We start from the raw sequence: 232,500 nt of genomic DNA on the forward strand, positions 1-232,500 counted from the left end.
GCAAAGGATGTAAATTGGTTATGCATGATCTGAAAACGAGCGTTGCAGTCACAACAGCAGTATTCATGCTGTGTGATAATCCAGCAAGGTAGCACAACATCTTACACACAGAAGATACTAATAAGTTGTCCTTGAATACAAGAAAGAATAAATTTATGATTTCGTAAAACCCAAGTACCCCAGTGGCATGGGTGTGTCTTCAGGGGGCCGTGCCCTCAAATGGAGTCAGCTGTGTCCACCATGGACTAAAGCAGGTTTTCTTTTAATTTTCTTGTCTTTTTTTTTTCTTTTTATCAGAGTAGCCACCTTCCGTTAAATTTATCCATTTATGATTTGTCAATCCTACTGTCCGGCCAGCCAACAAAGGACAGCAACCTGTTAGCCAATTACAGATGAGCAGGGGTGTCACCAATTCAAACTATGGCCATTGGTTGCCACAGCTGTAAATGATACTTCATTACCATATTAAACATGAATGAACAAACTTATTTTCACAAAAAAAACAAGAAGAACAAATGATGTTGTAAACAAAAGCAAGCAGGAAGCACCACCATTTAGCTCCACTTCTACTGGAAACAAAAGCACCAAAGTTAGCAGTCACACTGGAGTTACAGCCATGCTAGGAATGTTAGCAATGGCAGCAACGGAGCATGAGGATCAGCACCAAGCAGCTTTTCTCACTTCTGGCCAAATGAACTTATACTACTTGTAGGTAGAAGAATCATCCTGCTTTGTTGTGCTCCCTAGCTGCTCTAGCTACTTCCTCTTGCATGACTGTTTACGCCAGTGCTTAGTTTAACATCAGCGCTAATGTTTGTAAGTGAAGTGAAACTGTATGGTGCTGCTGACTGTGCATCCCAGCTGGTGTTGCCATTTTTCACTTTAGAATGAGCACTACCCTACACTGTTATTTGAAACATATGTTTCAGGATTAAATGTCCTTTTTAGTAGGATAAAATAATTTGTAAATATTGTAGGGGTGGCCATAGAGCCACTGTTCAGCCTGAGACAGATAAAATGGAGCCTCAAACGGTGCAGTTGTTCCGTATAAGGAACAACTTACTGGTTGGAGATTTGGAGAAATACATTACCATTGGATTTAATGGAGAAAGCGTGTCCAAACTTTTAAAAGGTACATACAACAGAAACCCAACTATTTTAATTTTGCAGAAGACAGCTATAAGAATTGTGACAAGATTGCAAGATAGAGAACAAAAAAATAATTGTTTTCTATAAGTTTTAAAAGCTCTCTACTTCAGAAGGGGTCATGAACAAAGCTCATAGTAGTTTACAGCCAGAGGTAATAATACTTATGTTTGAAAAAGGATATTGTTCATATCTTGACTTCTGTTTTCACTTGGTATTTGAGCTGCTGCAGGGTTACATTTGAAACCACGTGGTTGGAATTTGTAAGTAAATACTGAGAGCTTTCATGAATCCATTAAAAATTAATGTATTATGTAAAGGAAAAGGAAAATAGTAATAACTACGTTATTGGTGCAAAATAGGTCCAATTGAGTAAAAACTTAAAAATATTTTGCAGAGACGCCAGTTCCATCAAATCACTTTAAATGACCTGGCACCTCAATTATAAAGCTGCCTCGTGCACAAAATCTGACCTGACCTCTTCAGGTATGCCAAATTTAGTGTTGATCCTAATTTACAAAGTGAAATAGGCTTGGGAGGAGCGTGCCCACTGTTTTATGAATAGGGAAGTGTTTTTTTCCTGTGTTCCCTACATATACCACCTTTAGTCATCGTTGCTATGCACAGTTTTATAAATGAGGCCCCTGGTGTGCAACATGAAGCAATTTCATGCACAGGAAATGGATCAAAGGTTGACCACTGCACATTAACATCCAGGTTATTTTAAGACCAAAGAGAATTATTCTCATGAAAAAATTCATAGATCCTAGTCTTTGGATGGACATGTTTACTTGTTTCTTCCATGTCTGACTGGGAGGCATTCTGTCCCAACTATTGTTCTACATGTGTATGTGTATTATTTTTCATGGCTTTGGGTGCTTTATCATTATTATTATTATTATTATTATTATTATTATTATTATTATTATTATTATTATTATTATTATTATTATTAATAATAATAATAATAATAATAACATTAATAATAATAATAATAATCATATTAATAATATTAATAATAATAATAATCTTCATTGGACTAAGCGTTTAGGATAATGAATGAATGAATAATAATAATGATGTTATTATTTTTTATTGTTTTTATTGTTTACATTTACCCATTATGCACATTGTACCTGCAATGTCTTTTGCATTGTGTTTTACCTCTTGTATTTGGTTCACTTGAGGCAGATCTAGGTTTATATTGGTGGGCAGACCAGAGTTTCCTTTTTTTTGTTTGCTTATTCCCACCTACCCAGTTGTCTCAGTGATTCTGAGCAAACAGATTAGGATTCAGATCAGAAGGGCTGATGTGAATGCGCCCTTAGAGGTCAGAAGATAATGCCAGACTGTTTGGAGATGATAGAAAGGCAACAGGAACCTAAATGAGCACTGGTTCCAACCAAATATGCAGAATATCATCTCTGAACACACAACACGTCCAGGCTTGAAGCAGATGGTCTCCAGCAGCAGAAGACCACACTGTGTGCCCCTCCTGTCAGCTCAGAACAGGAAACTGAGGCTACAATTCACAGAGCCTCACCAAAATAATAATAGTTATTATGATTTATACTTTCTTAATACCGAATAGAAAATGGTTCTGAGTTTGATCCATCTCTAGAACTACTAGAGAGCAGTGGACTGCCATGATTTGGCACCCCAGTTGGGAAGAGTTATGGGTTAGGTGCCTTGTTAAAGGTCCCCAAGTGGTTCAACGTTTGTTTGCATGCTGGTGACCCAAACCTGCATTCGCAAAGAATCTTATATCCTAAATAGCACTAAAATCCTTTCTAAGAGCTCCATCTTAAAAAACAAAGGTGATGAGAGGAACTTTTTCTAATGAACTGAGAGAATTCTAAATCTATGAGAAAGAACAAAGTTGACCCTGCAGCTGCGGATAATGTCATGTTTCCTGACACGGTGATTTGCTCTGTTGGGTCTTCGGTTGTTTTACGTCTCTGTCCATAAATTCATGACTGAGATAGAGCAGGACGTGTGTCACTGGATCCAAATAAAGATATAAAATAGAATGTAGGCCGCAAGTGTCATTTTTTTTTCCCCCAAAAAATTTACTTTTGATTTAATTTAAACTAACATCCAGTAGGCTACATTTCATCAACAGCTCAGACACAATTTTTCAGGCTTCAAAAAATTTTTCAGGCACAGATTCGAAAGAAGAAAACACATCAACCAAATGCAACACATGAATGAACTTTCTTTTCCATATATGTTGGTGCAATTGTCACATTTTCAACATAAAACAGTAACAGAGACCAGGTTCATTTTTAAAAAAGCAAACATTTTGTGAACCCACTTGTAATTCAGCTGCAGTCTCAACTGTAGATATATAGGTGTGAAGAGCCATGTCCTGCAGGGATAACCACTGTCCTCACCAAAATGACAGCCAGCTGGAATATGATGTCTCTCACACAGCAGCCGTAAGCCAATGTCATGTCATATGCAGGGATCACGTTTCGCGCCTGGACCCTTTGCCACAATGTCTAAAATATGATAATTAGTGTCAAACAGTATCTGTGTTGTTAAAGCTAAGGAATTTTTGTTAAGGTTGACAAATGGATGATCTCCTGCTGATGTGTGTGTACTCTGTGACTAAGATATGCTGAGTTCATCTGCACCACATTTAATGTAGATACAACTTTGATTTCTGGTGTTTGTGAGTTTGTCTGTGATGTTAGTATATCCCAGACCAGCTCTAGCATGATCATGACACCCTTTTGATGGAGGGATTACTTTTCAGAAGATAAGTATCATTAAAGTTTTACAAAATGTTGATTTGATTTCATGAATTACTGGCAGCAGGCATCACCGGATTTCCTCCAGAAAGTCCTAATACTACTCCTCACAATTTCAGGTTTAGGAGCTAGTTTCAGTACTAAAATACTTTGTGAAATACTCTCAGGTGGAAAATTTAGGTTCCTAAATTCAGAATCGAGATGCCCACTTTTTCCTGTTACTTACTCTTAAATCAGCAGGTTAGAAGCTACTTACAGCCATAAGATTCTTTATGAATACAGCTCCAGGTTCTAGGACCAATCTGTAACCATGAGCTTACCACTCCCCATAACTGGACAATATATGATTTGACATGTCTCCATTAAAGATATGTCTCCATTTCAGCTGCAACATTCAGAGGCAAGGTGAGAATTTGACAGGAACAACATGAAAACTTGGATCCATTTGACCATGTACCAATAGTTCAGGTTGCTGGTGATGTAATAATGTTGGGAATATTTTCTTGGCAGATCCTGGGCTCTTTTTTTATCTGTAGAAAAGTCATTTAAATACAAAAGTCTGCTTGTGTTTTGTTGCTGACCATGTCCATTCTGAAATGACCACAGTGCATCATCCTCTGATGATTACTTCCAGCAGGATGATGCACCATGTCACAAAGCTCAAATCATCTTCCACTGCTTGCTTTAAGATAATAAGTTAACTATATGACCCCCCACTGTCACTAGACCTCAATCTAATTGTGTGTACTGCCTTAATTTAGTGTCACTGTTAGATGCCAGCTAATGTATAAATCCTCCAGTAACTGCACAAGGCTTGTCTGTCTTTTTTTTTGTTTGGTTGTTTTTTGTTTTTTTTTACATTGAATGTCTTCACATGTCGCAAAAAAGTACAGAAAGAAACTTATGCTAGAATTGTGTATTTGTGACATTAAATGAACTTAAACATGACATACACCTAACATGACTTCATATGAATTTACTTGTAATAGCAACCATCTGCAAGACACAAAAATATAAACATTATACACACAGATGCATGGTAATCAAGGGCAAAGTAATAAAAGAAAGTCACACCATGAATTCTCTGCTGTCACAGTGCTTCTCTGTGTACAAGAGTATTGTAAGAGTTCTGACTTACCCTGACAGATTTTCTGGAACTATTTTTAACTTGTCCATCACTGCAAGATATTCTTCACATTTTGATTTTAGATTATTCAAAGTGTTTCGTTTTTTTTTTCATTCAGTTGACTCTGATCAAGTACAGCAAAAACATTGTTGCATACCTTTCAGATGTTGTAGAACAGGATATTCTTATTATGGACATACAGTCACAAATATGTAGCAACTGTGTGATGTTTCATGTCTGTGTGTGAAGATGCCGTTCTGAAACCAGTCCAAACTTGTGTAAAAATATTTTATTCCCTTATATAGTATTTTATTCTGTCTTTGTTGCATGTCAATTCAATAAAAATATTTAAAAAATGAATGCTCTATATATTTTTTAACTTGCTTCAATGGTTATATCACACAATATTAAACTAATTCCCGAAATGCCCTGACGTTTATCTTAAGAAGTCTAACGACTTTATTGTCTATTTTGAAGATGCATTATGGGTAATTTTGTGGACATTTGGACACAGCTTATGTCTTTATGAACACAGTGTAGGATTTTCTGATGGAGACTTCCAGCTGGATGATGCACCACGTTACAAAGCTCACATCATCTCCACCATGATGATGTGAGCTTTGTACTCCACAGTCACCAGATCTACATCCAACAGAGCAGCTTTGGGATGTGGTGGAACGGGAGATTCTCATCATGATGTTTCATGTCAACATGGAGGAAAATGTCTGTGGAACATTTCCAACAGCTTGTTGAATTTGACAACAATAATTACAGCCTTTCTGAAGGAAAGAGGGGTTCCAACTGTTTAAAAAGATTAATGGAATCTCTGTATTATTACCTACAGGTTTCTGAAGAGCTGAATTGAAACTCGGTGGGTGGTTCCCACCTTTGCCGTCTTGGGAGCACCCTGCGTGTAGTCACTCAGGGAGAATGGAAAATACAAAAATGTGCAGAAAGGTGAAGCTGAAAGGGGGGCTGTGGGCATGAGGGTGGATGACTGACATCCATCAAACTCCAATCTGCCTGTAGCGAAGAGCCAACCGACCTAACCCAGAGCCTAATGTGAGCTAAACAAGTTAAAGCTAAGGCGTGCTGCCTTCATGCCTTCTAATATCAGATACCTGTCAGTCAAAAAGACACGCCCTTTATAATGTAGATTGTAATGGATAAACAACATCAAAATTCAATTCAACTTTCTTTGTATAGCACCACTTCACAACAATGTTGTCACAGGGCACTTTACATACACATCATTTCAAGCCAATTCATACATATCCTATAATAGAAACCAACTGATTGCATCGAATCATGATTTCGATCCAATCCCCCATCCTGAGCTGCACGCGGCGACAGTGGGAAGGAAAAAACTCCCTTTTAACAGGAAGAAAACCTCCGGCAGAACCCGACTCAGGGAAGCCAGCCATCTGCCTCGACTGGTTGGGGGGGAGATGACAGGAAAGACAGATCAACATGTACAGCTTCTTTCTTATTCAGGAAGAAAAAAGAAGGAATAAGTTAAAGATGGCAATATTGTCATATATTTATACATTAATATATTTGAGAAATGGAGCGAGGTACTTCTCAGTGCATCAGGTAACATCCCCATTGCTACATAAGTAATGGATGGCTAGACTACCCATAACTATAAGAGCAAGAGCATAACCTGGACAGTTGGGTTCCGTACATGCAGACTCTGACTCCAGAACGTATGAGTTACTAGAAAATTCTTCCACCGTTGTCATGAAGGTAATGTTGACCTCTTAAACCTAAAATGTTTCTTTTATTAACCATGCTGTAAACACATTTCCTTCTGCTGGGAACTTGGCCTTTTTAACACGGGAGTCCCTTTATGTGGTTGTGTTGTGCATGTTTGGATGTGTATAATCATTGTTGCTATTACCTTCTATTGTGTGAGGCACATTAATTATGTGTTAGCATGAATGGTGCTGAACAAATGAAGGTGAAATCAGAAGTAATTACTGAACATTCACCTCTCCATATGACCCTTTCAGTTGGTGAAGTACCGGCCTCAACTCAGCAAGGCAGAGAATATGATCAAGAATGGCGCTGTTGTAATTGGAAACTCAAAGAACATCATGTTGTGATAGAAACAAATCTCTGCTGACAATCCAGCTTCAAGAGACTGTAGATAACACACACAATGAGTATGATCGCCTATTCTTTTCAACATCCCTGCTATCTAAACTCACTTTCAAGTACACCTGCAACCATAACAAATCATAGTTGTTCATATACAGTTCTGTCTCCTCTGCTTGAACCTCCTCCCTTTCAAGTTATCCTTTCCAGTCCTTTTTCTTTTTTAAAAAAAATACAAAGAAACTTACAAAATGCAAGTTAAAAATTGTTGTCATTTTACTCCCATCTCTGTTGTGTTTTGAACATGTAGTAAAACAAAGATAAGTACAAAACATAAATGACTGTCAACACAACAGGCTCACTGAGCCTGAAATAGAAGACATGTACCTAGATAACATCAACTCAAATGACACAATCTTCTCATTGGGGAAAAGTCATTCTAGAACACAAAAGACAGCAGTATGTGAAGACAATGAGCTCTGTCAGCTGCCATATCAGAAGCAAATGTATACTTCTCTTAGAATCCCAGCAGCATATAAAGACTTAGAAAGCAGAGGAGTCAGTGGAAACACCATCAACTGGTTGACCAATTAGTCATTTCAATTTTTCTAGACTTGTGTCTGGGTTTAAGACCCAATATGTTACACATTGCACATTAAGCCTTATCTCAGACAGCAGTGAGCAATTTTAGAATCCTACAACAGATATGCAACCTTTTTCAGCCATAGTGAGCACAGAAATTATTATCTTCAGACCCCTTGAACGAGAACAAAATGTTCCTTCAAGTGTGTACGTCGGTGACTCTGTAGTACTCGCTGCAAAGGCAGAACCAGCAGTTAAAAAATGATCCGTTGCATCAGCTGTTATTCTCAACAGCAGTGGTGCAAAGAAAGCTTCTTGACAATGATAGCTTATTATATCGGTGCTAAGTTCAAAGTAAGTACAGTGCCGGCTGTATGAAAATCACATAAAGAAAATCTGGCAGAGAAACTGGACGAGAAACTTTACTGTCTGGGAAGATATTCAAGTTGCTCAAAAAGCAAAAGAAACGCCAAATTAAATCTGACATTCATGTACAGAGACCACGTTTGACACTTTTTTTTTTATTAACCATAAAAAACAGGAAATAACTCTATATTACATTACAAATTTGAGGAAGCCAGTTCTTACATATGAGTTATGTGGAATGGTGGGTAGCAAGCAGTGCTTTAAGTGGGCCGGTACACAACAGTACGCAGTAACGGAACTTTTTAATTTTACCCCTTTGAGTACACTGACTATTTTTTTACAGCGTAGTGCGTACCGTTGCTACTTTTTACAGCGTATGTTGCATACCGGGACTTTTACCGGCTTTCTTCAGCAATCAGTATACCCTCCTACAACCTCACCGCATATTACAATTTATATTTGTTGATTTTTATTAAAAAGATAAAATAAAAGTCACCTCAAAAGAAATATATTGTTAAGACCGGTTTAGACGCACAAGGCTTGCTGTAACCCACAACGTTACACTGCACTTCATATTGTTCACTTGTTTCTGTGTTTACATTGAAGTGGAAATGCTTTGAATGAGAGGATAGGTGGAGAAAAAGAAAACTATCACAGCTGTAATGTTACAAACTGGAGCAGAGTTGAGTGATGACAGTAGCACTACTTAAAAGTCATTTACTACATCAATGAAGGTCAGATGCTGCAAACTAAGTATGGCTGGTCAGTATTTTGAGTTTTTGAAGATTATTTCTCGATTAAAGATAAGCTAAATAAGCTAAATAAGTCTAAATGTAGAACTTTTTTATGTTTTTAACCCTTTCATGCATAGTGGCCCTGTAGTGGGCACCTATTTACAAGCTTTTTTCTTGCATATTCATGTATGAGGAGGGTATTTTTGTAAATAAACCACTTCAGTGTTTTTTGTTTTTTTTAAAAATGTGAAAAATGTTGCATTGTTTTATTATTAATTCATGCATGAAAGGGTTAATGAACTTTAAGTTTATGTATTTACTTTTCAGTGTTATTTTTAATGTCCATGTAATGAGGCATGAAGTTCATAAAAGTGTCTCCATGGCACTGTGAATTTGGCAAATGTGGATTTGATTTAGAACTTGCTGTGTTTATTTGTTGTCATTTCTGTGCTGTAAAACTATTAATCTACAAAATTAATAGATCTACATCTAAGTATCAGCAATGTTTTTTGTCCCATATTTGTACGACAAACTGACAGCAAGTCATTCAGGGAGTACCACCACTTATTTTGTTCCACTCAAAGCACTGGTTGCAAGTGTGTATGTCAGAATTTAACTAAGGAGGCAGTGGCTCAAGATGGTCAGACTTCATTACCATATTTTCTTTCTGACTCAGCATACCTGAGATCTGTACTGAGATTACCTGAGGGTTTACCATGGGTGTTCCATACTACGACACTAACCGACTCCTTACTGGGGTAAATCGCCATGGTAACTTATGCTGAATGGCTAACTTCATCTGGAGTAGATTAGATACATGCTCCTTTATTAAATATAAGGAAGGAACTGAGGAAGCACCCCTATGAGGACGACAACCATGGCCAGAAATGTTCCCTTGCCCAAATATGGGTCACCGGGGCGCCCCTGTGGAGCCAGGCCTGGGGGTGGGGCACGAGGGGTGGCCAGGCCTTTGCCTGGTTGGACTCAGCCGGAAAGGGTTACATGGGCCCCACCTCCCATGGGCTCACCATGGACTTCCTTGTTCTGCTGGGAGACTTCAATGGTCATATGGGCAATGACAGTGAGGCCTGGAGGGGAGTGATTGGGAGGCATAGGACCTGTGGCCACATGCCTTGGACACTCAGTTGAAGAGGGGGGCAGAGCTGTCAACTGATCACCACCTGGTGGTGAGTTAGGTCAAATGGTGGGGTAGGAATCCGGTCAGATCTGGCAGGCCCAAACGTGTTGTGAGAGTCCCCCATAAGAGCAAGCTTCAGCTCCCACCTTCAGGAGAGCTTCAACCATGTCTGAGTGAGGCGGGTGACATTGAATTCGAGGGGGCTGTGTTTCGTTCCTCTATTGTTGAGGTGGCCAGCTGGAGCTGTTGCCGTAAGGCTGTTAGTGCCTGTTGTGGCGATAATTTCCAAACTCGTTGGTGGACACCAGCAGTGAGGGATGCTGTCCAGCTGAAGTAGGAGTTCTATCAGGCCTTCTTGGCCTGTGGTACCAATGGGCTAAGCGGGATGCGCTTCGGTTGTAGCCAAGGTAAAAATTCGGGTGTGGGAGTAGTTTGGTCAAGCCATGAAGAAAGACTTCCAGACGGCTTCAAGGCAATTCTGTTTCACCATCCAGTGACTCAGGAGTGGGAAGCAGTGCTCCATCAATACTGTGTGCAGTGGAGATGGGGAGCTGCTGACCTCAACTCAGGACGTTGTGGGTCAGTGAAAGGAATACTTCGAAGACCTTCTCAATCCTATCAACATGTCTTCTGGTGAGGAAGCAGAACTGAGGTACTCAGGGGAGGACTCTACTATCTCTGAGGCTGAAGTCGCTGAGGTTGTTAAAAAGCTCCTTGGCAGCAAGGCCCAAGGGGTGGATGAGATCCGCCTGGAGTTCCTTAAGGCTCTGAATGCTGTGGGGCTGTCCTGGCTGACACACCTCTGCAGCATTGCATGGACGTCAGGGACAGTGTCTCTGGACTGGCAGACTGGGAAGGTGGTCCCTCTTTTTAAAAGGGGGACTGGAGGGTGTGTTCCAATTACAGGGGAATCACACTTCTCAGCCTCCCCAGTAAGGTCTATTTAAGGGTCTTGGAGAGCAAGGTTCGTCGGATAGTCGAATCTTGGATTGAGGAGGAGCAGTGTGGTTTTCTTCCTGGTTGTGGAACAGTGAACCAGCTTTATACCCTCTTTGGGGTCCTGGAGGGGGCATGGGAGTATGCCCAACCAGTCTACATGTGCTTTGTGGACCCGGAGAAGGTATTCGACCATGCACCCCAGGGACTCTGTGAGGGGGTACTCTGTGAGTGGGGTACCAGACCCCCTTGTACGAGTTGTCCGATCCCTGTACGACAGGCATCAGAACTTGGTTCGCATTGCCAGCAGTAAGTCAGATTCATTTCCAGTGAGGCGTGGACTCTGCCAAGGCTGCCCCTTTATCACCGATTCTGTTCATAACTTACATTGACAGAATTTCTAGGTGCAGCCGAAGTGCTCAGGGGATCTGGTTTAGTGGCATCAGGATTGGGTCTCTGCTTTTTGTGGATAACATGGTCCTGTTGGCTTCATCTGGTCATGATCTTCAGCTCTTGCTTGAGTGATTTGCAGCCAAGTGTGACGTGGCTGGGATGAGAATCAGCACCTCAAAATCTGAGACCATGGTCCTCAGCCGGAATAGGGAGGTTTGCCCTCTCCGGGTTGGGAGTGATGTCCTGCCTCAAGTGGAGGAGTTTAAATATCTCAGGGTCATGTTCACAAATGGGGGAAGCATGGAACGGGAGATCGACAGGTGGATCAGTGCAGCGTTTGCAGTAATGTTGACTCTGCGCCGGTCTGTCGTGGTGAAGAAAGAGTTGAGCCTGAAGGCAAAGCCTTTGGTTGCTGCCCCCGCAACCCGACCCCAGATAAGCCGTAGAAGATGGACAGACGGAACAGAGGAAGCTCTGCCCGAAACGTCTGGGCTGTAATGTAGTAATCACAGTATTGTCCATTTACTGTATATTTTTTGATAGATTTATCTTAAATAATCTGCTGAATTTACGTGTTGTCAGAGTTTAATATGTTCTGCCAGCATTTCTTCATGGCTGTTGCTATGGAAACCATGTTGCTTTAATAGTGGATGATGTGTTTAAAATCTTCATGTTTCCCAACAATATTTGTTTGCTCCTTCACGGTAAAGTATCTGCTGTATGGGGTTTCTCCATAGTTACCTTTGGTCAGATGCTCAGAACGCCACTCATCTGGGGAGGATGATCAATGTTGGGGTGGTTACAGAGTCAAAAACAGCCAATGTAGAAGATATGCCTGGGGATGGTGATGGTCTATTTCTTTCAGTTTAATTGACTGTTTGCTTTTGAGTATATTTCACTTTTTTTTTTTTTTTTAATTGTTGTCGGATGTTTTATCACCCATGTTGTGCAACACTTTGGTCAACTGATTGTTTGTAAATGTTCTATTGAAATATATTTTACTTGAATTATGAGACTATTGTGAATTTGAATATTTAATATCATGCTTTGAACAGTTTTTCAGTCACCTGCATGCCTTGATTGTGAGTCTGACAAAGTATATTATTTCATTTAACATGTTTTGACCATGAAAGTTTTATTTTGTCAGTTTTTCTTTGCTTTAGTCTTTTTCTGGACAGCACTGGAGGTGCTTAGCACTATTTATCCCAGATTTGGCATAGAATTTAGTTCACTGATCCATTAAATGGAAAGTTTCTAAGATCTTCTTTGTCGAGAAATGTATCTTTTACTCACACTGTTCTTTTTCTCAGGGCTGCACTGTGGCTTCACAGCAAGAAGATTGCTAGTTCAATCCTTGACCGGGGCAAGGCTTTGACAGTGGCCTCTCTGTGTGGAGTTTGCATGTTCTTCCCATGTATGTGTGGGTTTTCTCCGGGTACTCTGGCTTCCTCCCACCGTCCAAAGACATACATGTTAGGTTAATTGGTTTCTCTAGATTGCCCAAATGAGTGAGTGTGAGCGTATGTGGTTGTTTGTCTCTGTGTGGCCCTGTGATGGACTGGCGAGCTGTCCAGGGTGTACCCTGCCTATGGCCCAAAGACTGCTGGGATAGGCTCCAGCTTCCCCGCAACCCTTCATTGGACTAAGCGGTTTGGATAATGAATGAATGAATGTTCTTTTTCTTCAGTTTATTCTTTGTTTTTGTAGATGAAATATCCCTTGTTCAAGTTTATTTACCTTTTACAATCTTTCTTCAGTGCAGATAGGATCTAAACCTAAAATTAAGCTATTCTGAATCTGTGTTTCTGCTGCAGTGATACTTCATGTGCATAAATAATAATATAGCCGGCGAGAGGCAGGTCCGCCATGGACAGGTCGCCAGTCAATCGCAGGACTCTTTCTTCTTTGTTCCTTCAGGATTTGAACCAAAACAAACTCAGCAGGACGTTGTGAAGTTTGTTTTAGATGAATATTGCAGTAGAGACCTTGTTTCTAAACAGCTGCACACATATCTGTCAGTGCTGCAAATTTTCACCAGTTATTAGTTTCCAGTTTAATGTAGCTGCCAAGACAGTAACCGCAGCTGTGCCGTTGTGTTGGCTTTACTGGACTGCAGTCTAGCTGGTTTCACTTCCATTTTTCTGAAGAAGAATTGTTTGTTTTTCCAAATACATGAGGGAAAGGCGGATGGAAGGGGTGGGTTGGGTAAAAGAAGAGAGGAAAATGAAACCGGGAGATGGATGTGTGAAGTCCGTAGGCGGAGAGCTCATGATGAGCAAGGGGCAAACATCAAACTTGGGCCGGAACAAAATCATTTGTGCCTTTGTTTTTCTGTTTTTGTTTCCTATCCCTGTTTGAGCTCTTTCCTTTGATCACTGCCTCAAAGCTCGTAATAGTGCAAATCACTGCATATGTCAGATTACTGAGGAAGGGCTGCAGGGGCGTACCCGGCTCCGATCTCCCACCGAGCCAGCCTTAATGTGCTTAGCCTCCTCCAAGAGATGATTTAATACCAAATCTCTGGCTGCTGATTTGCATCTTTATTTTTTGGGAGCAAGTAACAGCATGATGTTTGGTTAGAAGATATGTGCGGCTTATAACCTGAAAGAGCATCTGCAGGTCATTGTGTAAATGAATGAAGAAATTCAATTCTGTCACTGCCTGACATTTATCAGAATGAAGTATGCTATGTGGATTAATCTTGACAGGTGGGCATAAGAACGAGAGACAGGAATTTTTTCATGACAAATATAAATTAGTGAAGCATATTGGGTGGGTTGTACATATTCAAACCATTTTTATGCACCTCTTTCCTCTTTGGCAAATTGTATGAATTAATGCTGACGCTTAGGATTCAATAACATCCCAAATATGAATCATTTTATTGCTTCAGCTCCTCGTGTTGGCACTATTGCTCCTTAACCGCTGTGAGCTGCAATGCTTTGATTGCACAAAACTCTGATAGAGATATGCATCTTTTCTCAAATTTAATTTGACAGCCACACATTTAATTCATTTCCAAAGAGGTATCTCATTCAAGTTATTCAAGATGAATTACAACACGTTACTGTGTCTGTCAAAGAGAAAGGCTTAGGGGAACGTTCCTCTTCAAACGTTCATCTGGTTCAAAGACTGGTTTGACATTTCGGAAATTCTTCTTTAGCTCCTTTTTGATAAATGAGAAGAATAACATTCTTATTGCAGTGCACTTACTGAATATGGCGTTAAAGCAGATTGGAATATAAAGTCAAATCTGACTGCCTGCATCTGTAAAGATAACTAAACAGTATGTGGGGGCAGATTTGTGGTATCCACTAGTTGGCAAAAAGACACTGACGAGTCATGTCTTGTCATTGGAAGTCCTTCTGTGCTGGCTGAAGGTACATGGATGAATGGATTTAGTGATGAAAGCTTAGAAGATGTAAAACACAATGGCAAAGAGGAAACATCAGTTTCCTCAAATAAGACCGCAATGATAAATGGATTTTTACTAATTCTCAGGAAGCGTTCCGAAGAAGAATCATGTTCTTGCAGTATGAATGAAAAAACTTTTTTTGTTGTCCTTTTTGGTAATTAAGATCTTCTCAGCATATACCCACTTCTTGAGGGACCACAACAACACTAAGTTTTTTGCAAAGTGGGCCTGGTTATCAGGCTGATAGACTTGTACATATCTTAATTATCTTTGTTCAGGCTAAAGGTAACAGAGCTGCAGGCGAACTGTACCAATGTAGTTGCTAGTTGACATAGATGCATTCGTGGGGCAGTACAGGGGGTTTAGAAGTTAGGTATATTCAATGTTAAATGAAAAATAAGTGGCTATATCCCCCGTAGACCTGCATATACCCAGGACTACACCACTGGGAGTTCTCTAACTAGAGGTAAGGACAATAAATATTGGATAAAAAAACAAGTTGTAATCAACAGCGTTTTGGTTTTATCAGTGCAGAATAATCCCTCATTATCTGTGGTCCTGTGATGTACCCTGCCTCTTACCCAGTGACTGGGATAGACTCCAGTTTCCCTATGACTATTAATTGGACTAATCGGTTAAAAATTAAAAGATTAATTATCTGTATGTCCACAATGGATCAATATTTCTTCTTATATAACTATCATGTTTCAGTATACACTAAATTTTAGCCTTTCTGTCTGTATAGATATTCAACTGCATCACGTTTCCTAAAACAGCTGCATCACAACCGCTGTACTCACAACGCCACGATAACTGTTGTGTAATTATATGAACACTCGTAAAAGAAAGCTCCAAGCTCTATTAAATGACTATCTTCAGCAAAGGGAATGATGGTACATCCTTCATGAAATAAAAAGAGGGTGACTGCAACCCATATTTCTTCTTGGACAAAGCAAAGCAACACTTAATTATTTGTTCAAACATGCCAAGCATCATTCTTATGGATAAATGTAAGGACAAAGGGGTGAGTATAATCAGCCTTAGTCAGCAATATATAATAATGTTCTGCTCATTTTTCCCCTTTTGAAATTATCTGCCCTTATAATAAAGAATTATTTTGTATTAAAATATAATACGATCTATGCAATATTTATGGAACAGCGTGCTTACATTGGAAGTCACTAAAGTAATTTTGTAGTATTTTAACAATTTGCAGCTAAGAGAGCTCAGTTTAGGTTTTCAAACTCTCCTTGACTTTTTTAAGTCTTCAAGACCAGTTGAAATAATTAATTCTGTTTATATGATAACTTTAGCTAAGTAGCCCATGGTGGTGAAAGCTTCTCGTTGCTAACCTGCTGTGTCCAGTGTTTATAGGAGACTTAAGCACTGGACACTGAAACCTTTTAGTTCAATAAAAACCAGCACACCTTCTTTTGAAAGCAGCTTTGAAACATCCCATGCTAGCCTCAGAAAACTACAATGAAAGTTATGTACTCTGCCATGGCTCACTTTAGGAGGCTAGCACTGAGGTCCAGAACCAGAGCCGAGGAAGATATATTTAGGAAAACCAGACAAGATGAGAGGTACATATTCTTTTCATATTAATTAAGATTAAACACAAATAAAGGATTAATTGCAAGAAGGGTACTTATTAGATCATCTTGTCTCTACTATGCTAAGCAATGGCTAATCCAAAGCCAGCAAATGAATGCTAGAAAAGCAACTCAGCTTACCTTTACCATTTTCAGCTTGGTACCCACCAAAGCTTGCAACCTACTGATTCAACTACTGCTTTACTAGTTTGCCAAAGAGTTAACTTTTTTCTTACTTTTTATGTTTACTAGATTGTCTAGCATCTTGACTTGGATGTAATGTAGTGTCTGGCTGCTGCTATTAGCTAGAAACTGACTGCTACAAGGCCATTTTTATCTCAGTGGGGCTTCCAAAATACCCTTCCAAAATAGTACATTTTGAAATTCCTCCGCCTAGTGTTGCTTGTCTTAGGTATTTTGGGAGCATGAAGTTAAACATGTCTTCACAAGCACAAGAGAAAAATGACATTTTTCTGGTGTAATTGCAAGCAAATCACAGATGTGAGCAGGGTAGAATGTTCTCATCAGCACAAGAATATCATGCCACCGACTGGGTTCCCTGAGTCAGAGCAAAACTGTGTTTTTGTTGAAAACTTTAAAATACATGCCATTTAAGGTCCAAGCTGCAGGGAAAAAAATCAAACTTTCCCCAAAACATCACCATGTAGTACTCATTCAAACTTTAATATTCCTGCAAATGATAACTAGTGGTCATTTGACTTTTGGACAGCTTCACCACATATTATGCCAACCTGCGTGTGCCATCAGCCTCCTCTGAGTCGTTTGCGAAAACTACATTTAATTCGACTTCATAATTACTCTCGCTTCCTATCCCCAGTGGCTAGCCAAATTAAAGAGGGGGCCAAATGAACTCTGCCTAACCAATTAGCCGAGTGGGCTGCTCAAGCAAATGACGTGACAGTCTATGGCTGCTGCACTGCTGCTGGAGGCCCCAAGGTCTTCAGGATCCCTCCCTCACAGATGATAAGATTTGAGAAGGATTTCAGTGTCTGAGCCAACTGTAACATTAATTACTTTAAAGGGTCTGGGAGCATGATGTGGCCTCTACGCCCCCTGGGGCAACAATTGAATTTTCTTCAATTGACCTGTAGCAGAACATTCAGAGCAATACGACTATAAAAAGAGCACTTCATGAAGAGTTTTGAATGACTGTGAGGAGTAAAGATTGTAAAGCATTTACTTCTTATTGTATAATGATGTAATTCAGGTTTATAACTATTACAATTCAGACCTCAGTGAAGCACCAATTAAAGCTTATTTCCTTTTTAATGTGAACATTTTTCCTTTTGGAGCCCTGAGTGTAGGGAAGAGAGGTCACTGAAAGGATCTTGGTGGGAAGTTCACAGTAAATTAATCTCAAATGAGAAAAACTGGTGTTTTTACTTAGACATATAAAATTTTTGGATCACATTTTCTTTTATCTGTGAAGTTCAGCAAAATAAAAAGGTTTAAAAAATCCATTAAAAAAAATGCTAGTAAATAGTGATTTACATATTCTTCTTAACTGTAGAATTCTTTTATATGTTTTCATAGATAATATAATTTTATTGTATCTTCTTTTGTGAAGTGGACATCTTGCTAGTATGTAAGATGTCGGAATTACAAAACAGGTATGCTGCTTGGCCTTATATGTATCACCCTGAATACAATGATCTGCAAACTTTACATCAAACAGAAAATACTACAATTGCAACAACTCAAACAATTAAAATGTTTAAACTGTTGTTTTTGTTACAATACAGTATCATGCAGCACTGCAGTAATAACAGAATGATGGATTTACCAAGAAAAACATTTTTTGTCATTCCTCAGACAAAAGAAAACTATGAAAAGATACATTAAGTAAAATTAGAAAAAAAGAAAAAAGAAAGGCAAAAAATAAATTACCGCTTTTTCGGTCAGTCCTTTTTCATAGTGAAAAACCAAAGACTGTCCTTGACTTGATGAACCAGAATTTAGACATTTTTGTAAATTTTTTATATCAAAACAAATCATTGGGGTAACAGCAGAAGGTTCATCCAGCATGTTTATGCATGCAATGTGCAATGTAGTGCTTAGGGAGCGCAAACTGTGGTACAAGAAAGAAATGATACTACAAAACTTGAAATGATCACAAAAAATCAATACATTCATTTGTGTTCACAGACATGATTTTTGCACTTTTTCTGGTTTAAATACTATTGTGAGTCCATTGGGGAAAAAAGCAACATAAATGTCAAACGTGGAATGTTGCTTCCCAGTTAAGCTCACATCTGGTGGTCTGGAGGACTTCGCTACACATGACTGCCAACGTAGAAACTCTAATCATAAATTATTTCTAATGCAGAATCTGTACTTGCAAAGAATACGTTTGTGTTCAGTCACAGTTTTCTTGTGCTTTTACTTGTTGTTATATCACATTTGACAAACTACTCTGTAAAGTTGTTTTTAAATAATTATATAATATATTGTCTCATTGAATATAATATAATATGCCTGCACTTTCCTGCCAATGTGGACGGAGAAGAGGTTAGCTTTATGGACTGCCTTGTTAAAGTGTATGAAATGTTTTTCACACAAAAAATGTAGTCAACGGTGGAGCAGATAGAACTGAAGAAATGTCATCCAATTATTTAGCGAACTTGTTCTAAATAATTGGATGGTGATATGTTTAACAAACTCAGCTGCTTTCAACCCCTAAGAAACAAGCATTGATTGTTACTGTTTTTTGGAGGTGTGGCTTTTGGGGGAAGTCTGAAGAAACGGCTTTTAACTTTTGGATTGTGCATTTTTGAGATGTTGCTTGCTGGAACTGTTTGTCCAGGATCTCCTAACTCTATTTCAACTAAAGCCACACATATAGTGGTCCACCTTCATAAAATCCAGGTAAATGTTCTGTCCTGAGCAAATCAAGACATGGTCATTGTTGTTTCAGGGACACTGTCTAACTTTTGACCCAAACATGAAGCTAAGGTGAGAAATAATGGATTTCTGGGGTCTGTACACAGAGCTTCATGGATGTCAGCGCTCCGAGGGGGCTGCCCTCTTCTAACTTTACAACAGCGGATCTGTTTCTCATTGGATGATGGTGACCTGGAGCTCTTTTCTTGATCACTCCCCCTCTAATATCAAGTGGGCTCTACTTTGTTCTACTTTTCCCTCCTCTTTGATCAGAAGTTTGAAGGTAAAAAAAAGAGTGTTTGAGGAGGCCAGAAGGAGAGAGTGGGAAAGGGATCGCTTCAGAAGAAAGACAAGAGTCCACCTTTGTAAAGAATTCACTGGTTGGAGTTTGATGAAAGAACAGCGTGGATGCAAAGCCAACTCTCTGTTTGTCTCAGTGGTTTTAGATTGCTAAGTCAGCTCTGTGCCTGTTGTGCAAATGTACCAAAATGTGATGAACTTTCTACATCTTCCAGCCAGCATGTTTTTAGAACAGCTCTGATGAAGTGCCTGATGAGCTGCAGAATGGCTGCACTCTTTATTGTAGCCCCTGAACGCAACATAAAAACGCCTGTAGTGTCAGGTGAGTTCAAGAAGTAAAAAGCCTTTAAAAAGATGCAACTGTCTCTATGAACAAAACAGAATTTTGAGACAGTTTCGTTTAGTGAAAAGACTCCATTGCATCGTCTCAGCGGAGCGTTATGAATGAAGGAATGGGATGGGATCCTGCTTTCTAGACATTGCGGCTGAGCAGAGATAGGATAAATGCTTCTGATGAGGCACTTTTGGTATCAAGATGAAGTGACAGTGGGTTGCATCAAAAGTCGTCCCTGAGGCATAGTGACAGAACAAAAGACCGTTTTAGAGAGTCAGGGTTTAGAGTGAGTGGGTCCAAAAGTATAAGGCAGGAAAGCCATTGGACAAGACAGAGTTGTGATGACAGAAACTTAAGAATGAGGAGAGTTTGACACCGTGGGAAAAAATAAGCTACAAAGCACAGCAGGATGAAAAGCCTAAAAGCCAGTGATAAGAGCAGATGTATAGGATCAGATCTTCCTTCTTAAAGTTACCTGTTAAGCTTCATGTGTCAGTCAAAAGCTGTGAAGGCTGGAAAAGTTTTAATATCACCGTCTCGAGACAGAAGGAGCAACAGAATAGATTCTGGCTCAGTTCAGATCATGCAAAAGTATTCTGTGGGAAATATTGAAGAACCATGTTTTTAGTTATGAGGTTTAATGAACTGGATTATAACCACATAAGTCAAACAAAATAATAAAATAAAAGATTAGTGAATTATCAGAAAGCTTTGGGAGCTACCTCATTATTATGTCAGTATTGATTGTGGCTTCTGTGTCAGGTAAAACATGTCTGAATCAATAAAACCCTAAGAATCTTAACATTTTCCCAACGGTATGCAGGTTTTACTACTTATTCACAGTACTTTTGTTTGAAGCAAACTTTTTTTTAAAAAGCAAGGGATGGTTTACAGCAAGCTGCTGCACTGTTGATCTTCAAAAGTCAGATGTGAAGTCAAAAGATACTCACACAGAAGCTTATTTATCAAAGTAAACCTGAGAAATCGTCATTCTCAATATCTGAAACATTTTATATATGCGTGTCAGACTTAGCGTTGGTGGACAGAAACACATGACCAATGTATTTCAGAAGGTTTTAATTAATCTAAGACAGGTAAGGAGGAATGAATCAATATGAAAGCCTTGTATGGGAAAGACAAGACCACACAAGAAAGGTGACTAAACGAAGGGATTAAATTCAAGGAAACACAGGTGTAAAAAATGAGGATAACGACTGAAAAACAGGTGTAACACATGAGGTTAACGACTGAAACACAGGTGTAACACATGAGGTTAACGACTGAAACACAGGTGTAACACATGAGGTTAACGACTGAAACACAGGTGTAACACATGAGGTTAATGAGGTCAACACAGGTGTAACACATGAGGAAAGAGAAGGAAACACAGGTGTAACACATGAGGTTAACGAGGTAAACACAGGTGTAACACATGAGGTTAACGAGGTAAACACAGGTGTAACACATGAGGTTAACGAGGTAAACACAGGTGTAACACATGAGGTTAACGACTGAAACACAGGTGTAACACATGAGGTTAACGACTGAAACACAGGTGTAACACATGAGGTTAACGAGGTAAACACAGGTGTAACACATGAGGTTAACGACTGAAACACAGGTGTAACACATGAGGTTAACGACTGAAACACAGGTGTAACACATGAGGTTAACGAGGTAAACACAGGTGTAACACATGAGGTTAACGACTGAAACACAGGTGTAACACATGAGGAAAGAGAAGGAAACACAGGTGTAACACATGAGGATAACGACTGAAACACAGGTGTAACACATGAGGTTAACGAGGTAAACACAGGTGTAACACATGAGGAAAGAGAAGTAAACACAGGTGTAACACATGAGGTTAATGATGTAAACACAGGTGGAACACATGAGGAAAGAGAAGGAAACACAGGTGTAACACATGAGGATAACGACTGAAACACAGGTGTAACACATGAGGTTAACGACTGAAACACAGGTGTAACACATGAGGTTAACGAGGTAAACACAGGTGTAACACATGAGGTTAACGACTGAAACACAGGTGTAACACATGAGGTTAACGAGGTAAACACAGGTGTAACACATGAGGTTAATGAGGTAAACACAGGTGTAACACATGAGGTTAACGACTGAAACACAGGTGTAACACATGAGGTTAACGACTGAAACACAGGTGTAACACATGAGGTTAACGACTGAAACACAGGTGTAACACATGAGGAAAGAGAAGGAAACACAGGTGTAACACATGAGGATAACGACTGAAACACAGGTGTAACACATGAGGTTAACGAGGTAAACACAGGTGTAACACATGAGGAAAGAGAAGGAAACACAGGTGTAACACATGGGGTTAATGATGTAAACACAGGTGTAACACGAGGAAAGAGAAGGAAACACAGGTGTAACACATGAGGATAACGACTGAAACACAGGTGTAACACATGAGGTTAACGAGGTAAACACAGGTGTAACACATGAGGTTAACGAGGTAAACACAGGTGTAACACATGAGGTTAACGACTGAAACACAGGTGTAACACATGAGGTTAACGAGGTAAACACAGGTGTAACACATGAGGAAAGAGAAGGAAACACAGGTGTAACACATGAGGTTAACGAGGTAAACACAGGTGTAACACATGAGGTTAACGAGGTAAACACAGGTGTAACACATGAGGTTAACGACTGAAACACAGGTGTAACACATGAGGAAAGAGAAGGAAACACAGGTGTAAACCATGAGGATAACGACTGAAACACAGGTGTAACACATGAGGTTAACGAGGTAAACACAGGTGTAACACATGAGGAAAGAGAAGGAAACACAGGTGTAACACATGAGGTTAATGATGTAAACACAGGTGTAACACATGAGGAAAGAGAAGGAAACACAGGTGTAACACATGAGGATAACGACTGAAACACAGGTGTAACACATGAGGTTAACGAGGTAAACACAGGTGTACCACATGAGGTTAACGACTGAAACACAGATGTAACACATGAGGTTAACGAGGTAAACACAGGTGTAACACATGAGGTTAACGAGGTAAACACAGGTGTAACACATGAGGTTAACGACTGAAACACAGGTGTAACACATGAGGTTAACGAGGTAAACACAGGTGTAACACATGAGGTTAATGATGTAAACACAGGTGTAACACATGAGGAAAGAGAAGGAAACACAGGTGTAACACATGAGGATAACGACTGAAACACAGGTGTAACACATGAGGTTAACGACTGAAACACAGGTGTAACACATGAGGTTAACGACTGAAACACAGGTGTAACACATGAGGAAAGAGAAGGAAACACAGGTGTAACACATGAGGTTAACGACTGAAACACAGGTGTAACACATGAGGAAAGAGAAGGAAACACAGGTGTAACACATGAGGTTAACGAGGTAAACACAGGTGTAACACATGAGGTTAACGACTGAAACACAGATGTAACACATGAGGTTAACGACTGAAACACAGGTGTAACACATGAGGAAAGAGAAGGAAACACAGGTGTAACACATGAGGATAACGACTGAAACACAGGTGTAACACGAGGTTAACGAGGTAAACACAGGTGTAACACATGAGGAAAGAGAAGGAAACACAGGTGTAACACATGAGGTTAATGATGTAAACACAGGTGTAACACATGAGGAAAGAGAAGGAAACACAGGTGTAACACATGAGGATAACGACTGAAACACAGGTGTAACACATGAGGAAAGAGAAGGAAACACAGGTGTAACACGTGAGATTAATGATGTAAACACAGGTGTAACACATGAGGAAAGACAAGGAAACACAGGTGTAACACATGAGGATAACGACTGAAACACAGGTGTAACACATGAGGTTAACGAGGTAAACACAGGTGTACCACATGAGGTTAACGACTGAAACACAGGTGTAACACATGAGGTTAACGAGGTAAACACAGGTGTAACACATGAAGTTAACGAGGTAAACACAGGTGTAACACATGAGGTTAACGACTGAAACACAGATGTAACACATGAGGTTAACAACTGAAACACAGGTGTAACACATGAGGTTAATGACTGAAACACAGGTGTAACACATGAGGTTAACGACTGAAACACAGATGTAACACATGAGGTTAACGACTGAAACACAGGTGTAACACATGAGGTTAACAACTGAAACACAGGTGTAACACATGAGGTTAACGAGGTAAACACAGGTGTAACACATGAGGTTAACGACTGAAACACAGGTGTAGCACATGAGGAAAGAGAAGGAAACACAGGTGTAACACATGAGGATAACGACTGAAACACAGGTGTAACACATGAGGTTAACGAGGTAAACACAGGTGTAACACATGAGGTTAACGAGGTAAACACAGGTGTAACACATGAGGTTAACGACTGAAACACAGGTGTAACACATGAGGAAAGAGAAGGAAACACAGGTGTAAACCATGAGGATAACGACTGAAACACAGGTGTAACACATGAGGTTAACGAGGTAAACACAGGTGTAACACATGAGGAAAGAGAAGGAAACACAGGTGTAACACATGAGGTTAATGATGTAAACACAGGTGTAACACATGAGGAAAGAGAAGGAAACACAGGTGTAACACATGAGGATAACGACTGAAACACAGGTGTAACACATGAGGTTAACGAGGTAAACACAGGTGTACCACATGAGGTTAACGACTGAAACACAGGTGTAACACATGAGGTTAACGAGGTAAACACAGGTGTAACACATGAGGTTAACGAGGTAAACACAGGTGTAACACATGAGGTTAACGACTGAAACACAGGTGTAACACATGAGGTTAACGAGGTAAACACAGGTGTAACACATGAGGTTAATGATGTAAACACAGGTGTAACACATGAGGAAAGAGAAGGAAACACAGGTGTAACACATGAGGATAACGACTGAAACACAGGTGTAACACATGAGGTTAACGACTGAAACACAGGTGTAACACATGAGGTTAACGACTGAAACACAGGTGTAACACATGAGGAAAGAGAAGGAAACACAGGTGTAACACATGAGGTTAACGACTGAAACACAGGTGTAACACATGAGGAAAGAGAAGGAAACACAGGTGTAACACATGAGGTTAACGAGGTAAACACAGGTGTAACACATGAGGTTAACGACTGAAACACAGATGTAACACATGAGGTTAACGACTGAAACACAGGTGTAACACATGAGGAAAGAGAAGGAAACACAGGTGTAACACATGAGGATAACGACTGAAACACAGGTGTAACACATGAGGTTAACGAGGTAAACACAGGTGTAACACATGAGGAAAGAGAAGGAAACACAGGTGTAACACATGAGGTTAATGATGTAAACACAGGTGTAACACATGAGGAAAGAGAAGGAAACACAGGTGTAACACATGAGGATAACGACTGAAACACAGGTGTAACACATGAGGAAAGAGAAGGAAACACAGGTGTAACACGTGAGGTTAATGATGTAAACACAGGTGTAACACATGAGGAAAGACAAGGAAACACAGGTGTAACACATGAGGATAACGACTGAAACACAGGTGTAACACATGAGGTTAACGAGGTAAACACAGGTGTACCACATGAGGTTAACGACTGAAACACAGGTGTAACACATGAGGTTAACGAGGTAAACACAGGTGTAACACATGAAGTTAACGAGGTAAACACAGGTGTAACACATGAGGTTAACGACTGAAACACAGATGTAACACATGAGGTTAACAACTGAAACACAGGTGTAACACATGAGGTTAACGACTGAAACACAGGTGTAACACATGAGGTTAACGACTGAAACACAGATGTAACACATGAGGTTAACGACTGAAACACAGGTGTAACACATGAGGTTAACAACTGAAACACAGGTGTAACACATGAGGTTAACGAGGTAAACACAGGTGTAACACATGAGGTTAACGACTGAAACACAGGTGTAGCACATGAGGAAAGAGAAGGAAACACAGGTGTAACACATGAGGATAACGACTGAAACACAGGTGTAACACATGAGGTTAACGAGGTAAACACAGGTGTAACACATGAGGTTAACGACTGAAACACAGATGTAACACATGAGGTTAACGACTGAAACACAGGTGTAACACATGAGGTTAACGACTGAAACACAGGTGTAACACATGAGGTTAACGAGGTAAACACAGGTGTAACACATGAGGTTAACGACTGAAACACAGGTGTAACACATGAGGAAAGAGAAGGAAACACAGGTGTAACACATGAGGATAACGACTGAAACACAGGTGTAACACATGAGGTTAACGAGGTAAACACAGGTGTAACACATGAGGAAAGAGAAGGAAACACAGGTGTAACACATGAGGTTAATGATGTAAACACAGGTGTAACACATGAGGAAAGAGAAGGAAACACAGGTGTAACACATGAGGATAACGACTGAAACACAGGTGTAACACATGAGGTTAACGAGGTAAACACAGGTGTACCACATGAGGTTAACAACTGAAACACAGGTGTAACACATGAGGTTAACGAGGTAAACACAGGTGTAACACATGAGGTTAACGACTGAAACACAGATGTAACACATGAGGTTAACGACTGAAACACAGGTGTAACACATGAGGTTAACGACTGAAACACAGGTGTAACACATGAGGTTAACGAGGTAAACACAGGTGTAACACATGAGGTTAACGACTGAAACACAGGTGTAACACATGAGGAAAGAGAAGGAAACACAGGTGTAACACATGAGGTTAACAACTGAAACACAGGTGTAACACATGAGGTTAACGAGGTAAACACAGGTGTAACACATGAGGTTAACGACTGAAACACAGGTGTAGCACATGAGGAAAGAGAAGGAAACACAGGTGTAACACATGAGGATAACGACTGAAACACAGGTGTAACACATGAGGTTAACGAGGTAAACACAGGTGTAACACATGAGGTTAACGACTGAAACACAGATGTAACACATGAGGTTAACGACTGAAACACAGGTGTAACACATGAGGTTAACGACTGAAACACAGGTGTAACACATGAGGTTAACGAGGTAAACACAGGTGTAACACATGAGGTTAACGACTGAAACACAGGTGTAACACATGAGGAAAGAGAAGGAAACACAGGTGTAACACATGAGGATAACGACTGAAACACAGGTGTAACACATGAGGTTAACGAGGTAAACACAGGTGTAACACATGAGGAAAGAGAAGGAAACACAGGTGTAACACATGAGGTTAATGATGTAAACACAGGTGTAACACATGAGGAAAGAGAAGGAAACACAGGTGTAACACATGAGGATAACGACTGAAACACAGGTGTAACACATGAGGTTAACGAGGTAAACACAGGTGTACCACATGAGGTTAACAACTGAAACACAGGTGTAACACATGAGGTTAACGAGGTAAACACAGGTGTAACACATGAGGTTAACGACTGAAACACAGATGTAACACATGAGGTTAACGACTGAAACACAGGTGTAACACATGAGGTTAACGACTGAAACACAGGTGTAACACATGAGGTTAACGAGGTAAACACAGGTGTAACACATGAGGTTAACGACTGAAACACAGGTGTAACACATGAGGAAAGAGAAGGAAACACAGGTGTAACACATGAGGATAACGACTGAAACACAGGTGTAACACATGAGGTTAACGAGGTAAACACAGGTGTAACACATGAGGAAAGAGAAGTAAACACAGGTGTAACACATGAGGTTAATGATGTAAACACAGGTGTAACACATGAGGAAAGAGAAGGAAACACAGGTGTAACACATGAGGATAACGACTGAAACACAGGTGTAACACATGAGGTTAACGACTGAAACACAGGTGTAACACATGAGGTTAACGAGGTAAACACAGGTGTAACACATGAGGTTAACGACTGAAACACAGGTGTAACACATGAGGTTAACGAGGTAAACACAGGTGTAACACATGAGGTTAACGAGGTAAACACAGGTGTAACACATGAGGTTAACGACTGAAACACAGGTGTAACACATGAGGTTAACGACTGAAACACAGGTGTAACACATGAGGTTAACGAGGTAAACACAGGTGTAACACATGAGGTTAACGACTGAAACACAGGTGTAACACATGAGGAAAGAGAAGGAAACACAGGTGTAACACATGAGGATAACGACTGAAACACAGGTGTAACACATGAGGTTAACGAGGTAAACACAGGTGTAACACATGAGGAAAGAGAAGGAAACACAGGTGTAACACATGGGGTTAATGATGTAAACACAGGTGTAACACGAGGAAAGAGAAGGAAACACAGGTGTAACACATGAGGATAACGACTGAAACACAGGTGTAACACATGAGGTTAACGACTGAAACACAGGTGTAACACATGAGGTTAACGAGGTAAACACAGGTGTAACACATGAGGATAACGACTGAAACACAGGTGTAACACATGAGGTTAACGAGGTAAACACAGGTGTAACACATGAGGTTAACGAGGTAAACACAGGTGTAACACATGAGGTTAACGACTGAAACACAGGTGTAACACATGAGGTTAACGAGGTAAACACAGGTGTAACACATGAGGAAAGAGAAGGAAACACAGGTGTAACACATGAGGTTAACGAGGTAAACACAGGTGTAACACATGAGGTTAACGAGGTAAACACAGGTGTAACACATGAGGTTAACGACTGAAACACAGGTGTAACACATGAGGAAAGAGAAGGAAACACAGGTGTAAACCATGAGGATAACGACTGAAACACAGGTGTAACACATGAGGTTAACGAGGTAAACACAGGTGTAACACATGAGGAAAGAGAAGGAAACACAGGTGTAACACATGAGGTTAATGATGTAAACACAGGTGTAACACATGAGGAAAGAGAAGTAAACACAGGTGTAACACATGAGGATAACGACTGAAACACAGGTGTAACACATGAGGTTAACGAGGTAAACACAGGTGTACCACATGAGGTTAACGACTGAAACACAGGTGTAACACATGAGGTTAACGAGGTAAACACAGGTGTAACACATGAGGTTAACGAGGTAAACACAGGTGTAACACATGAGGTTAACGACTGAAACACAGGTGTAACACATGAGGTTAACGAGGTAAACACAGGTGTAACACATGAGGTTAACAACTGAAACACAGGTGTAACACATGAGGTTAACGAGATAAACACACGTGTAACACATGAGGTTAACGACTGAAACACAGATGTAACACATGAGGTTAACGACTGAAACACAGGTGTAACACATGAGGTTAACGACTGAAACACAGGTGTAACACATGAGGTTAACGAGGTAAACACAGGTGTAACACATGAGGTTAACCACTGAAACACAGGTGTAACACATGAGGAAAGAGAAGGAAACACAGGTGTAAACCATGAGGATAACGACTGAAACACAGGTGTAACACATAAGGTTAACGAGGTAAACACAGGTGTAACACATGAGGAAAGAGAAGGAAACACAGGTGTAACACATGAGGTTAATGATGTAAACACAGGTGTAACACATGAGGAAAGAGAAGGAAACACAGGTGTAACACATGAGGATAACGACTGAAACACAGGTGTAACACATGAGGTTAACGACTGAAACACAGGTGTAACACATGAGGTTAACGACTGAAACACAGGTGTAACACATGAGGTTAACGACTGAAACACAGGTGTAACACATGAGGTTAACGAGGTAAACACAGGTGTAACACATGAGGTTAACGAGGTAAACACAGGTGTAACACATGAGGTTAACGAGGTAAACACAGGTGTAACACATGAGGTTAACGACTGAAACACAGGTGTAACACATGAGGTTAACGACTGAAACACAGGTGTAACACATGAGGTTAACGAGGTAAACACAGGTGTAACACATGAGGTTAACGACTGAAACACAGATGTAACACATGAGGTTAACGACTGAAACACAGGTGTAACACATGAGGTTAACGACTGAAACACAGGTGTAACACATGAGGTTAACGACTGAAACACAGGTGTAACACATGAGGAAAGAGAAGGAAACACAGGTGTAACACATGAGGATAACGACTGAAACACAGGTGTAACACATGAGGTTAACGAGGTAAACACAGGTGTAACACATGAGGAAAGAGAAGTAAACACAGGTGTAACACATGAGGTTAATGATGTAAACACAGGTGTAACACATGAGGAAAGAGAAGGAAACACAGGTGTAACACATGAGGATAACGACTGAAACACAGGTGTAACACATGAGGTTAACGACTGAAACACAGGTGTAACACATGAGGTTAACGAGGTAAACACAGGTGTAACACATGAGGTTAACGACTGAAACACAGGTGTAACACATGAGGTTAACGAGGTAAACACAGGTGTAACACATGAGGTTAACGAGGTAAACACAGGTGTAACACATGAGGTTAACGACTGAAACACAGGTGTAACACATGAGGTTAACGACTGAAACACAGGTGTAACACATGAGGTTAACGACTGAAACACAGGTGTAACACATGAGGAAAGAGAAGGAAACACAGGTGTAACACATGAGGATAACGACTGAAACACAGGTGTAACACATGAGGTTAACGAGGTAAACACAGGTGTAACACATGAGGAAAGAGAAGTAAACACAGGTGTAACACATGAGGTTAATGATGTAAACACAGGTGTAACACATGAGGAAAGAGAAGGAAACACAGGTGTAACACATGAGGATAACGACTGAAACACAGGTGTAACACATGAGGTTAACGACTGAAACACAGGTGTAACACATGAGGTTAACGAGGTAAACACAGGTGTAACACATGAGGTTAACGACTGAAACACAGGTGTAACACATGAGGTTAACGAGGTAAACACAGGTGTAACACATGAGGTTAACGAGGTAAACACAGGTGTAACACATGAGGTTAACGACTGAAACACAGGTGTAACACATGAGGTTAACGACTGAAACACAGGTGTAACACATGAGGTTAACGACTGAAACACAGGTGTAACACATGAGGAAAGGGAAGGAAACACAGGTGTAACACATGAGGATAACGACTGAAACACAGGTGTAACACATGAGGTTAACGAGGTAAACACAGGTGTAACACATGAGGAAAGAGAAGGAAACACAGGTGTAACACATGAGGTTAATGATGTAAACACAGGTGTAACACATGAGGAAAGAGAAGGAAACACAGGTGTAACACATGAGGATAACGACTGAAACACAGGTGTAACACATGAGGTTAACGAGGTAAACACAGGTGTAACACATGAGGAAAGAGAAGTAAACACAGGTGTAACACATGAGGTTAATGATGTAAACACAGGTGTAACACATGAGGAAAGAGAAGGAAACACAGGTGTAACACATGAGGATAACGACTGAAACACAGGTGTAACACATGAGGTTAACGAGGTAAACACAGGTGTAACACATGAGGAAAGAGAAGGAAACACAGGTGTAACACATGGGGTTAATGATGTAAACACAGGTGTAACACGAGGAAAGAGAAGGAAACACAGGTGTAACACATGAGGATAACGACTGAAACACAGGTGTAACACATGAGGTTAACGACTGAAACACAGGTGTAACACATGAGGTTAACGAGGTAAACACAGGTGTAACACATGAGGATAACGACTGAAACACAGGTGTAACACATGAGGTTAACGAGGTAAACACAGGTGTAACACATGAGGTTAACGAGGTAAACACAGGTGTAACACATGAGGTTAACGACTGAAACACAGGTGTAACACATGAGGTTAACGAGGTAAACACAGGTGTAACACATGAGGAAAGAGAAGGAAACACAGGTGTAACACATGAGGTTAACGAGGTAAACACAGGTGTAACACATGAGGTTAACGAGGTAAACACAGGTGTAACACATGAGGTTAACGACTGAAACACAGGTGTAACACATGAGGAAAGAGAAGGAAACACAGGTGTAAACCATGAGGATAACGACTGAAACACAGGTGTAACACATGAGGTTAACGAGGTAAACACAGGTGTAACACATGAGGAAAGAGAAGGAAACACAGGTGTAACACATGAGGTTAATGATGTAAACACAGGTGTAACACATGAGGAAAGAGAAGTAAACACAGGTGTAACACATGAGGATAACGACTGAAACACAGGTGTAACACATGAGGTTAACGAGGTAAACACAGGTGTACCACATGAGGTTAACGACTGAAACACAGGTGTAACACATGAGGTTAACGAGGTAAACACAGGTGTAACACATGAGGTTAACGAGGTAAACACAGGTGTAACACATGAGGTTAACGACTGAAACACAGGTGTAACACATGAGGTTAACGAGGTAAACACAGGTGTAACACATGAGGTTAACAACTGAAACACAGGTGTAACACATGAGGTTAACGAGATAAACACACGTGTAACACATGAGGTTAACGACTGAAACACAGATGTAACACATGAGGTTAACGACTGAAACACAGGTGTAACACATGAGGTTAACGACTGAAACACAGGTGTAACACATGAGGTTAACGAGGTAAACACAGGTGTAACACATGAGGTTAACCACTGAAACACAGGTGTAACACATGAGGAAAGAGAAGGAAACACAGGTGTAAACCATGAGGATAACGACTGAAACACAGGTGTAACACATAAGGTTAACGAGGTAAACACAGGTGTAACACATGAGGAAAGAGAAGGAAACACAGGTGTAACACATGAGGTTAATGATGTAAACACAGGTGTAACACATGAGGAAAGAGAAGGAAACACAGGTGTAACACATGAGGATAACGACTGAAACACAGGTGTAACACATGAGGTTAACGACTGAAACACAGGTGTAACACATGAGGTTAACGACTGAAACACAGGTGTAACACATGAGGTTAACGACTGAAACACAGGTGTAACACATGAGGTTAACGAGGTAAACACAGGTGTAACACATGAGGTTAACGAGGTAAACACAGGTGTAACACATGAGGTTAACGAGGTAAACACAGGTGTAACACATGAGGTTAACGACTGAAACACAGGTGTAACACATGAGGTTAACGACTGAAACACAGGTGTAACACATGAGGTTAACGAGGTAAACACAGGTGTAACACATGAGGTTAACGACTGAAACACAGATGTAACACATGAGGTTAACGACTGAAACACAGGTGTAACACATGAGGTTAACGACTGAAACACAGGTGTAACACATGAGGTTAACGACTGAAACACAGGTGTAACACATGAGGAAAGAGAAGGAAACACAGGTGTAACACATGAGGATAACGACTGAAACACAGGTGTAACACATGAGGTTAACGAGGTAAACACAGGTGTAACACATGAGGAAAGAGAAGTAAACACAGGTGTAACACATGAGGTTAATGATGTAAACACAGGTGTAACACATGAGGAAAGAGAAGGAAACACAGGTGTAACACATGAGGATAACGACTGAAACACAGGTGTAACACATGAGGTTAACGACTGAAACACAGGTGTAACACATGAGGTTAACGAGGTAAACACAGGTGTAACACATGAGGTTAACGACTGAAACACAGGTGTAACACATGAGGTTAACGAGGTAAACACAGGTGTAACACATGAGGTTAACGAGGTAAACACAGGTGTAACACATGAGGTTAACGACTGAAACACAGGTGTAACACATGAGGTTAACGACTGAAACACAGGTGTAACACATGAGGTTAACGACTGAAACACAGGTGTAACACATGAGGAAAGAGAAGGAAACACAGGTGTAACACATGAGGATAACGACTGAAACACAGGTGTAACACATGAGGTTAACGAGGTAAACACAGGTGTAACACATGAGGAAAGAGAAGTAAACACAGGTGTAACACATGAGGTTAATGATGTAAACACAGGTGTAACACATGAGGAAAGAGAAGGAAACACAGGTGTAACACATGAGGATAACGACTGAAACACAGGTGTAACACATGAGGTTAACGACTGAAACACAGGTGTAACACATGAGGTTAACGAGGTAAACACAGGTGTAACACATGAGGTTAACGACTGAAACACAGGTGTAACACATGAGGTTAACGAGGTAAACACAGGTGTAACACATGAGGTTAACGAGGTAAACACAGGTGTAACACATGAGGTTAACGACTGAAACACAGGTGTAACACATGAGGTTAACGACTGAAACACAGGTGTAACACATGAGGTTAACGACTGAAACACAGGTGTAACACATGAGGAAAGAGAAGGAAACACAGGTGTAACACATGAGGATAACGACTGAAACACAGGTGTAACACATGAGGTTAACGAGGTAAACACAGGTGTAACACATGAGGAAAGAGAAGGAAACACAGGTGTAACACATGAGGTTAATGATGTAAACACAGGTGTAACACATGAGGAAAGAGAAGGAAACACAGGTGTAACACATGAGGATAACGACTGAAACACAGGTGTAACACATGAGGTTAACGAGGTAAACACAGGTGTACCACATGAGGTTAACAACTGAAACACAGGTGTAACACATGAGGTTAACGAGGTAAACACAGGTGTAACACATGAGGTTAACGACTGAAACACAGATGTAACACATGAGGTTAACGACTGAAACACAGGTGTAACACATGAGGTTAACGACTGAAACACAGGTGTAACACATGAGGTTAACGAGGTAAACACAGGTGTAACACATGAGGTTAACGACTGAAACACAGGTGTAACACATGAGGAAAGAGAAGGAAACACAGGTGTAACACATGAGGTTAACAACTGAAACACAGGTGTAACACATGAGGTTAACGAGGTAAACACAGGTGTAACACATGAGGTTAACGACTGAAACACAGGTGTAGCACATGAGGAAAGAGAAGGAAACACAGGTGTAACACATGAGGATAACGACTGAAACACAGGTGTAACACATGAGGTTAACGAGGTAAACACAGGTGTAACACATGAGGTTAACGACTGAAACACAGATGTAACACATGAGGTTAACGACTGAAACACAGGTGTAACACATGAGGTTAACGACTGAAACACAGGTGTAACACATGAGGTTAACGAGGTAAACACAGGTGTAACACATGAGGTTAACGACTGAAACACAGGTGTAACACATGAGGAAAGAGAAGGAAACACAGGTGTAACACATGAGGATAACGACTGAAACACAGGTGTAACACATGAGGTTTACGAGGTAAACACAGGTGTAACACATGAGGAAAGAGAAGGAAACACAGGTGTAACACATGAGGTTAATGATGTAAACACAGGTGTAACACATGAGGAAAGAGAAGGAAACACAGGTGTAACACATGAGGATAACGACTGAAACACAGGTGTAACACATGAGGTTGACGAGGTAAACACAGGTGTACCACATGAGGTTAACAACTGAAACACAGGTGTAACACATGAGGTTAACGAGGTAAACACAGGTGTAACACATGAGGTTAACGACTGAAACACAGATGTAACACATGAGGTTAACGACTGAAACACAGGTGTAACACATGAGGTTAACGACTGAAACACAGGTGTAACACATGAGGTTAACGAGGTAAACACAGGTGTAACACATGAGGTTAACGACTGAAACACAGGTGTAACACATGAGGAAAGAGAAGGAAACACAGGTGTAACACATGAGGATAACGACTGAAACACAGGTGTAACACATGAGGTTAACGAGGTAAACACAGGTGTAACACATGAGGAAAGAGAAGTAAACACAGGTGTAACACATGAGGTTAATGATGTAAACACAGGTGGAACACATGAGGAAAGAGAAGGAAACACAGGTGTAACACATGAGGATAACGACTGAAACACAGGTGTAACACATGAGGTTAACGACTGAAACACAGGTGTAACACATGAGGTTAACGAGGTAAACACAGGTGTAACACATGAGGTTAACGACTGAAACACAGGTGTAACACATGAGGTTAACGAGGTAAACACAGGTGTAACACATGAGGTTAACGAGGTAAACACAGGTGTAACACATGAGGTTAACGACTGAAACACAGGTGTAACACATGAGGTTAACGACTGAAACACAGGTGTAACACATGAGGTTAACGAGGTAAACACAGGTGTAACACATGAGGTTAACGACTGAAACACAGGTGTAACACATGAGGAAAGAGAAGGAAACACAGGTGTAACACATGAGGATAACGACTGAAACACAGGTGTAACACATGAGGTTAACGAGGTAAACACAGGTGTAACACATGAGGAAAGAGAAGGAAACACAGGTGTAACACATGGGGTTAATGTTGTAAACACAGGTGTAACACGAGGAAAGAGAAGGAAACACAGGTGTAACACATGAGGATAACGACTGAAACACAGGTGTAACACATGAGGTTAACGACTGAAACACAGGTGTAACACATGAGGTTAACGAGGTAAACACAGGTGTAACACATGAGGATAACGACTGAAACACAGGTGTAACACATGAGGTTAACGAGGTAAACACAGGTGTAACACATGAGGTTAACGAGGTAAACACAGGTGTAACACATGAGGTTAACGACTGAAACACAGGTGTAACACATGAGGTTAACGAGGTAAACACAGGTGTAACACATGAGGAAAGAGAAGGAAACACAGGTGTAACACATGAGGTTAACGAGGTAAACACAGGTGTAACACATGAGGTTAACGAGGTAAACACAGGTGTAACACATGAGGTTAACGACTGAAACACAGGTGTAACACATGAGGAAAGAGAAGGAAACACAGGTGTAAACCATGAGGATAACGACTGAAACACAGGTGTAACACATGAGGTTAACGAGGTAAACACAGGTGTAACACATGAGGAAAGAGAAGGAAACACAGGTGTAACACATGAGGTTAATGATGTAAACACAGGTGTAACACATGAGGAAAGAGAAGTAAACACAGGTGTAACACATGAGGATAACGACTGAAACACAGGTGTAACACATGAGGTTAACGAGGTAAACACAGGTGTACCACATGAGGTTAACGACTGAAACACAGGTGTAACACATGAGGTTAACGAGGTAAACACAGGTGTAACACATGAGGTTAACGAGGTAAACACAGGTGTAACACATGAGGTTAACGACTGAAACACAGGTGTAACACATGAGGTTAACGAGGTAAACACAGGTGTAACACATGAGGTTAACAACTGAAACACAGGTGTAACACATGAGGTTAACGAGATAAACACACGTGTAACACATGAGGTTAACGACTGAAACACAGATGTAACACATGAGGTTAACGACTGAAACACAGGTGTAACACATGAGGTTAACGACTGAAACACAGGTGTAACACATGAGGTTAACGAGGTAAACACAGGTGTAACACATGAGGTTAACCACTGAAACACAGGTGTAACACATGAGGAAAGAGAAGGAAACACAGGTGTAAACCATGAGGATAACGACTGAAACACAGGTGTAACACATGAGGTTAACGAGGTAAACACAGGTGTAACACATGAGGAAAGAGAAGGAAACACAGGTGTAACACATGAGGTTAATGATGTAAACACAGGTGTAACACATGAGGAAAGAGAAGGAAACACAGGTGTAACACATGAGGATAACGACTGAAACACAGGTGTAACACATGAGGTTAACGACTGAAACACAGGTGTAACACATGAGGTTAACGAGGTAAACACAGGTGTAACACATGAGGTTAACGACTGAAACACAGGTGTAACACATGAGGTTAACGAGGTAAACACAGGTGTAACACATGAGGTTAACGAGGTAAACACAGGTGTAACACATGAGGTTAACGAGGTAAACACAGGTGTAACACATGAGGTTAACGACTGAAACACAGGTGTAACACATGAGGTTAACGACTGAAACACAGGTGTAACACATGAGGTTAACGAGGTAAACACAGGTGTAACACATGAGGTTAACGACTGAAACACAGATGTAACACATGAGGTTAACGACTGAAACACAGGTGTAACACATGAGGTTAACGACTGAAACACAGGTGTAACACATGAGGTTAACGACTGAAACACAGGTGTAACACATGAGGAAAGAGAAGGAAACACAGGTGTAACACATGAGGATAACGACTGAAACACAGGTGTAACACATGAGGTTAACGAGGTAAACACAGGTGTAACACATGAGGAAAGAGAAGTAAACACAGGTGTAACACATGAGGTTAATGATGTAAACACAGGTGTAACACATGAGGAAAGAGAAGGAAACACAGGTGTAACACATGAGGATAACGACTGAAACACAGGTGTAACACATGAGGTTAACGACTGAAACACAGGTGTAACACATGAGGTTAACGAGGTAAACACAGGTGTAACACATGAGGTTAACGACTGAAACACAGGTGTAACACATGAGGTTAACGAGGTAAACACAGGTGTAACACATGAGGTTAACGAGGTAAACACAGGTGTAACACATGAGGTTAACGACTGAAACACAGGTGTAACACATGAGGTTAACGACTGAAACACAGGTGTAACACATGAGGTTAACGACTGAAACACAGGTGTAACACATGAGGAAAGAGAAGGAAACACAGGTGTAACACATGAGGATAACGACTGAAACACAGGTGTAACACATGAGGTTAACGAGGTAAACACAGGTGTAACACATGAGGAAAGAGAAGGAAACACAGGTGTAACACATGGGGTTAATGATGTAAACACAGGTGTAACACGAGGAAAGAGAAGGAAACACAGGTGTAACACATGAGGATAACGACTGAAACACAGGTGTAACACATGAGGTTAACGACTGAAACACAGGTGTAACACATGAGGTTAACGAGGTAAACACAGGTGTAACACATGAGGATAACGACTGAAACACAGGTGTAACACATGAGGTTAACGAGGTAAACACAGGTGTAACACATGAGGTTAACGAGGTAAACACAGGTGTAACACATGAGGTTAACGACTGAAACACAGGTGTAACACATGAGGTTAACGAGGTAAACACAGGTGTAACACATGAGGAAAGAGAAGGAAACACAGGTGTAACACATGAGGTTAACGAGGTAAACACAGGTGTAACACATGAGGTTAACGAGGTAAACACAGGTGTAACACATGAGGTTAACGACTGAAACACAGGTGTAACACATGAGGAAAGAGAAGGAAACACAGGTGTAAACCATGAGGATAACGACTGAAACACAGGTGTAACACATGAGGTTAACGAGGTAAACACAGGTGTAACACATGAGGAAAGAGAAGGAAACACAGGTGTAACACATGAGGTTAATGATGTAAACACAGGTGTAACACATGAGGAAAGAGAAGGAAACACAGGTGTAACACATGAGGATAACGACTGAAACACAGGTGTAACACATGAGGTTAACGAGGTAAACACAGGTGTAACACATGAGGAAAGAGAAGGAAACACAGGTGTAACACATGAGGTTAATGATGTAAACACAGGTGTAACACATGAGGAAAGAGAAGGAAACACAGGTGTAACACATGAGGATAACGACTGAAACACAGGTGTAACACATGAGGTTAACGAGGTAAACACAGGTGTACCACATGAGGTTAACGACTGAAACACAGGTGTAACACATGAGGTTAACGAGGTAAACACAGGTGTAACACATGAGGTTAACGACTGAAACACAGGTGTAACACATGAGGTTAACGAGGTAAACACAGGTGTAACACATGAGGTTAACAACTGAAACACAGGTGTAACACATGAGGTTAACGAGGTAAACACAGGTGTAACACATGAGGTTAACGAGGTAAACACAGGTGTAACACATGAGGTTAACAACTGAAACACAGGTGTAACACATGAGGTTAACGAGATAAACACAGGTGTAACACATGAGGTTAACGACTGAAACACAGGTGTAACACATGAGGTTAACGACTGAAACACAGGTGTAACACATGAGGTTAACGACTGAAACACAGGTGTAACACATGAGGTTAACGAGGTAAACACAGGTGTAACACATGAGGTTAACGACTGAAACACAGGTGTAACACATGAGGAAAGAGAAGGAAACACAGGTGTAACACATGAGGATAACGACTGAAACACAGGTGTAACACATGAGGTTAACGAGGTAAACACAGGTGTAACACATGAGGAAAGAGAAGGAAACACAGGTGTAACACATGAGGTTAATGATTTAAACACAGGTGTAACACATGAGGAAAGAGAAGGAAACACAGGTGTAACACATGAGGATAACGACTGAAACACAGGTGTAACACATGAGGTTAACGACTGAAACACAGGTGTAACACATGAGGTTAACGAGGTAAACACAGGTGTAACACATGAGGTTAACGACTGAAACACAGGTGTAACACATGAGGTTAACGAGGTAAACACAGGTGTAACACATGAGGTTAACGAGGTAAACACAGGTGTAACACATGAGGTTAACGACTGAAACACAGGTGTAACACATGAGGTTAACGACTGAAACACAGGTGTAACACATGAGGTTAACGAGGTAAACACAGGTGTAACACATGAGGTTAACGACTGAAACACAGGTGTAACACATGAGGTTAACGTCTGAAACACAGGTGTAACACATGAGGTTAACGACTGAAACACAGGTGTAACACATGAGGTTAACGACTGAAACACAGGTGTAACACATGAGGTTAACGACTGAAACACAGGTGTAACACATGAGGTTAACGACTGAAACACAGGTGTAACACATGAGGAAAGAGAAGGAAACACAGGTGTAACACATGTGGATAACGACTGAAACACAGGTGTAACACATGAGGTTAACGACTGAAACACAGGTGTAACACATGAGGTTAACGACTGAAACACAGGTGTAACACATGAGGTTAACGACTGAAACACAGGTGTAACACATGAGGTTAACGACTGAAACACAGGTGTAACACATGTGGATAACGACTGAAACACAGGTGTAACACATGAGGTTAACGACTGAAACACAGGTGTAACACATGAGGTTAACGACTGAAACACAGGTGTAACACATGAGGTTAACGACTGAAACACAGGTGTAACACATGAGGTTAACGACTGAAACACAGGTGTAACACATGAGGTTAACGACTGAAACACAGGTGTAACACATGAGGAAAGAGAAGGAAACACAGGTGTAACACATGTGGATAACGACTGAAACACAGGTGTAACACATGAGGTTAACGACTGAAACACAGGTGTAACACATGAGGTTAACGACTGAAACACAGGTGTAACACATGAGGTTAACAACTGAAACACAGGTGTAACACATGAGGTTAACGATGTAAACACAGGTGTAACACATGTGGAAAGAGAAGGAAACACAGGTGTAACACATGTGGATAACGACTGAAACACAGGTGTAACACATGAGGAAAGAGAAGGAAACACAGGTGACCTCCATAATGAGAACAAGAGAATTCTGGGAAATGTTGTCTGGGCTGGTGATCAGCAGGCAGATGATGCTGAGCAAACCAGAGGAGGAGCAATTGCAACATTGTGAAAAAATGTGTTCTTTGTTGATATACCCTGTGCTTTACACCCTCTACCTTTTCCCCTTTTTTTCCTATTTCTTAAGCAATTATTTAGTTGCTATTAATCTTTGTTTAGCACTGCGATGGACTGGCGAGCTGTCCAGGGTGTACCCTGCCTTTCACCCGAATACTGCTGGGATAGGCTCCAGCTTCACCACAGCCCTTCATTGGATTAAGAGGTTAGGATAATGAATGGATTAATCATCTTTATTTTTTTTTTTTATTGAATAAATATTAAATTGTACCTTGTTTTCTTCCAGTCTTTTTCTGTTTGATAAAGTGTCAGGTCAGTGTATATTACCCATAAAGAATTTCTATTCCAGTCTTCCTCTCGCTTTGTGCCCACATTCCCAGAAAGTTCCTGAAAGTTCTTGTTTCTAATAAAGATGAGAATGTGTAGATCGTATTAAAGACACACAATTGATTTATTGTGTAGCACGTCTCCATGGGATTGTCCCCCTTTTGAGTTATGTACAGCTTAGAGGTCTTAGAGGTTATTGAGCAAGCATCTAACAGAGAGTAATGTTCACAATGACAGTGACCTTTGACCAAACCTCCATAAAGTGGTAGTGTCACTAAATAATTTGCTCAAGGCCAGGTTGAGGAATGGTTTCATTGTGTTTTAGAGGAATCTTTCCAAAAATCTGTGCCCTGACACTATCCTGTCTTGGGGTTGTGTAAACATCTCTACCTCATGACTTCATTTGCGTAGACACATGTCAATTCTGTCTCATCAATTCAGTCCCCAATATGGATGGACGTAAGAATCCTGACAAGCCAGTGGTAAACTGTGTCAAACAGCAGGTCTGAAGACACTTTCGCATAAGATACTTCGGCTGTTTTGGTCTGAATTTATGAAAGAATCGAGCATAATCAAAGAAAACTGTCTGCAGACTGTAAAAAATTAAACTTTTTATTTTAGATTGTTTATATGTAAAACAAAATGTGGAACACAGGAAATTAGCTTACAGAAGGGGAAATCAAATGCTTTCCTTTGTGTTTGTTATTTGCAATACTTTATATTTGCTGTGCATTGTTAAGCTTTGGACATTAAGAATAAGACTGTTCTACATAACTTGCAAAATGACTGATTTGCGTTAGTGTTGTTGAGCTGTTCTGTGTAAGCTCAAACAAATCAACACATACCTGTCCATCATTTGTCTTAAGCCCGAAGGGTGAGGTGTCTGTTTGCATCCCCATGTCTTCACATGTGCCAAAAGCAAATCCACCAGGTCATTCAGTTTGACAACAGCACATTCCTTCTGCCTCTGTGATGTAGCCTAGATAAAATCATCTCAATATAGTTCTTTCCTTTGCCATTGGCTATTGCACTAATTTCTCATAACTGTCTGCTGTCACTCAAACTACATGTGGCCTACAAACCTTGTTACAGCATCATGCAAAGAAAGTCATCTGCACTGCACTGTTTCTAATAAAAGAAAAGGAAACTATCATTTGTATTTTGTGGTTTAAAATAAAGACGCAGACCAGCATTTTTTATTATCCTTTCTGTACACACTCACATGTGTGTCGCAAACACAGATAAAGTTATTTTTCAAGTGACAAAACCTGTGTAACTAAAAATGTCCTCTGTGATCACTGCCACTGGTATTGATTTTTGTTCACCGCCGTCCTTACTGACCTTTCAGGATTTAGTTTCAAGGCTGTGTCGAGCACTGACAAGGTTATCGAAAAAAGATAAGCAAATCAAAAGTTCAAAAACTCAAAGGTCTTCACGTGAAGCGCCAATATGCTTTAAACCCTCAGTCCTTCCAGCTTGACTTTTTGTTAACTCAAAGAAATTCTCCTTAACTTAATTTGCCACTTGTAAAATAATTGATCTCCCCCGTCCTCAATTTGTATGACCTTATCTTTTCAGCCAAGACATGGGCAGTTTATACTGTCAGCAAATAGAAATTGTGTCAAATGACAGTTACAGGGACACAGCCAAGGGTGTCTTCAGGGTGAAAATGTTACTCTATAAAGACACTAACCATCACTGTTTCATTTCATGAAGGGTTTGAATGTTTTAATCTGATCTTTGTTTTAAAACATGGGCCGAGTTTTTGAAGCTTAAATTGACCAATTCAGACAGATAATCTGACTATTCAGTGCGAGTTAAACACCAACCACTCACTGAACGTAGCAAGAAAGAATCAGACAACACACTGTCTCGTTACGTTCCCTGACACAAGCCATGGGAAAAGGAGCATGCAGGTGTACTTATCTGTCGGATCAGGTCTTAATGGACCGACCAGACTTGATGTTTCGCTGATTCCCTTGCAAAGCCTTTCCGAGCTTTGTGTGCTTTGTGTGCAGGCTATTAAAGGATTAATCTTGTGAATGATTTTCCTTCCAATGTACTGTAACTACTTGTCAAGGATGCAAACTTGGAGTCTTGAATGCAGATTATTTTCTCCTCTGAGCCTTTTTTGCATTATAGCCATTGACTGACCACAATGCCGGACTGCTGTAGCCTACAAATGTATATTAGGACCCATTTGCAGGCTTTGATGTATTTGGTCTTTGGTCTGAGTATAATAACAATCCAATTACAGTTCAATGAATAATTCTTTGTGGCCACAGACCCTGTCAATAAGCCTCTCTATCTGGTATAATGTAGTGATAAATTGTCGGCACCAGAGCATTTTTCTATCTGAGAAGCAATAATTAGTATATTAGTATTTAACAGTGGATCAGATTTACTTATATTTAAATGTACTTGGCCTGTGAAAAATATGGTGTAACAGATGTAAACATGCCATGTCTCTTTAGATAATATGTCTCTCAAACAGGTTTTGCTTCCATCAGAGTGTGCATCATTGCTTTTTATTTAATGTGCTTTCCTATAATGCATTTTTCTTTTTTTTTGGCAGGGTTCCTGTATCATATTGACATTTCATTCCTGCTGTCTTTTATATTATTTGTGCAAATGAGTTAAAGATGAAAACTCTCAAGCAAACAAATAATCTAACAGATCATGAACTGGGTCTGTTGTTTAGGCTCCGGTGCCCTTCCTGACATTACCAGTGATATTTTCTTATCATACAAACAAACAGTGAGTAATAATGTGTGACATTTCCCTTTTCTTTCCCCTTTGTTGTTGTGTGATGCCACACAACATAATGCAACCTATAAACAATGCCTGAAAGTAAGTGAATTTTTTAATATAACATTCAAATAAAAAATATAAAGAGGTGAATTTTATGCGTATGCATAAATGATAGAACATCAACAAGAGAAAAAAAAGAAAGAAACAGTAACAGTAAGATTTTTCTTACTGTCAGATGTGATTGGGGACATAATGGAGCTTGTCCACAACACATCAGCCAAGCAGAACTGTCTTTTCAAGGGGTTCTGTAAAGTATTATGCGACTGATCAGAAGCAGAAAGTTGTCGCTTTTTGCTGATTCAACGTTGAAGGAAAAGTCAGCTGGATGGAGAATAAACAGTGGAACAAACTAATGGTCTTCCACTTTATTCATATCATGCATCTGCAATATTGTCCATTCTTCTCTAACAAATTGAGTTTATTTCTTCATTGTGTGTTGGTTGTCCTTCAGTACATTCTGGTATAGCACCCCCTCAGATGGCGATTGGAACACTTTTTTTTTTTAAAAAGCCCTTTTCCTTTGAGTACTGCAACGTGAACGCAGTATCAGTCCAGAGAAATACTGCATCCCACTTTACTGTACCGAGTCCCCAATTCAGTCTTTTCTGACCAACCAAATGGCAGGCAATTATAAGGCAAAACCTGCTTACAAAACAACAAAACAAAACCTTTCACATCTATACTATTTTATTTTGTACTAAAAGCATAACTTAACAAAGTTATTTATTTAAAATTAACTGAATTTGCTCTACTGTTATTATGGTGATTACTGGACATGCCAACTTTCTCTATAAGGAGAGTGTTGATTGGCCAGTTAACATGAACAGTTAACAATGAATTGAGCAGCTGGAGGACCAATATGTACACAATGTTTAAAGAATGTATTGATCTATTGAAACTGTTCTAATCTATAGCGAAAGAATCTTATTTCATATCTGTAAATCATTTTTTATCAGGCCATCTAACACTAGAATGGATTTTTGTATTATTTTCTAAAGTATTATTCCCCAGTATTTTAGTCACACGAAGCAGGCTTCAACATACTTTTCACATTTCAACAATCACACTAATTTTTTTTTCTTTTGTTGGCTGCAAGGTCATTTCTGTACAATGTAAAAGCAAACCTACCAGCCAGTTTGAGCTAAGCTAGCTACCTGGCTTGTAGGCTGTACTGGTAAACAATTCATGGATATATTTGGAGAACTGATAACACATTCATGGGCAAACCTGGACTGGGTTAAAACATTCATCTTGTTGCCCTAGTTTTCCATTTTTGTCGGAAACACATCGCCTATTGGAGGTGCACGATTTGTTTTGTTTCTGTTGCCTCAACACTTAAGTTTCTTTCGAGCCATCTTAACACAACACACAGCTGCAATCCAGATTTGCACGTTGTATGCAGAATTAATCACTGAGAAATACAGGGTCTTCAACACATTTTATTGCCATATCACACACACTCATTTTCTGTTTCATTGCAAAACCGCCTTCCGGGTAGATGACAGCAACTACACGTGACCTATCACATGCTGGAGGTTAAGACTTTGACATACCAATATTTCCTGACTGTCCTTCTGAGAATGCACAAGACCGAGAGTGAAGTCAACACACCTGTCATGCCAAGTATGTCAAAGCCTCAGCTTGAGGATTTCCAGACTCCACGCACCAATGATCAGGTCCGGTCATTCAAGACAGCCAACAAGTCATGTGAATCATATCATTTATATTGTATTATAAAGAGTACTTACACCCAATATTTACCGAAAGGATCTGAAGTGACAATCTCATCTGGCATGCAGCCACATGTAGAATCAATGTCCCAGGTATTGAACAAACATAACCCAGTGCTCATATCACAATGTGAGGAAGTGAAGTAATAATTTTGAAAAAAAAAAAAAAGTATACTAACAAATTATTCTATATCAGTGGTAGGGATGCACGATTATGACCATTATTAATCACAATCATTCATTGTGTCTGGAAAAACATATTTTTAATGCATCACATGTAAACAACCTACCTGGCAACTACACACACACACACACACACACACACACACACACACACACACACATATATATATATATATATATATATATATATATATATATATATATATATATATATATATATATATATATATATTTATATATATATATATATACACACATATATATATATATGTATACATATATATATATATATATATATATATATATATATGTGTGTGTGTGTGTGTGTGTGTGTGTAGTTGCCAGGTAGGTTGTTTACACTGCTCAAAAAAATAAATGGAACACAACAACACAATGTAACTCCAAGTCAACCACACTTCTGTGAAATGGAACTGTCAACTTAGGAAGCAACACTGATTGACAATCAATTCCACATGCTGTTGTGTAAATGGAATAGACAACAGGTGGAAATTATAGGCAATTGGCAAGACACACCCAATAAAGGAGTGGTTCTGCAGGTGATGACTACAGACCACTTCTCAGTTCTGAGGCTTTCTGGTTGATATTTTGGTCACTTTTGAATCCTGGCGGTGCTTTCACTCTAGTGGTAGCATGAGACGGAGTCTACAACCCACACATGTGGCTCAGGTAGTGCAGCTCATCCAGGATAGCACATCAATGCGAGCTGTGGCAAGAAGGTTTGCTGTGTCTGTCAGCGTAGTGTCCAGAGCATGGAGGTGCTACCAGGAGACAGGCCAGTACATCAGGAGACGTGGAGGAGGCCGTGGGAGGACAACAACCCAGCAGCAGGACCGCTACCTCCTTCTTTGTGCAAGGAGGAACAAGAGGAGCACTGCCAAAACCCTGCAAAAATGACCTCCAGCAGGCCACAAATGTGCATGTGTCTGCTCAAACAGTCAGAAACAGACTCCATGAGGGTGGTATGAGGGCCCAACGTCCACAGGTGGGGGTTGTGCTTACAGAAACACCGTGCAGGACGTTTGGCATTTGCCAGAGAACAACACGATTGGCAAATTCACCACTGGCGCTCTGTGCATGGCGTAGCATTTCGTTGGAGGGCCGGACAGTTCTCCATGTGCTCGCCAGGGGTAGCCTGACTGTCATTAGGTACCGAGATGAGATCCTCAGATCCCTTGTGGGACCATATGCTGGTGTGGTTGGCCCTGGGTTACTCCTAATGCAAGACAATGCTAGACCTCATGTGGCTGGAGTGTGTCAGCAGTTCCTGCAACACAAAGGTATTGATGTTATGGACTGGCCCGCCTGTTCCCCAGACCTGAATCCAGTTGAGCACATCTGGGACATCGTGTCTCGTTCCATCCACCAACGCCAAGTTGCAAAACAGACTGTCCAGGAGTTGGTGGATGCTTTAGTCCAGGTCTGGGAGGAGATCCCTCAGGAGAACATCCGCCGCCTCATCAGGAGCATGCCCAGGTGTTGTAGGGAGGTCATACAGGCATGTGGAGGCCACACCCACTAGTGAGCCTCATTTTGACTTGTTTAAAGGACATTACATCAAAGTTGGATCAGCTTGTAGTGTTTCTCCACTTTCATTTTAAGTATATCTCCAAATCCAGACCTCCATGGGTTTATATATTTGATTTTCATTGATCATTTTTGTGTGAGTTTGTTGTCAGCACATTCAACTATGGAAAGGACAAAATATTTTAAAAAAATATTTCATTCATTCAGATCTACAACGTGTTACTTTAGAGCTTTTTTTGTGCAGTATATATATATATATATATATATATATATATATATATATATATATATATATATATATATATATATATATATATATATATAAATATATGTATATATTCCGTGACATTTTTCATACAACGCGAGCACCGCCCCTTTGGAAGAGTAATTACACAAAGGGATCTTATATTTCTTATCCAGTGTTTTGATGCAGCTGTATTTTCCATTCTCGATATGACTTGCTCTCATCAGTCTAAAGCTCGTTACATCCTCCACGAGAAGCTTCGTCTGACGCCGGGAGGGATCAATGCGGGCGGCGATGTCTGCTTTTTGTGCAATGAAGCTGCTTATTTCAATATTTAACGTGCAACTTCTTCCGCAGCAGGGCAGGTTGTGAACGCGGCAGGGTTCGTATATTTTAATGCGACATGTAAAAATGTTTTTATTCTTTACCACTTTGATCAGCTGTTTAATCAAAACAATCCATTTTACCTGCAACAGGAAAAATGCAGAAGCATCTTACCGCTTCATGCTTTTCTGTGTTAGCCACGCCCACCTCAAATGTCCGACCAATGTAACGATACTTAACTGGCTGCTGGTAAAAGGTCTGTTCGCTTGGTATTTGGGCAGCTTAATGAAGCATTAACTATGCATTTCCCCCCTGGTGGTTGGCAGATTACTAGTTAAGAACTTGAGTGATCAGAGATGCATGCAGCAGAGCTCACGTTCTGAATGTAATTATCGTCGACGATCAGGTTTATTTAATTGTGGCCACCAAAATTGTGATCACTGTGCAGCCCTAATCAGTGGACAATTTTTAACAGTCCCTGATCTGCTGACAGGAAGTCATACACAAAATACATCACATGGAGACTCAATACATTCAATAGTTTAAGTTTGACTGTTACTTTCTGAGCAAGGGCAGTGATCATATCAGTATGAAATGTTGTTCTTATTGTTCTTAGGAAGGGTAATGCTGGTCATGATCGGCACACAGAACGTATCTTATGCCTTTTGTGTTTCAGAAGAGTACCAACATCCTTGTTTCAGTTGTACGGTACTTTCACACTGCTCCTTTCAATACCATGAGGGACACAATGAAAATAATCTCTGAAAGACATTCAGACTGGAAAGAGCAACAATAAGAGGAAGCTTTGGCAGAACAATACAGTTTTCAATACAGTTTTTTGAGTATAACTCCAAATCCAGACCTCCATGGGTTGATACATTTGATTTTCATTGATAACTTTTGTGTGATTTTGTTGTCAGCACATTGAACTATGCAAAGAACAAAGTATTTAATAAAAATATTTTATTCATTCAGATCTACAACGTGTTACCCTCAGGACGGCACCAGTGAGGTGCTTTTCAGCCCAGTTGAACCAGAGAAGGTAACAATGTGTCAAAAGGTTTGAAGAGTTAAGAGATCTTGCAATGAAAACATAAGTTTTTACTAAATAACCCTTATTAAGATGCTTTAATATGTCTTGTCCAATTCCAGGATTTCTGATTTTATCAACACCACCCCACAGAGTTGCCACAAAGATGGAATTTTGTATGACATTATTGATGGTAGCCTTTTTAAAACCCATCCACTGTTTTCTGGAACACTGTCTGCTTTGCAGATAATTTGTATCCTGGTGAAATATAGATATACAACCCCAGAGGGTTACATGCTTCAACAGATATATTACTAATGTTTTATTATACTTTAGCAAACATAGATCCCAAACTTAGGTCCAAACTTGCTGCAACTGGACTTGCTTTAGTAAAAACTGACTATGTTGCCATGGTGGTGTTGATTCTGTATAACAAAGAACTGATGACTTAAAGTTTCTGTAAAACGGTGTTAAAATCCAAACACACAAGTAGTGAAGTGGATTTTTTGAATTCTGAAGTTTCCGTTTGTGCTAACATTCTTACACAACACAAACTTTCTGGTTTCAAGGAAAGAGTTTTTGCTATTAAAGCGTAGGATTGTGAATGAAGACGTGCTGATTAATTTTAACAAACTAAGCTTTTCAAAGGGACGCTGAAAACATATTAAATAGTGCTATAAAATAGAAAAATACTCACGCAGACTTCTTGAAAGCAGCTCTTAAAACCATGCATGGTACAGGATGAACACAAGTAGAAGCTGATTGACTTCTCAGTGTTTGACCTCACAACTCCACAGGATATTATGCACATCATTCTTGAAGGTGTTGCACCCTTTGAAATTAGGTGTGTGTTAAACTACCTTGTTCTGTCTGGACAGATTGAGTTTCGTGTCTTTAATTACATCCTTTGCTGTCCTTTATCATGGATGGACATTAGAGGCAAACCCTGCCTTAACATTGTTAGCCCCTTATGTAATGGGGGTCTAAAACAAACTGGCCCCTTCTCCTCAGGTCCAGTTTGTTTTGGATTTTAAATTGTTCATGTAGTTTTTGCCTGTTTTATCTGCACAGTGTGTTAAGGCTGAAAATGGGATTTAAGAGTATTTAAAATGGTTTAACTTTTTTTTATTTTAGAATAATATCATACATAAGAGACATTATTTGCGACAAAAATTTCTTTATGTGGGTCTTTTGATCAGGCACATGTGCATGAGATTTTGTGATTTAACAGATGCATGGTGCATAGTGGTTAGCACTGTGGCCTTGCAGCAAGGTCGCTGGTTTGATCCTTGGCGGGGAGTTTGCGTGTTTACCTGTGTTCTCTCCCAGATACTCCAGCTTCCTCCCACCAACCAAAGAAATCCAGGTTACTTGGTTACTCTAAGCTGTCCATAGAAGTGAGTGTGAATGGTTGTTTCTCTCTGTGACGGACAGGTGACCTGTCCAGGGTGTGCCCAGAGATTGCTGGGATAGGTTCCAGTTGGATTAAGTGGTTTGGGAAATTATTTAATGCTGCTGTTTAAAATCAGAGGTCATCTTCACTGAGTTACACAAAATGTTCAATTTAATTTTGAACTCTTATAAAGCTTACAAATTCTAATGTTTGAGTCCCAAAGTTACCATCATATAACCTTAAATCATTCCTACAGAATGAAGCCTAGGAATACATCCCATCTTACAATTCACTACGATAAACTGAAGCTGCTTTTCCTTTAAACCTACACTTCCGTGATGTAAGGGGTCATGTGACCAGTTCATTTCCAGTAAAGATGGTGTGGAGCAAACAGCAATGAAATGCTGAGTTTTACAACAAATGAAAAAGGGAAATGAAGGAGAAGGGCTTTGAAAAGCCAGGAAATAGAAAACTTGAAATACTGCCACGTGGCTACTTTGCATAAGCAGCAATTCTTGTAAAACCTCTTCACCTGGATGAGATTTTACAAGAACTGCTTATTTACTAAACACCAATTTGCAAGAATTTCAGTGGAAATATCTGCAAATCAAAACTGTAGTATTTTAAAATTTTATAAATATCGCTTTTATTTTGCAAAAATCACTTAGCTTGAGACACTGCTGGAAATCAAGTAGGGTAACTTATCTGTTATGTACAAACAACGTGGATAAAGGCAACTAGACTTGAGGTTGGTCCTTGACTATGTCATCTGAAAGGTATCATCAGTTTTAACTTAAGAAGAAGAGAAGAAGCCTTTTAGATGAGAGGTGAAACAATGCCAAGAGCTGGGGGCAAAGAAATCCAGTTGCCTTTCAGCCATCGAGGATGACTGTGACCTAGATGGCTGAAAATCTACCTGCCATGTGTTTTAAAGCTCTAATATTTCAGCATATTTATAATCATCTTGTGTGTAGCGTTTACAAAACACCATGTGTGCAGATAGTGTTTTCTGACTGAAATCATCTTCTATCAGTTTCCAAAGCTGGAGAATTGTTTGGGAAATGATCACAGTCGGTGTTATTTCTACATGTAATCACAAGTAAAATGTCTCCAGTTTGTGTCCTAGCTGGATGTTATTTCAAATGAATCTGTGTAATCAAAGGAAAGGTGAAACGCAGACAGCAGAAGGGGCAGAAGGTGCTGCTTTTCCCTTTCGTATCTGTCCAACCTAGCGGAGAATGGCTGCCTGCAATCAGGAGAGACGAGCTGTTTAATGCCTTTTGTCCTTCTCCCCAGCACCTGCTCATTAAAATCAATGTTCGGAGAAAGACATGGGCTGCTTAGATTTGGGCGGGTACGGCTGCCACGCTTTGTGTGCAAGTTGCTGATCCACTCAGCCACTCACAATGCACACATGCAGAGCATAAAGCACATTAATCCACACACATACATTGTGTGTGTGTGTGTGTGTGTATGTGTGTGTGTTACAATGAGGGTGATTACATTACCGCCTGATGATTTCATTCTTTTATTATGGCAGAAATTCACACAAGCAAGAGAAGTTAGAAACTCCTGAAAGTAATAAGCTGCCTTGCCGTCAGACGTGCGCCGGTGAATGTCAGTAAATGATTGACTTACAGAGCCCAACACTAAAACTGGGCTTGAGGTTTAGGTTTAGACACAGCCTACAAACATTTCACATTTTGATGCTGAAAGTGGAAAGTGGTGGGGCGTATTGATGAGTAAGCCTCTGCAAATCAGCAACAACAGGCAGAGTTGTAAGAATTACTTTTAAAAGAAAGTCTGGAAACACTGAAGACATGATTCATGCCACGTGGGAAAGTAACTGTGGAATTAAAATGACTATGTTGCTGACATGCAGCACTGTTTTCCAGGTGAAGACCATGTATGAAATTATCACTTGGGTTGCTAATAAGAAAACACTTTCATGTCTTCCTGCTACCTTAGCTAAACAAGTATTTTTCATGTGTAAAGTTGTTATAAATTGCATTACTGTAGCTCATCCAATGGATTTGTTTCGGCTGTTTTATTACCGGACTAAATTAAATTATTTTGAACTGGACTGTGTCTGTAAAAGTGTATTGAGATGACTTTGACATGATAAATCAACGGGGAAAACCTAGTAGACTTGGACTGGTTGATGTCAGGTTCTGAACAAGTCTGCTAATTAAGTCTGATGTGTGTGCGGTGTGTTGCAGCAGGAAAGATCCCTACACTGTTTCTCGATCCCACTGCCATGCATGTTTTAGAGGTAACCCTTCTTTAACACATCTGAACTAAATGAGTTTCATTTGTGGGCATGCAAAGAACTGAATGAGAAGGTTTGATTGATGTGAATCAGGTGTAGGAGCACATCTAGGACATGCACAGCAGTGACACTTGAGGACCAGGATTGAGAAACACTATCCTAACACTTGCTGGGTTGTGACTCCTGAGGATTGGAGTTGCCCACTTGTGCATTTGGAGGAACATCTTTCCATCTTCTTTTGTCCAATTTTGAGGAATCGGTGTGAATTGTAGCCTTAGTTTCCTGTTCTTAGCTTATAGGAGTAGCTCCTGGTGCGGTCTTCTGCTGCTGCAGCCAATGTGCTTCAAGGCAGACATGCTGCATGTCCAGAGATGATACTCTGCATATCTTGGCCAAGTCCCTGATGCCTCTAAAAATCATGTCTGCCCATCGTCTTCTGACATCAACAAGACCTTTTGGTCCAGACAACTGCTGCTCATTGGTTGTTTTCCCTTTTCCAGACCATTCTCTGTAAATACTAGAATTGGTTGTGTGTGAAAATGATCACAGATCAGCAGTTTCAGCAATACTCAGACCAACAATGATGCCACCTTCAAGGTCCCTGAAATCCTCTTTTCTCCTTGTTCTGTTGCTCAGTTTGAATTTTAACATGGTTTCTTCACCTCGTCTACATGACTGCATGAACTGAGTTGCTGCCATGTGATTGGCTGATTATCTTCAATTAAATTTAAAAGCATTGTCTTATTTCACAAAATGAGAATTTAGTCGTTGTTTTTTTTTATTATTATTCCTTTTACCTCTCCATTTTACAATCTCCAATTATGTGAATAACTGTTGAGAATTTTACCCTTTCTTTTACAGAAGGGTATGAAGACATTTCAGGTCAAGTGTCTTTGTGCAGTCGAGTTTTTGTTTCCTATCATGATAGAAAACAAAAACAACAAATGAACATGCATAAACACACAAGTGTGCTTCCATGTTGTGGAGATGCATCTCAATAATCTCTGTACACACCGACAGTTATGTACCATACACTTCTGTGCACTCTAACCTTTCAACTTTTCCTGTGGCTAACATGCATCTGCAGATGATTCCCATAACGCTGGCAGCTCCTGGATTTACCAAATAAACGGGTGATTTATTAATACTTCAAAGTAATTATGAGGTAAAAATCAATCATCAGTTATCCGATACAGGGTTGAGTGTTATTCCAGAACGCTCTCTCAGGAAACGGTGTACATTTCAGTAAGTCACAAATGTAATTAGCCTTTAGCCTGGGGCTAGCCTGCTTTTAGGATAACCTCCTCCTCAGCAAGCCTACATGAGTGCATGTGCTGATACCAGCCCAGGTATCACACTAATGCACAGAAAAATAAGTCAAAAACAGAGGAGGAGATATTGTAAAAATGACTGTTTGGTTACTGTGCAAATTTAAAGTTAAAGCTTGAACTTCTGCCATTCTTAAACTTCTGAATAAACCAAACGGAAATGAGTTGTGCCAGCTCACTGTGTTTTAGGAAACCAAACCAACAAGATTTATTTGAAGTGTTGCTGGTTTTGTTCTGTTAGTTTCCACGTCTGCAGACCAAAATTAGTTCTTTTGAATGTTTTGGAGGTGATGGCAAGCACAGAAATCGTAGAGAGGATTATAAAATCTCATTTAAAATCACATGCAAACAGTTTTTTTCTGTTCTTGGCAAGAAAGAAATTGTAATCCTCTTTATGTTTCAAGCTGTGAGTGAACATTCATCCGAATAAATGAACTAACAGAAGTGAGTCTGGTCTTGTATTCATACGACATGTGCACATGCAATTAATTTGGCTCACTAAAAAATCAACAAAAGGATGAAGACAAATGAAAACATCAAGTCTTTTGGCTGTGTGTTTAGAAAAAGAGACATGATGCGGGGCAACGTTTTTTGTTGGCCAACAACCAAAGCAAATCTGCACTCCCCAGTAAGTTGTAACACCAAATGTTCAGTTGGTTTCTGCAAGGATAAGAACCAGGGCCAGGACACTGTTGGCCACGCCACAATTTTACTGCTAACGGATGGATCAAACACTCTGCATAACTCGGATATAAACAAGCAATTTCCCCATTTCTGATATGAGAAGTGCTTCAGAGAGAATTTGATTTTTGTTTTCATATTCTGGCATCTTAATGCTACTTTGCGGGAATGAAACAAAGTGTGCAAAGCTATTTCAGGAGGATTTGGTATCGCTTCAGCCAGGATGATTCAGAGCATGTGACCAATCTGTTGTTGGTCAGCCATGAATTTGTCAAAAACACACTCAGAATGACTTCAGCCAAGCACACTGCTGCCAGGCCAACAGCCAGCACTGTAGCAACCATCAGTGTAGCTTTCAGCTCAATCTATAGCTGGTCAGATGGAGTTGGGAGCATGCCTCTCTAAAACTTTGTGTATGTTTTACTTCTTGCAGCTTACATTTAACCCAGTCAAAGTCAGTTGCAAACCCCTGCTGGAATACACACTATGTAAGGCAACAATGGCAGACAGAACAATTACACAGTCAGGATTTAGCCTGATTGCCACCTGGAGGCAAAAGTCTCTGCGTGGAGGCCGTCTGAGTGAGCACAATGGCAAACTAGGAGCCGTCTTAAGCCTCACAATGACGATGACCCTGCAAGAACCCAACAGGACAGGGGCTAAAACACACCAAGAGCCAAAAAATGCAGCAGTTTATATCTGGTCCTCATGGATACTTGAGCTTGAACAGGTAGTGTGAGCAGCGGAGAGGTGAAAGCAGCAGGAACTGCAGGCAGAAAGAAACTAAGGCTGCTGACTTGGAGAGAAGTGGGTCAATAAGAGCTTAAAGTATTCTACACAAAGGCTGCACTGTAAACTGAAAAAATAAAAGGGACGATCTTGATGGTTTTTCTTTTGGAGCTACTACTCTTGAGCGAAAATACTTTTCTTTCAAATTCTGTCCTAAAAGCACCCACCAAGTACTGCAGTTTGGTGGCGTTTTGTTCTGTGCACTTTGTATTCAACCCAGAAAAGTCACAAAGCTACAATCTTTGTATTTGTGCTGATGGACATGAACTGAGAATCAAATGCTGCTCAAAACAGGGCCTCAGAAAAATGCATTTTCTCCAACTAAAATAACCCAAACTTTGGCGAAATATTCTTAGAAGGATGATAAAGCCTTTTAAAGTAAGTGAAAGGAAGCACACACAGTTTAACTAGATATGGCTGTTTGATTAATATTTTTTAAATATATTTAAAAGAAAAGATTTACACAAGCAAGACTAAATCAATTATTGGTTCTGATGTTGGTTTGGAAGGTAACATGTAGTGGAGTCATTGCCGCACCTGATGCCACTGGATTCACTCATAAATGAAAACACGTTTATGTCTGGAAGAATTTTGGCCACTGACGGCCGCCGTCCAGCCAAAAATTTGCATGAAATTTGAAGTTATTTCTTTACCTATAATTACCACTACATGTCAGTAATTCTTACACGCTGTACCTTTAATTCTCTGAGACTGAAGCAAATGAATGCAGCCAATCAGCTCTTCTATCTAATTTTCTAAACTCAGGATGGAACCGTCAGGGGGTGAAATCAGACTGTGGAGGTGCCCCATGCATGCCCACCTGCAGGTTACCTTTTCAGCTCCACCCTTAGAAAAAACACCTTAAATGATCTTTAACTCATTGCCCCTTTGCTCTTTTCTGGTTTGAATGCTAAACCTCTTTCTCAGTCATAATGTATGCTTTTGTGTGTGGCATCATCCCAGCAATGTCTGTGGTACAAGCCAGCGGGGCCAGACGCTGTCACAGTGGTCCAAATCCTTTGAGTCAGGCTGGAGAGTCTTCAAAGATTTGTCTTGGCTTTTTGACTCATCCTTAAAGCCTAGCTGAATATCTAAGCACTTAACTGCCTCGCCGCTTTGTTTACATCCCCTGCCATAAAATAAAACCTAGAAAATTGAGCCCACTCCTAATACAGCCTTCACATTTATAAATCACAAGGTGATGTTGGCAGGGATATGTATGTACAGAGGTAAAACAACTTCCAGAGTATGTATGGATACAGGATGCAAAAAAATTACCAGATTTTTAAAAACACAAACTTTACAATTTTATATATTCTTTAAACTAGAGGAAGTTTGAGTCACATAATAGGTGTAGTCGTTGACTCAAGTTTATTTGTTCTGACTCTGAAATTAGGCACTAATGCTGCTGAAGTACATTTTTATTTAGGTTTTGGCTCATTAATGAAAGTGATTAGTTGCAAAATTGTACATAGAGCTACAGATAAGTGGAATAACTATGAAAGGTTAAAATGAAAGGTTAAAATGAAAGGTTATGGAAATAAAACTTATTTTAGGCTTATTTGTGTGACGAATAAGTAAACAAAATCAGATAATTCACCTCATCCATTCATCCTATCTACTTCTCTCTGTTGACTTGAGTGTAAAGTGAGAAGGTTGTTTCCTTTTCTGAGCTTCCATGATATTTTATTGACACTTGCCAGCCACTTTATTAGGAACATTTGATCAGTTGTTTGTTTATACAAATGGCTAATCAGCCAAAGACATTGCAGCAGCTCACTCATTGGTCAAGATGACTTGGTGTAGGTCAACCTGACCATCACAATGAGGAAGAAAGGAGATTTAAGTGACCCTGAATTTGACATCACTGTTTTCTCTTGAACAGTCTGAAAAAGAGAAAATATCCAGTGAGCAGCAACTGTCTGGATGAAAACACCTGGTTGTTGCCAGAGGTCAGAGGAGAATGTGCATACTGGTAGGAGATGATAGAAAAGCAACAGGAACTCCAATAATCACTGGTTTCAACCAAGGTACACATAACATCATCTCTGAACACACAACACATCCAACCCTGGAGCTGATGGTCTACAGCAGCAGAAGACCACACCAGGTGCCACTCCAGGAAACTGAGGCTACAGTTCACACAGACTCACTAGAACTGGACAATAGAAGATGGAAAACATTGTGATCTAATGGGTCTCCGTTTTAGCTGCAATACTCAGATGGAAGGCTCAGAATTGCCTTGTTTCAATGTTCAGCTTTGTACTGGTGTAATGGAGTGGGGGATATTGCCTTAGAACCAATAACTCATCTGCAGGAGTAGTTATTTCTAAAATTGGTGCTCATTACAAGGAGGGCTGTATCTACAAATACCTAATGTGTTATTGGCCCTGTGATGGACTGACGACCTGTTCAGGATGTACCTGCCTCTTGCCCAGTGATTACTGGGATAGGGTCCAGCTTCCCTGCTAACTTTAATTGGACCAAGAAGTTAGGAAAGTGAATGAATGAACGAACTAATAAATAAATAAACAATGTGTCATTTTGCAGGTTGGGTTATGGGTTTGTATCAGATCAAATAGGAAATATAAACGGGTTGGGTTTGGTCAGTGTAATGTATTCGGGTGGGTTCGGTCAGTAACATGGACCTGTGTTGGTCTCTGGTCTCAGGGTTCATAGTTCCACTGCAGTGTTCAGAACACATGTTGTTAGTTTTGGTTTTCCTTTAACCTAACTTGATACTTTATTGCGGTTGGCAGACGCAATGTTCTGTTTAGTCCTGGATAGTCCATTTGCAACGGAACCAATACCCTTGGCCTTCAAGCGGACCAGAATCTGGGTTTTTGGTCTATTTCAGAGTGCGGTTGGTGTTCATACAGCGCCAAACCAATCGCACTATCCTTGAAAGTGAACCACAGCCCGTTTGATTGGAGTCCTTTATTGTAAACATCTGCTTGCACAACCAACCTATGGGTTTTTTTTCTCACGCCGGAGAGTCGTATGAATGTATAACCACTTGCCAAACAGTGTTTGACAGTGATTCATGACCATCTGACACAGTTCCAAACCTCCACTTCACCAGGCAAGCTTTCTGAGTCATAGCTTCAGCTCAGTTTTCTTTCCCATCCAATCAAATGTTAGTCAAACACAACTGAAACCGCATCGGAAAAGTTGGTGAGAACAATCACCCCCTTATTCTCAGGGCTTAGAAACTATTTTTGTCTCAGTCTATAAAGAAATAGACCCACTCAGAGTGTAGGTGAGTATGACAACTGAGTTACAGGTGTCACTGATTTAACCAAGGTCTAACGCTTCCTCTACCAATTTTTACTGCACAAAAATGAACACACTTCAAATGAAGGACTCACTATTGCTCCCAGAAAATCAGATAAAAGCTACTTTACAAACTCCATTAGACTGAAATTGTTGCGCTTCACTCCTATTCCTTCCACTGCACTTGATAGATTACACAAGGTTGCCTGGAAAGCGGTAGCTGTACAGTCTGCCCAAAAGCTTCAGATGACAAAAGCAGACTGCTCGAAGCAAAGAGAGAAGAGTTGCTTTGAAATCCAAATTAGCAAAGTACAAAGGCAGCCCTGGGCTGCTTCGCCACCACTCTTGTTAGCTTCTCTCTCTCTCTCTCTCTGTCCCCCAGGTCATGATTTTTGGCCTCTGCTACATTTATTTATTTTATTCACGTCACTCTCTTTTATCAATACTATCACTTTTTTATACCCTAATAAAGTACATTTAGCTGAAATTAGCTGTTGTTAAGAAAATGTAGTCCTGCAGGAATCAGGCCTTTATTTGACAACACTTATTTTTACTTTCTCTTCTGATTAACAACCTTGTTTTTAACATTGCAGCTCAGTAAGTACATCTGCTGATAAGGCGAGATGGGTGCAGCCACAAATTCCTGGAAAATTCCTGTGGAAGCTTTCATCAAAACGGTCTTTGGCAAAAGAATTTTGCCCAGTCCCGAGAAAAAAAAAAACTTATTTATAATCTGTCAAGAACAGCAAAAGCAGGGATAAGTGCCTTTTGTCTGTCAGCCTCTAAGTGAACTTCCAGTTATCAAGACACCAATGTTTTATCATTCCCAGCTCGTTACACACTGCTGTGTAGTCAAGGACCCTTTGCCTCAATTTTCAATGCACAGTGTGCCACTTTCCCATCATTTTCCCACGGACTGAGACCTACTCCATGGCTGGATATTGCTCGATATCTTTCTAATACAGCAAAGCACCAGGCGTGAAAACAGTAAACATAGCAGGAGAATGCCATTCTCAGCTTTATGTCTGTAGCACTTTTCAAGCAGAAGAGCAACATAACAACCTTTACAGAACAAAACATCACTTAAGATACAAGGTGCTTGGATGAAACAGATAAAAAATGAGAAGACATATAGACCTTAACACAGAGAAGGAAGGAGAGATAAATGTAAAAATCAATATAATAAGATACAAAGAAGTTGGTTAAAGCTCAGAAAACAAAAACACCAAAAAAGTCATTCAACAGTCATGACATAAGATCAGGAATTCTTATGCAACTTGCACTTTATGGGCACGCTTGGCATAAAAAAGATGACACAGGAGTTAGCGAGGAGTTTGCAGCTAACACATCTTCAATTCAAAGTCACTTTTTATTGGAACAGGTTGGAAATATGAATCTAAGGCTACGTTCACACAACAGGCTGAACTGACTTAAATCCGGTGTTTTTGCCCCTATACGACCTGTAACCGAGCTTTTGTCAACAGTCTGAACGACACAGATCTGATATTTTCGAATGCGACCCAGGACGCTGGGATATGTGATCCTAAATCCGATATGTATCTGATCTTTTGCCATGCGACTTCAGTCTGAACGGTCAGGTGGCATTAATCTGATTGACGCATTGACACACAACAAACGTCATTATTCTGTGTTTGTTGTTTATGAACTCTTTATCGGTAAATGTGCTCACATCACTTTCCCACCAATCCAGACTGCGACTTTGTACCCAAACGTTTCTCTCTACAGTTGTTGCTGCCACAGCTCCACAAAAGGCATCGACCAAAACTTTTACTTTCCTCTTCCGTAAACGTCTCCTTAAAACGAACCCATTCAGGATGTTGTGGCTACGGTTGGACAAAACTTTTAAAATAATAAATGCTCTGCTGCCATCCATATTTACTTCTGCAAACACAAAGACGTCACACGCACGCCGTGTCTTCTACGCATGCGGGACGCTTCTGGTGCGCATGAGGTTCATACAGGAGGTCACATACAAGTCACATTTGATCGGAAATGTGAACGGACTTTCAAAAAATTCATATTTTCACAAAAATGTCCGATATGAGCAGCAAGCCCTGCAGTCTGAACGTAGCCTAAATAACTCATTTATTGTCAAAAAATCTGTGGGATTTTGTGATTTATTTGTTGTTTTTTTCCTAATTCCTGAATGGAATATCTGTCTTTTACCAGTACAGTCGGTGCTTTCCAGTATGTGCTCTAGCATGTACTCGTCACTTTTCCTTTTTCAACACAGCTGGACATGGCGGTCGGTGTTCCTGCCATCAGCTACACATGTTGATCCTGATCAGATGACTTCTGCGACATCCTTTTTCCACCAACCTTTCTTGCACTTAATGTATTTTTTATTCATTCTCATGACTGAGACAGCTTCTTGGTGTGTGTTACTATAAATGACAAGCTGCTGGTTGCAGCTGCAGATGCGTGTCATAAACCCCTTTAACTGAGAAAAACCCATATAATGATCTTAAAGTGACAAGTAATAAAAGGTTTATTTGTTGACAGGCGGCTGCAGCTTTTCTTCTATGATATCATGAGGTCAAGTCTCTTTATAGCCATGGCAGGCCTTAACAACAACTCCTTTGTATCCTATAAAGGGCTTTTCCAAGCGCATGGCTTCCAATTTCCTTGATTCAAAGGGTGAGTGTTCTCAACCTGACGGTTCGGCCTCTTAAACTCCTACAGATGCTGGACACTATCTAGGTCTTCCATGGCCGAAAGCATCTCGATTACCGACCACATCCTTCCCCGCGTGACAGCAGTAGCTTCTATCCCAAAATAAATGAATAATATCGAGATCCTTCGGGTTGCTAGGAGGTAGAAACCTAGAGGCAGCGTCACAGTTGTTTCAAAGAAGAGCAATTATCCCGGGGCAGACTGAACGAATCGCTTCCTGGAGACTTTTTTAAACGCTCCTGGCCAATTATAAAGGCTGCGTGTCCTCAGTGATACTGCCTGTCTGTGGGGTTGCCATCACCAACTGGTGGGACTAAGCGTTGAGCACAGTGTGTGTCTCTTCCAGCTTCCCTGTTTGCTTTTTTTCTTGTCTTGTTCTTTCTCCCTGTATTCTTCTCTTTTGCCTACTCCACCAGTAAGACTTTGTAATGGTTACTGAGGGGCGCTCCCCTCCCTTCTACGCATCACACTCCACGTGATCACAACCAGCTGCTGGTGAGAGAGGGAGAGAGAAAGTCGCTGCGACTCTGAACGCATCACACATACAAAGTGAACGGGAGGACCGCCGCTCGTCTCACCCGTGGATTCTATTACACAACAGCCTGCAAAACCCTGCGCGTGGGGATACTCTGGCTTCATCCCGTCACTCTGACAGTTTTATTGCCTCCTTTTTTTTTCTTTTTTTCCTACAATCTTCCACCCCTTTCTTTTCTTCCCCATCCCGTCTCCTCATCCCCGAGCATCCTCTCCCGCTTGCCTCGCTAACTTTTTTCCACCCCACTCCATCCCACACAACCTCCTCCATCGCTCGCCGAAACAGCAACAACAACAACAACAACAACAAAACCCTTTGGCAGTCTTTCCTTCCCACCTTCCATCCACGAGTCCTCTTCTTTTTTTTTTTATCTTTTTCGCTGCTGCCTCCCCCCCACACCCCTCCGGGTCGGGAGGAACACCGTTTGGCCAGTGTGCACGGGGGGCACAGCTACATGGGGCGCACGGTCTCGCTCGGAAAATGGTCCTCTGTCGGGCTTTAGACGCCCCGCTGAACCTGTCGGGATTGGAGTTGTCGGTGCGCGTGTGCGTGTCTTCCCCAGCTCCTCGGCCGCGCGGTCGGGACCAGTGAGAGAGATATGATGGGTCTGTCCGTGGCAGCGCAGGCGCCGCTGGAGGAGCGCCGACGGCCGCGGCGGTGGAGCGGGACGGCCGGAGGCTGGCTCCGGATCATCCTCGTCTCGTTTCTGGCGACTTTACCTGTGGAGCAGCTGCGAGCTTTCCCCTCCTCCCTCAGCGACTGCCAGACGCCGACCGGCTGGAACTGCTCCGGTGAGACTCTTCTCATTCTGGGGCAGAGTGGCAACCCCGCTCCTCTATTTCTCAAATAGTTTTTTTTTTTTTTTTTTTTTTTTTTTGTACCAAGATGTAAACTCACTGTCCAAGTCTTCCTAGTATGAAAGTTTACAAGAGCCCCTGTGGCACATGTCATGTTGTGGCTTTAATGCACCCTGCTGTCCGTGTTGGGGGTCTTGGTTCTGGTTCCGTGGTGCGTTCAGGCTACACACACTGAGGACCGCAAAAGCCCCGCGATGAGGCTGCAGTTTTGTCTTTTTTTTCTCCAGGTTTGCTTGTTATACAGTTAAGCTTTGTTGAGTCTCAAGCGTGACAACACACCTCTGAGCGTAGTGTTACCTGGAAAGGAGGTGGCAGGAGGCGGGAGGAGGACAAGGTGGTCGATGGTTTCGATCCGCCACAAAAGTGGAAGCAGAAACATTCAGGATGGTTTTAATGAAAAATTAGGGAAGTGAGTGTTTTGATAAGGATGAACACCAAGGAAACGTTTACCTAAATAAAATAATAATAATATGGGATGTGATGTTTGTAGCTCAGAGTTAAACTTTCCTACTAAAAAAAACATAAAAAAAAACAAACAAACCCAAAACGGATCAGCTGAAATAATATGCTACTTTAAATAAAAGCGCACTTGTTCGTTTTGTCAAGGTCACTGAGCTGGAAACTTGTTAATCTTACTTATTTGTTTTATTCTTCAAAGCAAAAAACAGAGAAAAACGGAGCGAACCGCTTCGCCTCTTTCTACATCAGCCGCCATATATTTCCCTCCGCCAGTCGCCTGTCCAAGTCTGAACCCTTAAAATAGCTCCAAGCTGATCTCACACACACACACTCTCACACACACACTCACTCACTCACTCACGGTTAGAAGCAGTATTGATATTATAGCTCATAACAGCCAGACTTCAATATGGAGTCATGATGCCATTTGCAGCCTGAGGACGAGGCTTCAGGCTATCAGTGTGGTTGGCATTTTTAAAGAAAGAAAAGAGAGACATCCCAATTATCTGTGACAGACAGTCTGACAAAGCTTTTGCAGAGTTACAGGTACCAGTAAGAAAAAAGAAAAAAGGGAAAGAATTTATCTTAAACTGTCCATAAAGGAAATCACCAATGAGAAGGTTAATTTGGATATCAGAGCTTTTAGAAAGGATCTGATTATGCTAATAATCTCATTAAGTTAGGCTTAATTAAGCAATGATTGAAATCTGTGGGAGATTAACATAATTCTAGCATTTTTTGTACTGAATTTCTTTTATTTAAATAAATAATTTTACAGCCTTCCTGCATTAAATGTTGAGCGGACAGCGGTGACGAATGAGCTCACTTCTTTCCACATATCAGATCCATTTTTCTGCGATTTAGCCCAGTAATTGATCATATGTTTACTCTGATTCCTCCCTCTGATAATCTCCGTCCCACACTCTCGCATTGTGCTTGGAGGTTGTTGTTTTTTTTTGTTTTTTTTGTTCTGTTGTTGATGGTTCTGATGATTCACACGTAATAACCGATAATGGTACACATCCTGTCCACACACACTCATACACTCACACACATACACACTTCCTGACACACTCTCATATGCATTTCAGCAAAGGCTTTTATCCAACACGCCTTGAGGAGGCTTAAGTGCATATGCAGAGGACAGAGCATACACACACACACACACACACACACACACACACACACACACACACACACAGAGTACAGAATCAATTAAAATGAATAGAGCATGACAAGTGGCATGCAGTGCTACAGAAAACAGATAAGAAGCTTTTAATAATTATAACAATAAACACATCCTAATTGCAGTGTAAGTAATTATCCACTCACGTCCACATATCACGCACTTTAACGACAACACCGATGGGCGACACCTTTCTATCTGGGGAGAATTGCGCTGACAGGGAAGTGTGTTACGTTCAGTGTCACTCTGGTGCTAAGAGAAAGCTAATTATGAGCAGTGCTGGGAAAATGAGTTATCAGCCTGCAGTTGGCGCTGCCTTTGAGCCAGTTCTGAATGACATCTTCTACCAATTGAATCAAACTTTTAGATTTTCTTTCACTTTGTTTTACATTCATGGCTGACTTGGTGGAGACGGAGTCTTTCTGCTGAGGCAGAACAAAGAATCCCAAGAAATTATTCTGACATTACGAGTGGGTTTTCCCTCAGTTGTGAGAGTAGACATAGAATTGGTGATGAGACGCCTTGTGGCACTGTCATACACACAGAATGTGTAGGATTAGTAACAAGGCTGTGATATACACGGCCAGCAGATTGAAGATACCTGCCTGATACGATGCAGCTCTTTTCTGTTCCGCCAAAACAGCTCTGAGCTCTTGCAACAAGGACCAGGAACATTTTGGATTGTCCCGTTGTGTTTGGCATTGGCTGTTGGCAGGGAATGCTTCAGGTTGTGGAAGTTGTGGGGTAGGGGTCAGGATGCTCCAGCAGACTTGCACCTGGAGCGTTTGGATGCTGCGTCGACCACTGAACTCTCTCATGCGTCTTCAGCCATTCTAAGCATTTTTGTGGCACGTTGAGCTCCATACGGCAGAGGAGGAGGAAGAGGAGGAGGATTACTCAATAAGAATGTGCTTGACCTGTAAAAAATCTTTAGGTTGGTGGTAAATGTCAAACTAACATCTACACGGAAGGATTCAGGATTTAAGAGCAGAAAATTGTAACAATGTGAATAATTTCATTTCATTCTTAGTGCTCAGATTTTGGCTCATCAGTGTACGCAGTAAGACTTTACAATGAAGATGGTCATGTTTTGGCATGTAGTAGAGACTCAGAAATAATGGATGAAATGAAAAATAGCTTAATTCTGCTCATCTGCTTCAGGTTATGGTCAGAGCATGAAATAAAATGGTCTGATGAGTTAGAAAATGTTCTTTTATTTGATTTAAATCTCCTCTTCTTGCTTCTTCACACATTACATGGGTTAATGTTATCATTTTTAAAATGTATGGGTAATTGCACTAAAGATACCTAGTGAAGAACAAATGTTTTAGTTTAAAACTGTTTTTTTTTTCCATACATCCAAAAGGGCTGTCCACACAAAGCTGATTAAATGTGACAATGATGATAAAGAAGTTGCAAATACAGCTCCAGATCATGTGTATATGGTACAACTGTACCTTACAACTATTACTATTTACATTTACTGCTTTTGTTTTCTTTTTGCAGAAACAGGCAGCATCTCTGTCGGCTGTTTATTCTGCCTCTCGCTGAGCAGTCCATGACGGAGTCTGTGTTATTATCACTAATGCAGCGATGCAAGGTCTTTCGCATGCATTTTTGCTGCTTTTTGCTCTGTTTCTTTCTTTACCAGAAAGGAACGGCTCTGAAAAGAGGTCTAAAAGTTTCTAAACTTCGTTGTGGACACTAGTGGGTATTCCTCCCGTCTCTTCGTCCTCTGTGTGCATTAAGTGGGGAGGATCTGATGTGGTTTGTGAGAAGGTGACAAAGGGTTTGAAATAGTGAAGCCGGTCTGCAGTGTAACAAACAGGAACCTATGAGTGGGTTGTCAGATTTGAGCTGTTCTTAATCAAATCAAATCAAATCAAACTTTATTTGTATAGCACTTTTCGTGCTTAAAAACAATACAAAGTGCTTTACATTATAAAACAATTTACATCAAAATAGATAAAAAATAGATAAAACACTAACACACATACACATCCCCTTTCACCCACCCACAACCACCCTCACCCATGCCCTATTTGCCCTCTAACAGTTAAAAGAAGTTGAATGGCCAGGTGCATTTGCACCAGATGTGCACCAGATAAGGAAACGATATTCTCAGGAAGCCTCTACACAAAGGGCTACCCCCAACCAAGACCACCCAGGCCATCACCATGGGGGCCACCCGGGTCCGGGCAGACAGGACCCACGCCACAACCGTAAGGCTGCAGCGCTTGTGCCTTTGGGCACTTTCTGTTTGAAAATTACTTTCCTTTTTTGGCAGTAGCAAAGATGTCATCAAACTTAATTTGGTTCACATGACTAGAAAAGCTCTCTGAGAGTGCAGACCTCCACCAAGCAGCTCATTTCCACACAAACTGTAGTTTCCAGCCAATGTTCTAGTCTTGACATTTATTTTATATGGATTCACTATTAGCCTCCCAGATACACGGATAATAAATCCACATCTTGGCTATACTCTGGTGTCTGTTGCATGTTTGTATCTTCATTTGTTCTTTTGCATTGATGAAAATACCCTCTTTCTTCCTGTTCTGGGTGGTCTATGCAGATCTGTCTTTGATATTTTGTAAAGCCTGTTGGGAACTACTCCTACATTTTCTGGCCAGGCACCTTGACCATTTACTGTGAACTTATGCATATATAATGAAAGTGGCCCTATCACGCTATGATAAAGTATCCTTCAGAAAAATCTGGGATCAAGATGGTGATCTGGATCACTCCCCAAATTTAATGACATCTAAATAAGACAAAGACCCATTCTCAGAAAAAAAGCAACAAACTTCTAAATCTGTATAGTGAGACAAACATAAAGACAGACAGATATAAACCAGTAAAAAATAACCTCCATGGGAAAGGTAATATTTCTTCTTCTTCTTTGCAGTATAGATGACAGTCATTACATTATGATGTATCAAGGTTTCTAGGCCATATCTATTACCTCTGCCACCTCCTTGCCAGATGTAATAATAAATATTTTCTTTGTAAAACATAAAGCAACAGTAGGTTATAAAAATGTCACACTATTTAAACAGCTGATAACAGAACTTGGTCGCTCAGCAGAATGGACATTTGAATCATTATCATAATAAAACTGAAAGCTGTCCAACTATAATTGTCTTCTTGGAGAACTAATTTGAATTTTTTTCATTGAAATTCCCATCTATACGCCGACAACACCAAAGTATCCTTATCTATAGCTGCATTTGGTTTTGTGCAGATTTAGCTGCACAAAACTTAAATCTCAAAACAAAAAACTGGTAACGGAAACACCTACATTCTGCAAAACCTCTCAAATATTGCTAAAATGTTTTTATGCCCTCACGAGGGGGAATTTCAGACATGTGGATGTAGAAGTATATCGCAGAAGTGTAATGGAAACCCTTTTGTTGCAGCTACATGTCACCGGATATGACGTCGGGGGTCGGTTTGTTTCAGATGCAATGTGTTGGGATGGAAGATGAGGTGCAAATACTTTTTCAAAAAGTTGAAGAAATAATAAAACGACCATCTTACATAGCAAACAACAGTGAACTGTGTGAAATTCTATACCGATATAACTGGAGATACATCTTCATTTTCATCCAACTGACCGAACCATATATTTGTTTTTTTGTGCATTTTACTTGCAGTTTTTCAGACTTTTTTTAAGACTTTTTATCAATAATTACTTTTCTTGTCTATATTTGCCAGCATTAAAAAAAAATTACAGCCAGGAGAATGCGAGTCCCTTCCCTCGCAGATGACCAGTCACTCCAATTCAGTTTCTTTTTCCTTTTTTTAGTCACAGATAAGCACATTGCAGTGGCGGCACTGCATGAATGTCTGGTCACAGTTTAATTATCCCATTATACCTCACGTCTCCAGTGGGAAAATTTCTGAACAGGCCGCAATCCCTTCCTCTGTGCATATCCCTGCTATTGTTAACTGTGAATGTCCACAGGATGCGTAGATAGTTCAAGTGACAGGAATAAATGGAGAATGGACCAAGTCGTCCATAAATCCCATCAAGTCGAGTGATTTACCAGAAGTCCGTGGAGAATTGGCCATCTCCTTCCGAGATTTGACTCAAAGCAGTCAAAAACAGTTGTCTTGCATGCAGGTCAACACCCCTGACAGTAAACACAAACAGAAAGTAAATTATGAGACAAGCAGACCTGCTACAGTCCAATCCAAAGGGGATTGGAACTTGCTAAGTGGGGATTGACTGTATTAAGGGAGATTTAAAAGATGCTTAACTGAAAATAATTTACTTTAACATGTAGAAAACCTCTCTGAAGGATTGGTTTAAATTAAATAAGTCATTCTTGTAATAATTTAATTGCTTTTTTGGTTTTTCCCAGTGGCTTTCATTTGAGAACTTGTACAGGAGTTTATGTAAAAGTATATATACATATATACATATATGTATAGATAAACTCCTCCCTCACCCACCCCTCCCATATCCCCAGGGTAGGGTGGGTGGGTGTTCATCTCTCAAGCTCGGGTTCTCTACCAGAGTCCTGGGAGTTTGAGCGTCCTACGCAGTATCTTAGCTGTTCCTAGGACTGTGCTTTTCTTGATAGAGATGTCTGATGTTTCGCCAGGTATCTGTTGGAGCCACTTCTCCAGTGTTCTCAAGACACGGCCCCCAGTGCTCCAATCACTATGGGTACTACTGTTGCTCTCACCCTCCAGGCCTTCTCCAGTTCTTCCTTGGGGCCTTGGTACTTCTCCAGTTTCTCATGCTCCTTTTTTCTGATATTTCCATTATTGGGGTTGGATACATCGATCACTATGGCTTTCCTCTGCTGCTTATCCATGATCACCATGTCCGGTTGATTGGCCACCACCTTTTTATCTGCCAGGATCTGGAAGTCCCAGAGGATCTTAGCCTTCTCATTCTCCACCACCTTGGGGGGAGTTTCCCATTGGGACTTAGGGGTATCCAGTCCATATTCTGGACAGATGTTCCTGTACACTATGCCAGCTACTTGCTTATGGTGCTCCATGTATTCTTTGCCTGCCAGTATCTTGCACCCTGCTACGAGGTGCTGGATTGTTTCAGGGTCTCCTTTGCATAGTCTGCACCTGGTATCCTGCCTGGTATGGTAGATCTTGGCCTCAATCGCTCTGGTGCTCAGGGCCTGCTCCTGTGTTGCCATGATTCGTGTCTCTGTAGTCCTTCAGCCCAGCCCTGTCCAGCCATTGATAGGACTTGTTTGTATCGGCCACTTTGGTGATCTGCTGGTGGTACATCCCATGCAGGGGCTTTTCCTCCCATGATGTATTTTTTTGATGTCATGATGTTGTTTTCCTCTTCCATCTTGTGTTCCTCCAGACTCCATTGTCTGAAACATTCACTAAGTGCTTCATTCCTTGGTCCCCTCTTCTTGATGTATTCGTGGAGCTTGGATGTTTCATCTTGGATAGTGGCCTTGATGGTCACTAGTCCCCGGCCCCCCTCTTTGTGCTTTGTGTATAGTTGTTGGACACTGGACTTGGGGTGGAGCCCTCCATGCATGGTGAGCAGGTTTTGACATACGTGATTGGAGCTTCCTCCTTTCGCCAGCTTATTATCCCAGCTGGGTATCGGATCATTGGCGGGGCGTAGCTGTTAATTGTCCGGATCTTGTTCTTGCCATTGAGCTGACTTCTCACTACTTTCCTCACTTGTTGCGGGTATTTAGCTGTGTCAGCTTTCCTTGTGGCTTCTTCATGGTTGCCATTTGCTTGTGGTATGCCCAGGTACTTGTACCTTTCCTCCACATTTGTTATCTAGCCCACTGGGAGTGCAATGCCCTCCATATGGATTGCCTTCCCTCTCTTTGTTATCATGCGCCTACATTTCTCCAGTCCGAATGACATTCCGATGTCCCTGCTGTAGATCCTGGTGGTGTGGATCAGTGAGTCAATGTCCTGCTCACTCTTAGCATACAGCTTGATGTCATCCATGTACAGGACGTGGCTGATGGTGGCCCCATTCCTGACTTGGTATCCATAGCCAGTCTTGTTGATTAGTTGGCTGAGGTGGTTCAGGCCTTTACAAAACAACAACGGGGACAGGGCATCTCCTTGTTATATGCCATATATATATATATATATATATATATATATATATATATATATATATATATATATATATATATATATATATATATATATATAGCACGAAACCCTGTCAAGCCTCACTGATGACATATCTTTGGATGCGACGCCCACAACCCAACACGTGTTGACAAACATGGCAAAAGGAATTGCAGACACACTGGTTAGTGAAGAGCTTATTCCTTGACTAGGTGCCACAAGGTCCGATATATGGAACTGGTTCGGGTTCAGAAACTCAGACACAGATCAGAAATTTTTAATTTGCAAGGTTCGCAGAGAAATAGTGCAATTTAGTAGCCTTTACTGTTATTTTGGTGATAGACTTATTGTGAAAAATTATGCTAAATTGGTGTTTATTTATCACCATTTTTATTGTTACTGTGACAAACGCTAGGGATATATCTATATGTATATGTATCACCAGGCGCAGCATGAAAGGGGTCAGAAGAGGATGTCTCACCACTGTGGTTTTTCAGCCTTCATTATTAATTTAGCTTGCTTAATTATTGATCAGCACAATGCCTAAAGCATGGAGGTTGGACTCCTTGATCTTCTTCGCTTAGTGAAATTCCAGGTAGGCAGGAGCAGATGCATTTGGCTGACAAGATCTGTCTTTTAGACATGAAAGTGCTTCGCTTGCCATCTTAATCGTTAGCATATAAACATTACCTATTCAATATTTGATGTTTGGCAGCTTGTTTTCGTTAATTATTCAGCTGACTGTAATCTCCTCCTGGAGCGGCAGAACAGGAGCAGGAAGTCTAAGTTTTCCTGGCCTCTGACACGAGGCTGCGCTCAGTACCGTAACAACCGGCTCCTGTTAACATTTGGGAGGGAAGACAAAGCGTGAGATCTTTGAGGAAATCTTCATGTCGCTCATATTTTATGCGATAAACTATTCCTTCATTTATCTCTTCTGCCAGAAACTTTTAGTGGGATTATTTATGCTGAATTCCATGGACCTTGTCGTGTAAAAGGAGTTTTTCAGACATAACAGATTAAGCAATTTTATGACACTCCACATAGGGGCGAGCCATCTTAGGTACTTCATAGTTCATTTAGATTATTATTCAGGGATCAATGATTGGATTTTCGGACAATCAAGATTTCCAAGCCATCGATTTCCCCATTCAGGGCTTTTTTTTATACCACATCATACTGCATTCAGTATGAATTATTTCAAGTAACCAAACAGATTAATCTCCACTATCATTTTTTAGACATAACTGAACTTTTATTAGGACAGATGATGGTAGATTTTATTTGACTATGTCAGACTTCTGTGAGGGTTCTTCTTCACGTTGTATGTAAACCAGCTGGTTTGACTGAGTCCTTTATTTATCACTGAATCTAAGTTATTGAAGTTAATGTAAATTGTAAATTGTGCCTGACTTAATGACTTTCAGCTTGGAAGCATGAAATTGTTTTGCTCAAATTACATTTTTAACTCTTGTTAATATAAAAACCACCCAGTTTCAGGCTTTTGAGCGTACTCAACATTTCATATTTTTAACCGGAGCGAGATGAAAACAAAGATTTAAATAAAAGTTTGTCATCCATCTTTGTTAAAGTAAACAAAAGAACAAGTTAACATATGCAGAAGAACTATGATGTTGTAAGTGCTCATTATATGTCTTTACAAACACAAAGCAAAAAACTGCAGGTAAAATTCCTACACTGTGGGTTCCTCTGGGGTCACAAGTATGAATATGAAGCCTGTCTTTACTCCACAAATGCTGAACTATGGACTCACAAATATGTCTATGAATTAGATGGCGGGGGGTTCTGATGCTCCCTACTCTTCTGTAAGCAGATCCTATGATTGGTTGATGCCACAGCACGTCTGCAGCAGAGGCGGGACATGCTTCACCATGAGGTGGAAAAGTTACGTGTACGGAGAAACACTAGATCTGTGAACAAATCCAAGCAAAAGTGCCTCTATTTTATAAGTCTCTTTATTTTGATGACACACACACACACACCTGACTTTCAGAGGCAGATTTATTTCACAGGTTTACAAAATTTCAAGTGGATTCATTTTGAAATTTGATTTACAAGCCCAAAAGACACTCCAAAAACTTTCTGGTGAAATTTTATGCATGATGGCTAAGCTAATTCAGAATGATGTGATTGTAATTCCTTCATCTCCAACAGTTTATTGAAGCAAAAGCTAACAGCAGTGGTGGAAATACCGCAATTTAACGTATCAAAGTGTCAATAACCTGCGATGGACTGGCGAGCTGTCCAGGGTGTACCCTGCCTGTCGCCCAAAGCCAGCTGGGATAGGCTCCAGCTTCCCCGCCACCCTGAATTGGAATAAGCGGTTCAGAAAATGAATGAATGAATGAAAGTGTCAATAACTCGTTAGATTTGATTTCAGTTCAGTTTATCAAGATCCCCATTAGCACGGACACAACTTCTCGCCGGGGTCCAACAAAAAATATGTACAAAAACAAAACAGAAAAACTTAAAACATTCAAAAAGCAAAACCAAACAAACACCAGGTGAGCGTTATGCTGACAATTTTCTTCATACACACTAACAATGTATCACTTTATCTAACGCATTAACCTTTCCAGATTATATCCTGACTGTTCATACATCCATGTACATGTAGAAACATACACACATGCACACACACCTATTTAGACTAAATATACTGTATATATGTATATGTTATATATACCGTCTATCTATGACATAATGGTATCATAAATAATGTGGTATTATGTGCCATGCTATGATGTCATATACATACCCACACATATACTCATACACACACACACACACACACACACACACACACACACACACGCACGTATACACACTTATACCTACATACACATATGCAAACATAAAAAATGCAAACATCACAAATGTAATCTACAGCCTTTACAACAGGTATAGGTGTTAGGTGTCATCTTGATGAAGAGGACTCCTTAGATACAAGTAATCACTGAAACACAACATTTAGTGGTCCGTTAACGGTGCAGGTACGTCTTTGGCTGTTTTATGGTAAATCACGTCATTAATAAAGATCATGTTATGCAACAAACACTTTAACAGTTAAAAGTTGTGCATGTACATTCAGATGTTTTGAGAAAGTATAATTAAGTTAATCTGTAAACATTTTATCACAGTTGAGTTTCATTCTGACATGCAAAAATCCAGATATCCTTTCGTGTGTAAGCATACGCGAGTCAAATTTGATCTGTTAATAGTACTTTTAAATAGTCCCTAAGCATCACAGCCTGAAGTATCATTCACTGGTGCATTACCCACATTTACTCAACAAAAAGGGCAGATAAAACCTTGTTATAACAGAGAGCTTCCTCGTTCTCTCCACATGACAGCTACAGCCAAAACACGAGCTTTGCGATCGAACTTCCGTGTTCGACACATCAGCCCTAAAAGATTTTCTGAACCCACCAGGACCAGCTGCTCAACGGTGAATAAATTATTCTGAGCATTTTACTCGCATAACCTTAACACTTTCTCACATGCAAAGACCACCACATGAGAGCAGACCTGACAAGACCACCTCAAACTCAACACGCCACTCAGACCACGGTGTTTTGGTCCTCAGCAGCGCAACCGGCTGAACGGCTTCTGAGACAGGCAAAGTGTGGAGAATCTGTTTGAACTGCTGGAGCTGGAAGCTCCTGTACTAGTGGGAACGATTAAATACCAGTGGCTAATGCCTTTTTTTTTTTTTTTTTGCAAATGAAAGTCTACATATCTCTGTTTATCCTTTCCTGTAGAGTTTATGAGTTTTTACCCGGTTTTCCAGAATTGATGGCGATGTCCTCGGCACATCTGAACGGAGTTTGTCAAGTTGTAAACATCTGCCTTTTGAATGGTCTGAAGTGGAATTGCAGAGTATTAAAATGGCTTTATGGAAAAACGATGCATGTCAGAATGATGGCTTATTTAGATTTGTGAGGTTTTCTGTAAATCCTGAACTCGGTCAGCCATTATGTTCCCAAACACAGATCATCTCATTGCCCGTTTAAACTCATTTATAGTCATTTCATTTGGATATTCAGATCTTATGTCACTAAAAACACTTCACAGAAATGGTCTCCTTTCTCTTTTCAGAATCACAAAGGGGCTTTTAGTGCATTATTGTTAATTAGATGATAAGAATATTTCCTGCAGTGACGTATCTCCTCAAAGTTATTGTTTACAAGTGATATATGTATCCGTCTGGCTTCCAGGCTCCCAATGATGTCCAAGCTCTACATCTGTTTCTTGGTACAGAAGACAGTTTTGGCATTTTCTTTTTTCTTCATTTAAAAACTTTCTTTTCTCATGTTTTCCACCATCTGCTGCCTAGAGAAAGCTTCACAAATTCTTAAAATCAAGAAAAAAAAAAGTAAACCAAGGAACCAGTAGCTTGCAGTTGTATCACAAACATGCACACAAACACAAACCCATCTCCCATTTGACAGTCTACCAGTTACCTGAAAAAGAGCTGAGATTTTCCAGTGATTTCTGTTCAGGTAGCCGGCGATATGATTGTTATCATAACAATGCCTCGCTCCAGTGAGTGTCATCAACATGCCAGTTGCCTGGGTGCCAATTTTTTTTTTTGTGGCTCTCCAGACTGCCTCATATGGCCCTCTTCAGGCTAAGGGCTTTGTTCCATCCATGTACTCCAAATGCCGAGACCTCTCATGTCACTGTTCTTGGCTCGATGATTGTATATTTGCTCAGAGAACTGACACTTTATGGTCATTCTGGAGTCTGCCAGATAGCAGGTTCGTTTCAGCATGAGTTTCTCTTCCATGGGGGTATTATTGCCTGATGAGGCTGTTCCATGCCAAGAAGGGTTTTTACAAGGGGAAAGGGCTATCGATTATTACACTTAGGATACAGAGGGTAGTGCGACTAAGCGTTCATCATGTATGAGTGGAAGAGAGAAGGTAGGAGAGTGGATAGCATTGTTTAAGGATTTGCTGGTGGAAGATGTTTGAATGTAGCTATTTAATGATCCAACCTCAAGGCTCATGTCACTTTTAGTTAAAATGTAATCTGCCACGTGAAGCCCGCTAGTCTGCTAAGAGGATCCTAACAGCAAGAAGTATAAAATCTACCTCCTTTTTCTACCAATATTTTAACAACACTGATCTTTAGCTATCGTTGAGCTATCTCTTTCCACTGGTCACAATATTTTACTTTACTGTAGTTGTAAAACATGTGGATAAACATGGAGATGTATTCAGAGTTGCAAAAATGCCAATAAATATAATATAACTAGTTTTCAATATGCATCTTTATCCATCCGGACCGAGTTGTAAGAGAACTTTTAAAGCAGTATTACAGCATTTTTTTCTTCCATAATGTAGAGGGGAGCCAAAAAAGTGAGGAATGTTATAGTTCATGTTATTTCAAATGATGTTACATAGAAAATCCATAGGTTGAAATGTCTTCATGTGAGATGGACACAAAATGTGCAAACATTAGTTTTCATATTACAGATATAATTGCTGTAGTTACATTTAAAATATTTATTGGACTTGTATTTATTTATTAAAAAAAAAACCAAAAAACAATATATATATATATATATATATATATATATATATATATATATATATATATATATATATATATATATATATATATATATATATTTATTTATTTTTTTAAATAAATAAATACAAGTCCAATAAATATTTTAAATGTAACTACAGCAATTATATCTGTAATATGTTTCCTAACAAACAGACCCAGTACAACTGTGTGCTGTCCAGTCAGTCTGATGGTGTATTGGTTCAATGTTATTCTGGGCGGGTCATTGCAGAGATGGCAGTTTACGCAAACTGTCATCTCAGCGCATTTGGTAAAAACTAGTTGAATGGAGTTCAAGCTATTTTTTGTACTAACATGCTAATATTTACGCTGCTGTTGCACTAAGCTAGTTACTAATGTAGATGCTAACATTAGCTTTCATATGACTGTCACTGACATTTCCAGTTGTGTTTTAAGTTTTAAGGTGGCAGATGAAGTTAGGGTTTGGTGGATCCACTGTCCTACACTTTTAGCTCACAGATGTTTATTTGTGCCGCTATGAAGGTTTTATACCCTCCCCAACATGTGACATTGATGTAGCTGTTAAGGTTTTTATTAAGTGTGCATGTGTATAACTGTGTGATTATACATTTGTATTGCGGGATGTGAATCAGATGCAACAAACAGAAAATCAGACCAATCATCACAAAACTGTTAAATAAAAATAAAAGCTTGTTTAAGAGTCACAAATTGCAAGTCTGAGTCAAGTCAGTCTGAGGTCACAGGAAAGGTCTGGAAAGGTCGGGTCTGAAGTCACTGTAGATGTGACTTGGGTCGGACTGTAGTCTGAGTCCCAGACCTGAGTGTCCATCTCTCATATGAGGGAAACATCAGTGTACATGTGAGTGAGTGCTAACTGTGCCCTCAATCCCAAATCAGAGGTAATTGTCTGAGATCAGTTAAGCGTTTGGGGAAAATTGAGGAATTTTATGGTTCAAAAAGGTTAATTAAAATGGTGCTAAACAGATTTCTGACAACCTCTGGTATTTCATCTGAAAGAAAAGAAGTCAGTAACAACTATCAGCATGCACACTGCATATGATCCGAGTCACATAGGGTAATAAAAGTTAGCTTGCCATGCTTTCTCTTTAAAATGATCCTCCTTCAGGCTGCACAGCATGAACTGGGACAAATATAAAAACAAAACCCATACTGTTCATATTTGAACATGAAAGATGAGTGTCTTTGATGCTCATATGCAGCTTCAAATTCCAATTTTGCCTCTGGACTTCAAGTCCCTTTGACTTATCATATTATCCTATCTAATGCTTCATTAAGCATTTTGTAGACGATTAAAACTGCTAAGCCTGGAAGCAGCCAAGAGTCCACATCTGATGCATATTACACTCTGTGATGTTTCTGAACATGGTCTTTCCATATCTCAGTGCTGTTTGTCTGTTTTCTATATAGTGAACTGTAGTCTTGGATACACTCACTGGCCACTTTTAACAGTTACACCAATAGTAAACAAATGCTTGCCAGCACAAATATGTAATTAGTTAATCACATGGTAGCAACTAAATACATTTAATCATGGAGACGTGGTGAAGATGACTTGCTGAAGTTCAAACTGATCATTAGAATGAGGAAGAAAGGAGATTTGAGTGCCTTGAATGGGGTATAGTTGTTGGTATGAATATGTCAGAAACTGCTGATTTACTGGGATTTTCACACAGAACCATCTCTGGGGTTTACAGAGGAAGGTCTGAAGAAGAGAAAATATCCAGCAAGCAGCAGTTGCCTGGACCAGAATGTCTTGTTGATGTCAGAGGTCAGAGGAGAATGGACGGACGTGTTTGTTAGAGGCACCAGGGACTGGGCCAAGATATGCAGAATAGGATCTCTGAACACACAACATGTCCAACCTTAAAACAGAGGGTCTACAGCAGCAGAAGACCACACCGGATGCCACTCGTGTCAGCTAAGAACAGGAAACTGAGGCTACAATTCACACAGACTCACTAAAACTGGATAAAAGAAGATAGAAAACGTTGTTGGTCTGATGAGTTTCAACTTCAGCTCCATATTCATGAAGGCGTGGATTCATCCTGCCTTGTATCCCTCTCAGGCTGCTTGTGAGGAGTATTTTCCTGACACACTTTTGACCTCACATATAGATATACATATAGATAACAACAATGATCAGAATTACATCAGTAAAATAGTAAGAAAGCTCTTTGTTTACAGAATTAGTCTGTTTCATTTCTCTGCATAGCGCAGCCTCATGTCAGAGGTCAGGAAAACTTAAACTCTCCCCTCGAATATATAAATGTTATGTAATGCTGAATTTGGACTAGTATTGATTTGATATCTATTTAAATATATGAACAGTGGTAACATCAGTTCACTCTTTTCTCTCCTGTGTTGGTACCATCACACAGTTACTTTCAGTCACAACTGATCAGTGAAAACAGTATGCCTGTAATACAGAAGAGGCCTTCCTCCTCACCAGTTAAAAATATTATTTCCATATCTGTGGGTGTTGGATGGGACTCATCTGCAGTCATGTTCAGGCAGGTAACAAGTGTCAGGCTTCCTTCCATACAGTTTTTCCTGGTCACACATCGCATCGTGGCCCTGAGATGGACTGGCGTCCTGTCCAGGATGTACCCTGCCTACCCGCCCAATGATGGCACAGGAACAGGCTCCAACGTCCAGCAACCTTTAATTGGACAAAGCAGTTCAGACTGACTGACATTGCATAGTAAAAAGACCAGCACTTTTTCTGGCAGTGGTTTTGATGTTGGGGTGGATTATTTTTTACCTCCTTTTGTTTCAGTTGACAGTCTAGATTCTGTGTCCCTCTGAAGGTATGCTGTTCCCTCATTTAGTGTTTCATTGTTCCAGCTGCTGGATGTTCCAAACCATTAAAAAACCTGATTTGCTCCTGGAGATTGGGATTTTTGGGACTGCTTCTTTATGCCACCAGTTTGCATTGCTGGCTGATTTCTTGTCTTTGACCTTAGCTGTAAACCTGGATTTTCTATTTTTACTTGAGCTTGATCCTGATGTTTGCTTTCAAGTCTAATCTTGCGATAATGCCAATAAACTTTCCCATCATAATTTAAGAGTCTGGAGGTGGGCGGAGAAGATATTATATAAGATTCTCACACAAATGTAAGTTCATTTGGTGAACTTTGGTGAAAAAGTTGGTTACCTGCACATCCAGGTGTTATCGAGATCATTATCATGAGGAATAAAGTTGAACCAATATTACTGGTTCTTGTTTACTGTATTGAGTCTAAATTACCTATCAATGAATTGTGATTCATGTTATTATGTAAAACGTATTCTGTAAGTGTAATAGCAGTCATAATGATCACTGTGGATTTCAACAAGGTTCAAATGTTATTAAACTGTATGACTAAAGAGCAAACACAAACAAGATGGAGGACATTTAGGATGTAATTTGGGATTTAGGTGGGAATATGTCTTGCTGTGTAAATCCACTCAATGTTAGTTCTGCCATGGACAGAGGATCTGTCCTTGATGTACCTACTCCTTTCCCAAGGTCCGCTTTAGCCTCGCTCAACCCCAGACAGGGTTAGGTAGTTATATAAGATAGATGCTTTTTTTTTTCAGCATTAATCCAAATATTTATAAGCAGCAAACTGGGAAAATAACATCATCCTTGCTGTTTTTACTCTGAAATGAATGAGATGGTTCTTGCAGCGAAACATGCTCATCTTTTGCCTCAGCAATGAAATTTCCATCTCCATGTCATTCTGCATTTGGCTGAATGCAAACCAATTTACTTTACAAAAAGCCTTCATGTACACGGGCTGGCTTTTTGTGAGCAATCAGTTCAGGTAGACAAATAGCCCTGAGCTTAGTGTCCCATGCCCATGTGACTATAATTTGATTCTGGATGTCATTTGAGATCCATAACACAACCTGAATCTGATCATATCCCAGGTTTGCCTCTCCAAGACGACACTGTGAGTCAGCCTCGTTGTGCACGAGCAAATATTAAAAGGAAAGAGGAAATAAGTGGAGAAATGTAATGAATACACACCCTTTGATGTGAGGTATCAGATGTTATTACCTTTGCAGAGATGAAGGATCATACTGAGCAGCCATTTTCACCGTTTCCATATGTGTGTGTGTGTGTGTGTGTATATGTATATATGTATCTAAATAGGACCTGATACATACACATACCTACATCTTCATACTACGTTTTTAAAATGCGTTTTATCATTTTGACAGAAAAGGGCAAGTACTGTCATAGCATTGTCTTTATGAATTGCACAGTGTTTGATCAAAGAGGGCATTGTCCTCTGGGAACCATGACTAATAGCACACACTCATTATGACCAAACCAGGACGGGGCTTAGGTTAGAGCTGCTCCAGGGCTGAACAGAGGAACACTTAGTCACTCATGTCTTTGCTTGCTTTTGGTCCTCCAGGTTTTGATGACCGGGACACAGATCTGTTCCTGTGCGACACCAACACATGCAAGTTTGATGGGGAGTGTCTCAGAATTGGGAACATGGTGACATGCATCTGTGATTTTAAGGTAAGAGCTGTGATGATTCCTTTACCGCTATTTTTCCCTTTGAACCAGTGTTTTTGTTTTGTTTTCTTGGTTTTTTCTCAGCTTGAAAACCAACCATCCAATCATAGCTTAGCTTGACATAAAACCACAGACTGCTGAAAAAATGGAGGCTCACCAGTAGAGCAGAAGCCGGCGCAGAGCTACTAAAGCAAGAAATCCCTGCTAGAGTACATAATCTGTTCAAATCTGTATGAAATGATTTGTAAGACAATTTTTGTGCAACTTTGGCTAATTGTAAATATATGTTTGAATCTACACACACATATTAAACACATTTACAAGACAAATATTGGACAAATATTTACATTTGAATAAGATTCTTCACACAGATGATTGTTTAAACATTAGAAGATCATACAAACTGATGACACATGTACACACGTACAGCCTGTTGCACACTGATCAGCTTCTATGTGCATGTCAGTCCAGAAACGTTTCATTCTCTCAGTCAATCCATAAACACATGCTGCATTTAAATGTGGTTGGAACGGTGGGCCAAATCAAATTCATGTATTTCCTTCTGTGGTTCTGGTTCAACTCCTGGCCTGTGGCCCTTTGCTGCAGGTCAGCCTTTCTGCCTTTCTTCCTGTCAAACTATGTTTTAAAGAAAAGCACCCATTGCTTCAAAAACAGAAGAAAAAGTCACCATATTCCCAAGTGGCTGACACACTGCTCCCTTTAGGTTGAGGAATGTTCATAGGTTATGTGCTGTTGGTTTTTAAATGCGCAACATGCATAAGTTGTTCTCTGGAAACAGTTTTAAGTCCTATACTGCTAATGGCAACACAAGTTCCTGTCATAAAATACAGAATTTTCCCAGTGTGTCACTATGGTGTTATGAGTTCGATCAACTCTTTCTGACCAGGGTGCTGCAGGTCAATCTGAAAATAATGCCTTCATTTCATGAATACACTATTTTGTCCAGATAGATTTGAAGTATGTCGTGCTACTGTTGCTACAGGGTGGGGGTCTTCCATGGTGTTGAAGATGGTGTTGGTGTGAAATTGAAAATATGAAGGAACTTCTCTTAATTCTAATAAATAAAACCTTATTATAGAGCTCTTCCTTTTGTCAGCAATGTGTAGCATTGACTTATCGAGGCAGGAGGCTCTCATGGTCTCCTTTGGTCTTTGGGTTGCAATGTTGGACCTTTGTTAGTGATGCTAACCTGCAGATCTTTGTCTGCACTGGGATCTTAAAAGTTCAGAGCCCAAATAAATTCTTTGGGTTTCTTGTTGTATTTTGTTCCTGAGCACCTTTAAGAGTGTGAGGTTATCTAGTGTACTTTGGGATGCTTCCATCATGACAGGGTTATGCTTGGTGTGCAACAATGTTTAGGTGAGGAAGCTGATCACTGTATTCATCCCCAGATGATGGGGTAGTGTTGTTGCTCATCAGTGATTTGTTACCAATATAATACTCTTAGAACAAATATAATTACAAGGACTGATGTATGTTATCTGGATTAAAACTGGTATTAGTCACAAAGGGAGGTATTGCCTAGTTTGAAGCTCCCTGTGGATCTGTGTCATAATCCTAAATTACAGCACAATCTCTATGTTCATAAACAAGGCTGTTAAATACGCCACTAAAGATTTGTTAATGAAATAAATCCAGGACATTTTGCTCTTCTTGATAATGACTCATAGTTAACTTTACAACCAAACCTATAATAAAAAAGGAGCAAGCCAGTTAGCCGAGAATTGATTTTGATATAACGTTTGCAAGCTTTGCAGATGAAGAGCCCCAGATAAATGAAGCCACTGATATTTAAAGACGTAGTGCGTACTCCCATCCGTCGCTTTTATCAGCGCGTCATCAGCGCGAGCGGGCAGTAGGCAGGCTGACACTCGATTGGCCAGCTTTTATCTCAATTTCGTACTTCCCTGGGAGCAAACGTTAACAGAAGCCTGTAGATAAATGACATTACAGCTCCATTTCTCTTCAGGAGATCTCACACTGATACGACTGTCATGTGCACTGAGACGCTCTCTGTGCTCTCAGGAAAGAGCAGGTCACACCACAATTTCTGGCTGGATACCGTGAGTCTGAGGTTAACTCGGCTATGCATCCTCCATTTGCGTGTGGGGGGAGTGCTAATGTCACCGTCTTTATTTCATCGGGCAGCATAAACATGACCTTCCCAGCCTTGCAAGTGTTGCAATGCCCTGAAGTAATCAATCACTCCCAATCAGTGTCAGATAAATGGCTTAAAGATTTTTCTCCAGTTGACAGTTTATTCAGGACAGTCAGAGGAGACGTGAAAGTAGTCAAAATTTCCATTTACCATGGATTCCTTGGTTCTAACTGAGTCTATGGATGCATGCACACATCCTTCCTCAAACACACATACAAACCAAGATAAATAAATAAAAAATCCAGAGGAAGAGGCATGCAAGGGTCTTTGTGAAGAGGAAGTGAGTTTGATGCGGTTGAATCAATGGACACTATTCATTGCCAAGATGCATTAGAGTCCCCACACACCGACTCTTGAAAGAACCAAGACTTTCTTTCGCTACACAGACTCAAACTGCTGCAAAGCAACGTGCACCTAAAATGACTTGTTTGTACTACGATAGCCTGACTAATCACTCAACATTTCCTTATAATTCATTTCACAATAGCTGCTGGGAAAAGCTATTCTTATCGGTTTGGTTATGCTAATGTCAGGTCACATTGCTGATTCCCAAAGGTGTCGTCCACTCTAAAAATATGTACGCTCACGGCACCGTGAAACACTTCAGATAAAACTGTCCACCGACGGTAAACAGCACATTTAATTGCGCTCAGTATTGATGTTTTGTAATTTATAATAAGAAGGATTTCTTCTAACTGCACATAAAACTCACACCTGTGTTTTACTTGAACATGGATAGAAGACATGAATAATGCAGGTGAATGCAGTTTAAACAGAGGATCTTACTGAAATGGAGGAAAAATACATATTTTACAATACATATACAGATATTAAAAACAGTTGCTTTTTGGGGCAAATATTGTTATGCCATCAAAATGTAATTAATCAAGAATAATTAATTACAAATCACCTTATTGAATACATTTTTTAAATTGATTCCTAGTCCTATTGTTTAATGTTTGGTTGATATTTACAGTTTCAGTCAGTGTTTCTGAATAGCTGATGTCTGTATTGATGCATCAGTGTAGATATTGTTACACCCCTGTTTGCTATTGGGGAGGTGCCACTGATGCAGACTTGTATTTATGATACTTTTGTAGCTTCTCATCTTTGTAGCTATTGATTTTTCTGTGAGGGTCTTCACCAGAGTTGTAAATGGGAGAAGCACCTTTCTTTCCTTTCTCCCTGCTTCAGGATCCCTGAAATAATTATTTACACATAATTCCCTTACATAGTTCTGCTGCTATATGAATAGACTGCTATGTGAAGCAAAAAGCAGCTCAGATTTCATTGAATTTATTGAGTTTTTACAATTGTTCTGAATTTTCAGCAAAACCTTCATGACAAGTTTTATGGTCAGAGAACTTGATGCCTTTTTCTTCTGGCTATTTGGGAGAAACAGAAATGTCTAAAGATTTCAGATAATGCTCCTGTAAAAAGTCACAGTGTAGCGTGTGTGCATGTGTGTGTGTGTGTGTGTGTGTGTGTGTGCCAAAATGGGACATTCTAGTCCTGCTTGTTATTTTAACTTGCCGTTATTGTTGGAGACTGACACTGGCAGCATAAATGTTCATACTCGTACAGCCTGACAAACCCCATTACAGTTTAACTGGAGAAGGGAAAGCGGATGTTTGAGGCAATATTTGCCCATTAAAAGTTTGAAATGGATTGTGTGTAACCAAGTGACATCTCGCAGTCACTCACAATTCGCAACAAAGACTAAAGTGTCATGTTTTAATGCAACTAAATCATGTAAAAAGGCTTGTTTGGAAGCAGTTAGCGTTAATGTGGTCAGTTTTTCTTTTTTCAATTATTCTATATCTTAAAATCATGCTTAGAAGCCTGAAAACCATGTCTCATGTTGAATTTTACTCATTTGTTTATTGGTTGGTTGGTTCCTTCATTCCTTTGTTCATTCGGTCGTTTGTTAGTTCACCATGTAGTCCAAATCAGGGTTGCATGGCCCTGAACTGGACCACTTATGACACAAATGATCGCTCCAGTTGAAATTCATCACCACCCAGGTGAAACTGAACACACGGGACGCAACAAATGGCAGCGACAACAGCAGCATCGGCCCTCATGTCACTTGTTTCCAAGATTTGGTTATTTATGATATTGGAGGGAATTTTGACATTTTCAAAACAGTTCAGATAAATGACACATCAAAAATGAAGAGTCAGAAGATTTTTCTCGAATTGACAGAAATCTTGCGGTTGACTCTACTGTACAAAAGAAAAAGAAAACCCTGGATTTGTTCTGTTTTACAAACATGTAATGGCAAACCTGGAGGCTGATCTAGATGAATTTAGAGCTTACTTGATCAGTCGATGAAACCTGTTTGACTGTAGCGCCATGTGAAAGGGGAAGTTGCACTTCATACCCAATCTGAAACAATTCTCTGATATATCAATTAAACTTTGGAGCCCTGCTTTAGTAAATGTGCTCTATGGTTTGAGTGCAGCTGCTTCTCTCTCCGCCCCTCTGACAGCACTGCTCAGGCGACGCTCCGTTCCATGCAGCTCCTTTTTCCTCTGATTCTGGTTTATGTGGGGAAGCCTCTTCCATCCGGCTGGCCACACCTCTTACTACTTCCTCACGACTGAAGACGGGTGGGGAGAGCAGACCCCACACAGACATGGGCAATACTGAAGGGCGGCAGAAAGAAAAACTTCATAGTTCCTCACGTCATAAATTGAGATTTTAAAACGAGTTGTTTAGATGCTTAATTTCAAAGTCTGCTAAAAACTAATTAGTCCTGGAGTTTTTTTTTCATAGGAGGTTTTTTGTCTGTTCGTAACTTAAAACACCACATAAGACAATTCTTAGCAAGTGAATATTGCATGCTATATCCCCCATTAAAAAATTATCAGCTTTCTTGTGTTGTATCTCAAGCTCCTGCGTGCATGTCTACATACACGAGTGGGAAATGTCACTTTCACAAATGTTACCTGTTGCCTGACTGGAGGAAGACAAGCAGGTTTTGCCTCATTGTGCAAGTTCCATAAGAAAGGAGTGATGTTTACCTCCATGTGTCGAGCTTCTTCACCCCCTCTTTTAAGAAAATACATACCAACAAACCAAAACACTGTATTTCCATACAATTTTTAAAATGTTTTTTCTTTAATTTGTTCACCAGCATTGATATAAACTTCCTTAATCTCATAATAAAATAACAGCTACTGGTTTATAATGCAGAGTTGATTAAATCCATATTGTGATATTGTTGCTTTTGTTTTTTCATTAACTGAATAAACTCCTCAGAAGATGTTTCCTCTGAGATTAAAAACATTTTCAGGAAACTAAGCTAGGCTAGCCGACTTGGCTTAACATGTGATGGGTGGCATGACCTCAATGAATGACAACAGTTTTATTATTGTGACCTAAATTCACATGTTATTCTAAAGTTTCTTTTTAGTCAGAAGAAATACATACATTACTGACTAAAGCGGAGGAATAAGTAACTGGACTTCAACCCAGGAGACAAACATTCATGTCAAGATTTTTAGATTCTGTTTATTTTCCATTCGCTGTTAGCTAGCGTGTTGTAGCATGGCTCTTTGGCTACAGAAAAAAATAGAGAAAGTATAAGAGAAAAAAAAGGGCTTTAGTTTTGATTAACAGCTTAACAACTTAAACAAGCAGATGCAATGAGAAAACAGCATGGTGGGAACCCCTTGAATGAGTCACCATGCACTTTCTTAAACCTACACAGGTGCAGCTAATATGCTATATGCATTCGATGGTGGTGTGCAGCCAAATGTGTCACTTCTGTTTTCAGGCTGCTTGGTCGGTTTGACAAGTTGTGTCTCTGAGGAAAAAACAAGATTAGAATTTCATCTGAAAGAGAACAATAAGATGACTCTTCATATCAATGTGACTCAGAGAAGCTTAAACTGATGAGTAGGATGACTGCAAGATAACTGCTTCATCCTCACACTTTGAGACTTTTGACATTTCCTCATTGATCTGCACCACACAGCCCAGATAATTTTCTTTCATATCCTCACAGCCTTGTTTAAAACTGAGATTGACAACGCTGTCAGGACAGTTGTGACAGATGTGAACACAGACAGCAGTATTATTACACCAGTATCAGCTACATGCTGATAATGGCTAAGAGGAGATGAGCATACAACACTGATGATGTTTTTTTCAGCACTGGTGCAGGACATGATCCCTAAATCATCCAATAACATCAATGACAAGTTGAATGTAAAAGAAAAAAGGGGGGTTGACATTGAACATGCATGTTAACTAATCCATGGTGACAAAAATCCAGTTACAGATCCTGAACTGTGAAATGGGTGTTTGACACCACATGCACTCAAGGTTTTTACTGAATATTGTTTTCAGACTCAGACTGGCAATATTTTTAGAATTGCTTCCAGTGTTTACATTTTAGTCTCTTTCTGATTAGGTTAAGAATACACATCCACATGGACAGGTTTAGGTTTAGGAAACCCATCTACATGGACAGGTTTAGGTTTAGGAAACACATCCACATTGACAGGTTTAGGTTTAGGAAACAGATCCACATGGACAGGTTTAGGTTTAGTAAACACATTTACATGGACAGGTTTAGAAAACACATCCACATGGACAGGTTTAGGTTTAGGAAACACATCTACATGGACAGGTTTAGAAAACACATCCACATGGACAGATTTAGGTTTAGGAAACACATCTACATGGACAGGTTTAGGTTTAGGAAACACATCCACATTGACAGGTTTAGGTTTAGGAAACAGATCCACATGGACAGGTTTAGGTTTAGTAAACACATCTACATGGACAGGTTTAGAAAACACATCCACATGGACAGGTTTAGGTTTAGGAAACACATCCACATGAACAGGTTTAGGTTTAGGAAAAGTTTACCTGATAATTGATATTGCTAAATTATTCTTTTTCTTTGGTATGATGTGTGCTGCCTTTCTCATGGCGAGGTTCAGCCGATTAAGATTTCATGATCTTTAATCTAATGGAATAAATGTATAAAAACAAAAACAAAAAAGAAAAGAAGAAAAATAAAATAAAAATTTCAAAAGGATTATATATTTATTTCTATTCTTTTGTTATAACTTATTCAAACTTTATATACAATAATTACCTCAAAAACAAATTTGAAAGATAAATTAAAATAAAATTGTTTCCAATATCAAGGCTAAATTAAATCAGATATTTATACAACAATATGTAAATAGGACAATTGCATTTTTGATTCAAGTCTAAATATTTTGCATAAACAGTGTTTTTCCTCTTCATGCATCATTCTCCACACAATCAGCATCTTTTTATGCATTCCCCCTGCAAAGTATTTTACTGACACTTTAGGACAATGTTGGTTCTCGTTTGGCCTTCAGTTTGCTCCCTGCTGGTTGTTTGATGTGGTTACCATTCACTGTAATGCCTGACCTCAAATTGCTCTCCTACTTTTCACTGCCGGAAGCCGTCTAATGTTCGCCTTGTGATGGCCTGAACGCTGAAGCTCACAGCACATCAAAGAGGGATGTGAGCTAATGTGGGTTCATATGCTGTTGATGGGTGGGTGGAAGGGCAGCACGTCCTTCATATTGCACTAAACAAGAACGTGTGAAAACATTTTGATACACGCTTTGCAAAATCCCACATTTGCTCACACACGCAGTAACAAATTGCATTTGTTTTGCCTTCTCCCACTCTCCCTCCTCCAGCCTCTTCTCCTCATCCCGCCATTCACTCACATCTCAGTCTCTGCTCAAACATCTAAAGATAAGGAATGTGAAATTATGAAATACTTGCGATTACACAGAAATACTCACATTCATAGGGAGCCAGGTGGAATGGATGACTTCTGATGCAGACCCCATTCCATATATTTGCATTCATTTATCATCTTGTTATCAAGGGCTGTGTGAACCGACTGGAGTTTTTGAATAAAGCTGAATTTATTTTCACATGCAGGTCAGTATTAATAACTTCACTGAGTCTGGAGACGTAAAGAACTGAACAAAGATGTAATATAAAAGAGATGAAAGCGACATTAAGGTAAATATCAATCTGATTTTTTTCTGATAATTCATCAGACTTACGTGTCAGACTAGACATTGGTATTGTCCCATAGAGGTCTGTACTTGTGGCAAATGTTTATTTATAATATCACGTGTCTTGAGCAGCTGGGAAACCTAAATAAGCAAAAGTTTCCAATAAAAGATATTGTATTAAGGATTTGACTGCAGGGTTTTTGTTACGGCTAAAAAGAGCTGTGAGCACATTGGTTTCATGTTGTCCAGACAAGAAGGCAGCTTGACTTATCTGTAAACCACAGGCCAATCATCAACATCACACAGATGTTTAATAAACACATTATGTAAGAATTGCATAAACTCAATGAAACCTTGAAGGAGAATGTGCCTATTTTGATACATAAATGCAAACATAGTGATAAACTGATGTTACTTAGTATGTCATCATCATCTGAAAAAAGAAAATCCACATTTGAACATTTTAACCTATTAAAATTGCATACAATTTGTCTTACTAGAGGTTAGGGAAATTTTTTACATCATTATTATTGTAACTTTAATAGAAAAACATGTTCAGATGATTATGGTCCATCTTTTACAGGCTCTGTACAAAACAAAAATGTCATTTGAAGTTTGTTCAATATGATGTAAAGGGCAGGTAAACACTGGAGATTGGCATGTCACGACTTTGATTGAATTTCAATTAGTTATGTAGACCAAGTTACAAGTCCTGCCATGACCCTGCGTGTCCACCTGCCTCTCCATCTCCTCCTCTGCATGAGCTGCCAGACTCCTGATGTATGAAGATGAAAGAAATAATTGTCATCTTCAATGTGTTATAAGGTGGCACTTATAGTAGTGACTGCTAGTTGCAGACAGAGATTACAGAGAAGACTGATCTCTGAAGATGATAAGGACAACTCTGGGTCTTCTGGACATTGGAAGGGACACAATTCTGCCATGCGAAGAACTAGAGTCACACCTACAAATGATGACCAGATGTGGTCTCCTTTCTATAAAGGACAGATTTGTTCATTGTTTCATTGGCTGGAAATACTTTGATATGAAGCTGGAATATTATTTTATTCTTTGTTAAAGTCTATATAGATGTATATATAATATGTGCATTAAATCCATTCCATATAAATCAAATGCAAAGCCATTGAAACTTATAATCTCCCCTTTCACTTTCATTGTTTTACTGTTAAAACAACTGATTGACATTTATCATTGAACATGCATGTTATGTTAATCATGTGACGCGATCCATGGTGTCAAAAATCAGTTACAGATCCTGAACTGTAACATAACCTGAGAGGCTACACAGGAGTCACCTGCATGATGGATGATGTTGCCAAGCAGAAGTGTGATTTAGACTTCTGTCTAGCATTGACCTGCAGAAGATCATCAAACTAAGACCGAATCACATCCGCAGCAACACACTTGCAGCTGAAGGTAGATTTTCTAGATTTGAAATCAGAGCACATCTCCGCTGATCTGACTTATTCAGGGTGCAACATTCATATCAATGAATCACTTTTAGTTATTTGATCTGAAAGGAGGAGAAATAGTTTCATATTGATCACTGGCTCGAAATGGATCTAAATGATATTGTGGCAGAATATGTAATAGTAGCAAACACTGAATCTGAATCGATATGATGTCATATTGTAATCAAACTGTAGCACAGGTTGAGGCTCAGCATGTTTTCTTTTTCTTTTTCTTTTTCTTTTTATTAAGGTCTGGATTTCTGTTAATAAAAACAAAACCTAAGTTGATCTTTTCAGACGTTGCAACAAACCAGAATTGATGGACAGATTTGAAAAGAGTAAAATAGACTATCAATAGATAGTTGTATTAATTATGTTGCTGGTAGGAAAAATTAAGTAGTTGGGAAATCTTAGCTTTGTGTTGCTGTAAATAGCACAACCAGTTACCAGTTTTTTTTACAAAAAATTCCCATTTTTTTCTCTTTCTATTTGAATTTATTTAATTGGAATCATTTATGAATCTCTTCGTCTCAAGCCTGACAACTCACAGTGGAAGCTGTTCAAAACTGGCAGCGGTTCTCAGTCATGGGGAGTTTTTTCTCACATAGTGTTACATAAAAACTGAAACTAGAAAATTTGATTAGACCAACGACATTTCAGCTCAGCAGATTAATTGAGTTTTTCTTCCTTTGTTTTGCTAAACCTGAAGCTCCAATTCCTTCAAATGCTTTAATTTGCCAATGCAGACGTTATCCTGTCACACGTCTTTCTCAAAGTCGCAAGAAGTAACAAGTACACACAGGAAATGCTTCTTTTGTGAGAGCTTCAAATTATGCCCAGTTAGCGCTAAAACTCCTGAAATTATTTTCTACCATGTGCTCTGGTTGCAGATTGAATCTGTCCATCCCCCTCCCCATGTTGAGGTTTTGAGATATTCATCTGCTCCAACTGGGCGGTGTATGGGAGTTTGTCATCATGAGCCTTTTTTTTTTTACCCATTCTAAATGCTTTAAAATGCTTCATATTGAAAAGGGTTTTTTGAAGTTCTTTAGATTTTCCTGATAAGTTTCTATAAAGGTCATTACGTTTTTTTAATAGGAATATTTGGAGAAGTGGAATTTCATTGCCGCTGAATTATTATGATGGGAAGAATATCTCATCAAAAGTAGTGAAGGCAGATCGGCAGGGCCAAGGACCACTTCTAAGAAAATATTTATTCTTGTTGTAATTCCTCAGTGCTTTTGCATCCACCTCTTATTGGCTTTGCGGTGCAGCTCAGCCACCTTTAGTCTTCCTGAAAAAAATGTACCAATTAAAACCAGTTAGACAAGTCACCACAGGATGCAAGCCTCTTAGAAAACCTTTAATAAATATTAAAAGACTGAGTAATAATGAAAAAATCTCTCTTTTTTTATTCAGTTGCACATCAACAAAGCTTTTGAAGTAATTTGCTTATGTAGGATGTGTTCCTGTGCATTATTTACCAACAGGAATTCTTTTCAAATACGTCTTAAAGGTTCTGTAAGCATGGATAAGCTGCCGTGTGCTAAGCTTTACAGCGGCTCTACGATTCCTTTATGAAACTCCATTCATCCAAACAGTTGGCCAGGAACAATGTTTGCTATTTATACATATTTATCAGGCAGGAGAAAAGCCACCATACTTGGCTTGGAGCTGCCAGCTACAGTTTGACACCAGCGGAGGAAGATGCTGGTCTGGGAAGGGATTGTGTCAGGCATCTCTCCTGAAAAACGAAGCATCTGTGTCAGCTCCTCTGTGGCTCTGGCTAGCCTGTCAGACACTATTACAGAGGAGACTGTCTCTGGCGATTCAGCTGGGGAGACTCCACAGGGACTGGAGAGCTAGGTCCTAATCAAGAGAGGACTGCCAAGCGGTTAAAGAGCAGAAGCGCAAGCCAGCCGCATCCCAGTCTCCCTCTATCTCTCTCCATCTTTCTGTTGTCACAGCAACTTCCATCCCCTCCACAAAACTGTTGCTGTCTCTCTCTCTCTCTCTTTCCCTCGTCTCATGTCCGAGTAACTCACCCTCCCTCATTTCTGTCCTCTGCTGCTCCCTCTTTGTCTTTTCCTCCATTGTAAGTACTTGACCGGTGTACATAAACAAGGCAAGGCATCATGGGAAAAGAGTTTGTCACTTACACAGACAGTGGTTGACACTCCTCCGTCCAGGAGGTCTGTGGAATACAACAGTGTCAGGCACAGAACAAATTTGTCACTCCGAGGCTGCTCCTCAGGGCTTCATTGTTGATTTTTTCCCCTTCCTAGTCTCCTTATCTGACCTTGACTGCTTCCATTAGTCTTCGGTTGTCGTGTGGTACGACTTTTCTCTGCTAAAGTCTCTCTATAACAAAATGAAACCTCACTATGCCTGTAGATCTCTGAATTTATCTGCTGCTTTGCTTGGTCTTATTGATTATTTGACTTCGACTTTAGTGGAGCCCATGTTGCCACGGAGAGGTTGATAAGAATTTGAACTGAAGGGAAATTGACCTAAACTCTGACAGTGACCATTATCTCATCCACACCAATCACATCAGGCCTTGTCTAACTTTGTGAGCCATCATCAGGAGGTTTGTTTTTCCCTCCATATGAATGACTGGCAGCTTCCTGGAAAGACAGTAATAGTTGCCAGTGATCGGAGCTGGGAATGACGGCACACTGGCGTTACCAGTGTTTTAATTGGAAGGCAAACAGTAGGAGACACATACTAACAGACGTTATCAGCTTCTATTATTTTTAGCTGTCACAGTTTTAGGTTTTGATATTGATTCCTGATGAGGTTTTGCAATCAAAGTAGAGTGAACATTCCAGCTGACTGCGCCAACTGGGAAACTGGAAAATTCTTTCCCATTGGTTCAAATGGGGCCTTGCGATGGACTGGCGAGCTGTCCAGGGTGTACCCTGCCTTTCGCCCAAAGACTGCTGGGATAGGCTCCAGCTTCACCGCGAGCCTGAATTGGACTAAGCAGTTAGGATAATGAATGAATGAATGAATAGTTTAAATGGAACACACCAGAAGGTTTCAGCACCCCAAAAGTTAAAAAAAAGAAACACTTATTATTGTTTAAGATCATTTGGCAGCTTTGCTTGAGAAATTAGCCGATATTCATTTGACTCCTGTAGCCTGCAGAACAAGCCCAAATCATGGCGGATCCACCCTCATGCTCAACTGTCAGCAAAACCAAGAAGGCAGACAATATTAAGTCTTCCAAAACACATTTAGCTTGTTTCATTGGTTTTTGAAAACCTCTGCATATGATGTTCACAGGAAGGTAAAGAAAAGCTTCTACTGACTTGTGTAATCTTACAAATAAACTTGGCCATTGCTCTAGTCAAGAGGTGCCTTACAGCTCCTGAGGATGCCACCCATCCATCCATTTTCTTAACCTCTTCGTCCAATTCATGGTTGCGGGAAGCTGGAGTATATCCCAGCAACCACTGGGTAAGAAGCAGGGTACACCCTGGACAGGTCACCAGGGCTCATGAGGATGTTATTCTTCATTTTCATATTCATTCATTCATTCATTTTCCAAACCGCTTATTCCAATTCAGGGTCGCGGGGAAGCTGGAGCCTATCCCAGCCGGCTTTGGGCGACATTAAATGGTTTACAGAAATCTAATTTTAAGCAATAACAATGATCAGTCTGAAGCCTTTAATCACTTAAATTTATACAAAAGGCAGAATATTCTTCTTTACATAGGCAAAAAAAACAACATAAAAAACATGTTGCTGCACAACATAAACTCTTAATTATATATTTAAAATAACAGAATTTAAATAAGCCTTTAACCAATCTTTATCTGTATGATAGATTCAAATAATTAATGCTATCAGTCAGAAATGCTCCTGCTGTCCTTATAAATTATTCAACAAATGACCAAGCAAATCTAAAAAAAGGCAATTATTCTGCACAGCTTGAAAGCTTCACAGGAAGACATAAATATGCAGGGAGCTTTAAGCAAAGGCCACCCCGCTGTTTTTTCAGCACAAAGGTCTGGATCCTAGAGCGGTAGGTGCGTTTAACCCTTTTTCTATTCTGAATTGTCTTTATCCAACAAAGCATCTGTAATTTCAAATGTCGCTTTTTTTTTTCTATAAAGTGAATAAAACAGCATGAAAAGGCTGAAATGTAAACGGATTGGTTAAAACCTGTTGACCTGCATCGCGGGATGACCACTGATATGATTCTGCTTTTGTTAAAAACTGCACTTGTTGTGTTTTGAAAGGACCCTCTGCTTCAAGAATGCAGCGTTAGAAATCAATCATGTTTGACGAAGACACACAGACGAGTCTCGGACGTAAGCGTCTGTCTCTTGTCAGGAGCCACAGGTGCTCTCTGCCACCACCATAGGCACTTAGACGTCTCTGTCAGAGCTGATAAAGCTGCAGCTTTGATAAGTGTGAGAAGCGGAGAATGTCCGAGGGGGCTGCGGCGAGGGGGTTGGAGGGTGAGGGGCGTGTCAGCAACTGAGAACAAGGCCTGTTGAAAGCAAATGTGGTGCTGAGTCCGGGGTGAGCAGGCGGAGGGTTTCAGCAGAAGTGGAACGTGCTGGGCGGTGCCTTCTCCATCCTCTGAGGCTAGCCCTAGTTTCATGGAGATGTTTATTATTGATAGAGGTGGATGATAGCCTTGGGATGAATTGCATAATCTAGGGCCGCCTCTAATGGATACAGGAAATGGATCAGGCTATCAGTCAGGTCTCCATGGATGATGGATGTGTCTGCGTTTGTACATGTCTCTCATTCTGTGAGCATGCATGTGAGTGTATCTGTGCACGGTGAGCCTGGGCAGTAATGTGGTGCAGTGTCATCAACAAAATGTTCTATTTTGTGCTGTTTGGATGCGATGACTGAAAAACAGGCTGAAAATATGATAGGAATGTATTTTCTTCTGTATAACTGAAATAACTTAATTTTAATCAAGTTATTAACACAGATTTTATTTTGAATCAATCACATGTACTTGGGAGAACAAAAGGTAAAGTAAATAAGATGAGGATGTAAAATAATTATTGTGATATGGGCAGGGCATTAAGAGGAGGGTACATAATGCCATAGCTTCTATTCAAATATGATGATTAAATGTGAATTATTATAAACAACGTTGTACTTAAATTACTCAGTAGGTCTCTATCATTAATAAGTCTTTAAGCCCAATGGTAAAGTTGATTAATCCTGAAGGGAATGACTTGGAGGGTGGCGAGGTATTGGAAGCATATGACAGGAAAAAGACAGGAACAATCACAACCTTCGTGACAGAAGTTGTTACCTTACTGTCAGGTCCCAAATCATTTGTCACCTGCTGCCGCCATTAATTGTTTATGAGAGAGTAAGATGGAAGAAGGTCCTCTTGTTTTGGACCTCATTTCTCTGCCTCGAGTCGGGTCATTCATTATTGAAACTCTGGGATTCATATTTTCAGCAACAGGAAGCACAGAACCTGGACACCTTGCAGTTCCTGAGTTGATCACGAACTCCTCTGTAAACCAAAGTAGAGTTAAATATGAGGCTGTTTGTTTGAGAGTAAATTTGGCTGAAGTTGGTTCATGCAACAAGACAGGAATCCCAAACACAGCAGCAAATCATCGCAGCGGTCCAGTCCAAGCCTGACCTCAGCCTGATTGAAATGCTCTGACCTGAAGACATCTGCAAATGAATCAAAGTGTCCAAATCTCAATTAATTGAAGCGTCAGTGTGAAGAAAAAATGGTTCAAAATGTCCCCATAATGACATGAGACAAGTACTTTAAGTAATTGCTACTCAGGGTGGTCGTTAGGTTTGGAGTTAGCTTTTCATGCACTGCTTCTGCTGGCAGTCTGCTGTGGAAACAGTCCAGCTTCATCCGCGTCACAAGGAAAACCCTGAGTGAAAATACAAATGGCTTTTGCTAAGAACTGTGGAGTCATTTGCAACTTAAACAGGTTTTAAACTTTGTTGTAAACATTAGTGGAACTGGCTGCATTGTAGCTCACTGAGATTTTAGTCGTGCTGAGGTTGACTCATGAGTTCTGACAGATCGTGTTCACTGAATGGATTTTGGGCCAAAGCCAGGAAAAGTTATCCACAGTTTATTCCACATAAGACTGCTGAGTGAGTCAGTACTGAGAAATGCCCGTAAGCAAGACTGTGAGATATGCAGGCGTATATCCTGGTTGGGTGACGAGTTGATTATTATCATGCATTTTGAAATGTAAGCGGCTCATTAAACACACGGTAGATCAATGCATGTTGTTACTGATGAAACATACGATTAGTTCGAATTTAGGTTGACATAAAAAAAGCCAATATTGAAAAGAAAAAGGTGATTTGCCGCTATAACAAGTGGGAACACTAAGGAAAACCAGAGAAATGCTACGTGGTCTTCATATTGGATCAAGTGCCCTGACTGCAGACAGCTGTGTGGGTGGAGATCATCAAAGAAGGTATTGATAACACCTGATACATACAGACCAAGGAGGCCTCTGGGTACGTCTGTAAACTGAAATATAATGTCCTCTTTTAAAGGCTTTCAGAAAATGGATGAGTGATGTTGCAGAATGGAATACCTCAAACATTAAATATAATGAGTCCCTGAAACCAAACAGCGTTGTCTTTGTTAGCGACGTCTCTATCTGACATAAAACAATCAGAGAAACAAGTCAAATATCTGTGTATTAATGTCAAATGGCTCAATAAGTTGTGAAATAAATCAACACTGACTTTTTCTGAGTCTGTTAAATGTCAGATCGCTAATTATTTTGGTCAGGGCAGTCTGTGTGCTGTAATTAATTCTGCGAGCTGACAGAACGTATGAAGCTGTGACAGATCCTTCCTCAGCAAGGAAGTTGTTGATTTAATTAAAACCTCGTCACTCGACTGAAGGAAAGATGGAGAACCGAATATATATGTCACGATGTCTCTTTCTCTTTTTATTGTTTTTTAAAAGCAAAGGATTTCATTGGTTCTGTCCAGAAGGCTTGATGTATTTATGATTTATACCAACTTGTATGTGAATTTCTGCCATAGTGGCATTGCTGTCATGAGAGGCTAAATGTGGCCACAAAAGGCTTTGGGGTAAAATAATGTAAACCAGGAGCTGGTTGATGCTGCAGCCCTGCAGAAAGCAGCTCCACATGCTGAATGTGCAGCATTGCTGTAGGTAACTATTGATTCTGTGTGTTTGCCATGTTTCCATTTTCTTTTTAATGCTCTGCTGCTCTTTTCAGGACTTTTTTTTTTTAAACCTGTTTGATTCCTTTAATATTAAACCTCATGTCTATTAAAGTGCCTTTTCAAAGGTAGTGATTGATGGATCTATGCGATTGTCAATTATCAATCATTTATGCAGCATCCCCAGGTACGTGGAGTGAGATTAGAAAAGATTAGGTTAACTTTACTGTCCTGAAGGGAAAGACACCACTGTGACATAAAGCTTTATTGGTTGCAATTCTCTTTATATAAAAAAATTTTTTAAATCACAAAGGACATTGATCGCAACACAGAATTAGATGATGAAGCTCATTATATGTTTTGCAGAGGTAAACTAAATTACATGAATTCTAATATATATAAAAATACCTTTATAAACAGTTGATACTTATTTAGTTTTGTGGGTAAAGTAAAAACTAAAATGAAAACAAAATGCATCACAGAACACATAAATGTTTATAGTGTTGTTGAATATCAATGATTTTACCCAGAAAGGAGCTGATTGCTGGTCCAACACCAGAAACTCCATTCCACACCCACTTCTTCAGCTACGTCTAGCTAGTATGTGGTTGGACCCATTTTTCATGCAGAACTGCCTTCATAGATTCAACAAGGTGTTGGAAGCGTTCCTCAGAGATTTTGCTCCAGTTCTACTGAGATCTGGTGGCTGTGGAGGTCATTGGTGTACAGTAACTCATTGTCATGTTCAGAAAAGCAGTTGGAGATGATTTGAGCTTTGTGACATGGTGCATCATCCTGCTGGAAGTAGTCCAAAGTGTGCCAATAAACTATGCCCCACTATTTCATCATCACCAGCCTGAGCCGTTTATACAAGTCAAGATGGATTCAGGCTTTCATGTTGTGTCCAATCGGACACTTGGTCCATTTTCAAGGGGCTTCGCTATCCATCTTGTGACACAGAAAACACTGCAGTTCCATGGAAATTGTGGTGTCTTCTACCTGAACCTGGAAGTGAGAATATATCAGTTCTCAGTAGGACTTGGAGAGTCTGAGAACCCTAACCTCTCTGAGCCCAGCCTAGACCTCCAACACGGCTGTCCTGAGCATAAAAACGGGTAGTAAATGTAGCATATAAACACTTTTTCAGAACTTCTGTCCATTTGGGCTTCAAGTCACCTTCACACAGTATCGTCCAACATCTATCAGTGAACATGTTGCATGTTTTCTACATACAGATTGTAGTTACATCAAATGTTAGCAACTGGTATTTGCCAAATATACAAGTTATCAGTAGATTACAGAGTTAGACTTTGTCGTGAAGGTGAATTTGCTCTGATATAACCAACTAAACTGGATTAATAATCAAGGCAACTTGGTGAGAAAATTCTGCTGGTTTTTCTATTTGTGGCTAATAAACAGCCTGGGGTACGGCTAATTCATCGGTTATGTTTAGATACCTTCCTGACTGAGTAAAGCCTGTATTGACAATTAGTTATTAGTTTATATTCTAACATGTTGATATGCTATATAATCATTGCGTAACTTTGCGTGAGTAGTACATAAGATAAATATCTGAAAGACTTTCTGCAGAATATTTGTTGAATATTTTCAGTTTTAGTGCTGCTGACGTAGATCAGTGTGGTTGTCTTTTCAAAGTCCTTCTGACTTTGTTCCACCACTTTTTCTTTAATCCCATGATGTTTTCCAATGAGGTCAAGGAAAAGAGCTTAGGAAGGAAAAGACAACTAGTCTTTGATAAAGTCAGACATCCAAAGCAAAAAGAACACAAACAAATCCACTATTTAGCTTCTATATATACTGTAGGCCTCTGACTTCCTCTATGCCACAGTCTCCATTTCGGTTCAGCATTTTGTGAAAAGGAATTGGATTTCATTGTGTTTTGATGGACGCTTCCTTTCACTCACAGCATCCATGCTGACGTTTTAAAGATAATGTAGCGTCTCTGAGACATAATTTAGCATTTTATTCTCTCAAATCTTCACATCATTTGTATTAATGTGATGGCCGGTGGGGACAATGACTTCGTTGTGTTCAGTCATTTCAGTGTACTTGTGCAGTTTCAGTCAAAATTATTCAAGCCGTGCTGTAAATTAGGTTTACTGGCAATATCTAGGTGTTTGTGTCCCAAACACACCCAGTACTTAAAACTAAGAGGTTGTATCAGGTGTGCTGTAGAAACTACACCTGATTTGCTTTTGGGGACTTATATTCAGCAGCTTGAATAATTTTGTTGTGACATTTTCTGTTGAATTTGGAATCACTGATGATTTTAGTTGTATTAAATGCTTTTTGTTTGATTTGGTTCTTGCAAACAGCTGCTAGTTTGTACATTCTGCCAATAGTTTGCAGTGGGAGCTGAATGATTTTGATTGTTACTGTATACATGTATCTGTTTATGTGATTGCATTAATTATGAGTGCAAAAAAATATTTTACAGTAACTCCACTCTGTTTTACGTTGTGTTACATTGCAGTGCTTTGTTTTATTTACTTGCTGAAACTATTAAGATCAAAACACACATATGCAGCTCACCTTAAACACTATATGAGATATAGATATGTGAGAAAATGTCTGAGTGAGGCCAAAAGAAGAAAAGAAACTAATCCTGAGTATGTGAAATAAATTTCTGCAAAGAACCAGAAAGTGTCAAAACGATAAACGCGTGAGCATGAAGGGCTGTGAGGACTAATCCTTTTCTTCTTTGCTGCAAGCAATTGCTACATGTTCTGTTCTAAAAATATCACACACAGCACTTGTCTTTATTAATCATAAGCACCAAAGGAAATCAATACATTTGAAAATCTGCATGGCATATAGACTCACAGTTAGATAAATAATCAATGACTAAACAAAACGCATAGTTAAAATGCTGTATGTTGGTAATGCAAAAGGCATTTTCTGATGTGAAGATAGCTTAACTTTATTTAGGCTTAATCTTTATCTTGCCCACAAACTGCCTGGTTATGTCCGATCATCCAGAGATATTTCTATGTGTTTAAACTCATAAAGTTTTTTTTTTTTTTTTTTTTTTTTTTCCGTAATCAAAAATAAAAAAAAAAGAAAAAAAGTTTGATAAAAATGTTCCCAGTGTAATTGATCACTTGAGAGGCTGTTTATAAAATGGTTTTGCATGTAATGAACAAATGTGGTGTGGCATAAAAAGTCACAACAATTCTGACTTCTCAAAAGACCTCTCCACCATCCCCTCTATGTACTGCATCTGACCAAGTCCTTAAGTTGTGTATCTGTGAAGCAAATACTATGAGGATATATATATATATATATATATATATATATATATATATATATATATATATATATATATATATATATATATATAAACATGTTTATAGATGTATAAGTATCTTTTCATTTCATTCATTATATATCAGTTCTTATTTATATGAATATTGTACAGAAGTTTGAAAAAGGGGGAAAAAAAGCAAGTTAACTCTTCAAGTTTAAAGATTACAAAGAGCAGGTTTTTTATTTCCACAGCAGAGGACGGGTGTAAAACAAGATCATCATTGTCATAAAGTGGTGTATGGTGGATTTAAAGGTGGAGTATGTAAGATTTTCAATATTTTAAAAAAATTAACTAAAAAATAACTAGAATCATAATTAGATTTTTTTTTTTTTTAAAAATATGTACGTTCCAGTCTGTCCATATTTGATGTGATGTTAAATTACAAGTTTAATCAATGACAAAGACCCTTCTGGAATGTTTTTCTACCAGTAAAAAAAATGTTCTTTTTGTCATTTATCATTAATTAAACTTGTAATTTAATAACACATCAAATATGAACAGACTGGAACCTACATGTTCAAAAAACTTTCTAATTATGATTGTAGTTATTTTATTAGTTAATTTGTTTTGAAAATATTGAAAATCTTACATACTCCACCTTTAAATCAAGGCTCATCAGCAGGAAGAAGGTAGGCGAGGAGAAAATCATCAATTTTATTTTAAATTAATCAAAGGCTCTACCAACAAAAAACCTAAAACAAAGAGAGAAAAACTAGGATGAGAGATGGGAGAAGCCATGACGAGAATCTGGCCAAGAACAAGGAAATGCAAGGAGCCTTTGTTCTGGGAGGTGATTAGATGTGCTAATGTAGGTGAGAAAATGTACTGGGAACAAGCGGTAACAGGACAAGATAAAGGCAGGTAACGACATCCAAGGACAATGACAGGTAAAAAAGAAAACAACTAAAACCAGCATCAAAGAATACAAGCTAAACACAACCTGCAAGCAATGAGGCGTCGCAAAATGAAGAGAGAACTGAAAATTAGAAATGGAGCAAAGGAAAAGAAAACCAGCATTTTATACAGAAGACAATGTTCTATGCACAAATACATAGTTATTTATATATGATACGAGCATCAACAAGAAACACATCTTCATCATTGTCATCATTTGTGTATTTATTTAAGAAAATAGATGACAAAAGAACAAATCCCTTGTCTAAAAAAAAAAAATCTGATAACTTTTTTCAGATTTCTATTTTTTCTCTGTTTTTGTAAGAAAAACATCTAAAACTAAAACATTTGCTTCATTTTCTCTTTACATGTGGACTGAAACACAGTATGTGTTTTACTTTTCAGCCTATAGACAAATAGATCTGTAATGGAGGTTAAAAAGGATGTACGACTGAAATTCCACAACTGTCAGTGATGTGTGACACAAATACATGTGAATGTTTGCTGAAAGCCTTGTTGGTCCATCCAGAACTGGACTGATTTTCTGCATGTGGCGTCACTTCTTTGTGGGAAAATTTGTGATTTGGTTTAAAAGTTTCTGAACCTTGGAACTGTCTTCATCTTCAACCTTGGACTCGGTTCAGTTGTAGGGGGTTGTATCCATGTGGACCAAGATCACGTTCACACTGTACTTTGGTCAAACCACCAAACCTTTAGAATAATATATCTCCAAAATCTCCATATCGCTGCACTAGTATTTAGCAAAAGAGAGAACAAGATCCACATGAAGAAGAAAACTCTGTTGCGAGTTAAACATGGACATAAAACTATCTGTTTGGGTTTTTTATTTTGTCTTATGTATACAGCAGAAATACACTGCAAAAATGAAGAGAGTATGAACAACAGACAAGGCAGAGGACTTTTAACGTCATCGCTGTGTATTTACCCACAATGCAAAGCTACGCCAAATGTAGAAAGTGACTTTTTTTTAAAAGTCAGTTTCTTGTATTTGGTCTGCTTAATACGGACCAAGTCCCCCTCTTTAATCTGAGGATTCAAATCAAAAAGGCTGATGTGAATGTGCCTTAAATCAGATTTTTGGTATTTCATGTTGGGCTGAGAAATGGTTGCAGAGGAGACTGAAAGGCCCAGTTCCTCTTCGCGGCCTCACCACTTTGTATTGCAGGGATAACGAACTCCTATTCTTTTGGGATCAAAGAGTAGCTGTTCAAAAAGCCCTCAACATCCTTGTGAAAGGGTTGGATGACTACAATGTCTTCATCCCTGAAGAAAAAGCACACCTTATCCCTGTAAAATGGAAAGTATAGCCAAGTGAGAGGCCCTGAGAGTGATAACATTCATCTGGAACTCTTTTATGATACGCTTTCACACCTCAGGAAGAGCATATAAAAGACGCAGAGACCTGTTGTCTTCGTCTTTGGGTGTGTTTAAGTCATGTGCAGTTGCTCTCAGTTACCTGAGATAGCTTTAGATACATGCAAACATTTCAAAGGGAGTTTCTGAAAGCCTTGTAATCAATCGTTGCGCAGCACCTTAAGTCTCAGTGAGGATCAGTGGACTTCATCGTCATGAAACACTTTCTAGCTCCCCCTGAAAATGTCAAAGTTGTCATTGAAATTCATTCTATATGCCACACATGCTGATGAAGGGAGAGCAGTGTAGTGAAGCATTTCATACCCCTGTTTTATGTTAGGGTGGTGCCTGAGAGGCCTGTACAAAAAGAGGTTCCCTAGAGTGTCCTTCTGCTGAAAGAAATCCCCTTTCAGCAGTTCTGAACCACTGACTCGGTATTTAGGAGGATAGTGAACAGGCCCACACACACTGATTCTCTTGAGATGTGCAGCCGAGTAAAGTTGTGGAGTTCATCTTGTTTAGGTAGTTACAGTATCATGTCTACTGTCAGTTTCCTATTTTCTGCCTTTACTCTCCATGTTAAAACTACCAGGAGAAGATATAGGATCCACCGCACCAATCTATTGGCTCATGTTACGCGCCTCAATTGCCATGATCTTTTTGACAAGATTCCTGGAGCAAATGTTCATATGTGGGGAGAAAAACAGGGATCTGCACTGCTGTCATGTACCCAAACTGTACAGGTCCACGCTTCCTGTGTGAGGAAGAAGATTTCAGCTGAGCTCTAATTGTGTCAAGACTAAAACATGTTGAGAAAATATGATTAAAAGAAAACATCCCTGCGATGGACTGGCGAGCTGTCCAGGGTGTACCTTGCCTTTCGCCCAAAGACTGCTGGGGTAGGCTCCAGCTTCCCCACGACCCTGAATTGGATTAAGCGGTGAGGAAAATGAATGAATGAAAACATAATCAGTGCAGCATTTTTTAAACTGATCATATTGTGATACTGTTGTAATCTTAGAGCAGTAACGTTGCTGCTTGTTTTTCTGGTTGTTGAGCAGAGGTAAACATTTCTCTGGTAGACTTTTTTGTGGTGGTTTGAGATTAGGGTTGCTTAAATGAACCTAATGTGGAGTGCCGACCTGCCTGCCTACCTGCTGTATGTGTGGAGTGTGACCTTGCATGAAGTACCACAGGATAGAGGTGTTGCTAACCAGGTGTTTGTTTTTAGCTCCATTATTAGCGGACTCTGTTCACTTACAAAAGTACAGTAAGATGGAAGGCTTTTTGGCCTGGACAGTTTTTAAAGGTCTTTGTCTTAGTTTACAAGTTGTGGTTTCAACATGTGATCATGTTTAAGCATCAGTCATGGGTGCAATACACTCTTAGAGAAGGGAAACTGTATAGCAGTAAGCTAGCAGGTTATCCTGAGACATGGAAATAGGAACGCTGCCACTAAAAGTCCATTTGAGTTTCGGCATCCTCAGGCAGCATCTGCCAGATTTCCAGCATGTACTTCAGGCTCTTGCTGTGATAGCGAGGACGCTCTGAATTTGTCCGACTGAGACGCTTATGTCCTTCGCTTGATCTATGTTGATATTTGTGCTGCTGCTACTAAAATTTAATTCAGACTGGCAGCAGCAGATTTAACTGTTTTACCACAGTTACTGAGGAGGTTCAAAATGGCTTCTTAGACATTTTAGACACCTTTTAATTTACTTAGCAAGACAAACAGGCATTTATTCCTCAGATATCTGGTCAGCTTAACAAATTTGATCACATGCTGTGGATCTTTAACGATTTCCAGCATGTTTTTATACCTTGATGAAAAACAAACCTCTGTAAGATAACTACATTACTCACGCATTGTATAAAATTAAGTGAACAATTTCAAGACATTTCCACAAATAAATTTATATTAAAAAATAATACTATGTTAAAAATGCTAAACTTGAAGGATACAGAGAGTATAATGTGTAAAGTACCAGAAACATGTTTAGAAAATATGTTTCACGCTCCCAACTCTTCAAAGAGGATACGTTTTGCTTTGATGACAGCTGCGCACCATCTTGGCGCTCTCCCAGCCAGTTCAATCAGGTAATTATCTGGAATACTTTTCAATTTACAGGTGTGCAATGTCAGAGTTAATTAGTTTAACTTTTTGCCCTCTTAATGTGTCTGAGTGCAACAGTTGTTTTGTGCTGCAGGTCTTGCTGGTGTGGAGTAAATATCATGCGACCAATCAGCAACTGCTGTTATCTTTATTTTAAGATTGGCTAAAATATTAATTAAGAAAGAACAGCTCATCTCTGCGATGGACTGGCGAGCTGTTCAGGGTGTACCCTGCCTTTCGCCCACAAGACTGCTGGGATAGGCTCCAGTTTCACCGCGACCCTTCATCAAACTAAGCGGATAGCAAAATGAATGAATGAATGAATGAATGAATGAACAGCTCATTTTACTTGAACCTTGCAAGAAGTTGGAATATATCACAAAGCGTAGTGGCAAAACTGTGACAAAATGGTCTCTCATGGCAGAACAGTTTTCCCTTTTTAACTTACATTTATGTTAACATGAAAGGTTCACACATAGAATATCGTGTCTCATAGGTTTTTGTTATTTATTATGTTCCATAATATAGAAAACAGAGATGTTTTGATCCAATCTCAATAAAATCCAGGTATGAGATTGGATCCCAGTCAATGAGGTCACTGATTGGTCCCATTGGTGTTGGTATTTGTACTGAGTTCACTCATATCCAGTTATTTGTGTTCCTGTGAAAAATGCTGAGTAAGATCATGAATTAGCTTCAACACAGATTTGCAGAATTGGAGCTATTTCTCAACCATCGTGCCAGCATGTGTGGTATAAAAATGCATTTATATATTTGTCATGATAATGTACACCCTCAGGTACATCACTCAAAATAAAGCAGTTTAAACTTGCCAATATCAATATAATATGAATCAGTGGGTCTGCTCCTTTTTAGTCAGCTGGATAACAATGTGGAGATAAGGGTTGACGAGTGGGGACAGAGGAGTTAAGAGGAAAGTAGAATGAAGGGAAACAAAAGAAGCATTAAACTTTAAAAGCAAAGTTGATTATTAAAATTTTAAAAAGCTTATGATTAGGTCATAATTTTGCAAGTATTTGTTTCAGGCTGTAGTCTGCAAAGCACAACAGTGTACATCGGAGGAGCATTAACAAATAAAAACAATTAGGTATAAATGAGACGGATATAACTTTAAATACTACTTAGAGCAGCTGATCAGAGCGATGATATCTGCAGTAGTTGTTTGAGAAAGCATTTTAATATATAGTTTCTGTTAAACTTGAATAATGCCACATATCAACATTTATCAAGTTGGTACATTTTCTAAGTTTATCTTCAAACCCACTTTGACCCATCTGTTCCATCATGTGGGTAAAGAGGGCATTATCGCCGTACATACTGATAGATCTGAGCGGGTCATCTGGCCGGTTGCCTGTTTTAAATGGAATGACAACTCCACCCACCCAACTTGCCAGTTGGTCACCCAGGGTGTTAAATGGAGCGTACCCAGCAAGGCAACATTCCCACTGGGCTGCTGCGAGATAGACAACTCAGAAAAACAGTGTTCCTGCAGCTGGTGGCATTAGGGAAAAAAACTGTCATTATGGAACAACATATGATTGGTTTTGTTTGTTTACTTTTAGGTTTTATTTCAGATTTTTCTTTAAGATTTTGCAGTTTTACTTCTGGTTGGGTTACACTCTTTTTGTTTTTATAAATTTGTTTGAAAATAAATGTAAGCTTATGGTAAACTTTGTAGAAGTATAAGTCTGGAAAGAAATTTGCAAATTTTTATTCTAAAGAAGGAGGAGGTTCATCGGGTACAAGAATCATGCATTTTGCATTTTTTAAACTAAACAGCACGATTACAGGTGTCTTATTCTGGTACTTTAGTTATTTGTCAGTCATATATACACACAGATTTAAATTACACTAATGTGCTTGTGATGTGTAGTTTGCCACTATCTTCAAGTGAAAAATAAAAGTCCTATTCTGAGATTTGGCAACAGCCCATATACAATGTTTAATGAATTGGATCAGTATTGATGAAAACAAAAAAGTAAAATGTGATGTATACGTTCCTGGAAGACAATAATCACAAGCTAGGAAAAATTTTGAACTGAAAGGTGTGTCCAAACGTCTGAAAGCGTACAGCCCAGTGGTCACAGCTAGTCTTTCCTTTGACGACTATGTTAACAGAAAAATTGGACAAAACATGACACTTTATTGGGAATTTGATGAAAATGACTCATGTTGGCTTGATGCAGTTCTTGTAAAAAGTTCCTGCTCCATACTGGTCAAGAGCTATGGGAAAAGGTCAAAAGAAGAGTCAGTGTTTTTTGGTATTTACTGACATTTCTTTCTGCTGCCTATGCAACTCAGCAGAAACACTGTTACGACCCCAACTCCGCTAGGGCAACTGAGCCGAACAAAAGAGATCTGTGGCAAGGTGTTCATATGGACCAATATAGATTTATTGTTCAGTGGGGGAGATGAGGCAAGAACAGAACAGAAATGGCAATATGGTAAGAATGAGCTGGGGTGTAAGTATCAGCCTAAAACCACAAAAGGCCTCAAAACAGCCAAACCAAAAGGAAAACAGGCATATAAAGCATTTTATTTTCCATACAAAAGCAGCACTGGTTTGACCATAACAAAAAAAAAAAAAAACAAAAAAAAAAAAAACAATAGAGGTAACCCCTACTGGTTTCACACCCACAAATAACAAGATTTCAGAACTACAAAAAAAGAACTAAACAAGAGAAAACAATGCTGCTCTATCAATATCCACTGGAAATACAACAGGTCCAAGTCCAAACACCAATGCAAGCTTAGGGCAGATCACTACTGAGCCAGTGGTTGCCGTTGAGTGAAGGACTCCACGTGTCTTTTAAGTCCCGGCCATTAGTGGAATCAGCTGAGACTGGAGCTCCAATTACCCAATGAGCAGAGAGGAAATGAGCATGTGACGGGTAGGACCAATACCAGCCAGGAGGCAGCAACAGTTTTGAAGGAGCAAGTGATCCCAGGTGAAGGAATTAGAATTAGCAGGCAACCGTAACAAACGTGAAAAACTCTTAAATTTAGATGAAAAATAGATTTTTTTTTTTTGTCATTAACCGGGTCATAAGTAAATTTCCTGAACAAGTCAACTACTGTAGCTTTTTCCAATTTTGCCCTGAAAATCCTCCCATAATTATCCCTATTTACTTTCTAATAATCTTTCTGTAATCATCAATGCATGGACGAGTCTCGTACATCACAGCTTTTCTCACTGATCTTCATGTATCTATGCATTGAAAGATGATTCATGATTTATTATGTTTGTTTACCTGCTGAGCTGCTTTCCTGTCTTAGTTTTACCCAAGGCAACCCATGAGCTCTATATCACTCATGTTTTCCTCATTTTATATCAGCGTGCTTCATGTCCGAGCTGCGTGCCCGCTGTCTTTAGGAGACTAACACACATCATGCAGAGCCAAGGTTAGAGTAGGTTGATACAAGAGTCATAACTACTAATTTCTTGAGAACCAGACTGATCACAGACTGTAGTTGGTAATGAAGAAGCACAACAAAGGAAAGCACATCTGTTGGATTCATTATTCAATCCATTTGCTTTGTTAGCTGCAACCACATCCCTTTTTTTTTTTACCCTCTTGGCTTTCATGCATTACTTCTATCTATGAAGACATTTTGAACTGCAGTCCCTATTAAATAAATTCAGTATCAGTGGTGTCAGTGTTGGTGCAATACCCAGGGGAAATTTTATCTGCCGCTCACTTAGCTGCCTTCAAAGCAGTGATAGTCACAGTTAAACGTGGGGAAATAAGTAAGACACAAAGCGATAGTAGCCATATCTCTGGGTAAAGTACACATCTCCGTGTATACTGATGTAACCAACTGAAATAACTGGGAAAAGATGAGTCAGATAAATTACAGCAGTGTGTATGTTGTATAGGAACAAAACGTGAAATGTGGTTACATCAGCAGTAGGGAACAAAGACCGTGATTGCGCTTCAGAATCTGTTCCATTTCTCTTTCACCTTCTTTTTGGAGTTGATTTAAAGACATTTAAGCAGACATGCGACACACAGAGGTCGCTCTGGAACGTGAATGTGCAGCGGTAGTCTGCGTTTTGTGGTCTTTCATTCTGGGCTTCTTTTTACCTTTCCAATTATTCTTGGAACTCATTTACCTCAAGATTACCACAAAATCCTTAATATGTGAACACACAAAGCGAGATAATGGGTCGTGTGATGTGTTGCTTGAACGTCATTGAATACATTTCTAACAAAAAAGAAAACCAATTTTATTTATGTAGGGTTTCTCTGATCTTATTTACCCAGACAAAGCACTAAAGTGAGGCATTGCGAGGATATATGGAGTTCAATGCCTTGCCCAAAGGCTTTTTCACATATTACCAGGGTAAACCAGGAAGTGCTTCACTGGCCCTTTAATTGGTGGTCCACTTGTCTTCTTCCTGAGTCACAGCCGCCCAAATTTTCACTAACAAAGAAGAAAAATTTACAAAGATGCAAAAAATTCCCACAAAGAGCTACATTTAACTGTTTGTCAATCACAATAATAAAAACTTGAACTCCCAGTTGGTGGACCATCTTACCTAGATGTGACCCAAAAGCACGACACCTGGAATTACGCAGCGTTGAACAACCAGGTTAGGGTAGATTTCCCACATGGAGTCAAAGTACAAAAATAGGCAGTGTTTTTTTTTTTTAATATGTTGAATATTCATTGGAAACATGTTACCGAGGCTACAGGGTTAAATCTTACCCCTCCATCGCACTTAATACTGTTTCTGCAACCGTAGCATGGAATGCTTTCACTGCTTTTTATAAAACCAATCAACAGATCATTTCATTCAATGATTCCACCATTCAAGATGAGATCTGACACATTTTCTTCATATGATTCATGCTGCTTTCACGGTTCGTACGACAGATGAAAGAGCTGGTTTGAAGAAGTGTGATTCAAATTCACTTATATTGAAAATGAGAAGAAACCTTTAAACCAGCATGGAAATTGTATTAGCCAACAAAAATACCAAGCATAATTTTCTCAACAGTTGCTGGCTATGTTATAGTGGCTCAGGTGGGAAAGCGGGCTGTCCACTGGCCTGAAGGTCAGTGGTTTGAGTCCCCCACAATGCAGCCTGAAGCCAGTGTTCTCTGAGGGTCAGTCCTGAGCCAGGATAAATGCAGGGGTTGCATCAGTAATGGCATCTGGTGTAAAATGTGCCAAGGAAAACGTGTGAATGGCCTGCTCCCACCTACCGATCTGGTGGATGGGAGCCATCAAGGCCCGTTGAGGAAGACAAAGCCGAAAGGGTTGGAGGAGGAGTTTCATAGGAAAAGATGGCTGTCAGCTCAGCTTGCATTTATTGAAAAGGATCCATCTGCAGCCTGCAAGATTTTAAATTATGCCCACTTATAGAGGCCCCCGCACCTGGTGAGGAGTTGTAGTACCAAAGCAGCCAGTACACTGACTGTACTTCTTGGTGTGGGAACTCTGGAGAACTCCACATACTTGTTTCTCTTTTACTGAAAGACCAGAGGACATCAGTGCTTCTAAGCACTTTCACAAGGTGCAGCAGGAAAAGCAATGTCATAGAGAAAATTGTATAATTTCACCTCAATAACGTGTTCACCCTTTAAAGTTTGCACTAAAGAAAAATATTTTTTTGCATTTTTCCATTTACAATATAAATCAATGTTTATTTTAATAAATAAATAGTGAATTTGGCATTAAATATGTATACCAAATTATAATGATGCCTCAAGCAAGGTTATATCCACAGACATTTAATACAATTTGTTCTAGTCACTGGAAAACGACAAAGCAGGCGGTTAAAAGGTTTCCTCATAAGAGATGATATTGGTCAGTAAAGCTCCAAAATACAGCAGCAGGCATTTGTTGGGTAAATATATTCTTCGCTTCCTTCTAATGCAGCCTGTACAGGAAGCCAACAACCAGCTGTTGGGAACATGTGTTGGAAGGCTCTTCTTATACCCAGACTCAGGCGACATGAGTGCACACAGCAGGGGCCCCTTTCGTCCCTGCTGCGTCTTGACATTAGTTTGGTGCAAAAGCCCAAAGACTACGAGGCGAGCAACCTCTCTGCTTCTGCATGCCTTCTTGTGTTTCCAGCTCATATGCTGTTTGTTTTCAGCGCCTCATCCATCTGCAACGACATAAACATGCAAGCGACGCTCTGTCGCAGTGAGCGAGATTGTCTTCTACTGAATGAGCTCCTCTCCAGGAGAGGGAGTCGGTCTAAGTCATTGCAGCGCTGTTTCTACTGATTTAAAGAACTAGTGTGGAACCTTTAGGGTGTTTTATATGCAAGGTTGAATGTGATGAGCTGCATCTTTATGTAGCTTTGCAGAAAACCCCTAATACTGATCGGTATTATCTGTCTTTCAAGTGAACTTGAACACACCATGGTACATCTATGTTCAGTTGGTTGAAGAAAAATGGCAAATTGACCAAATTTGATGTTAAAAGACAAGATGTTGCTCACTTTTCTCTGCCGTCTCCACAGGCTCTGTCATCTTGCCATCATTTTTGTTGACATCTCATGTTGTTCTTTGTGTTTTCAGCTTAGCAATGCACTCATTTCACCTCGCACCCACTCCAAGGAACACCCACCTATTACAGCTTGCAGACAGGCCTCTCCATCCTAACAAGCCTCTGTCAGGTTTGGATTGGCAGGGTGTAGAGAGTGGATGGTTTCCCAGCAGCTGATGGTGCCTCGTATGTGTGGCTTAAGTTAACTTTTCTTGTCATAAATGTCACAGCTGTGTCTTGTTGGACTCGTGTTCTGCCAACAAAAGAGTTGCCATTTGCTAAAGCTAGACATTTAAGTGGGCACTCTGGCAGGTTTTCTGGGAGTGAAACACCGTCATGTGAAAGAATGACTGCTGGAGAAGAAAAAAGTCATCTGCTAAAGTTTAAAAAAGAATAATTTATCCAGCAACCAGAGTTCATAAGCATCAGAAAGTGGAGCTGTAACCCAGACGAACTACAGTAACGATGAAGGGAAAAAAATCCTCTCATTTTGAAGGTTTTACATTTCAGGATGAAATAAAAAGAACGCACACTTCAAGATGAGAATATATTTATATATTTTCCATCCCTTAACAATATTGCAAAGGTTTAGGATAGTTTATGTATATCGATTGCAGTGTGGTTATCACCACGGCATCGCAGTGAGAAGGTCGCTCTTCCCTTGGCTGCGAGGGGTTTGAACATCAACCTTTCTGTGGTCATAAAGGAATGGACGTGATCACTCAGGTAGGCTGTGGCGTATAAATCCCATTGATAATAACAAGGCTCAAAGTGTGTGTGTCTGACACTTTAACACCACCAAGAGTCTGAATCATTGGTACAAAGCTGGATCGACCCATGCTGTTTACGCCAAATTCTGGCCCTACCATCACAACAGTGTGTGTGTGTGTGTGTGTGTGTGTGTGAGTGTGTGTGAAGTGCAGCCTTTCCTGTTCTCAGCTGACAGGAGCGGCACCCGGTGTGGTCTTCTGCTGCTGCAGACCATCTGCTTCCAGGTTGGACGTGTTTTGTGTTCAGAGATGATGTTCTGCATATCTTGGTTGGAACCAGCGCTTATTTGACACTTTGTTTCCTGAATCCCCTTTCTTCCTCATCCTGATGCTCCATTTGAACTTCAGTATGTTGTCTTGACCATGTCTGCATGGCTAAATGAATTGAATCACTGCCCTGTGATTGGCTGATTTCTTTTAAGAGAAGATGTATCTAATAGAGCAGCAGGTAAATGGATTTTTTCCTTCCCTGTATTTGGTCATCATCAGATTTCATCCGGCATGCTTCACCTCAGAATGACACCCAGCTGCTTGCTTCAGGCCACATGTGAGTCTGTGTGACTTCTGTGGGCAGGATTCACAATATGCGACTAATTGTTGTTTGGTCTGATGATCATTTTCACATGTGGAAGCTGCGTGGGTTGGATGGAGGGATGTGTCATCTGTTTTCCTGCTCATTGATGCTGATATCCTGTCATGTTTGTTCCTGTTGCATTTTGCAGCCTCTCATTTTGGCACGCTCCATCCCTGCAGCACACAGTCACGCACCGATGCGTGCACCCACCTTCACTTTACATCTCTCCTTTTCTTTGTCACCAACTTGCTTGTGTTTTCTGCTGTGAACACCCCCCCCCCCCCCCCCCCCATCTCACTCCCTCACATTACTCTCCTCGTTTCCGCTCGCTGTCAGTCATATCATCCAATCAATTTTCCTTTTTTCACTGTTTATTGTAAATCCTTCTCCCTCTCCCCTAACTCCCCCCTGCATCCATCCCCCTTTCCTCACATCACATCCTTTACATCCCCATACCTGCATTTCCACTGCCTCCCCATCTTCTTTCGCCACCTGTCTCTGTTGCGTCCCTGTCGGCCAGCAGCTTCGTTGGATGCTTGGTGAAGTCAACGCTGGCTGCTGTTGTAGAAGCACAAAATGAATGATGATGGTTCTGCTCGCTTTGTTGGGTTGTTGTGTGTTATGACCTGGTAAGGAACAGATGCATTCACTCCCTCTTCAACCCACTCCCCCATACCCCCCGCCTCCACAAAGTGCTCCGATGGTGGATGCATCGGTAGCTCTGCCCGTGTGTGTGTGTGTGTGTGTGTGTGTGTGTGTGTGTGTGTGTGTGTGTGTGTGTGTGCGGGATCCTAGGCCGGTAGGGAGACAACAGGTTCTGGCTGCTTCCCAAAGCTTTGCATGTGAGACCTGCATGAGGAAAGTTGAGGGTAGGCAGAGCCACAGCAGCCCCTGCAGGAGGCTCGGGGAAACTCGATTGTGTTGTCAAAAAACAAAAAGAAAAGAAAAAAAAAAAAAAAAACTAAATGGTTGAAAAAAAAAAAAAACAGTCATTAATGCAATTATAAATACTTCAGATGAGATGTTACTCAGAAAAATCAAAACAGATGAACAAGTGCACTTAGATAAGAGCAGCACCAATCAGAAGTTTGTACTCATCCATTAGATTTAATGGATGAGTGTGTTGAGCTTTTTGAGTGGAGGTTTATTTTTGTATTTACTGTTCGTGTGTATTATTATCCATTTACCTCCATATTTCCTGCCATCAAGTCAACCTAGTGACAAATTACAAATCTTTCTATAAAACCCAAACTATTAATTCATCTCATTTCACAGTTTAACGCCTAACAAGGACATCAGACACAATGGTTAGTGTTGGATGCCAGTGTTCTTCCCCTTACGTTCTTTCAGCCATCACCAAGTGTTGTTAAATTACACAAGCCAATATGACTGATCAAATTTAAATTATCGATCAAACATTGATTCAGTAGTGAATTGTAGGTACAGCTGCAAAATATATTGTTTGAGGAATGTCATTGCAGTGTACGTGTGTGCAGTAGTCACATCGCTGGTCCTGAAATGTAGGAAGCGAATGAACTCAACATGTCCATCTGTCCATCTATGACCTGTAGACGCAGATGAAACGCACATCAATTTTTATTTCCAACAGCGCCAACGTTGGCAGTTTTCAACGAAATACGATGACACACAACATTTACTCCGGACATAGCACAACAAACACAAGTGATAAAAGATAATAAGAAAAACTTTCAAATACAGACAGACACTTTAAAGGGGTGCTATTGTGGTATTTTGAGTTTTCTGAGCTTTCTACAGTGCTACAGAGTGGAATCCTCATCAGACATGTGAACGGCACTGTTTTTTATCACCTAAACGCATGTTTTAGTTTGAGTTCCAGCACGCTCTCCGTTCGGTTTCCATAGCGACGAAAAACACGTTGTTTTAGAGTTTTTTCTACTTGGAAATCCTTGTGACGTCCCGGGGGATAAGGTTCGGTGATTGGTTACCTTCTACTGGTTAACAAGGGCATGTACAAATACATCAGGCGGGTGGAAAACGTGGGATAAAGTTATTTCCAACGATGGCTGATGAGTTTACCAAAGAGAGACATCCTGCTGCATTCGTTACTGTGGGTTGCTGTTTTCCACTTCGTTTTCAGGGTCTGATTCAGGTTCCAACATGTAGGGCTGTATGATGTGTGTTGACATTGTATTTTGTTTTTTTATTGAGTTCATATTAGCCTAATCCTTCTGTTTATGAGATGTTACAATGACAGCGAAAGCAGGTGCGGTGCGCGCTCCCGATGTAGTGCAGTGGCGGGAGGCGGGGCTTAATGCGGAAGAGTCTCAATCCACTCGTTTTGCCCACAGACTGATCTGACAGCCTATGGAGAGGGTCGGTCTGAAGTAAATAAAGCCATTTGTGACAATAACTCGACCAATCCCAGCCCTTCTGGTCTCAGAAATAAAAATAAATTAACCTGAAATGCACATAATAGTTCCACTTTAAGTAAAAAGTGAACAAAAAGACGTAAGATGCAGGTTGATTAATAAGATGGCAAAAGAGCAGTGTTAATTCATTAATTGAACATTTCTGTATTTTTTCATATCACACTACATATAGCAGAGTATTAATAAATTGCAATGTTTTTCCAGCATCGCAGATGTCTGCTTGTAGGACGTGAAGAAAGAAACATGTCGAACTGCAAAAACGTCTTGTGTTTAATCTAATGCGGAAAATGTCGATATCCAAACTGCTAGAGTCACACTGAACCAATGTGGTTCATTTATTTTAACTTTGTTCTTAAAATATTTTGTTTAATAGCTTTAAACAGGAGTAAAGTTTACTCAATATGCTTCTTTAATGCGATAAAAAGTTATTGTTGTGAGAGAGTTTCAGAGTTTACCATCCAGAAAGTGACTTTCTACTCCAGACTCTTTATTTGTCTGATTGATCTCAGGAAAACCTGGATATTGTTTATATTTTAGATGTTGGGATTTCACATGACTGTTCAATCATTCTGACTTGAACTAATTAAAAATTGTGTTGCTGCAGAATTTGTGGTATCAGCAAACATCTTATTGTCGTCCAGTGGATCATTATGAGACTGTATGGTGATCATTTACCCACCTTATGTTTACACAAGAGAAGGGTCCAGACGAAAGGGTGAAGGTTGAGTTTAATAAGAATAGAGCGCACACACACTTCTCTTCTCTCTGTATTCTTGGTTGAGACACAACACAATTGTCCAGGCTTGGCCGGAGTGGCGCTTCGGGGCATTGTCTTGGACTTCTGTAAAGCCCGAGCCAGCCGGCACACAAGGCAGTGCCATATGGCCTTGGCCGCGACCAACTTTCCTGTCTGCAGAAACTGATGTCGGATCAAATTTTCCCACCTTCTGTCGCATTCACCAAGTCTCATTAGCATCTCTTCCATCTCAGTCGTCCATCAGAATCTTCCCATAAACGCACCTTCCAACACACATCTCGGATTCTTTCGACACTTCCGTCTTTTTCATTTCCATTAAGCTGACAGTCATCTGAGTTTACTAAAGAACAAAAGCTGATGAGACTTTTTTCTTTATTTCTCCGAGACTGCCAACATCACATAATGCTAGTTATCAAGTAGTCTAGGACCTTGACAAGAACAGCTTTGCCTCTATTATGGTCATGTGATGCCTGGTGAAATGAAAGAAAGAAAGAAAGATGGAGTGAACACCCTACTTTCTGGCTTTCTTACCTTCTCCTGTCACGTCAAAAGAAAACCCAGAAGGCTTTAAAAAAAAGAAAAAGATCTTTAGAAAAGTGCAAACTTCCTTTTCAAGAGGAGTTGAAGATCAGTTGAAAGATTCATTTTGGTGTTTTTGTTGATGCTGTTTTATCATTGAGAATGTGTTTTTCTGCTCTCAGCCTGTCTTAAATATGGCCTGTCTCCACCACAACACAAAGGGACACTACAAGACACGAGACGCTCCTCTATAACCCACATAGGAGTTTTCCTGGGCGAGTCTGTAATTTGCTCACAGCTGCATCCTCCTTCTAACACCTCCTCGATTGCAGAGATGGAGGTTTTAGACGTAAGCCCTCCCCATCCCCTCTTCCCAATCCTCTCATCACAGCTCTCCTTTCCGCGGGGTTGAGAGCCAGATATACGGAGGAAGATCAAGAGAGGGGTTGGGTGAGTTTTCACGGGGAAAGAAGGCACTCTTAAAACACCCGCAGGGTTCTGCTGGGCAGCTTTCCCTTCTGTTGCATCACGTCTGGCATAAAGTGCGAGTCCCCAGGTTAAGGACAGCCCGAGCCAGATGGGAGAGAGTGTCAGAGTGAGGGAGGGGAGGAAGAGAGGAGTGATAGGGGGGATGGCATGAAAAAAAGCACGGACCCTGCAGTAAACTCTTCCAAACGCCTTTGTAGCGTTGCCATTTGTTCCTTTTCTCTCACTCTCCATTAAAAGGATTTTCTATCCTTCACTTTCTCTCTGTCTGCATCGCCATGTTTTCTTCTCTTTTTTTTTAAATTTTATGATGATCTGTTTTTTTTTCTTTCTTTCCCAGTATGCCTGTTTCCTCAGGCACTCCGGTTCTTTCTTTTACCATGCCAAGTTTGTCAAGCCAGGGCTCTGTTATTACCCGTCTGCATCCCACTTCTGTATTTCCTTTCATTTTCATTACTCCCTCAGTCTCCTACCCCCTCGGCCTCACTCATTTTCCCTCCGTTAGCCCAGTTTGCGCTCATCGTTTTGCCTCTCGTCTCTTCTACAGCCTTTTTCCTTCCTGCTTCCCAATCCCTTTGATCAAGAGCCAGTGTTGGGTTTCGTTTCCCCTCCCATACTCCTCCTCCTTTTACTGTCTTTGTATTCTGCCATCTTTATTTCTCTCAGCTTGTTAAAACCAGTGTTCACACTTGATCATTATTATGCTCCTGGGTTCCTGAATCGATGTCGTGTTTATTTTCCCCTTCTCCTTGTGGGCATAAACTCAGACAGTAGTCACACTAAGCTAGCTAAATTTAAAATGCTGCTTATGCATTCACACAAGTGTTTTTTTCAAGAACCTTTTCAGGCTGTTCACATTCAAAATACCCAAATAGAGCGATAGGAGAATTGGTGGAACTCCTTTAAGGCACTTAAGTCTTCCTCTTAAAGCCCGCCATTGTCAATCTTAATGCTAAGCTAAGCTTTGAATAGAGAGAAAAGCAGACTTTCCTGCTTGCTCAACAACTGACTGAAGAAAAAGTAAATGCATTTTACTTACCTGCCAGATCTCTCACAATCAAAGAGATCTTAAAGGCCACAAAATGATATAAATGCTTTATTTCCATTTTAACATTTAAATGAAACATTAGCGCTGCATGCATATTCATTCCTGTTTGTCACTGAACAAGTCGAAGGGTCATCTTTTCATTTTTATTTTGTAAAATGTAAAATCATTTAAATTTTCCTTAAAGCATGTGTGATCACTGTATTTGTCATGTGTCCATTTTAAATCTTTAAGAGAAAAAATACAAACATAGAGACATATAATATTGCCATATTGTCAGCATGCATATATTTCCCTGCAGGCTAGCATTTGGAGGTTGGGGAGTTGGTGGGGGATTAAGTTTGTGGATTTCTGAATCAAAAAGCATTCATTTATCACTTGGCTTGGCTTTTTTCTTGCTTCTTTTCTTTATACTTATACAAAACGAATCAACAAGGAAAAAATCATGTTAAGCATCAGTTTCAGCCTCAAAGTCCTAAATGGTCATTACAAAGTGTCATCTCATGAAAATGACATTATCCGTTGCCTATAAAGACATAAAGTGTTTCTGTTACCTTCTTCTTTATTCTGTGTGATGATCTACATGAATAAGCCAGTCAGAAATGATAATGGTTGTTGTGGTAATGGTGAAACCGTGAAACTTGCCGCATGTGTTACTTTAGTAAATTACTAAGGATCTGGATTAAGCTGCTGAAACTTCCCAGTTCTATTAGCTTATCTTATAGAAAGTTGGTAAGGCATCATGCTTTTGGTGATATTCTCAAGTGGAAAAGATTCCAGGTCAGTTCATTAGAGACTGAAAAGTGGGAACAGAAATGGGAACAAAGACCCGTGAGCAGTTTTACCTCTTTTCGTGTAGGAACTATCTAGCTAGGATTTCATCCTTCTTATAGAAAACGCTGCAGGAAAACACAAATTCCTCACGTTCAGTTCTTTAAAATGTGATCAGGTTATGTCCTGCATCCAACAGAGCAACGTCTGACAGCCATTCCTCCTTTCCAGGCAGTAATATTTTTACAAGTGAATAATCACATTTCTTATTCCTGGAGTGTAATAGCTGCAAATCAATATGGAATCAAATGAATACCTCTCCTCCACGACCCTCCGCCCCCCCCCCACCCCCACCACCACCAAAAAATATGGAAACTAAAATTCAGCCCTGGAGTGCCATCCGTCATCTGAAAAATCTTGACTTGTTCTGTAGCCGGAAAACCATGTGGGGATATGAATGAGAAATATTCTTCTGTGCCTTAACAGCTATTTTGCTGAGTGCCCTTGAGCAAGTCACTTAACCTCCCACTGCTCCAATGGAGCAACAAGAGGGGAGCAGCAGAGGATGCCAGCCATTTTTCAATGCGAGCATAACCATTAAAAATCTTTGTTGCTAAAATAGAGCAATCTAAATGAAAACACAGAACCAGACGTTTTCTCCAGGTTTAGCAGCGAAAAATGGTTTCCCTTCACTATAATTCCCTTTTATTCTTACAGCATAAATGAGCAGGAATTATTTGAACACATCTTTTTTTAGGTGGTTTCGTTATTTTTTAAAAAATGTTTCTACATTTTGTAGCAGGGCAGAAGATCTCCGAGCAACTAACCCTCCTAGCCTCACTGCTAGATCTCTGTTAACATTTGCATACCTACCATTAGCTGTGCATATCTCTGCAGAAACAAGGTCTATGTAACACTTCTGAAGTCAAAAAGAGAGCACGTGAGATTATTTTATGGTGTGTAAATGTGTGTTAGTGATGATGAATAAGATACTTGACCACCTTTAACCACTGTTAGTCCTGTGGGCTGAGAAGTTCCCGTCCTCCAAATGTACTGAGTCTCATTATAAAATATAAAATAATATCTCGGTTTACACTGAGTTTTTTCTTTATTTAGTTGTACTGACACAATAACATGACCATAATGCACAATAATGAATGAATAAGTAATGATACCAGCAACAGATCAAACAAAAAATAACTTAATCATCATTACGTTTCAGACACTGCAGTCACAATGTGAAAACCTGCAGATGCTATCACTAAACACTGCAACACTGCTCTTTCTTAGCAGTACTTTCTTCTGGTCAGAAAGCTGTGATTCTGTCCTTAAAATCCACATCATGAAGAATTTCCTGCTCAGTGTTCAGAAGGTTACTGACTATGTTACCTAGTTTGTGGCTGAAATATGTTTAAGAAAGACAATCTCTGCTGTTTATGCACTCTGTCATATCAGTGTATTTATGTTGACAAGCCTTTGGTTCCATTTGTGCCCAGTAAGTACTTTGGTCCGGTCTAAGTCATTCCCCAGAGGACCAGGTCACTGCTAAGAAAACGGTCTGGCTCGTCCCGCCTCTGCCTTCCTCTCCTGTGGCATCATGCAGGTCCTGCTGCTTTCTCGGTAGATTGGATGAGTGGTTCCTTCTTTGTCAGCGATGAGAGACTAAAAGAATCCCGGGTTCCTTTGGATTAATCAGCGGTCTGAATTTAACAAAAGGTGCTGATTGACTGGACAGCTTATAAGTTACACAACAATTAGACTTTTTGGTTGACTTTGTCTCAAAAATGATAGCCCCCTAAACTCCGTGCCCCTCTGGGCTTCAGCCCAGGCGGTCATCCGGAGACCCTCCAACCATCTTGAAGGAGCTGGTTGTTCTTTCCCTTCTGTGCTCCAACCAATCCCAGACCATGTCAGCTGGGGTTAGGTCAGCTGCTTATGGAGGTCATATCATCTGAAGCCTTGCTCTATCACATGGGTTGGACACAGGAAATATTCCTTTTCAGGATGAAAAGGAATATTTTCACGGGATGATGCAGCTGTAGCCCTGAATATCCTCCTGACTACCTCCTCCGTGGAGGACCTTTGTAAACCTAAATATTTTCATCTCCCTGAATGCTACTGAACTAGCACCTTTTGGTCTTTAAAGAGGACATTTAGTGCTTTTAAATGGTACCTCATTTGTGTGTGTGTGTGTGTGTGTGTGTGTGTGTGTGTGTGTGGGGGGGGGGGGGGGGGGGGGGGGGGGGGGGCTTTGTGAACTTTCTTTCTCTCTTCAAGAAAAATGGCCTCCATTTCAACAAGCATGTTTTATGGGAAGAGCAAAAGTGCATAATACTTTTCTTTGTGCTGTTTTTACTTGAAATTTTGTAGTTATATTTTCATTGAATATCTTATAAACACATTAAATCGTTTCTTAGAAAAATATAACTATATTTTACCACAATATTTAAAAGTTTAAGCAATGTCCTCCGTAGTGGACATTTGTAGTTCCACATTTTTTTTCTGGTAGTCAGGAGGATATCAGATCACAGTACAATGTCTGCAACCGAAGTAAAACAAAATAAATTTAGAGAGGTTTTTGTAGACTCTAAAATGGACGCTTTGCCACAGTTTGACACCGTCTGTCCTCAACATCCTGCTGTTAAAACATCTGGTTTTCTTGGATTTAACAGCAAGTTTTGATTCATGGATGAAAAAAAGGAAAATAAAAAATATTTTTTGACATTTCAGAATATACAATCCTTACTTTTTGCTTTAATAAGCGGTTGCTGCACTCTTGGTATTTTCTTAAACATAACATGAGGCGGTCATCCGGAGCCCCTCCATCCATCTTGAAGGAGCTGGTTGTTCTTTCCCTTCTGTGCTCCAACCCATCCCAGACCATCTCAGCTGGGGTCAGGTCAGCTGCTTATGGAGGTCAGATCATCTGAAGCTTTGCTCTGTCACTCTTCCTCTTGGTCAAGCAGCCCTTGTAGAGCCTGGAACTGTGTTTTGGCTCATTTTCACATTCAAAAACACACGATGGTCGCAGTGAGAGCAAAGCAGATGTCACAGTGGAGAGATGAGGAACAGCTGATGCTGAGATGTGTCTGCTGTTTGAACTCTTGAATGCATTGATGTTCGCTCTGATCTGAAGCACTGCTGAGACCACGTTGGAAGAAACTCAAAGTTATTGACAGTTTCTGAACTGACTGACCTTCTTTTTTTAAAACTGATGAGTTTTGAGATTATTACAGTCAGTTTCTAGCTGTCCACAGTTTTCCACTAATTCTGCTCTTTACTTGAAAAATAGTATTGTTGTTGCGTCTATTGTGAGATAACTAAGTTCAACACGTGTTTAACAAGATATATAATGGAGTACTTAGAATTATTATTATAAATGTCTTATTGTTTTCTTTTATTGGTGTTTTTGGTTTGATAAAAATCTTTATAAAGTAGAGAATTATCACAACAGAGATGCTCCCTCAGGCTGGAGGTTTTATCAGCATCACTGTTCACAAGACAAAGGCAGTGGTGTGTTAATATGATGGACTCAGACGTGGTCAATAAAACTTTTCAGAGCTTTTGTCAAATAAAAACTCAACTACTTCTTTTATTTCTTGCATTTGTACTGGTTTTTACCATTTGGAGGATTCAACCTGCTCAGTCAGTAATCCCTCCAAGCATTGGTTTTTATGACAGCTGTGAACTCAAATGTCTTTATTTTTTTAAGTTTCTGTGGTATTTATTAGGTTTTTCTGTGTCTGCGTATGTGCTGTTAAAGCATATGTGACTTAAAATTAATTAAAGATAATTATTTTTTTTTTTAAATGTGGGGTGACTAAATATTCATTCTTTAGGATGTTGTTGAAGCTGCAACTTTTTCTTCAAACAGAACAAAAAAAAAACAAAAAAAAAAACAAAACTTATTATTATCAAATTTATTCAGCATCTGCAGCAGGTCTGGACATCACTGACAATCTGTCTCGTATGCATTCTTCAGACATTCTCTTGCAATTTTTGTCTGTGAAGGTGTCATACACTGTCCTTCTGGCTGATTTTAGATGACAGAAGTTCTGTTCTACAGTCATTTGCCAGACGCTTTTATCCAAAGCGAGTTACATGTGATAAGTAATCAATTAACCTCAGCAACTAATCTAACATGTTTTGTGGGTGGTAGGAAGCCAAAGTATCTGGATAAAACCCATGCACACATGGGGAGAGCATGCAAAGTCCACACAGAAAGGCCACAGTTTGCCCCCAACCGAGGCTCAAACCAGCACCCAATGCTAACCACTACGCCACCATGCTGCGTAGATGTGACACATTTTACTTGTCCACGTCTGGATGTTCACAATCAGAAGTAAAGCTGATGGTGTATGCCATACGAGTAGCAATGATGAGAACTGCAATTTGTTAAAGTTGTATTTAAACTGTGGTTGTTTGACAATATAACAAGAAGAAGGATCAGTTGAATTTGCATGGATAGCTGCAATGGCAGCATTGCCAAGCCTTGCAGGGGCTGAACCTGCATCTGCATAGGTTTGGCAGGTAAATGAAATCATGAAATAGTCAATAAGTCACTGTCTTTAGCAGAACTAAATCAAACCCCACGACTTCAGAATGGGACCAACAATGTGGCTGCAATGGTTTTTTTCTCTGGTTTTGAATGATGACAGTCAAAACCACCCAAATGCTCTTCTTTAAAATAACCACAGTGTTGGTTCATCAGCTTTTTTAAATGACAGTAATTTCACCTCCTACCCTTTCTGTGCTCCTCTCTTATCCTGTTTTCTCTCTTTGTTGTTTCTACTCCCTGCAGTGCAACGATGACTACGCCACAGTGTGCGGCTCCAACAATAAGGACTACAAGAACGAGTGTTTACTGCGCAAGGATGCCTGCAAGCAGCAGACTGAAATCCTTATTATGTCAGAAGGCAAATGTCCTGCTGGTACGTACGTTTGCATCACAGCTCCTTCAAAGACACATTCACAAGCAACGCACCCTGCAGCACACCACCGACAGATGCACAAAGAAACCTGTGCAAACAGAATATTCTGAAGTAAAGCGGTAATTCTCCTGTTGCTTGAATGTACAGCAAAGTTGCGAAATATGAAAACCCAATCCAATTTTAGCTTTTTATAACTTTTCAGGCTTGCATATTGCCCTGTTTAATATGTGATTTTGCTCCCAAGAGATAAGATCCAGTGGATGTGTGGCAGAGTTTTACCTCAGAGAAATTACAAACACTACATCATAGAAATAAAATCTATAGATGGAAAGCAAACACAGTTTTCCCAACTTTAATGTAGCATGCCAGACTAAATGACTGTGGGGCTTTTTGACTAATGAGAGGAGGACTTTTCAAAAGAGCCATGCTGTGTCCTCAATAGAAAATGGAGAGACAACAAGGACCGCAACTACACTGCCAACATTTCTAGGCAGACAGTGTTGATGAGATCGTTTACATAAAATGCGGTGTATTCAAGAAAAAGTAAAGGGAATCTGAGCAGGGCAGAGTTTTAAATGGATGTTCAAATTTATGTAGGAAGACACTGGATGTAAATACCTACCAGATTGTCATAGTCTGTTACTGTAACGCTATTACCAGGAGGTATTCTCAACAAAGCAGAAAATAGAAAGACTGAATCACACATCTTCACCGTGGCTGTTTCCTGTTGTCTTTTGTATTAAAATATATATTTTCTTGAAAAAAATCTACTGGAAATTTAATGAATTGCCTAATGGAACATTTTAGGCTGAATAAAAGTCACCAGACCTCACATTTGCTATTCTGTTTTATGTTAGCATGCAAGCACTCATTAGCTTAAAGTGTAATCTTGAAGCTAAAAGCAATGAGTCAATAGAGATTTTCTAGTTCCAAGAAACAAATCTTGAGACCAGATTTTAAGAAGAATCATTATGTTTCATGAATGTTACTGTAAAATGGTTTCAATAATCATTCTGATTTTAGCACTAGCTTAAAACGAATCTGCCAATAGCTGCAACAGGGCTGGACTATTAGCTCTGTAAGTCGGTGGTGTTAGAAGCATCTTCATTCTCTCTTTGGATAAGTTAGTATGTATATTATTTGCTGTTCGAAAGAAACTTTTTTGTATTGTGCTTCTACGTACATCCATGTCAGAATGGCTCAGAGATAACCGGTTAAAGAGGCCATTCCCTTTTTGATGTCCGGAAAAGAATATTTAAATCTTTCAATAATGAACTGCAAAGCCACAATGTATTATATTCATCTTGTTTTCACATTGACTAAATCTGTACTAATTTTGCACTAGTCTTAAGTTCAAATGTAAACTCTTCAACTTGTAGTGAGTCAAAGACTTCCTCTTTGTCCATGTTACAGAATTCTTTACATCACCAGTAATACACAGCTTAGTAGGAAGTGGTTTTTTTTTATCATTTTTTTCTCATTATTTATGACACCAGACACCTCTCAGTTCTGTGCCATTGAAACACTGCGCTGTTTGTATTGCCATTGGTGGTGCCATTTCTGATGCTTACACTAAAACCATCAGTTCAAATGCAGAAATCATTTGAGGTACATTTGAGAGGAGTCTGGCTGCAGATCTCCACGCTTAGGGCCACGCCACTGTTAAGACACTTCCCCCATAGAGCAGGAAGAAATTATCTTTAACACCAACCCACTCATTCCCCACCCTACTCCACCCGGGAGACAATCAGATGAAGAAGAAGGTTACCCAACCACCAATAAAACACAAACAGAAAGAAGATGTCGATAAACATTTGACATTGAAAATGAAAACTAAATGACAATAAGCAGAAGCCCACTGTGGAAACTGAAACTAAACAAAGAAAACCTCACAAAAACAAAAATTAAAAATACAATTAAAATTAAAAAAACAAAAAATTAAAAAAACAATAACCATCATGTTGACATTTGTGAAAACATAAACGTAAGCCAAGTATCTTAGTTCTACGATCCATGTGCACAAACTCAGTGGGGTATCAACGCAGTCATTAGTATTTTCCATCTTAAAATTCGCAGATTGTGCCAAAAATCTTCAAAGGCATAAAAAGTATGTTGTCTTATGAGAAAGATGCCACCGAGATTGTACGTTTGGTTTGATCAGTGCACTTAAAATTATTTGCACCGTGACCCAGTCAGAGACACAGTGTTTAAAACACAATCTCTTTTATTTAGAAAAATGTTTAAATCAATGTGCATGTTATGTAAAGCATGATCCAGAGAGTGACACGGTTGTCATTACACACTGTCATTGCAGTTTATTTAGAAAAATCTTCCATGCAGTTCCGTAAAGCAACTTATTTTGAAACGTTTTATTTTCCTTCTGCTCTGCGTTGGAGGTGGCCTGACAGTGGAACCTGCACCAGATCTGTCTTCACAGTGGAGCTCTGTAGCCAGACTTTCTCGGTATATTTACTTCAGCTCCATGGAGACTGAAAGGGAAACCTGCAAAGCTTTATAGAGTGTGTGTAGTGGGCATCCTGGAGCTCCTTGACTGAGATGCTTACACATTTGGTTCTAAATATAATAGCTATTGATTTGGTTTCCTCTGGTCAATGAGCAATAACATTGTCCATCTGTATACAGACAAATATTTTCCAGTGTTTCAGGACTTGTTTTATGTAATCCTTTACAGGTAATGTTGCCTTACATTGACCATGTTTTTTTCTGTCTTTTGATAGCATCAACTGTTGTTTTCATCTTTCTATTGGCTCAAAAGAAAAAGGATTTTATATTAAAAATTGCACATTTAACTGATATTACTGTTAGCTGATGTCATTTGGTGTTTAAGTGGCTGAGTGGATGTTTTCAGTTGGAAAAGGTCAGGTACTCCATTAGCCATGTTGTAGAGGGGAACAGCGCTGCGAAAAGTATGCAGTGCTATTTTTGATCACTTTTCTTGCGTTAAGTCAGAATTTCCCAATTCTAGTCATCAGGACACCTTGCCCTTCATCTTTTAGATGTTATCCAGGTCTGAAACACTAATGAGTACCTAAGGAAAGGCCAGAGATGATTTATTCATTCAATACAAGCATGCTGTGGAGAAGTATCTAAAACTTTCAGGCCAGGACCATAAAATAGCATAATAATGAATATTTATACCATGGTCAGTGATAATGCCAACTGGCTGCATTATTTTTGTATATACAGACATGTAGTTTGGCAAGTTAAATCACAGTATTATCACTCCATGGGCGTCGCCATAGCAAGGCGTTTATCAACTGGTTCATATCAGCTGACTTTTGACAGATGAATGAGAAAAACTTGCAGCAGCTTGACAACGGTTGTTTAGAATAAAAACTACATCAACATCAACATAAATAGTTCCAATACTTTAGCATATTAAGCAAGTTTTGTCATAAAAACTAAACATTGGTTATAAAGTGTTTACTGTGTGGGACCATGGTATAAGTGGATTAAATAATTGGGACCAGTGCATTACACAGTTTTAATGAACTTTGCAAAAGAACACCTTGACGTGCCTCGAGTTTAAGACTCGCCTAAATTTGTTTAATCCTGAATTAAGTTTAGTTATGCAGCATTTGAAAATGCTTTTATATCATGATCTGTGGGTTTTGGTTTTTGTTGGATTTATTGTTGCCTAAGTTCCTGGTTTGCTGTTTAGTTTTTTTTTACTTCATCCCCTTCTGTAGTACTTGTCTACATATCTGGTTTCATTTGCTAGTTTGCCTCACCAGCTCTCATTTATTTTGTTCCTCTCTGTTTATATTTACCGGTTTATTTTGTTCATTACAAAATCACCATCATTTCTTCCATGTCATCTTTGCGTTTGCATGAGTCTGCTTCTTGGCCTCTGTTTACACCACATTTCCACAGAAAATGGAAAACTTTCTTTGCATATTTGAAAAGCAATGCATTTATACAACAGCGGAATGACAAGTATCATCGCTGTCATTATCATGACCATTTGAGTAAAACACAAATAGGACCAGAAACAATGTCGTGCATATCAGGTGCACATTCCTCTGTTAGCAGCACCACTTTGTAATAACACACCCAAGTAAGCACTGCTTCCTCACAAGGCCGGGAAGCCTAACACAACAACAGAAGAGTTGTGTGCTAATCGCTAGTTAATCTGTCCCGTGTAGCCTTTGTGTCTTTTCCAACGGCATGAATGTTTTTCCCAAAACAGGTTTTGCTTCAACAGACCAAATAAATTAAAAACATACAGCAGCACAGACATGTCACAGAGGTCCGCCATTGTTGTTGTGCTTTTGGAAGGTTAAGCAAGGTCTGAGTACACAAGCGCAAGACAACGTGAAAGGCGTCACCGTCAACCAAAGATTTGATTCCAGTTAACCCTGACGGGACACGTCTTGCTTTGTAGGAATATTTAACTCTGGAAAACGTTGGCGACTTGTCCAGGCTGTACACCGTCCCTCTCCCAGTGATTGCTGGGATAGACTCCAGCTTTCCCGTGACCATTAATTGGACACAACAATTAAGAAAATAAATGACTGAGAAAGTGCATATCTGCCACCTGTCTCGCGCTCCGCATGGGGGGTCCTCATCCTTGTTGCACAATGACATTATTAACCCACTTAAAGTGGGAAGTAGAAGCAATAAGATACAGACCAATGTGCTTTAATACCTCACGCCACATTTACTCATTCATCACCCAAACTGCTCAGTCCAATGAAGGGTCGCAGGGAAGCTGGAGCCTAACCCAGCAGTCTTTGGGCAAAAGGCAGGGTACACCCTGGACAGCTTGCCCGGCCATCGCAGGGCCAACAACCTATGGGCAATTTAGTGTAACTAGTTAACCTAATATGCATGTCCTTGGACTGTGGGAGGCAGTACCTGGAGAGAACATGCAAACTCCACCCAGAAAGGCCACTGCCCAACCCTCACCCGAGCCAAGAATTGAACCAGTGACCTTCTTGCTGTGAGGCCAAAGTGCTAACCCTAAATATTTGTAACATTCCTTTAAAGAATCAAGCTTTTCTCTGTCTTTGCTTTTAATTTTGTCGTGTCACGTGTAATTAGTTATGGCTGCCATAATGTGTTTAATCCTTAGATGACAAATTTAAAGGGATAAGCTTCTACTTGAGAAAAGCAGTGACGCCCCACAGAGGAATATTCCAATTACTAAGTCACATTCTGAATAATGTGCTTAGTTGTGACTGAGTGAATCCACTGGCAAGGTGATGCTGCCTGTTTTTCTTCTCTCTTTTTTTTTTTTTGTAAGCTTTGTGAATCACTGCTTAAGCCAAGACAGGGGATGCTGGCTGAAGTTAAGCAGTAGCTGACTCAGTTACCCTCGCTGACAAGCTGTCGGCAGTAGTCCATTAAAAGGCCCCTTGAATGGGCACAGCTCAGCAGAGGGAACATGTGGAGACTGTGGTTGAAAATGTTACTGGAGTAACAGTTGTGGTGTGTGTGTGTGTATGTGTGTGTGTGTGTGTGTGTGTGTGTGTGTGTGTGTGTGTGTGTGTGTGTGTGTATAGGCCAGGAAACAAAGCTGCATCCAGTCACATGAACTAGCAGCCTGGCTCTAAATTACTTGTTTGTTGCCTCCGTGTGAGGTGCTATTGAAGACATGTGATGAGTGTAAACCAGTGTGCATCATATGAATTTTTCTGTCTTTTAAAAAAGAAAAAAGGTCTTTTTTACAGACAAGCACCAACTTTTAATAGAGCTTAATTCAGAATTGGAACAAGGATGCCGTTGTGGTGCCACCTCCTGACAACCAGAACACTAGTTCCTCTACATCCAGATATACACTTTATTCAGCATTCAGAAGCATGTGCACTGTAAACAAACGAGCAGTGTTTGGATGTACCACTCTTAGAATGTAATTTGTAACAAAATTACAATTTCCTCAGTATAACACAATTATATAATGAGATTATTCTTACTTTCTGCATCAGGACAGCTCTACTCAGATTTGTGCCAGTTGTGATTTGAAGTCATTCAAGTGTGGCATGTAGTTATTTTTGGATCGAGCACACAACGCACACAAAAATGTGATTAAAAAGCTGAATAAGTATTCAAAATATGCAATGATCCCTCACACAATCAAATACAAAAGAACCTTCACAGAAAATACAAGATAAAAAACATTTAAAGAGAAATATTAAACACGCATGTGCTTCTTTAATAATTTACTTTTATGATCATTGATATGAGAAATGTTTGAGAAGAGATTACAGGAAGAGAGGTGCAGTTATCTTCATACGAGTTAATCACCTGCTCAGAAATAAGACACAGCTCATTCTCACCAGAAATTGCTTCATATGTTTATTAGTCCTCGTTTCCAAAATGCAACTGTTTTAAAATCTGCTCAGAAATGTTGTAAAAGGAACAGATGCATATGCTGGGAAGTAGCCTTCATAGGAAAATGGAAGACACACATTAGCTCCTTTTCTTCCTAACATGCTCTATGGTACCATTCACTGGATATGATGTTGACTTTTTTAAAGTAGTTTTTTTTATTTATTCTTGAAACAATGATAATGATGTGATCTGATTTTCATGGATTTTAGTTTGATCCTAATACATGACGTAAGAAGCACAAGTCCAGAAATCATGTGAAGGAATTATCTTTCTGAAGACCCATGGTGACCTGTCAGCCATTCTTTGAGACTTAACTAAGCTGGACGGTTATCTTGACTTGTTCACCAGCATTAGTTACCATGGTAACTCAGCTGGGATTAATTTAAACCACGTTTATGGAGCCAAACTCTCACTTTGACGAACTAGAAGTATCTAAATGAGGAAGACTTTCCCTTTATCCTGATTAATGGAAAACCCCTCAGGAATGCTGGAAGACAAAGAAATTGGGACAAAACATGAGGACAGATGAGAACAAACCACAGGGAAGGTGATGAGAATCAGGCGAAGAACAACAGAGACTGAAGGGTATACACTGAGGGGACTGATGACAAGAGGAGGATCAGGTGGTTCAACCAGCTAACAGAAACCTGGTGAACAGAAAGTAAAGAAAACTGGTGCAACAGATGAAAAGGCTGCATGTGAGTTAATCAGACCAGAGGAATATTCCAACACACGTGATGAAGGGAAAGTCCTGATTATTCCCCTGGCTTATAGGTTAATCAGAGCACCATTACATGATCACGGCTCAAAAGTGTCCCATCTGAGTTACCACGGTAACATGTGCTGGTAAACAGGCCAGGTCGGGACCAGGCTGACTGGCGTTATATGTGACGAGTCAGAACATAGGGTTGATTTAAGAATATTTATAGTAGAGTGGCTTGCTTACACCTAAATCAGAACAGTTACTTAACAGTCTAAAATGTAGTGTTAATGTAATCAGGCCAATTCTAATATTATATAACTAATAATGTAGTCAGATAGTCACTTTTTAAGTTTGATCCCTTATAAAATTTAGAGACGAGATCAATAATGAACAATATTTCAGTTATGTAAAAGACTTAATGGCAGATGAAAGAACACTGAATTACTTAACTTTTTGGTTAACATCTCCCAGAGATGATAACTTTGGACCAGACTGAAGAGTTAAACTGGGGCTTTGCTGGGTCACAATCCCCTTCCTAGCCACTGGGCTACCAGTCCCTGATGAATGCTGGAAAATGGAACAGTTTTCTGCCAGCCATCTTCCTCTTAATGGCTGCATTATGCCAGGTTTTGGTGGTAAAAAGTGAGTAAATTGTGCTCTCCTTTTGCCTCTAGTGTTGCTCATTTTCATCAGCTTTTCATTCATCCGTTGATTTGGGCTTGTTCGATATTCCAGGTGAGCGACTATGCTAGTCTGCCTTCAGTCAGTCTGGGTTACACAAAGCTGACATGAGTTGGTGGATGACCTCATTATTTAGGGGATGGCATTTGTTTCATTCTTCTGTTTTTGAACAACTTTTGTGGAATACCCCCAAAATATAAATTTGTCCTCACAACTAAGGTATACGCAGCTATAGGCAGAAAACAAGTCAAATTAAAACCAGAACTGAGGTTTCTGGACCATGTGGTGCATGCTAACTATTCAACTCAATTCAATTCAACTTTATTTATATAGCGTCAAATCACGGCAATGCCATCTCAAGACACTTTACAGACAGAGAAGAAAATATAATGAAAGCCAATTCATAATAGCCTATATAAGGAAACCAACAGATTGAGTTAACTACATCTCAACCCTTCATACTTTGGAGATTGGAGACAGTATTAAGTGTAAACCCAGGTATTGCTAAATGTAAATTGTTTTTTTTTTTATCATTATAACAGTAAAAGACAAAAGGTTTAGTGACAGGTTTTGGAAAGACACACTCGTGTGGCAAGTTAGCGCCTCTCGCTAAGACACTTAGCTGTGTGGGAGCTTTCTTTCATGCAGAAATGTGTGGTGGGCTATGACGTGTGCAGTGTCTCTTCCCTCTCAACACTTAGTCATTTAGATGATGAACTCAGCTAAGTTAACTTAAAAGAATGAAATGCAGTATGAACAAAAATTCTGTTCATGCCAAGTGCATGAGCACGTAAAGTATTTAAGCACCTCTGTGGCTTTACTTCTTATTCCTGCAACAAAACCATCTTTGTATTTCTTAGTTTTTATGTCTTCCACATCCAGCATCCGCAGAGAAACGCTGATATTAAGGCTCGCAGTGACCTCATGAATGGAGGCTGAACATTTGGTCTTTCTTTTTAATTCTGCTCTGCTTTCCAGTATATCCAAAGCCAAATGTCTGTCTCTTTAGCTGCTAAATGCTCCACTATGTTCACTCTTTTGTGCTGTCACCGTAGTGGGTTTATCAGAGCTTTAAAGCTGAAAGGAGCCATCTGCTCCAGCTGGAAATGACACTGATGAGACTGGTTATATGGAACAGAAAAAGAATAGTTGAGCCCCATCAAACACAAAACAATGAGCTGAAAGAGGCAAAAATCACACCAACAAGCTGAGGAGGACATTACTGTCGTAATTGTCAGTTCACTAAAAAAGACCAAACCGTAATGATGTCAAGTCATTTCTTAATGATTCGATCTGAGGATTGAAGGCCTCAAATGTTTGCAACTTTCTCAGTGATGCGCTTCTAGTCGACGGCTAATTCAGAATCCGTCTTTCATCCTGTCTTTTTTCATCACAGCAGCACAAAGCCTGGCTTCTGTTTTCTTGCTGAAGTCGGATTTTTTTGGGTGGTCATGATTTAAATGCACCTGCTATTAGACTCCATTGTCTTCTTCTGTGTATATGGGATGCTGCTGCATAAATGGAGGTAACATTTGGTCCTATTGTGCCCCACCTCCTTCTCCTTTTGATAATTGTCTCACTACAGTGTTGGAAGTCAAATGAAACTTGAAGCCTGAAGTCATTTTTAGAAACATAAGAAATGTATCTGATTTGAAACATGAAAAACATGATTAGTGGTGCTTAAAATAATCAGATATGTGTTATAAATGAGGAAAAAAATGTCAGATACAGACCATTTTTGTTTAAATATAGGCTTATTGTGTTCATTTTGGTGTCATTTCCACCAGTGTGACATTGTTTGTTGTTGCTTTCATGACTGTTTGGATCTTTATGCAATTATAGGTAGCTAAAGTTGTTTTTAATTCTGCACGATGCTACATATCCATAAAAAATGCTGGCACATTCTGCACAGAAGTTATTTAATTCGCGCTCATCTGAGTTTTCTTTAAAAACATTTCTCATTCAGTTAAGATCTCAACATCCACAGTCATTAGTCACTGAGCTGGAATGAGATGCAAGAGGCTCGTTTAGTTATTCATGTTTCCCAGGACATATCGACATGTTTCTGAGTCACTGATCTTATTTTACAAAAGCCTGTTCTTGTGTTTACTGAACATGACAGGCATCCAGCATCTTTCCTCAGCCAGTGCACATGCTCCCTCTTGCATATTGAAGGCCGAGAGACCAGACGTTAGAGTCTGATGTTGTTCTAAACAGTAAACAAGAGGCCTGCTGAGGTGCTACTTTCATGCTAAGTGATAACACTGACGCTCATGCAGACACGAAGGGACATATCACAAAGACTTTCAGACGTACTTTAAACCTATTTAGGCTCACTGTAACATAAGAAAAAGCAAACTTACACTTCTTATACCGGTTTTTATTAACATCATGTCGCTCTGATTAAAAAGTCGATGGAAGGAAGGTTTCACAGCGGCTCGCAGCCTGGGAAAGCTGATTAGCACAGGATGGCACCACTTTCCTATCATGCCAAGTGCTACCCCAGTGCTCCGAGGAACAGTTAAGCATTAGCCTAGCGAAGCGAAGCAAACCCAGCAGCAGTCTTTTTTTTTTTTTTCCTCTTTTCCCCCCCAAAGGGGAGAGTAAAGCTAAGGCAAGCGCTAGCATGGCATTTTCTAACTCACTTAAAGGAGAGAGGAGCATAACTTTCAGGAAGTCATTAAACAGAAAGGTGAGACAGGCTTTAACTGAGACATTGTTAAAATGTTGATGGTGTGTTTAATCACCGTTTTGTGAAGCTGCAGTGCTTCAGCGCTGACAGAGGACAGGAGCCATATGTTTAGCTGATGATTTGTGATGCTGGGTTGTCAGGAGGAGACTGGAATCAGTACAATGCTGTCACCTTCATCGCTTGGGAGTGGGAGAATTTATCAAATATACTCATCTGAAAAGAGTAAAAAAAGAAAAGAAAGAAAGCCCACATCATCTGTAATTGGTTAAAATCTTGCTCATAGCATAATTGCATTGAGTAATGATAATCTAATACACATATGATCAATAGAGATCTTTGAGCTGGCTGTTGTACTTTGAGGTCCGAACAGTCAGCTGCAAGAGAAAATTATGCAAGAAACAATATCACCAGGCTGCAATTTGAACAGTGTCTTTGTGTTCAGCAAGAAAAATTTTCTTTTCATATCTTCTACAGATCTAAAGCAAATATATTCTATTTAAAGGCCTTGAACATCCTCGGCTTGCAGAAAAGGACATAAAACTAATGGATTTTACAACAAAGATGGAAAGTATTTCTGTGTTTATGTGGTTTTTCAAGCGCAGAGGTCCAGATGGAAGCAGAAAAAAGTGAATGAAGCACAATGGCAAGTAGTGTTAAACATATAGTACTATCCAGAATATTTTATAGGTATCACTGAAAAGTATTAATATTTGTGTTTTGATGCATTATGAAATACACTGAGCTTAATCAGCTAATCGCATGATGCCAATACAATGTATTGTTACATGTGGACGGCTTGCTGAAGTTCAAACTAAGCATCAGAATGAAGAAGAAAAGGGGTTAAAGTGGCTTTGATCCTCACCTTGTTGTTCAAAGTGCTTTATCTACTGAGATTCAACAACCATCTGTAGGGTTTAAAGAAGCAAACACATCCAGGCAGCAGCAGTTGTCTGGACCAAAGTGACCTGCATGTTTTTTGAGGTCAGAGGAGGATGGGTCGACAGGTTGGAGATGGCAGAAAGACAACTGGAACACAAATAGCAGCTGCTTACAAATGAAGTTTGCAGAATCTTTGAATAAACAACCCATTGCACCTGGAAGCAGATGGTCTACAGCAGCAGAAGACCACATCAGGTGCCCTTACTGTCAGCTAGGAGCAGGAATCTGAGGCTACAATCGACATAGACCAGAGGTGTCCATGTCCAGTCCTCGGAGTGCATCCTGCAGGTCCCACACATCTGATTTAAATTAAATGGCTTTATGTCACACCTTTAAGTTCTGCCAAAGGATGTAGACTCATTAGCCTGATTCAGGTGCTCTGCAGAAATATCCAAAAACCAAACTGTCCAGCACAATATTAAACACTGGAAGGAAAGTGGGGAACCATCCTCTTCCAGGAAGAAATGTGGCCAGAAAAAACCTCCACAATGATGGTGATTGTGATCAGTTAAATATTTGGTGAAATCAAATGGAAGAAAAACAAGAGGATAACACTGGGCTGGTCACTTGTGAAGGTAGGAACCTTCCCATAAATACAATGTGAAGGGAGCTCAAGGGACTGGGACTGAACAGCTAATCATGAGGCTACAGAGAAAAAGTTTACTTGGGAACATAAAGATTGGACCCTAGAGCTGGAAGATGAGGCCAGATTGACCTTGTTCCAGAGTGATGGGACCTTCAGGGCAAGCAGAGGGTCAGATGACGTGATGCAGTCGTCATGCCTAGTTCCCACTGTACAAGCCTGAGAGCACCTTCTATGATCTGTGGTTGCTGCAGTTGGTCATGCCTGGTTCAGGTCTACATTTAACAATGTGTTTCCATAGAACGAAGTTAGCTGATACCTACTGAATAAGTAAATTATTCCAGCATCCCTGATGACATGGCCATATTCCAAAATGACAATGCCAGGATTTATGAAGCTCAGATTTTAAAAGAATGGTTCCAGGAAGGCCTGTGTTGGACTGGTGGCCTGTCCAGAGCGTACCCCACATCCTGTCTGATGATTGCCGGGATAGATTCTGGGAACCTGACTTGGAATAAGTGGTATAGAAAATGAATGACTGAACAAATGATTGAAATGTTCAGGGAACAGAAGGCATCATTGGCCAGCACAGAGTCCAAACCCACTGAGAACTTTTGGGATGTGGTGAAGATGGCTTTGCATGGTGATCAGACTCATCAATACAAGATCTTAGTGGAAAGTAAATGCAACAGTGGATGGAAACAAATCTTGTAATACTGCAGAAGATCATTGAAACAATGCAACAGTGAATGCTGCTGTAATCAAAGCTAACAGGAGAGCATTGCTTGTAACCTTTATTATGACAACTTGATTTTTGTCCAGGCAGCATAAAGAATATAACCTCATTTTCTGCCTCACTACCTCAAGTTCACTTCAGTCCGTTCAGAAAGTTTTTTGATTGTCAGAGCTCTTTCTGAATCCCTTCATCCACCAACCCCTGTGGTCACTAGATTTACAAACCCTGCAGAGCCACAAATGTTTCTCTGAAGTCAGGCTTTGATGTAAACTTCATTTTAAAGGTGCAAAACTATTTTAGGAAAGAAGATTCACACTGAAAAAAGTGAGCATGTTTTGTAATGCCTATTTCCCACCACAGCAGTTAAAGTCTGGGTTTTATTTCTTTCTTTTGTTATTTCCAAATCTTTATTTAACATGTTTGACTTGAAGAATTACAATATAACTAGTTCATACAATGGAGTTCACAGTAGTCAGTAACATAAACTTAACCCAATGTTGTGTTCGCTGTGGTACTACAAAACTGTAAGAACCAGCATGCAAAGCAACCTAACAGGACAATCATGACTTTCCTAAAATCAGTCACAAGCTATTATAACAGAAAAGGAGATTTTACTTCACGGTGACAACAAACCTTGATTACTGCATGTAAGCAACATTTAAACACACTGAGATTCGTGTTGAAGTGGAATAATTTAAACTTAATTTGGATGATCTTGGAGCCTATTTTTCCTCCCACTTTTAGATAAGTTGGCCTATTTAAACTCGAATCCAGTCTTGTTGAGGACTTACAGTTGTATAATTCAACTAACTCATCCATAATCCTTTTTTCCCCCATAATCCTTTGCGATCACTTTATCTTGACACGGAAGCAGTCTAACAGAATACCAGACCTTTAATGCCAAAGGTTTGAGGAAGACAAGCTCCACCACTCACTTCTACGGGCAGTTTAATGATTTAATATCCTGTAAAAATGAGATGTTCCACTCATCAGTGTCCAGAAATCACCTTGTAGTTTGCTTATAGTTTTGACTCACACACAAGTTGTAGCTTTTGCAGTTTATGTTCAATATAGTCAAGAAGGGTGGATCCCCTTTTTGTATCCCTCCCTCTCTATCCAATTATCTATCTATCAATGTACTTCTTTTCCTATCCTCTTCACTGTCTAGAGACAGTTGAGTGATATTTCTTGCTTCTGACCCTCCATTCAGCAGATGAGCAGGTACACATGTAAGTTAGTGTCCATCTTCTTTTTTATTTTGCTTTTTTTTTTTTTTTAATCCCAGGCCTACATTTCCTCATTCCTCTGCCCTTTATAAATGCTAAAGGTTTTTATTGATCTTCGATGAACCCCCTCTGACTTCAGCCTGATCCTCGAGAGCGAAGCTTTTCATGAAACACTGCACTTTTAGCATCCCACATGCTCCAAGGTCAATACAATTCTGCAGATTTGAAAGGGATGAGTGCAAGAAGGAGTTTTTTTCAGTGTTCAATGAGATTTCCTTTTTAAGATGCACTTCTTTTGAAAACGCTGTTGCTGTAATGATGCAGTGCCTCTGTTTTCTGTTGTCTTTCTAGTCTACCAAAGTACAAGACCCATAGTTTTATTATGATCTGGCAATGTCCATGTCAGTCACCTTAATTTTCTTTGGTACAGAAGTAGCTTTCACAGTTACTTTTGGGCTCATGCTCATTATCTTGCTGCAGTTTGAATCTTTCTCTGGAAAGATGCAAACAGAAGAGAGAGCATGTCTGTTTTATCAGCATGGAGTTGAGGAAGTACAGCTGTAGCTAAAGAAGCCCAGACACTGGTTTTGATCAACTGCATTCTCATTTCCAGTCTTGTTAGCTACCTGACATGCCAAAAATGTCCAACTATGATTAAGAGGAAAGCAAAGGTTCTATGAATAGATGCCAATATGTGTCTGAAAACTGACATAAAATGGTGTTAAAATGGCAATAAAATTGTGTTAGATGTTTCTAAAACAATGGCAGGTCAACACTAAAATAATCTCCTTGACATGCTTACATTGCCAACTTTCATAACTATCTAGTCATACCTTTATACTTCCTTAACATGTTATAATTCAAGATCTAGAAATCTTTACCTAGTTCTTAACATTGAATTTATCCCTTTCTACTGTCTACTGCAGTGCACATACATAAAGGCTCTCGTCTAGTCTAAGCGTACGTCAGGAGAGTATATTTGCAAATCATCAATGTCAGTGGACATTAGTGAGTCATCCAAAACAATGTCACTCATTGAATAATAAATAAATGCATCATAAAATTCAATATTTATGGTATTACCAAGTTTGCCTCAGTGAAAAACAGGAAAACAAAATTATAGAGAGATATGTTTTAATAATTGATTCATTGTATGAATGTAAAAGAATATGATCCAATAGATAGTTTCTTTTAAATAGATAAATGTGAATGAAATGAAACCAAATTAAATTCAATATAAAGAAAGCATTACTGTACATGTCTATGGAAATATAATACTGTACATGAACAAATTGCATCAAAGGGTTAAAGATTAAATCTTAAAACAATTAACTTTTAATCTCACTGAGGGCATTCTAGTGTCAGCTTAACCAACCCCTTACCCTGGTAACCTTTTAACTAAATAAACTTAAGACTCTACTAAACTACTACTACTACTTTGCATTTAAAGCTGTTCTCACAGGACAATTATGACTCCAAATAATCTGAGAAGTATTGTAGGGAAATAGTTTGGCTTTTTCACTGCAAATGGTGAAAAATTTTGTGAAAGTTAGGGCTGTTTGCTGTTTGTTAGTCTGTGTAAAGCTGTTGTCTTACTTACTTAACAAACACAACAAACCTGCAAACTAACCTGATATAACCGCTTGAATAAAGTCAACTGGACTTCTATTTATTGGTTTCACCTCTCACCTGAAAGGTAAAGAAATGGAAAGAGTCTACATCAGACTGACTTTTACTTGTTGGAGAGAGCTCAGAGAAGAAACAGGAGACAAATTAGTCATAGTTAGGGGTTGCTTCTGTGAGAAAATCTGTCATATTTCAGTAGTGAGGTCACATCCTACACACACCTTAATGTTGTTGCGTCAAATTAAAAACAGGGATTCAGCTGTAACTCGGTGTTCCACTCTGAATGTCCAGTATGTGTCTGTCAGCTGGCTTAGAACAGCCCTGAATAGTCTTAGCCGTGAAACTAGGATAGTGAAGGCCAAGACATGCAGATTGACAGATACTTTCGTCTGTCTGTTGCATATTTTACACACATAACTCCGTTTTCAGGAGCCTTGTGGATCTGTCGCTTGACACAACAAGTGGAATAATACAGTGTCAATTGAGCAGTATAGCTGACACAACCAGCAAATTCAAGAAGAAGGGGAACGGTGGGGAACAGATGAAGGTGACTACAAGGACAACAACTGTGGAGAGGGTGGGAGCTCTTGGACAAAGACTGTTAATGCGGTGTGTGTGTTGGAGAGTTGCTAACTATGTTTTAGTTGTGCATTGTAGCCACCAGCCAGTGTGCGATAACTCATCTTTTAACAATAAAAGATGCATGGAAGTATGACGAGCGATGACATATGATGGTGTAACGAATGTGTATAAAACTGCCTTTAAATTGCAAACATGTAGTTTTAATGCCCTGCCCAGGGCTCTGCAATGCTCATAAATAAAAGAGGCCATTTTTACCTTTTTTTTTTTACCACTTTTCCTACGGATTAAAGATAACTTACAGCTGTCACGATGTGGAGTTTGTGTTGTCTTTTAAGTTCCGGCAGACATGATGCAGGAAGTATTGTTCCTGCACCTTGTCTGCCTCCTGCCTCACTCTCCTGTAATTGGATCCCCATACTTCCAAGAACCGTGACAACAGCTGCAAAACCAAAGCTGATGGATAAGCCAGTATCAATGGCAATGAACGTAAATGAATCTGTCCCTGCAGAATTTCTCAGTTGACCTCTAGAACCAATAAAGAAGGGCTGAAGAGAGACTTAAAAGCTGAGCCGAATGTTGTTAAGTAACCAGAGTCTTGTCCACAGTGAGCCACATCACTGCCGAAACCCAAACAGAAAGCGAGTCATTAGAAAAGGTTGTGTTAAACAGCAAACCAGCATCTATTCAGGTGATATAGTTCAGCCTGAATTATGATCATCTTTTATCCATAAACAACTGGTGTTATAGCCTTAAAACCCAGCCAGGAAATGAAAAAACTGGTTTAGGAAAATTAGTGTATCAAACTTGCATCCCAGGGCTGAAAGTGGTGCACATAATCACCCCTCCTCTTACCTCCTTAAGATGACTTCTATAAGAATATATTCGTTCCATCATTTATTATTTATTTACAATATTTAAAGTTTTAAGAGAGTTAATGAGTCCTCACAACACCCAACAAGAACCACTATTACTCTCCACATCTCCCAGAAGAGAGAGTCCTAGAATAATCTCTTCAAAAGGAAAAATAGATTAGACCAAAATAAATAGATAAATGGACGTTTCCAGAGCAAATGCTGCAATGCACCATGACTACATTTGCATTCTTCACAGATTGAGAACAAAGACAGATAAAATCTATGTAACATTGTCTGAGGAGTGGAAAGTGTGAATCACTCAGAAGTGGATGAAACTGTCTGCTATTTTGTGGAAAAAAAGTCATTTTTTTAACAGTGCTGACTTCAGGTCCTCCATTGGTTGGAGGATAAATAGAAGGAAGCCTTCGAAAACCTTAGTATTGTTTGCTGTACTGTCTCTATCTGTACCAGCCTGACAGTGGATCATGTAAAAGAAGCCTTCACAACATCGATCATATTTCGATGTTAAATAGATTTCTTAAGAGTTGCTTTATCTGGACTCATTTGACCATCTGCTGCAGTGACCCCAGAGCATCGCCACAAAGCAGACATGTTTTGTCAAAAGTGTATTTTATTGATCCCAACCTTATGCCACAAATGTATCAGTGTCAGTGTGGACTCAGATTCTCTGTGTTCGAGGGCTGAAATAGCCTCACATTGCGCACCTTCTCCTATAAACCCATCTCCCATGGGTTCTTTTTTTATATGGAGCTGAGCTCTTATCCCCCCACCCCACCACCACTGTCCTCTGATGGCCTGCATGTGACTCTGGTCTCCGGCTCTGTGCATTTTAGCAGATCACTTTATTTGGCAGATCAAGTTGCTTCAAAATGCTCATGAGTATCTGTTTACAGCTTTATTTTTCACAGCTTTATTGTTGAACAGTTGGGTAAGCTCGGCGTGTTTCAGAGGGCTTTACATTGATTCAGTGGGAAAGCATGGAAAAGGATTCACTGATACACAAACAGATTTGCAACTGGAAACAGCGTGTCTTCCCACAGTGCAGCCACTGCAGAAAGGGGAGGATGCTCCAAGCATTCATCAATCCTGCATCTCACCACCATCCTACTCACTCTGTCTTTTGTTTCATTTCTCTTTTAATCCAACTCTCAGGATTACTTTCCACACTATCTTTAGAGAAATCTCGTCTCGCTCAACCACACCCACACAAACACAAATGGACTCAGTCTCTTCTGCACACACACACACACACACACACACACACACAGAGCTACAAGCATATATTCAGACAAGCCCAGACACACACTTACATATGCAGGCGCACGCTTATTCAGCTAATGTCTTTGGCTGCCTGCGCCTGTGGTTAATAACTGTGTTTGTTCTCCTCTGCAGATGCCGGCTCAGGATCAGGAGACGATGGTAAGATTTCTCACCTCATCCTCCTCCACCATCTCCTCTGCTGTAACTTCACATAAGCTGCTTTTTAATATCTGCTCTGCGCCCGCCGCCTTCCGTCGCCGAAACTCTATTTCTCAGTGTTAAGCAGAGGCAGTAAAATGTTTGCTACTTTGAAAATATGTTAAACAAACTAAAACACAATATCAGGTAATGATTTTTATAAATGTTTGACTTTAGAAAAGTAATGCTTCCTGTGCAAAAGTACTGAGCCACCAGATACCTGAAAGTTGCAGCGGTTTGACGACAGTGCAAACATGAATGTAAAGCTAACAGCAGTGGGGGGCCCAGAGCTATGATGAGGTGTGGGGGTTAAAACAAAACATGGACACATTTTTGTGAAAGTACTTATGAGAAAATGATGATGAATCAACAACAGGTAACAACCCAAAAGAAGAAAAAAAACAACTAATGTGACATGACATGTCTTGTCCTGTTCTCGACCAGCACAGTGATGCGTAACGAAGGGAGACCGCGGTGTGTCATGTGTCTCAAAACATTAGTATGCAACAGAATGATGTGAATAAAGTTGCGGTGCCCTTCTGGAGATGTGTCATCACCCAGAACCCTGGAAAAGCCTGTTAATTCAGACATTTACTACTAACGGTTGTGAGTACAGAAGCAGGATTGCATGGTGGTGTGGTGAAGTCGAACAGTATGGTCACCAGTTTGTGGGAAGTGTAGCCGAGGTGGGATGCTGACTTTATTGTTGTCCATGAAAAGTGGGGGTGGGATGTTGGGAATCACTGGAATGGAAGACAAAAACAGTTCGTACACCTCAGACATTTTAACACTCTGGGGACGCCGGCATCGTCGGCGATGCCAGGGACCATGTTGTGTTTAATCGAGCATAGCTGTCGAACCATAAAAGATAGAAACTTTTTTTTTTTTCCCTCTTAACCGGGAGACTCCGGGCTTTCAGACGGTAGTTCCGGCATCACTGTAGCCCATTTATAAATGATACAGTGTTGTGTCAAAATAGGTGTTCCAATCAGAGCCTTTGTCTTTGGCACATGACACATGTTTGTCCAATCAGAGCTGATGATGCCTCAGGAAACGCCTCCAAACAGTGTCAGTCACTCTGCATCGATGTCATTAGCAGTCGGATAGCTGCCTTCTGTATTTACAAGGCCGGTAAATTATGAAAACAACAGCTTTTACGCACGCGTACCATGCGTAATTGCTCAAACAAACATTTGCATTACTCAAGTAGTTTATTTAAACATAAACGACACGACGGCGTCGTAACAGATGTATAACTTGGTAACAGATACAGTGTGTGCAGCTGACAGTGATTTCAGAAAGCTGCGGCGCTTCAGTCCCCTTCAGTACCTTTAGTCATGCTGTGTAGTTATAATACTCTTTATTTCAAGCAAAGGAGCTTCATTTACATAGCAGTTTATGATATTTCAGTTCGAATTAAAAAAAAACAAAACAACGTATAGGACATTATAGGGCATTGAAAGGTGGTGTTTGTTAGCATTTAAACTAAAAAAAAGTCGGGTTTATTTCTCTAAAATACCCTTGGTCCCCAGAGGGTTAAAGGAAACATTTGGGACTCGTCAGAGTCTAAACCTGCTTTCTTGCCATTGTTTTTGCTCATTTTCAGGCTTCTTGATGGAGTTTGCTCAGCTTTTCCTTGGATGTTGGCTGCTTTTTGTTCTGTTCTCTGTCTGGATGATCCCACACTGCTGCAGTAGTGTTGCGGTCCAGGCTCTGGGGAGGATTCATCCCTTCATCAGACCTGTTGCCGCTGATTTTCAGTTTGGACTTTGTGTCATGCGGCATACCTCAGCCTTTTCTGTTTCCCTTCCTTAAGAATTGCTTCCATGGAAACCATTTTTAATGAGGCTTCAGTGAATAAAAGATGGTTTAACTGAGGGCACAGATGCACCTCTCAGGTTCTGCGTCCAGGTTTGGTGGATTCCTTTTTCTTAAGAGCATCAATTTTAGACACAGCTCATCTGCTGTAGACAGCTTTTTAGGCCTGGCACTTCCTATGACTGTTTCTCTTTCGTCCTCCACTTATGCAGTTTTTGTTTTTCATGGACTCACTGCTCACCACGCAGAGAAATGCCAAGTTTTCAGCTAATAGCCCTTTGGGAATCACCATGTTAATGTAAAAATACTACTTCCTATCTGTCAAGCTGTGTTATCTGGCATCTAGAATTTTTTCTTTTCCATTTTGCTCCCAGTCTTCCGGACTTGCAATCTTTTAAAGTGGTTTCAGGCTACGGCCCCCAACAAAAGCATTTTCCCTTGTTTCCAGTCCTCGTTTCTGATCATTTTCTGTCCAATGCACCATTTTGGTCAGTCAATAATGCATAAGAAAAGACAAGTAACACAACTTAAGAATAGGTGTTGTGTTGACAAATTACAGATGATTTAGCAAAACAAAAAAAAAACAACCACATTTTAATGGAAAATACATGAAGAAATGGAAGATATATTAAGATGTTTGCACTACTCATGTAAATAAAAAAGCATGCAAATAAATGTTGATTTTGCTCCATATGACAGATGTGTAAAGAGGCAACACATTTACCATAGCAACCCTTTGATCATAGTGCATAAGTCTCAGAGTGCTGTTTGCTGTCTGATTATGCTGCCACGTGGCCTTTTTTCTCCACATACAGAAAGAGAGGAAACAGCTTTTCAGCTTCTGAACTTGTCAAGCAATGAAAGTGCTTCCTCTTCCTGCTATAAATGCATGTACCAGCTGCAGAATATACAGAGAGGTGGATGACATGGCTTTAGTGCATCCCATAACCTGTTTATATGGTAAAACAGCAGGAAGTGAGTGTGTGTAAAAATGAAACAAAAAGAAAAGCATTGCATTACAAAACTGGACTTTCTACTCATGGCTGCATTGAATTAAGATGTTTGGAGGAAAATAATAGCCACAGAATATTATTTAAAGTTGTGCTATGACATTATGGACTTAAAATGTTTTGAAGTGTCAGTCAGTAGATTTCCTTGTGCAACGTTAAATGTGGAAAACCAGAAACCATGCAGACAAAAAAATAACAAAGCATGCTTCAGGTGATTGTCAGAAAATATTAGTTTTGTCAACCACTTGCATGAAAATAATATTAATGACAAAATTTAGGCAGTATCTTTGGTTTTGTTGCCAAATCTGAGGAATTTTTGACTCCCATCCAAACCCTTCTTTGGCCCTTCCCTTCACTTCCAAAGGTAATTTTCCTTTTTCCTTCAGAGGTTACTGATTTGAGCTAAGCAAATGGTCATCAAAGTCCATTCAGGAGATAGATGACCACTATTCTCTGCTTCCTGAAAGAAAAGAGACCTCTGCTAAACAGAGAGGTAGGGATGAGTCGCAGGACCAGCGGGGAGAACGATTTGGTGCCAACAGGAAATGAAATTATGTTTGACACTTTCCATTTTCCTCCAGTGGATGTCCACTACATTTTTCTCCTCCTCAGGGTTTTTTTTCCACTTAGGGAAGCTACTTTTTGAATTACAACCCCTTAGCAACATACCCACCTAACAGTGATCTTGTGGTGACACCATGCAGCCCAACTTTATTTGCCTCAAACCAGTCAAAGCCAAAGTGAATCACTTTTCTTTTGTCCAGAGTTGCTTTGCTAGTGAATGTCTCTCACTTTAGCGTTACCGACAAAGACTCCTGGAGCTCTCTTTCTTGGTCTCTCTCTTCCTCTGGAGAGTCGTAGAATAAAATGCGTGTGCACACGCTGTGAAATGTCTCTCAATGCGCTGTCCGGTGTGAGGACGAACTTTGTCCTCTTTAGCTTTCTCATTTAAAATCGTACAAGTGTTGCAGTTTCCCCTCTCACCCTGCTGAATGAAGGCTGTTTTCCCAGCATGTGTGTCTTGACGTGTGCGTATGTGGACAGCTTTGCAACTGATAAACAGCTGACTGAAGGCAAGCGTTGGGAAGGAGTGACGAGTGTGTGAAAGCTGATTGCGTGAAGACGGAGAAGGCTTATAACTGTGTTGTTCTTGTGCACTTTTCCGTGCCGCTAATCACATAAAAACTCAAGCTGATGATTAACACGTCTTCCAGCTAAGACTCAGATTTGCTGCCTAATTGACTAACGAGACCCGGTTCTGACATCAGCGCACATTCGTATATTTACGCCAGCCTTTCTCAATCCTTCTGTTCAGCTCCTTCATTAACAAGCAAGCATGGAGCTTTATCAAGCATGTATGACAGAGAAAGATTGAAAAAGAGATTACCCCCCCACCCTTCCCAAAAAAAAGGGGGAAAAAAAGCAGCAGAGGCGGATGAATGAACGGAAATGAAACTGGTGCTAGGTCAACCAGAGAAAAGGAAGGAATGAGAAGCAGGGGGTGGGTCTGGAGGGTGGACAAAGAAACAGCCCGAGGAAAGTCGCAAAATAGATAACAGAGGAGAGGAAGCAGAGGACTTCTTAAGCAGAGATGGAGGGAGAGAGGCAGGAGAGAGGGAGAGCAGACTGAATAATGCATTTTTCATATACATATCCACTGAACACAATGTTCAGAACATGACAGTAGGCATACAATAAACTCTCGTGGTGTGCTCAGACATAGATTATACAAGCCGACATGAGCATTACCATCACGCTTTGTTTGTAAAGCCATCTATGCTGTGTGTAACTGAGTGTTCTGGTGTGTAGAGAATCATACGTCCTGGGGCTGTTTTTCAGCATTCGGCTGTGAGATTCAGCTGAATGGCATAAAACTGTAGAGAATCAGAGCTTTTACAGCGTCTCTCTTCCGTTAACACTGTCTTTGCCTCACTGGTACAGCGCTATACCAGCAGAGATCAATAATCTGCCCCAAAATTGGGATGGAAAAAGTCATTCAGCGATGAATAATGATAAGATGACATTTTTTATTGATGCAGTGCTTTGTTGTTGTTGTTGTTACTTTAGAACGGTTGTTTGTGTTGGATTGACCTCAGATGAGGACTTAATATGTTGCTCACTACACTTTGCACTTCATCACTATTATTTCAGATGCTATCTACAGGGTCTAGCAAATGTCTGATGAGGTGTCAGACCAGGAAGAGGGTGACACATGTAAGGGACCTTTTAAACAAAGGATTTTCTTTAGACTTTAAAAAATAATTAACTTATATTACTATAAAAGAATGCCATAAAATGCAGAAAGTAAAGCAAAATCATACAAAACAGGCAATGATCATTTTTAATTGTCCATTTTGGATGGTCTAGTGTTGTATCTCTTTAAGCACTGTTACATAAACACACATCATTGACTTCCTGTGAGGCAGATCAAATAAGTTTTATCGACATTTCTTCAAAATGATTCGTCTTTTGAAACTTGCACAGTCATCACATCAGGTGGCGTTATGGCTTCTACAGTTTATTTTTGTTTGTTTGTGTCATTGTTAACTCAGTGCAACAAACTTACTGTTTAACTTTAATGCTAACTGTGTCTGTTATCTGCTTGAAAAAGCAGACTTCATCCCATTTCAGTGTTTATCCAGTTGTTAAATTACACAGTAAATAAGATTACGATGTAATTCAGGTCTGTCTGCAGCAGGTAAGTCTTTATCTCAAAATCAATTTCTCTAATATAAAGATGCAAAATAAGCACACAGTCAGCTCTGATCTGCCTGATCCAAATAATAATCTGATCATTTTCTCTGCATACAGTGAGAAAATGTGTTACTTTTATATCAGCTATTGCAGATTTCATCTTGTTTGAGACTTGTAATTATAGAATTTGGTAATGTTAATACATCATGCATGTTCATGTGAATATTAAATTGGCTGTACTCTCACCTCCTATTATACGAAGCAAACAGATATGTAAGACATATAGAAAGTCTTTAATCACTCGAGCCTTTTTCTAGGATCAATGAGAAATATAACAGATTAAAGCTAATCTTTATAGGACAGATCTATGACGAATGTACAAACGACCCCCTATATAGTTCCCTATGTAGTGGTCACCCCATTTTGTAGGGGTGTCCAAATGCCCAGAGTGAAAAAAAAAGTAGTGCACTCAAAATGACCCACATTCCATCTTGAAAAGTAGTGAGCATCGATGGTCACTTGACGGGTCAATATAGACCACAATGCATTGCAGGCAGGAGCTCAAAGTGGCGCAGGTGGTATGCTGGTTAAAAAAAAAAAAAAAAAAAAAAAAAAAAATATATATATATATATATATATATATATATATATCGATATCATTCACTTATTATCCTTATTTATTGAATAGATATACAACAAAAAAGAATCATGATATAAGAAAAACAAAATTCACATAAATTTGGATTAGATTTGGAACGTTATGTGGTGGTTGCCATGGTGACGGTTGCCACGGTGACAGTAATTGGTAAATAGGCTTGTGCTTATATACTGCTATTCCAGTCATGCTGAGCACTCAAAGTGCTTTACACTACATGTCAGTCACCCATTCACACACACTCATACCCCGGTAGGCACAGAGTTCAGCGGTTAAAAGTTAACCGCTCTTCGAGTGGGCAGTAGTCATGTGATTTCCGACGAGGAGAAAATAGCCAGCTCCATGTCCGAACTGCCAACAGAATGAGTTCACTAGTGGGCTATATAGTAGAGCGTTATGTGGTAAATCAGGGTTTAGGGAATAGTGTGGATTTTCGGACACAGCCTGTTTAAATTAAGCTAACAAGTTAGCATTTAGCAGCTTTTTAAACTATTTAGAAGCTGCCCTGGCACATTTATGTGACATTTTGTTGTTTCTTCTGTTCTTTTTCACTCATCTAGTGGTGAATAATGGATTGGACTTGGGTGTATGACTTCCACTGTACTGACAAAGCTGTGGCTCTTAGCTAACTGACTCAACTGCTTAACATTAAGCTATGTCATGTGTCTGCCTGAAAAGTGGATACAAGGCAAAATGGGAAAAGATGAATTCTTATTTGAGCAAACACATGAGCTGAGAGAATGCTCATGAACGAAGCAGCTGCTGCTCTGCTACAGCCGTCTTTAGACCAGCAATGTCGAAGCATTTAGTGAGGATACCTTCTGGGACAAAAACACTTTGAATTTTACTGCATTTAAATAACATTTTGTAGAGTCAGCCCCACCTGAAAAGTCTGGCCATCAGTTGACAACATAGTGTAATAAGTCATATGTAAGTAGTAAAATTTGTCCATTAGCTTATCATTACTAATTTAGGACCACTTTACCCCAGTTTTTCCATTATTTTATTAGCTGCAAGCTAGCCTACTCAGCAGCTGATGAGGTGAGCAAGGCATACTTAACCTATCCATCATTTCTCTTAAAATACAGAATCTAAGTTTATTAAATGTCACTAGACAGAAAAGTTCATTTTAGTGTAGTTTTTGTATAAATCACAGACTCTTCCCACCTTCTGTATTAAATACAAACAGTAAAGTGTGAGCACAGTGTGAAGGATCCCTTTATACGCTCTGTACTCCTTTCTATAATCTAACCATGTTGGCCGTACACCTTGACAAGTTGATGGATGATTGTGCCGCAGTCTGACTTGTCTCAATTTCTGTAGTTATTGTATTTCTCAACAGCAATCAGATGAGCTCTGCTGTTTTCATGCTTATAACAAGCTGAGTTCATGTGTTTCCATCCATTTTGCTTCCCTGTCTTATATCAGTAAATAAAATAAGCTGTTGCCAGCAACATGGGATCAGCCTCACAGATACAGCGTTTGTTCGCCATCATCTTCTTCTAAACAACCTCTGAAAACTTAACAGTAAGAGGAAGGTTTTTTTTTTTTTTGTTTTGTTTTTTTTTGTTTATTTAAAGAAGCCATCGTGTATATGGACTGGTCTAGGTCTTCCAAGCCCGCTATGCCAACATCAGAATCAGCACAAGACATTTTACAACGTCCCCTTATTTACTGACCACAAGCTATGTTAAAATGCACAAACAGCATGTTAAAATGAAGTATATCCTTTGTCACGGTGGTGTGGAGGTGTAAATCCAAAATCCAGAGGCCAGAGCCAGGGATGCAGAAAAAATATGTTTTTAATCCCAAAAAACTAAACTGAAGGCAAATTACCATGGAGACGCAACAACATGAAGCTAACAAAAGCACAAGAAGCTAACAAATTGAACCAGCAACTGAGAACTTAAACCAAGAGGTATAAATACACGAAGGAAATAACTAGGAACAGATTAAATTAATAAAATGATCAAAGCAGGTGAGCTAATTAACAGGAAACTAGAGATGAGGGAACTGAACATGGAAACCTACAAAATAAAACAGGAAACCAGAACTAAACAGTGTAAAGCCAAATACAGATGACAGAATCCTAAAGTTATTAGTTTTTATTTTGGCATTAATCCTCAGGGCAAGAGTTGGGTTGTGTGCGTGTGTTGGTAACGTGTGTGTGTGTGTGTGTGTGTGTGTGTGTGTGTGTGTGTGTGTGTGTGTGTGTGTGTGTGTGTGTGTGTGTATTTTTAAGTGTGAAACTTTTTTTTTAAGTTTTTTAATGTTAAGCCCTTTGATATGCTTTTGTATGAAAAGTTTGGTTTGATTTGATTTAAAAAAGAAACAAGATTTACAAACTATGACATCCTTACTGTTTCTTAAGGAATTAAAGCCTGGATCAACTGAAGGTTTGCATGTACAAATCTGATCATCAGTAAGCACATGGATAAAAAGCAGACATTTTGACATTTAGCTGCTGTAGTGTGTTCATGTATATGTTACTGGAATCAGCAGTGATCATGGAGAAGCAATGGGAAGGAATATAAGTCAGTTTCCAAAAAATCTAAACAGGAATAACATCCCAACAAGTTCACTCCAGTGTCAACCTGTGTAAAACTAAGAGCAACATCTCATGCCTTGCTTATACCACAATGTTTCCATGGAAAATGCTAAACTTTTTCCTTTGCACATTTGAAAAAAAAAATTGCATTTCCACGACAATGTCAACCCTCTCCATGTCAGGAAAACACAGGTAGGACCAGAAACAATGTCGTGCAAATGCAAGGCCTTTAGTGGGCTTTAAAACTTTGACGACACATGTTCTCAAAAACAAAACACAACAGTGGCATTCCATGGTAACTGTGTCTGCTGCATGTAATCTCTGTATCTTTGCTAACGGCATAAATGTTCTACCACTTTTTGCTTCACTGGACCACATATATTAAAAAAATGCAGCTGCACACACATGGCAGGGGGTCTGACATTGTTGTTCCTTACATGGGTTAAAGAGGGTCTGAGTGTGCAAGTGCAAGACAATGTGAAGGGCATAAATGAACGAACAAACAAACAAACGATTGAACAAACAAACAAATGAATGAATGAATTATGCCTTTATTCGTCTCACTGTGAAGAAATTCCAACACCACCACCACCCAAAGATTCAGATTCCAGATTACACGGACAGGATTCACCTTGTGTTGCAAGAAAAGATCACTGTACAGCAGGGCTACTCAATTAGATATTCAGGTGGGCCAGATTTTTAAAATAAAAAAATGATCAGGGCCAATAAATAAAGTAAGGGAAAATAAACCAGTAAAAATAAATAAATACATTTTGGAAAAATAAGTAGTTTATTAATATTTCTATTTTAATTTCAGTCCCACATGACAAGGGCAAATGCACAAAATAAAATGAAGAAAATTCCAGTCAGAAACTATTTTTCTCTTAACTTTTAACATAAAAAGGTCACATCAAACTAAACCTCTCGATGTGGTGCCTCCTCACATTATAATCTTTACACACCGCCACACACTCCTTGCATATTAAACTCATCAGTTTGGTGCTCGGATGTGACGGCAAAATAAACCAATACTTATCAGTCCGGGCGGGGTTAAATCTGCGGTTTGTATTGTCAATTTTGCATTTTGGGACAGAGAGCGACATGGTTGCTTCAAAACACAACAACACGTGCTGTGGTTAATATTGCTATTCAACCAAGTGTTGCATTCATGGTCTGTACAATTGTAGGATTGTAGGCTACTTAATCAGCATAGGAATGACTGAACGTTCTTGATTAATATCTTTATTCTTTTACATGAGCTGGGCCATATAGAAGGTGGTTCTGGGCCGCATGTGGCCCGCGGGCCTCCATTTGAAGAGTCCTGCTATAGAGGCTGTTTATACACCCACAGCTCTAAAACCGTGTAAACAAGAGGCCAGAAAGCAACAAATCTTTTCCGCTTTACTGTCTCAGTGTTTTAGTGTGAACGGGGCCTCAGACTTTACTGGCTTCATTTAACATGTTAAATTCTACGACAGTAGAATTAGAATAAGTCTGAACCTGTATGACTTTTGTTAGAAGGTGTCAGGGAGGGAGGGTCCTCTCTCTAAACAGAAGCACTGTTTAGGTTTGCAAAGTCACATTTGAACAAACCACAGGACTTCTAATAAAAATGGTCAAACAAAACCAAGGTGGACATGTTTGGAAAACCAGATGAGAAACATGATGGTGGAGAGATGATCATTTTTCCATCGTTGAGCTGACCACAAACTCCTGTCTATACCGATGTACTCTAGTCAGGCCGTGTGTCCGACAGCTGAAGCTTGGCTGGAACTGGGTCAGGCATTAAGACAATGATCCCAAACACAGCAGGATCTCTTCACCTGAATGGCTGAAAAAGTCAGGAATCAAGGTTTGGCAATGTTCCAGTCAAAGTCCAAACCTTAACATGACGGAAATACTGTGAAAACATGTTACTACAAACCTCAGAGAACTGAAGCACATTCTTTCATAGCCATGTCAGAAACTGAAGATGTCATAAAAAAGGCAATTTTAACTTGATACTGCTGAATTTTTGTGAAGATTTTCTCCATTAGAGCATACATATTTTCATTTGGCAAAGCTGTCCTTCAAAAACTGCACATCTCCACCAAAGCCTGGGGATTTTACACGGATTTCAGCTCCTAATAAACTTAGGAATTTTCTGAAGTTACAGCGTCATCCTGAAAAAAACCACCACTGACACATACTGCAGAACCAGTAGAAAGTGACTTTGTATTAACCGGTGATGAGAAGCAAAAAATAAAAAGATTTAAATACACTGTTGTCCTCTCAAAAAGTAAAAAATAAAAAAAACAAGCGATTTTTCCTTCAATATCCCCATGAAAGCTCATTATGAATGCTCACCTTCTGAAACCTCTGGGTAGTTAAAAGTAGAAGCTGGAGAGTTGTCCTTATTCTCAAACTGCCAGATAAATCTGACCAATCGATCATTCAGGAGGAAAAGAGACAATTAGGAAAAAATAGCTCTGGGGAGAGAGGGTGTTTGTGCAGTAGTGAAGAGGAGAGGGGAAGGCAAGGGCAGGGATGAGAGGAGGAGAAATACAAACACACCATATAAAGATAGAATCATAGCAGAGGTCAAAATAGATGGAGAGATACAGTAGAAGAAAAAGGAGGGGGGCCTGGAAAAAAGGTGAAAGAAGCTTCTTGTGTTTTATGAGCAGGGGAGAAGGTTAAAGCAAGTGGTTGTAAAAGGTGGGCTGGACTTGCAGAGGAAGGCAGCAGTGGAAAGCCATCCCGGCGAAAATCAAATATATTTTAATAGCCAGTGATAAATCCACACACATAAAACTTGGGTAAGCCAGGAAGTTGCCAGTTTCATTGCCTGTAGGCGATACGTGCGGATATGTGTAGCTGCGATGCACGCATGAGTGAGTTTGTGCTTGTGAGAGAGTGTTTTCTTGTGTGGTTGCCTCTCTTTTTTTTTTCCTTATCAGATAAGTGAGAACACAAGTGAACTGTGCAGGGAGAGGGCCCTTTGGACATGAGTCTAGTCACATGGCCCCGTCAGTCCAAATCAGACATTTGTCCAAATCAAATTGCACAGTGGAGAAATTGAATTGCTCTCACATGGTCCTGGAGAAACAAAGGACAACCACAGCTTTAAACCTGAGAGGTTTCTGCATTTCCCCCCACAATTCCTGCCACATTTTTTTTAAAAAAAAGTGTGTGCCACTGGCCTCCTTCTTAAGCAGGAATGAAAAGTACTTCTTTATCACCTCTTTGTAAATAGAGCTCACCACTGGGAAGAGTGTGTTGGATGTTTTTAGGTTTTTTTGGGTTTTTTTTTTTTTTTGTGTGGAGGATGAGTCCAAAGGATATTTTCTTACTTCCTCTAGCAGGAAAAGTGGGAGTTCTGCTGCACAGAGACAACTATTCCAGGGACAATATTTTATCTCCTGGAGGTTGTCATGGAAATGAAATCACTTTCTTCAGAAGAAATGAATGAAGAAAGACGAGAAAGTTGCACGTTGCCTTAGAAGGCTCTTCCCTAAATAAACACACGGTGTCCTGACAGAATCAAAGCTGGGCAGTGAGGAAAAGATGAAGTGACGATAAAAACACATTTATTTATACCTCCTGCTAACAGATACGACTTGTGGCGTGGTTGCCATGGTTCCAGACAGAACAGAAAGCAAAACAAGATAGCACGGAGGCAGGGGCATAAACAATCCCAGTGACAGAGGCTACCGTTGACCTTCCAGTCTTTGGTTACTGCAACTCTTTTTGCACAAATTCAGACTGTGTTGACCGCAGAGAGAAACAGATATTTTCCCCTTTCTGCTGCTTGTTCTCTTCGCTACATGACGTCTTATATATTATATTTATTAATTTCAGTGAAGAGCAAAGAAAACATCTTCTGGAATCAATCATTTGTCCTCAGGTTTTACTAGCTTTTTAAAAAGTCCTTCTATTTTCTGCATAGAGAACATCTTGGCCTCAATATCTGTCACCTACTACTTGGACATCCACTGGCTACGCCAAAAGCTCAGATATCCTGGCAGCTGCTCTCTCGGGCTTTGTAGCTGATTCATTCTTAGACATAGTTGGCGTGTTAAAATACTAAACTTCCTGAAAAGTCTGATTTCTTGCACACAATGAAAAATGTTTCAGTCGAACTGATTATTATCTTTCAATAAAAAGATGCACAAACACAGTTTTATCATGACAGAGTAATCAGAAATGACAGTAACATAACAGCATTATGAGCATCACCCAGCTCGCATTATGAGTTATCACAGCATTAGTCATCTGTGGGTGTTGTGTGGATCATTGCTACAACTAATACAGCTGACAGTGCGCAAACAATAATGGTTACATTATAGTTTCAACATTTTAATGGCATGTTGCTACCATGAAATGTTCATTTTCCCCCCCTTGTTGCAGTGAACCAGCAGCTGTTGTTGTAATTGTTCATTATGTAAATTATTTCCAGAGTACAAAACCTAGCAGATGCTGGACTTTTTTTTTGCTCCCATATAATCAGATCTCTATGCCAACACAGTATGAATCAGTCAACATAAATAAATGCATTGGTAGACAAGACAACACTGGACAGATGCATTCTTTAGAGATATAAACCTGCTGCTAGAAATAACTGAATTAAAACAATTGTTGGATCACCAAAGTACCTGGAATTTATCCCTTCAAGCAGATTATAGACTTTTTATTCACACCCAGAAAGCTCACTGTGACACTAAACTCAACATCGACCTTATTGGGTCACCTTTCTAGTACGAGGTTGGTCACTGTTGGTTTCTGGTTTGTCCTAATTCTTGGTTTCAGGAAATTAACAATGTGATGGAAACATCCCTCCGTGATTTTGCTCCATATTGACATGAAGCATCATACAGTTGCTGAGGATTTCTCAGCTGCACATCCATGATGAGAATCCACCACATCCCAAAGCCACTTTATTGAATTGAGACCTGGGGACTGTAGAGGCCATTGGAGTACCAGATGGACATGATGTGAGCTTTGTGACATGGTGCATCATCCTGCTGGAAGTTTCCATCAGAAGATGCTACACTGTGCTCATAAAGGGATGGACATGGTCAGCAGCAATCCTCAGGTTGGCCGTGGTGCTGCAGTGAGGCTCAGTCTGTTAGAAGGGTGTCGAAGTGTCCCAGTAAAATATCCTCCACATCATTAATACCTGATGTTTCTTGCCTTTCTATCATCTCCAACCATCCTCCTCTTTTGCCTCTGGGGATTTTGGTCCAGACAACTGCTGCTAACTAGATATTTCTCTTTGTTAGACCATTCTGTAAACACTAGATATGGTAACAGCTATGTCACACTCTAAGTCACTTCTTCTTACTTCTGATGCTCAGTTTGAACTTCAGCAGGTCACCTTGAACTTGTCTATGTGACTAAATAAACAGAATAGCTGCCATGTGATTGGCTGATTAGCTATATGTGCTAACAAGCATTCTAATAGACTTATAAAGCAGCTGGTGAGTGCATACTTTATTATAAAACATGCCATAATATAGACCTAATGTCATGCTGAGCAGAGCAAACTAGGACTCTATAAGCCAGTGAGTTTGAACTGCCTCAAATCTTACAGTCAGAGATTTAAACCGTCATACTGGGCTGTGGGAACTGTCGTGACCTGATTGGACTGCAGGTCTCACACTTTTCTAAATGAAGTGCTTTGTCAAGGTCAGAATTGCATCCCTAACATCCGTGAGCCATTTTTCACAGTGAATGGTAAAAATCGACTTCATTATGAGTCCTTAGCGGGAGGAATAGAACATCAAGGCAGCCTGCAGGCTAATTATCAGCATTTGTGTCACATTCTTCCTCTGACTTCTCAGGTACCTGACTTTCTTTGTGTGTCTGTGATTATTCCCTGGGCTGTTTTTACATGGATTTTTAAAGCTAACATCTTTGAGTACTATCAAGAATATTAGATTATCTGTCAATCTATTTTAACCAATTCAACAGGTACGTCACAATGATGTTGCATTTCTACATCCATGTTTCAGTGCACCAAGCCTCATTCCCAATCTTTATGCAACATTAACTTTTGTACTTGTTGACTAATGAAAAGATAAACAGTATACTTGGGCCTAATTGAAATACAATAGCCTGATTGGGGTAATTAATCTAATGATCAGATTCCCAACACTCGATTTGCAAGGACTTCATTAGTTTGAATTAAGTCTAAGGCTCCAATATGGCACATTATGAAGTCAATATCAATTGATCTTTCTTAGTTGGTATGCAGCAATGCACAACAATAGCTGGATGACGTGGCAAAAACACTTTATTATTTTATCGACTCTCAAAATGTTGTAGAGCAATAAACCCAATCAAGATGTATGCAGGGATTCAGCAAATTCCAGCAAACTTCCAAGCTGAATTTTAACCAACACTGAGATCTATGAATGCTCAACTGTTCAGATGATCTAGAATAGAATAGAATAGAATAGAATAGAATAGAATAGAATAGAATAGAATAGAATAGAATAGAATAGAATAGAATGCTGTTGGCTGAAATGGAAGGCTGACCTCTGGCTCTCACCGTGCTTGTACCATCCAGCAGCCTCCACAGTGGCGAGCTGCCGCCCCAGTCACACTGCTATTGCTATGGTAACCAAGTTAGAGGTTTAGGGAAGTGAGTAATCTAATCTTCCCACTTTGTGGCATAGTGATAAGGCTCGCCAGCACCAGCCCACCCATTTGTGTGTGTGTCCTATTCAGTTATTCTATGCTGCAAATCTTACACACACTCTCCCGCATACACTCACACAACCATACACACATACACACAGAAAACCTATCTAGCCAATATGTTCCACCTTAATAGGCAGGTGAAGCCGAAGGGCAGATAGGCTTCCAGCCTCGTTGAAAAGTCTGAACTGCACTGAAGTTGACATTTTGCAGCAATATCCTCAACATTAAAGGAGCACTGTTTATAGCAGAACTCTGGTAAACAGCCTTGACTATAAACAGAATAACCAGGCCTATTTCAACATTTATAAATGTCTGGCTGGCTGTGCACTAGTCCTCCCTAGTCCTCTGGAAAAAGTACTTGCTGGGTGTGTGTATTTGTTCTTGAAGAAACTCTGCATATTTTCATGCCAACAAGAGGCTGATTTAAAAATTGAATATGAGGTTCAGAATACTGGTCCTTATTATAATACCAATGTTGGATGGCAACTTTTACATCCCCCATGCTGTAAATGAGAAAATAAAGCATAATGAGTTTGCACTCTGCAACATTACTGCAAAAGACTGGAGTAAATGACCATTTGGTGTCAGAGGTAAAGCCAATATAAAAGTATATTGAAGTGCAGTGACCACTAATGACCACTAGGTACTGACTCTATGATCAGAACCACGGGAGCCCAAGTCCTGGGGCCTCATTTATCAAACTGTGCGTAGCAACGCTGACTACAGGTAGTGTACGTATGGAAAACAGGAAATGCGGCACAAAAAAACTTCCCGATTTACAAAGCAGTGCACATGCACGTCCCACGCCTGTTTCACTTCATAAATCAGGATCAACAGTAAATGTTGCGCACGTGAGGGAACGTCTTGTCACGCCCACATGTTGGCCATAAAAGGTCAGACTAACTAACACCCCTTATAAATATTAATCAATCTCATTTCCATGACGGTTCTGCAGGGAAAAAAGTCAAAAAGAGAAATTCTAATCGATGAGGTTGTAAAATGCAAAAATATATTATATCTGGTGGTGACGGGATGGACATCACCACCACCAGAAAGGCAGAGGAATGTCAGCAGGAGACAGATGCTGTCAGCTTGCCTCATCAGCGACCGGACTTATCCAGAAAGTTAAAATAAAGTGGTCAGACAATAAAATGTAGGGAGAGAGTGCATCTTCGTCCACAGGAGGAGGAAGGGGGGGCTGCTGCCCACTCCCATATTTTAGAAGCTGGTGGGGAAAATGACCGAGTCCAGAGATACGCAGGAACAAAATGCGCCAGATGATGCTGAAAGTGGTTCTTTGTTTCATATTATAAAATGAACGTACATAAATGAGACGTCTCCAGTTCATTTACTGGGAACATACTGGTGTTCCTGTGTGTCCCAGCTGGGTTGCAGCGCTGCAGATGTGGTCGGAGAGGGGGAGGCCAGTGATTCCACCTTGTGCCCTAGCTGCGGTGTCCTCGCAGAGGAACCAATAATAGCCATCAAGGAGGAGGAGCAGGAGATGGAAAGAAAGAAACACCACCCTGACAGAAATTAGACTAAAGATAAACTTGTGAATAAATCAGAATTCTCCACCTCTGATGTGTTGCATCACTTCTAGACGTAAAGCAGCAGCGTTTGGTTCCAACGTGAGAGGATGATTGACAACACAATCATTCAGATTGGATGATTGTTCAGGTGAACGCAGGTGAAGCGCTGACGCCATTTAGTACCATGTTATGTAGCGTCTCCACTATCTGCACACATCTGCTGCTGTACAACTGGTTTCCTCCGGGGCATGGAGGCATCTCCACCTGCCTCCACCTGCCTCCATCTGCCTGATGGCCGCTACACCACGGCATGTCTGGCTGTGGAGAACATAGTTCTGTTCTGCGCTTTGGGTTTAGAAAAGGAGTGATCAGCCCCAACCTGTCAATCATTTCTCTTTGGAAGGTGTCAGGCTCGACTCCAGAGTCTCCAAGCTCATCCATAGGGACAGATAAGCCACTGTGCGCCTTTACGCATTTGGGTGCATTTTATATCCAATCACCACTTCATGTCTTCTGCAGGTCGGGGAAACACCCTGATCAGCCTAATGATGGGCGACCCCGTCATTTTAATGCAATTATTCATTTAGACTTTCATTATTATGGCAGCTTCTGTATGACTTAATAACTGTGTGAAATGGTTTTTATAACATGTAGAACTGCTTCGTTTCAGAACAGATTTTAGTGGTTGATGTTTTACATGGTGGAGTAACAATATCAAATGTGCTGGGTTTTTTCTTTTTTTTTTTGCAAATGCTGCTAATGTACGGCATTCTGCGTAAAGGTTTATATCAGATTTTGAACAAATGTATCAAATTTCACACCATTTCTTTGGTTTTATTTTCTGCCTTTGGTGTCGCCGTTTACTTTTTTTCTCCAGATTTTGTGCGTACGCCAAGGTCAGAGTTGGCGTGGAGGTAGGAACGTTTTACCACCAAGTCATGTTCCTATAAATCTCAAAAGTTGACTATAATTGGCGTTCGCCGGGTTTTGTGCGTGCGACAGCTTCGTAAATGAGGCCCCTGGAGATCAGATTTTAGATGCAATCCTTGTCCAACACACCTCAAAATCCTCCGAGACATCAGCCCTCAAGGACCAGGATTGAGTATGCCTGGTTTAGGGTCTCTTACATACACAGCCATTTTGCCAGCACCCCTCGTCCATGCAACTTATAAACAAAAGGTCATTCAACAAATGCCACCAATTCTCAGTCAGTACTGCAGACAGACTACCTTGCAGAAAAGTATGTTACTGTCCTTAACATTTGTGTACAATCTAATAAATTTATGTTTAAGGGAAGTGAGTTCTTCTTGATGGGGTGTGGTGCTTACCACTGCAGCCTCTCATCAAGAAGGTTGCTACTTCAACCCCTATCGAGAAACTGGACCAATGGCATTGTGTGCAGGGTTTGCATGTTCTCCCTGTGTATGTGTAAGTTCTCTCCAGGTATTCCAGCTTCTTCCCACCATCCAAAGACATGCTTGTTAGGTTAATTGGCCACTTTACATTCTCCCTAGGCTTGACTGGTTGTTTGTGTCTCTGTGATGGGCTGGAGGTTTCTTTAGGGTGTACCCTGCCACTTGTCGGATAATTGCTGATATAGGCTCCAGTTTCCCTGTAACCGTGAATCTAACTAAGCGGTATAAAAAATTAAATGAATTAGGGGATTATTATGAATTAAGTAAATTCCAAGATGCTGCTTGCTGAAATATATGTTATATGTTAACAAATATCTCATTAAATCTCAACATTGTTGTCTAAATATGGTTCCATTGAGCACTCATGTACAGACCTCGTGATTTCCCTAGATCAGAAGTATAGAAACTTGGCCCTCATTTTGTAAACTTTAGATGAAGTTGGTGCAAGGAAACATCTAAAACTTGTAAGCCTCAAAGATCGGGCTTCCCCACCACTGCCTTAAGATGATTTAACCAAACTATAATGCACTTCCATTGTAGAAACAAAACGCCCTGCTTTTCCTTTGTGAAGCTCAGCTCCCCCACAAAGCCAGATTTTGATAATGTCTTGACTATGTGGTGAAGGGGGTAAACTCTTTTTGACAGAACCTTTGCCTTCACTCAACAATGCAGTTGGTTTCTTTCAGATCGGTTTTTAGCAGATCTGGTCAATAGAGTTTTGAGGTATATTTCAAGGGTATTATTTAATAACACCACTAGCTGATTACCTTCTTATCAGAAACAAACATGACTGGTGCGTCAGAAATGTTTTATAATGGACATTTTTGATGAACAGCTTGTGCATACATTTACAGTTTCCCTGTTAGCCGGTGTGTGCTCAGAACAGGGCACTGCACTGAAAAGAGAAATCAATGGGAATCATTGGTTTCCTTAGCAAGGCAACCTTTTGTGAACTGCCCTCATATTAAACTAAATAGAATAAAGTAGACTCCTGTGGATCACAATCAATTGACTTAATTGTATTACAGTGAACTGGACTGAACTGGTTGCACAATGATGTGCTAGTTATTTAGTATTGTCACGTTTGAGCAAGAAGTTCCACAATTTGAATCTTGACTGTGGCCTCTCTGTGGGGAGTTTGCATGTTTTTCTCATGTATGTGTGGGACTGCACTCATAGTCCAACACTGGGTTATCTGGTGACTGTAAACTGACTCTTGGAGTGAGTTTGTACAGATTTAACAGCAATTGTGATGGCCTACAACATTCCTGCAATCAGGAATTTTATATAGAAGATGGACAGATGGATGATGATTGGATTGTATCTGTGAAGGTGCCCTGAGATGACTTTTGTTTTGTGAATTGTGTCCAGGTAAAGAAAAGTTGAATGTTTGTTTACGCATTCATCTTTTTTTTTTTTTTTTTATTTACCTGGAACTATTTTCCATGTTTCCACTGTGGATGGATCTGTTATCATTTTTTTGTTTTAAAAATGTGCCTGGCCAAATTTGTGCCAAAATAATACTTGGTAAAAATGGAACTCATAACAAAGGTAAGAAATGTTTCATTTACAATTTTTCATTTTCATCTAAGGTCATATTTTTCATGCATAAGGCATGTGCATGTTCCGTTCTGGGCATCACTTTTAGGTTTTTGAAGTGATTTGAGTGCAGAGATCATCTCTTTGTTAAAATAGATCTGTCTCCTGGTCTCACAGAGCATATGTTGAGGCAGAGCACATAAGAAAGGCTCGGCCGATAAGCCTTTCTTTTGGCATGGGGATAACCATGTAATCTAGACCGAGAGGGATACGATCTGCAAATGAGATGGAAGCAAAGTCGTTAGATCCCTCCATCTACACAGGTTCGCAGATTCACCTCCTCTCGTTTCATTTCCACCTCTCACCTGTTTGCTTTTCCCTCATCTCTCCATGGAAACGTATCCAATCATACCATTCTGAAATGATTATTGAAATTTCTTTTGCCTGACTGTGTGTGTGTGAGTGTGTGTGTGTGTGTGTGTGTGTGTGTGTGTGTGTGTGTGTGTGTGTGTGTGTGTGCTGCTGCTGCTGCTGCTGCTGGGCTTCTGAATGAGATGACTTGATGCTGGTTTTAGATTATTTGGGATGAGAGGAGAACGTAAGCAGCGAGCAGCCGCCACTGTGTCTAAGCTTTCAGGGTGGGTGGGTGAAAAGCAGGATAGAAGCTGATGCAAGCCGCAGGGTCACCTTTGGGCCAGCACTTGCTCTCGCCAGTATTTGGAATTTTATTGTCATATATTTTTTGCCATCCAGAAAATAATGGAACAAGCCAGAGAGAGAGAGTTGAGGGGATGGGAGAAAGATTGCTGCAAATCAAGGCAGATATTGGGAGAGATGGAGGAATGGACTTTTTTCTGTAATAGCAGGATTTGACTGGATTAAGAGCGGGAACAGGGGAATCAGGTGGGCATTTTAGGAGAGAATGTCAGCAGTGTTGTGTGTGAGTTGGGAGGGAGAGTGTTCTCACACACATATATAATGGCCACTCTTGTGGTTTGCCACTTCCAGTTTAAGTACAAGCTAAAAGTTAGCTATTGGGAACCACTGGGACAGTGGGAACTTGAGAAAAAACAAAGATTAGAAAAATGCCTCATGACATTAAAACGTAGATTTACATTAAAACGTAAAATTTACTTTTAACCTCTTCCACATAATTGGGTTGTTGCATTCTTTCAAAGTCTTAATAGTTACTCCAACATAGAAAGTTTGAATGGCAGTAACACATTAGAATGACAAAGTTGGCCTCTATCAGTGCTTCAGACTGACGACAGGATAGATGGATATATAGATAGATCCAAAGCTTAGTCCTTGAGATCTACTATCATGGTGCTTTTAGATGCATCTCTTCTCCAACACTGCTGAATAAAATTGCTGAATTCCCTCATCTGCATGTGTTTCAGCTCTGCAGGATGGAAATGAGCCATTCATTTCAAAGAAAGAACTTGGCATCACTGATATAGATGTATGTACAAATGTTGCTCTCGCCCAGCAGGGGGTTCTCTTAGATAACCTCCCAGTAAAACAGGCTAATGAATTGTTTGCTAGGCAGCTAAATTGAGAAAACCACTGATTTATGTCACCTAAGATGCATATCAGAACATAAAAAGCAGTTTGACATGGTGTTTAGAAGTATTATTCAAATTTAATCTGAAATGTTTACAGTTGTATGGATAAATCTGTTTCATAAACAACAAACAAAATCCATTAACGTGGCAGCTAGCTTGTGACCCAAGGTATGCAGTAGTTACCACATGAGGACACCTACAATTCTGCATTGGCAACCAGCCTACAGCAGGTCTTCAAAATTAGGTTCATGAACATGTCATCATGGACAGATCGGCAAGTTTCAGATAAAGTCACTGGCTTCTTTACTGGGTGCACCTGTTTAGTTGCTTGTTAACACAACTAGCTAAGAACTAGCTAATTATAACAGCAACTCAGCAAACATGGTGAAGATGACTTGCTGAAGTTCAAACTGAGCATCAGAATGAAGTAGAAAGGGTATCAAACATGGCATTGTTGCTATTCTGAGTATTTCAGAAAACTGATACTGGTATTTTAACAAATAACTTTCAGAGAATGGTCTATAAAAGTATCCAAAAAATATCCAATGAGCAGTAGTTGTCTGGACCAGAATGTCTTGTTGACATCTGAGGTCAGAGCAGAATGGACAGACTGGAGATGGTAAAAAGACATCAGGAAGTCAAATAAATACTGGTTTTACCCAAAATGCAAAATGGTGTCTCTAAAGACAATATAAGGCATTTTGGCTACAGCAACAGAATACTACCATGGGTTTATGGGATGTGATAACTGTCAGTTCAGATATATGTGTATGAGTACACATGTATGCACATCCATTTAAAGTTGTGCATAAATATACCTTTTCTAAACTTATTCAGGCATTGATTAAACACCACAACCTCTTGTTGCTGACCTTGTACATCTCTTTATGACCACAGTGTACTATATTCTGATGGTTATCATGATTTTTTCTAGGAACTGGTTTCTAGAAATTGCGATGGCTATTGTGAGATAATTAAAAAAGATTTTTAACTTGATTATTTTTCAATAAGGGACAGCCCTTCTTAATTCCCACTCAGTAATATTAGCTTATGACATGCTATACCAATCTGCTGAACACAGGTTTGCAGCGTAATCATCAGGACTCAGAGAACAGATATGATGTCCCAGATAAATGAGGCCTGATAATCCTTCATACATCAGCAATGGAGACATCCAGTCGCCCTTCTGGCCCCACCATGGGGATTTGGGAACATGTTTTCTTATGTAAGCCTGACATTAAAAAAAAAAGAAAAAAAAACTTTGCAAATGTGCAAGTCATATTCTGTGTCATTGTTTATGGATTTAAAATAGCAATAATTTCTAACGCTGTTGCTATTATTATACCATTAACGTCAAAGATTTCCAATCACCATGGTGATGCATCTGTGAGACTTACATCTATCTCCTTTAGTGGAGCAACTGAGTTCCTTTTAGAGTTTCTCTTTTCCCCAGATCATTGCCCCCAAATGGCAGTTTGGTCAAGTCCTAGATTTCAGTAATCACACCAGCTGTCATTTTCTTTGTCAACAACAAGCTAGCATAGCTCATCAGAGGAAGTGCCTCAGTGATGCCTGCAGAGCTCAGACTTAGAATAGACTTAGAAGGGAAAGGGAAAAAAGAAATGAGGAAAAAAAACTGCACCAGATATTATTGCTGTGAAAATATTTAATTAAAATGTAAACAAAAACACGCAATAGCTAAAAAAAAAATATCTAAATTTTCATTTAAACACCTTTGAGATTTTGTTTACTGGTATTTTCTGATCTTAGTGTTTACCCAGGTCATTTAAAGGTCATGATGGTAGGAAGCAGATCATTTTCAGTAACTGTTAAGCTGCAGTTTACAGCAAGGGGTTATTAATGTGTCATCAGCTTTGAAACAAACAGATCTAGTTTTATTGATTTGTTTCATTAGCTAGTTTGAAAATGATCAAATCTTACAGCCAAGACAAATTTCTTGAACATTGTATGTGAAACAAAAAGTTAATTTTCATAATATATCAAGTTGTCAAACAAAAATATGGAAATTTAGCTTGAAAAAGAAATATTTAAAAAAAAAAAAAAAGAAAAAGAATGAAGCATCACATAATAGGTGTACAAAATAAACAAATTCAAAATATGGAAATGGATTCATCGCCTTAGTGTAGCCTACGGTACGTAATGCTGCAGCTGGAATATTTTCCTCTCAGTCAGTCTTCATAAACCCAAGCAGCCTGCGCAGAATCTTTTCATTGACGCTGTAAATGAGCTTACAGCTCTCTCTCTCTGGAGGCCTTCGACAGTGCCACGCTCCATATGTAAACGTCTGAAGGCTGTTTATTTGTGGGTTTCAGCGCTCGTCTCAAGAGGAACGGGTGAATCCCTCATGGCATTAAAGAGAGGGGAACTCAGCGTGCTTAAGGCTTTCTGTTTTGAGAACAGAACTTATACGTTGCGCTTTGGGAGAGCGCAGTGTGGCGGGCAGTTTGTTTACATCACAGAAGCAGATCAATTTGCAGGTTGTAATGACAGATTGGCAGAGAGATAGTTGACTTGTTTATTTACTCAGTGAAATTGCATCTACAGAAGTAGTACAGAGGTGAGGTGCTTGATGAAGAGGAACCTGTGAATATCACAATTTGTTTTGAGAAGAGGATTAGCTGTGAAAAGTAGTCCCGCACTGACAATGAGAAGTGTGGAACATATACAGTATATTTATATTTATATACATATACAGTGCATATACACATACATATATACACACACACACATATACATATATATATATGTATGTATTGTATTACATAATCTGCATGTCTGATGTGCACAAATTCCACTCCACATCATCCATTCAACTCTCTGAGTTTTATATATATATATATATATATATATATATGTATATATATATATATATATATATATATATATATATATATATATATATATATATATATATATATATGTATATATATATATATATATATATATATATATATATATATATATATATGTATATATATATATATATATATATATATATATATATATATATATATATATATATATAGATATGATGGGGTCGCCCATATATATATATATATCCACACATTTTTCACATCTCATTTTTCTCTGAGAGTACGGAGACCATTCAATTCAGTTCAATTCAGCTTCATTTGTATATCGCCACTTCACAACAATGTTGTCACAAGACACTTTACATAAACATCATTTCAAGCCAATTCATACATAGCCTATAACAGAAACCAGCTGATTGCATCGAATTATGACTTCGATCCAATCCCCAATCCTGAGCGGCACGCGGCGACAGTGGGAAGGAAAAAACTCCCCTTTAACAGGAAGAAAACCTCCAGCAGAACCCAGCTCATGGAGGGCAGCCATCTGCCTCGACTAGTTGGGGTGGAGACGACAGGAAAGACAGATCAACATGTACAACACATCCGTCCATCGGCTAGACGTGCTTATCCCAGTACAGGTTTGGAGACTGGTAGCCTTTCCTAGCTACCATCTGATGAGAGTCAGGGTACTTCTGGTACAGGTTGCTGGTCCATCACAAAGAGGCAAACAACCATGCTCACTCACTCCTAGTGAGAGTTAATAAATGATCAGTTTAACCGTTTTACCTGGAGAGAAGGCAAAACATACAAGATTGACACAGAAAGCTGAGGAACCAGAAACCTTCTTGCTGTGAGGCCACCGTGATAAACACTTCACCGCTTCACCTTTACGCAAGCCATTTGGTGTCGTGCTGCACTGGCGGCTCGCTCTCAGCAGAAACGTTCAGATCAGTTCCAATGCAATGGTCAGTAACATTGTGACTGAAAGGAGTTAAAAGGATTGTAAAACTGTCCTGACTTCTTCTTATGTCTATTATTGATGCGTGTGATGAGGTTAAATACCTGGGACATTATGTAACAATGTAAAACAGAAGATGAAGATGGCCTGACTGAAAACAGGGACATTAACGGTGTTGCTTAATGTGTGCTCAAGCTAATGAACAGAAAACACAGGTTAAGTACATACTCTGCTCCAAACACATTTTACCTCAACTTTTTATTGTCTTGTTCTTTCTTTTTCTTTGTCTTACTGTTTGCTTTGGTCGTGTGTGTGTGTGTGTGTGTGTGTGTGTGTGTGTCTTTAACTTGCCTGGAAACAACAGATTTAAAATCTGTACATTTTTATGTTTCAGATACTACTGCTGTAAAAATAACTATGAGCAAGCTAAGCTATTGATGCTTTGGCAAGTTTAGCTGTGGAACCATTAGCGTTAGCTTTTAGTGCACAAATGACTGTAGCAGCATTTACTGGTATCTCAAGTTATTATGTGACGCTGCAGGATGTTCACGGAATGGAGGAATTTTGCTAAGAATAATCTCTTAGCTGAAATTCCCAGTGCAGGCGGAACTGTTTATGTACGTTGTGGGTGAAATTAGCAGTAATTCAGAGTCAGGGAGCCTGTGATTCACAGACGGCAAGGCTACCGCTATCTCTGATTCTTTTTTTACAAAGTGCCCCTCAAAAAATGGCATGTTGTTAACTTCTTCTTCTTCAAAAAAAAAATTTAAAAAATAAAAAAAAATATGTGTGTATATATATATATATATATATATATATATATATATATATATATATATATATATGTCACCTATTTTTGAATAAACATAAAAAATTAAAATACTGTCAAAAACTATTATCTTTTATTTAATTTCTTTAACAGTGAGAAATTGTGGATCAGTTCCATTTTATATACAAAGTAATATTCTGTTCATTTGAGGAGGCACGTTGCTTAGTCTTACTGTTCCTTTTAGCTTCTTCTTTACTTCACAATTCATAAAAAATTGCTCACAAGAGTTAAACTGTGATATGTGGAAATAAATAAAAATTACACAACTTTCTCATTTATACATGCCTTCTGGTTGATACATTACAACCTACTTTTTTTTTTCTTTTTTCTTTTTTTATTTCGAACTAAAAAAAAAAGGACCTTTAAAAGAACAAACATTGGTTACAACAAACAACAAACAAAACAAAACAAGCTTCTTAAGTTCGAAAAAGGGTTTTGGAAGAAGTTGGGAACTTATCTAGTCCAAAACCTCCTTATCAATGACACCGTAAAATTTTTACAGCATGAAAAATACAGTAACACACATTAAATTCCATTACAATGAAACTTTAACAGTATACAGTCGTAATACACACAATAAATCATAGAATTCAACATACATTGCTTTCAAAAAAGTAACCTTATTTGCCTCATAACTTTTAATTATCTCGTCTTTTATCGTGTTTAAATTTTCCTATTGACTGACTTTCACCCGGTTAGACACTGAAGAATCAAAGTTCTTCTTTACTGCAGCATGTTTCATATGTTAAAGTATTGCCCATAACGTTTTGATTATGAGTTAAAAACAAATAAATTTGTAAACATAGACAGTACGGTAATACGGATGTTAAAAAGTCAGCATAAAACTTAGTGAACTTATATGAAAAAGTCTTGTTTTTATGAGGCGCGAGAAAAATAAGAACAAAGCAAAACAGAACTCTAATGAATTTTAGGTCAGTTTAGATCTGAGAACTGGCTGGATTACTCCTCACTCCACATCTGTGGTGTGGGGGTACAATGAAATTCATGCTCTCTTTAAACAAAAATAATATTGTCTTTAAATGACTTGAGTCCTTACAGTGCTGAGAAACTGTAATCTGACTTTTTTATGTTTATTTTCAACTTGAGCTCTACGTCAAATCCCATTTAACAAGTAATGGAGAAAAGCTAACTCAAATCTGCAAATGTTTCATTTTAAGCAAATTTCAGCAGGTATCACGTGGCATGTAGACCAACAATGTCTTCTTTGTTTTGATTTTTCTAAATTTTTTTTAATACTGCTGTTTTGTAGCTCTTTTCTGGTTTGTGAGGTCAAAAGCAGTTTTGCATAAATACTTCACAGCTGAAGCTGCCTACTGTTGGTGTCATATCAACTTTTCCTTCCTAGTTTCATGTCCCTGCAGAGTTTCACAAATTAGGAACAGAAACCAGTGAGGCAATGATGAATAGATGTTAATGATGTTTCTACTGTAGGTGTTGATTATAAGAACATGAAGACAATTAGTCCAATTTGTGAGGATTCACTGCTTTTCTTAGTATTTTTTTTGTTTTGTTCGTGTTGTGGTGACACTTATATCACCATGACAACTTAACGGTTTACTGCTGTGTTAAAGCTTCTTTTCCATTTTGGAATAAGGGACTTTTTCTCCATAGCCGTCTCCACTAAAATGGAAAACTCAGTTGAAGAAATTCAGTGAAATAAAAGTCAGTGAAATGGTAAACACCCTTTTCGTGATCCATCCATTCCCGTGACCCCCAACACATCACTGTATTATAAAATCAGAAGACTTTGGCATCAGTGGGGCCACTAGTGGTCTTCAAAAGGTCCTTTTTTCAGTAGTAAAGTTGTTTTTAGAGCTAAAGGAAATGTGAGTATTTTTCTCAGAAAGAACAACTCCAAATGAATGCTAATGCTGATGTTGGAGTGCTCTGAAAAGGCACAGTTCGCTAGCAGGTTAATGCATGTTAAATCAAACTCATGATCCCTTTTTGTATTCATTAAGGGAGACTTCAATAAATTATCAAAACTTTCCTTCATAGTCTTGCACAGCTTGTTCTCCATGTTTTTCAGCTCTTTTCTGCTCACCTGGTCTGGTTCCTAATTCACTATTCCCAGTATATCTCTCTCAATCCTCTGTGGTGGTCTTCTGCACACAAGATTAGTCATTAGCTCTTTCTCCTCCGCCTCTGAGGCCAAATCCTGCCACTCCTCTCCAGCCATCCGGCTGTCCAAGGCTCCCCTCCAGAAAACAACGATGTGAGATTGGCCCAACAAGCTGGGGGCGAGATTAGTAGTGGCATGTTGGGGCTGACTGGGCAACTAGCTGACACCAGTGGAGTCTTGAGTGGTTGCAGGCTGGAGGCTGACATTTCCTGAGATGTTCTGTCACCACTGCATAACAGAGCAGAGAGAACAGGTGATGGGGACAGAAGGGGCAGTTAATATTTGTCTTTGCCCAGGGACAGAAGGGCCAAACACAGGTGCTTGTTTAGGTGTGTACGTGTTGATCTGTGGGATTGAAAAAAAGAAGAGAAATCAAATATTTTAGCATTATGAGTGTAAATAAATATGCATCAGAATGCTAATCAAATCTAAATTACAGTGAAACTTTCATGTTTGGTGTAATCACCCTGTCGTAGGATTTATTTATTTATTTATTCAGTTAATCAACACTGTTTTCTCACAGAGCTGAAATTTAGGTATAATGCATAAATAAATCAACTGTAAATGTGTCTTGTAAAGGATGTCAATTTTAAAAAACCTGTAAAACAGTATAATAAAAAAGCAGAACATTAGTAAAATATGTTACTCAAGAATGCCGTATTTAAGGTTAAGGTTTTATTTAAAAGCCAACTTAAGTGGTATAGCATACTAATGGATGGATGGATGGATGGATGGATGGATGGATGGATGGATGGATGGATGGATAGATAGATAGATAGATAGATAGATAGATAGATAGATAGATAGATAGATAGATAGATAGATAGATAGATAGATGGATGGATAGACTATGTATCTATCATAAGTACAAACTATATTGTTGGGCTACGTATATGTACCTAATCATGATAGCAAAACAATGTATTTTACAACTATATTATACACTAACAACTAGAGGCCTTGACTCTAGTTATTTGCTTTGTAAATCTACCTCAAGGCAGTTTTGTCCATTTTATAATCGTCCCTTTGTGCTTTGTGTTCTAAGGGAAACATATGGTTTGTAAGCTCGATTTAGTTAAGGGCAAAGTGGCATTGTTATCTATTTATTGTTTCCTGCTGTTTCCTGCTTTTATACCTCTGTTCCTAGTGGGAACAGAGGTATAAAAGCTTGCTCCTTCAACCCTAAAAAAGATTATAAAAAGTTAGAAAAACAAATTAATTGGACACTTATAAGCTTTGTAAAGCTGATGACAGTTACAAAGTCAGGATGCTCTGAGCAAGAAACAGCTGGTGTTTGAAAGTGTAGGTCCTTTTACTCCGCGGTTCAGGGAAAAAATGTGGGTTGTCATCACATTGTCACAAAAGTTTTCAAAAGAGTGCTCATACGAATTGTCTCCACTGTTCTGATTCCATGTGCCGAAGCAAAATGCTGCAGCTTTAGCATACATACCAAAGAGATACGACAGATGTCTTCCCCTGTGGTCTGGTAGCCTTTGGGGAAACCACATTTGTTCCTCGCAGGAATATGCTCTGCTGATTTCTTTACAAGAGCCTGAAATGTTTCCAAAATGGCTGAGAGCATTTAAATGCAAAATGACAGAAAAGCTTTTAAAATGACTGTTGGATAATTAAAGTCCATGTGGAGATAAAAGGCTTGTAGTCAGCGATGTGCATGGCTCATCAGCCAATCAACGGCGCAGAAGTTGACAGCTTTTTTTTCAAAGTCAAGACACAGCATGGGTCTGAGAAGAGCGGTGGCATCGGAGCAGAGTTAGCCGTAAAAAGATTACCTGTGAAATTGTGAATGTTTTGCTACAAACAATCTTTTCATGTTACAGCAGAGTCCCGTATCTGTGTCATTATTTCAGGGTAAAGTAAGGGAGCTCACTTGCTAGCTAGCAAGGTTAGCCTGGTTGACAAGCTCTTGGGTCTTAAATGGTCACATGATCAGGACTTATTTCCACAAAATTTCAGTATTAAGATGTTCAGATTTAACCTAATTTTTTACCAACGTAACATTAATAGATGTGCTAAATAATTATTTTTAAAGAGTATTATACCTTTTAGATTAAGTTAGTTTAGCATTTAAAATTTAGCTCAGTTAGAAATTAGCTTTGCAGACAGTTCAGTTGTCTGCATTGTTTTGTTTGTAACTCTGACTGATTAAAGGACAGCAGCAAACCCATAACAGCATCTACAGAGAGAATTATTTGCTATGGTGACAAGTCCTATCAGTCTTATCAAACCAGAGATGCACAGACATCTTTACAGCGATACAGTTGCTTTCTGATAAAGATGTGTCACACCAACTCCACCAAACCATGTGGTTACTCTAACAACCATTTAATTCTTATTAAAAGAATAAAAAAAAACTGAGGAGGCATTATTTTTAAATGTTTGACCTGATCTAAACGCCCCTTTTAACACAACTTGGCGAAGGCAAAGTCTATTGTGCCTTCATTGCTCCACACTGCTCTGTTTGTGAGGTGGGGACTTGGCACATTTTGATGTGTTTCTGAGCAGACAGCGAAGGTAATTACAGAGCCAAATCAATGTTTGTGTGTGTGTGTCTGTGTGTTGAAGATAGAAGCGACACAACAGAGCACACCAATCTAGACACCACTTCTGTGACTCCTCTGATTCCTCAACACTGACATGCTATTTGAAAACACATACTGGGCCACAGCAAGACTCCTGCACTTGGTCAGTGGGAACATGCAAGGGTTGGTCACATGTGGGCGACATGTGGAAGCTGTAGCCAGACAAACTGAAAAAAATACACCAGTCACTGTATGTTACTAAAGTACTGTGTTGTGGAAGACTTTTAAGGTCTTAACCACACCCACCCATCCCAGGTGTTATGATGTCTGATTTCATCAGTCTCAAGACAAGATGTGCCCATATATTGTTTGATTATCGCAGTTCATACAGTATATTTGATAATATTATTGAACTCTGAATATTTGCTTTAGCAGAGACACAATTAGCCAAAATATCAAGCCATATTTGCTTACATTCATATGAAAGCATATCTACCAGACTGTAATGAAGTATGATGCAGGACCTGCTAACTTCAGCTTCACATTGTACCCAAGGTCCATGTGCTTTCTAGTATTTTTTGTTTGCAGTGTTTTTGTTTGTTTGTTTGTTGATTTTTGTTTTGCCTTTGCAGAAGGCTAATTCAACAAACAAGACCTTGTCACAATTTTCCACAACACCAAAAAGTAGAAGATAGGGAGTCAAGAAAAGAGTGGGTGTTTGTTACCTGGCAGCTCCTTCTTGTATTCTTCACATTGTGCTGGGGCTTGGAGAGTTAATATTACAAGATTAAAGAGGCCTATAGCTGTGAGTCAAGCAGAGAGGGAAATTAATTGAATTTCCAACGAGCATGCTGATGTGAGATATGGATAGGAAATTCAACATCCTTGTGCGGCATGCATATGAGAACAAATAATGGAGGGAAGGACAGATAGACAGAGAAAGAACGCTGAGCAAATAATAAAGATCACTCTTATTTTATTTCTCATTTACTCTGTATAGAATTCAATGAACTTGAAATGATGGGGAAACACGATGTCAAACACGATCCCATTTCCTCTGTTGGTCAAGTCAGGATTGCAAATTTCCTTTTAAGGGTCAGGATGTAGCGGTCAAACGACCACCAAAATGGCCCCCTGTACACCTGTTGAAGGGCTAGATAACCACCACCACTTTATCATTAAATAGAAAGGACACTTTTCTGTTTCAAAATAAAGGAGTAGGAACAGGGATGAAAGTAAAGCCGGTACAGTCCGGTTATCCGTTCCACTAAAAGATTCAGTGCCAGGAAGACAAGAGACCAGTCGAGACCACATTCTGGGTCGCAAAACAGATGCGCAGCAAACTACTTTGTTTAAAAATTCATTTTAACTTTTTCAAATTGTTTCTCAGCTTAGTGCTGTGTTTTAGTCCATGCTAGACGTAGCCTTGACCAGATCTCTCCCTCTTTTCTTCAAGGCTGTTGGCCTGCCCTCTCCCTTTGGAGAGCGTCTGGTGCTCTCTGTACTGAGCCTTAAAAACATGTACTATATATTTAATGTCTTTGGGTTCATTTGTTGCAAAATCCACAGAGTTTCATGTTATATATTCAGTTATTTTATAAATTTGACAACACCGAAGGATCAGAAAATAAAATGCTTATGAGCTAACCAGATTTCACTGCTGTGCATTTGTGTTTTATTCTAAACACAACATTTGCTATGGAGATTGGTGTGTTTGTTTTAATGAACTCTTCAGCAACTTGTCTACAGACTTCAGGAGAAGAGGGCTAGTTACACTTTGGATTTTTTCTTGACCTCATTTGCTACATTTACATGGGAGTTTTAATTCCTCTTTAATTCCGAATAAAAAGTTAATTCCGCTTTAAACACTGAAAACACTTAAACACTTAATGCCCAATGCTAATTTCTATTTGGAATAAAAAATAATTCCAATGTAAGTGTCTGGTTTATTCACATTTTATTTCTGAATTAGATAATTCCGCTCTAAGTTAATTCTGGTCGTTCTGAGCATGCTCGTTACCTTGTCCTGTCCCGATGACGCGCGTTGTTTTGCCTCCCGTGTTCGGTGGTCTGTCTTTCTTCTTATTCTTAGTTGCTGCAATAACTGAGGTAGTATGCTCGTGTTGAGCTGCTACTTCAAATTTATAATCAAAATAGCAGCAAAACTGGTACTTATTATGTAGTTTTTACAAGTTACGACTGAAAAAACGAGAAGCAGGGAGCCAACTTTGTTTATTTCCGGGATATGTCATACGTCATGTGCACCCTCTGTCCAATCAGAACCCTTCCCAACTCGCCGCTCTAAAGAGGAATTAAGTGAGGATGTGTTTCATGTAAACGTTTATTCAGAATTCAGAATTATTATTAGTAATAATAATTATTATTTTCATGTAAACTCGTAGGAGAATACGTTAACTCCGAATTATTAATTCCGAAAAAAAAAAAAAAGCCATCATGTAACCGTACCCATTATCTGTTCTTAGAGGCTTGTATTCTGGATGCTTATTAATGTTACAACTGAAAGAAATAGATTAATAGTTTTATTCCAGCCAACTCCCAAGGCCTACAGGTTGTGTACAGTAAAATATTGAAATATTTCTATTTGTTTATGGATTGACTATTTTAAATGTAGTAAGTGAAAGCGAGATTTTTTTATTTATTTATTTATTTTTTTGCAATAGTACTGGCAAGAATTAAAAACTACTTTCACCCCAGAGTAGGACTAAGTAATAAGACTACTGGGAGGAATTGGGATTGCTGTTAGGATAGTCATCTAGCAAGGCAAATTATCCTCAAGACCCCTGTTGAAGGACTAGATGATGGCTATGCCTTGACTCATGAAAGAGAAGGAGCATTTTTCCCTTTTGAAATTGTGGTCTAAGACCAAGTGTTAAAGCCTAGAGGAGGAATGGAGGCTTTACTGTTGTTGATGTCAAATTTCACATCTCACCTGGTAGTGCTGCGACTTTGTCATAATGCATTGGTGAAATAAAACTTGAATGGTGTCCTCCTTAGAAAAGATAGCTTTTTTCCTTTATCTGAAGTCCAGTACATCTCGCTTTGGGCATTTTTGTGTATTTTGCGATTAAAAGGAGAATCTTGCCTGTGCCACAGCTCACGAAGAGACTGCTTATAAAAGGTCTGTGTAAACTATTGCAAATACGAAGGGAAAGGTACAAAAGCTGATTCCACACCCTGCTGCTGGTGAAGCAGAACACCGTGAAATGCTTTTTGTATGAAAATATTAAGCTGCTCCAAATTCCAAATGCATGCATTCTAATTTGTTTGGTATGTTTCTTTTGTAGAGGCTCATGACTAATTCAGGGACTATTGTAGGAAAAAAGCAACTCCTGATATTACTCTTATGAAAGTGAGACAGTCAAAAACAGAAAGATACTGAGGCACACTATGACTGTTCATGGACTTTATTGAAACTCACCCCAAACTGCCCTTTGATGTGTATGCCTCTTGTAGAAAATGAAAGAAAAAATAAAAACTCTAATAAATCTTCTAAGTTTTTGTGTCTACAGACGGAAGTGTGTCCCAGCACACAGTATCAAAAACAGGCTCTAATGTGTGCTTAGATTATTATTATTATACTATTTTTAGATGGCTATTGTGGGCGGCACTAGTTAGCACTTTTGCCTCAAAACATTATGGTTCTGGGTCGTAACTTTCTGGTTGGCTATGACTTTTCTGTGGGGAGTTTACATGTTTTCTCTATCCCTGCCAGATCAACCATACACTCTATCCACTTGGCACATGGTGGGTTCAGTATTATTTCTAAACTGACCAAATGTATGGATGTGCTTGGTTTCACCATGTGATAAATTGGTGACTTGTGTTTCAGTGGCATCTGGGATAGGTTTCAGCTTCCTGTAACTATGAATATGATAAAAACCTTTGTGGCGAAATATTAAATCACTATTTATTTCTACAAGGATGCAGGCAAGGTGTCTAAGGAATATTAAGTTTCTCTGAAATATTCCCTGCATATGTATCCATCAAAGTGCACCAGCCAGGAAAGATATAATGTGTAGTCTTCACAGGTCACTCTTCTTTAGGTTTTCTGAGAAATCTAAATGCATCATTCATGAGCTCTGGGTCACTGCAGAGCCAGTAGGAAGCAGTCCAATGATAAGACAACAGAAAGTTGCTTATCTTTTTAGACAAGAAAACATGTTTTAAAGCCACAATTCCCATTTTTAATGCATTCATAAGGGCTCTGACAGAGCTGGAAGCTTTATTTATGAATCTTCTGTTTTTTAGGAGATGAATTTTCAACTAACATCTTTTGAAAATTGTCGCTATACCGCTTGAATCTGTTTCTTCTTTTTCCCGTAGGTGAGTTTATTAACTATATGTTCTGCCTGAATTTAAATTTTCTTCATTTACTCAATGTGTAGAAAATTTAAGTTACACATTCAAGGAAGAAACTGATTTTGTTTTTCTGTCATTCTTGATTCACACCATTTGGTACTCTGACATGCAAATTTTGTCAAATGTCAAGGTTGGACAAAGAAAGGTGTTAGCTCCTGTTCTTACTTTGTTTACCTCTGACCCTTATCCATTTTGATGATTTACTGAATTTCAATCACATCCGAATGAAAGCTTCCGTTAAATTAACTGTGTGCCAAATAAAATGTTAACATTATGAAGATTTTAGGGAAAACAAAGCAATTATACAAACAACTGATGTTTTCAGCTCATTGTTCCTCTTTAAATTTAACTATACTGTGTATTAATTCTTACTGGTGCCAAATAACTGCAGTGGTTAAATGATTAAAATGACTGTGTGTAGGGAAATGGAGAATACTGGCTGTGTTGGTGATGTTGTGTTCAGAAGTTCAACTAAGCTGTTCATTTGATTAGCTTACCTCTGTCCCTTTATGTATTATTAAATATTTCAGATGACTTAGTGCTAGCATAGAAATGGTTAAAAATTCTTACCATTTCTATCCTAGTACTTTCAATTTTAACCAGAATTGAGATTATCTAAGCAACTGGGTATTACCGGCATAACTCAGAATAGTCTGTTTGTAGTAGTGATCTTACAGAAAGTTAAAAGTTAAGCTAAACTAAACAATCTGAGCTATTGTTGGCTTGAATAGCTTAACTGTGTATCAATTGTTCTATTTATTTTTTTTTTCTTTTTAATTTTCTAGTACTACTGTCATAGTCCAGAAAACTGTCTGTAATGTACATTGTTTAAAAGCTAAACTAAGCAAGCTAATGTTGGTTTTGCTAGCTTGGCTGTGTTTCTGTTAATGTTAGCGTTTGATGGTAAAATGACCGCAGGAGAAGTAACAGAGGTAAAACATTATTAGCATAGTTCAGAATACTGTCTGGTGGTGACATTGCAGTACTCAGAATAACTTAATTTTGTGGGAAGGATGATATGCGCAAAGAGAAAACCAAGATAAGGTAGCTTTTTATTTGCATTGTGGAATACATTGCCACGAAGAGCAAAGATTTAGTGAGGATATTTTCTGAAGTATTCAGGTGTGCCTTATCAAAGTTGAACAAAAACAGAAAAAAGACCAACTTCTGGCCTTGATCAGTATTTCAAACTTCATAAATTGCATTTCTTTTCTGAATAATACTGGGATCAGATGTGTTAATGTGAGTCATATCCTGTGCTGATATCTGTCATTTCTGATTGGAATTTACTAAGATTAGAGTCAGTCAATTGTAAATACAGCTCAGTATTACCTGAGTTATGGTGTCATCGAGTCAAACTTGGCCAAGTCAAAGTTATTGAAGTATAAAGCACTCAGTACAGCATCAGGCTTTGATGCTGCATATTGTGCCACACACTGGTAAACAATAAAATACAATCTGTTCTAAATAAGAAAGGTGTCAGCATCTTTATTTTTCCAACAGGTTGGAGGATAACTACCTAGAACTTTGTCTGATCACTTTGACTGGAAGTAAATTAGTCTTTTCTGATTCTTCAAATCAAATTTCGATGAGATTACACTCCCAGTAAAGTTAATCAACATCCTGTTAGAAACATATTTTTTCCCTTCTCACTGGTATGTAAAAATAAAAAAATCATGCTGCATGTTCTCATCGAAACCTTAGAAAATGTGACTTGATGGGTTTTATGTTATGTCACCATGCTACCACACAAGTTTTGTGTTTCTGTGCCAGTGCCCACAAAGTGTTTGATGGTATCATTACTTATATCAGTCATTATTGTACCATGCCTGATTCATTTTGTCATTTGCGTCACTGGAACAACCGCCCATGGCTCACATGTTGGAGGAGCTTGGCTTCTCCTCATTGGCCTTATGGCTGACAAATGACTTTGTGAAAAGCGATATGGTCTCCTACAGCAGAAGAAAAAAAAAGAATAGAAATTGAATCCTGGCCTCTGTTGGCAGTCTCATCTGTCATCTTTTCAATATTGATGTCCATTATGTTTATGGATCATTTGCCTGTCTTCTGTTCTCTGGCCCAGCTCAGCCTGTCAGATCGGCCACTTGGGGCAGCGGCCCGTTGATAATGTCATTTTGATTGATGGGTTTCATAGTTTAATTGTCAGCATGGTCCAATTTTAATGGAGCTCCCCACACAACTACGAGATTATATCTTAGATGAGGCAGGGTTCAAACCATGTGCACCGATTGTATCCAATGCTGATACACTGTGACTGCGGGACAGATTCTGTGTCATGCTAGGCCATTATCAGCTCTTTGGCTCATGTTCATTGCTTCCTGTATCACCTTTCATGGATCACATGTCCTTTTACTGGAAGAGAGCAGCCTATGGTTAGATTTATCACACCTGCCAAGAGGAATAATTTGGTTTTGCTGGCATTGTACATTACTTTTGTTGTTTACGTACAAGTCTTGTAAAACATTCAATGCATTTACAAATAATCATTAATTTGGGCACATATAACCAAAAGTAGTACCGTTCATAAAACAACAACCCTGCATTTTATGGAAGGTTATAATGTTCAGTTGCACTGCATGATTTATTTAGAGGTTGCAGTTTGCTTATATAGGTGTTTTCTATATTATGTCTGCTTCATTCATTATCAGTGAAAACAGGAACTTGGTTATTGGGGGGTTGTACTCTGCTGCTGTTAGGCATGGAGCCTCCCTACAAGTCTGTCTGTATGAAATGAATCCTGTCATTAAGTCTTAACTGCTACTGTCAGTTTGACAGCTTCTGTTTGGCATGCATGCATCTCCAATTATATAATATCATATGATGGTATGAGAACATGGCAGTCACGCTTTTCCATATGAGCCAAATAAATGAGAGCTTTTAAATAAGGTTGATTCAAGTAACTAAAGTGAGCTATGTGGGGTTTGTGCTGTATCTTTTTTAGCAGCTACACACAGCTGTAGGATATATCGGCCTGCATCTCTGTCATCCCTCACCGCTCCTCTACATCTCTCCCCAGTGTGTTTGCAACCAAGGTCGTAGTGGTCCTGCTCTGTTTTCCAGGGGTGTGTGGGCTTCATTCATCAACCGTATGATAGCCGCACACTAGAGTGCCCTAAATCTCCTGTCTGTGTTTGGGTGTGTGTCTTTGTCCGTGAAAGGCGTTGTGTGTCTGCGTGTGCTCAACAAAAGAAATGAACTCTTATAATCCCCCCATATACACGCTCAAATGAATGATCCTTTGTCTCTGCTCTCAAACTCCTTTTGATTTCACTGATGTGTCCACATAGACAAACACCCACCACCACCAAGCAGCACCTGTGTCTATTTATACGTGATCATATGATGCATTATGTGATACAGTAGGAAAGAGAAAGTGTTGAAAGACAAGAGCAAAGACAAGTCAAGTATAAGATTCTTGCAATACTTATTGGAGGCAATGTTGGCAGCTTTTACAGCCTTGGAACAATATCAATGAGTCTATATCAGCTTGGCACATCTGGACATTGCAATTTGTCCTCTATTTTTGTCTACAAAATGACTAACCTTTGGTCAGGTTGTCTTGGGACTGTGAAATCTGAGATGGATTGAGACTGAGCTTGTTGTTTTGAAGTCATTACACTCATACCACAGTTGCCACTTTCATCTAGGCTGCTGAGTTTAGTTTTTAAGACTGTAGACCCTTCTTCCACTGAGCCCCTTATGTACCGTAAGGCAAACACTTGAACAGATGTCATGGGAAATTTTTTCAGCATCTATAAAATCTTGACAGGTGAATCATCCCTGCAGCAGCATCTCCCATCTCAGCCATGAAATCCAGTAGCTCATTCAGAGGACTCATTATGACCTCTTCACTTGTGTCCCTCCTGCACTGTCAGTTTTTGAGGAAGGATATCTCTGAAAAAATAGTGTCAATTTGAGTCTGTTGAGATCTGAATCTTGTGTAATTGGAATGTCATTTCATTCATTCATGTGTTAGGATTGTATTGTTGAGGTTTTGTACACAATTATTGTGTTAGGTTGTCCTCTGTGCTGGACTGGCAACATATCTGGGGTGTACCCGCATCTCGGCCCGTGATTGCTGGGATAGGCTCCAGCTTACCAATGACCCTTACTTGGACTAAGTGGTTAATTTGTGACTGTGGTCAGGTGTGACCTTTTATACCAGCCTTTATTACAGTGGAGCTGAAGAAGCCTCTGTCTGAAGGCAATCAGTAGTTTAGTTATGCATTATTGTGGATTGTCCGTGTGCAGTATCTTTGCAATTTTCTTCCTGACTAAAAGTATCCCTGGTGTATTTCAGTTTTGAATTTAAATTCATACAACAATCAGCCAATAATTTAAAACACGTCCAAATATTTCAACTCCCTTTCTTTTGTCAAACAGATATGCACTGAAGGTTTCATGTCTAGCAGCTGTTTATTTGCCCTGACATTTGTCCTTTATTCTTCTCTGCAAAATGACTAATCTTTCTGCAAAGTTGCTTAGTCATGTTTCTTGCTGCAAGAAACTGCTGCTACAAATGGTGGTGGGCACTTTGTAACACCAACATAGACACTATTGAAGACCAAGTAGCATTGACAGAAAGAGTTGGGGCTTCCCAGCAGAACATTGTAACCAGATGATCAATGAAATTCTCCTTCCCTGTTAGTGCTCCAATGTTGGGTTGCTAATTCTCTGATAGGTATTTAAAAACTAAACCGAAACCAAGAGAAAGGTCCTGTCAGGTTTAAATGGAGTCCAATTTGCAATGGATAGTGTGAGCCGAATTGAAATGAGTAGTAAATCTTTTAGCAGGAAAGAGGAAAAACGTTGTGCTTATCCGAAGGCTATGATTCCAGTTCATAAACATTAGCAGGAAATGCAAAATCTCGTCTTTATAAGCCTCCATGCAGCTTTAGAAAAGCAGCTGATGTGCACATTTCAACCCAGCTTTTAGGGTGCCCCACCACTTCAATTTATGTAAATAATCAAAGTGCTATTTTTTTTATTGGAGGTCACCGTCAGATTGATTTGCATTCTCTTTTTGTCATAAAACATCAGATATGCTGTAGTATCTCTTTTCCAAAGTCCCTACCATATCATCACAAATATTTTTCTTGTTTACTCTGCACAGGGGCTATTCCAGGATGAATTTTACAGTTTAAAGGAGCTGAACCAATAGACCGGTGCCATGCTCTCAGCAGAGCGACTGAGCCAGCTGCTGCAGTTAAATGAGCTCCAAGCTCGATGCTGGTTTCTTCTCCTGAAGCAAACCTTTTCCTTTTATCTGTGACAGGCTTGCGAACACATGCTAGCGTAACCAGAGGAGACCCAGGTTTAAATGCAAAATTCAATGAATGGTGTTCTTCTGGCATTTAATTTGAATTTGTATGAATGCATGCAAGGCCAAGCTCCAGGAGATTAAAGATGCTCTATGACCTCCAGATGGAGGTCCACAGCAACTTTGTGCCTGATCCACCATTTCTTCATGCCTGTGTCATTTTACCTCTAATCCAGCTTATCTCCCATTTAACCCACCATTTCATTTCAGTTTCTTTTTTTCTGCCCACTAACTTATCTTAAACTTCTTCAGCCTTCATTTAATCTTTATTTCCTTTACTCTGGCCCTCGCTGAAATGCAAAAGCTTCTCCTATATTTATTAAACCGAACCAGCTGAGAAAAAAGAAACAAAGGGAAGATTTGTTAGAGATAAAAGCAAGGCAAGGGTTGAGCGCTCTGGTCCAGGCGTGGATCGATACTAGGTGATGTAGGAGTTGGCGAGGGGCGATTGTGGGGGCAGTAGAAGGGCTAATCATTTCAGTCATTACCCAGCCGTGTCTCCTGATCCTAGGGATTAGCAGACAGAAACAGGGGAGATGTTGTGTTAGTGCTACATAAGGCTATCTGGGCTTTGAGGAACAGAAAACACTGCCTGTCCCCAGTTGCTTTTGGTAATTGCTCCTGCAGCACTGAAAATAGGGATCTGGGAGAGAGAGTGTGTGAATGCTGGCTGCGCTGTAAAAGGGGCAAAGGGCAGAAAGATGGGGAAACGGAGACAATGCTGGCATTTGCATTACGTGCATATGTGCATACATAAAAAAAATCCAAGCAGGCAATCCTAAAGCGTGTATCGGCTTCCCGTCTCTGCCTTCCACTTCTTCTCTTGTGTGCAGTGTGGGAGAGTAGAGTCGTGGGAGAGCTTACATGCTTGCCTGCCCACAAGCCTTTATGCAAAGCTGATCATTTGACAGAGTGCAAAAAGGCTAGAAAGGCAGGCCTGCAATAATGCCTGCAACACCTTAAAATTGGTGCTACCATATGTCAAAATTTTATACATGCAGACATGTGCAATATAAGTAAAAGGAAAATCGCTTTCACATCAGTGCTCAGGGTTAGAACTAGCTAAGCCAATTAGCTGCAGTCCTGATGGTGAAACCATCCCAAAAATCTAATTCAAGGCCCTGTAATTAGATTACCATAAACTGTGTAGTTTGGTTTACTGACATAGTCCTCAATTGATCCCAAAAACCGCATCATGGCAACTAAGGTTTTTCTTTTCATGGGGAATTTGATCAATTTTACTTGGGTAACCCTCAGACACTCAAGTACAAGTTAACGCTGCACATAATGTAATTGGAGGACAGGAATGCTTGTAAAGCGTGTTGATGCTAGGAAGAGTCTAAAACCCAAAATTGGTCTTCTAGGCCGCTGTCCGAGACATTTTTGATGCATCCCAGTTCCAACACACCTAGCTTCCACTGAATGGATCCAACAGCCAATGAAGTTCTGCATAATGACTGATTAGTTTGAGGCCAGGTGTGTTGGAACAGGGATACATGAAAAACCTGCAGGATTGTGGCCCACGAGGAGCTGGACACCCCTGATCCAAGATGTGACATTGGTGTAGCCGTGAAAATTAGGTTAAAAAATGTTTGTGGTATATGTGATCTAAACCAGGATGTTGATAGGATACAGCTGTAATCAGCTTTACCTCTAACCACTGGTGATCACACCCTTTCGGCATCACCATGACAACAGATTTGATCTGGATTTTTTGTTGTTGTTTCTTTAATCAGCACAACTACTATCTGTATAATGAAGCAGAAATATCCAACATTAACTAACTAACATTGCCCAGCAAATGACAAGGCCAACATTTTTTTGTCCAAGCTGTTTATATTTTATAAAATGATGTAAAAGTAATTAAATCACTATTTATTATTCCCTAAATCCTGACTATTTCTCCAAGCTTCTTTATTAGTTAAAAACTATCACTGACTGACGTGTCAGTAATATTAGTAGAACAATTATATCATAACTCTAAATGTGACTGAGTACACATTCACTGTGTTAAAAGGTCATTTTCTTGTCTTAGACCAGACCAGTGGTGTGCTGAGTTGAGGAGTGAAGATGTAGACTTTGGGCAAAAAACCTTGTCTTTTTAAGAAATGGTGTTTTTTTTTGTTTGTTTTTTGTAAACAATTGACACACCACTGCTGTTAGCAGATCCATATTGGATTGGTTTTCTTGTTAAAGTTCATGTTCATTTGCTGGGAATACTTGAGCTGGACTGTCTGGTTGTGGCTGAAAGAAAAGTTTTATCTAACCAGCTTTATTAAATTACCTCCTATGCTCACACAAGTGTCATCAGTGTAAAAAAAAATAAATAAATCACCCTAACGGCAGAGAAAGTTTGAGGCATAATTTGTAATTAAAGTTGTGAATGCACAGACTCAATTTCCCTTATTAATTAGGAAGTTTGTGCAATATTTTGGAATCCTACAGTACATTTGTCAGCGTTAAATTCAGCTTTTGACTTTTTTATCAATACAATAACATTTGTCTGGTTTAATCATTCTGATGTCTGCATATCTACGGATTGTAAAGAGCATAATAAGAAAATATAATGGTAACACCTTGAATGAATATACACAGACAAACTGGTACCATTTGTAACTACCTCCATCTAATGGACAAAATAGCTGTTTTTTGCTTTATCACTGTATAAAAAGTCATACATATATATCTTACTGCTGCCTTCAAAGCTCATGTTAAAATTATAATTGTGAATTTTTACAAATGAAATGTAAAGAAACTAAAACCTTTATTTTTTTTAGTCAAATTGTGTGAAAATCTTGTGCTGTGTTTGGCTGTTTTGTTGTTTGGATAACTGAAACATCAAGACCTTTAACAGAAAGGAGAGAAAATGCTGCATTACTGTACAGTCTGAAAAACATTATTTTTGTCTTTAATAAAACCATGCAAACCTCCTTAGAAGACCTCCCTCTATAATTTGGGGGTCTTGTATGAAATGAGCTTTTTTATGTAAACTAGAAAAGATTCATTCATTTTTAAATAAAATGAAAAAGCTGCAGAATTTAACAGAGGTTAGACTCTACACCTGGACATAAATGCAATGTATGTTTTTACCATATGGTTACTAAGATAATTTGACATTTAAGTATGCTGTTGGCGTCATGGCGATGTCACTTTACACCTTGTCATCTCGCCAGTCCTGTGACCTGAAGGTAAATCAGTGAATACTGAATGTACAGCCTTACACTCGGCTGCAAACATTCAGCTCTCAGAGCGTGCGCTGCCTCATGGCTGTGGCTGCTCTTTTAACACCTGCAGCATCAAAAGCGGTGGAAAAAACCCACCAAAAACAAAACAAGGAATTCCAAAGAAACTCGCTGGAACTTTTCCCACTTGCACGCTGTATTGTGTTTTTGTACAGAATGGGAGAAGAGATGAAAGAAAGTTGGAATAAGTGTGACTCAAACAGCAACAAAATCGAAGTGCATGGTCATGCATGAAGCATCTCGTGTGTCAAAACGTCCAAGAAAGTAAACGTTTCTGACTTCGCCCTTAAAATAAGTCAGACTCAACTTGAGCATTGAGTGGAAAATCAGGTTAAATATCACTACTAGTGTTCTTTCCAATTCAACCATCGATCACAAAGGACCACAAGAAATGAAAAGTTTTAGAAGGGGAAGTTAAAGAGGCCAATGCTTGGTGGTGATTGTGTGGTTGTCTGTGCATGTTCCTGTGCTAGTGAGATAAAGGATATGATATGGGGAAATGATGCCAACTTCCACCTCTTCCACTTCTTTTCCAAAGTTGTTCTCATGGGCCCTAGTGAGTTTAAAAATAGAGCTTGTCTAATAGAGAAGATGGCCGAGAGGGAAGAAGAAGAAGAGCGTGCAGAGTCTGAAGGAGTCCTCTGTGGTGGCAGAATGCAATTTTAGATTGGCCAGATTGCTTTTTTTTTTGCCTTATTCCATCTCCCCCTTGGCCGCTCATGAGGCGTGATATGCACTGGTGGGGTCCCTAAGCCGCTATAAGCCTGACGCCAGGACCCACACCGCCGCCAAGGAGTTGTCGCACTCATAGCACAAGAAAATCAGCACGATGAAATAAAAGAGGGACTCAGAAAAGATCAGCAGGGATTTGAGAGTGATAGATGAGAGTCGGGTGAGGGTGTGGAGGGGGGGGGGAGGGACGAGGTAAGAGCAAAAGGACGAAGGAGATGGCTGCGATGGGATTATGGTGGGATATGACAGAATGTAAATGCACTTCAGTTATCTGAGACTGATATGTCATGGTCACACGGCATTGTCAGAAGGGCACGGTCGCGGGGCTTTGTTACAGGTTTGTACTTCCTCTGGTTTAAACAGACATCACATATTTCCCTTTGTCTCTTTTTTTGTCACTTTCAGGAGGAGAAGGTTCAGCAGAGACTGGGCAGAAGGAGACTTCCACCTGTGACATTTGCCAGTTTGGGGCAGAATGTGACGTGGATGCAGAGGATGTTTGGTTAGTTTGCACAAACAAGCACCGATCCCTCATTTTCATCGCAAATCTTGTGACACCACTGTTTCAGTTTCACTTTCTTTCAGCATTTTCAATCATCCTATGTTTGTCTAAATGTAAGTTTGAGCACAAAGGATGTAAAACAGAGCTCTTCTTTCTACTGCACACACCCACTGCTGAACACCCACTGAGGGTTTAGTGCATGGCTGACCATTTCATTTAACCTCAATTACTAGAGCAGGGCTGGGAGAGAAAGGAGATTTTCACTTATTCTGGAAATCCAATTACTATCCTTACAGGACTTGGCAATGTCAGACCAAAAATGTCTTTGACTCACACAAGAAAAACTAGTTCAGTGATGAACTGACGTTTGTCAGAGATTTTTTTTTTTTTTAACAGATGATACAGATGCAGGTAATGAGTTTTTGACTGGCTTGTTTGTGTCAGGAAGGAAGCAGCACAAAAAAAAGTGGGAAAAACCCTCAGGGGCACATAAAAACATGTATGCAAAGAACCCAATTAAATAGAGGCTCAATTGGTAAACCGTTCTAGCACCCGAATCAGTGCTTCGTATAGCATGAGTGAGACTTAAATGAACCAACACTGCTGATTTGCTGTTGAACACAATCAGCTGGTATCAGCAAAAGGACAGCAGTGCTCATAAGAAATCCCAGATGTAGCGCTAGAAATTAGTAGTGCCCTGAGAGTATGACTCTATCAAACTGCTTGATGTAATGGAAAGATAATGTACCCTGGTGTGCAATAACTGTAATGCCAAGGAATGGCTTCATGATGCATTTTTAGTCCTGTTGCAAATACTAAACAGCTGGAGTCCACTCTTTGCAGTGCCACCCACTTTCGCAAATGCACCTTAATACGCCACTAAAACACGGAAATTGATTTATTGGCAATTTCTTAATCCCCTAAGGGAGAATTCATAAGATCGCTGCAGCACAAAATACAGTCAATGGCGTGTGCACACAAAACGTTAAAGAAAAAGCAGCCTCGAGCAAGTTTAGCACAACTTACAATAAAGACAGTTGCGCATCTCATAACATGGCAGTGAGACGACGGACAAGAGAGCCAGCCGAAGTCAATAATGCATCTCGTTAAAAAAAAGTGGCTGATATAAATATTAAAACAGACGCATGAATATTTCAGTGTCCCTTCTTGTAAAACGGAAACTACAAGCACTCTTAAATCTTTAAAAACCCCCAAGGTGTTTTGATAAGAATGCTTCTGGTGAATAATCAGGCAGGTAATTGCAACCCGACAGTGGGTAATTTTCATCAAACGGCAGCCAACAACTGGTATTGTTTAAGATGGTTTTGATTAAAATGACAGGTCATTCCAATCAGGCTACAGCTGGTTTTAATCAAACAAACTGTCAGCTAATCACACTTTGATTGGAGAGAGGTGACTGTAAAATGTGTGCTTATACTGCATGATTTTTGTTTTAACACAAACAGTCCACATTAACCAATCATTTTCTGCTGCACGTAAGTCATTGAAATTTATCAGTGACGGAAAACAGATGCTGTAACCTTGGCCAGACCAAAGGTGGGTGTTTTCTTAATGGCTTATTTGATTGCAAGCTCACTATTATAGACTTTGCAAATTTAATTGTCCTATGATGGTTTCAAATTTACAGTATTTCCAAAATACCTCATCAATAATCACCACGTAATGCATTTTATGGTAAATGGACTTTATGTATCACTTTTCCAGTCATGCCGACACACACACACATACCCCAATATGTACATTGGGGGAGAACTTGGGGTTCAAGGACACTTCGGCACGTAGTCAGGGGAAGTCTGGAATCGGTTTCCCAACTTTCCAGTTGAAAGACAACTGCTCTTCCTCCTGAGCTACAGCTACCCATTTCAATCATGTTTTGAGGGATCATTTCCTACGTGTTAAATAGACCAGTCAGAGTAGATTGGGCCTTTTTAATGGTGAAGGTCTATAAGGGTGCATTTACATCAAGATAGTCCGCTAGACTCGATCCATTTGGGGACTGGGCTCAGTTGTAGTGGGTTGTATCCATGCAGACCGAGATTCCTTTCATGATGCACTTTGATCAAAGGAGCCAAACTATAACAATAATATATCCATATTCTCACCAAAGATGGCGTTAAACTAGTATTTACCTAAAAAAGACAGGACCTGATGAAGAAGAAACTCTGTTTCCTCCACTTGCAAGCTAAACATGGAGACAAACTGTAACTGTTTTGGGTTATTTTGTCTTATGCAAGTATACTGCAGAAACACACTGCAACAATGTGTGTAGTATTAACGCCATGGCTATGTATTTACCCACAATGCAATGCTATGTCAAATTCTGGAAGTGACATTTTTAGTTTCTGTAATACAACTAGTTTGAGAGGACACTTAATTTAAAAAAAAAAAAAATTGGTTTATTTTTGCCCTCCAAATGAAAGGAAAGCAAAACATCAAGTTTGCAGTCTTTCTTTAGGTGAAGGAAACAACTGAGTTTAAAGCAACACCATACCAGTTTCCAACCTTAAAACTCTTTGCTTTTGACTCATTTTAATGGTAAACTGACATTAATTATGTACATTGCTGAACACACTGTTGTCCTGCAGCAGCCATTAAAAAATTCACTTCATAACTTTGTGCTCCAGCCTGGATCATCACGTGACCACTGTGTTTTGCTTTATTGGGCTCCTGAATATCAAGAACCAATGACCAATTCAGCAATAAAGTGCAAGATGACATTATTAGCAGAAATGAGAGAATAAGAGATAAAGGAAGACTAACATTTAGACTGATTTATGATCTGGAGAGAGCTCAGAGAAGAGACAGTTTGCAAGATAGATGTTAAATCAGCTGTCAATAGGAAGTGCCAAAGTAGTGTGGCTTTACCACTTTAAGGGTTAATTTAGAGGTCAGAAGACAGATTAGTGACCTTTAAACATGTAAAATCCGCCTATATTGATTCAGTTTATATCCCTCTCTTTTACCCTAAGAAGCTGAAACATTAAATTGGGAAATGAGAGGAGCTATTAATGAGTCTGTGAGCACAAATATACAATATGCAAAGTACTTAGAATATCTAAAACCTTGGATGTAACTTGAAGATATTGAGTTGGAGTTCACCAAAAGGACTGAGAGCGTCTGGAATTAATGCTCACTCTCCAATCTCAGGATATTTGTTGCTGTTGAATGAGACAATATTTTGTGCACTTCAACTGAGAAATAACTACTCCGTTCGCTTTTTGCACCAATGTGTTTATTCTTTTTTTTTTTAAAAACTCGATTACTATTCTATAATTTGATAGCAAAAAGTAAACATGCCTTTCTGTTTTAATGAAAGGTTTTGTTGGGTCACCAGAAAATTGCAGTTTCAGGCCATTTTCTCCCCAAAGTGCTATTGATGCTATTTGTCATCATTTGTGATTCACAAACAATAAAATGAATATTCTTCCTTTTCCCTGTGCACTCAGATAAGAAAAAATAGACTTTGTTTTGTGCTTCTTAGAATGGTGGAAATGCATATAACTCTGCTGGCAGAATGCTGCACTTGTCTCTGCTGCAGCCTGAAGAAAAGAGCCTTGGCATTCGTACCCCACCCTTCTGTAGTTTTCTGCACTCTGCAGGCAGGCAGGCAAAAAAGACCAATTTACCCCAGAGGGATCAATATAGTGTCACCAAAACCCATTTAGATCCATTTGTGGTGTAAAACTGTAATTACCCACAAAAATCCATGCTTTCAAAGCCATCAATAGCACCCATCGGTGTTGATGTAATCAAAGAAAAAGAGAAACGGATAGCAAAGCCTGTCTTGAAGAGGAGGCTGCAGGAACGCTTGGTGGGTGAACGCTGGGGTTAGACCTCCTGAGAAAAGAGTGAGGAGCTTTTTAAAGGCAGCACTTGTGTTCATATTGAGGCCCATTCTGTGGAGAGTATAAAGGAATTTCAATAGAAATCCAGACAAAGAACAGAGCAAAGGGCAGAAAGGTTGGAGAGTGTTTGAGCTGGGTCCATGCAGGCACACATACAGTATGTGCTTGTGCTTCCAGTAAAGGTACATCCCACACCCGCTTGGCTAGCTTTTGGAAAAAAGGACTTCCAGCCAGAACCACCTTTTAATCTGGAACTTGATCCAAGAATTAATAGAAGTTTTATCTTTGTTACATAATTTGTCAGCATTTTGTGCCTCTTTCCAGCAATTATACATTTCTTAGTTGTTTTGTGTCCTTTGTTGGGTTTTTATTGTCAATTAATTTCAGTTTTTTAGTTTGTTTTTTTTTTCTCTTTTGCTTTACATTTTTCTCAAGTAGTTGTTTTGTAATTTTCTTCATTTACACTTCTCAATGCAGGTTTTAGATTTATTTAGTTGTTATGTATTCATAAATACAGAATACTTTTTTGCATCAGCTGTTTTCCAGCATTTTGTAGTGGCTGTTTTAGGATATCAGGTTGTTTTTTATCATTTTTCTGCCTTTGTTGTTTTGCATTTCTGAGGTTTTTTTTTTTTATCTTTATGTAATAGTTTATGTATATAGTTTAGTTTTGTTTTGCTTTTTAGCATGAGTTTTTGCTTCTGTTGCTGTTTCACATATCTTTGTAGAAGATATGTGTGTCTTCGTTTTTGATTTACCACTATTTTAGTAATTTTGTAAGTTTTGGTTTTGAGCCTTTGCCTCTTCTTATTCCACGTTTTGGATAACTGAATTTTTTTCCTGATAAGTAACGGTAACAGAGCCTTTATACTGTGCTTCAGAGTTACCTTTTTACCTTTCCACGGACCTTGCTGGGCAAATTTCCTGGTTTTACTGGTCCATAGTGTTGAGCATTTTCAACTGTCCCAACGTGCTGCACCTGTGAGGATGTAAATATAAAGGCTGTGAGGTTTACAGGACCTCCCTGCTTGATTTAAATAAACAGGCAGTAAATAAGGTTAAACATAAGTCTTTATTAAATGCTGGCAGAATACAGAGACAACAGCAGCGGAGGTCTGGAAATGGTGGTTATCTGGGAGGAGACCTGGCCGGTTGGTTTGATTGGCTGGTCTGGCTGGCAAACCGGTTGTTTCCTGCAGACATGAAGGGCAGGTTTTTGGTTTAGGCCACCTGGCAGGCTAACTAATTAACTGCAGGACTAGAGGAAGGTTAAGAATTAGAGCATGGCATGTGAACAAGCCACAGATAGCACAATCTGGTCACGACTGGCTGCCGGTGCCGGGTTTATAGGGTGGAGCGGCTATGGCTGGAGGATCAGAAGGTGGCTGGATTGTTTATGAGGAGACGGTGTTCAGAGACAGAGCACGGTGAAAAGACAAGAACACACTGAGTGCACACCATGAAAGACAAAAAATAACAACACACACACGAGCTGGAGCCACAGTTGTTTGAGCCCGACACAGCAGTGTTTCCCATACATTAATTTATTTCTGGCAGCTCAGTACAATAAAACTTTGCTCACCACGAATTGAATTTCTATATTTGGGGGGGTGTGCACCTTGCTCTCACACTCCCTCGCTGATACACTCCCAAAACAAATGCAGACTTCCCATGATTTGTTGTTCCCCCTGCTGCACAAACGCCTTCAGCTGAACTCTCTTTTTACCATGGAGTCCCGGTCGACACTGAAGATGCATTAAATCTGTTTTAAAAACCTGAAAACCTTTAAAACACTTTAAAACAATATTTTTTTCTCGGCCTGTCTTGTTTTTATTTCAACAGCAGCAAACAGCAAAACAGTGGTTGCTTTATGGAGCATTTCAGTTCTGTTTTGGGTTTAGTTCTTGTTAGATTTCTGTTTCTGATCAGAGTTTTTTTTCTTTTTAGTTTTGGGTCTTTTTCTTAAATATCCTGTCTTTTTGGCACTTATTTTTTTATTAAACAATCTCAATTTGTGCGACCACCTGGTTATCCTGGATTTGGGAACTTTCTCCTTGTCTCTTTCCCTGGTTCATTCTTCATAAAAGCATAGTTTCTGGTCACCTTTGTTCACAGTGGCATATGATGACAGAACCTATAAGTAATTGATAATGTATGTCCATTACTGGACCATCGGACAGTTCACACCTCCGAGTTTTCCATTACTTTCTGATTATGGACACCTTGGAGGGCATTATCCCACCTATACCATGGTCATTTACAAAGGAAAAATTATAAGATCAATTATCAATGTTGTTTTTACTGCTAAAATAATGTTTTTAACAAGAAGTGGCAGAGCTGACTATTTAATGTCTCTTGTTGTGGTGTTGCCAACGTAACCGCAAGTTGGCAGCACCTGGAGCGTGTTCGGCAGCAAATACTGTTGCAACATGTCACAGATGATGGTGAAATATAATTGTGTTGAGGGGTGTTTGTGACTGTATGGGTATGAATGTGAGTGTGTGCATGCAATATGATAGATATTTTATCAGCATTGAATGATTTCAACTCACAATCTCGGTAGGACATGAACATAATACTGTACTGAGATGGGGAAGGATCGGGAGACTTTTTTTCCCTTTCTCCATTTTCTACTCTGGTTATTGTTCAACCAATGGTCTAAACGAACCAGAAATAACTTAAAAACTGGCAGATCAGATACATTCATGAGTAACCATTGGCCGCTGTTTGACATAGTCCTTCCAGATATTCTTTCTGCCTTCTTTTTTGTCCGTTTGTCGCTAACATTTCTGTTGCCACGGTTACCAACTGGCGTTTGAGCCAGCGTAATGATTTAGAAATATTGGGCTGCTGAAGACGGACCGGGCTAACAGAACTATTTTTAAATGGTGTCCATTATCACTTTTTAACTGACACCCTGCAACCAATCAGAATCGTGTATTCACCCAGACCTTGGTATAATTTTCCGAAAACCAAAACAGGTTTTGTGTTCTGAACTAAACCACCACTGGATTTAAACCTCAGAGTCCTATGAGTATTATATACATTAACCATTAGCAGTTAGCCATGCTCTGCTTGTCAGAAACAGTGATATTTAAAAGTCAGAAACAGAGCAATTTTCTCACTGAAGTCAAACACAGGTCTCATAAATGTTTTAGAAATATCAAACCTGCATCTATGCTGCATCTCTGTAGGCTGGTTGATGAAGGGGATGTTGAGATACATAAGACATGTAAATATTATGTGCATACATTTAAGAATTGGTAAATACCAATAGTTGAATATAGAGATTGAATATCTTGAAGGAGTGTGAAGTGGCTCCATCGTTTCCTGCCGACTGAGTTGAATAAAAAAAAAAAAGAAAAGAGGATTGAAAATTTAAATCGGCAGTGCAGTCGTCATTCAAGTCCAGACAGAATCTCCACCAGGATTAATATGAGTCTAGAAATGACCCCAAGGGGATTTTCTGTCTTGTGTGTTGCCATGTACCGATTAGATGCAGCTATAGCACTTAACCAGTTGGTTTGGCTGAATTTAAAGATGTCAAAATAATCGTCCAGCTGCTATCGACCCACAAGCTAATCCACCTTTTTATGCATTTAACACAGATTTCTCTCCCTTATCAGAACTGCTGAGAAAATGACTGAGACACACCCGCAAGGGAAGACCTCTACAATATATATATATATATATATATATTTTTTTTTTATCTTACATGGATTTCTTTATAACAAATATAATTTTTAAATATATATTTTAATTACAAAGTAATAAACATGCCAAAAAAAGGTTTATGGCTTAATTTTATCATCTGATGTGATTTATGCTCCACTGCCAGTAAGATATGGCTCAGTGAGATCTGCACATCATCACATTCTGTTTTATTTATTTTAAACAACTTATTTTTTAACTATGTTGTAAATATTTGTGCATGTCTGATCCATGAAGTTCACAAGTAGCGTAACAGCAAGTGTGTTTGTGTTTTTGCATCTTGCTCTCTTTGTTATTACCTTGTGTCTGACTTTTACATTATGTCTGTTGTTGGACTGAGTACCTGTTCAGGTTTTTGTAGATTCCCACAGACTTCGCTGTGTTGTTCGTATGCAGTAATCCATCTGTGATCCCTGGACTATTAACATTTAGTAATACAAACTACTGCAATGTTATTTTGCTGTTTTTGTTTGTGGGGGTTTTATTGGAGCTTTTCTCTGTTTCTCTCTGTTTCTTCATTCCTCCATCCTGTTTTGTTCTCTCTGTCACCATGCCTCTCTCCCTTCTTTCTCCCTGTTTGTGTGTTTGCCTCTCTCACTCCATTTTTCAAAGGATTACAGTGAAATTTGAGGCTGAGGATTATGAAAATCAATGCTATGTTCAGTCGCAACGAGCTTTGCTGCTGGGGATTTGTACACAACAGGAGGCAGTTAGTGGATATGTTGGCCTTAGCTCTGCTCTACGAGTGCGTGTATGTGTGCGTAAGCGTTGAAATGTGTGTAAAGCGGCCTTTTCAGCTGGGAACCTGCAGACAGTCTGGAGGTGGGGAGGCTTTGATTGGAGGGAAATCGCAGGGAACTAATCAATACGACACATCCTGCTAAGAAAGTATTCTCACGCGCACATGAGACACACACTCAGGTGCTATTAGGCACATTCACACACACACACCAGTAACTTTCATTTAACACTTCTCCACCCCTCCGTACGTCTCAGCAGAACATGTGAAGGAATGATTTGGCTTGTGTGAGGGAATCAGCGGATAAAACAAGGATTATTTAGAAGCCATTTCTGTGGTGTACATGCGTGTGTGTGTGTGCGTGGCTGTCTGTGGGCAGCACGAGGATGTGTTGATGCACTGCAGTCGGGTGGTATAGTGCCTATTGTGGAGAAAGTGAGAGGCCTCATTAAAAATGTATGGCGCCCAGGCATCAGCCACCGACCAAACAGCGGCCTCTCGGGATGCACAGCTTCTCTGTGATGGGAGATTGTGTGCGTGAATACGTGTGTGTGATGTTGAGCTTACATGCCACCATCTTCTTATTTTTTTAATTGGTGCATGTGAGGAAATCTCATTTTAGTTCAGAGGAGTTTTTACTTTGATTTGAGCCCTCGCTGCCTCCTTTCATGTTCAAACTGCTCTCATTTAGATGCTTTTTATGATAACGTGGACACTTTAATTGTATGCTTAATCTTGTCTTGAGGGTGATTTTTAATAAATTAGAGCCAGTGTTGCGTAATCTTTAAAAGTTAGCCCACATGACAAAAACGTTTTCCTTTTTTCGTCACTCATCTCAAGCGGTGTCTACTCAGATTATTTTGATGTTCACAGAAGGGCGTTTCGAGAGACCTGCTGGTGGAATATCTTTATCTCTTACGATGCGTTCAGGGTTGGGATGTATGTCGTTTTGATCCGATTTAATCCTGTAATGTAGATACAAAGAGGAATTTATAACTATAAGAGATTAAGATCTTTTGGGTACTGCTAGGTTGTGTGTAACATTCCCATCTCATGTGTAGCAAACGTTCATGTTGGCTGGAAAATATCATACGTTTGCCATGTTGTTGTCTGTTCCGGTGGTTTAAATCATGAAACTGACTATGGCTACTTCTGGGGGATGCACTGATACCCTTTTTTCTCAAACAAAATACCAATACTTGCATTTGTAAGTACTGATATAGACTGTATATCTAATAAATCCCATTACATCCCATTTTGATGGCTTATGTTTGCAGCTGTGACAGAGCACCTATCTCATCTCACCACTATCAGGTTATTGGTCTCGAGTATGGAATATATTCTGTTGTATCAGAACACGTTTATGAATCCAGGATTAAATAAAAAGAGGTCAAAGAAAATAGCTTGTGAACCAAAGCAGAGTTTAAAGTGACTGCTTTGTTAAAACTTTGTAAATCATGTTACTTCAGCAGGTTAGGGTCCTTGTCTGTTCGTTTCTGTGAAGTTGTGACAAACTTAAAGCTCATGTGGTGATAAACGTAGCTACTTTCTTGTTTTAGTTACGAAGATTGCAGTTACTAATCAAACACATTAATTTAGCTCATTTTAACTTCAGCTAGTTTTTTAGTTTCATTCACCAGAATGTCTTTGCAACCTTTATGATGAAGATGACGTAGAGTTCATTCACACCAGTCCTTCTGCTTCAAATCGTAGTTTAACTGGAAAGTCTGGTATGTTTGAGGGGGTGTGAAGGCGCAACCAAGTCTAATGCAGATTGAAGGAATTAACATGGATCTTTATGTCAAACAAAGACAGGTAGAGGACAGCACAATGCTGGCATTGTAGGTTCAGTCCTGGGCATTGTGGGTAAATGCATCCAAAACCTGTGAACCTGATGATAAATGCACAAAATGGCCGTCTGTCTGACAAGATGGGACAATGTTCTGACATATTATCCATCAAAGACTGCTAGGATATAATGCAACTCTTTTATGGTGGAAACAGAAGCTGAGCAGCAGATGAGCAAGTTTTTCTTGTTTGTTGTTTCGTCTTCTCCTTCAGTAACTCCTGATGCAGCGCCTCTGGCAAGGATGAGAATACAATATTCAATAGTTCTGGTTCATTTGGCTAAGTGCAGTGTAAATGCAAACGCTGACGCAAAGAGTCATACAACCCCAAGTTAGGTCTCCAATCGTATCATGTCTAGCAAACTAGTAGGTGTGAATGCTAACATAGACTGATCTATAAAAACAAATGTTGGCCATGATAGAGTAAAGCAGCAAGTAGTAGTTACTTTACACCAAAGCAATAGCACTATACCATAAAAACATGAAAGTGTGTGATTATACAAGCAGAAAGGATCTTTATTTCATCTTTTTCACCTGTCAAACATGAACAAGTTATCCTCCGAGCTCTTAAATGTTGTCACCTGCTTGGATGTACAGAAGCTCATCTGAACCACATTTTGAGATATTGCGGAGATGAACTGATATGTCTCCAGTTATAAGTATGAATCGTTGCTGGTAATTGTATTCTGATTTATGCCATAACATACAGTACCATTTAACAGTTTGGACACACTTTCCCATTGGATTTAATGGGAAAGTGTGTCCAAACTTTTGACTGGTAGTGCATGTTCACCTTTTTAAAATATGTACTAAATGAACTTGCATCTAAACTGTGAAACACAATATCTCACATCTTTCATGGACATCATAAACCGTATTTTGTCCACCACTTTGTTGTCTGGATCACTACGAAAGACCAGTAACACACTTTACAGTTTAGATCTTCATAGCAGGTAGACATGGTCAAGGATGAGGATGAGAAAAAAGAGGAGTTATTAACTCTTAGCTGCTGATTTGGAGCCATATTCCCTCCATACAGTTCCTGTTCAAACATTTCTTGTAAATCTCAGTTTAGTCAGCCAATAAATGAAGTAAAGTTTCAGGATTTGTTAAAAGTCAACAAGTCAGCAAGATGACTCTCAAAGTTGTATGAAGCTGGAGTGTTTTCCTGTTGGAACACAGAAAGCAGGATTAGAGTCTCAGATCTTCAACAATCTGCGATAAAATCTGTATTATTAATTACTTTTCTCTGGAAAAAATAGAATTTAGGGCTCTTTATGCCTCCCATTAAAATACTCAAGTCCTCCCATTTAAGTAGACAAAGTTAAAAACAATTACTGCTTAATAACTAGAAACTGCTCAGAATGAGAGAAGAGAAATATAACCTAAGAAATAAGCAACTTAAAATAAGAACAAAACAAAAAGCTCACGTGATTGTTGAAGGAAGTGTGTGGAAATTGTGTGATTATTCTTTAAAATGATGAAATTAGATTAAGCTGCTAGAAACATCTTAAGATGCTGAATAATTGAAATGGATATAAATGGTATTTTCTTTGTAACATTTACATTTCATTTCATTTTCATTGTGTAGATTTCCTGCTGTTTGCAAAAAGGGGTGTGTGTTACGAGCATTTCCTTCAGCCTTTTGAGTTATCTACCTGATCTTTTGCATTATTTAGTTTTAATATGCTTTACACTCCGAATGGACCCCCATTTGAAGTCCCCCATTGTACTGAGTCTAGTAGAATTAGGTCTGAATGTGACTATAGACTCAATCCTATTATTGCTGCAGAAGAGGACAAGCAAGGGGAATAAATACTTTGGGATTTTTGCCTTATTACTTATTTGTCTAACACCATGCCTAGTAGGTGAGCTGTGTTGATCTAACGCTACGAGCATGGAAAAGAGCTATGAATGCTTTATCTGCTGCATTAAGTGAGTAGCAACAGATGCATTTCGTAAAGCCACGGTGAGAATTTGGTGTCTGGATTCCAGACGGTTGTCTAGATGGAAATGTAACATTTCTTTCACACAGATCAGAGGCAAGAACAGAGAGTTTTTTGACAGCTGTATCAATTGTTTCTGAATATCTCAAAGAGTTTGCGTGGGGTCTGTTGCAGAGCATCGATGTAGATTCTTGTCTCTGTCGCTGCTGTAATTACAGTGGAAAGCAAAAGAAGCATTCTCTTTCATTTGAATGAAATGTCACTTTAAATCACAGTCCTACGCTCTTGGTTGCGTAACCCTCTGCAGTGGCAGGTCATTCATAGCCATTACGCTTCACCTTCGGTGTCATGTGGGATTTGGTGTATTCGCCAGCCTTTCCACAACTGTCTCCTCTCTGATGCATAACAAAGCTTTTCTCCACATCATTCTTGCTTTGCTGATCCATCATTACAGCAGTAGCTGAGCGCTGCCATGCTTTGCTGCACGGCATTTCAATCAACATCAGTGTCAGCAGTTATGAATCATCGCGGCTGATTGTGAAGGTGTCTGCGTGCACGTGTGGACGCACATTTGTGTGCTGGCGTGGACGTGCATGCAAATGCAGCAGTAAGACAGCTTGAACGCGTGTGCTTTACCGAGACCTGGGCACCAAGGGAAAAAGAAAAATACTGGGAGAATAATGACAGATTTATAATTACAGAATCGTGCGTTCAGCTCGACTCAGCAACAACTGTCTGGGGAAGGCAATCTGGGTGTAACTTCTGCTGATCAGGCCTGCTGTAGACACTAGGGTCACACTGCACATATGCCAAGATGCAGATACGAGCATCCACACACACACACACACACACACAGAGGCACACCCTGTCGCATTTAGGCAGAAGAACCCACACCAACACAAAAGTCACTTTGAAATTTAATTGTAGTGCGACAGCTGATTTGTGAGAGCTAAAATGTTCAAGTGAAGTCTGGATCCCCAGAAAAACAAAAGCGTTAGCATTCAACAAAAATGCAGCAGCTTAATGGAAGGGAATGATTCCAAACCTGGCTAACTTACGCGTCTTTTCGCCACAGTTTTCTCTTCTTCTCGGTGATTCAGGATGTTCAACAACTTACACTAAAAGAAAGAATCTGTTGGAGGAAGTAAATGTTTTCATTTTAAGCTAATTAGCCTGGATGGACTTAACACAAACACACAAGACAAAAACCCAAAGAGCTTCAAGAAAAGGGAAAACGGTCCTTTATTTCTTGCGCTTGAAGATGTTTCACCTCTTGTCTGATCTGAGATCGGGTCATTGGAGCAGCAGCAGGCACAGAAGCCCAAGCCTTCTTTTTTCCAGCAACTTCTTCCACCGCGTCTGGCAGAATCCTGAGGCGTTCCCTGGCCAGCTGAGAAGTCCCTCTACTGCAGTGTTCCTCATTGCGCGGCTCGCGGACCGCATGCGGCTCTCTGACTCTTGACTTACGGCTCGTGAAGCAGCCGCTGGCTTTCTGAAAATGCGATCTAAACAAGTCATAATGATCCTCAACGGTGCAGTTCTCTCCACAAACAAGAGCTGCAGACTGCTTGCAGAAACTTTGCTGTCCTAACGGCCCTAACTGACCCTGTCAGAGTTGCCAGTTTTGGCTGATTTCACCTGCACTGAACTCCACCAAAGAGCTGCTTTGTCAGTAGCTCTGTATATATAATGAAAAAGAAACACCCACATTCTGGAGGCAATATTGTATTTTCACCATATACTGTTGCATAAGAACGCCATTACTCCATGCAATATTTAGGATATTTAGGAGTCCTTGCTAAAAAGCTGAATTTGACTGATTTGGCAACGCAGCAGGATACGTAGCGTGGGAACGCTTTTTTGGGGGGGGGGGGGGCAGCGGCTCTCCTCTGGTCTTCGTATGAGTGCGGCTCTATTGAATTAACAGTGAGGATCACTACTCCATTGTGTCCTGGATCTTCCCTGGGGCCTCCTCCAGGTGGGACATACCAGGAATACTTCACCTGGGTGTCCAGGAGACATCCTAACCAGATGCCTGAACCACCTCATGCAGGGCAGCAGCTCTACTCTAAGCCCGTCTCAGTTGACTGGGCTTCTCACGCTATCTCTACAGCTTGTTACATACATCGTGATAAGTAAGAACTTTATTCTTGTTCTCAAAAGTTTGTTTTGGTCCAGTTTATTCAAACTCCATGAAAAGCTTCATCCATGCCTTTGTGGGAGTTTTTCATGCGGGGGATGCCTTTTTCTGTTTGTGCAACGAACAGTTGACCCAGTTGTTTCATATATAACTAGAAAAGCACTCAGAGAGCACAAACGTCTCCCAAGCTGCTCATTTTGGTGAAGAATGCTTTTTAAAAAAATCCTGTGTCAACACTTCTTTCCAAATCCCAAAACTTAATGGAATCTCATTCAGACCAAGACCCATTCTCAGGAAAGAACAGGAAAATCTGCCCAGGAGGTTTTGCATAAAGTTGCCAACAATCAGACAAAAAAATGCAGGCAAAAACAAGACCTTCTTGGCAGAAGTAACAGCTAACTTTGTCATCGCAGGGCAGGGTTGTGCAGGCAGCAGTGTCCGTGTCTTTGCCACATAAGCGTCTTCATTCTTTCTCACCACCTCATTCAGCTGCAAATAAACCTTTCGGTTCAACCTCGCCATGAATCTTGCAAAGCACATAACAGGCACGAAGGCCCAGAAACCTGCCAAGAACACTCATTTCAGCTGCTTTTATCTCGTTCTCACTATCTTCTAAGTAAGCAGTGAATCTTATTCAAGAACAAAGAAAAAGGAGTCCAGTTGCCTCTGTTTAAGCTCAGTAGATAACCACCAACCAGACAATATACTTTCTGTGTTAATGATCTGCATTATTTTAGGAGTTTCTCAAACAATATGAGTTCTGTTCATAGACCATATATGAAAAGATGGACGGAGTCTCCGGCTGTTAAAAGTGAAGCTTATGCAGAAGTGCATAAAACTGCAGTTCCCCCTTCATCCACTAGGGGCTCCAGAACAGAGTAAATCCCCATAGACTCCCATGTTTAAAAGACCAACTTCACAGCAGAAAAAACATGTTTACAGCAGAAATAAACATGTTTACAGCCTGGTTAAAAAATCCATTTTCGGTTTATAGGTCAGGTTTACCCACGTGTTTTAATTTTTTTCTAACTCGCCCGTTTTAAAGTAATTTAATCTCAAAGTTTGGCATATATAGGGGCGTGTCGTTTTGATTGACAGGTACCAATCTCCTGCTTCAAGTAAGAAGAACGTAAAACAACCGTGGTCTTTAGCCGGTTAACAACGTGACTTAACTTTAGCCCGCTTACCTCCATTAGCTGGTTAGCTCTTGTTATTTCCGGGTTAGCTCGGTTAGCTCTTAGCTACACAAAGCTCTGAGTTCGCTCGATGTCAATCATCCACCATGATGCTCACAGCCCCCCTCTTAGCTCCACCTCTTTGCCCATATTTGTATTTTCCGGGTGAGACGACATGCATGCCCCTGCCAAGATGGCGATGGTAGGAACCGCCCACCGAGCTTCAATTCAGCTCTTCAGAAACCTACGGGTAACGTCACGGAGGCTCCGTCCATCTTTCCACATACAGTCTATGGTTCTGTTGCAGGACTGAATTGGATTGGAATTAAAAAAAAAAAAACCAAGCTAATTGCAGTCCTTTAAGGTGTTTCAGTGACATTATTTACTGTGCACAGACGTGTCCTGTTTAGGCTGTTTTCAACATCATAAATTAATAAATAATTTCTGTAAATTTCATAGTCGTTTTCTTTGCAAAGTTCCTTGTTTATTGTTACTTCCTGCTACTGTAATATTAAATCATTTGCCAGTTGACCTTTCAGGGCAGCAAGTAACATTTTGCTAATTTAAATCCATTTCCATGTGTGTCAAACTGAATGAGGTAAGAGACGGTGTGAACAGGATTACTATGCACAGTCCTGAGTTCTATCTCTTTTAGATATCTCCCTTTTAATCCCTCATCAAGTTTCAGTACGCATCTCAAACACTCACCTGAATGCAGACGCTGTCGTTTTCATTGATATTTCACATTTCATTTAGCAGCTGATGATATATTAAATACAAGGAAGTTAAGCCCTTTAATCTAATTTTTCTCCTGTTTTAGGTGTGTTTGCAACATCGACTGTTCCCACATCAGCTTCAACCCGGTGTGTGCCTCAGACGGTCGATCCTATGACAACCCATGCCAGGTGAAGGAGGCGTCTTGTCAGAAGCAGGAACGCATCGAAGTCCATCACCTGGGACACTGCCAAGGTCTGACTCGCAGATAGGAATGCATGTTTTCACTGAAGCTGAAAAGCACAACAGCTTCACAAACACAGCGGGAGCTGTCTTCCTGTCTGCCTGAGCAGGTGTTGGCTCAGTGCTGCAGCACAGACATGGAGACTAAATGAGGAAGCTAAATGCAGACAGTATGATGATGTAGCTCACTGCTGCTGCAGATCCAGACACATCTTGTGTTTCCAGAAAGTTTCACTCAGTCAAAGAAACTGGGTGCAAAGATAATCCTCAACCAATAACAGTATCATCAGATTCCTGACCTGAATACAGAAACAGGGCAAAACGTCGTCATTTGTAGATGAGTCTTATTCTACTTACTTTGATTCCGGGTCTTTTCCACCTGCGACCTCCTTTCGTTCAGTGTTGTTCCAAGATGTGGCTGAAAGTGTCGTCGGGCTGAAAGGGTCAGGAGGTGACCTATCCACTGTGGCAGTTCAGGGACTTGCTCATACAGCAGTTGTTAGTGGCCTAATTGTGTGGGAGTGGATCTGAGCGCCTTCGACTGGCCATGCCTCTGCAAGACACGAGAGGTCCTTAGAGAAGTAATATGGAGGACAGCAATCAGGACTAACTAGCTGTAGGTCGATTTATGCAGCTTCGTCGCATGTTGTTTCAATCAGAAAAACTGGAGCTTGAGACAAAGGTCCTCACACTGAGAGCAAAAGGAAACTCTTAGTTTGACTGGACTCTAACTCTTGTAGGTTTTATCTGTCAATTTTTATGCTGTCATTGATGACTTCTGCCTTCCTGGAATTAACTGTACTGTGTAAAAGTCTTGAGCCATCTCTCAGGTCTTTAAATGTTGCCAGACTGGACATTGGTCCAGATTTATTAATACCTGCCAAGAGTTTGTGCATTTCCAACATTTAAAAGTCAACATTTGTGACTCTTCACAGCCTCAGCTTCTGGGGGAAAACTTTCCTCCAGTTTCTCTAAGCAGTCTTCAGGAATAATTCTCCAGGCTTCCTGAAGAACCTTCCAGAGCTTTTTTCTTTGGCTTTCGATCCAGATGACCCCACACTGCTTCACTCATGTTGACATATTGGGAGGTTTCATCCCTTCATCAGACCTGTTTCCAGTGATTTTCAGTACAGTTCTTGTGTCATGGGGCATATCTCAGCATTTTTGTCCCAGTTTTCCTTCCTTGAGACTGGCTGCTTGACAGCCACCCTTGCATGGAGACCATTTCTGATGCGTTAATAGTCGATGGATCAACTGAGGGTCCGGATGGAGCCTTCAGGTCCTGTTTCAGGTCTATGTAAAGGTAGTTTTTTTAGAGATTCTTATGGTTTTTTTTAGAACACATCATACTGAGATATACCAGGTTTTCAGCTGTTTGGGAATCATCCTGTTAGTGTAGAAATAAAGGATGAATGTTTTTTTTTGCTTTTGTGTATTTTCAATCTAACATTCGCAAACAGGCGAAAACTGATGGACACATCAGAGGCAATGGCAGCTTCGACGTCTTGAGAGCAAGACGCAGGGTCACAATCCTGCAGGTTTTCTGTGTGTCCCTGCTCCAACTCACCTGACTCAAATTAATCCGTCATTGTGCAAAACTTCATTGGCTGTTGAATCCATTTAATGGAAGCCAGGTGTGTTGGAACAGGGAATCATTGAGAACCTGCAGGACAGCGGCCCTCGAGGACCGACTGTGTACACCCCTGGTCTGGGGAAACTCAGAATCAATCCGGCAGCCTTCCAATTGGCAAAACACAGCTTTTCTCTATGAGCTGCTGTATGTTTTCTGATAAATAATATTGTGTGTTTGCCAGACTGCACTATCGTTTGCGTTTTTCATCAATGCCACTCAAGAAATTACTCCAAATGGCATGCCTTTTTGACAGTAGCAATACCTAAAGAGCCCATTGCAAACTAGTTTGTTGCTCAGTTTTCTATGATGTGTCGACACAACCATAGTTTATCCTTTGACTTAGGAGGCCTTTTTTAAATTTTTGAATGATAAATAAGGTTTGGGTTAAGGAAAACACATTCCTCTGAAAATGTATTTAATCAAGACTTCTTTAAAAGATGACAGCGTGTTCTGACAGCTTGAAAGTAAAATACAAAAACATGAAGGGTATCTTAAGAATTTTTCCTACAACATACCTCTGCAGAAATGCCACATTAAAGCTGCGGTGTCTCACATCTGGTGGTACTTTGGAATTCATTCAGTTTTCTTAAATAAATGAAATATAAACAGATCTCATCCTTTGTGACGTCTTTCAGATGCCTTGTTGTCTCTTTTTTTAAATATTATGCCTCCGATGTTCCACATGTTGGCAAACATTAATAAGAAATAAACTAGAAGGAATTAGTAGATGATAAATAAAAGAAGTCACAGTATCAGGTACATTTCATGCCATTGGAATCCCTTAAAATGAGGCCAATGATTCAGTGACCTCTGAAAAAAATCTATTATAATATAATGATGATTTGAAGATTTTGTATAGCCGCACAGAAAAGCGAGAATTCACCGCAGCTTCAATAAAGTGAGGAAAAAAATGATTTGCTTTGATCCTGATCCCGGTGATTCTGCTCCATTCTACCCTTTGTTCAGAATAATACATTAGAGGAGACGCTTCAGACTTTTGGAAGAGATTGGCTTACATTTATACGTATTAAGCACACAGGTGCACACGGCATGAGGCCTTTGCAGAGATGGTAATTTACCTCCAGCCCTCCTCTGCACCACCATCAGCCTGAGCGTGAAAGCCATTATAGATTTGGCTGCAGCTTCTGGAGAGGTTACAGTGACCTGAGATCAGCTTTAATGTGTCTTTGACCTTTCCAGGGGACATCAACCCTGGGCACAAAGGCGATGGACACTTCCCACGGACAGACCACACGGGTGAGTGCTCCCATAATGGTGGCGGATTAGCAAATAACATGTGCTGTCAGTCAAACCTGAGTCAGAGTCACTCTCAGCCTTTTCCTCAGAGCATTACCCATTTTCTTTCCTTTTCTTAGTCATCTTTTCATCTGTGTGTCTTGAGCAGCATGGTCATGTATGCGCGGAGGTGGCCAGGAGTTACGTATATATGGATTTAGCCTTAACGTTTTTGTGTGTATCTTTGCAGGGAGGGAAAACGAGGCGCCGAGGGGTGGGGAAGCCCGTGGTCTGTACATCCCCTGCCCGGATCACTACAAAAACTACTGCGTCCATGGAGAGTGTCAGTTTCCCAGTATTTTGGCCCAGCCCTCATGCAGGTACTCACACATGAACACACACAACTTACTGGCAGGGTGAAGCTAGTGGGGGTCAATCTTTTGCATTTATATATTGTATATTTTTACAATAATAAACAATATAGATAATCAGAGAATACCTCAGAATACACATTACTTAGCACTGTGTAAGCTGGAGATAAGTGATCCAGTTTAATTGAAACAGGAGGCTAGCAAGGTGGACTTTAAAGAAAGCTACTGCTTAAAAATGTGGACAAATGTAGCCTGTAACCAGACTTTTATTGTGTAGGGAGATGTTTAGAACTTTTATGTGAAGAGGAAGGGCACAGATCAGTCTGAGACAGACCCAAGCCCCTGACTGACAGCTCCCAGAGTGAAGCTAGCTACACGTCGGGTTTCTGTAACATGTTTCATTAATGAAACGCTGCATAAAAAATATCAAGGTTACAAGGATAGATACGAATTACTTCTCCACCGTTTTCAGAATCACACAGTCTGAAAAGTCAAAATCTCGTTCACAACGTACTCTTTGGGGACCTCCTTTGGTTGGGAATCACGAGAACAAAGTGTAACGGCAGTCATTGCATCTTGTATACACAAAATTAATCTTTTAAAAAAAGCTGAAAAGGAGTAATTATTGTATAATACATGGAGTTGGGAGTATTTATTATTAATTCATGGTGAAATGAATGGCTTTTAAACAGTTTGCAATCAGTTGTGACATTGTTATTTTGCTATGATAGGCAGAAGAAGAATTTGTGTGTGACAGTGATTCTATGTATTTACAGAGTCGTTCTGGTTCTAACCAAATCCTCTTTTCATCATTAATTTTTTGATCTTCTCTCTGATCTGCTGACACTAAAAGCAGATGGCTAATCGACTGTAAAATTGAGCTATTGCAAAGCAAAGAACTGGAGCCCATTTATTTTTTAATCAGCCTTGTTTGTCTTGAATGAGTATGAACCATTGTGCTGAGAGGGGGTGTGCTGGAGATCCCTCCTGCCGTCGCATTACAGCAAGACGGGCCGTTGACCAGTCAAAGAGGCTGCTCGGCTTCAAATTAATCCCATGTTGGATTTCTCGCTGCTTAATGAGGATGTTTGTGTTCGCTGCCCCACGCATCGTGATCTTTAGTTCTATTTTCTGGTGCATGAGGTGGACTGTGTGGGCATCGGCAATCACAGCTCCCAGTGTGGTTTGCATATGTTCAGCAGCATGAAGGATCTGGGTGGAGTAGAAGAAACACACAGATATTAAAACTATAGTCAAAACAATGCAATGTGCAGGGAAACTGGAGGTTTCCCTTCAGGAGCAGCAGGTTTTGTGGGTTTTTGATCTGAACTTAGAAGATGTGAAGAAGAAAAGGTAAAATGGAAATGATAAAAATAGAGAACACGTCTACTAATGTGTGAAACAGTTTATATACCAGCTTAAGGTGTTTTATACATATTTTTAAGAAGAAATGAAAGGCTACGTGAATGTCATCTGACCTTGAAAGGTTAAATTGACACACAAGATGCGTTTCCATTTCACCTAGATTCGCACAAGAACTAAATACCGCAGTAAAAAATCTCTAATGGAAACATTTTGAAAAAAGACCAAAATATTGCTAAAAAGTTTTGATGCTGTCATGAGGCGGTTTTCTCATTAGTTTCAATGTAGAAATATATGGCAAAAGTGTTATGGAAACACTTTTTTTGCATTTACGTGTCCCCGGACGTGGCTGGGGGGGGTCGTGACCAGTTTATTTCTGGTAAAGATGGTGCAGTATGGAGAAACAACAGCAAATTTCAGAGTTTTAGAAAAGTAAATGAGGGAGAAAAGCTTCAAAAAACCGCAGCAAATTCTCCTCGGCAAGTAGACAATTCCAAAATAACGCTACGTTTGGGTGACGAGATTTTATGAGATGAGCAGAATAAACTGTTGGTTTCTGTGGGAAAGTGTGATGAGGTTTACAAATGTGTATTGTTAATGGATTTGCTGCGGAGATTTAGGAAAAGACCAGTTATTTGTGGTAATTGGGGAATTCCTGTTATGGCCATGCTTCGTATTAAGAAGACGCTTATTTCAGAGTTATTGGAGTGGAGAGTCAGGAGTACTGAGCGTAGCATATGACAGTGTGTTTTTGGAGCTGGAGATCTTTTGGATGCAAGACAGCGTAAATATTGTACATATTGTACATATTTTCTCGCTGTAAATATTGCTGCACATTGATGGATTTAGTGGGAGTTCAATAAACCACTTCAAACCAAGTCCCAACTGTGCCATATTTGTGGCGAACACGGTCCCAAACTGACTCTGGAGTGGTACCAGACACTAAACCTTTGACATTAGGAATACATTCTCCGAGGCTCCTTGATGTCTGTAGATACCAAGATCATGCTAATGAACCTAATGCTAATGAATGAATAATGTGGAACAATTCTTCATTTACTTGGTTACATTTTAGCAATTGTTGTCTGAAAACATGGCCAGGGTCAAGGAGGTTTTCTCTGAAAGTCTCGGTGTCAGGCACCGTAGGACATCTTGGATCAAGGCCCACACGGCTCAGAGCTGTTTTTGGTGGCGCGGCGCAGATCTGCAGCTTTAGGCAGGTGGTTTGAATGTTGCTTCTGGTTAGCTGAAGGGAGTGATGACTGATGAATGTTTTATTTTCATGTTCCCTGAGCCACAACCAGATCCTTCTGATATTTAAAGGACTTACTGCCACAATCTCATGTTGCATGAACTGCATATATGAACACACAGGTTTGTAAAAGGACGATAGGAAGAAAAATGGTGAGGCTGTTTCTCGGTTAAAACCAAATAAAAGTTGTGTTACAGTTCTGTTTGTCGTGTCATAAATGTTTATATTATGTTGTAAACTGAAAGACAACAGGTTGCTCCAATTAAAAACGGCATATTTGCCTGGAAGGAAAGTGGAAATGAAGCATTTAAGAGCTGCTGTAAATCACTGAGCCATCTGATGCAGCCAGCGGTGCGTTGCCTTACTTCACGGCACCCCCATGTCGTTTGCATATGATGTAACGAAGTCAAACAGGGTAACAATGGCTCTGCGCTGTGGTGATGCTTTTCTCACATCAGAAACTGCAAATTTATCAAACGTATCTGTCCTGTTGTCCTCAGATAGCCACGGGGGTTTAATGAACTGAACCAAAGAACTTACAGCAGCTGGTGATCACAGATACTGTAAGAATCACTCACATCCAATTATAGATAAAAAGCAGCCTGATTTAGCAGCTTTTTCCTACTTCAAATGCATTAAATATTCATTTTTTTCATGCTGATTTAAATTCATGTACTGGTTGGAAAATGATTCATTTAAAGGATTTGTTTATCTTGAAGGCATTTTGTCTTATTGCTGCACATTTGAGTCGAGTCTTCAGTTCCAGCTTGCTGATTAAATCTAAAGGACACAGAGGCGGTTCTGGTGAACTACATCTATTTGCAGCCTTAAACGCTAACAAGTTAATTTATGCTGCCTTATTTGAACAACTTCCCCATCTTCTCTAATCAACATAAAGATTGCTAACGGTGGAACGTAGCTGAATGTTCAGGCTATACGAATGTATATATGCTGGAGCACTCAGCAGTGGAAGAATCAGGCAGAAATGTCTAAGAACAGCCTGTCCTGTTGTTCTCGTGGAGTGTAGCCACCAACACACAGCCTGAGTAAACTGACACATAAGCAAGAACTATAATAGTGTTCTGAGTTTTGGAAGGCTTTGTCATATTTAGGGCTCAGAAGTGCAGAATTAGCCCAAAAGGCAATTAAAATAAAATACGACCAAACATATTAAGACACAGCTGCAGGCTCTGTGTGGAAGTAAACAGGCACAGAGGACACAAACACACACAGAAAGTACCTGAACATTGAGATGCATGTATGCAAATACACAGTAGGGACACACACGTGGTTAACAAGCCTGCATGCTGTACAGGTCGGCCATCTTTTATGGCCTGATAGTGTCGCTGCCGGGGGGTCCCAGAGTCCCTCTCTCTTCCTCTGTCTCAGTTCTCTCTAACCTCGATCGTCCCAGCTTGCCCAGCCAGTCCTTCTTGTTGCATACAGAGCAGAGCTGATCAGGTGTGGAGTGCGGAGGGTCTCTGCTGCCCCCTGCTGGCTGTGGGAATTAGTGGCTGAATCATAATGAGATGGAGAGCAGAGTGGTCTCTGTGGGAGTGGTGCGTGTCTTTCTGAGTGTGTGTGTGTGTGTGTGTGTGTGTGTGTGTGTGTGTGTGTGTGTGTGTGTGTGTGTGAGTGTGTGTGTGCATGTACATCAGTGTGGAAACAGCGTGCATCCCCCTTGAACAGAACAAGGCTGCAATGTTCATCTCACACTTTCAGGTCAAGAGGATAGTGAATGTAAAGGAGACTCTGTGTGTGTGTGTGTGTGTGTGTGTGTGTGTGTGTGTGTGTGTGTGTGTGTGTGTGTGTGTGTGCGTGTGTGGGTTTGTGCTAAACAAGGATGCGCAGGTGTTGGTGGGTAACAACCTCCCAAGAGACCAGAAACACAGGAGAAGAAGAGCAGCGAGTGTGAGAGAGAGAGAGAGATTAAAAGGGGAGACCGTTTTAGCTCATCTCTGAGAACAAAGATCATTTCCATTAGTCAATGTGTGTGTTGCCTCGTGTGTGTGTGTGTGTGTGTTTTCTCAGACTAACCAGCTAAATGATCGTCGGGAAGGAAGACAGGAGAGCTGACCATTTCTGATGACACATCCTGCTGTTTGGACGTTTCTTTACCTTCAGTGTGTCCTGAAGCTTGTTGTGTTTACATACGATCTGCACAGTTCCAAAACCCAAAGCAAACAACATCCTGCAGAGATGGAAAGTATAAAAAATACTGTGGTATTTCAACGTGTAAATGTCCTGAAATAAATCCTCCAATAACTCTGGGAGCTGCGTTGTTGGACTTGGTTTATTCTACCAAATACATCTGGTCTGATTTATTACATGGTGCAGGATCAGACGGCATCTGGACCTGCAGTACCTGAGCTTATGATCTTCTATCACCTAATTGTCCTCTCTATGCTGGATAGCAGAGGTTTGTAGGAGCCAAACTGTTGCCATTCTTGTGGTTTCCATGTGTTAAACTACAGCATGATCACAGCAACCTCAGGCTCTGACGCAGCAACATGACAGCACGACTCAGTAAAACAATCATTTCTTTTAGTTAATTTCAGAGTTTAAAGAGAATATTTCATGGTTTTTTGTTTTTTTTTTTATTTTCCATCAACGTATGGCACATTTACATCAGACCTTCAGATTAAAATCCTGGTTTGTTTGCTCAGAAAGTCTAGGTCATTTGGGGAGGTGTGCAAATAAATTCTGATGTGGCTTAAACGGGCGAACTCCACATGGTCCACATGCAAACATCGGTATCGACCCGCTTCATCTCAACCAAATACAGGAGGGAATTGTACCTAAATGAAAGTAAAACAAGCGTGCATATATATATATATATATATATATATATATATATATATATATATACCTGGGGAGATGGGAGGGGTGGGTGAGGGGAAGTTTTTTTTCTTTATATGCATATTGTATTGTATTGTGTGTTTCTTTTGTTGATAAACTTTACTTCATTTCTGTGTTTGTCTCCTGATACAAATCTGTTGTCCTCACTGATTCTTGCAGCTAAGCTTATATTTATATAAAGGTTGTTGATAACAAGCCTTTTGGTGTTGGACTATTTGCAACATTACAATGTTATATACAGTCATAGCATCCAGGCCGTGAAACACATCTTAATGCTCATTCATGTTTCTTTAAAATATTTTTACTGCGCTTGATTGTGTTCATTTTTCATCAGAATCTGTGGCGGAAAAGGTGTTGTTCTTCCCAGCTTTTTCAGTATAAACATTCTGATAAAACATTATAGTAATTATAACTTTTAGAAAAATGTTATTTTGGAGAGTACAGTGCAGGCTCCGGTGCCACAGTTTTTCCTTTTTAATGGTATTTTTCACACTTGCTTTACTTTTACTTTTATACTTTCACACTTTATAAGTATTTTTTAAATCATTACTTTTACACTTTTACTTAAGTAAATAATTTGAGGTGGTACTTTTGCTTCTACAGAAGTGTTTTTTAAACCTGAGTATCTATACTTCTACCAGAGTAATGAAAGGGAATACTTTTGACACTGTTTGTGAGCGATTGTCGTCTTTACAAAGAGGTGAAAACTTTTCTTTCCTAAGCTTTTTGGGAATGTGTCAAAGGCCTGTAATTCAAGAGCGGCTCTATATTCTCAAGTGAAATGACGTTGATGCAGCAAAGCTCGCCTTACTCTGAGTTCGCACATCTGCAACGGAATTAAAATCCATAATTTTAGACTCACTCCGGGGTTTATTCTGATTCAGGTTTTTTTTTTGTTTTTTTTTATTAGAATGAGAAGTGTAGAATAAAGAGGACATCCTATGTTTTATTCCCACTGCGTGTGTGAGTATGCTCACACTATCTGCCTTCATTTCCCACTGGAAGCCCCATCAGTCACTTTCACAGGAAAAAAATCACAGCAAAGAAAAAAAAAGTCACAACAATGTCGCTATCAAAAGTGTACTGACATTTCAATTAGAACCGCAGAAAATAATTAAGCTGTCGCTCAGCGCAAAGAAATGACTCGTTTTCCTGCTCTCTCTATCTCTCTCTCTCTCCTGTGTGCGTCCCATGTGTGTGTGTGTGTGTGTGTGTGTTTGTGCATTTATGTCTGATCTCAGCTGTCACTCAGGCTTCAGGGGCCCCAAATGCGACATCAAAGAGTATAACGTGCTCTATGTGGTGCCCGGCTCTGGCAAACTGCACTATGTCCTCATCGCCTCTATCATCGGAGCACTCCAGGTGGTCATCATCTGTGTGGTGGTGCTCTGCATTACCAGGTGAGTCATGCCCTGAAAACACACACACACAAACACACTGTCATGTAGCCATGCCTTCAGATGACATTATACCAACCGGCTTTCATTTTCTGGAGGCCTGTTCCAGCTGATGCTTGTCTAACCTTCATCCTAGCATACATTAAAATGTTTTCACCTTAAGAAATTGATCACTTGTCGTATTAATTTGTCCCCATAAGGAGGCTGTAGCTCCAGGTGTCCTTGTAAACTTAAGATATTTATGAAACTGTGTACTGATTATAAATGTAATATGCAGTAAATAGCATCCAAACTGTTGTAAAATCTGAATTGATTTTGGAAAGATTATCCAGAATGTATCCATCCTGTGTATTTCACATACTGTGCACCATTACACAATGTTATACTTTTGGTTGTTATGCAAATGAAGTCCTCTATAAAAACAACTAAACAGGGTGAATGTTCATCGCCCCTAATTACAACCCATAAAGGCTCATAGATAACTATATCCTCACCTGGTAGGCAGCGTATCAACCAGGTAGAAGCTGTATTTGCCTTTACCTTAAAACCTTAAATATTACAATAAAACCTGGTATTTGAAACACATTTAGAAAAAGCCTCTCAAATATCTCTAACAAGTTTTTATGCTCTCATGAGGTGGTTTTTTAGTCATCAAGTGTGACAGAAACATTGTTTTTACATTTTCACATCACTGGACGTGACATAGGGCGTCACGTGATGAGTTGACTTCGAGTAAAGATGGTGCAGAAATTCTGAAATTTGTCATTTTGAATCCATAATTTGTCTGTAAATTCCTCTGTGACAATCCTTTACAGAAATCCCTTGTCATGTCATGTCAGCTTCCAGACACACAGACTCTCATCTATCACCCACTGCTTCAGTTTTCTGATGAGGACAGCAGTCATGGCAACCGAAAAAAGCTGTTTCACGCAAAAGTCCCGCAGGACGAGATTTTACAAGAATTAGGGCTTGTAAAATCACAACGTTGATTTCTGGTACATAACGGCTAAATAAGGAGCTGCATCGGATCCTCGAGGTCTTAAGTTGATCAGATTTCGGTCAGAACTTCTACAGAGTTTTTCCACGTTGCACACTCGAGAAGGATGACCCAGCTAGTGTGGATTTTCCTGAGCTTTTAGTAAAACCCACAGTTACGCCTCTGTCTGGGTGGAGTTCTTGCTCTAACTCGCCCAGGCAGTTCACTGCCTTTAAGCCTGCTCACTTTAGGGGACACTCCCTCTGGTGGTGAGGCATGGGAATAACGCATGCTATGCCGGTGCTATGTCTTACGGCGCTGGAAATAAAGTTTAGAAAAATATCAGAATACAGCACACTTTGTTTTGTAACCAGCTTTCTGTATTTGATCCACTTGAACAGAACTAAGATCTGTGTTTGTAGGCAGATTGAGTCTGCTTCTGTAAATTGAATAGGAATTCGTTTGTGTGTTCACACAGCACCAATGGAAGTGGACTTTCCAGTTCTAATCTAAATGGAGTGAATTGGCCCTTAAATCATCTCTCTACCTAATCTTCATCCTTGACCAAATGCAGTGTGTTGCTGCTGGGAATACGTTGGTTTGTTGTGTATTGGCAACAACACTTGTTGGGACATTTGGAGTCATTCTCTAGTAGCCATTTGGAGAAATACAGATTTAGGTGTTGGCTGTATTTTTCCATATTACACAAGTAGAATCTAAGTTCCCATTGCATCAGTAATGCCTAAAGCACACACAGAGCACAACCTGGAGATTTTTGTTTTTTCCCATAATGTGTAAATTTGGGAATCCAAAGCGTTTGAGCCTGAAGGAACCAACAGAAAGGTCATCTAGCTGTTCACCACAGAGATAACACATTATCACTTTTACCAAGAGCAAAGACACACACACACACACACATCTGAAAACATAGCACATTTACATACAAACACAGACTCTGAGATTTCTGTCTCAGTTGGGATGGTTGTGTTTTAACAGGAATATTTTTATTCACATGTACTCACACCCGTGGTACCAGCAAAAGATACACCCACACACACATTTATGCTGTAGCCTGCAGCTTGTCTGCCTCTGGCTGACCTTAGCAATTTATGACATTTAATAAAAGATTTTAAGAGTTTTGGCAGAAACAAAACTGCTCCTCAGAGCAAAGAGGTGGAGAAGGAGGGACAAAATGAGAGAGGGAGCAGTTGCAAGGGAGCATTGTGTGAGGGAGAGTAGAGAAGATAAAGAAGCAGAGAGAATATACAACACCATGCACAGTTACAGTGGCAGCTGTGGCGATGTTTCCTGCAGCTCAGCGATATGGATGTACGATACGGAGCTCTTGCTTTAATTAATCTGAACAGTCCAGACTGTTGTACTCCATCTATGAAGGGCAGACCGAGCTATATTCTTATTTATTGGGTTTTATGAACGCTGTCAGGGTTTTATAAGGTTTCTGCTTATTTCCCATTCACTTAAAGGACAAACAGGTGGGAGCAGAAAAGGTCATCTCTGAGCTTTGCCTCTTGTGTATTACATTCTGTCACATCTTGGAAAAGGTCAAAATATTTCCCTACAAAATACCATGTTGTTACCATATTATTCTATACCGCTCCATACTTTTATCCTCTGAAAATAACAAAACAAATAACTTTCTAAGTTAACCCCAAAGCCCTCTTGTTCCTACTGAAAATGTGAATGAGAAATTTAAAGGAGAAAGAAGATGCTTCAGCTCATCTAATTGGACCTATTAGATCCGATAGATGACTGATTACCTATTAAAAAGGTCATTGGGGATTTCTCTTGCTGTCAAATGACAAAAAATGCCATAAAATATCAAATCTGTTTTCTGTATGATGTTCAAGTTCTGCTCCAGAGGGCTACAATAGTAGTTTGCTGTTCTTTTATCAGACTCAAGGTGGCCTTGTGTCTTTCCTCTAGAGCAGCGGTGCCCAAAGTCGGTGCTCGAGGGCCGCTGCCCTGCAGGTTTTCAGTGTATCCCTGTTCCAACCCAACTAGCTTACATTGAATGAATCCAGCAGCCTCTGAAGTTCTGCACAATGAGTGATTCATTTGAGTCAGGTTTGTTGGAGCAGGGGCACATGGAAAACCTGCAGGATTGTGGCCCTCAAGGACCGGAGCTGGACACCCCTGCTCTGGAGCTATCCCTTTCCCACTTTGTCTTTCTGGCCTCCTCAGACACCTTTTTCACCTTCTTACTTGGCAAAATTTCATTGGAAGAGAAGGAACATTTAGAACAAAGCAGAACTTCTGACTTTACAGAGCGGGAACCATAAAGCGAAGCCCCCCTGGTCACATGATCACATGAGAGATGGATCTGCCCTTCCAAAGTAACATCAAGAACTGTATACTGACCCCAGAAATCCTCCACTATTACTCACAGTAGGCTAATGTTTAGGTCAAAAGGTGCATGGTATTTCTTTAAAGTGGTGCATCTGTGCTGTTTTTATCTCGGCATGGTGGGCAGGCAACACATGAGCGCTTTTAGGTGCCCTGAAAAGTGATATAGAAATTCAGAGATCAGACTTCACTTCCAAGTTTCATCTTCAGTTTCCAGACAAATGCAAACATGTTGACAAAGGAGGGAATCTTAATAATGCACATTCTGAGAAAGACACATAAAAAGAGACAGCAGAGTAAACAGTGATGGTCTGGGCGGCCATTAGACACATTACAGCTTTTTCTTCTTTGCTCTTTTTGCTGGCTGTACAAGAACGATAGTGTGCAACCCCGCTTCTATGTTTTCAGTGGTCCTGCTCCATTAGCTACATCTAAGAATCCATTTACAAGCTTTCTGAAAACAGAGAGAAATGCACACGAAATGAATGCAGAGGACGGACTGAAGGCTCTGTCCATATGCATTACAGGTCTGCGTATTTAACATCCAGTCTCTACCTGTTGTCACAGCACTTTCAGTTTGGAGAATTGGAGAAAATTCTGTAAAATAAGTAAATTCATCAAACAATGGCACAAAAAAGTAAATATTTTCCATCAAAAATATTAAAATAAACTTAAAAGATTTCACCTATTCTTTTAGTACATACAAAAGTATCCAGTATACTTTTTACAGTATAGAAATGAGAGTATTATCTCTATTTTACAGTTGTGCTCATATTTATTCAGACCCTTTCAGTAAAGAAGGACAAAAAACAGCTGCCTGTAAAATAAGCTGAAATTGACTAAAGTAATAATAAATAAAAAATTTTATGAAAATCATTACATTATTTTCTAATTCTGGTTCAATAGACATATTTTTTAAAGCAAACAAATAAGATCATTTATTACATATTACATAATTAATAAACTAATATTTAGTTGAACAATCCTTTAATGTTTCCGCTCCAGTCAGGTGTTTTCTGTTCCTCTCAGTCAGACTTCTGCACCTGTTGACAGGTATTTTGTCCCACTGTTCAACAGAAAAGTGATCTAATTTGTCCAGGACCAATTTGTTTGTTTGTTTGTTTTTCTCTCTTTCTTCAACTCAATTAAATGAAAAAACAGTGTCTTATATTACTAAATTATATTTTTGCAAATTTTTAGTTATTGTTCCTTTTTTAAGTCTCCAGTTATTTGAGTGACTGTTGTAAATTCAGCCTTTTCTTCAATGAAAGGGGATGAATACATATGAGCACAACTGAATAAGGTTTTGTGCTTCGGACGTGTAGATAAGAATCAATCTGGACTGGTTAGGGTGCAATCTGACATAAGGGGTTTTGTCCTTTTATGCTTGTCTATTAATATTATATTAACATTGTAATTAATGTGTCTCTGTACAGGAAGTGCCCTCGAACCAACAGGATCAACCGGCAGAAGCAGAACAATGTCCACTTCAGTTCTGAGAACACCATGCGCGCCTCCACTCGACTTATCTGAGCCCTCACACACCGGACTGAGTCTCCCTCCACGCTACAGAGCGCAGTGGCATTAGATGTTCCCCTCGTAGGCCAGCCCTGACAATTCCATCTGCCTCCCCTCACTCCCCACCCTCTCTCCCACTCTGAAGTTTCTAAATGCCCACGGTGGATGGTGACATTGCAGAGACAGAGCTGGCACACCAGTCAGCGGTGACACTCGCACATCGGGATGATGTCATCATCCGTGGCCACCATTGCAGACCTCCCTTCTTCCACCCTTCCAGTCGCTGACGTGTCTCCTTGTACCTTTTTCTGATTTTTTTTTAATTATTATTATTATTATTACTATTATTATTATTTCATGAAAAACTGAACCATTGGGTATTGGGGGAGGGGAGCAGAAGGGACAAGCGTTGAGAACACTGAATGTGAGTGTGTGTGAGTGTCTATTAGATGTGTGCGCTTTGGTAGAGGTGGGTTAGCCGGTGTCTGTTATTTGTAGATGAGGGGTACAAGCAAACCGGGGTAGTGCAAAGCAGGGTACCGGGCTTTAACAGCAGTGTGTGTTCAGTTAGGGAGTGGGGAGGGGGGTGGGGGGTTCGGGGCTACACGTGATGCCTTGCACCTTGTGTTATAGGAGACCTTTGACAGAGGGCACAATGTTATTATAGAGCTCTCTGCTTGGTTGTGACGATGACGTCAGCTACTGTATCTTGGGTTCTATTTCCAATAGTTATTACTACGTTGTCTTGATGGGGTCATTTTTCTGTAAATGTAAATAAATAATTTATATTACGAAATGTACCAAGTTGGGTCACTCATTGTCTGTGTTATTGTTGCAATCTTAACAGCTGTGGTCCTAAATCTGATACATATCTGATCTTTTGTCGTACAACTTCGGTCTGAACAGCCTGGTCGAATTCAACGCCACTTTGGAGCTCCTGGAGATCGTCTTCCAGAGGCAGTATGAGGACATGATGCACAACTCTGCAAAAGGCATGGACTACAGAGCAAACCACAACCACTTGGATCTATGACTACCTCACAAACAGACCCCAGTTTGTGAGACTGAAAGGTTGTGTGTCTGAGATGGAGGTCAGCAGCACTGGTGCACCACAAGGAACTGTACTCTCGCCATTCCTCTTCACACTATACACCTCAGACCTCCAGTACAACTCTGAGTCCTGTCATCTGCAGAAATACTCTGATGACTCTGCAGTTGTGGGGTGTATCAGGGATGGACAAGAAGCAGAGTACAGAGAACTGGTCAGTCAGTTTGTGAAATGGTGCGGTGACAATCATCTTATATTAAATACCAGCAAAACAAAAACGAAGATTGTTGACTTCAGGAGGAACAAGAATAAACAAAGCACTGTTTCCATCCTGGGAGAGGAGGTGGAGGTGGTGGAGGAATACAAGTATCTTGGAGTTTAGCTGGACAACAAACTGGACTGGAAATGCAACACTGACTACATCTACAAGAAAGGTCAGAGCAGACTGTACCTCTTAAGGAAGCTGAGATGGTTTAACGTCTGCACCAAGATGTTGCATATCTTCTATAAATCTGTTGTGGAGAGTGCAGTCAGCTTTGCAGCATCTGCTGAGGTAGTAGCATCAGAACCAGAGACTTTAAGAGAATCAACAAACTGATCCAGAAAGCTGCTTCTGTGCTTGGAGTAACTCTGGAGCCGCTGGAGCCGATTGTCCAAAGAAGAATGCTGCACAAGCTGATGAAGATGATGGAGGATTCTTCACACCGTCTCCACAACACAGTGATGAACAAGGCTTCCTCAAGTTAATTATTCTATACTACAATATTGAATTTCCCTTTGGGGATTAATAAAGTATTTTTCATTTAATTTCATTTCAAACAGGATTTGGCGATGCCAAACTGGCTAGCTGAGGTCCAATAAACCAACCTTGTTGCTAACCAGTACAGCCCCACTCCTTACTTTTTTAGGGTGACGGGTCTTCTGAACAACATGGCAAACCTCAAACATGTTGATGCGATGTGCTGATGTGTGTAAAAGGTATTTCTTGACATTCTAAAGTTTTGTAAGAACTCCAGCTGTGTGAAACCACCCGCATCCTGATCCCACCACTCCTGGCTTCTACGCCACATCCACACAATCCTCCGTGCTGGTGATGCAGCAGTTGCTCTGAGTAGGGATGTCACTGCAAAATTAAAAAAGGCATCCAGTCCAAACATATAATTCATCAAATAAGCCTTTATGCTGATGATATTTTACTACTCCTCCTGAACTCACAAACATCTCTATCTGAAACAATCTCACTAATTAGTACATTTTCATCACTCTCTGACTATTCTGTTAACTGGTCTATTATTATTATTTGTTTACAGAATCCGAGACGTGTAGGAGGGGCGGGGCCTCGCTGTCTCAGTCTCAGTCTCGCTGTCAGACCCAGATTGATATAGCTGCCACATAAAACTACATATTTGCATCAAACCTACTAGATATGATGTCAGTCCCACCCTGAACACAACTGGAAATCAACCATTGGATTTCAAACGAGCCACACCCCCTATAAGCAGGAAGTGTCCCATTTTAAAAGCAATGTCGCTATTTATCTCTGATATACAACACCCGATCTGCACCAAAATTGACCTTGGGTCAGTCAACTACAAAGCTGACCAGAAACACGTGTCTATATGACATCACCACCACAGGCCCGCCCCCTGGAGACAGGAAGTTCCCCATTTTAAACCTACATGTCCTGATGTTCAGTCTGGCTTCAGCTAAGAGTGAGAGAAACATGGGGGGAGATCCCCAAGGAAGGTGGTGCCAATAGGCCAAGCGACGCCATAGGTGTGAGGGCCTTAATCGCCACTTGCAGCTTTCTAGTTTTTGTTTTTGCAAATACTGTTTTTCTTAGCAGCTTAGAAATGCTCTTTTCTCTTATTTCTTTTTCTTTTCTCTTTCTTTTTTTTCTTTCATCCCATTTTTTAAAATTCTTTTCTCTTTCTCTTTTCCCCTGCCAGGTCCAGCGCTGCCATATCAAGTCCAATGACGATTTCAATAAAAATAATCATAAAAATATTCAGAATATCAAGGGTACATGAGATCTACCTTGACAGAGCCAATCTGTCTGGCAAAAATATGGCACACAGATTGGCATACTGTATGCTGTGATGCTGGACAGGACAGGTTAAAAAAATTAAAAATTTTAAAAAATGATGAAATAAAAGATGGAAATAATCAACAGGGTAGTGAAGTGATGTTTCCTCATTTACAAAATTTACTCAGAAAAAAAACAAATACACAAAATAAGCACAATACAACTTTTCAGAGGGTTATGCACTTAATTTGCATAGCAATTGCATTAAGGCTTATGTATAAATGTAGCCTGCAGTAGGATGTTTCGACAGAACACCGGTCTTGAATGCAAACATGACGGGAAATTAGTAACATCTGGCAGCATTTCAACGACTCTAGAGACAGAAAGGCCGAGAGCAGAATATGTTCAATGAAAAGTGAAAATATCAATAACTTCATTAAAAGCGTCATAAGTTAACCAAAGCATTTACAGTTGCTAAATTAGGGTTAAACAGAAGCTCTGATTGATACTAAGAGCAGAACTCTTTAATTTCTCCAAAAAGAGGTATAATATGAAGAGCTATCCCATCTCTATGAAAAAAGCAAGTTATTATATTTCCTAACAGTGTATAGTGACAGGATCTCATATACAGTTGATGTAACCCAGACTAGACCCACCTACAAACATCTTGAAACTATCTGCTTCAAGACCTAAGAAGGCCAAAGAGGCTGTACAAGACCTTTGCATAACATTTATGGAGTCACATGAAACTGTGAAAGCCTTTTCAGATATGGATGAATTCAAGAAATCTTTTGTTTATCCATTATGTTTAAGACCTTTTTTTTTTTTGCCTGTCACTGCTGTATGTATTGTCAGTACAGAAACCAAAGAAGGTATTGTGCTCTAAGTAAAATAAACAGCTATATAAAACAGAAAAATATAAAACTGTTGCTTAAATAGGTTCAGTCAGCAAACCAACCTTACTGCACATCCATATATTAAGATAAATCGACAAATAATACACAACTCAACCACAATACAACCAGTTTAACCCAAAAAACTGATAAATGGATCCAGATGTTAACGGAACAATACTTACCATTACTACAGTGAAGAGTAGTGCAGAGTAGGCTAGTGCAGCAAGAACACACCAGGATAAACTACTATCAACTATCCATTTCAATGCCAGAAGACTCTACGCCAACTTCAGTCATCACAAGGGTGCATACAGTCATGTTTACAAACATTTAGCCTTATTGCAATATTAGAAACTTGGAATAAAAGATTTTAAAAGTAATGGATGAATATGAATTTATTGACACAAACGGATAAACTAAAGGAAGAGGAGATGCCACACATGCATAATAGCCTGGAATTCAAGATCATTTAATTTGACAGCTGTAGATGCAGTATAGATGCATAAATATGGAGAGGAAAAAAAAAAAAAACAGGTAGACTACAAACATCCACAACTTCAACGAAGTTGTGGATAGAAGGTGTGTTTTCCAAAACATGTGGAGATTTTAATGTTAATATTGATTGGTTTCGGTTACAGCAACAGGTGTCGGCAGCCACAAGGTGGAGCTGTTGTCATGATAACATCATGTCATGAGCACCGGGCACCGTTCGGATACGCTCTGTACCGACTAGTTTACGAAGATGAAGAAAATCTATATAATGTGGCAGTGTCTGACTACAGTTAGACATATCATCGCTCTGACCATATACATAAAGGCATGCTCATGATCGCAGTTGTCGTGGCCGAGTGGTTAAGGCGATGGACTAGAAATCCATTGGGGTCTCCCCGCGCAGGTTCGAATCCTGCCGACAACGTCATTTTTTTTTTACCTCTATCTTCTCATTCGTAACTTATTTATCGACAATACTCGTGCACAGGTTCATGATTGGATAGAAGACTGTTGCGATGCTATACATTCTAGTTGCAATACAAAGCTCGCCACTGATTAGATTGCTATGTTACAATAGGATTTTATCAGTCAGTCTTGAGGAACTACCGAGAAGGAACTTCATTGTATCTTAATCATCACATTCATCATATTTATGATTATATTTTACTGTTTAAAAAATCAAAAGTAAGTAAGCCGCGAATAAATAAGGTATAAACGTTTTATTGTGTCTCTTGTCTTTACCTGTGTGCTGTTTAGTGTGAGCAATGAAAAGTTCTAAAATATAGCCACATTCATCGGTCGACTGTGTTGATCAGGTCAGAAAAAGTATATGGTCATTTTTTTTCCACTTTTCCCCCCCCATCAGATTGCAGCACAAGTCCCAACAAGTCCTAACAAAGTCCTAACAAGTCCTAACAAAGTTCTAACAAGTCCTAACAAAGTCCTAACAAAGTTCTAACAAGTCCTAACAAAGTCCTAACAAAGTTCTAACAAGTCCTAACAAAGTTCTAACAAAGTCCTAACAAAGTCCTAACGAAGTTCTAACAAGTCCTAACAAAGTTCTAACAAAGTCCTAACGAAGTTCTAACAAGTCCTAACAAAGTCCTAACAAAGTCCTAACAAGTCCTAACAGATCTGAACAAACTAACAACTGGGGTAAAAGAACCAATCAGATTCTACAAGCCTCGCAGACAGGTTTATGATTGGTTGCTAAGGTTTATTTTTATTTTTATTTTTTTACAAATAGGAACTATAATATTGAGATGAACCTTATATTAATAGTTTTTTCTCTGCAGTTGTCAATTAAATTGCCTGCTTTAATTAAAAAAAAAAAAACATCTATTTCAGATTTTACAACAACGGCAGAAACTTTTAATCAGGCAGATTTAAATCCATCAAACTCACACAAACAGATGAAAATATCAGTTATTCAGGTTTCTCTATACTGATGATACTAGTGGAAGGAGAACAGAAGCTTCAATTCAAGTCAGGAAATTTTATTTCCAGGTGAGAGTTTGTTGGAGCTTAAAGGCCCGTGTGAAGGAGCACTGCTAGTCGGAGGACAAGGTGGTGTCAGTGCTGGAATGGAAGCAGGATCTTCTGCTTAATCTAAATGTCTGTGTGAAGTCTAGCTGGGTCTGGAGAAAAAGCACAGAGATAAAAACAACATATTCAGAAACAAAAGGCTTCACTTGGGTTAAGTATACTAGATCACATTATATCAGGGATCCTCAGCCTGGTACTTGAGGGCAGGTGTCCTGCAGGATTTCCAGATGTGCCCATCAGACTAAATACACATTGATTTGAATCAGGTGTGTTGCAGCAGAAACACTCAGAAAACCTGCAGGACACTGGTCTTCGTGGACAAGGATTGAGGATCCCTGCAATATATTCTTCATCTCTTAATAAGTACACCCACTTCTTCTGTCAGCACCTCCATCGTGATGGTCTTGAGGAAGTGCTCTTCAGCTGTGGACTTGACCACCATCTGTCTGATCGCTGACAAACTTCCTGATGTCGGCCCTGAAATGAAACAGAAGCATTCAAACAACGTTCAGCAGTGTGTCGGTGGCTGAACACAACAATGAGAGAAATACCAGTTCAAAGAAATGCTCATTTAAACAGGAACATTTCCCTTCCCATGATCAACACCTCCCTCATCCACGGGAAGATGGAGGAGACTGCAGGAGGCGGTGGAGCTGGACGTCGCAGGAGGTGGACAGTAAAGGCAGAAGGTGGAGGTTGAAGGTAGGTTCATCTTCCTGGAGGCGGATGCTTTGCAGACTGATGGCAGAAACTGCAAGTGGAGTTTCGTGTCCAAAGATAGAAGGATGGTGGTGGAGGCTGGAGCTGTAGAGAAGACGTTACCATGGAGACGATTCAGGTGCAAGTGTGTGAAGAGATGAAGGTGTTTTTATCTGAAGGTGGATGGCTGCTTTGCAGGTGGATGGCACAGATTACAGGTGGAGGAAATGAGTCATTTCAGTCTAAAAGAAGAGTGTCAAAGCAGACGGTGGAGGACTTCATCCAGCAGGCTGCAGGTACCAGGGAACATGACACCTTGAGGTAACAAAGCTGCAGTCGGAGTGTAAGAGAGGACGTTACCATGCACACAGTTTAGGTTGAGGTTGACTCTGTAGGCTGGAAGGTGGGACGTTTTGGCGGTTTGAAGCAAGGCCGTATGATGTCTGCATGCACAGCTTCTTCACAGGTTCTCTGGCTTCAGAGTGAATGTGGGGGCTTGTTTGTGGTTTCTGAGTTGGCCCTGTGATGGACTGGTGACCTGTTTAAGGCCAACCAGGGCTCTCATCTAGCAGCTGCTGCCCCCACCCTGGCCCTGCTGTGGAACAAGCAGTTAGACTACAGATCCATGGACAGATGGACAGTCCAGAATGAGGTAGAGGTGGATGGTGGAGGCTGCAGTCCTGTGGAAGATGAAGTTTGAAGGTGTGCTTCTGGAGATGGGTCACCGCGGTTACAGATGGAGACTGTAATGGTCCGATCCGGAAACCAGAAGGAAATTCCGAACATCTGAGAAAAGTAAATGAAAGAAAAAACTGAAGACTTTTCCATCTTCAGCAAAACTTCCTCTGTTTACTTTGAGTCTTGGACACAATATTTTCCTCAGCCAGGCTCCTGGTGACCAGGAAAAAAAAAGAGTGTTACACAGTTTAACCATGTGGCAGAGACAGAAGAGACTTGTTAAATGTATGAAAGTCACGATGAAGATCATTTGATGCTGTTTGTCCATCACAGGGGAAAACTGTGCAAAAGTCTGGAGCCACTCCAGGAAAAAAAGCTGAGGTTTACTGAAACAGGTTGGCTGCTTTTTCATCTGTTCTCAGTCAACTTGTTCCCATTATTTCTTTAATAATGTTGAAGTCTGGGCTCTTGGGGAGGATTCATCCCTCTGTAATGTTTAGCCCAGTTCTGTACTCATTCGGGACACCTCCGCCTTTTATCCCCGTTTCAGCTTCTCTATCAGGTTTTTGATGGATTTAATCTGCTGTAGATAGTTTTTATACCAAACATTTTGTTCAGATATGCAAGCTTCTCCACTTCTTTAATTCTCAGCTTGTCCAGTTTGGTTAGGACACACTGGCCGCCATGCTGACATATCTAGTTTTGTTGCTGTAAATTCTCAGTCAACCCGGTCACAGACCTGGAGCTCATGGACCAACCAGGACGGGGGATCCTGTTCTGTCCTTAATGTCGGACCAAACAGCTGCCAAAACGCTGCTTCAAGGTTTGTTCTCCACTTTGATAGAGAACATTTACCTTTAATTTACTTCTTTATCAGTCAGTTATAAAATCTCCATGTAGTTCAGCATACTGGAGGCTAATCAATCTACAAGAAACAAGCAAAAGAAAGACGTTTGTAACTGTGGAATTTTGGCAGTGCCACATTAACTAGACAAACTCAGCAGACGTTTTTGTTTGACGTCATTAATCCAGAGGCATTTTGCATACACTCTGAATCCTGTTTGCATTTCAAACTCCTTCTTTCCTGACATGTTTTAATGTAAAGACTCAAACATTTTGGAAAAAAACTTGACAACTCTTTTGCTTCAGACTTAGTTATGCTTTGTTTAAAAAAAGATGGTTGTTTTGCATTAACTTTCTTTTTTCATTTCATTCCATATTTTCATGCAGCAATTAAACTTGTAACAGAATGATTTTATGATTCTCCATTAATGAATCTTTGTGAAAGCCAGTTCTCACAGAATGAGGCTCTGGGTAAACCGTCGCCTCATCCAGAGATAAAGTGCACTATTCCACCCACAGACCCCCTTTCAGCATCTGATTAACATTATTGAGATCACCACATACAATACATTCTCATAGTGGGCACTGCAAGACATGTCCAATCTCCATATAAAAATTAGGAAGGAGAGAAAAGAGAGAAATTTTCCATAATTGTTGAATTGTCTTCAGGTTCATTCTTGGGTCATCCTGCCAGACTTATGAATGTTCCCAGGCTTTTTAATGGTTCTGTAGGCGTGCAGTCCAGGTATGTGTTTGTTTGTCTGAGGGGCAAATGCTTTGTCTGTTATTAACCTCAAATGCTTAATAAGCAGACTTTGGCAAGTTTAGCACAGATAACTCAGGAAATGATGCATTCATACTGACAGTTATTGCTATTTGGAGAAATAGAGCTGGATTTTATGCAGTATAATTGTGTGCTGAATCTTAATTGCCCAACACTGGTAGTTCCTTTTTCTCCTTTATGTTCTCACCTGACACCAGAGACTTGTACTTGACCTCCTTGTAGCCATTAGCCAGGGCCTGCAAGGCTGCTTGAACCGACATCCCCAGCAGAGGATGTCAAATCCAACAGTGCATACTTTCACCTTCATCGTCCTCCTCTATTCCTCCTCCAAATGATGCAAAATAAAATCACAGTCCCCTGCAGTTCGAGCTACATCACACTCCTGTTTGTACATGCATCTGTGTGAGTGTGCAAAGCACCAAGCAGACTGTAGTGTAATCCTATCAGTTTCCTCTTCTCTCCTCTCCTGCTGGTTTCGGCACAAATCCAGAGGGCTGGAGGCCAGGGAGGAGCAGGAAGGAAACTTTTGTGTGTGTCTGACTATCTACCCGCAGCTGAGACCTAAGAATGCGGTGAACGATATCAACGATAAGCACAAGGTCATCCCACAGTAATTAGACCTTCCTTCTAAGCTGTTTGTTTCATGAGCAGCTAATGGGGCATTCTGTTTGCTGAGACCTCTGAGGTTGCCATGATGCTCATTAAACTGTACATGTCAGCCCAAGTAAACTCAACCCTAAAGCGTGTAGAAGCATTTTCTTAATGTAACAGAAGTTTGAACATTTCTGTTCTCCCACGAAGAAACTTTCTCATCCCAAAGCGTTGAGTGATTTGTTCATTTTCATGACCCCTGATTTAAGACAAATGCTAGCTGGAGATTTAAGTAAAACATGTGATACCCACCTGAAATAGCAGGTGTTAGCTACTGAAGCTATCTGGCAGCAGAGACGAGATACATTAGGAGAGAAGATATGCAAAACAACTGAAATAACCAAGATTTTAATGCTTACATCAAATTATGTGATTGTCTTCACTGTGAAAATTTTATTTATGAAGATATATGGTATTTTCTCTTTCTTTTTTCTTTTTTTTAACTATGTCAACCATTTCTGATTCCACTGGGCCACAGGTGGGGACTTTGCCTGTTCCTGCATGATTGCAGGAATGCAAATGAGTTAAAATTACATTTGTACATTTTTCCCCCCAGTCAACTTGCTCGAACACTGAAATGGGGTGTATAGGTTTCATTATGACATTGGTATGGATATAATAATGTCAAACTGAAGCACAATGGATACAAGTGGTTTCTTTTTTTTTTCTTTTTTTTCATTTTTTAAAGTTTTTTTTTTTTTTTTTTTTTTTTTACAATATTGTTTCATTGAGCAGATTGAAAATCTAAACAAGCATAAGTTTATAGTGCAAAATCTTCTATTTTGTAAGAAGAAACATGCTACTAAAATTTATTTTACTTAATCAATATGAAATCCAAATTAAGTGGTAAATTTCATCATCCTCATCATCACTTCCTCTCTCTGAACTGACTCCGGGAAAGTTGTGCAACATTTCTTCTAAAGGAAACAAGATTTCTTCTTAGTTACTATGCCTAAAACCCTTACAAATGATTCAGTCAAAATAAGTAGGAAAGTCTTGATTGTATGAGCAAAATCTTTATTTAGGTTCACCCTCAAATACATCCTGATTCAGCTTCTTTTTTCTTAAAAAAAAAAAAAAGCCCCTCGTAAGTGTGACGGGTGTAAACTAGAGGTTCATATGCAGTTTTCATATTTGGATTTCTGTGCTACTAAATGTTTTGCTGTTTTTTCCTAATGGCGTTACCTCTGGACTTCAGTAGGGGGAGTCACACTCTTTTCCCCTGCTGGTTTTCTCATTCACTTTTCCCTTTATCACCCTTTTTAGGGTAATTACCTCAAAGTGTGTAAAACAGCATGCATGTTACGTGTAACTTTGTTTCATTTGTGTAATTTATTGTATGTAACCAGAAAATATGTGTTGCATATTTTTATTTGGGGAATTATTGCTTAGCTAACTTGATCAGTGAACAAGCTAGCTACTGGAGACCTTGTGGTTCATTTCTACGGTCTGATTATTGGTTTATTAGTAGCCCTGAAGTTTGTCAAGTTTTATGCTAAAAGAAGTTTTCTGCAAAAAAAAAAGAGTATTAAGAACACATTAGAGTACAGATATTCAATGTTGAGTCTGTTTTCACGTGGATAAAGTATTAAAGCACAAAGTATGCATGTTATTGTATTGTATGCATTTACTGATATGCATTGTTGTGTTTAAAGAAAAAGCAGTCATTACAGACAAGTGAATGGGAGAACTGCGTGGTGTTATTATTCACTCTTCCCTTTATCACCCTTTTTAAGGGCACAACATAAACACAACTGTGCCACTAGCTAGCACTAGCTAACCAGAAGCGGTGGCTCTACCAACAAAGTGAGGAACAGCAGGGACCATGGGATAAAGTTTGTGCCACAGGGAGTGAATGTGAATTCTTTACATTTTAATATGAATTGTTCAACTTTAACCTGAACATGCCTGTTTGAATAATTGCCTAAAAACTGAATGACCGTATTTAAAATTGAATCCTTGTTTTTTTATGTGTATTGTAGTAAAATTGAAACTTGCATTTGATCCCCCCCCCTTTCAAATAATTTTCCTAGTTCAGTGTCAGTTCTCTTCATTCAATTTCAGATCTAAAATACAAATTCAGATCTTAAATTCAAATTTTTCTCCCACTCATCCGGAACCTGATGTGAAGTAAAACTAGTCGATCGCAGTTGGCATAACCTCAGTTTGAGAGATGCTGAGATCCAAAAACGGTGAACAACAATTGCCGTTTATGTTTTGATAACATTGGTAATAAGAAGGTATATTTGTAATTTTTACTTTTCCATAAAAATAAAGAAATAAAAATTTCAAAGCAAACACCACGTCATTATATTTCAGCACTGATTCCAGCAGCTTTCCAAGAAACCATGCTGCTTCTATTGAACCCCATTTTCTGAGAATAACATGGCCTACTGGTGGTTTGTTTACAACCTCAACAAAGTGGCAAACTTTGTCTTACCATGAAACATCCAGAAATATCCTCTTATAGATATGTAAAATGGCCACAAAGAGAAACATAAAAGCAATGTACAACTGTGTAATACTTGTGATCTTGTTAACATTGTAAACAAATTGTACAACTGCAACTTGTTAGTCTGCGATGGCCTGGCGAGCTGTCCAGTGTGCATCCCGCCTGTCGGCCAAAGACAGCTAGGATAGGCTCCAGCTTCCACGCGACCCTCAATTGGACTGAGCGGTTAGGATAATGAATGAATGAACTTATTTGTTCACAATTTTGACTTGTTAAGCTAATTCTTTCAGTTCAGTTTCCTACTACAACGTTTTTCTGTCCCCTGAGTTGATGGATGCACTTCTGGATCCTATCCAGGATGCGGTTTTAAATCTTAAAAGACCAAATCTCTTTCTGTTTTCATCACTCAAAAGCAAGTGAACATAAACATGAAGCTCTCAACTCCCACTACCAACATAGGGCCTCTATAGCTTAACAGATGGGCACTCTACTGGAATCTGACACTTATCTTTGAAATGCATAACTCCCCATCTTGCTCCGTACTATTTTAGACAGCATGTGTGAGCATGCAGGCTTCCCTCCCCAAGGCATTTAAATGTGTAAAATTTAAATGGCACTTGATCATCTAATTTCCTCCAAATGACAGATCACTTCTAATTAGCAATGATGTGCAGTGCAAGTTATGAATAAAATACCTGAGAAAAAAAAAAACAACCATTTTGCTAGCAGGCATTTGGTTGCCTTTCAGAGGAAACCATCTCACTTAAAAGATGGGCCCATCACATTGATTTCACAGCAACAAAGTGCACCTCAACTCCTTCTGCTGAAAGGAATTGGCCCATTGGTTGGAAAATTGATGGTGTTGTTCACCCAGAAAAACAAACACACTCATGTCAACAAAGTGCACTTACGCAAGACATTTCCTCACATTCAGTGGGCAGGAGTGTAAAGCTCAGCACCTCAAAAATTGGTCTATTAGCTCCAGAACTGACAGCATCTCCAAAAAGACACACCACA

The 232,500-nt window shown here is 39.8% G+C and overlaps 1 protein-coding gene across 1 annotated transcript; it reads left to right on the top strand.

The window, feature by feature from the left end:
• Positions 1-63,160: 63,160 nt before the first annotated feature.
• Positions 63,161-219,384, top strand: LOC306766327 (tomoregulin-2-like; the record flags this gene model as incomplete). The annotated part of the gene is made up of 10 exons (XM_079254019.1): positions 63,161-63,350; positions 81,153-81,262; positions 124,475-124,604; positions 142,994-143,020; positions 187,924-188,020; positions 204,265-204,413; positions 207,235-207,291; positions 207,521-207,650; positions 214,356-214,514; positions 219,288-219,384. 10 exons carry the CDS (start codon positions 63,161-63,163, stop codon positions 219,382-219,384), a joined length of 1,146 nt encoding a protein of 381 aa, XP_079110145.1.
• Positions 219,385-232,500: the final 13,116 nt, after the last annotated feature.

The sequence above is a fragment of the Telmatherina bonti genome (genome assembly GCF_933228915.1).
Source record: "Telmatherina bonti genome assembly, chromosome: 15".
Taxonomy (NCBI): domain Eukaryota; kingdom Metazoa; phylum Chordata; class Actinopteri; order Atheriniformes; family Telmatherinidae; genus Telmatherina; species Telmatherina bonti.